The 288358-nt window shown below is 40.5% G+C and overlaps 3 protein-coding genes, 2 long non-coding RNA genes, 1 other non-coding gene and 1 pseudogene across 11 annotated transcripts; 5 read left to right on the top strand and 2 right to left on the bottom strand.

Annotated features, from left to right (window-relative positions):
* Positions 1-31300: 31300 nt before the first annotated feature.
* LOC139186805 (uncharacterized) lies at positions 31301-34195 on the bottom strand. The gene is made up of 4 exons (XR_011570412.1): positions 33731-34195; positions 33079-33276; positions 32842-32989; positions 31301-31409 (listed from the first exon to the last, which is right to left on the bottom strand). It is a non-coding gene; the product is annotated as an uncharacterized lncRNA (long non-coding RNA).
* Positions 34196-56235: 22040 nt separating this feature from the next.
* PDE7A (phosphodiesterase 7A) lies at positions 56236-170279 on the top strand. Of its 5 annotated transcripts, XR_011570588.1 has the most exons (15): positions 56236-56889; positions 117465-117525; positions 121800-121883; positions 140928-141079; positions 142821-142884; positions 148526-148621; positions 150563-150663; positions 152683-152814; positions 153030-153121; positions 155435-155579; positions 156497-156593; positions 157302-157382; positions 164090-164293; positions 167173-168426; positions 169926-170279. XR_011570588.1 is itself a non-coding variant. In XM_019973729.2 (13 exons), exons 1-13 carry the CDS (start codon positions 56752-56754, stop codon positions 161329-161331), a joined length of 1452 nt encoding a protein of 483 aa, XP_019829288.2. In that variant the 5' UTR covers positions 56241-56751; the 3' UTR covers positions 161332-162954. The 5 variants fall into 5 exon arrangements, 2 of the variants coding, with proteins under 2 accessions (XP_019829288.2, XP_019829289.2); XR_011570587.1 differs by having other exon boundaries at positions 164090-168426; XR_011570589.1 differs by lacking the exons at positions 164090-164293; positions 167173-168426; positions 169926-170279 and adding exons at positions 159574-160987; positions 161123-161336.
* On the top strand, positions 56898-68214 carry LOC139186906 (uncharacterized). The gene is made up of 2 exons (XR_011570590.1): positions 56898-63940; positions 64008-68214. It is a non-coding gene; the product is annotated as an uncharacterized lncRNA (long non-coding RNA).
* On the top strand, positions 122847-127634 carry LOC109568159 (cytochrome b-c1 complex subunit Rieske, mitochondrial pseudogene; annotated as a pseudogene).
* Positions 127324-127455, top strand: LOC139187056 (small nucleolar RNA SNORA72). The gene has a single exon (XR_011570755.1). It is a non-coding gene; the product is annotated as a small nucleolar RNA SNORA72 (small nucleolar RNA).
* On the bottom strand, positions 169089-229222 carry MTFR1 (mitochondrial fission regulator 1). 2 transcript variants are annotated; one of them, XM_019973731.2, is made up of 8 exons: positions 229092-229222; positions 213966-214105; positions 207140-207238; positions 199617-199732; positions 174945-175180; positions 172431-172692; positions 171623-171791; positions 169089-170650 (listed from the first exon to the last, which is right to left on the bottom strand). In XM_019973731.2, the coding sequence occupies exons 2-8, from the start codon at positions 214026-214028 to the stop codon at positions 170582-170584; spliced, it is 1014 nt and encodes a 337-aa protein (XP_019829290.2). In that variant the 5' UTR covers positions 214029-214105; positions 229092-229222; the 3' UTR covers positions 169089-170581. The 2 variants fall into 2 exon arrangements, with proteins under 2 accessions (XP_019829290.2, XP_070658708.1); XM_070802607.1 differs by lacking the exon at positions 229092-229222 and adding an exon at positions 216965-217201.
* A 14787-nt stretch (positions 229223-244009) lies between these two features.
* Positions 244010-268791, top strand: ARMC1 (armadillo repeat containing 1). Its single transcript, XM_019973886.2, has 7 exons — positions 244010-244197; positions 249201-249422; positions 251810-251901; positions 260158-260347; positions 265347-265463; positions 265549-265623; positions 266622-268791. The coding sequence occupies exons 2-7, from the start codon at positions 249240-249242 to the stop codon at positions 266811-266813; spliced, it is 849 nt and encodes a 282-aa protein (XP_019829445.2). The 5' UTR covers positions 244010-244197; positions 249201-249239; the 3' UTR covers positions 266814-268791.
* The last annotated feature ends 19567 nt before the right edge of the window (positions 268792-288358 follow it).

Genomic DNA, 288358 nt, shown 5'->3' with positions numbered 1-288358 from the left:
CAAACTTACTCAGTTCAGTTCTGTTTTTTTAACAAAACTTAATAACCTCTTGATTTGGGATTTTTAAATGACCTATGGAAGACAGTTTTCCCCATTTTTACATAATGGACAAGCCACTTCAAAATATAAGTTTTTTTAATCAGTGACAACTACTGATGGGGATTCTGAGATTCCATGGCAGTAATATTACCAGAATATAATAGGAATATAATTTTTTTTCCTAAAGAGTGAATTAAAAATAACTAACCTTATTTTTCAAAAGGAGGTAAAGACAAGTGATAGAAAGAAAATTATCTTCAGAGCCTTATTTGGCACACCATTAACGAGTATCCACAGTGAATCTAGGCAGTCAGTTTTGAATTGAAGGACATTTTTAAAAGGCTATCGTTTGACTGACAAAATGAGTTTTCAGCACTCCACCACCACCACCACCACACATCTTTTCCCCTGAATACTGGTATAGGTGTAGAAAGAGATGTTTTGAAGTGTAACTCAAGTTTATAAGAGACAAAAACCACATAACCTTAATTAGGTACAAGATTCTTAGTCAAAGAGGGAAAGAAAGAAAGGAAGAGACAAAAAGAGAGGGGGGAATGGGGAGGGAGGAAGGAAGAAAGGGGGAAAGAGAGAGAAAGAGGAGAAGGGAGGGACGGAGGACAGGAGGAAGGAAGAAGGAAGGAAGGAAGAAGAGAGAAGGAAGGTAGGTGAGAATGTGCATTTTCATCAGTTTCTCCAAGTGGTCTGTAGCACAGTAAAGTGTGAGCAGCGCTGAGTTCCGGGGTCTGGCAGGGTCTCAGCCACACTGTCCTCCACAATCGGACCTGGTGCCCCAGCTGGAAGAAGAGGAGACAGCCCCGTCCAGACATCAGGCTCAGGAGGCAAGGATGTCAACAGAGCTCAGAGATGACACAGGCTTAGGGCCCAGACTAGGCGCTGTGGCCATGTGGAAGGCCTGCCCAGAGGCACAGGCCCTGGGACTGTGGCTTGTGTCCAAGGATGTGGCTAGAAACCAATCAAATCCTTGCCACCCTGAGGACTCTGTGTTGCTACAAATCACCTCTGGAAGCCCCAGGTAGGTCAGTGGTAAAGAATCCGCCTGCAATGCAGAAGACATGGGTTCAATCCCTGGGTCAGGAAGATCCCCTGGAGAAGGAAATGGCAACCCACTCTAGTATTCTTACCTGGGAAATCCCGTGGACAGAAGAACCTGGTGGGCTACAGTCCATGGGGTCACAAAGAGTTGGACATGACTTAGAGACAGAGCACAAGCAGAAACAAACTCACACGATAGGGTTTTGTGAAGTTACTCTTGAAAGTGTCAGGTGAACTTTTAGAAATGAAAATAAAGCCAGTTGACAAAGGAAGCTTTGCTGAAGTAATAGAGATTTTAGGAAGGAGTGCCTTAGAGGGTTCTAGACTACTTGGGAAGCAGACTGTCATCAAGGAATAGGTGACTCATTATCAAGGACAGATACGTACTGCCTACTTCAAGGGGCGCATCTACCAAAACACCTCAAACTCACGAAAGCCCATTAGTGAATGCCTTCTCCCACAGCTCCATGACAGGGAGACACCGTGAAGAACAACCAATAAGCCTTCCCTTCCTCCTGACAAAACAGGTGTGTGCTTAGTTGCTCAGCTGTGTCCAACTCTTTGCGACTCCATGGGCTGTAGCCCACCAGGCTCTTCTGTCCATGGGATTCTCCAGGCAAGAACACTGGAATGGGTTGCCATGCCCTCCTCCAGGGGATCATTCTCAATCCAGCATTTCTGACATCCACCAAGATAAATAAACTGAAGTTCTATTAAACAGGGAAGGATGTTGATATAGTCTAAACTCATTTGTTCTACAGAAAATATCAAATTCTCCCTTTTCTGAAGAATCTTGGAGCCTCTCACCAAGAGAACACAAGCCCAAAGCCATGTATTCAGGAATTCTCTGAGCAGTGTAACTTCGGCTCCATTGCCAGAATCATCAAACCTGTGGAATGGGGCATCTTTGGTTTGCCTTCATCCAAGCTCAGGTCTCTCTTCATAGTTAGAAAAAGTGGCTTTTGCGTATTATAGAATGTTATGCAAGAGCTAGAATGGCTGGGATCTTAGAGCAAGATCCTTTGCAACAACCAGAGTGCACCACGAGTTCTTGGAACCTGCTGCTCCCTTCATATTTGGCATTAACCAACTCATTGTCCTTGTCTAGACAAGTGCTATGGGCTTCGTAAACACTGAATTGCTACATAAAGCCTCTATTCATCCAGAGTGAAAATGTGTCAACATGTAGCCTCTAAAGTCCAAGAGGGGCCTTTGTTCAGAGAAAGGACTCTTCACAGTTCCTTTAGTTTTAAATTAAGATTTACTTATTAACATTACAAAATTTAAAGCCTAATCCCCTTACATTTTAAGTGCAACTTATGAGTCATGTTCTTCGATTTATAGTTCTGATAAGAATATTTTTATTCATTCTTTTATTATTTGATTAACTCAAACTAAACAAGCTAAATTCCTTTTAATAATCACTCCCATTTACCAGTTCCCCAAGTTCTTTAGTCATTTCCTTAAGTATTTTAACTACATTTTCAAATATCACATATTGACTGTTCTCTTCTAAGACTTCAAATGCCTGACAAGGTAAACTAAATAATCTTTACAAACAAAACAATTCATGAGCTAATTTAATACTAATTTAGTGAATCTCAAGTTATCCTAAAATTTTAAGAACGATTCATAAAATTAGCCAAATTATTATGTGTATCAATTTAAAATTATAAGTCTGAAATCAATAATCTGAGTAAATCTGAAAGCACATGGATGATATGTCAGATTCTTTAAGCATTACACTTAAAATAACAAATATAGTAGATTATCCCAATGATTACTTACTCCTGTACTTTACACCAAAGTATTATTTGTGGGCTGGATAAATTTATTATATTTAAATTTAATACTAAAACTCAACATGGTTGGAAGGACACTTGGCTGCACAGAAGTGAAGTTGGAACATCCAGGCAAATTGAGGTGACTGCTGATCGTTAGACCTGAGATGGCTGCTTATCTTATGAATTCCAGGCAGGACACTACTTTGAGGATACTTACTTGCAGAGAGCAGCTTGTTCCCTGGGCTTATTTTGCCTTTTTGTTTTTTCAGCTTTATTATTTTACAATTATTTTTAATTTGCATTGTTAAAAAAATTTTTTTTAATTTATTTGGCTGCACCAGGTCTTAGTTGAGGCATGGAGGATCTTTGATTTTCGTTATGACAAGCAGGATTGTTTCTAGTGTCAGCACTCTTAGTTGCAGCATGTGCGATCTAGTTCCCTGACTAGATCAAACCCAGGCCCCTTGCACTGGAAGCATGGAGTCTTGGTCACCCAACCACCAGGGAAGACCTCTATTTTTATTTGTTATACCTTGATTTTGGTAGATGGAATTCTACAAACCATTTTCCACCCTCCTTTTGTTAAACCTAATTGAATTAAACTGACCCCTTTATTGCATGATTGAATCTGCATTCTTTTAGATCTTTCTCAGACAACAGATTTCCAGCCCTCTTAATGCCGTCTCATGGATCAGGAATTCTCTCAATCCTCTGTCTAGCTCTGTGGCTACAAATCTGAAAGTCATAAAATGGTAAAATGTGACACAAATCATTTGTATACTCCAAACAGAATCTCTGAAAACCTGTAGGCAGGCTATTAGGCTAAGAGAGTTGATCTACACCATTTACTAGCTAAATGAACTTGGGATGTGTCACGGGTTAATGGACAATAACAGATTGATGACCAATAACAATATTATTATGTTGTTAATAATAATAATAATTAATAACAATGTTGCTGCTGCTGCTGCGTCACTTCAGTCGTGTCCGACTCTGTGCGACCCCATAGATGGCAGCCCACCAGGCTCCCCCGTCCCTGGGATTCTCCAGGCAAGAACACTGGAGTGGGTTGCCATTTCCTTCTCCAATGCTTGAAAGTGAAAAGTGAAAGTGAAGTCGCTCAGTCGTGTCTGACCCTCAGCGACCCCATGGAATGTCCAATAACAATAATGGACAGTAACAGATTAATGACCCAAAAGCCATTCATATTCTTTCCCCTTGTCTTTTTCAACTACAGAGGCTAAGATATTGCTTTCAGACTCTTTTGAAGATAACTGTGGTCATGAAAACAGTTCTTGTCAATGAAGAGAAAGTGGAATTTACAAGGAAGATATTCTGGGGGAAGTTTTTTGTTGTTGCTGCTATTACTAGCCAGAATGGTACCTTTTTTTTTTTTTTTTTGCCAAAGATGAACCCATATTGACACATCATAATCACTCAAAAATCATAGTTTATCTTAACGTTTATTCTTGGTGTTATACATTCTACTAGTTTGGACAAATGTACAATGACTTATATCCATCATTATGATACCATACAGAGCAGTTTCACTGCTCCAAAAATCCTGTATGCTCTGCCTATTTACCTCCCCATCCTTACCCACCCAACCCTGGAAACCACTGATCTTTTTGCTGTCTTCATAGCTTTGCATTCTCTAGAATGTCTCATAGTTGCAGTCATACAGTATGCAGCCTTCTCAGACTGGTTTCTTTCACTAGTGATATGCACTTCAGATTCCTTCTCCCTGTCTTCTCATGCCTTGATAGCTCATTTCTTTTTCGCTCTAAGTAATATTCCATTCTCTGGATGTACAAAAGTTTATCCATCCACCTACTGAAGGATCTCTTGGTTCCAAGCTATGAATAAAGCTATGAAAAATATCCATGTGCAGGTTTTTGTGTGATATAAGTTTTCAGCTCCTTTGGTTACATACCAAAGAGCACCATTGCTAGATCATATGGTAAGAACATTTTAGTTTTATAAGAAATCACCAAACTGTCTTCCAAAGTGGCTATACCATTTTGTATTCCCATGAGTGATATATGAGAATTCCCATTACTTCACATCCTCACCAGCATTTGATGTTGTCAGTGTTCTAGATTTTGGCCGTTGTAATAGTTGCATAATTACATATCATTGTTGTTTTGATTTGCACTTCCCTGATGATAATTCATTGTGAGGCATCTTTTCATATGTCTGTTAGCCATTTTTATACCTTCTTTGATAAGGTGTCTGTTACGGTCTTTGGCCCATTTTTTTTCAATTGGGTTATTTGTTTTCTTATTGTTGAGTTTAAAGAGTTAGTGTATTCTGGATAATAGTCTTTTATCCGGAGAAGGCAATGGCACCCCACTCCAGTACTCTTGCCTGGAAAATCTCATGGATGGAGGAGCCTGGTAGGCTGCAGTCCATGGGGTTGCTAAGAGTTGGACACGACTTAGAGACTTCCCTTTCACTTTTCACATTCATGCATTGGAGAAGGAAATTGCAACCCACTCCAGTGTTCTTGCCTGGAGAATCCCAGGGACGGGGGAGCTTGGTGGGCTGCCGTCTATGGGGTCACACAGAGGCGGACATGACTGAAGCGACTTAGCAGCAGCAGCAGCAGTCCTTTATCAGATGTGTCCTTTGTAAGTATTTTCTCCCAGTCTGTGTCTTATCTTCTCATTCTCCTAACATTTTTTAATGTTAATGAAGTCTAGCTTATCAATTATTTCTTTCATGGATTGTGCCTTTGGTATTCTTTCTTAAAAAGACATCACGTACCTCCAAATTATCTGGGTTTTCTCTTCCATATTATCATCTAGGAGTTTTCTAGTTTTGCATTTTACATTTAGGTCTATGATCCATTTTGAGTTAGTTTTTGCAAAAAATATAAAGTTTGTGTTTAGATTCTTTTTTTCTTGTGGGTGTCTACTTCCACCTCTTAAAAAGGTATTAAATTATATAAAATAATAATAGCTGTATTATTGAATTTGTAATATATATAGATATAAAATAATAATAGCACAAAGGGTGGGAAAGAAGGGCTACAGTTAAATAGGAGTAACATTGCTATATCTCAGTGGAATAGTTAGTGTAAATCTGTAATAGATTATGATAAGATGCATATGATAAGTCCTAGAGCAACTACTAAGAAAATAACTCAAAAAATTGTGAAAAAATTAAATAAATTAAAATCTTACAGTAGAAAATATTCACTTAATGCAAAAGAAAGCAAGAAAGGAAAAATAGAGGGGCAAAAAAGGCTTAAGACATAAAGAAAACAAAAAGTGAAATGGCACACATAAATTCATCCATATCAGTGATAACATTAAATGTGACTGGATTAAATATAATCCAACCTAAAGGCAGAGATTATGAAACTAGGTTTACAAAACCAGATCCAACTTTTTGCTGCCTATAGCACACTTTAGATTCAAATGTGTTGAAAGTGAAAGACTGGAAAAAGCTATATCAATGGGTCAAAGAAAATTCATCAGGGAAATAACAAAATTCAATGAGATGAATGAAAAAGAACTATGGAATAATTATGGAATGAAAATTCCTGTAGAGTAACAGAAATTCTTGTATATCACTCATGGGAATACAAAATGGTATGGCCATTTGGGAAGATAGTTTGGTCAATTCAGTTCAGTTGTTCAGTCATATCCAACTCTTTGCAACCCCATGGACTGCAGCACACCAGGCTTCCCTGTCCCTCACCAACTTCTGGAGCTTGCTCCAACTTATGTCCATTGAGTCAGTGATGCCATCCAACCCTCTTATCCTCTGTCGTCCCCTTCTCCTCCTGCCTTCAATCTTTCCCAGCATCAGGGCCTTTTCCAATGAGTCAGTTCTTTGCATCAGGTGGCCAAAGTATTGGTATTCCAGCTTCAGCATCAGTCTTTCCAATGAATATTCAGGACTGATTTCCTTTAGGACTGACTGGTTGGATCTCCTTGCAGTCCAAGGGACTCTCAAGAGTCTTCTCCAACATCACAGTTCAAAAGCATCAATTCTTCAGTGCTCAGCTTTCTTTATAGTTAACATCAGGTTTCTTATAAAACTAAACTGTTCTTATATGATCTAGCAACGGTACTCTTTGGTATCTTGAGTTGTGAAGCATAACTCAAGGGATGCTGCTAAAGAGTGCTTAGAGGGAAATTTACAGCTATAAATTCCTAGATTCAAAATGAAGAAAAATCTCAAGTCATTATCTAAACCTCTACATTAAGACTCTGGAAAAAGAACAAACTAAATGCAAAACAAACTAATTAAAGAATAAAAATTAGAGCAAAAAAATGATGAAATAGGGAATAGAAAAGCAATAGAAGCAAAAGGCTGGTTCTTTGAAAATACCTACAAAATTGACAAATCTTTAGCAAGATAGACCAAGAAAAAAGTAAAGACTCAAATGATTAATACTAGAATCAGAAAAGAAAGGCAGGACAATACTACTAACCATAGAGAGATAAAATGGATTATAAAAAAAATATTATGAATGGTTGAACATCAAATAAGATGAAATGGAAAATTTTCTAGAAAAACACAAACTACTAAGACTAACTCATGAAGTAATAGATAACCTGAATAGGCCTTTAACAAGTAAAAGATTAAATCAAAATTGCCCAGAAAGGATCCAGACCCTGACTTCCCTGCTGAATTCTATCAATGAAAAACTGATACCAGTTCTTCATGAACTCTTCCCCAAAATTAATTACCTCTTTTGAACAATTATATTTATTTTCACTTTAAATGTGATAAATAACGTTATAATAAGCACCCAAAATAACGTTATAATAAGCACCCTTATGCTTAAAGGATGAAAAGATCCTTATCATTTCTGATGCTTTTCTCAGGATAAAAATCTGCTGAGGAAATATTTTATAATATTAACAATCTTATCTCTGAGTGGGAAAATTATGGGTAATTTTTATTTTTTCTACTTTTCTCTACTTTCTGTACTGTATTATTTTTATAATCAGAAGAAAACTAAAGGACCTCCCTGGTGGTCCCCTGGCTAAGACTCTGAGCTCCCAGTGCAGGGGGCCCGGGTCAGTGACCTAGATCCCACACGCCACAACTGAAAGACCCTGTGTGCTACAACTAAGACGCAGCACAGCCAAATAAATAGATATTTTATTTAAAAACAGAAGAAAATTGAAAGTATAGCCTTTATATTATTTACATTTACATGGACTTGGAAAGAATTAGCTAGTTGAATACAGTATATATCCCAAAATAAATGATACTAATAAGAAATGTTAAAGTCTTCCACTATTGATGTGAATTAAGAATCTACATTAATGCAGAGAACACTCAAAGATACCAAAGCAGCAAATGAAAAAGGAAGCCATGATGATTAAGTTCCTGCTATGCCCCAGGCTCTGTGCTGAAAAAGAAAGTGAAAGTGAAGTCACTCAGTCGTGTCCGACTCTTTGCAACCCGGTGTACTGCAGCCCACCAGGCTCCTCTGTCCGTGGGATTCTCCAGGTAAGAATACTGGAGTGGGTTGCCATTTTCTTCTCCAGGGGATCTTCCTGACCAGGAATCGAACCCAGGTCTCCCATATTGCAGGCAGACGCTTTAACCTCTGAGCCACCAGGTAGCCCAGGCTCTGTGCTGAGTGTCACAAAACATATGAATGTCTGATAAAAGGACCAACATCTAGCAGGAGCTTTTTACTTCAGCAATTTATAGTTGAAATATAGAAAGAAAAAATAAGAAACAAATAAAAATGTATACAAAACCATCTCAGATGACACCTGGTTAGATTACATATTGCTTGAGGTCTTGAACAATACCTGATACTTCTTTGTATCTCCCATAGCACTTAGGAGGTGCTCAATCATGTTTATTGATGTTTTATCAAGTGTTTAATAGCACATAGGCTCAAAGTCTTCTACCAGCATAAAGATTGTAATGCACTGTGATGAAAAGAGACTTTAATATCATAATTCATTGTAACTGTAACATACTTATATAAATATATCCATGACCATTAATTATTTAATGATCCCATTGCATGTCAGTCTCTGGTAATGAAATGAGAAATTGCTCCACATTGCGAGGAATACCAGTGTATAAACACTGCTTCTATAAATGTCTCTAGATTTTTGTTCCATCTTCTGATTGAGATGGACAGTCAGCAGGTTGTTACTCTCCCTAACAATTCTTTCATGTTGCCACTCTTCTTTCACTCGTACTTTGTTGTGTCTAGAATTCTCTCCACTTTGCTCCCTCTTCTTTGTTTCCCTTCTTTGACAGCCAGATGCTCAACAATCTTTAAATTTTGACCAAAGACTCCCCTCTCTCAAATCCTCCTGCATTCTACCAAATTTTTCATTTCTCTTCTGGGCCTCCAAAGCATTTATTTATTACTTTTGTCCTCTTTTCATAAAAAAAAAATAGCTATAGTACAACTATAATGGAAAGATCCCCTGGAGGAGGGCATGGCAACCTATTCCAGTATTCTTGCCTGGAGAATCCCACAAACAGAGAAGCCTGGCAGGCTGCAGTCCATGGGGCCGTAGAGTCGGACATGACTGAAGTGACTTAGCAAGCACAACTGTGAAGGAGGCATGAGGACTCAGAAGAGAGAGGCTCAAAGATCTTCTTTCAGCACAGTGTAAAGGAAGACACTATGCTTAAATAGTAAACTGAAAACAGCTAAAGATGGAGAGAGGAACTTCTCTGGAAGTCCAGTGGCTAAGACTCCAAGCTCCCAATGCAGGAAGCCCCAGTTTGATCCCTGGACAGGGAACTAGATCCCACGTGCCACAACTAAGAGTTCACATGCTGCAACTAAGCCCCAACACAGCCAAACAAATATATAAAAAAGCAAGTATATAAACAAAAAGAAATTTTAATAAGTCAGATGGGGAGAATGAATTTTCTGCAATTTGGTATAAAGTCCTAATTACTTCCTTCTTAAAGACATTTCCAATGCCACCTTCTCACACAGAGAACAAGAAGCAGAAACTCAAATTTCATCTTTGATCTAGGAAACATCTGTAACCCCAAACCACATTATACTAGGAAGGAAATCAGATGGAGGAATGATAAATAACTTAGCAGAACCCAGGGAGCGAAAATCTAAGTGCCTGCAGAGCTGATACTGGTTAGAAGCAAGCCAGTTTGACTCACAGGATATGCCAGTATGGCTCAGAAAGCAGAGACACCAGCCTCCTGAAAGACAAGGATATTAATAAGAAGCGTTAATAAGAAGAAGGTCATTGAGAAGTTTGTAAAAGGAAAAATTGGATGCTCACATCTTCATTCCCACCTGTCTCAGCCTGGGGATCATCCCTCTGGAGAAATTTGAACTAGAAAGGAGACTAACAAAGAGAATGGTCAGGTGAACAAGAGTAAAACCTGGATTATAAGCAAAAGTCTGCATATCAAAGCTTAAGAACCCTACCAGCACCTTCCTCCTGCCCCCATCATTTGCCCATTCTAAACCTGAGCATCCAGGCTTTCACTTTCCCCTAGGGAACTAGTAAAGGACAGGAGCCTGGAGTGCTGCAGCCCATGGGGTCACAACGAGTCAGACCCAACTTAGTGACTGAACAACACCAAAGGGGACTGGAAGATTCTTCCCTGAAGAAACTGACCACACACACCAGAGGAAAATCCTTCAGCTGTTGACATAGGGAGTCCACAATGAGAAAGCACGCTGGTCTTGCCCCTACACCAGGATTTCTTAAGCACCGTTGACATTTTGGACCAGATAAGTCTTTGTTGGCAGTATGGGCAGGTAACAGGGGAGGCTGCTGTCAAATGTCCCTGGGTAGTCAGGCGGGTGGGCAAGGAGAAAGGCTGGTGGAGAAACTACTGACCAGCAGTGAGGCTTATCAGTCTGCAAGCCACTCCCTGCACAGAGATCCGAAGCTGCTTGCTAGGGTATCTCCAGTTCTTTGAGCATAGCCTCTGACACAAAAGATAGAGACCAAAACAAATCATCTTGTTGATGTTTAGTCACTCAGTAACATCCAATTCTTTGTGAGCCCACGGATTGTAGCCCACCAAGTTCCTCTGTCCATGGGATTACCCAGGCAAGAGTACTGGAGCAGGCTGCTATGTCCTTCTCCAGGGGATCTTCCCAACCCAGGGATCAAACTCACATCTTCTGCTTGGCAGACGGTTTCTTCACCACCAAGCCATTTGGCCAGGAAAACCCAAAACAAATCATAAACTGTAATTAATATCCCCAGAGAGATAAGAGATGTTTCATATTTAAACAAGAATGATATGTTATATGAATGAACAGCAAATAAGAAAGAATTCCTTTTGTTTGGTTAGTTAGTTTTTTTTTTTTTTTTGGCTGCTCTGTGGGGCCAGCAGGATCCTAGTTCCCTGACCAGGGACTGAACTCCAAGTCCTCAGCAGTGAAAACATAAAGTCCCAACCACTGGACTGCCAAGGAATTCTCAGAAAGAACTCTTGAAAATACAAATATCATTAAAGAATGTATTTAATTGATTAGAAATGTTAGAAGGAAAAGCTAAACAAATCTCACTAAAAATAAAAGAAGACAAAGATTGAGCATAAAACATAAGAATATTAGTGAACCAGTCATAGAAAACTGGTACCACGTCTAACTAATAAGCATTCCAGGAGAAAAAGGAAAACTAAGGGGGGAAGGTTATCAAATAATTTAAGACAATTGTCTAAACCTGAAGGACAAGAATTTCCAGATATTGGTGGCTAAATGCCTAGTAAAGTAGATTTTAAGAAAACACTCATATGAACTTCACTATATTGAATTGTAAGGGAAAAAAAGAAAATCCTAAAACCTTCCAGAGAAAGGAAAAACAGAGACATACAAAAGATTTGGAATCAAAATGACATCAACTTTTCTATAGCAGCATTAAAATAAGAAGACAATGGATCAATGCATTTAAAAATCTTTTAGTAAATGATTTGTATCCCTGAATTTTATATCCAATTAAGTTATCAGTCAAGATATTTAGGATAGGTATGGCACAGAAAGATTAGTCATAGAATTTTAAAAAATTGAGTTGATTATCAACTGGAAAAATAGATAAGGAAAGGTAGTCTTAGTCTCTTTTTCTAATTCAGCATTGAATGATTTTACAGTCAAAGCAGGAAGACATTGAATATATAAGCAAAACAATGCGAAACTAAACTGAAAACCCGTGTTGTACAAAACTCCTGTGTTATACAAAACCAAGAGGATAGAGGGTAGAAAGGAAAAGGGTATAAGAAAGATAGAAATTCTCACCTGCCACACACATACACACACAGAAGTAACAGAGAACTTCCGTCTGTGGTGATACAGTGGTTGTATGCTGAAAAGTTTACCTGGATAAAAGGTAAAACATCTTTTTAAAAGACTTAATCCCAGGTGGCACTAGAGGTAAAGAACCTGCCTGCCAAAACATTAGATACAAGAGATGTGGATTTGATCCCTGGGTTGGGAAGATCCCCTGGAGAAAGTCATGTCAACCCATGCCAGTATTCTTGCCTGGAGAATCCCATGGACAGGGGAGCCTGGTGGGCTACAGTCCATAGAGTTGCAAAGAGTCAGACGTGACTTAAAGTGACTTAACATACACGCAAATGAGCTGATAAAAGAATTCTCAGGCCAAGTTGAGACTTCAAAAGTCTACATCCCCCAGAGCACGGGTGAGCAGTAAATAAATCTTCACTCTCCTTCCCCCACAGACTGTGAGGAGAATCTCACAGGAGAATGGGCATATATCCCTCAGATTTGGGTGGGAAACAGGGCCCCTCAACTAAGTAGTTAATGAGAATTAATAATTAGTCTATTTCTAGAGGTGTGAGCAGGGCTTAGGGAAACTAACAAAAGATGGGGAAGAGCCCTGGTGCTAGCAACCTGTAGTCACAGAGGGCAGCGTTGCCAGAATCCAGAGAAAACAGTACTTGAAGAGGGTTGCCAGAGAACACAGCCAATCAGAGCCCCCCACAGGAAGGGGCAGGCCAGTGTCTCACTTTCTTGTCACCTTCTGATGCCCTACACATTTTTCTCTGTACAGTCCTGAGACTTCCATGCTGAGCGTTTAAAAAAAAAAAAATTCATTTATTTGGCTGCATCAGATCTTAGGTGCGGCACATGGGACCTTTGTTGCGGTATGCAGGATCTTTGTTTTTGTTGTTCTGACATGTGGGATCTAATTCCCTGTTGTTCAGTCACTAAGTTATGTTTGACTCTTTGCGACCTCATGGACTGCATGCAGCACGCCAGGCTTCCCTGTCCATCACCAGCTCCCGGAGTTTGCTCAAACTCATTGTCCTTTGAGTCGGTGATGCCACCCAACCATCTCGTCCTCTGTTGTCCCCTTCTCCTCCTGCCTTCAATCTTTCCCAGCATCAGGGTCTTTCCAATGAGCTGGCTCTTTGTATCAGGTGGCCAAAATATTGGTGCTTCAGCTTCAGCATCAGTCCTTTCAACGAATATTCAGGGTTGATTTCCTTTAGGCTTGACTGTTTTGATCTCCTTGAAGTCCAACAGACTCTCAAGAGCCTTCTCCAATACCACAGTTCATTAGCATCAATTTTAGTGCTCAGTCTTCTTTAGGGTCCAACTCTCACATTTGTATATGACTACTGGAAAAACCATAGCTTTGACTATGCAGACCTTTGCAAGCCAAGTCAGGTCTCTAGGGATAGAAATGGGCCCCCTGTACTGGGAGCGCAGAGTCCTTGCCTCTGAACCAAAAGGGAAGTCCACGCTGTGGGCATTTTTTTTTTTTTTTAAAGACCTGTGAGTGAATGCGAAGATGCCGCAAATTCAATCACGCTGAGTCACCTCCAAGACGACACAGGAACCCAACAATGCCAGCCGCGTCTCTCTGTGAGCATTTTTAAGGCATGTTCTGACCTTCAGTTGAAGCAGGATTCTTTATTTCTCTGAGTCTGCATCCTGAAACCTTTTCTCTTGTACAGGCATACAGCTCACAGAAAAGGTTCTCAGTGGAGTCTGCTGTCTCCGGGTCCAGAATGAAATTCAATACACCTTTTAACTTCAAACCTTATCATTCCTTTTGGGAAGTTACTACCTGAAACATGCAGCTCTTTTGTAGAGAAGAGATTATTAATACATTGAAATTGAAAAATTGATCAGTTCTGGTTTTCAGATTTGTCCTTTTACCTAGAATTTCTTTGCTTATGGCTGATTCACTTTGCTGTACAGCAGAAACGAACACAACATTGTAAAGCAACTATACTCCAATAAAATTGATTAAAAATAGTAATAGTAAAAAATAAAGGTCATCCTCAAAAAAAAAGTGGTCTAACAATAGACTGTCTACAAGAAACTCACCTCAAAACCTCAAATACAAGTACATAAATAGGTTGGAGGTAAAAGGAGGGGGAAGATGCTTATACCACATAAGCATTATTTAAAAAAAAAAAAAAAAAGCAGTAGTGGCTACTTTAATATCAGGTAGATTTTGGAGAAAAGAAAATGCTTGAAGACAAAGAGAGACATTTTATAATGATAAAAGGATCAATCTTCCAGGAAGACATAATCATTCCAAATGTAACAGCACCAAAAACAGGGCATCAAAATACATAAAACAAAGTTATACCCGTTGTCCTGTTCCCACCCCAGGAAAGGGGCTGGATGGTGGTCTAGAATAACTTGTGTAATTACAGTGACTTTAGGCCAAAGTCTTACGTGCCTTATCACAGCTGCCATGCAGGGACCAGAAGACAAGTAAAGATACCACGCTCGAGAGAGCTCCAAGGACCAGAGCCAAAGGTACATGTCTAGAGTAGTGGCCACAGGAAGAAAGGCTTTAGAGAAGGAAGTCAAAGACTCAGAGAGCTGGGAACATAGAGCATAGACCTGTAGGTTGACAAATACAAGCAGTTGCATGAGAGATTTCTTGCTATAGCCGAGCAAGTGCCATGATCAGATTCCATGTTGCATGAAATCCATGGATACTTTTAAAGAGGCTAGGACACCATTAAAGCTTGCATATTATTGAATTATGACCTAAACTTTCCCTGAAATAATAAAAAAGTAATTAACATTGGTTGAGCCCTTACTGTTGGTCAGGCAGTAGTAACATACTTGCATTCTCATAATTTTCCCAGTGGCCCTATTGTATTAGGTTTTTAAAAAATATTTATTTGGATCCACTGGGTCTTAGTAGCAGCACACAGGATCTTCATTCACTGTGGTGTGTGGGCTCAGTATTTGTAGCACATGGGCTTAGTTGCCCCGTGTCATGTGGGATCTTAGTTCCCTGACCAGGAATCAAACCTGAGTCCCTGCATTGCAAGGTGGATTCTTATCTACAGGACCACTAGGGAAGTCTCCTGTATTAGTTTTTGCTGCTGCAACAAGTTACCACAACCTCAATTGCTTACAAGAACACAACTTTATTATCTTCCAGTTTTGTAGGTCAAAAGTGCAACACTAGAATAAATTTAAGGCCAGGCTGTGTTCCTTCCTGTACACTCTTGGTAGGGTCCATTTTCTTTGCCTTGCCCGAGCGTCTAGAGGCCACCCATATTCCTCGGTTTGTAGACCTCTACCTGTCTTCCAAGCTGTCAAAGGCCAACTCACAGTCCTTCTCACATCATATCACTCAGACCTCTTCTGCTTCATCCTTTCACTTACAAGGACACTTGTGATTATATTGCGTTCCCCTGGATAATCCAGAATAATTTCCCAATTTTAAGATCACCTAATTAGCAACTATAGTTCCATCTGCAACTGTAACTCCCCTTTACCGTGTAAGGTAACATCATCATAGGCTCCAAGCCTTAGGATATGGACATCTTCAGAGGCTATTATTCTGCCTACCATACCTATGAGGTGGGTTCTATAATTCACAATTTAACATCTGAAGCAATGATTTCCAAGCAGGGGTGATGTGCAATGTCTGGAGACATTTTTGATTGTCATGATTAGGGGGAACTTCTACTGGTCTCCAGTGGGTAGATATGCCAATCATCTTACAATGCCTGGAATATTCCCCCACAATAAAGAGTTATCAAAATGTCAATGGCCACCACTGTTAAGAAACCCTGGTCGAAAGAAACGGAGACTTGGAGAGCATAAGTATCTTCAGTTCAGTTCAGTTCAGTCGCTCAGTCGTGTCCGACTCTTTGCGACCCCATGAATCGCAGCACGCCAGCACAGCTAAGATTCAGAGCCATGATCTGAACCCAGGTCCACTGAGATGGTTAGATAGCATCACTGACACAACAGACATGAATTTGAGCAAACTCTGGGAGATAATGAAGGACAGAGGAACCTGGCATGCTGCAGTCCATGGGATCACAGAGTCAGACACCACTGAGCAACTGAACAACCAGCACCACCCCTGACTTTGAATCTCACACACTTTCCCCCTTTGCCACATGCAGCACTATACCGTCAGTTGTCCTGTGACAAGCAAAGCTGAATGGCCCCTTCATGGATGTATTCATACACAATGATAAGAGGACTTCTTTAGTCTCTCTCTCTTTTTCGATATTTATTTATTGGCTGTGCCTGGACTTAGCTGTGGCATGAGGGATCTTCAGTTGAGGCATTTGTACTCTTAGTTGCAGCATGTGGGATCCAGTTCGACCAGAGACTGAACCCCGGCCCCCTGCACTGGGAGCTCCAAGTCTTAGCCACTGGACCAGAAGGGAAGTCCCTCTTTAATCTCATAACTCTGAACACACAAATGTCCAGCTCAAAGTGACCCATGCCTTGGTGAACTGGACAATGCAGTCTTGATGGTTAGTTGAAGCAGTGTAGTTGTTCTATGGAAACATTCACTGAATGTAATCCACTCAGGTCTTAGAGTAATAAAACCAATATGAGGCACAACATGCTTTATCAGTGCTAGAGGCAGGAAAGGAATTGGTCCTGTAAGATGAAATATCACGTCAACCTTTTGCTTCTTTTTACCCATCTCCTCCCTTACCAGAATGTCAGTTGCTGACAACATTCAGAAATGTGTTTCTATGAGGATAGATGGGCTTCCCAGGGGGTATTAATGATAAAGAACCTGCCCACCAATGCAGAAGACAGAAGAGACTCAGGTTTCATCCCTGGGTCAGGAAGATCCTCTGGAGTGGGGCATGGCAACCCACTCCAGTATTCATGCCTGAAGAATCCCCGTGGACAGAGGAGCCTGGCAGGCTATAGTTCATAGAGTCCCAAAGAGTCGGACACAACTGAAATGGCTTAGCACACATGCATGAAGATGGATGAATACCAGAGTCTGTGTGTTCTAAGTACACAGTAAGTGTATGTAAAGTCCTATCCCAGCATATTTATATAAATATACTAGGTAAGAAAGTAATGTGTGATATTTATCATCCAACATGTGAAAAAAAAATCACGTTAGCATAACATAACAAAAATTAGGTAGTCACAGATTTTCTAAATGATGACATATTTAACTTTTCATTAACAATCTGTTGCGTTTGAACTTACCATTGCATAAGCCATGACATCATTAAATATACACTGAAAATAATTATGGCAAGATTATTATTTTCTACAGCCACATGTTCCCTGAAGAATTCATTTGAACCCAATTATGGCATTTCAACTGTACAAATATCAGCATGAATTTAAAAGACTTTAATTAGAGAACACCTTTAGCTTTCGTTGGGTAAACACTTACATTCCAACATCAGTCACAGCAATTTACATAATTACATATCTGTGTACAAGGTTTAGTTGGTCTAAATTATTTAACAATTTCAATCAATTTTGCTGGCTTGTAGAGTTTCAAATGCAGATTATCACAGTACCACCAAATAAGAAAACATCAGCTAAATGTTACTTGACATGTATGTGAAGGAAGTTGCAAATCTTTAAGAAATGGTCGCTCATGATCTAGGCTCCTCAAAAATCAATCACCCTCTGCCTACCCTGAGTTGTACTAATTAGAAAATTAATCCATCTTCTAACTAGCTCCAAGAAGCTAGTCACTCAGCTCCCCAAATCAGGTCCAAGACCAACCCTCAGGTCTTCCAATTCCAAGTTCCTTGGTTTTATATCACATCTTCCTCAGTCCTGTTGACTGAGGGACTTACTCAGTGTCTGGCACAGAGTTAGTTATCTGTTGAAATGAATTCTCAGTCTAATACTCACCACGCAAGTGTCTTATTTTATGTGCAGAGCTGGTGTTCAGCTGAATTCCCAGGCTATCTGATCCTACATCCACAACCCCAGGTCCAGCCAGTAAAGCAAGAGCTACATGGAATTTACTGGACTTCTAGACCCTGCAGGGCTATAGACAATGTCCATTCTGATTGTTAGGTCTCCTTGCCATAACTACTGTTAGAGGCTATGAAAATCACCCTGGTTTATGTTAATAAGTTACTAACTTCTCCTCTCATCTTAAAAGGAGAGTGAAAATAATAATGGTTCTATTCTTAGGATTGTGATGATTATATGAGATTATTTGCATAAGGTACTTACACAGTGCTTGGCATACAATAAACTCTTAAAAATGTTAACTATTAATATTTTGCTAGCAAAAAATTATTTTATTTAAATGACAGAAGCCAGTGCACAGCTATTTAGGATGCTCAAAATGCCCAGATTCAATATTCAAGATTCAAAACATTTAACATGTTAAATGATTTTTTTATATAATAACAGTAAGAATAATTATAACTGTACAATTACTCTTGGGTAGAGAAGTAATCGGAGAAGGCAATGGCACCCAACTCCAGTACTCTTGCCTGGAAAATCCCATGGATGGAGGAGCCTGGTAGGCTGCAGTCCATGGGGTTGCTGAGGGTCAGACACGACTGAGCAATTTCACTTTTACTTTTCACTTTCATGCATTGGAGAGGGAAATGGCAACCCACTCCAGTGTTCTTGCCTGGAGAATCCCAGGGACGGGGGAGCCTGGTAGGCTGCTGTCTATGGGGTTGCACAGAGTCGAATACGACTGAAGTGACTTAGCAGCAGCAGCAGCAGAGAAGAAATGGCAAACTACTCCAGTACGTTTGCTTGGAGAATCCCATGGACGGAAGAGCCTGGAGGGCTACAGTCCATGGTGTTGCAAAAAGTCAGACATGACTGAGGGACAGAGCGCAAAACCTTTACTAAATAATGTTTACAAAGTGCTTTCTTACACATTATTAAATTAATACCATGAACTAAAAAATAGTGGCTAGACTTAGATATCCTGTGTTAAAGATTATCTTCTCTTAGAAGAGGAGTTATATATGATTTTAATTTGAGGAACACTAAAGAAAGCTTTAGTGAGATTGATAATAAATAATAAATTTATATATGTTAACTGTAATACATTTTCTTTTATTTTAATAGCTGAGTCTAACTGGTCAATCTTAGGTTTTATAGAGGGGCTTCCCTGGTGGCTCAAACGATAAAGAATCTGCCTATAATGCGGAGACCCAGGTTCAATCCCTGAGTCGGGAAGATCCCTGGAGGAGGAAATGGCAACCCGCTCCAGTATTCTTGCCTTGAGATTCCACGGACAGAGGAGCCAGGTAGGCTATAGTCCATGGGGTCACCAAGGGTCAGATATGACTGAAGTAAACACACACACGCATCAGTTCAGTGCAGTCGTTCAGTCGTGTCCGACTTTTTGTGACCCCATGGACTGCAGCACGCCAGGCCTCCTATCTATCACCAAGTCCCGGAGTTTACCCAAACTCATGTCCACGAGTCGGTGATGCCATCCAGCCATCTCATCCTCTGTCGTCCCCTTCTTCTCCTGCCCCCAATCCCTCCCAGCATCACAGTCTTTTCCAATGAGTCAACTCTTCGCATCAGGTGGCCAAAGTACTGGAGTTTCAGCTTCAGCATCAGTCCTTCCAATGAACACCCAGGATTGATCTCCTTTAGGATGGACTGGTTGGATCTCCTTGCAGTCCAAGAGACTCTCAAGAGTCTTCTTCCACACCACAGTTCAAAATCGTCAATTCTTTGGCACTCAGCTTAAAGAAGGCTTAATGCACAGTGTATTTCTCCAGTGCAAATGGCACAGTGTCTATATCCCATTACTGTAGTAAAGATAATAGCTTTATTTTTGCCAGCTCCTCCTTTAAAATGCCCTTACTTTTTGAACTGCTGATAACTCATGCTAAAGAGGTTTTCTATCATGCCTATAGCCCCAAAGGACTCTGGACTTCTTAATACAATGTAAAATAGGACAATGAGAAATAAATACAGAACAGAAGTCATTTAAAAAGAGCAGAAAAGTAAAGAATGCCAGACTTTGAAGAGTTAAATTTGGGCACTGGATTCATTTTACTATCTTGGCAACTATGACAGAAGTTGGAAGCATCTTGTGTAACATGATCTACATTTTCTGACCAAAAAAACCCAAACACATTTGTCTGCAAACACATACTTCCTGCAGCCCACCAGGCTCCTCTGTCCATGGGATTTCCCAGGCAAGAATACTGGAGCAGGGACCTCCCTGGTGGTCCGGTGATTAAGACTCTGCAAATAAATAAATAAATATTAAAAAAAAAAAAGAACACTGGACCAGGTTGCTGTTTCCTCCTCCAGGGTATCTTCCCAACCAAGGGATGGAACCTGAGTCTCCTGCGGCTCCTGACAGTGCTCCTTCTTTACCACAGAATCACCTGGGAAGCCCCCATTTAAAACCATAAGATTGACCAAAGTTAGACTCAAGTATTAAAATAAGAGAAAATATATTAGTTAATTTAACATATACAAATTTATTATTTATCATAATCACACTAGAATATAAATTTTAAGTAGAGTACAAATAATGACTGTAATAACACCATGTTTATAAAACTTTACAGTGTACAAAAATATTTTCACAGACATTATTAACATCCATTAATTAAATCAACAAATATTTATTGAAAATTATATTTTAGGTATTTGTGCCTGGAGAGGACAGTATAAAATGCAACATGGTTCTTATATTCTCAGAATTCACCATTTAGTGGACGAAGTTAATACATTAGAGAATTTATTAAGAAATAATTAATAAATTCCACTTGTGATAAGTGCCACGATGGGGCTTCCCTAGTAAAGAATTTGCCTGCAGGAGCACCCAGCTCCGATCCCTGGGTCAGGAAGATCCCCTGGAGAAGGGAATGGCTGCCCACACCAGTATTCTTGCTTGGAGAATTCCATGGATAGAGGAGCCTGGCAAGCTGCAGTCCATGGGGTTGCAAGGAGTTGGACACAACTGAGTGACTAACACTTTCACACTTGCAAGTGCCATGGTGGAGTCTCCAGCAGGGAAACCTGACCTGTACTAGGAGGTTGGAGAAAGTTTCCCCGAGGAAGTAACAGGAAGGTTGAGACCTGAAGAATGAATGAGTTGGTGTTAGCAAAGAGGAGCATGAGCTCTAGAAGCCAGGGAAATAGTTGGGTAAGCATGCGAGTTTGGAAGGGGTGCCGTCTGTCTTAGGAAGTGATGAGAGGACAGTAGGGTGGCCGGGCATCCAGGCCCCAGAGACAAGTCATGTAAGGCAAGAACAGACCCGGAGACTAGTGCTAACAACATGCTGAGTTTGGAAGACTACCAGATCCTGAGAATTTGATCACAGGACCTCGTAAATTAATACAAACTGGCGGATAGTGCAGAGCAAAGCCAGGCTCTAATGACAGGTGGGTTCCCTGTGGTTTCATTTAGTCACATTAAGGAAAGCTGAATGTCCCATGTCACCCCAGCTGGCTACAGACCACAGCAGCTAACAGCTGTAGAAGAGTTACCTTGGCTCTCTGAGTATCTAAATGACTTCAGAGAGGAGACAGGGTATTGATGGTTAACAGTCAAGCTTTCTCACCTTAATTCCAATTCTGACTCACAGCTTTATGACTGTGGACAAACCTCTAGTTACTCTGAGCTTCTGCTCTTTTGTTTACAGAATGAAGACCATGTTTCCCTCACCTCATTATTGTGAGGATTAATAAAGGAGAGCACTTCACAATGATAAAATAAATGCTCAATGTTTATAGCTTTACGATTCTGACTTATGCCATGTTTTCCTTAGTGAAAGTCTTAAGTAATATTTTATTCTGAAAGGTTTTAGCATGCTTCAAAGGCAGCTTGGTGTAATAGAACACCTGAAGTCAAATGCCAGTCCTGGTGCTTTCTAGCTGGGTGACAATGTGAAGACTGAGCCTCAGTTTTTTCATCTGCTAATTGGGGGCAGTACTTTATACCTCTATTGTTATTTTATGTGTTAAATGATATAACACTGGTGACTCTGTGTAGTGCCTATTACATAGCACATCTGCAGTTAATGATTGTGCCCTTCTTCTAGCTCCAAGGAGAAAAAAAATTTCTGCGCTGCATTTAAGAAGGCAGGATAGACTAGTGCTTCACAGACATCATGCATGCACAGGAAACACTTGGGGAATTTCTAAGATGCAGACTTTTATTTGGTAGATCTAGGGTGATACCCAAGAATAAGCATTTCTATTGATAACAAGCTCCCAGATGATGCCGTCCCAGCTCGTGCATAGCCCCTACAGTGTAAATGTCAAGAGTCTAGATGATTGTCCTAGTTTACTAACATCATCAAACTGCTATCCCCATCAGAATACGTTAGCTAATACTGGGATGTGTCCTGGTAGGTCTCCATGCTTCCTAAAAAAGAAAGTAACATTTTAGGACTTCCTATTGTTTGATTGTGATGGACAGGGAAGCCTGGCGTGCTGCAGTCCATGGGGTCTCAAAGAATCGGACTCGACTGAGCGACTGAATTGATGATTGTTTGATTTCATTTACATGTCTTGCTCCAGAAGTAAGAAACTTACGCCTACAAAATCTAAGATAAAAATATCAAGCAAGAATCACCCTTTTATTTTTTTTAAAAATGTTTTTTATGTGGACCATTAAGCCTCTTTATCGAATCTGTTACAATATTGCTGCTGTTTTAGGTTCTGGTTTTCTGGTTGTGAGGCATGTGGGATCTTAGCTCCCCTACCAGGTATTGAACCCACACCCTCTGCGTTGGAAGGCCAAGTCTACCAGGGAGTCCCAGAATCATTCTTAATATACAGTTTCCTGGTCACTCATTTGGAAAGTCTCTCAGGAATGCTTCCCAGGTGGTTTCCCAATGGTAAAGAACCCACCTACCAATGCAGCATATGCAGGTTTGATCCCTGGGATAGAAAGATCCCCTGGAGAAGGAAATGGCAACTCATGCCAGTATTCTTGCCTGCAGAATTCCATTGACAGAGGAGACTGGTGGGCTACAGCCCAAGAGGTCCCAAAAGAGTCAGGCACAACTTAGCAACTATTATGGAAGCCAAGAAATTAAATATGGCAGAGAAGGCAACAAAGGACAAAATTCCTCTTCTTTTGTATTTTGGTAAAATGTATGTAACCTAAAATTTACCATTTTAATAATTTTAAAGTAGAATTTCCCTGGCATTCAGTATATTCACTTTGCCGTGCAGCCATCATCACTCTTTATCTCCAGAAGTTTTTCATCATCCCAAACAGAAACTGCACTCATGAAATAATAACTCCCCACACTCCCTCTGTTAGCCTGGACAACCACAGTTCTACTTTCTGACTCCATAAATTTGACTATTTGGGGTTCCTCATACAGGTGGAATCATACTATATTTATCTTTTTGTGTCTGGTAGCTCAGCTGGTCGGAGAAGGCAATGGCAACCCACTCCAGTACTCCTGCCTGGAAAATCCCATGGGCAGAGGAGCCTGGTAGGCTGCAGTTCATGGAGTCGAGAAGAGTCAGACACAACTGAGTGACTTCACTTTCACTTTTCACTTTCATGCATTGGAGAAGGAAATGGCAACCTACTCCAGTGTTCTTGCCTGGAGAATCCCAAGGAAGGCGGAGCCTGGTGGGCTGCCGTCTATGGGGTCGCACAGAGTCGGACACGACTGAAGCGACTTAGCAGCAGCAGTTCAGCAGCAATACGGGAGACCTGGGTTGGGAAGATCCCCTGGAGAAGGGAACAGCTACCCACTCCAGTGGCTAGCTGAATTCTCTGGCCTGGAGAATTCCATGGACTACAGTCCATGGGGTTGCAAAGAATCGGACACAACTGAGTGACTCACTTTATTTCATTTATCATAAAGTCTTTAAGGTTCATCATGTTGTAGCATGTATCAGAATTTTATTTCTCTTTAAAGCTGAATAGCATCCCATTTGCCTGTATGTATTTGCCACATTTTGTGTATTCCTTTCACCTACTAATGAACTTTGGGGTTATTTCTACCTTTTGGCTATTGTGTATAATGTTGCTATGAGCACTGATGTACAGGTATCTTTTTGAGTCCAGTTTTCAATTCTGATGGGTATATACTCAGAATGGAATTTCTGGGTCATATAGTAATTCTATGTCTAATTTTCTGAGGAACCACCATACTGTTTTCCACATTGGCTGCACCATTTTCCATCAGGAATGCCTGTCATATCTGAAAAGAAGAAAAATCATGTTTTTCAATAAGAAATCATTTTTTAAAAGGTGCCATGGGACCATAACTCCCTTCTAAAATGTACCACCTTTTAGAGTGATAAAATTGGAGCTGATTTTACTGAGCTATTATTTGCTGCATATTTTCCCCAAAACTTTATTTTCTTTTTGTTGCTCCTAATTCTTCAAAGGATATCCTTTTGACAAGGAAGAGAGTGTACTGTAGCAGAAAGAAAAAGGCATTTTCAGTGCTGTATCAGAAAGAACAGAGATTTGGGGCTGTATACTGTGGGTTCTAATCCTGACTCTGCCCTGACTCTGCCCCATCCTGCGTGTGTGATTTTTTAATGTCACATAGCCACTCTACACCAGTTTCCTCAAATGTAAACTAGAACAATAAAAATGCCTCCCCCAGGAAGTAGACGGCTTCCCTGGTGGCTCAGTGGTAAAGAATCTGCCTGCCAATGCAGGAGACACAGATTCCACCCCTAGATAGGGAAGATGCTCTGGAGGAGGAAATGGCAATCCACTCCAGTATTCTTGCATGGGAAATCCCATGGACAGAGGAGCCTGGTGGGCTGAAGTCCATGGGATCACAAAAGAGTCAGACACAACAACTAAACAACAACACTGATAAGGAGGCCAAATGAGATCAGGCATATCTTTGATTTTCATAGAAGAAACTGAACCCGAAGGCAACACCTCCCAACTCACACACCACAGAGTAACCTTCAGTAGAGCAACTCCCCTTCTATTTGTTTTACATATTAGGTTTCCCTGTGAGACTGGCTGGAGGAATTAGCTCTAACAGAAATTGAAAACCATCAGAATATGTGGACCTTGCTTTCTCTCTCATTTTTTTCTTGTTAAGTACTTTTAACTGTTTTTGCTTTCTCCTGACATCTTCATACATGCTCTCCTCTCATGGAAAGAAAGTGGAACAAGGCAGCTCTTCATTTAACCCCTCCTGCTTCCCCCAGATAATTTGTTGTTTTTCTATTTTCTTTCATTGCCAAATTCTCATAGATACTAATCCTACTTTCTGCTCCTATTTTTCTCCACTGATCTCCTTTTAGTCCCTTATTATATGAATTCTGGCCTGAGGACTCCACTGCAACTACGTACTTAAACTCAGCCTCTCACTAAATTCCATTCCCATTCTCTTAGCAGCTTTTGAAATAGTTTACTCCCCACTTTCTTCCTCAAAACCCCTTTCTTCCTGGTGTTAAGAGAAACAATGAAATTCTGGCGTACCCCCTTCTTCTCTGGCAGCTGCTTCCTGGACATCTCCAGTCCCAAGACAGTGGCGCGTCCCCAAGGAGCAGCTGTCGGCCACCTGCTCCATCCCCCGCCCCAACCGTCCCTCTGAAATCTTGTCCATCTTCATGGCTTCAGCCGTCACGCTATGATGACCCAGTGTGTAACGAGGACCACTCCTCGCTCCAGTTCCCTGGCTTCAGCGACCTGTTGGACATTTCATGTCACATATCTGGCCACCAGTGATATTAATTGAATCATGAACCTGGTCCTCAAGTGCCTCCCCCTCCAGACTTCCTATTTATCTTATGGCATCAGCAGTCTCACTGCTCTGAGACTTAACATCCCCCTCATGTGTGCATGCATGCTGAGTCACTTCAGTTGTGTCCAACTCTTTTGAGACGCTATAGAACTATAGCCTGCCAGGCTCCTCTGTCCATGGGATTTCCCAGGCAAGAATACTAGAGTGGGTTGTCTTGCCCTCCTCGAGGGGACCTTCCCAACCCAGGGATTGAACCCATGTCTCCTTCATTGTAAGTGAATTCTCTACCTCTGGGCCGCTGGGGAAGCCCCTAACACCCCTCTCATGCTTGATAATTCCTTGTCCTCATCTCTGTTCTCCCATATCTGATCAGCCACAAACTTCCATTGACTCTTATACCTCAGTGCCTTAGAAACGTCTTCTTCCTTCTTCACTCTGTCCACTAACATTCTAGCCTAAAAGTTTACTCCTCGAAGAGGTCCTCGAAGACTTACCTTCAGTGTCTGTCTTCCATCAGCTTCTCCCATGCACCATTTCTCTACTTTTGTTGATCTCCTTTTCCAAACCTTTCATTTCTCCTTTCACCTCTAAAATACAGTCCACGCTCCTTAATCTGACTGTGTGCCTTCTATAATCTGACCTCAACTTACTTTTCCAAACTTATTCTCTGTCTCCCTTAAGTTGTAACTTACTTTAGTAAAATGTATAACCTCACAGAATTCTAAGAAGAGAAAGTGCTATAAGTTCATTTTAAATTTAAAAAGCCTAACTGGTGTATTTGGCTACTGCATAGGAGTCAGGGTCATGCTCAGGTTTGCCTTCTCTGAGTGTGAATAGAGGAGTTTTCTCCACTGGAAGTACAGGCAAGGAGAAAGGTATTTCTGATACTAAGAAGATTGCTAAGCCAGTGCCTATTCCAAGAAAAGGATGGGGGAACGGCTTTACCCCCTTCCCCAATCTGCCCTAATTTTCATACATCTTTCTGTAATGTATATGGACCTAAATGGTCACTTGAAGCCTCCTCAATCTTTTGCAAACATAGTCTCTCGTCTCCTCCCTCACCTCCATAGGGTGCAGATCAGAAGCCCCTGCCTTCTGAGATATCCTGGAGCAATCGCTGAAGGTCTGTATAGAGATGGTTCCTGTGCTGGACATTTGCCTTGGCCAAATGACAACTAAATTAAGTTTATTTTCAGGCTTAAAAATATAATAATTATATTATATTAGAAATAATTATATAATACTAGAAACTAAAAATTGATATCCTTTACCAATAGGACCAGTCCAATATTTTGACTCTCTGACCAATTATTAAGATGAATAAAGGACCCTACTGTGTATACAAAGCCAAAAGAACACTAGTTACAGCAACTCACTTTTACTTTCCTGTTGACTGAGATATTTTGTATTCTATGTTGTCCTACGTAAAAGCTCATTAAGTCTATATGAAAAACTATTTTAAGAGAATGGGAGAAATGGAGTGAATCCAATAAACAGGTAAAGAACTTGATATTGAAATTGATTTGTCAACAAATAAGAAAGAACATGGAAGTGTCTTCGTGTTGTGCAAGAGAGAAATTCTGTTATCTAAAGATGTTGTAGAGCAACAAAGTTAAACTTCCACACTTTTCTTTTTTATGGCTTTATTGAGATGTACTTTGTATATCAGTACCATAAAATTTACCCATTTAAAGTTTATAGCTCAGTGGTTTTTAGTGTAGTCACATAGGTGTGCAACCATTGCCAGAATGTAATTATAAAACATTTCTGTGGGCTGGCAGAAGCCTGATACTCTAGCCCCTGACACCATTAATCTACTTTCTGTCTCTGATATGCCTCTTCTAGACATTTCTTATACATGGAATCATATGTTTTTTAAGTTTCATCCATGTTATAGCTCATGTCAGTATCTTATTTCTTTTTATGGTTGAATAATGCTCCATTGTGTGGACATGCTACATTCTATTTATCCAGTTGATGGACATTTAGGTTGCTTCTACTTGGCAATGATTAACAATGCGGCTGAGAACATTCATTTTGGTGTAGACATAGGTTTTCATTTCTCTTATATGTATACCCTTGGAGAATTACCAGGTCATAAACTAACATATATTAAATGCTGTATGATATACATAAATATATATAAAGGATATATTAAAAAACTATACCTAAGATATATTAAATATATTAACTCTATGTTTAATATTTTTAGGAACTGCTATTTTTCAAAATGGCTGCACTATTTTACATTCCCATCAGCAGTATACTAGGTTTCCAATTTCTCTACATTCTTGCCAACACTTGTTATTGCCTGTCTTTTTTAACAATCCTAGTGAGTTTAATGTAGTATCTCATTGTAGTTTTGAATCATCCTTATTTTTACAAGAGGAAACTGAAGTCTTGAATCTCATACTTAGTTTCCCAGCTAGTCATGGGCAAAATTGGATCTACAGAGCTGTGTTGTCTTGGAGAAAGGTATGAGAAAACACCTAGCTAATTGTTAGTCTTAGTAACTAGAAGGCAGCGATTTAGGAAAAGAAGCATAGAAAGACTATTAACGTTTTTATGTTCATCTATTGTTAAATGAGCATTTTAGGTATAAGTATTACTTTAATAATTAAAACTATAAGAAAACAAACATAGTCAAAGCTATGGTTTTTCTGTACATCCATAGTCATGAACAGATGTGAAAGTTGGAATGTAAAGAAGGCTGAGTGCTGAAGAATTGATGCTTTTGAATTGTGGCACTGGAGAAGAATCTTGAGAGTCCCTTGGGCTGCAAGGAGATCAACCTGCAAGGAGATCCTAAAGAAAATCAACCCTGAATATTCATTGGAAGGACTGATGCTGAAGCTGAAACTCCAATACTTTGGCCACCTGATGCAAAGAACTGACTCACTGGAAAAGACCCTCATGCTGGGAAAGATTGAAGGCAAAGGAGAAGGGAGTGACAGAGGATGGGATGGTTGGGTGGCATCACCAACTCAATGGATATGAGTTTGAGCAAACTCTGGGAGATAGTGAAGGACAGGGAAGCCTGGCATGCTTTCCTTGCAGTCCATGAGGTCTCAGAATTGGCCACGACTTAGTGTCTAAACAGCACCAACATAAGAAAACAAAATGAGATAACCCATGACTTCTGATTTCCAGTTCTTCTTTTAATTCTCTGGAGGTTTGAGTTAAAGTCTTTTTGTGCACAATATACATATATAAATCATATGATATTTATATCAGATAATACATTTAATATAAAAACCTACCTAAAATGCTGTCAAGGTCACACTTGGCCAAGTAGAACCTGAGTATTCTGTGGCAAGTGTTAACACGGTGGCTAATGGTTTGCTGGAATATTTGAATAAAAGTGTTACACTGTTAGTATTTTCAGATTATGGAGCATTTGCCTGAAAGAAATTTGTATTTTGTGGGTGATTAAAATGCAGTAGAGAGACAATGGGTCATATTCTGCTCTCAATTCTTGAACACAGTCTAATAAACAGAAAAGACTCATGACTTGATCAGCTCGAGTAAGTGCCAGGTAGTGCTGTTTGGCGGGTTGCCGCCATCCTTCTGGAGGCTGATCTTTCTGACCCAGTACAACAATCTCCAGAAAATCACTCATACTGGCTTAGCAGTTCACAAACTTCTGTTGAGTCATTCTTCCAACACAAAGAACACGATATGTGTGTTCACTCACTAGGTCATGTCCAATTCTGTAGCCCTGCAGGCTGCTCTGTCCATGGGATTTCCCAGGCAAGAATACTGATTGCCATTTCCTCCTCCAAGGGACCTTCCTGATGCAGGGATTAAAGACACATCTCCTGTATTGGCAGGCAGATTCTTTACCACTGAGCAACCAGGGAAGCACACAGCAGTTTTAATTAATTTCAAATACTTAATGGCAATAAAAACAACATGTGGATTAAATATAGCTCCTCAAGTGGATAAAATTTGTGAAAAAAAAATTTAAATGAAGTCTAATGCAACTTCTGTATATCCTCTGGAAACTTTTTTGATATTTTTTATATATCCATGTTGTATTAGGGTATGAAGAAAACATGACAGATGCAATCTGATTCCCATCATTGGATTTTCTAAGTGCTTCGTTGTGCTCCTTCACAGTTTGAGCAAAACTGTCTAGCTGTGTTTTGTTTTTTAAGCAGAGTTCAAGCAAAAGAGAGAGAAGCAGCCAGAGCAGGATTCTAGCAGTGTCTCAACCCAGTTATTATCATTAATCAACTACATCCTACCTGTAAGATTTATACTGGAGAATGAAAACCTGATAGTAAATACTCCAGAAAAAAAAATGGATTTAATTCCGGAATGAAAAGATAAAAATTGAAGCAGCGGTGGAAGTAGAAGAGAGTTTCTTCAAGCCTTTCCCGCAACACCTTTACCCTTCATTATGAAGGTCAGTCAATCAGAAACCCAGAGTGAAGAGCACTGTTGAGGGCTCTGGGCAGGTATTTGGGAGATAGGATCAGAAACTCCCAGATCTCAGAAGGATAACAAGGAATGTAAATTCCAGAGGCAAGAATCTACCGCCAACAATGTGCCTTTGCTTGCCCCGGAAATTCAGACCTTTGGAACGAAGAGTAAGGATTAACTAATCATCCTAACAAGAATTTATAGAGGCAGCACCAAGAAAACTGGTTCCAGGACACTGTAATAATCTACGGCTTGACATGTCACTAACTCTAGTTTCACTTTCCAAGGAGCTGAATTTGTACATAAATTGGAGATGAAGAGTAGGCTCCCCTGGACAGAAGCCTGCTTATGAGGGTAGGAAAGACAATTCAATTCAATAATCCATTGAATACCTCAGGTATATGTTTTGGGTTTGTGTCAATTTAGAGAAAATTCCTCTAATATAAATGGAAGAATTAAAAAAAAAATTCTGGTGGCAAAAAACCCTCAAAAGTAAGTTTTAAAAAATGTTTAACATTAATATCCCTCCAATGTGCTGTGTTCAGTCGTGTCCGACTCTGGAACTCCATGAACTATAGCCCACCAGGCTCCTCTGTCCTTGAAATTCTCCAGGCTAGAGTACTGGAGTAGGTTGCCCTTTCCTTCTCCAGGGGGTCTTCCTGACCCAGGGATCAAACCCACGTCTCCTGCATTGCAAGAAGATTCTTAACCATCTAAGCCACCAGGGAAACCCCTTCCCATGTGTAATCTCATCTAAACCATCATATTCACTGACAGAAAATATGTTTTTATTTTTTATAAAAGATATATCTTATTCCTTGCCTAGCTTATAGCACCTTGGCTATTTTTACCTTTTCTTACTAAGTTCATTTTTATTTGATTAGCCTATTGTGTCAGATGCCAGGGATCAACTTGACTCAGATCATCTCATTTTATTTAGACGCAGGTACAAGTTTTGTACAGATGAAAGCTTACTTAATTGGGGGCCCTTCTTTAAAGAAAAGGATACAAAATTATGACTGTAAAAGTAGGTTAAAAGTTAGAATGATAATAGAAATTACAATAAGTTAAAAACATTCTAATGCTGATGAATACTATAAATAATAAAAACTCAGAAAAATTACATGATATTTTTAATAATTAACTGAATAACATACTATTATTGTACTTTTCTTCTACTTGTTTTGGCTTAATGCTCTTCAGTATCTTCTTTATGCAACAGCTATTTTGTAATAGCATCTTCTGTAAAGAAAATATAAAAGTAATTCAGTCTTTCTTGCAGTAGTTGATCAAAATTTGTTTCACATTTTGAGACTAGGGAATGTCTAGTCTAGAGACTAATGGCTAGGGACTAGAGACTAGGGAATCTTCACAACCTCATACACAGACATACTTGCTGGTTTTGATACTGCTACAAGTTTGTGCCTTAAAATCTAAAGAATCTTGATCAATTCTGTTTCACACAATTCCCATCGCAACAGAAAGACTTGTATGATGTGTTGATAATTGTATGTGCTACCTCATCATATATGTTCCAACTGGAAAGCCATGGTTTTGCCTAGACTTGGAGACAAACTGCATCTTCCACTTGCGGATTTGTACACCTGATGACTGGAAGAATTTCCCATACGCTAGCTTAGGACATTTCAAACATGTTTCTCCACCACTTACTTACACAATCTTGGTCAGAGGTGTGATAGGACCCATTCGTGTTGTATAAACCTTGGCTTTGCAGCTTTACGCCATGGCACCAGGTGGGTCAACATAGTGGGAGTTACAAGCTTTCCTGGAAGCTGTTCCTTCACCAGGACACCTGGCTATAACTTAACTTGTCACAAAAATGACTGCAAACTACGTAAAGATACCCTCTGAGACTTTAACTGTATCACTAACTTGACTTCCGCTTACCAGGATCCTATACTATCTGTAGCTACTCTAACACACCACACAGGGACAAACCTTCACAGGGTAAGTCAAAGGAGCAAGAGAGTCCTGTTAACTGAGAGTAGCTTAAATATCTCTCATTTCACAAATTTTGCAAAAACATGTGGCACATGAATACATTGCTTAATCCTTTCCCAAAGCCTTGGAAAGAGCTACGCGAAGAGAAGACCTGAAACTTCAGCGTCCCCTACTTTAGTCCATCTACTCCTGAGTCCACTTTATCTCACGTATGGAATGCTCACCCTGTGAGCCACACATGGAAAAGCACATCACCGCTCAGAAGTAAATCATGATTTAAAGGAAGTTAGTCTGCTTCTCTCGGAGAAGGCAATGGCAACCCACTGCAGTACTCTTGCCTGGAAAATCCCATGGACGGAAGGGCCTAGTGGGCTGCAGTCCATGGGGTCGCTAGGAGTCGGACACGACTGAGGGACTTCACTTTCACTTTCATACATTGGAGAAGGAAATGGCAACCCACTCCAGTGTTCTTGCCTGGAGAATCCCAGGGACGGGGGAGCCTGGTGGGCTGCCGTCTATGGGGTCGCACAGAGTCAGACACGACTGAAGCGACTTAGCAGCAGCAGCAGCAGCAGTCTGCTTCTCTGGAGGAAAAAAATTTCCTTTCTATATCATAGTAAATAAACTTTACAACTAACTGAAGCCATATTCCTCTGAGACTTCAGGGATTTTCAACAGAATTTTCTGGGGACAGTAAAGGGAAATTACCTACTTGAGAGAAGAAAGAACAAATATTAATGGAAACGAAGCCCATGTGCAATCAGGGAGAATCTTCTGAGTGCCAGCTCAGTCATCCTGCCTGCAGCGCTGGCCCAGGGCTGTTATTACAGGTGTGTGACAGGCAAGGCGCCAGGTGGGGCCTGGAAGAAAAGAGGCCCCAACAGGGAAAATGGGAAATATGAAAGATGAACTGTGATATCTCTGGAGTTAATACCTGGGGCAGGTTTACCTGGCGCCCGAAAAGAAATCCAGAGGCAGACTCTGAGGCCATCCCAGCAGGTTGACACCACCAGAAGGAAAACAGGCAACGTTTAGAAAAGTGTTTTAGCTCCCTACAATAAAATTTTCCCCTCCGGATTAGATCAAGACTTATTTGTACCCGAAGGCAGGAGTGATGAGATGACTTCTTAGGGCATTCATCATCAATCTATGACATCATATGAAAGAAGGATGAAAATTTATTCTCAGAGAAAGATGAATGACAGACATATAGATTTGAAAACTATCCTTTTAATGTTCTCTATAAATCGTATAGGCTATTATTAACCTTTCAGTATAACTTTCCCACTTGAGAAAACAGAAAAGAAGCAGTGAGATGGTTTTAAATGTGCCTTAAAAATACCATAGAAAAATCACCAAAACTTTATCTTCTAATGTATTTTCTTTAGGTTCTTCTCAATTAATTTTTCCATTTCTATTTGAATAGGAATCTAACAGATTTTTTCCAAGTATGCTTAATAATATATAACATTTGAATTCATAAGAGACAATTAAGCTAGGAAAACCAACACTTCTTTCACAGCAGTCTCTCTAAATTAAAATTACGTCTTTAACGATCCTTAGAACACTAAATTAGAAAAATCATGGAACTTCAACTGTACCTAATACTTTCATTTCCTAGGAGATTTGACCTCCTGGCAAGTTCAAGCTTTTTTCCTTTTTATTTCTCCTTTGTAACTGTTAACACTCTTGACAATTTTCTCACGTTCATTGTCCTGATGATGTCACATCTTCCATGGCAACGCTTTGTCAGTCTGTTGTAAATAAGCTACAAAATTCTTGTCTGCCTTTAAAAAAATTTAATATGCTTCCTTAAAATGTCAGATATGATATCTATTTATTCTCCCACAAAATTGAATGAAATATTGGGGGCAGGATACCTTAAAATATGAGCAGAAGACAAAATTGAGGCCAAACTGGGAAGGTCAGATAACATGCTAGAGATTTCAGTAATCAGCGCTAAGATTATGTAATGACAATGCTCTCTTCTCCGGCCCTTCATACTTGATGTTTATGAACACCAGCTTAGTTAAATGTCAGCCACAGATGCAAACAGCAACAGTGGCTTTTGGAAATGAGCTTTTAAATAATGCCATTATCTTAATAAAGGGGATCTGAAATTGCAGCTACATATATATTTATATGTATAGGTATGTATAGGTATATGTATAGGTAAATATATATTTACCTATCAACAAGACTGGAGAGTAATGTAAAAATGTAAAGAATTGGAATGCTTCAGGGGCGAGAGTGTAATTTTTTTTTTTTTTTGAAGAGAGGAAATTTAATATAATGAATACTGGAGTGGGTTGCCATGCCCTTCTTCTGGAGACCTTCCTGACCCAAGGATCGAACCCATGTTTCTTAACCTTTCCTGCCTTGGCAAGTGAGTTCTTTACCACTAGTGGCACCTGGGCAGCCCCAGTGAATAATTAACTGGGTACAAAGTAGTCAGTCGGGTAACTGGAAGGATAGGGAGAAAACTCTATGGTATGAAGACAGCGAATCGTGAAAGGAGTTACCATCCCTGGTGCGAGAGAGTAATTTTTTTTCAAAAAAGTTTTAAATTTCATTGTTCACTCAGCATCTCCATAACGATGACTAGAATAATGGACACATCAGTTGGTTAGTAAAAAAGAGTCTATAGTCTGGCTCTGCTGGCTGGAACTTCTCAGTGCTGGAGGCCAAAAAGACAGTAAGTGCTATCAAAAGAAAGACTAAATCTGAGAATTTATTTCCATACTTCAGTGTGAAGGAAGCAGTAACAGAAATCATTGTATTAGCATAACATCTCTCAAGATGAAGAGCTAGACATAAGCAGCTGAGTCCTCTCCTTCTGCCTGCTCCAGAGGTTTCTCTTCACTTGTTAGCTCTGAACACTCTCCCCTCCTAGTGACAGTTTTCTGTGGCAGAGGCTGTGCTGTGTGCTGCGCTTAGTCACTCAGTCGTGTCCAACTCTTTGTGACCCTTTTGGACTGTAGCCTGCCAGGCTCCTCTGTCCATGGGATTCTCCAGGCAAGAATACTGGAGTGGGTTGCCATTTTTTCCTCCAGGGGATTGTCCGGACCCAAGGAGCGAAACTGTGACTCCGGTGTCTCATGATAGAGGCCACATGGGCCTTAATTCCAAATTTTAGAGAGTCATCTGCAAACTCAAGGATTTTGTGAGACTTGGTAGATTTACAAGAGAAGATGGACACCTGGTATATATGATTAACTTCCAGGGATAACTCTGTATAGCTTCAGTGTAAATGATGTGCATAAACTTATGTAAATTTCTGAATGGCTTCCCTGGTGGTAAAGAATCCACCTGCCAAGTAGGAGACACAGGTTCGATCCCTGGGGCAGAAAGATTCCCTGGTGAAGGAAATGGCAACCCTCTCCAGTATTCTTGCCTGGGAAATCCCGTGGACAGAGGAGTCTGGCGGGCTACACTCCATAAGGTCGCAAAAGAGTTGGACATGACTTAAGGACTAAATACACAAAACACTTAAGGGTAATTATCAGATGCTCCCCCAAAATACTAAACAGTAAGGAATTTGCTAGAATTAAAAAAATATGAATGTAAGCAAGTTTACAGGGAAAAAAGCTAGTAAATCTTAAATTCACTTTTTATTCAAATTAAGTCCTAATATTTGTCAATTTATAAAATGCATTTGTTATGGTTATAATGCATTTACACACTGTTTACAATATTATCTTTCCCCTAAATTTTTTTCATGTGTTGAATTGCATGAATCAACCTAATCTGTATACTTTTCCACTTTAGTGATTATATAATCTATTGTATTGTAAGAGCATCATGTGTTTATCTTGTTTCTTATTGTTTTCAGTTTTCCACTATAGTTGAAAGTGCTAATATAAACACTTTTGTTTAAATATTGCCCCAACCTTTGAAGTTATTTCCTTGTAGCTTATTCTCCAGTATAGAATTATCAAGTCAAAAAAATATGCTTATTCTCCAGTATAGAATTATCAGGTCAAAAAAATATGAGCAATGATAGGTATTGTAAGTTGTGTTTTCTCTGTGTGCTGGACACTGTTTTAGGTATTTCGGATATTACCAGATTTACCCTAAAGATGACCCTATGAGATAGTTATTATTTTTATTATATTTTACCTACAGGCAGACTGGACTGAAAAAACTTGAGTGACTTACCCATGGTAATAGAGAAAACAAGTGAAAAAATAGAAAAAATAGAGCCAGAATTGAACCAGTTCCACATGGCTCCAAAGACCATGCTTATTCCAAAACACTTAGCAGTTCTCAAATGTTGACCCCTTTCTACAATCTTAAAAAATCTTGAGTATTGTTACTCAAGTTAACTTGACTAATTGTGGTGATTGTTTTGCAATGAACCCAAATTCCCTGACCAAGTTGAATACCTTGAGACTATACCCAAAGGTACTGTGGGTAGGTGGTGTGGGCTTGTGTATACAAGCTTGGAGATCAAACATGGCTGGACATGACCCCTGCCTTGCCTTAGGAAATAAATGCTACTCAGAGATGTGACCTGGTTGGAGTCCAAGATCACCAGATGTGAGGGGCAGATAAAGGGATGTTGTACATGTGAAACTAATATGATGTAACATGTCAATTATATCTCAATTTTTTTTAATTATTGAAGGGGGAAAAAAAAGGAAAAAAATTTTCCAAATGGTGGAACATTTCATTACGTAATATTTAAAAAATACATCCATTATGCTTATGTGGATCTCTTTAGGATTAAATGTTATTTTCTTTCATGTCTCATAATGAAACAAGCTGACAATCACCCTTGATTTACACTACAGAACAGGATTAGTTTATATGGTATTGAGAAATTTTAAAAGCTTGAGTTAGGAAACGTAAAGGTTTTACTGCTATGTGGAAACGTAAACATCTTAAATAAAAATAAACAGCTTATGACAAATATTCATGTAAATCCAGGCATGTGTGTGTGTGTGCTCAGCTGTGTCCCACTCTTTGCAACTCCATGGACTGTAGCCCACCAGGCTCCTCTGTCCATGGTATTTCCTGGGCAAGGATACTGGAGTGGGTTGCCATATCCTACTCCAGGGGGTCTTCCCCATTCGGGGATGGAATCCAAGCAAGTCTTTGGCATCTCCTCCATTAGCAGGCAGAGGGAAGCCCACATATAGACATATATCAGAGATATCGTGGGTTAGGGTTTCAGACCACCTTAGAAATAGAGTGAATATCACAGCAAAGCAAGTCACACAAATTTTTGGCTTCCCAGCACACATAAAAGTTATGTTTAAACTGTAATGTAGTGTGTGAAGTGTGCAATAGCATTATGTCTAAAAAAACAAAGTACATACCCTAATTAGAAACACTTTATTGCGCAAGGATATATTGTATAATGCAGAGAATACAGCCAATATTTTATAACAACTATAACTTTTAAAAATTGCACCTTTAAATATTGCTCACCTGTAACATATAATTGTTGGTGTTGTTTAGTCGCTCAGTCGTGTTCAACTCTTTTGCGACCTCATGGACTGTATGTAGCCTGCCAGGCTCCTCTGTCCCTGGGATTTCCTAGGCAAGAATGCTGGAGTGGGTTGCCATTTCTTTCTCCAGGGGATCTTCCTGCCCAGAGGTCAAACTCACATCTCCTGCACTGCAGGCAGATTCTTTACTGTGAGCTACTAGGGAAACCCCAACTTATATAATATTGCACATCAACTACACTTTAATATATATACTTATTGCTGAAAAATAAAAATACATCCATTAATATCACCATGGATCTCATTTTTAAAATTTTTACAGAGGAATTCCCTGACGATTCAATGGTTAGGACTTGGTGGTCTCATTACTGCGACCCTGGGTTCACTCCCTGGTCAAGGAACTGAGATCCCACAAGTTGTGCAATGTGGCCAAAAAGAAAAAGAAAAAAAAAAATCTTTCAGGATTAGCTCATGATGGTGGACAAAATTTTTCAAAATTCTAATACTCACTTGAAAGTTTGAAATTTATCATTGACAACAAACACTGTCTGTTGTTTTCCTTGAAGAAAGATGGCCACTGGGCTGGCCACCACACAGGGTAGTAGACATTTGTTGCTCTATTTTGTTGCCCAGCATCTGAATCCTCTTATAAATATAGGTATTCTTTCATTTTATGAGTCTTTTGGAGAGGCAATCTTGCCACCTCCTATGAAAGTCAAGGAACAAGTACCCTGTGACCTTGAACCCTGCATATAATCTGGGAATAGCCAAATGTACATGCCTACCTGAGACTTTAGACCTGGAGCAAGTAACTTAAGATGAAGAGGTTGTACTGGCTTGTTAGTTCAGCGGCAGTGGAGTATAGTGATAATAAAGGTGGTGGCATCCATGCCAAATGCTTCTGTCTAGCCTGTAGGTTACCCTGCCCATTTCCAGGCTCCGCTCCATTTTGTACGTCTCCATCTCATCATTTGAAAAATTGTTTTTGTTGTCCTCTTTAAAATAGTCAAATTTGTTTGAAAAGAATCATGACTGATTCAGAAGTCTGAAATCTGACCTTTGCCCTCTGATATAGCAATTGCCTTGTACAGTGAAGATACTGACTATGGGGTACAAGGACACTTCGAGAGAAGAGAATTGCATGAACAAAGGTGTTGGGGTGGGAAATTCACTCGTTTAATCTTTCAGTGTGTATTTGCTGATTTTCCACGTTAGGTAAGACATCATTCGAGATACTGTGGATACAGTAGTGGACGACATGAGACATTAATAGTTGGTTAGGGAAAGGGAAAGGGGGTGAGAAAAAAGGGTTAAAATGACAATCATATTACAGAAATGAAATTGGCAAGGCTTTGTTACCGACTGGATCTAGACAGTGAGGATAGCGGAGGGTTTTGCACCCAAATGACCAGGAAGACAGTGGTGTCTTTACCATAAGGAGAACAGAGGAAGAAAGTTGGGTGGGGAAGATGACCATTTCCACTGTAGATTTAGTGAGTTTAAGGTTAAAAGGGGCAACTTGATGCAGAAATCTCAGAGGCAGTCAGAAACAAGGGGCTGAAACTTGAGAGACCCATAGGACGGAAGATGGGAGTAGAGATTTTGGAGTCATGTTCATAGAGGTAAGAGACAGCAAAGCAGTGGAGAAATGGCCATGGTGGAGGGATACTTGTTGTCTGAGTGTGTGAGGATACCATATAGACTGACAAGAGAAAAGGGTCCAGCAGAGATCTTTGCAGAACATCTGTGTTTAGGAATCCAGAGAGATTACTTATGTACATAAATAAACATCGCATCATGCACAAATGGGAGTGCCTTAAGAGAAGCACCAGAGAAGGCAAAGGCACCCCACTCCAGTACTCTTGCCTGGAAAATCCCATGGATGGAGGAGCCAGGTGGGCTGCAGTCCTTGGGATCGCTAAGAGTCAGACACGACTGAGCGACTTCACTTTCATGCATTGGAGAAAGAAACGGTAACCCACTCCAGTGTTCTTGCCTGGAGAATCCCAGGGACGGGGGAGCCTGGTGGGCTGCCGTCTATGGGGTCGCAGAGTCAGACACGACTGAAGTGACTTAGCAGTAGCAGTAAGAGAAGGACGGATGGTCGTACAGGACCTTGTAAGAGAGAGATTGCTTCCAGCTGAGAAGTTCAGGAAAGGCTTCGTTGAAGATGGACATGTAAACTGTATCATCTGATATATAGGATTCGTACTTGGGGAGCCTTCAAACTTCCAGCCACTGGGTGGGAGGGAATGGGTGCTCAGTTCAGAGGGAATATTGTGAGCAAAGACGTGGAGAAGAAAGGGCAAGGTGCTTGTGGGAAGAGCAGTCTAGAATACTAGAATGAGGTCTCTGAGGGTACCAGTCACTCCAAAGTCCTGTGTCCTGTGAGTTTCACAGAAGCTGGAGCATTCTCTCCTCTCACTGACATTTCTAGTCACTTACTTTCCAGAACAATTGGTATTTTCTTTTCTGATAGCTTTTATTCATGCCTGTGCAAAACATTTTTTATTTCTACTTCTTTTAGAATTTTCATCATTGCTGCATTTATTATAAGCCTGAAGAGTGTGATTTCATTTAAACGTGATGGATGAGGAGCGGCATCTTAGTTTTATTTGGCAAGTGAAACTCTCCACAGATTAAGGAAAACATTCCTTCCAACTGAGGAAGACTTTCTCAGAGGAAGTCTTTCTTCATGCGGAAGACTTTCATGAGACTGAACTTTGTTTAACTTAAGAGCAACGTGTTTCTTGTGGCTTTGCTCAGGGTTTTTTTTTTTTTTTTTTTTTTTTGACCTTTTGTTGTTTTTACTTTTGTTTTTGTTTTGGAAGGTGTTTTTTTGTTTTTTGGGTTTTTGTTTTTTTTTTTTTTTGGTAAAGTGCTCCTTTGGTTTAAAACTTTTATTAATATTTTGCTTGGCTTTACAAATAATTGGTTCCTTTGTCTTCCCACATGTATGCGACTGCAGTCTACTTGTGCTGACTTGTGGACTGTGTGTTTTATCATAATTGCCAGTAGGGACATTTTGTTGTCGTTCAGCGGCTCAGTAGCATCCAACTCTTTTGCAACTATAGCCTGCCAGGCTCCTTCTGTCCAAAGGATTTCCCAGGCAAGGATACTGGAGTGGCTTGCCATTTCCTTCTCCAGAGAATCTTCCCAACCCAGGGGTTGAACCCGCATCTCCTGTATTGTAGGTGGATTCTTTACCATTGAGCTACCAGAGAAGCCCAGTAGGGACATTGCAATTATAGTATTTTGCCTGCTGGCAAATACACTTCATTTTCTAGAGTCAATGACCATTATTTCTAATTATATTCACTTATTCCCAAATGAACAGATGTCTCTTTAAAATTAGCTGAATTTTGAATACTGACTCCTTTTACTCTAAGAATTGTGAAGTTTTACTAATTCTTAGATAACATGAGATTTCTAAATACTATAAGTAGGATAATTATTTTTGTCGCATTTTAAAAACTGATACTGCTAACATACATAACATTTTGCTATACCTTATAACAACTTAATTATATAAGTTGCTTACCTAAAAAAATTAACCCTGAGATTTTTCAATAGCAATTTCATTCCTCAACTTTAGAGCTATTTTAGGATTTGAGCTATGAATAAGATGTTCTAAATGGATGTTAACTAGTTGATTCAGAAACTCCGGCTGGTATCTGCTCTCAAGAAGTTCAGGGGAGGAGGGATTCCCTGGTGGTCCAGTTGTTAGAAGTTTGCTGCCATGGGCCCAGGTTTGATCCCTGGTCAAGGAACTAAGACCCCACAAGCTGCATGGCATGGCCAAAAAAAAAAGTTCAGGGGATGTGAAAGAACCCCATGATTGTATGATATTTAACTTGAAAAGGGGATGGCATTTTTTAGGCTTAGATGGTTATCTATAAATTTGCTTTACATAAATTTGCATAGCAACACCTCCAAAGATGCTCAAAGGCACCACCACCTTTCTTTTGGGCTTTTTAAAAAGCTGTTTAATGCATCTCCTTGCTTCCACTTTTCATTTAGAAACCATCATCTACAGAGCAGCCAGAGAGATCTTTAAAACACACAAATCAGAGAATATCACCTCTCTGATTAAACAAAACAATAGAACATTCCAATGGCTTCCCATCACACTTAGAATAATACCCAAATCCTTAACCAGGCCTACACTGATTTGGTCTCATCTCCCTTCCCTGCTTCCCAATCACTGTGTTCCCTCTACATTGATTGGCCTTATTCATATGCTAGGTGTTTATCCTGGTTCCCTCTATCAAGAAAGCTCTCTGTACTCACTAATCCTTGCCTAGCTTACTTCCTGACTTCATTCAAGGCTCAGTTCAAATATCATCTTTTCAAAGATGCCTTTCATAAGTCTCTTTATACCACTTTCTAATACATTCCCTGTTTTATTTTTATTCACACACTTAAAATTAGCTTGTTATGTTGTGTTATGTATTTATTTATTACTCTTCTCCATTAGAGTTTTCACTTCATTCAGACAGGACCTTTCTCTATCTTATTTTATCTCTATTGACCAGAGGAGGGCTTAACACAAAGTAGTCACCCAACCACCATTTAGTGAATAAACAAATGAATGAAAAAACTAGAACTGAAAACATTTTCAAGGACCCTTTATCCCACCCCAAATATTATAATTTTGATAAAAGCCCTGAATATTTATTTCCTAAAACTGCCACTCAAAGTCTCACAGACTGGGTGGCTAACGGTAAATTTTAAGTTATGCTGTATACACTGGGTGGCTTAAAACAGGAGAAATTTATTCTCTCACAGTTCTGGACACCAGAAGTCCAGAGTCAAGGTGTCTGCAGAGCTGGTTCCATCTAGTGCTCTGAGGAAGAATCTGTTTCATGTCTCTGTCCTAGGATGTTCCATGTCATCTACCTAGGAACTCATGGTGACAGCCAGTGACCCTCGGCATCCTTGACTTGTAGAGGCATCTGTTCAGCCTCTGCCTCCATCTTCACACAGCCTTCTCCCTGTACCTGTGTCTTTACATGACTATCTTCTTCTTCTTCTTAATTTTTATATATTTGTCTGTACCAAGTCTTAGATCCAGTATATGAGATCTTCAGTTTGTGGCATGTGGGATTCAGCTCCCCAGCCAGAGGTGGAATCCCGGCCCCTGCATTAGGAGTGCAGAGTTTGAGCCACTGGACCACCAGGGAAGTCCCAACACATGGCCGTTTTCTTATAAAAACAAATGGATTAAGGGCCCATCCTAATTCATTATGACCTCATTTTAATTTAAATTTAACAGTATCTGTGATGACCTTGGGGCGTCCTGGGTGGTGCAGTGGTAAAAATCTGTCTGCAAGTGCAGGAGACACAGGAAACACAGGTTTGATCCCAGGGTCGGGAAGATCCCTTGGAGGAAGAAATGGCAAGCCATTCCAGTATTCTTGCCTGGAACATTTCATGGACAGAGAAGCCTGGTGGGCTACAGTCCCTGGGGCCACACAGAGATGGACACAACTGAGCACGTATTGACCTCATTTCCCAATAAGATCACATTTTTGAGTTATTGGAGGTTACGATTCAATGTATTTTTTGAGGGAGGGGGGCAAGGAGGAGGGAGGAGCTGGAGAAACATTTTAGTTGGAGAAACATTTAGTAATTAATTTTCAATTCCACTTTAAAAATTTGTGTGCCCAGTCACTCAGTCGTGTCCACCTCTTTTGTGACCCCATGGACTGCAGCCTGCCAGCCTGCAGGAAGAGGCTTGCTGGGATTCTCCAGGCAAGAATACAGGAGCGGGTTGCCATTTCCTATTCCAGGAGATCTTCCCAACCCAGGGATTGTGTCTCCTCTACTGGCAAGCGGATTCTTTACCACTTGAGTCACCTGGGAAGCCCCCAAAGAGTTTGCTGTTCTGAATAATAGTCACTCCATTCAACATTTTACATTATTATTGTATGGGGTGTGAAGGAAAGGGACCTATTCTTTATAACTATTCTCCTTCAGAGATAGCAAGAGAGAATGGTAATATTTTAAAAAACAGAAAGTTAATCTCAGGGAGGCATACTCTTAAATATTTATATTGTAACTAGAGACCAAAATTTGTGCTTCACATTTGCCAGTGCTCCCACGTCCCTTAATTGAACAGATGGGTTTTATACTGTGCCCTTAAAAAAAAACAAAAAATACAAAAACCCCCAGCTAACTTGATTAGTTTTTTTTTTTAATCTCAAATGTGGACATGAACTTAGAAGAATAGGCCTTCTGTGAAACATCTCCTGCTCCAATTCAGGTACACAGAAGTTGAAGAACACAATTGTATTAGTTTCCTTAGGTTGCAATAAACTGTGTGACAAATTACCTTAAACTGGGTGACTTAGAAAAACAGAAACATATTCTTTCGTAGTTTTGGGAGCTTGAAGTTCAAAATCAAGATATTGGCGAAGCTGTGCTCCCTCTGAAGTCTCTGGAAGAAAATTTGTCTAATTCCTCTCTCTTAGCTTTTGGTGGTTGTTGGCAGTCCTCCATGTTTCTTGGCTTGTAGACGTAACACTCCAATCTCCATCTCTGTTTTCACATGTCGTTTTTGCCTGTGTTTACGTGGGCCTCCAAATCCTCCTCTTCTTATAAGGACACCGGTTGTCAGGAATCTAAGTCACTTCAGTCGTGTCCGACTCTGTGCGACCCCATAGACAGCAGCCCACCAAGCTCCCCTGTCCCTGGGATTCTCCAGGCAAGAACACTGGAGTGGGTTGCCATTTCCTTCTCCAATGCATGAAAGTGAAAAGTGAAAGTGAAGTCGCTCAGTCGTATCCGACTCTTAGCGACCCCATGGACTGCAGCCTACCAGGCTCCTCCGCCCATGGGATTTTCCAGGCAAGAGTACTGGAGTGGGCTGCCATTGCCTTCTCCGTGTCAGGAATCAGGCCCACTCTAATTCTGTATGACCTTAACTTGATTACATATGCAAAGACTCTATTTCCAAATAAGGTCATGCATGCTAAGTTGCTTCAGTTCAGTTCAGTTCAGTTGCTCAGTCATGTCCGACTCTTTGCGAACCGAGGGACTGCAGCACGCCAGGCTTCCCTGTCCGTCACCAACTCAAACTCGTGTCCATTGAGTTGGTGATGCCATTCAACCATCTCATCCTCTGTTGTCCCCTTCTCCTCCCACCTTCAATCTTTCCCAGCATCGGGGTCTTTTCCAATGAGTCATTTCTTTGCATCGGGTGGCCAAAGAATTAGAGTTTCAGCTTCTGCAACTGTCCTTCCAGTGAATATTCAGGACTGATTTCCTTTAGGATGGACTGGTTGGTTCTCCTTGCAGTCCAAGGGACTCTCAAGAGTCTTCTCCAACACCACAGTTCAAAAGCAATTCTTCAGCGCACAGCTTTCTTTACAATCCAACTCTCACATCCATACAGGACTACTGGAAAACACCACAGCTTTGACTAGACAGACCTTTGTTGGCAAAGTAATGTCTCGGCTTTTTAATATGCTGTCTAGGTTGATCATAACTTTTCAGCTAAGGAGCAAGCATCTTTTTAATTTCATGGCTACAGTCACCATCTGCAGTGATTTTGGAGCCCCCAAAATAAAATTTGTCACTGTTTCCATTGTTTCCCCATCTATTTGCCATGAAGTGATGGGACCGGATGCCATGATCTTAGTTTTCTGAATGTTGAGTTTTAAGTCAACTTTTTCACTCTTCTCTTTCACTTTCATCAAAAGGCTCTTTAGTTCTTCTTTGCTTTCTGCCATAAGGGTGTTGTCATCTGCATATCTGAGGTTATTGATATTTCTCCCGGCAATCTTGATTCCAGCTTGTGCTTCATCCAGCCCAGCATTTCTCATGATGTACTCTGCATATAAGTTAAATAAGCAGGGTGACAGTATACAGCCTTGACGTACTCCTTTTCCTATTTGGAACCAGTCTGTTGTTTTATCGGAGAAGGCAATGGCAACCACTTGAGTATTCTTGCCTGGAAAATCCCATGGACGGAGGAGCCTGGTAGGCTGCAGTCCATGGGGTCGTGAAGAGTCAGACACGACTGAATGACTTTACTTTCACTTTTCACTTTCATGCATTGGAGAAGGAAATGGCAACCCACTCCAGTGTTCTTGCCTGGAGAATCCCAGGGACAGTGGAGCCTGGTAGGCTGCCATCTATGGGGTCACAAAGAGTTGGACACAACTGAAGCAACTTAGCAGCAGCAGCAGCTGTTGTTCTATGTCCAGTTCTAACTGTTGCTTCTTGACCTGCATATAGATTTCTCAAGAGGCAGGTCAGGTGGTCTGGTATTCAGTAAGTTACTTCAGTTGTGTCTAACACTTTGCTACCCCATGGACTGTAGCCTGCCAGGCTCCTCTGTCCACAAACTTTCTCAGGCAAGAATACAGAGTGGGCTGCCATTTCCTCCTCCAGGGGATCTTCCCGACCCAGGGATCAAACCTGTGTCTCTTACATCTCCCACATTGGCCAGCACGTTCTTTACCACTAGTGCCACCTGGGTAGCCCCAGAAGGCCCTGGCTTGAGTTAGGGCTTCAACATCTCTTTAGGGGAACATAGTTGACTCACTATAATTATTTTAATTTTTAATGAGAAAAATAACACATAGTTTTAGAGTTCAGTGGTTCTACTATATTAGAATAAACCTAGGAGCATATTGTTCCATCTCAGTATTCTACCAGTTTCTGTTCTGCTGAGGCAAGAATGTTTACTGTTTTAAATTGCTCCTTAAATATTAAAATATTGTAAAAAAATTGAAATATTTTAATATTTTAAATTGCTCCTTATAGGCTTCCCTGGTGGCTCAGACTATAAAGAATCTACCTGCAATGTAGGAGACCCGTGTTCCATCTCTGGGTCAGGAAGATCCCCTGGAGAAGGAAATGATTACCCACTCCAGTATTCTTGACTGGAGAATCCAATGGACAGAGAAACCTGGCAGGGTTCATGGGGTCACAAAGAGCCAGACATGACTGAGTGACTGACAAGCACTTACAATATTTAGCTCCCTGTTATTAGCTCACATCTCTAGACAATATAGATATTGTCTATTAATATTCTACTATGAAAGATGAAAATTTATCTTTCTAATACCACCCAAATAAACACAATTCATCCCCTCCTATCCATCAGTATAGTTATAACACCATATTTTTGTTGTGAGTATTCAGGGCCTATATTATTGTGAGTATGTAACTATTATTTATAGAGGAGCCATACAGTATATGATGATTAAATCTATATTCTCATACATTTTTTCCCTTGGTGTTAATAATTGTATTTTCCTTTTGCTTAGTGTTCTATGTAGTATTAATAAATTTATTCCAGAACTCTGCCAGAGCTTCTCTCATTGTGTTCAGCCTCTTCAGGTCATCTCTTAGTTTCACTTTTATCTCAGAGCCCCCATACTCCCGCTCCTACATGGCCTGGTTTCTCTCTCGGCTTTCTCTTTGGGCTTCCCTGGTGGCTCAGATGGCAAAGAATCTGCCTGCAATGTGGGGAGACCCAGGTTTGATCCCTTGGTCAGGGAGATACCCTGGAGAAGGGTTTGACTACCCACTCCAGTATTCTTGCCTGGAGAATCCTGTGGACAGAGGAGCCTGGCGGTCTACAGTCCATGGGGTCACAAAGAGTTGGACACGACTGAGCTACTAACACTTCACTTTCAACACTTTCTCTTTGTTGAGATGGTCCTTTGTATGTGACCTGCTTTTATTTTCATTCCCTGGAAGATTTTAAAATTTTATTTTTGTCCCCATTATACGAAATGACATGGTATACCTTGGTGTAGGTCTTTATCTGTTCTTCTAGGCACAAATTTGGCTGCTTCCATCTGGAAATTCAGTTCAGGTAGATTTTCCTGAATTTTTTCTTCCCTGTAATTTCCTCAATCATTTCTTCCTGACCATTTTTATTTTGGATGCTAAATATCCTGGACTGGGACTTCCATATTAATATCTTTTCTTACACTGTCTAGGTCTTTTTTAAAAATGGCATTTATTTGGGCTGTGCTGGGTCTTTGTTGCTGCACTCAGGCTTTCTCTAGTTATGGTGAGTGGGGACTGCTCTCCAGTTGTGCTGCTGAGGGCTTGTCCTTGCTGTGGCTTCCCTTGTTGTGGAGCACAGGCTCCAGGGGCACACAGGCTTTAGTAGTTTTGGCTTGTGGGCTCTAGAATCGGGGTTCATTAGTTGTGACACACAGGCTCAGTTGCCCTATGGCACGTGGGATCCTCCTGGACCAGGGATCGAATCAGTGTCCCTTGCATTGCAAGGCAGATTCTTAATCACTGGACCACCAGGAAGGCCCCATTATCTGAATCTTTAATTTTTTGTTTTACTTTTGGGAACCAGTGAAACTGTGAAGTTGCTCAGTCATGTCCAACTCTTTGCCACCCCATGGACTGTAGTCTACCAGGCTCCTCCATCCATGGAATTTTCCAGGCAGGAGTACTGGAGTGGGTTGCCATTTCCTTCTCCAGGGGATCTTCCTGACTCAGGGATCAAATCCAGGTCTCCCGATTTACAGGCAGACGCTTTACCGTCTGAGCCACCAGGGAAGCTACTTTTGGGAAGATATCTTCAAATTTAGTTTCTAAAACATCCATTAAATATTTAATTTTTCCTATCGTAGTTTTTAATTTTAAAAATTATTCATTTTTCTTTTATATCATATTTTTGTATATGATATCCAGTGATATTATTGGGGTTTTTTTTTTGGAAAAAGGAGTCTCTCTATTGTTTGTTTCCTCTTGTTTGTTTTTGCATTTTTCATTTCATTGTCTCTCATTTTATGGGATTTATTTAAATTCTGATTGTGCTTGATTGTTCTTTCATATTTAAGAATGAGACACTGATATGATATTTCTAACTCTATGTACACAGGAAGGACGATTTATCTTAGATTTATGTGCTGACCTACTTATTTGACTGGAAGACTCCAAACTGACCTGTAAAACTTTTGCCTTCGATAGGTTCACTTTTCTTTTTCTTTAAAAAAAAAAAATATTTGTTTATTTATTTATTTTGGCTGCAGTGGATCTTAGTTGCAGCACTTGGGATCTTTAGCTGTGGCACGCGAACTCTTAGTTGCAGCATGTGGGATCTAATTCCCCGACCAGGAGTCAAACCCAGTCCCCCTGCATTGGAACACATATTCTGAATCACTAGACCACCAGGGAAGTCCCAGATAGGTCCAATTTTCTAAAAGAGGAATCTCCCAACCCCTTGCCTCAAAGATATAAACTCAGCTGTCAACAAGTAGGCAGAGTCTCATTTATCCCATCACTTTTCATGTGTCACTCTAACCCCACTCTCAGCTCTGCCTATGAACCCAAGTCCAGAGACTGTTTGGTTCAATTTATCTACAAAGGCTGAGATAGTTGGCTGTTATTATTATTGTATACAGATCATGATATACAGATCATGCTGATGGTTTATAACTACACTTTCCATTTCCTATAGGATTTTTTTAGAAAAATTTGGGTCATAGATTTTATTTTTGTTCATTTATTGGCTGCACATGGGCTTTCTCTACTACAGCTAGTGAGGGCTGCTCTCTAGTTGCAGTGCACGGGCTTTTCAGTGCAGTGACTTCTCTTGTTGCAGAGCATGGGCTCTAGGGCTCACAGGCTTCAGTAGTTGCAGTGTGTGGGCTTAGTTGCCCCTTGACATAGGACTTTATTTTTTTAAAAGTATGATAACACATTTACAGGAGACTTGCAAAATGCAGGTTGCATATAGTTCCACTATATATTGAAATTATTTTATAAGTAGATAAATTAAGATTTTTAGTTGGAGTCTCAAAATCAGGCTCTCAAAAATTAATAGAATGAATATACAGAGAAACAGAAGGATATAGTAGACCTGAAAAGCACTGTGAACCAATTCGACATAATTAAGATTTATACAATTTTCACACAACAGTAGGATATAATTTCTATTCAAGTTTCCATAGACTGTAAACTAGGAGACACTGGGACATATCCAGGGACATAAAACAAGGAAGGTGCACATAAATATAAGCTTGTGGGCTGATGGCCATCAGTCCCGTTACTACTATTAATACTTTGCCTCCTGTTTCTCAACTTTCATATAAGGCATCACGGGGAGCCCCCTATCTCCTACTGAGTGATAGAAGAAAAGTATTTGACTTGGGATTGACTTACAAGTAGTTCTATATTCTATGGTGCAGAAACGTGGATAGCTACAGCACTATGATCACTCTTTGGGGGTGGTCCTGAAGGTGGTGAAGAGAAATACTCCCAGTGGGAGAACTTGGGGCAGTGTGCCTGGTTGTTCTTTTTTTTTCCCCCTGAAGAGAGAGAGAGCTAGATATACAGATCATGCTGATGGGCAATGTCTGACCAATAGGCTGTATGGTCTGAAATTTAGGAATATAATTAGACAATTGATTACAAGGAGGCCTGGGAAAGGGGGTATGCATATGTGGATGGACTGGATGAGCAGGGTGTGAATATATTTGTGTCTCATGGGCTTCCAAAGAGGAATCTCATCAGAGGATAAGCATAATAATCAGGTGGATGAGATGGTACATTCTGTGTGTCAGTCAGCCTTTTGCTTCATCCAACCCTGTTCCTGCCCAACAGACTCATGAACAACATGACCTTGGTGGCAGGATGAGGGTTCGATGGGGGTTTAGCAGGATCGATTCCTACTCAACAAGGCCAATCTGGCTACAGCAACTGCTAAGTGCTCCAGTTGCCAACAGCAGAGTGTAAGACTAAGCTTTCATTTCCTGGAGGTATCACTTAGCCATCAAGTACATTGCACTGAGCCATTTCCATTATGGACGAAGCAGTCTTTTTTTTTTTTTTTTCTCCCTGAATAGATACTTATTCTGGAAGTGAATTTCCTCCCTTGATGGCAATGCTTCTATCAATACTACCACATATGGACTTAACACAATTATGCTATTCCACACAGTATTACTTCTAACCAAGATAACTCACTTTACAGCAAATAAAGCAATGGGTTCATGCTCATAGAATTTACTGGTCTTAATATGTTACCCTGAAGTAGCTGACTTAATAGGATGATCAAATGGCCTTTCTCTTTATTGTGATAAAAATTTACAATTTTAGCCATTTTAAAATGTACAATGCAGTGGCATTAAGTACAGTTACAATGCTGTGCAACTGTCACCACTGTCTAGCTCCAGAACTTTTTCATTACCCGGAAAGGAAACCCTATACCCATTAGTCAGTCTCCCCGTTCCTCCCTCTCTCCAGCCCCTGGCAAGTACAAATTAGCTTTCTGTCTCCATGGTTTGCCTGTTCTGGATATCTCATATAAATGAAGTCGTACAGTATTTAGCATTTCGTACCTGGTTTCCTTCACTTAGCATGTTTTAAGGTTCGCTGGAATGGCCTTTTGAAGACTCAAAAATGGTTCCGACTGGGTGGCAGCACTTCCTGTGGCTAGGATAATATTCTCCAGGTCTTGGCATATGTTCTAAATCAAAATGTATATCCATGGTCCAGGAATCAAAGAGTGGGACTGGGAGTGGGAAGTTATTTTTAAGAAGTTACGTTTACCCCTAGTGCAAAATTTTGCTTTCCATTCCTGCAACTTTGGGGTCTCCTGGTCCAGAGGTCTTCATTCTCAAGGAAGAATGTTTGCATCAGGATACACCACAAGAGTTCAATTAAACTGGAAGTTGAGATTGCCTCTTAGCCATTTGAGGATCCTGGTGCTAGTTAACCAACAGGCGAAGAAACCTCATACTACTGCCTGGGGTGACTGACCCTGACTACTAAACAGATTTTGAGTTGTTGCTACACAATGGAAAACAGGAGGAATATGGCTGGAATGCAGGAGATTCTTTGGGGTGTCTCTTAGTATTTAGTACTCCAATGCTATGTGTTATGGCAAGGGAAAACTACAACCCAAGAATACTTTTAGATAGAATTAGAACCTCTGGTGGCCAGATCCTTTAGGAATGAAGGTCTGCTGCTACTGCTGCTAAGTCACTTCAGTCGTGTCCGACTCTGTGTGACCCCATAGACAGCAGCCCACCAGGCTCCCCCGTCCTTGGGATTCTCCAGGCAAGAACAATGGAGTGGGTTGCCATTTCCTTCTCCAATGCACGAAAGGGAAAAGTGAAAGTGAAGTCGCTCAGTCGTGTCGGACTCCTAGCGACCCCATGGACTGCAGCCTACCAGGCTCCTCCGCCCATGGGATTTTCCAGGCAAGAGTACTGGAGTGGGGTGCCATTGCCTTCTCCGAGGAATGAAGGCCAGGAATCATTTTCAGCTGAGATTCTTGCTGAAGGCAAAGGGGATATGAAACAAGTAATGGGAGAAAATAGTTATACATAGTAATTATGATCATGTTGTCAATTGCAGATACAAGGACTTTAAAAGTTCTGAGCTTTTTTCCTAATTTTGATATGAATTTGTGTATTTATTAACCAATTATTTTCTTTTACTCTTCTCTCATTCCCTTCAGTTCAGTTCAGTTGCTTAGTCATGTCCGACTCTTTGCAACCCCATGGACCACAGCATGCCAGGCCTCCCTGTCCATCACCAACTCCCGGAGTTTACCCAAACTAATATCCATTGAGTCCGTGATGCCATTCAACCATCTCATCCTCTGTCATCCCTTTCTCCTCCTGCCTTCAATCTTTCCCAGCATCAGGGTCTTTTCAAATGAGTCAGCTTTTTGCATCAGGTGGCTGAAATATTGGTTTCAGCTTCAACATCAGTCCTTCCAATGAACACTCAGGACTGATTTCCCTTAGGATGGACTGGTTGGATCTCCTTGCAGTCCAAGGGACTCTCAAGAGTCTTCTCCAACACCACAGTTTAAAAGCATCAATTCTGTGCTCAGCTTTCTTTATAGTCCAACTCTCACATCCATACATGACTACTGGAAAAACCATAGCCTTGACTAGACGGACCTTTGTTGGTAAAGTAATGTCTCTGCTTTTTAATATGCTGTCTAGGTTGGTCATAACTTTTCTTCCAAGGAGTAAGCGTCTTTATTTCATGGCTGCAGTCACCATCTGCAGTGATTTTGGAGCCCAAAAAAATAAAGTCTGACACTGTTTCCCCATTTATTTGCCATGAAGTGATGGACTGGATGCCATGATCTTAGTTTTCTGAATGTTGAGCTTTAAGCCAACTTTCTCACTCTCCTCTTTCACTTTCATCAAGAGGCTCTTTAGTTCTTCACTTTCTGTCATAAGGGTGGTGTCATCTGCATATCTGAGGTTATTGATATTTCTCCCGGCAGTCTTGGTTCCAGCTTGTGCTTCATCCAGCCCAGCGTTTCTCATAATGTACTCTGCATAAAAATAAGCAGGGTGACCATATACAGCCTTGACATACTCCTTTTCCTATTTGGAACCAGTCTGTTGTTCCATGTCCAGTTCTAACTGTTGCTTCCTGACCTGCATATAGATTTCCCAAGAGGCAAGACAGGTGGTCTGGTATTTCCATCTCTTTCAGAATTTTCCACAGTTTATTGTAATCCACAGTCAAAGGCTTTGGCATAGTCAACAAAGCAGAAATAGATGTTTTTCTGGAACTCTCTTGCTTTTTTGATGATCCAGTGGATGTTGGCAATTTGATATCTGGTTCCTCTGCCTTTTCTAAAACCAACTTGAACATCTGGAAGTTCATTGTTCATGTACTGCTGAAGCCTGGGTTGGAGAATTTTGAGCATTACTTTACTAGTGTGTGAGGTGAGTGCCTTACAGTGTGTTAACAGTAGGTAAACTTGTATCTTAGTATATAAGTTACAGAATAGCCAAGGTATACTGTAACTTGTCAAGAAGAGGAATTAAAATCACTCTAAGGTTCTGTCCTCTTTGAGGGAAGTAGGGAGTTGTTTTGGGTTATATGAAAGTTACATTATATGGACAGAGGCATGATTTTGCTATCATTTTTATTTGAAAATTAAATATGATTAAAAGAGTGTGTATGGATGTCAAGTTGGTGAGTATTTGGAGTGGAATGGTTTTGTACTCAGGAATTAGCTAAGCTGGAACTGGATTTCCCAGAATTCTCTTCCTTTTATAGTTTTGGTTATAGTTGGCCACAGTAGAAATTTGCGAGAGAATTACAAAGTGGAAGTGAAGCAGCAGCCATTACACTTGAAAGATCTGCACGGGGTCCCAGACCCCACTGTGATTTGGCACATGACCTGCTAACTCTTCTCCCTGGCAGCAGAGCCTGCAGCTCCTCTGGCTTCTCTGCCTCCTGGACCAGACACAGGTGTGGCCAATCACTCACTCTCTCTCTCCCTTCCCTATTGGTTCTGTTTTTCTGAAGAATACACTCTCCAATAGTCAAGAACACTGAAAACAGCTGAAGTTCTGGTCTCTAAAAAGCACATGGTGTGGTGGCAATGCATGGCTCTGAAATAGTACAGTACCGAGTTAAGTGGCACAAATTGTTTATGGTCTCAAACTTGATTCCCCATCTATAGAACTGGGATCAAGTTTTTACTTATGTGGCTGTTGCATAGGGTTAAGTTAAACATTGTATGTAGACTATCTATCATGGTTCGCAGTGGGTGAATAGGAAATGTCAGCTCCCCTCTCTGAATCATTTGAGTCTTCTCAAATGACTTAATCAAACTTGAGTCTCTTAGATGTTACTAAATATGACAGTTATTTTGGCATATACTGTCTGATATCACACCAATATTGCCTTCTGGGTGTTTAGATGAACACAGAATTAAGATGTTATTGGAGGTAAGTTCTGCCATTTATCTGTGGAAGATCTTAGGCAAGTTATGTTTCCCTCAGCCTCGTTTCAATTTAGAAACTATTGCCTCATGGGGTTTTCATCAGAAGTAAGCAAGAGAGTACTCAGCTTAATCACAAGCATACAGAGGGTGCTCAATACATGTGTGAGATGTTGTGGGAGTAATTAGGGTTTCAAAGACCTGGGACCCTTTGATGCAGTCCTTACACCTGAACAGAGGGCTCCTCCAGCAATAAATACAAAGAAACAATAAGGGGCTAAAAATAATACAGGTATGCATGCACAGCTGGGGCAAATTATGAACAATAAGCTACAAAAAGACCAAAAACCCAACTGCCACTTCTGAGATGTGGGGAGCAAAAGCAGGGTACTGTGTATTATTTCTGCACACAACATCATCAAAGGGCTGGGTAGACCACCTAGGCCACCTCTCCAGCATGACCTCAGGACCCCTACCCTCACTCCATTTAAGGGACAGGCTCATGCCCCTCCCCCCTCTCCCCCAGGGAGCTAGCAAGGGGATCTGTTGCTAGTTTTCACTCCCTCCTGCAGTAGCATGAGGCCCAATAAAGCCTTACTTGAACTTTCCATCTGGCTCCTATCCAAGAGTCCAAGGACATGGGTTGGTAAAAGTTGCGCTTAAGGGAAGCTTCCACTTAGTGAAGACAAAAAAAATCCATGAAACCACAGTGGAAGTGATGTCTTTTTGAATAGTAGAAAGCGGACAAATTGAAAAATACCCGCAAAGACGTAGAAAGTATTAAGTGATACACAAGAAACAGATGCCGTGGAAAGATAAAAGGTTTTGCAGACTTCTGTTGATTTATGGAATCACGAGCGTATGATATCTGATCTCATCCGAACGGGTTATGCAGTACATTCAAAGACCTGCCACCTTGCCAGTGGCTGGTCATAGCACGTAAGTGGAAGGGTGGGTCCCCTGAGAGCAGAGCCCAAGCAATTTTGCCAACCGGGGAGAGCTGGTTTAGGCTGATGTCCCAGAGGCTGGAATGCACTTGAAACAAAGAGTTGCAGCTGAAAAGCTTTCACGGTTTGAGGAAAAACGTGACAAAATAAACCTGCAGTCTACAACTCGGGTCAAGAGTTTTCCTCCTGCCTTCTAAAAATCGAAGCCAAGAAACAAAAACAAGTTTGGTAAAAGGGCGTGCAGTCTCTTTTCCCCCTTTGTCTTCTCATTTTCATTCTTCTCTTCTCATTTTTTCCAGTGCATACTCTCACTTCTTCTTTCTCAGTCTCGGGTGTTTTCCCTCCAACCCATCGCCCCCTCCTCATGCCCGCTTATCTGGGCTCTGCTCTCCGCCCCTCCACCCGGGACGGCCCCAGGGCCCGCACCTGCCAGGGGAGCGCTCGACCCCGACCCTCCCGGGGTGCTGGCAGTGACGTAGAGGGGAGTCCGGTGGCCGCGCGGCCCGCCGACGTCACTGCCGCAGCGGTCCCCAACGAGCCCCAAGAATGGGAATTCAAGGAGGGAAACACGGCGGTGACCCCGCAGTCAGGGCTGAGCGCTGCGACTGGGCCGCGTGCTTGGGGTTTCCGAAGCGAAAAGGCCGGAATCGCGCCTCTCGCGTAGGCGGAGCCCACCCCACACCCTCAGCGCGCGCCCCAACGCTAGAGTTTAGCGATAAGGGGGAATATCCCCATACGGTGGGGCCTCGTGCGCACGCGCCTTGGCCAGGGTGGTGGAGTGCTGCAGGACGAGGGTGGGTCGGGGAGGAGGGCAGCGGGAGGGGATGGTGAGTGAGCCCCGAGGTGCGGCCCCGGGGGAGGGCGGCTCAACCCCACCACCGCTAGCCCGGCTCCCTAGGCGCTGCGGCGGCGCGGGGCCTGCGGCGCGGCGTCGTGACGTCACGGTGGCGGCGGCCGTGGTTGGCGCAGGGTCCGCGGCTGCAAAGTGTGAATTACGCCGGGCTCGCGCCGGCGGCGGAGTGAAGTCAGGCTCCGGGGGAGGGGAGGGGAGGGGAGGGGGCAGGACCGCGGCCGGAGCTGGTGCCTGCATCCGAGCCCCGCGCGCGTAGGGTCTCGCTGCTGGCTCCAGCTGTGTGTTCTTGCACCGCTTTGCTCTGTTTTTGCTCCGTTCCTGCTCCGCTGCCCTCCCACCCCCCGCCCCGGACCCTCTCCTCTGGGCCGAACAGCCTGGGGACGCCGGGGTTCCCCCTCCGATTTGGCGGGTGCTGCCTTCGCTTGCACCCCGGGAGCCGGGCGCGAGCTGGTCTTCGTTAACTGTCGCCGCGGCCGCCGCAGCGCCTTCCCGCCGGTGTCCACGGCGGAGTGTTGGGGTGGGGGAGGCGTGAGCGCGGCTTCCCGGCCCGGGGTCGGCGCCCGCTCGCCCTGCCCCCGCCTCGGCCCGGCGCCCCCGAGCCGCGGCCCCTTCCCAGCGCAGGGGCCGGCGGCCGCGGCAGGGCGGGCGCCGCGCGGGGGCAGGGCGGGCGTATTCAATGGAAGTATGTTACCAGCTGCCGGTGCTGCCTCTGGACAGGCCGGTCCCCCAGCACGTCCTCAGCCGCCGAGGAGCCATCAGCTTCAGCTCCAGCTCCGCGCTCTTCGGCTGCCCCAATCCCCGGCAGCTCTCCCAGGTAAACGCCGCCGCCGGGGCCCCCACACTTGGGGGCTGCTCTTTTGTTTACCTCCTTCCACCTGGCTTCACCTCCGCGACCCCTACTCCCCAGTCCTCGCCGTTCACCCCCCCGACCAGCACTACCCGTTGTTTGGGGATGTCTAGGCTGACCCCCCTCGATTCGAGAGGCTTTTCTTTGATCCTCGGGACTCAAACCTCACCCCACCCCCCACCCCGGCCTGCTCGATGCTGGACCCGGGTGGGCTCTGGGAACCTCTTCGTACCCTCCCCAGGCGCGCCCCCCTCTGTGCCCAGCGGCTTAAGGGTCCGGAATGACTTAAGTCGTCTTCCTTTTCTTGACTTCTCAGTCTGGAAGTTGGGCCTCTTTCTTACTTGTGGTCCTGGGCACACCTGGCCACCCCGCACCCCTACACACCTGTGCTGGATTTGCGCCTCCCGCGCGCCCCGCGGTGCTGGGATAGTCCTGCAGTTCTCCGAACAATAGGCCGATTCTCGGTTGCTCGTCTCCCTACTTACTCGATTCTGTGGATGGACCCTAAGTGAGGTCGGAGAAACAAGTATTCACAGTGCCTCCTCAAAGCTTCGGTTTCCGGAAGGTTGATAGCCAGGAATCAGTTTTATTTTTAATTTGATAAGATTTTTAAGAGAAAAACTACTGATGGAGCACTCACAGGAAGACTTTGTTTTGAATGGTCCAGTACCAGTTGCTCCTGAGAATTTCGGTTTTTTGGTTTTTTCCCCCGTAGTGATGCTGTTGGCCCAGCCTCTTATTTCTGGCTGATTTTGATTGCCAGATTTAAAATAGGGAGGACAGAAGAATTTTGTTTACATTTGAACTGATTGCCCTCCATTTCTGCTGCCAGAACGTTACATGTTAATGATCACATTTTAAGTCACATATGTTTGTTTTTCCTGTTGATTAATATTAGCTTCTTTTATGGGAGCATATCTCCCCCCCCACACACACACAAGTATATTGTAAGTAACTTGAACCCGGTCTGTATTTCTTTTTTTTTACTGGCACCTGATAGAGATTTCTTAGAGTAGATGTGTCCAGTAAATATTTGTCATTTGCTTCTTTGCCTAAATAGTTTGGCGAGAGAGAGCAGAAGCCTATATTTGGGTTTCTCTGAATTGTTTTTATTTAAAATCAGACTTCTTTCACAGGACAAAGTGGTATGCTAATGAGGTCAGAGTCAACTTGTAAAGATTACTGTAAGTGACATTTAAAAATAATGTTATGTAGTTATTTTGAAAGTTAGGTCCATGATCTGCCCTTACAGTACTGCTTAAAGCATTTTCAGGTTCCAAATTTTAAAAAATTGATACTAATGGATTAAAAAGGTTTTTAATGGTAGTAACTCTTTTTCCTTTCTCATATCAGTAGCGCATGACTAATACTCATTTCCGGTTCAGTCTAAATGTTATAATGAAGGCAATCAGTTATCACTTGTAAAATTATAAAAGGTGAATAAGGTTAGTTGTGCTCCCCAAGGAGAAAATGAATGATATCGGAGATTCCAAGGGAATTAATACAAGTAAGGCTGATGCCAGGGGTTTTACCTGATGCCTTAATTAATCCTCAGAGACCAATTTTAAGCCCCATTCCTTCTTAATTCATTTCCTACCTTTAGATATAAATGGGTAATGGAATTTTAAAATTGATTGTGGCAGATAAAGCAAATATTGGATAGTCACACTGTAATGCCATGCCATACTTAGTCGCTTAGTCGTCTCTGACTCTTTGGCATCCTTTGGCCAGGCTCCTCTGTTCGTAGGATTCTCCAGGCAACAATACTGGAGTGGGTTGCCATTTTCCTTCTCCAGGGGATCTTCCCAACCCAGGATCCAACCTTCGTCTCTTGCATTGCATGCAGATTGTTTTACCTTCTGAATCATTTGGGAAGATGACTATACTTACTCTTAAAACTTAAAAAAAAAAAATTGTTTGTACCCCAAAGTGACGTGTACAGAAACTTCTGGTTCTCCTGAATTTTCAACTTAGTGATGGCCAACATTAAAATGACATTAAACTTACCATGGTGCTGAGTGGGTATGTTTATCATTTTCAAATTTTTTAATAATCATTTAATACTAAAACATACATCATAGTGATTTGTTTTAGGCCAATGGGAATTTGTAATAGACTGAAAAAGAGACAAATCTTGGAACCTTAATCAGAGCTTCTAAAGTAAATATTTGGTTAAATCAAAAGCTTCATTTACCCTTGAATCTTGAGTTTCTAAGTCTAGAGCTACAGGAATTATAAAAAGTTTAGGTGGTTTTGTAGTTTCATTGAAAAGACTTGAGGAAACCTGTTCTTGTTTTTTTCCTCCTTAGGTACTAAGTAGAAGTCATTTTAGAGTACTTCTATTTTTTTTTTTTTTTTTAGAGTACTTCTATTTTAAAATATGTTCACAACTAGCAATCTTTTCATTTTTCAATTTTTACTTTCATATTGGAGCCCAGTTCATAGTAGGGACTTAGTAAATACTGGCTGAATGAGTGAATAGCTAATGCAGTTATCACTGACTGAGCCTCAGTTGAAAATAGGAAATCAACATAAAGACTTTCATCCAGGTCTAGCAGTAACTGATTTATCCAAAACTTGCTTTGGAGTTTGTAACTGTAGACTTTTTAACAGATTCAGGAAATCAGAAGACTCTGAGCAGCCAAAGGAGATTTGGAGATCCTCTGAGTTCTGACAAACTCCTTTTCCAAGTAACGGCACATTTGCAGGGGGCTTGGAGGCTTCTGGAGTCAGGTTTACACTGAGAGCGGCAAAGGTTGACAACTGATGCACCATAAGCTCAAGACTGCAAGAAACACTCTTCAAAACCAGCATCTTTGAAAAAGTTTGGCATCTTAAGTGTCTACAGCACAATCATGTTTTTGACATTAGTCAAAATAGTATTTAATAGAATCTGTTTTTAAAAGTTTAAAGATTGATACTGTTTAAAACAAACAAAACCTCCAGTTTGTGTTGGTGCTTAAATGGGAAAGCATGAGTTATCTGGAAAGTTCATTTATGTGGAGCACCAGTTCTCCCAAGGATGCCAAGTAAATGAGGCATTAACTTTTTGTTTTAAAACAGGTCATGTACTACTTTCTTGAATGGTTGATAATGAGGTTTTTGAATTATTTGAAAAATAAGGATAATAGATTTTTGTGTGTGTGTGTGGCCATTTTGGGGATTTTTGTTAGCTGAATTTAAACATTTCTCTCGCAGAATACCTTTGTTATTTGGAAAACAAAAATGTGAGACCAGAAATTATCTTGTTCACCACTGTGGCCACAGTGCTTTTCATAGGTAGGTGCTTATTAAGTGTGGAAGTTGAGTTAGTATATTGGTAGCATGCCAAAACAGCACTGCTGCTGCTGCTGCTGCTAAGTCGCTTCAGTCGTGTCCGACTCTGCGACCCCATGGACTGCAGCCTACCAGGCTCTTCTGTCCATGGGATTCTCCAGGCAAGAATACTGGAGTGGGGTGCCATTCACGTGGGATTATTTCAATCAGATTTTGTATGCACTGGAAACGAATCTAATTTGGGTGAGAAATCTGAGGTGTTCAGTTTTTTTAAAATGATCATAAGTCTATGGTATGTATTATTATTGAACAAAATTTGGGGATCTAATGTGCAAACATGTTTTTAGTACTGTAATAAGCTAAATTTGATTTCTGATTTAGCATCTATATCTTTTTTATAGACTTAATTTTTTTAGAGCAGTTCTATGTTCATGGCACAATTGAGTAGAACATGGAGAGATGCACCCCTCCCCTGTTAACATCTCCTACCTGTGAGATATTTTATCATTTGTTACAGTTGTAACATTTGTTACAACTGCTGAACCTACCTCTGCACATCATTATCACCCAGAGGTGCATCCTTTGCCATAGGGTTCATTATTGGTATCTTTTTTTTTTTTAATACAGAAACTATTTCACAAATATTTACTGAACACCTTCTGTGAATGTGTTAGGTACTGAGAAAATGCAAAGAATTAGTTAAAAAAAAAAAAATCATTTGTGAGCCTGCCAGCCTAACCAGGTTTTTCTTTTTGAAGCCTTGCCGTCCTTATTCATAAACATTTTTAACTTGTAGTCATAGTGTACATCTGTCATCCTTAGCAGTGTTCTTAGTATAGGAAAGATTATCAGAGTCCTGTGTGTGCTGGAACAGTTCAGAGCCCCTTGGAAAACAGTTGATTCCTCCTTGAAGAAGCTTACAGAATTTTGGTGAGGAAAATGGTATGGTTATATGTGATATACTTGTCTAGTGGCATTATCAAGGTGTCATGAGACTACAAGAAGGTAAGCTTCACTTGGTAGTTCCTTAGGCTAAGGTTAAGAAGATATTTCTGGGTAAATGGGTGCATGTAAGGGAGAAGGAGAGACATGACACAGCTAAGTAGATGAATAGACTATCAGAAGAAGTTTTTCTGATGATGGCAATGTTTCCTGTATTATCTAATAGTCAACAGTCATGTATCAGGGCCTCCCAGCTGGTGCTAATGGTAAAGAATCCACCTGCCAATGCAGGAGTTGTGGGTTTGATCCCTATGTCAGGAATATCCCCTGGAGAAGGAAATGGCAACCCACTCCAGTATTCTTGCCTGGAAAATGCCATGGACAGAGGAGCCTGGTGGACTACAGTCCATGGGATCACAAAGAGTTGGACATGACTGAGCAGCTGAGCACACACACACAGCCATGTATATAGCTGGATGAGCACTTGAAGTGTGGCTAGTTTTGACTGTGGGTTTGAATTTTCAGTTGAGTTCTGTTTAAATAGCTGCATGTGGCTATTGGCTCAGGTATTGGCAGATGTGGTGCGTAGTTGTAGTTGATGGTGGTTAGTGGTGATGCGATGTTGATCTGTCAGTAGCTCATTCTTTGGATGCTAAATGTAAGAGTTCCTTTCGGGCTGTTGCTGTTATCTGCAAAACTTCATTTAATACCTTCATGCAAGTTTGATCAGGTCTTTAGAGTGAAATCACTTGATTGGGTCAGGAGGTAGGAAAGCTTTTTGACTTTCTCGAATCTTCACTTTTATGGTTCAAAGATGAATGAGCATATCTCTTTCCAATTGTATAGTATGCAGTCGTGATACTATATGTTAGATAAACATTTAAAATATTTTATAAACACTTAAGTAAATGCTTTATTGCTTCCGTAGATGTGCTGTGGTACACTGTTTGTTTTCACTTGCAGTAAACAAGAGTACACTTTCTGATATGTTTTTGTACATTTGCATTTCCTCTTTTGTGACATTTCCTCTGCTTCAGTTCAGTTCAGTCACTCAGTAGTGTCCAACTCTTTGTGACCCCGTAGACTGCAGCACACCAGGCTTCCCTGTCCATCACCAACTCCTGGAGCTTGCTCAAACTCATGTTCATCGAGTCAGTGATGCCATCCAACCATCTCATCCTCTGTTGTCCGCTTCTCCTCCCACCTTCAATCTTTCCCAGCATCAGGGTCTTTTCAAATAAGTCAGCTCTTCACATCAGGTGGCCAAAGTATAGGAGTTTCAGCTTCAGCATCAGTCCTTCCAATGAACACCCAGGATTGATCTCCTTTAGGATGGACTGGTTGGATCTTCTTGCAGTCCAAGGGACTCTCAAGAGTCTTCTCCAACACCACAGTTCAAAAGCATCAATTCTTTGGTGCTCAGCTTTCTTCACAGTCCAACTCTCACATTCATACATGACTACTGGGAAAACCATAGCTTTAATTAGATGGACCTTTGTTGGCAAAGTAATGTCTCTGCTTTTGAATATGCTGTCTATGTTGGTCATAGCTTTTCTTCCAAGGAGGAAGCATCTTTTAATTTCATGGCTGCAGTCACCGTCTGCAGTGATTTTGGAGCCCCCAAATATAAAGTCCCTCCTTTGCATATCCTGTGCTTATTTATGGCTGCTGTTATCTACCTAATAGATGGTAAAGGTGCACTGTTTCAAATGTTAGCATAGCTGCAAGGCTCTTCACTAGCCTGTGTTCAGAAGCCAGTGGGGAGGATGATGGAGGGGGCGGGGAGGGTCGTGTAGCCAGTGGTGAACCAGGGAGTGATTCTGTTTCTGAGACTTTCTTCCTGCCCACTAGGCACTCCTTTGGTAGGAACCTTGGTTTCATTGTTCTGTTTGCAGAAAGGGTTCATAATTTGATTTAAATTCAGTGCTCCCATGTTTGGGCTTTTACTTCAAAATAAACGTGTGTGTGTGTATTTATACTGCAAATACCTGCTCCCACATAATATTAATGTAAATTTATAGTGTATTTGGACTGTAGTTTTGACTGAAGATTAGGGTGTTGAAATTGTTGGTTTATACGTTGTCATCAGGAGCATGTGTCGTCTGTGGGATGTGAAAGGTTGAGAGGTTTTAGCCCTTTGTCCAGATTTTGTGGCTTTGTTGCATTGCCTAGAGTTCTGTCAGTTGTATATACTGGATACTCAAAAGTTCTTTTTTAAACATGGAAGCCCTGCTAGAGGTAAAATATTAAGCCCTTTACAGGAGTTAGGAAGATCAGGGGGCTCACTTTAGGGGAAAACAGGGAGGGATGTGTGCCATCCATTCTTTTTGAAGCAGTTTGATAAGACTTCTGCTAACTCTTCCTTCCCTCCTTCCCTTCATTCTTTTCAAAAAGGGTTAGAGCAGTTTTAGAGAATTGAATTCTTTTCTGAGGATGGATACAGAGACAAGCTCGGAAGAGGAGACCTAAAGAAAGGGAAATAGACAAAGTTTAGCTTGACTCAATTTTTGTCTAGAATCATTAATAGTTATAGAGACCTTAGGAAATTTTACATGATAAAGATCCCTCACTGCATGCAGATACTCTTAATGAATTTAATTTTTTTTGTCTGTACTATAGACTGTGTATCACATTTGCTGTGTTTTTGTAAAATCTTTCTAATTTTTTTAGAAATCTCTTGACTCATTATCTTTTTTTCACTCAGATCTTTAGTCAAAGTTTTCTGGACCTTCTTACATTCCCTTTGACCACTCCAGAAAACTTCAACAATTGATTTTTATTCTTCTAATTAAAAAAAAAAGTCAAAACCTATTTTATTATTGCTACACATTGTTCATATTTTATCATTTGAATTGAGAGAAATTGAGTGTTTATTCTCTTCCACATTTAAATGGTCTGTTCTTGCCTGAAATTAAGGTAAATTTTTACGTTGTTGACAAATACACCTTTCAAAAGATTATTCATGAGTGAATGATACTTTGTATGGTTGCATTCGGGTATAAATGTTCATGTGATCAGGGTATGGGGAAAGGAATAAAAATTATATTTGTAGATGAGCCTTCTAAGCATGCAGGGCTTCATTTTGGCTGCTGGCAGAGAGCCTTCTTAAGGGACCAGTGCCACTGATCTTGTGATGGACACGAATCTCTCCTGCTTCTAATTTTGAATGGGAATTTAGGATTCTTGCTCCATGCCTCCACCTGCTGGTAGGGATTGGCGCTTCGTTTTCAGAAGATGGCTAGAGGGAGAAGGCAGGGACAAAGGCAGGGAGGGCATAGTTTGGGAAAGAAAAATTGTTAATTAGGTGACTAAATTTTGGCCAAACCTACTCTCTTTCTCAGAGTTTTGAGTAGACCAAACTTGGGCTCAAGACCATGTAAAGTACTCAGCAAACAGCACTTAATGAAGAGGCAGTAATCTCTCTTTAATATTAATTATAATTATTTGTTTTCACTTATTGAGTACCTCCTATGTGCCAGATACTATAATTGATGTTTTCAATCTTTATAAAAGATTACTTTATGAGGTAATAGGCAGTACTCCCATTTTTACTGAGTGAGTAAAAACTGAGCTTAGAGACGTTAGATCCCATTTTTACTAAGGAGTACATAAACTGAGTTTAGTACTTGCAGTTGCCTTGCCTGAAGCATCAGGCAAGATGTTGGAGAAGAGCCTTTGATGTTCCAGAGTCTTACTTTCAAACTGGTCTGCCTCATTGGTGAAGGCGAGTGAAATATAGTTAGACTTCTGGGTTTATGGGTTATAGATTTTGTTGACTCACAGATCTGGATAAAGAAAACATTTGATGATTTGAGACAATTGTTTGAAATGATAACCTTCACTATGGTCTTCTCATTTCATATCTGGAATATTTTGTCCTAGACGCCATGTTCTAGGGGGACAAGATTTAGCCAAGTCATACTGTGAAGACAGTGACTAGGGTGGTGAGGTGATTTGAAACTGTATTGTTTGATATGTGATGGAGGAAATGGAAGGCATTTAGTCTGGAGAAGAAAAGACTCAGGAAGGGGTGGTAATGGAGGTGGGTAGTGGCTGTTGAGAAGTGATGGAGCATTGCTGTCTTCTAGTATTTGAATGATTGCCATGTGAATGAGAAGAAAAGGATTAATTTAGATTTTGCTTTGGTTGTATGTTCTCAATTGCAGTGCCTTTTTCTTTGTGAGGTCAGTTGCTAATATACGGGAGGAGACCCAAGCTTAAAGTTGTCTCTTGTCCAAGGCAACACAGCCAGGTATTGAAAATAAATTCACCTCTGGGTCATTCTGACCCTTAAAGCCCATGCATTCTCTTCTACTTCCTCTTACTATCTGGGGAAAAAAAGATGTTACCTGAGGGTAGATAAGGACCAATAGATAGAAACAATAGAAATAGAAAGGGAGTTCTTATATTTAACCATACTAGTAATAAAAGAGATGCTTGTTAAAAGAATGATACTGACTTTTGTTTTCACATTGACAACTTTTTAAAAAGTAAGTGTATAGCTTGAAGATTGTACTCATGCAAGCTGCTAGTAGGAGTCTAAGTCATTTTAAGTTTTCTGAAAATTAATTTGACAATTGAATAAAATTAATACTTTTGCCTGATAATTTCCTTTTGGGAATCTGTACTGAGCAAATAACTAGAAATTTAGATAAAGATTAATAATCTTCAGGGATATTCATCATGTATTTATCACTGAAAAATTAAAAACCTAATTTCAGATCAGATCAGATCAGTCGCTCAGTTGTGTCCGACTCTTTGCGACCCCATGAATTGCAGCACGCCAGGCCTCCCTGTCCATTACCAACTCCCGGAGTTCACTCAGACTCACATCCATCGAGTCAGTGATGCCATCCAGCCATCTCATCCTCTGTCGTCCCCTTCTCCTCCTGCCCCCAAATCCCTCCCAGCATCAGAGTCTTTTCCAAGAATTGGTTAAATTATAGTATTCTTCTGAGTATATGATATTCTTTACATTGTGTGACTACTAAAATGCATTGAATTTAAAGTATATATTGTATGGTTTACAAATGGCTACATAAGTTTTAGTATTTCCTGTTATTTCTGTATTACGTACCTACTTAAATAACTTGGAAGAATTTGAAGATTATTTAATTGCATGAAAAATTGTTTATAGCAACATTAAGCTAGCAAACAAAACCTTGGCGTTTTAAAAAAATTTTGTGTTTAAAAATAAATCACAAAGCATAAACATTCACACACATCGAATGCTTGCAAAAGAGGGCTGGGGGCGGGGGGTGTGGAGCCAGTATATATCCCAAAATGCTAATTGAGGCTATCTTTGGATGGTGAAATTATAAGTAACTTAACTTCTTGTTTAGAAGTTTATGTAATTTTACATGTTCTTTTAGCATGAATCTCCTTTTTAAAAATTTATTTTTAATTGAAGGATAGTTGCTTTACAATGTTGTGTTGGTTTCTGCCATACATCAACATGTATCAGCCATGGGTGTGTTTATGTTCCCTCCCTCTTGAACCTCCTTTCTACCTCCTACCCGGTCCCACCCCATCTAGGTCATCACAGAGCACAGGTTTGAAGTCCCTGCATCACAAAAATCTCTTTTTTAACTACAGTAATCCTAGAAAAAGTTAAATAAGTTGTATTTGGGCTGGATCTATGATCGAGATGTCCAGAGAAGAACACCTCATGAACACTGCCTCGTGAGATTATAAATTCCCAAAAGATACTTGGATGAAGTTCTTGTGTAGGGGTTTCACTCTTCTGATTCCCGCCGACTTCATGATTCTGTGATTCTTTGGTAACTCATTTGTGTGATTGGCAGGCATATAGCTCTCTGGTAATGATAAAGTGGTTTCACTCTCCATGGGAGGTGTTGGGAAGTACATTTAAGTATAGTTATTGTTTTAAAGAAGAGCTATTTGATGACAGCCTGTGAAGAGATTTTGAGCAGTGGTAGTGGTGGAAGGAATAGAAAGGAGGAGTTAGATCCTAGGAACTGATTTGATTTGAGAGGTTAAAAACAAACCAACAAAAATTTTGCACCTTTTAAATTTGGGAGACCAAGTAGTTAGATCATGAGGCTAGTTAACAAAAATACAAAAGAAGAGGCAGATTTTGTTTTTCTTCTTTTCCTCTTTTGTGTATGTGTGTGGAGGCCTGGGCAAGGGTGGTAGAGTGCATTTTATGTTCACATTAAATATGTCGAGTTCAAGTGTTTGGGGAGCCATCCAGGTGAGGATGTCCAATAGGCAGTATCTTAGGATAAAGGTTAAGACTAACAACATATTTTGACTTTTACCACAAGGGTTTTCAAACATTTTTTTGCTCACATCCCTTTGAAAAACTTGAAAAAAGACTGGCTCCCTTTTTACTCATCTAGAACTTTTCTTCCAATTGTCAGTATTTGTAAATGATGTAGATTTTGGTGTATTACTTAAACCGTGGTATGAGCAAGCTCTTAATTTCAAGTCAGAATTTGTATATTTCTTTTCTCTTTGACCTCATTTCTATTTGATTGTTTCTGCTTATCCTTAAAATGCTTTCAAGTATAAAAGAATAATTATCAGTCACAGTATACTTTTGTACAACAAAAGCAAATCCATTCATTAATTTAACAGATGGAAATAGAAAATATTTTAGCAGTGTCACCATTTCTTCTGAGTTCTATGCAAAAACAATTATAATTTAAAACATTTGAAATTTTCTGTGTCTGTAAGGCTATGTCAAATTTATTTTGGCTTGAGTTGTTGATATAGTGATAGCCAGTAGACATTCAAAATAACATGTGAGTTATAAAATTTATAAGTATTAAATAGTAAAAATTTAATGGGAAATGAATTTTATTTTAATCATTTTATTAATAGTTTTTATCTATTTATAAATATTATTAGAAAAGATGAAGTTCTCCATTGATTTTCTTCTTTCTTACTTTAATAGTGGAAGTATTGAGAAGTCTCATTTATAGATTTAGCAAATGGACTTGATCCTCTTTCCATTTTCATGATAGTAGGAGCTGGTGACTCCTTGACTTGAAAAAAAAAAAAAAAAAAAAAACGTTGATACACAGTCCGGAAAGCAATTAACTTTTTCAACATGAATGCTTTAAACTCTCCTTTGGGCTCCTCAGCTGTTGTCAGGCCCCAGCTACACAGGAAGTTTTAGGAAGTGTGAGTTACCCCTGGTAGAAGAGGAAAGATGAAAGGGCAGAGGAGGTAAATGGAAAGTGTCAGTAGAATGGTTCTAGAACATTGTACATTTGGAAGCTGAGAACCTAGAAATCGATGGCCTTGAAACTCTCCATGCCTAGGTGCTCCTCAGGATGCGTGTGCCTGACCCAGTGTGTTAGCCACTGTTTACTGTATTTCACGTTACCTTGTTGCTGTATTTTATTGTTCTCCATAGGGATGCACAAGCTAATAATTTACTATATCGATAAGTTAGTCAGAAACGAGTTACTGGCATATAGTAGGTATTCAAAATGGTTTATTAAAATGGAATTATAGTCCTGGTTTGATGTATGGAGGAATGCACTACATTGTTAATGGAAAAATGAACTGAGTTTGGAGGCAGATAGTCTACAAAAAACATTTTGCCCATTTCAGAGCTGAGAAGGTAAGCTTTCTGCTATAATATTTATGACCTGGAATCATAGAACATCAAAGTGAGAGGAGTCTGGGCGAGTCAGCCCCCCAGCATCTAGCTGAGTAACTGGAACCAAGGGGGTTAAGCACATGCTGGGCAATGTGAAGTCTCTTCAGCTGAACACCCTGATTTTGGCTATTCCATTTTTGCTTGAACACATTTGGAATGAGAAGACTACTGCTTTTTAAGGCAGTCCATTGCAGTGTTGAAAGGTGTGATGGGTTGAATAGAGTCCACCAGAAATTCATGTCTATGTGGAAACTCAGAATGTGACCTTATTTGGAATGAAGATCTCTGTAAATGCAGTCAAGATGAGGTCATATGGGTTAGGGCAGACTGGAGGCTAAGAAGAGGCAGGGACCCAGAGAGCCTCTGACACACAAGAAAGCAAGCCATGAAGAGCGAGCAGAGACTGGACTCATGGCAGCTGCGGGCCAGGAGCTCCAGTGCTGGCCGAGCCACGTGGGAAACCACTACACTGCTGGGAGGACTCCTCCCTCAAGCCTTCGTTTATTCAGAGCAGCACAGCCCTGCCCACACCTTGATTTTGGACTGCTAGCCTGCAGACGGAGAGTAAATATCTGTTGTTGTAAGCCACCGTGTTGGTGGTCCTTTACTAATACACACAGCTTTGAACGTTTTAAAATGGGTTTGTTCCTTCTTGCAATAGTCAGGAGTTTATGGAGCACTTTTACTCTGCCAGGCATTTGGCTTGGTTTATCAAAAATAAATAAGACATGCTTCCTGCCTCCATTCTTAGAGTTCGTCCATCAGGAAAGACATCTGTGTAAGGACATGATTGCAGTACTTGATTAGGATTGTGTGTGAAGTTCAGTGGTGGCACAGTGAAGCTGGGAGAACCAAGGAAGGTTTGACAAGAGACCTTTATGCTTGCTTAGAGAGAAAGAGCTGAAATTCCACCTGTGTGGGAGTTCTGCTCGATTCTGCCTCTGAGAGTGCTGTCACTCCTACTAGTTCAAGGTATGTAGTATCCTATTGCTAGAATTCTCTCTGGCCAGATCTGTCAAAAAAAAAATTTTTATTTTTGGCTGCTCCATATGGCTTGCAGGATCTCCATTCCCTGACCAGGGATTAAACACAGGTCTCCACAGTGAAAGCGTCGAATCCTAACCACTAGACCACCAGGGGATGTCTCGAAGTAATTTTAAAAATGCAACCAGATCATGCTACTCTGCTGAAAAATCCCTGTTTCATGGTTCTTGTCATAATGAAAATAAAATCCAAACTCCTTTTCATCATACAGCCCCATGGGATCTAATCCCTCCTAAGCTCAGTCTTGTTTCCTTATGCAGTGGTCTTCTTGCTGTCTGTGAACATTGTCAGGTTTCTTCCCATCTTTGACCTTGCCCCTGCTTTGCCCCCAGACCCAAGGTCTTCTGTGCCTCTTCTTCCTTCAAGTCTCAGCTCACCCTTAGCAGAGGAGCCTTCCCTGACCACCCTATTTAAAAAGCACCCCTCCCTCATCTGTTTTATTACCTTGTTTTATTTATGGCACAGACCCACTAATTGGATTTGTCTATTTCTGTCTGACTTCTACCCGGACCTTATTCTCCATCCCTGCCACCACAGAAGGTGTGGTCAGGAAGCACAAACCTTGTTCACACTATTCCCTGCTGTGTCCTTCCTATACAACACATAGAAGTGTTCACTACAGAAGAAGGGAGACAAACTTCCTCTGTCAGAGTCATGCTCATCATGTCATGTCATACGTCACCACAACTCTCTTTGGGATGAATCCCAAACCATATTCTTATATTGACAATTTCATTTTATAGTCTGAGACTTTTCCCTCCCCCGCCCCCCAGAGTTCCAACTTCATTTTTATACCCTTTCTGAGCTGCCCTCTGTGGTGTTGGAGCTATCTTAATCTCTAAGATTACGTAATCTTTTTTAAGGATGCGTTGAGATTTAGAAAAATTACCCAGAGTAGCAAAGCTGTAAACAGTGTTTCTAGGATTTGGATTTAGATCTCCTTCTGAGAGTGCCTTTCTGATTGTGCTTCTCTGAGTTTTTTTCAGTGAGTGGGAAGGAAAAACCCAGAATTAAAACAGGAGCCCTGTCCATTTGGACTGGGAATAGCAAACACATTAAAAGAGAGAGTTGGGTGATATTTGTTAAGAGGAATTCTAAAAAGTCACTTGAATTTTTTTTTGGACCAAAGTTAATACACACTTGTTATAAAGAAAATAAGCATTGTCCATAGTCTCCCATCCAGAGATAACTGCTGTTAACATTTTAGACATTTTTATCTCATGTTTTTCTGTGCAGAAGTAAAAGAATGTGCTATACACAGCTTTCTCCACATTTGGGGTTTCCTTAGGTTGGTTTTTATAGAACTGGGATTACTGGTTCAAAGAGTGTGAACACTTGAATACAATTTTTACTTCTACATTGCTTTTCTAAAGCAACCATTTCAGTACTCTGGAGACTGACCAAAGGCCAATTGCATGAAACTTTGGAAAGTGTAATGCCGTTAAACTTGTTGGAGTGAGAAAAATGAAAATCTGTGGCATTCTTCATTGGAGCTCCTCCCATTTCACTCCACTGTGTCCTGGCTTGCTTGGCATGTGGTTCTGCCAGTAGGAAGCAGGGCATCCAGACTTCAGCTTGAAGAGGGTCAGCTCTTTGGAGTGATGGGTGATGTGCAGTGATGTCTTCTGTGGATGGGGATTTTCAGAAGCGTAGGGGAGGGCCGGTGGTGAGCTCAAAGAGCCTGGAACTGCAGTGCTGTTTGGGGTAAACATGTTGCTCGATAAGGTGGAGCATAAACCCGGGAAAGACCTGAGAAGATCCTGAAGTTACATGCATGCGCCTGGGAGATGTGAAAGGGCCCTGAGGAAAGGAAACCTGGGGCAAACTGGAACAGAGGCTGAACATCACAGAAGCTCCCCTACCCACGCACGTACCCGCCAGCAGGGAAGGGAACCTCACTGGCTTGAGGAGTTGAGCATAACCTCTGTCCTGTCACAGGCTGACCACGAAGTTATGCAAAGCTGCAGGCCCTGGGAAGTCAGGCTTGAAAATAAAAAGATCTATTTAAAACAAGACTGAGCAGAGACATGAGTGATGACATACCTCGGGGAGGCAGAGTTCACGTATTTAGCCTAGGCATGATACCAGACAGAAAAGTCAAACACAGCAACAATACCTATAAGGTTGAAAGAATCAGAGTCCAGAGTTGCTACATTATATAAAATCCCAAGGCTTAGCAGTAGCAAAATTACAAGCCATGGAAGAAAACAGAAAGAAAGTGTAACTAGTGCATAGGGGGGAAAAATAGCAGCCCCAAAAATTGTGTCTGAATGTTCCCAAATGCTAGATTTAGTAGACTTCAACTACTGTAACTATGTTAAAAGAACCAAAGGAAACTGTATTTAAATAATTAAAGGAAAATATGACAATAGTTAATCAACAAATGGAGATTCTCCAACAAATGGAGTGTAAAAATTATTTAAACAAACAAACAACCCAAAAAGAAGCCTCTCCTTGATAGAATGTCAAGACCTATAACCTGAGTCCAGTCATGAGAAAATAGAGTGAAACTTGGGATCATGCTACATGAGCACCCGACTGGTACTCTTGAAAGCTGTCAAGGTCATGAGAAACAAAGAAGTTATTACAGATTAGAGGAGACTAAGGAGATCCAACCAGTCCATTCTGAAATTTCTTTGGAAGGAATGATGCTAAAGCTGAAACTCCAGTACTCTGGCCACCTCATGTGAAGAGTTGATTCATTGGAAAAGACTCTGATGCTGGGAGGGATTGGGGGCAGGAGGAGAAGGGGACGACAGAGGTTGAGATGGCTGGATGGCATCACTGACTCGATGGACGTGAGTCTGGGTGAACTCCGGGAGTTGGTGATGGACAGGGAGGCCTGGCATGCTGCGATTCATGGGGTCACAAAGAGTCGGACACGACTGAGTGACTGAACTGAACTGAAGGAGACATAATGGCTAAATGCAATATGGTATTCAGCATTAGATCCTGTAACAGAAAAAAGACGTTTGAGGGAAAACTGGTGAAATCTGAGTAAAGTCTACAGTTTTGAATCCATGTTACTTTCTTTTGATAAGTGTATCATGATTATGTAAGGTATTAACTTGAGGAGAAGCAAGGTGAAGCATATACAGGAACTCTCTGTACTGTCTTTGCAGCTTCTTTGCGAATAAATCTAGATGTATTCCAAAGTGAAACGTTGAAATGGAAATTCTAGACTTGAAGACTACAATACCCAAAATGAAAAATTCACCAGAGGGGCTCAGCAGCAGTTTTGGGATGCTAGTAAAAACAGTCAATGTATCCGAAGACAGACCAACAGATAGGATTCAGTCTGAAAAAGAGAAAAATGTACAGAGCCTCAGACTCAAGCATAAAACATATGTGTAATGGGAATCTCAGAAAGAGAGAGAAAGATGCAGAAAACAGCATTTTGGGAAACTTCCCAAATTTGATGAAGAGCTTTACACATCCAGGAGCTCAGTGAATCTTGGTAAGATAATACAAAGAGACCTGTGCCTAGATGCAGCATAGACAATCTGTTGAAAGACAAGGAAACCGTGAGAACAGCAAGACAAAGAATTCAGTTACCATCAGTGGCTGCCTTCTCCTCAGAAACTCTGGCAGTGGGGTGACATGCCTGAAGGGCTGGAAGAAGAAAAGCTGCCTGTGAACAATTCTACATTTGGCAAAGCTATCATTCAGAAATGAGGGTGAAATAAATATGTTCCTATGCAGAGACTTAGAGAAATTTGTAGCAAGCAGACTGGCCTTAAAAGAAATATGAGAAGCTCTTAAGGTTGTCAGGAAGTGACACCAGATGGTAAATCAGATCCACAGGATAAGATGAAGACACTGGAAATCTAAATATGAAGGTTAATATAAAAACTTTAAATACATTTTTCCCATTTCTTGACTTGTAAAGAAGGCATTAGATTAGATCTAAAAACAAGCTTAGTATCTGTAACATTTCACCCCCCAACCCTAGCTCCATCACGTTATAATTCATCTTCAGTTCAGTTCAGTCAGTCATGTCAGACTCTGTGACCGCATGGACTGCAGCACAGCAGGCCTCCCTGTCCATCACCAACTCCCGGAGTTTACTCAAACTCATGTCCATCGAGTCAGTGATGCCATCAAACCATCTCATCCCTCTGCTGTTCCCCTTCTCCTCCTGCCCCCAATCCCTCCCAGCATCAGGGTCTTTTCCAATGAGTCAACTCTTCACATGAGGTGGCCAAAGTATTGGAGTTTCAGCCTCAGCATCAGTCCTTCCAATGAATACCCAGGACTGGTCTCCTTTAGGATGGACTGGTTGGATCTCCTTGCAGTCCAAGGGACTTGCAAGAGTCTTCTCCAGCATCACAGTTCAAAAGCATCAATTCTTTGGCTCTCAGCTTTCTTCACAGTCCAACTCTCACATCCATACATGACCACTGGAAAAACCATAGCCTTGACTAGACAGACCTTTGTTGGCAAAGTAATGTCTCTGCTTTTGAATATGCTATCTAGGTTGGACATAACTTTCCTTCCAAGGAATAAGCATCTTTTAATTTCATGGCTGCAGTCACCATCTTCGGTGACTTTGGAGCCCCCCAAAATCAAGTCTGACACTGTTTCCCCATCTATTTCCCATGAGGTGATGGGACCTGCCATGATCTTAGTTTTCTGAATGTTGAGCTTTAAGCCAACTTTTTCACTCTCTTCTTTCACTTTCATCAAGACGCTTTTTAGTTCCTCTTCACTTTCTGCCGTAAGGGTGGTGTCATCTGCATATCTGAGGTTATTGATATTTTTACTGGCATTCTTGATTCCAGCTGTACACAGATTGTTCCAAGCTGTTTGCCTTTTGGTCCTTACCATCTCAACTTTGCTGACAAAGGTCCATCTGGTCAAAGCTATGGTTTTTCCAGTGGTCAGGTATGGGTGTAAGAGTTGGACTATAAAGAAAGCTGACCACCCAAGAATTGATGCTTTTGAACTGTGGTGTTGGAGAAGACTCTTGAGAGTCCCTTGGACTGCAAGGAGATCCAACCAGTCCATCCTAAAGGAAGTCAGTCCTGAATATGCATTGGAAGGACTGATGCTGAAGCTGAAACTCCATTTCTTTGGCCACCTGATGTGAAGAACTGACTCATTGGAAGAAGACCCTGATCCTGGGAAAGATTGAAGGCAGGAAGAGAAGGGGACAACAGAGGATAAGATGGTTTGATGGCATCACTGACTCGATGGATATGAGTTTGAGCAAGCTCTAGGAGTTGGTGATGGACAGGGAAGCCTGGCGTGCTGTAGTCCATGGGGTCACAAAGAGTCGGACAACGACTGAGCAACTGAACTGGACTGATCTCAAAATTTTTGGTTTCAGGACCACTTTCCTCTCTTAACAAAATTGGTAAAGAGGCTAAAGAGATTTTTTTAAACTATGGGTTTTATCTCTTGATTTTTTTTTTTTTTTTTTTGTATTACAAAGTAGAAAAATTCAAATACTATTCATTTAACAATAACAGTAATAACCAATTGTGTGTTAACATAATTTTTTTTGGGGGGGGGGCTTCCCTCATAGCTCAGTTGGTAAAGAATCTGCCTGCAGTGCAGGAGATCCCAGTTCGATTCCTGGGTCAGGAAGATCCTTTGGGGAAGGGATAGGCTACCCACTCCAGTGTTCTTGGGCTTCCTGTGTGGCTCAGCTGGTAAAGAATAGGCCTGCAGTGTGGGAGACCTGTGTTCGATCCCTGGGTTGGGAAGATCCCCTGGAGGAGGTAAAGGCTACCCATTCCAGTATTCTGGCCTGGAGAATTCTATGGACTATAGTCCATAGAGTCACAAAGAGTCGGAGACGACTGAGTGACTGAAATGAACTGGTCTCAAAATTTTTGGCTTTAGGACCATGCTAACAAAATTGGTGAAGATGCTAAAGAGCTTTTTTTAAATATGGATTTTATCTATTGATATTTTTTGCATTACAAAGTAGAAAAATTCAACTACTATTCATTTAAAAAATAACTATACCAATTGTGTGTTAACAAAATGTTTTTTAATGAAAAAATTCTGTATCTTCCAAAGCACAAAAATTAATGAGTGTCATTGACTTACACTTTTCAGATCTCATTAGTTTTTGCTTAATGGAAGACAGTCTGCTTGGAACTTGTTTCAGTGTGTTGCTTTGGCTGAAGTATATGAAGAAAATCCAGCCCTGCTAGTTGGAAAAGAGATGTATTATAGTTGCCTGTCCTTATAATGGTGGATATTTTTCTTTGATGTGATGCCAGAACTCAAGAAGTGGTAGTTTCTGAGAAGTTAGTTGCAATGTAGAATGTAAAACGTATTGGTGAATTTTTTGATTCATTGTTAAACTTCAAAGCTCATTGCTCCTGTTTAAAGGATAATGGAATAAAAAGTTTGCTGTCTGAAGTAATATATTTAGGGGGGAAAAAAAAACAACTATTAGGGTAATCAAGTGTTGTGTAAGAATATCTTTTGAAAGGCTTTTCATTAACCAACTTTTGAGATTTCTACATTTAATGGCTTCAGTAAGTTGGGACTTAGTTTAAACTCCTGGAAGCTGGAATCACAGATTTTTCTGTATTATTACTAGGTACTTAATTTATAGCTTAGTCACAGCATTATCCATGTGGTGCTAGTGGTAAAGAACCCTCTTGCCAGTGCATGAGACGTAAGAGACTTGGGTTTGATCCCTGGGTCTGAAAGATCCCCTGGAGGAGGGCATGGCAACCCACTCCTGTATTCTTGCCTGGAGAATCCCATGGACAGAGGAGCCTGGCTGGCTACAGTCCGTGGGGTCGCAAAGAGTCGAACACAACTGAGCGACTCAGCACCCCCACACAGCATGCCCATAGCGTCCTCATCACCATCATTATTGTAAAAGTAATACTTTGTGGTGAAATTTAAAAATTCAGTAGGGTATTGAATGCAGTTAAGGAAACCTCTCCTTCCCAGTTCCCCAGAGATAAATAGTGTTTGTAGTTTCTTAAAGGTTTTTTTATTGCAACTTTGTTCACATATCTGAGTACATTTTATAGGTATATATATGGAAATCTTTTTTAAGCACATGAAATCATAATAAGCATTATTCTATAAATACATAAATCTTGAGCATCTTTGTATGAATATAGTCGGTATGTCATTCTCTTAGTGATTCCTTAGTGTCTGTGTTCAGTTCAGTTGCTCAGTTGTGTTCGACTCTTTGTGACCTCATGGACTGCAGCCTGCCAGGCTTCCCTGTCCACCACCAGCTCCGGAGCTTACTCAAACTCATGTCCATCGAGCCAGTGATGCCGTCCAGTCATCTCATCCTCATTGTCCCCTTCTCCTCGTGACTTCAGTCTTTCCCAGCATCAGGGTCTTTTCCAGTGAATCAGTTATTTGCATCAGGTGGCCAAAGTATTGGAGTTTCAGCTTCAGCATCAGTCCTTCCAGTGAATATTCAGGACTGATTTCCTTTAGGATTCAGTGGTTTGATTTCCTTGCAGTCCAAGGGACTCTCAAGAGTCTTCTCCAACACCATAGTTCAAAAACATCAGTTCTTCGGTGCTCAGCTTTATGGTCCAACTCTCACATCCATACATGACTACTGGAAAAACCGTAGCTTTGACTAGATGAACCTTTGTCAGCAAAGTGTTGTCTCTGCTTCTTAATAAGCTGTCTAGGTTGGTCATAACTTTTCTTCCAAGGAGCAAGCATCTTTTAATTTCATGGCTGCAGTTACCATCTGCAGTGATTTTGGAGCCCCCAAAAATAAAGTCTGTCACTGTTTCCATTGTTTCCCCATCTATTTGCCATGAAGTGATGGGTCTGGATGCCATGATCTTAGTGTTTTGGATGTTGAGCCAACTTTTTCACTCTCCTCTTTCCCTTTCATCAAGATGCTCTTTAGTTCTTATTCACTGTCTGCCATAAGGGTGTTGTCATCTGCATATCTGAGGTTTGATTCTAGCTTGTGCTTCATCCAGCCCAGCATTTTACATGATGTATTCTGCATTTAAGTTAAATAAACAGGGTGACAATATACGGCCTTGACATACTCCTTTCCCAACTTGGGACCAATCTGTTATTTCATGTCCAGTTCTAACTGTTGCTTCTTGACCTGCATACAAATTTCTCAGGAGGCAGGTCAGGTGGTCTGGTATTCCCATCTCTTGAAGAATTTTCCCTAGTTTCTTGTGATCCACATTGTCAAAGGCTTGGCGTAGTCAATAGAGCAGATATTTTTCTTGAACTCTCTTGCTTTTTCTATGATCCAACAGATGTTGGCAATTTGATCACTGTTTTCTATGCATAGATATCTAGTATCTGTTACTAGAATGATTACTGGAAAAAAAAAATTTACCACTTTAAAAATTTATTCCCACTTAAATATTGCTCCTGGTCCATTATTAATATTTTTATTGGTCAAATACAGTAAAATCAGTTGCAAACTGAAATTGCAAATCTTACAAAAAGTATGCAGGTTTTCATGAAATTCATGTGTGTTACATTAAAGAATTCAAAACTATTGACAGTCAACTGAAGGTGAAAGATGATAACATACTATTATAGATGTTTTTAAGGAAACCCAATTACAGTGACTTTTGATGCAAATAATTAAAGAGAGAATCTTAGGAAAAATGGATGAAGCCATTGAGTAGTTTTGGAAAAGATGATCATCAGGATTTGAGGAAGAAAACATGATGGATAAGAAAGCTGTGGTACATATACACAATGGAGTATTACTCAGCCATTAAAAAGAATACATTTGAATCAGTTCTAATGAGGTGGATGAAACTGGAGCCTATTATACAGAGTGAAGTAAGCCAGAAGGAAAAATACCAATACAGTATACTAACGCATATATATGGAATTTAGAAAGATGGTAACAATAACCCTGTGTACGAGACAGCAAAAGAGACAGTGATGTATAGAACAGTCTTATGGACTCTGAGGGAGAGGGAGAGGGTGGGAAGATTTGGGAGAATAGCATTGAAACATGTAAAATATCATGTATGAAACGAGATGCCAGTCCAGGTTCGATGCACGATACTGGATGCTTGGGGCTAGTGCACTGGGACGACCCAGAGGGATGGTATGGGGAGGGAGGAGAGAGGAGGGTTCAGGATGGGGAACACATGTATACCTGTGGTGGATTCATTTTGATATTTGGCAAAACTAATACAATTATGTAAAGTTTAAAAATAAAATTAAAAAAAAAAAGGAAGAAAACATGAAGGATATATTACACATTTTTGTTGAAAAGGTTGCACTCAACAATAGTCAATACTTGATTCTTTTTTTATTCTTAGAATTTGTGCATAGTTAGAATTATAACCTAAATTTTGTTAGATATAACCTAAACTTGTTTTTATATTTTTTATTTGGGAAGTCATAATCTTCATTTCAGTTCAGTCGCTCAGTCGTGTCTGACTCTTTGCGACCCCATGAATCGCAGCACGCCAGGCCTCCCTGTCCATCACCAACTCCTAGAGTTCATGTCCAGGAGTCAGTGAACTGTGTCAGTGACACAGACTCACGTCCATCGAGTCAGTGATGCCATCCAGCCATCTCATCCTCTGTCGTCCCCTTCTCCTCCTGCCCCCAATCCCTCCCAGCATCAGAGTCTTTTCCAATGAGTCAACTCTTCGCATGAGGTGGCCAAAGGACTGGAGTTTCAGCTTTAGCATCATTCCTTCCAAAGAAATCCCAGGGCTCATCTCCTTCAGAATGGACTGGTTGGATCTCCTTGCAGTCCAGGGGACTCTCAGGAGTCTTCTCCAACACCACAGTTCAAAAGCATCAATTCTTCGGCGCTCAGCCTTCTTCACAGTCCAACTCTCACATCCATACATGACCACAGGAAAAACCATAGCCTTGACTAGACAGACCTTTGTTGGCAAAGTAATGTCTTTGCTTTTGGATATGCTATCTAGGTTGGACATAACTTTCCTTCCAAGGAGTAAGCGTCTTTTAATTTCATGGCTGCAGTCACCATCTGCAGTGATTTTGGAGCCCCCAAAAATAAAGTCTGACACTGTTTCCACTGTTTCCCCATCTATTTCCCATGAAGTGATGGGACCGGATGCCATGATCTTTGTTTTCTGAATGTTGAGCTTTAAGCCAACTTTTTCACTCTCCACCTTCACTTTCATCAAGAGGCTTTTGAGTTCCTCTTCACTTTCTGCCATAAGGGTGGTGTCATCTGCATATCTGAGATTATTGATATTTCTCCCGGCAGTCTTGATTCCAGCTTGTGCTTCTTCCAGTCCAGTGTTTCTCATGATGTACTCTGCATATAAGTTAAATAAGCAGGATGACAATATACAGCCTTGACGTACTCCTTTTCCTATTTGGAACCAGTCTGTTGTTCCATGTCCAGTTCTAACTGTTGCTTCCTGACCTGCATACAGATTTCTCAAGAGGCAGGTCAGGTGGTCTGGTATTCCCATCTCTTTCAGAATTTCCCACAGTTTATTGTGATCCACACAGTCAAAGGCTTTGGCATAGTCAATAAAGCAGAAGTAGATGTTTTTCTGGAACTCTCTTGCTTTTTCGATGATCCAGTGGATGTTGGCAATTTGATCTCTGGTTCCTCTGCCTTTTCTAAAACCAGCTTGAACATCTGGAAGTTCACGATTCACATATTGCTGAAGCCTGGCTTGGAGAATTTTGAGCATTATTTTACTAGCATGTGAGATGAGTGCAATTGTGCGGTAGTTTGAGCATTCTTTGGCATTGCCTTTCTTTGGGATTGGAATGAAAACTGACCTTTTCCAGTCCTGTGACCACTGCTGAGTTTTCCAAATTTGCTGGCATATTGAGTGCAGCACTTTCACAGCATCATCTCTCAGGATTTGAAATAGCTCAACTGGAATTCCATCACCTCCACTAGCTTTGTTCGTAGTGATGCTTTCTAAGGCCCACTTGACTTCACGTTCCAGGATGTCTGGCTCTAGGTCAGTGATCACACCATCGTGATTATCTGGGTCATGAAGATCTTTTTTGTACAGTTCTTCTGTGTATTCTTGCCACCTCTTCTTGATATCTTCTGCTTCTGTTAGGTCCATACCATTTCTGTCCTTTATTGAGCCCATCTTAGAAAACAATTATCATTTTTTATATTTACAATGACATTTTGGTTCTTAGTTTCACTAAGTGGTCTTTTCCCAGTATCAGTCATCTCTGGAAAACTGGAAACTCATGAATTCATTGCATGAATATTCTTTAAGTTGTATGTTCCTGTTGATTAAGATATTTAGGCTAGGAAATTTGCTGGGTCAGGAAGATCCCCTGGAGTGGAAAATGGCAACCTGCTCCAGTATTCTTGCTTGGGAAATCCCAGAGACTTCGGAGTCTGGCAAGCTACAGTCCGTAGGGGCCACAAAGAGTTGACACAACTGAGCATTTACGTATGTATGATTCTCTGCCAGGCCAGTGGCATCACTACCAGGGCCTGGGTTCAATCCCTGATTGGGGAACTAAGATCCTGCAAGCCACATGGTGTGGCCAAAAAAAAAAAGATATTTAGGCTAATAGTACTTTTGTTTGTGTGTCTTTTTATAAACAGTGCTGCAGTGAATATCCTGTGCATGTGTTTTCACATTCCCACGTAAGTATATCCATGGTGTACATTTCTAGAAGGAGAAGAAGTAGGGTCAAAAGCTACATGCATTTACAATTCCTTTAGCTCCAAAAGGGTTGCATCAATTGACATTCTTACTGTAAAACTGTCTGTATACTTCACAGTGTGTTCCTTGTTCATATCTTTTCTTAAATTAACACAGTGAGAGTTTGTGCAGTGAGTTCAAATAGTGAGAGATGTGGTGTTACTGAAATCTGTTTAGTTCCTAAGATTTGGATGGCCAGAGTAGGGACAGTCTGTACAGTGAGGGGGCCATTTGAAAACTGATTGGGCGGGCGCTGGTTCCTGAGTTAGATGATGAGAGTTTGAATAACGCAGAATACCTGCTGTTTCTTTCTTCTGGCATCGCCACACCCTCACTGGCACTGAGGTGTTATCATCAATGTTTTTAGTCCTCAACAATGTGCTGGGTTAAAAAGGTATCTACTTAAGTATGTTTTGCTTCTCTAGTTGTAAGTGATACTATGCACATTTTTATTTTAATGGCATTTATATTTTTAAATAACATGTAAAATGTCTTGTTGTATCATAAAAGTAGTGTCCCAACATTAGGGAAATAATTCTTCTTATAATGTTACTAGTATTTAATCTCTTTTGACTTTTTATGGTAATTCTTTGTGTGTGGTAATTTAGTGAAGTCTATCATTTCACCCCTTTTTAAGGCTTCTGTCATACTTAGAGTCTCATCTGCTATGCCTCAAGATAACAGAGCTTTCTTGTATTCTTCCAGTCTTTTACATTGATAATTCTATTTCCACAGTTTGTTTTTCATGTTTTGATCTTTGCTTCTTCTAAAATTTATTGTGGTGTAAGAAATCAGGCACAAATCTAGCTTTTTTCCTTTACTTACTATCCAGTTTCCCCTAAACCGTTTGTTAAATAGACAACTTTACCCCCATGTATTTGAAATGCCACCTTTATCATGAGTGAAATTCTGGTATCTATTTGGTTTATTGCTGTACCCTATTCTCTTTGAGTGAGCAGTCTGTTGATGTGCCAGGATTAAACTGTTGTGTGTGTTATAGCTTAATAATACTTTAAAATATATGAGAGGACTCTTGTCCCCTCTTTTTTCCCCTACCTGGTTGGGCATGCATGTTTATTATTCTAGAAGTATTTATCATTAGTCAAAAACTCCCCTCTCAGACCCATAAAATATCCTATTGGTATGTTTTGCTGGGATTGTTCGAGTTTGTTGTGTGGGCAAACTGCCCTTCTTAGAATTCATCCAAACAACATGGTTAGAGCAGTGCCTAACAGAGAGTAAGGAGTCAGAAGAGACAAGCTGCTGGGTCTTCTTTTTGCACCAACTCAGGAGGCTGACCTTTGTGGATTTCTTTGGCCGGCTGTCTCTTGCCCCTGGCTTCTTGCTGGACGTGGGAGGGTTGGCAGCAGATGGGCGGTGGCGGAAGGAGAGGTTCAGGGTGTATTTCCCAGCCTCTCACCTTCTTAGCACTGTTTGTCTCCTGAAGGTTCACCTTCTACCTGGTATTTCCTCACCTATGGTGAGAGTCCTCACTAGGATGTAGAAGTAACAGCTTCCTGCTACTGCTGGCTTCTGAGAGCTTCACCACACCCAGACCTTAGTAAATATTTCTTTCCTGAATTTCTTCTCAGTTACTCCTTGAATTGTATCATCAGTTTCCTGCCTGGAGCCTGACTGATGAAACTGCCCTCATTCCAATACTGAGCTTCGTTCCAGTACTGAGTCTTTCTATTCCAGTCTTTTCTGAGATGCCTAAATAGAGATGAAAATTTTCTTTGTAGAGTCCTTTATCATTTTTGTTGTTTATACCCAGGTTTACTTCTGTTCAGTTGCAGTTGTCATGGGAATCTTTTCTCTCGTTATGTTTTCTGTTCGTAAGTTGTTCAGTCGCTTAGTTGTGTCCGACTCTTTGTGACCCCATGGACTGCAGCACGCCAGGCTTCCCGGTCCTTCACCGTCTCCCAGAGTTTGCGCAAACTCATGTCCATTGAGTTGGTGATGTCATCCAACCATCTTATCCTCTGTCACCTGCTTCTCCTCCTGCCCTCAATCTTTCCCAGCATCAGGGACTTTTCCAGTGAGTTGGCTCTTCACATCAGGTGGCCAAAGTATTGGAGCTTCAGCACCAGTCCGTCCAGTGAGCATTCAGAGTTGATTTCCTTTGGGATTGACTGGTTTGATCTTGCTGTCTGAGTAGACAAACTATTGATTTTTGTATTAATTTTGTCATCAGCTGCATACTGAATTTTCTTATTTTTTCTAATGGTTTTTCAGTACCTTGTTTATTTCCTAATCACCTGCAAGTAATGCAGTGTTTGCAAATAATGATAATTTTGCCCTTTTACCTTTACTTCATTGGGAGTATTTATTTGGGAATGGTTGTTTCTTTTATTTGTAAGCATTTTGGGGCATCTATTTGAGATGCTTACGGTTTTTCACCTTTGAACCACTGATTTGGTAAATTATCCTAGTAAGTGTTCTGAAATTAGCTGTTACATTCCTAGAATGATTCTTACTTGGTTAAGGTATATTATTCCTCTAATGGTCCTACTTGCTGGTATTTTGTTTAGGACTTCTGCAGCGCTGTACAGGACATGATCTATAGCTTTCTCTCCCATCCAATATTGTGTTGTGGTAACAGTACCCTCCAGGCAAGAACACTGGAGTGGGTTGCCATTTCCTTCGGGATCCCAGGGACGGGGGAGCCTGGTGGGCTGCCGTCTATGGGTCGCACAGAGTCGGACATGACTGAAGCGACTTAGCAGCAGCAGCAACAGTACCTTATTGATAGCATTCTTATATTTTTTGAGGCAAGTAAAACACAGCAAGGCAGCAAAGAAAAGAGATTTTTTAATACAAAGCTTTTTAAAGCAGTGAGGCAGTTAGCTTGTTACCAGGGAAACTAGCATCATACATTGTTAGTTGTAACTGCTGTCCTTTGTATCAGAGTGGGACATAATGCAGTTGTTACAAGACTTAAAACGTGTCTGTAATGAAGTGGTGACATACAATACCATCTTTCTCCTTTGTCTCAACCTGTGAAGAGAGATGGGAAGGTATTAGCCCCACTTGACAAATGCAAAGGTTTAGGTTCAGAGAGTTTTGCTGGTTGCCAGAGATCCTAGGGACAATAAGGTTGACCTCTAGCAACCAAATCTTTTGACGCTCGACCTGTGCTTTTTTACTTCATTATCTTTAAGAATAGAATTAATGCAATTTCATGGATCATATCACATGCATATTTCAAAATAGAGATTTTGATTCAGATTTTATTTTCAAAGGATTATGTGAATTCAGCCACTCTTCTTATAATGCATATTATAATTCAGTTTCTGCCTACAACATCTTCTTGAGGTAGTGTCAGAGAACAGGGTTATGACTTTGTGCTATAGATGGTAGCACAGAATCACCCAGTTTAAAACCTGGAACTCTCTTCCTGCCTGCAGAGGATTATATAGGCTCTACCTGGATACAAATGAAATAAAAAAAATAGTGTCTTCTCGTGTTCATGAACAAAAAACACTAAATTTCTTCCTTTTAAAAGGATGAGTTGTATTTTTCGTCATTACTAAGGTAATACATGTTCGTGATGGAAATTTTAGGGGAAAAATAATCAGGCAAAAATAAAAGAATGATCTGTAATTCTACCACCCAGAGATGACAGCATGAACATATTGGTATCGAGCTTTCCTGTTAGCTCAGTTGGTAAAGAATATACCTGCAATGCAGGAGATCCTGGTCTGATTCCTGGGTTGGAAAGATTTGCTGGAGAAGGGATAGGCTACCCACTCCAGTATTCTTGGGCTTCCCTTGTGGCTCACCTGGTAAAGAATCTGTCTGCAATGCGAGAGACCTGGGTTCAGTCCCTGGGTTGGGAAGATCCCCTGGAGAAGGGAAAGACTGTCCACTCCAGTATTCTGGCCTGGAGAATTCCATGGACTGTAGTCCATGGGATTGCAAAGGATCAGATACAATTGAGGGACTTTCGCTTCACTCAACAATCCTATTATCTATCCAAATATATTCTTTCTTTCTGGCTTTTACTGTACATAATGTTTTATAATCTTTTAAAATTTATATTATCAATAATTTTTCATTTGGAATATTTTATGGTAATACTTCAGATACTTGAGATTTTTTTCTGAATAGTCTTATTAGAAACTCAAATATGTACAGTATTCTGTTGGTAAACTTGGTAAATACTCATTTATAGCTTTATCATGGGAATAAAAAGGTTGATTTGATGAACAGAAAAATCTTAAATCGAGTTGTATCCAGAGGTGTGTTGGGAAGGGCTTAAAATGACGAGATCCCTGAGGAAAAAAGTAACCCTGAGTTGTGTCGTTTGCCAGTTTCTGCCAGTGTACTTACCCTTACCATGGCTGATACGATGCTGTCGACATAAGGCCAGTGAATGAATTGTTGGGACAAGTGCACAATTTGGTGCCTGGAGCTGATGCGCACAGGCTCCCTCTCACCACTCATTATACAGCTAGTTCTTAGTTGCAGGTAGCCGAAAACTAATTTCCAGTTTCTGCAAACAAAAGCCTCAGCAGGAAGACTCAAGAGTGGCTCCAGGTTTAGTTGATGGACCAGCTCGGTATCGCCATTACTGACCCAGGTGCTTTTTCTGTGTTTCTGTTTTACTGTCTTTGGTATGATGCTGTATCCCTGCTGTGGCTGCACAGTTCTCTGTATCCAGACAGGACAACTTTCAGAGGAAGAAAGGGGCTGTCTTCCGTTTTGTATCATGTTAAGTGCAAAGAAGCCCATCGCGTGAAGCCTCCCACTGCAAACTTTGCATCACACCTGACAACTTCACATGGCCATTTCTGACTTGGTCCCTGGCAAGAGAGATGGGCCCATCCTGATTTGGTGTGGACCAGTCAGAGCCCACTCTCCAGGTCTGAGGCTGCCCACACTCCTCTGATGCTCATGGCTGTCTACACAGATGAACAAAATGTTGCTTTAGGAAGGAAAGGAGGAGGGGTGGCTGTTGAATATACAGCCAACAGTGTTGTCTACACAGGGTTGTGGATGACACTTCCAATCACATTATCAGCTTCAGTATATATTTTTCTATTTTATTTTGATTGTGTAGTAAAAGTTTTCATTCATCAAGAAAAATTGTGAATATTAATAGTATTCTTCTTGGCTCATTCTATGAGGCCAATATTACCCTGATACCAGAACCCCACAAAGACAGTTGATTCTAATAACTTAGAATCAGAGACCTAATCTAGAAACGGAAACTTTCAAAATTAAAAGAAAACATAGGGTGAATCTTTATGACCTTGGATTCGAAGAGGATTCTTTGGTGTGAAAAACATGAGCAAGAAAAGAAAAAAATAGATAGCTTGGATTTCATCAAAGTTGAGAACTTTTATACTTCAAGTACACTCTCAGGAAAGTGAAGACTACCCACATAATGGAAGAAAATAATTGCAAATCACATACCTAATAAGGAAGTCATATCGAGGATGTAAAAGAACCTCATATAACTCAATAATAAAAAGAAAGCCCAATTAAAAAATGGATCAAAGGTCTGAATAGTCATTTCTCCCAAGAAGATTTACAAATGGCCAGTAAGGATATGGAAGATAGTCCAACATCTTTTCCACCAGGGAATAGAAGTCAAGACCACAATGGGACATGACTTAAAAAGTCAAGATGGTAAGTCTTAGCAAGGATGTGGAGAAATCAGAATCCTCATACAGTACTGGTGGGAATGTGAAATGGTGCAGTCACTTGGAAAGCAGTTTGGCAGTTCCTCAAACCCTAAGTGTAGAGTTATGCTACAACCTGGCAGTTTCACTTCTAGGTATATACCTAAGAGAAGGGAAAACAGGGCCACACACAAATCTGTACATGAATGTTTATAACAGCAGTATTAAATTGATAGCCATAATAGCCCAAATGTTCATTAGCTGATAGACTGAAGTGTTATATCCAGTCGTGTCCGACTCTTTGTGACCCCATGGACTGCAGCATGCCAGGCTGTTCATCACCAACTTCCGGAGCTTACTCAAACTCATATCCATTGAGTCGGTGATGCCATCCAACCATCTCATCCCTCTGCCATTCCCTTCTCCTCCCACCTTCAATCTTTTCCAGCATCAGGGTCTATTCCATGAGTCAGTTCTTTGCATCAGGTGGCCAAAGTATTGGAGTTTCAGCTTCAGCGTCAGTCCTTCCAATGAATATTCAGGCTGAGTTCCATAATGGACAAATATTATTCAATAATAAAAAAGATAAATTTGTGCTCTGTGGTGCATCTTGGGTGAATCTTGAAAACATGCTGAGACAGAAAATAAGCCAGACTCATTGGGCATGATTCCATTTATATAAACTATTCAGGAAATGTATTTCAATCAGGATAAAAAGATAGGTGGTTGCAGTGGGCTTGGGGAGGGAGAATGGGGAGTAACTTCTTATAGATCTGGGAATTCCTTTAGGGTGATGAAAATACTATTAACACTGGTGATGGGTGCATGAATTTGTCACTATACTATTGTAAAAGCCATTGCATTGTTTATTCAAATGGGGGAATTACATGATTTGTGAGCTGTAGCTCAAGAAAGCTGTTAAAAAAAAATGTTAACAGTGTTTTATTTAAAGCTTCCCTTGCAGTTTCAGAATATTTTAAAATTAATAATCTGGAATTTTGAAGGAAAAATATTCGGAAATGTTTGCTTCAGTGTAGATGTCAGTCATGATATCTAAAGTCCCGTCCATCTTGTTGGTCATAAAGTCAGTAAAGTATGCCGCAGTCACACCAAGCATTAAAAATTACAATACACAACCCCAGTGTGTTCTTGCATGCTCATCTATTAGTATAAACCTGCTTCATTTTAATGACAGTATATGCTGAGCAGATGCATGTGAACTTTGCCTTGCATTTGTTTTTAGAGCTTAGTTGCTTTTGTAGATCTAGCACAGTTTTACATGAGGAACCACACACGGGAGCAAATGAGAAAAAAGAAGGTTAACTCAGACTTTGTTAATCAATAGTACATACATGAAACAGTCAGATACATAGAGATGCCAGAGGTGGGAGTGCTCAAAGAGTTAAAAATATTGAATGTTTGAATATGGGTATTTTTTGAGAAATGACTCACATACCATGAAATTCACTCTTCTGAAATATGCAGCATGTTTTTTCATATATCCACAAAGTTGTGGAATATTGCACACCTCCACTACTAATTTCTGAACACTTTTTATCACCTAAAAAAGAAACCAGAGTCACTTCTTACTCCCCTCCCCAGCCCCTGCAACTAGTCATCTACTTTCTGTCTGTGTGTATTTACATATGGAATATATGCATTGTTTTTACTGCAAATTTCAAGTAGGTAAAAGTATCCAGGAATTAAATCTTTTTGAAAATAGAACACTTACATTGTATACCACTCACTGTAAATGACTGTGGCTATTCCATATTTCTCTTTAATAGTTAACCAATCAGTCCATTATGGTAGCTTCCTTAAAGATTATTTCCTAGAAGTGGTATGACTCGTTAAAATGTTAGGTGTGGTTTAAAGCCTTCTAATAAACATTGCCAAACTACCCTCCAGAAAGTGTGTATTAATTTACACTCAGAAAGTAATGTAAGAATCACGTAAGTTGTGAAGTATACTAATGCCTTTCAATTAACCGTTTACTTGTCAAATTTTGAAAATTGTTTTCTGCTCAACACTTTAGAAACTTTTCAGTGAACAGGAGTCATAATTTTGTATATCAGTTGTACTTGAAACATTGTCTTAAATTAGCAGTGCAACTATATAGTACAATCAACTATTCCAAGTTCAAAACAAGAAATTCTCTAAATACATCTTATTAATCAGTTGCAGATTGCCTGAACTTTATACAACTGGCTCTTAATTGTTCATACAATAAATCTTTAAGCTGTATTAGCTATTTCAGTTCTTTTTAAATTTTTTTAAGCTTCCTCATTAAATCTTGAAATTTGGCTGACAAAAATTTCTGACTTTTACTTTTCTCTTTACACAACCACACACTGGAGGTGTTAAAACTGACGTGACTTTCCCGAGTGGGAGGGAGTGTATTCTAGATGAAGGAAGTGAGCTGGTACAGGTGTGGCGTGGCCATGTCCAGGCTCTGATCAGGAAAATGTGAGCAGATTATTTGGAGCAAGTATAGGGTGAAAATGAGATAATGAGGTTAAATTTGTGCCATAAAAGACAAATATTAACTGGTTTTCTATGTCTTCTTGGTAATAAAAAATATCCTCCTGTAGGGTAGGGAAGGATGATAAGGTACTGTATATGCAGCTTGGTGAGAGGGTTAAATACTTGGTGTTCGTTGGAGTGTCCCCCTTTTAACCTTGATCCTGTGTGTTTTTCTTATCAGTTTTTCTCATATCACCTTTACCTCCTCAGTTTTATCAGGTTTTTTTTTTTTTTTTTTTTTTAAAGTGCTGTGGTATATTGAATGGGACATACCTCTTTTAGAAGTGGGTGTCTTTGGGGTAGGGGGAGGGGAGGGGCATGCGTACACACACACCTGACCTCATGGTCCTCTGACAGATAGTTCCCAAATGATTGTGGCAGATCCCAGGAGAATGTGGGGTTTTGGCAAGGGGTTCTTGAACCCACATGTGTTTGAAATAGTAAATTTAAAAGCTCATATATTTGCTGTTTTTGTTTACTCTCTTAAGTCGTGTCTGACTCTGTTCATGGGATTTCCCAAGCAAGAATACTGGAGAGGGATATGGGCTTCCCCAGTGGCTCAGTGGTAAAGAATCCACCTGCAGGAGACACGTGTTCCATCTCTGGATCAGGAAGATCCCCTGAAGGAGGAAACGGCAACCCACTCCACAGAGGAGTGGGCTATACAGTCCATGGGGTCACAAAAGCGTCACGACGTAGCTATAAATTGTTTTGCCAATACAAGTAGATACACCTGTGATTAAATTCATTTAAACAGCTGCAGTGAACATTGGGGTGCATATGTCTTTTTGGATTATTGTTTTCTTCAGGTATATGCCCAGGTGGGGATTGCTGGATCTATGTATGGGGGCCCTATTTTTAGTTTTTTCTATGTCCTCCATACTGTTCTTCTTAGTGGCTGTACCATTTTACATGCCCACCAACAGGTAGGAGTTCCTTTTCCCCGCACCCTCTCCAGCATTTATTGTTTGCAGATTCTTTGATGATAGCCATTCTCACTGGTGTGAGGTGATACCTTACTGTAGCTTTGATTTGCATTCTGTAATAGTTAGTGTGATGTTGAGTATCTTTCCATGTGCCTTTTAGCCACAGTTAGAAGGAAAGAAATGATAAAGGATTTTCCTGGCAGTCTAGAAGCTAACAGTCTGTGTTTCCTATGCAGAGGGTGTGAGTTTGATCCCTGGTCAGGAATCTGATGTCCTATATGCTGCATGGCATGGCTTTAAAAAAGAGAGAGACAAAATAATAGCAAAGATAATGAAACTAAAAGCTGGTTCTTTGAGAAGACAAACTGATAAACCCTTAGCCAAACTCATCAAGAAAAAACAGGACAGGACTCCAATCAGTAAAATTATAAATGAAAAAAGAGAAATTACAGTGGACAACACAGAAATACAAAGGATCGTAAGAGATGACTACAGGTAACTCTATGACAATAAAATGGACAGTCTAGGAGAAATGGGCAAATTCTTAGGTACAGCCTTCCAAGACTGAACCAGGAACAGATAGAAAATAAAAATAGACCAATCACAAGTAGTGAGATTGAAATCGTGATTAAAAATCTTCCAACAAACAAAAGTCCAGGATCAGATGGCTTCACAGGTGAGTTCTGTCAAGCCTTTAGAGAAGAGTTAATGCCTACCTTTCTTTTTTTTTTTAAATATAACATTTATTGCTTGTAGATGGTTTGATACAGAACAGTGTTTCTTCTCATTTTGAATCTGGAAGTACTATACAACTGAATACAAAGAGGGACGAGAAGTACCAAAACCGAACTTGTGATTCTCTGTCCATGTGGCATAAACCAGTTTTGTACACAACATGTAGCAGCAGTTTTTTAAGTTCCCTTTAGAAAAATATGAATTCTACACATTTATTATTGTTTCCTGTTTAATGCATGGGCTGAAATCACCAGGATCAACTTCCTTCTGGAGGAAAGAGAGGAACAGAGCGTGGAAAGAACAGTGAGACTTTCTGAAACAAATGGGCATCCGACTGCCAGACAGTGTCCCCTAATGCCTACCTTTCTGAAACTCATCCCAGAAGTTGCAGAGGAAAGAATATACCCACGCTCATTCTGTGGGGCCACCATTACCGTGATAACCAAAGCCAGACAAAGATACCACAAAAAAAGAAAATTGCAGGCTACATCAGTAAACATAGACACAGAAATCCTCAAAGTATTAATACTGGCAAACCAAATCCAGCGACACATTAAAAGGATCACATACTGTGATCAGATAGGATTTATCCCAGGGATGCAAGGATTTTTCAGTATCCTCAAATCAATCAATGTGACACAGCACGTCACCAAATGGAAGAATGGAAACAGAGGTTTTTAGAATGTGACTTGTAGCAAAACTGGACACTAAGGTTTGAACCTGTGATCACATGATTCAAAGTCTCTGCTCTCCTGGTCCAGCTTTAAGAAGATACATGTTGGCACGAATTTCAAACTTAAGAGAATCCAAACTTTGAGGGAAATTAGATGAAAAATTTTTTTTTGCCTATGTGTTTTTGAAATTGTGCTAAAATACACCTAAGATAAAACTTATTATTTTAACCACTTTTAGATGTACCATTCTGTGATGTTGAGTATATTCACGAGTGTGGGGCAAACATCACCTCTCTCCCCATCTGCCCAGCTTTCTCATTGGCCACACAGAGCTGGGTACCCATTAAACACTGATTGCTGGTCCCCTCTTTCCCAGCCGCTAGGAACCTCTATTCTACTTTTTGTCTCTATGGATAAAATTCCTTTTTAGTGAGACAGTTTTTTTAATGTTAGATAGTATAAATTAAGTTTTCTGTTTCTTTTTAGATTGTTGATAATGAATGCATTTCTTCAAGAAATATGACATACTTTGCCATAAATTCAGAGTTAATTTTGCCATTTTAATTCTTTGTCTATTGTTTTTAGCCAAAGCATTGTAATTACATGTGCTAAGTACAGAAGCCTTGGTGTTCTTTTCATTTTATTAAATGTAAATAAATGGTGTTATAGTAAGAGAAAATAGTTCTTTTTTCTGAACCTTATTACGAAATTGCTTTTTTAAAATACATTGTCACAGTTCCTACTACTTAAGGTAGCATCAGTTAGTCTTAACTGCCTTTGCAATTAAGTTCATCAAAATGGTAGCAAATGCAAAAGATGACAGTCTTTTCACTAGCCTGTGTATGTCTGTATTGTTCTCCAAGCTGATGCTGGTCAAATCACACCATGATTTGATGTGGTTTGACTCAGGCTGGGTTTTTTTGTTTTTTATTTTTAATTAATTAATTTTTTTTTTTATTGAAGGATAGTTGCTTTACAGAATTTTGTTGTGTTCTGTCAAACCTCAACCTGAATGAGCCGTAGGTATACATACGATGTATTTACTCCTGCTCATTGTATTCCTTAGTAGTGGTTACTCAGAGGTGCTGTCTCTACTTGGGCAGACCATGGGCTTCAACGCTTTTTGTGGTGGTTGTTCCATGTTCACAACTCAGGAGGTTGTGAGAAACCCAGAGTTCAGGCTCACCCACTTGACTTTGGCCTGGATGCTAGAGCCAGCTTCAGTACTCAGTACTCTGCCTCTCTTTGTGCCTTCCTGCCTTTACTTAGTTTTTGCCCAGATATTCTTTATTACCAGCTCATGAATTTATTTCTGTAGATATTTTCTAGCATTTTCCATCGTGTCCAGTGATAGGATCCACTCTCTAAAGCAGTCCATTGTTGAAGGTGGAAGTGGTCTCAGAGGCTTAAACCGATTCATTACTGCCACTGAGTAAATAATAATAGAAATTGGAACACAAGTTTTGTCTTAATTCACTTTTATTTATTCTTGGCTCCTTGTTCCAAATCAGTGTGTTACAGGACTGGATGGAAGAATTTTTAATATTATCTACTGTATCTTGCTTTCATTTTATAAAGGAACTAAGAGAGTCTGGATTGGAGGAAGGGTCTGAACCAGAAGTTCCTTCGGTAGCCTAGGAAGAAGCTATAAGCCCTGCCAGGGATGCAGTTAGAAATTTGTTGAGTGATGGCCTTCTTGTCATTTGCTTTTCGTATTACACTTAAAGATGTTTATTACTGGCTTCAATATGACATAGGTTTAAGAGGGAATGTGATTTGTATTCATGTGTGAAAGGAAAAAAAAAAAACAACTACATGGGTGTTGCTGGTTATTTTGAATAGTTAACTATTTGCGAGTTTTGCCCTCCCAGGCCTTTCCTGTTTCTAAGTCTAAAGATTTTGGTGTTAACTGTCTTATCTTTTCTCCTTGAGTAATCTGGTGATTCACTGTGGCTCAGATGGTAAAGAATCCGCCTGCAATGTGGGAGACTTGGGTTGGGAAGATCCCTGGAGAAGGGAACGGCTACCCACTCCAGTTTTCTGGCCTGGAGAATTCCAAGGACCCTATAGTCCATGGGGTTGCAAAGAGTCGGACACGACTGAGTGACTTTGACTTTCAGTCTTACCACATGTCTTCTTTTGGGGGGAAGCGATCATACCTATTACTATTTTTCTAACTTTTTCTTTTCCCTTGGAGTATAGCCAGTTAACAAGTTGTGATAGTTTCAGGTGAACAGCAAAGGGATTCAGCCATACACATACATGTATCCATTCTGGGGAAACAGTGGAAACAGTGTCAGACTTTAATTTTGGGGGCTCCAAAATCACTGCAGATGGTGACTGCAGCCATGAAATTAAAAGACGCTTACTCCTTTTTTTTTTTTTTTTTTTAACGCTTACTCCTTGGAAGAAAAGTTATGACCAACCTAGATAGCATATTGAAAAGCAGAGACATTACTTTGCCAACAAAGATCCGTCTGGTCAAGGCTATGGTTTTTCCAGTGGTCATGTATGGATGTGAGAGTTGGACTGTGAAGAAGGCTGAGTGCTGAAGAATTGATGCTTTTGAACTGTGGTGTTGGAGAAGACTCTCGAGAGTCCCTTGGACTGCAAGGAGATCCAACCAGTCCATTCTGAAGGAGATCAGCCTTGGGATTTCTTTGGAAGGAATGATGCTAAGGCTGAAACTCCAGTACTTCGGCCACCTCATGCAAAGGGTTGACTCATTGGAAAAGACTGATGCTGGGAGGGATTGGGGGCAGGAGGAGAAGGGGACGACAGAGGATGAGATGGCTGGATGGCATCACTGACTTGATGGACGTGTGTCTGAGTGAACTCTGGGAGTTGGTGATGGACAGGGAGGCCTGGCGTGCTGTGATTCATGGGGTCGCAAAGAATTGGACACAACTGAGCAACTGAACTGAACTGAACTGATTTCTCCTCTCCCATCCAGGCTGCCACAAAACATCGAGCAGCGTTCCATGTGCTATGTCGTAGGTCCTTGTTGTTTATCCATTTTAAATAATTGCGGTGTGTACATGTCCGTCCCCAGCTCCCTGACTGTTCCTTCCCCTCATCCTTACTCCTGGCAGCCATAAATTTGTTCTCTGACTCACCACATGGTCTTGAGTGATTACTCCCAGATCCCTTCTCTAGCTCAAGCCAAGCCAGACTCCTAGATGGACACTTCCACTCAGTTGTCCCTGGGGCACCGAGCCTTCTCCTGAAACACAGCAAATTAGTCCCCTGAATCATGTCACCTTTCTCCGTTCCTATGGATCATCCCTAATCTTGGCCATCGTCTTATTCTGGATTAAGGCAGCAGCCTTCTTGCAGAGCTCCTGAAGACTGGTCTTCCACTGTATTAATGCCAGTGTTCCATCCCCTGGCACCCAAGTTTTTTTTTTTTCCCCAAAATATATTTTATGCATCACTCTCCTAAAACACACACATACTCTTAATAGTGCTTCCCGGGTAGTGCTAGTGCAGGAGACAAAAGATACATGGGTTCGATCTCTGGATTGGGAAGATCCCCATTTTTTCTAGGCAAAAATGCTAGAGTGGGTTGCCATTTCCTACTCCAGGGGGTTCTTCCTGACCCAGGGATTGAACCTGAGTCTCCTGCATCGACAGGTGGATTCTTTACCACTGAGCCACCAGGGAAGCCCATTACACACTTACTAGACCACAGTAAATAAACATAACTTTTTTATATACTGGGAAACAAAAGACTTTGGGTTGACTTGGTTTATTGTGGCATTTGCTTTATTGCAGTGATCTATAACTGAACATTTACTGTCTGCTTGGGATGCTTATATTATGAATAAAGCTATGAATATTCATGTTCAGATCATTTTGGGGGCATATGGTTCATTTACAGAGAGTTCTGATTGCTTCACATCCGAACACTAGATATTGTCAACCTTTTTAATTTTAGCCATTTTTTTGGGTGTTTAATGGTATCTTATGATTTTGGTTTTCATTTCTCCAGTGATTAAACATGTTGAGCATCTTTTCATGTGTGTATCAGCTATTTATATATCTTCCCAATGTGAAGATATGTATCTTCACATTATATATATCTTCCCATTGTGAACTTGTCTGTTCAAGTCATTAGCCTGTGTTTTAAATTGAATTAGTTTTCATTAAGATGAGTTTTTAGTGTAATATAATCTGGATCAAATCCTTGGTCAGATTTTTTATTACAAATATTTGAGTGGTTTGCTTTTTCATATCTTAACACTACCTTTGAAGGGAAGTTTTTAATTGTAATTAAGCATAACTAAAATTTTTGTAACTAGTATTTTTGTATCTGGAAATCTTTAGTTAACCCCAAATCTTGAATATATTCTCATACTTTTTCTTAGAAATTTTGTTTTAGTCTTTATGTTTAGATATAAAGATCTGCATTGATTTTTTTGTATAGCAAGAGATTGCATGTTGGGATTTTTTTCTTAAGTTTATATAGTTTTTCCAGTGCCATCTGTTGAAAAGATAGGTACTTGCCCTTGAATTACTCTGGCACCTTTGTTGCTGCTGCTGCTGCTAAGTCGCTTCAATCGTGTCCAACTCTGTGCGACCCCATAGACGGCAGCCCACCAGGCTCCCCCATCCCTGGGATTCTCCAGGCAAGAACACTGGAGTGGGTTGCCATTTCCTTCTCCAATGCATGAAAGTGAAAAGTGAAAGTGAAGTCGCTCAGTCATGTCCGACTCTTAGCAACCCCACGGACTGCAGCCTACCAGGCTCCTCCGCCCATAGGATTTTCCAGGCAAGAGTACTGGAGTGGGGTGCCATTGCCTTCTCCACACCTTTGTTGAGTATTGATTAATCACACAAGTGTGAGTCTGTTTCTGAATTCTCTATTCAGTTCTGATGCTCTACATCTGCCTTTATGTAAAAGCCACATTGTCTGGTTTACTATAGTTTTAAAATAAAAGTCTTGAAATCAGGTAGTGTAAGTCCTCCAATATTTTTTATTCTTTTCAAAGATATTTTGGCCATCCTAGATCTTTTGTGTTTCCATATAGATTGTAGAATTTCTTTTTTAAAGAAAGCATGCTGGAATTTTAATTGGATTTATAGATTAACTTGAGAAAAATTGGAAACGACGTCAAGCCTTCCATAAACATATGTATTACTTTCCTAGGACTGCCAAGACAAACTATTATAAACTGTATGACTGAAAGTAACAAATTTATTCTCATAGTCAGAAATTAAGATGTCAGCAGGGGCATGCTCTCTCTGAAGGCTCTGGGAGAGGAATCCTTCCTTGTCTCCTCTAGCTTCGGGTGGTTGCCGGCCATCCTCCGCATTTCTTGGCTTGTAGAACCAGTACTCTATAATCTCTGCCTCCCTGTGCACATGATCTTCTCCTTTTGTATCTCCGTCTACATTTCTCTCTTCTTATGAGAACGTGAGTTATATTGGCTATAGAGCCTGCTCTAACCCAACATACTGTTATTTTAACTTGATTACATATGCAAGGAACCAAGTAAAGTCACGTTTATGCGTGCCAGGTTACGACCTTGGCAGATCTCTTGGGGAAAACACAGTTTAGTCTTATAACAACTTGATACATTTCTCCATTTATTTAGGTCTTTCAGTTCAGTTCAGTCGCTCAGTTGTGTCCGACTCTTGGCGACCCCATGAATCGCCATATGCCAGGCCTCCCTGTCCATCACCAACTCCCGGAGTTCACTCAGACTCACGTCCATCGAGTCAGCGATGCCATCCAGCCATCTCATCCTCTGTCGTCCCTTTCTCCTCCTGCCCCCAATCCCTCCCAGCATCAGAGTCTTTTCCAATGAGTCAACTCTTCTCATGAGGTGGCCAAAGGACTGGAGTTTCAGCTTTAGCATCATTCGTTCCAAAGAAATCCCAGGGCTCATCTCCTTCAGAATGGACTGGTTGGATCTCCTTGCAGTCCAAGGGACTCTCAAGAGTCTTCTCCAACACTGCAGTTCAAAAGCATCAATTCTTCGGCGCTTAGCCTTCTTCACAGTCCAACTCTCACATCCATACATGACCACTGGAAAAACCATAGCCTTGACTAGATAGACCTTTGTTGGCAAAGTAATGTCTCTGCTTTTCAATATGCTGTCTAGTTGGTCATAACTTTCCTTCCAAGGAGTAAGCGTCTTTTAATTTCATGGCTGCAGTCACCATCTGCAGTGATTTTGGAGCCCAAAAAAATAAAGTCTGACACTGTTTCCACTGTTTCCCCATCTATTTCCCGTGAAGTGATGGGACCGGATGTCATGATCTTCGTTTTCTGAATGTTGAGCTTTAAGCCAACTTTTTCATTCTCCACTTTCACTTTCATCAAGAGGCTTTTGAGTTCTTCTTCACTTTCCGCCATAAGGGTGGTGTCCTCTGGATATCTGAGATTATTGATATTTCTCCCGGCAGTCTTGGTTCCAGCTTGTGCTTCATCCAGCCCAGCGTTTCTCATAATGTACTCTGCATATAAGTTAAATAAGCAGGGTGACAATATACAGCCTTGACGTACTCCTTTTCCTGTTTGGAACCAGTCTGTTGTTCCATGTCCAGTTCTAACTGTTGCTTCCTGACCTGCATACAGATTTCTCAAGAGGCAGGTCAGGTGGTCTGGTATTCCCATCTCTTTCAGAATTTTCCACAGTTTATTGTGATCCACATAGTCGAAGGCTTTGGCATAGTCAATAAAGCAGAAGTAGATGTTTTTCTGGAACTCTCTTTAATTTCTCTCAAAAAGGTTTTATAATTTTCCTTGTACAGATCTTGCTCATATTCTGTAAAGTTTGTCTTCAGGTATTTCATGTTTTTGGGTGCTATTGGAAATGCTATTTTTAAAATTCCATTTTTCAATAATTTTTTCTAATATATAGGAATGCAATTGACTTTTGCATATCAAATCTGTGTCCTGTAATGTTGCTATATTTTATGAATTTCAGTAGTTCTTTTGTAAAGTCTTTAGGATTTTCTGTATAGATAATTATGTTGTCTGCAAATAAAAGATAGTTTTTCTTCTTCCTTTCCAGTTTGGATGCCACATATTTCTTTTTCTTGCCTTAATGCATGGGCTCTGACTTTAAATACCCTATTAAAGATACAGAGCAGACATCCTTGCCTTGTTTATGATCTTAGGGCAAAAAGCATTTAGTTTTTTTATTTTCAAATATGAGGTGGCTGTAGGTTTTTTATAGATGTCCTTTGTCAGATGAGAGAGTGTCCTGCTATTCCTAGTAAAGAGTGTTTAGCATAAATGAGTGTTGAATTTTGTTACCAATTGAAATATTATATGATTTTTTAATTCTAATATGTTGAATTACATTTATTGTTTTTTTAACAATAAACCAATTTGATTCCTGAGATGATAATATCCATTTAATCATAATGCATTTCCTTTCTATATATTATTGGATTTGATTTACAATTATTTTCTTACAGATCTTTGTGTCTTTGTTTATGAGCTATTTGGTCCATGATTTCCTTTTGGAATGTTTTTGTCTGGTTTGGGCATCAGTTGTTTTTCTTAGTAATTTTATTGTGATGTGTCTTGGTGTGTTTACACCCTGTTTTTCTTTCTTTCCCTAAAGCATCTCAGTTTATGCAACTATTCCTTATATATTATCCTAGTGAGTTGGCTCTTTGCATCAAGTGGCCAAAGTATTAGAGCTTCAACATCAGTTCTTCCAGTGAATATTCAGGGTTGATTGCCTTTAGGATTGACTGATTTGATGTCCTTGCTGTCCAAGGGACTCTCCAGAGTCTTCTCTAGCACCACAGTTTGAAAGCATCAGTTCTTCAGCACTCAGCTTTCTTTATAGTCCAACTCTCAAATCTGTACATGACTGCTGGAAAAACCATAGCTTTTACTGTATGAACCTTTCTTGGCAAAGTGATGTCTTTGCTTCTTAATACACTAAGTTTGTCATATCCGTATGTGCTTTTAAAAATGTTATGTATGAATGCATCTTCCAGTGTAATACTCAGAACTGAATTCAGTCTTATAAATGTGGCCTGTATTGAGAAGAGAGGAGCATCCTTGATTTGGATATTATTAATATCTGACTCTTAGAGGAGGGCATGGCATACCACTCCAGTATTCTTCCTGGAGAATCCCATGGATGGAGGAGCCTGGCGGGCTGCAGTCCATAGCATCACAAAGAGTCAGACACAACTAAAGCTACTGAACATAACATCTGACCCTCAGTGCTTCCTAAGGTTGCCTTTACTTACTGCTTCCTATTAGAGTTTAAATATTCTGACTTTTTTTTTCAAAGGAAACTGTTTTAAACTCTGTTTCCACTGTTACATATGCATGCAGTTTATCTTACATAAAAACACACACTCCATTCTCTTCAGGTTATTTTGTAATTAAATGTGGTTTACTCTTTGTTTTATATGCAGATTTGATATACATTAGTCTGATCTGCTTCCTAATAAATCACAAAACGTCAGGGGACTTCCCTGGGGGTTCAGTGGCTGAGACCTCAAGATCCCAATGCACTGGGCCCAGGTTCGATCCCTGTTCAGGGAGCTGGATCCCGCATGCTGCAGTGAAGACTGAAGATCCCTCGTGCTGCAGCTAAGACCCAGTGTAGCCAGATGAATATATAGATAAATGAAATTTTAAAAAGAGAGAGAGATGTACTCACAGCGTGTATGGAAAAACCGTGCCCTTAAAAAAAAAAAAAGAATCGGATGTAGAGTTCTGTTAGGTACCTCTGGAATTCTTCTACTCGTTTCATATCCAGAACTTGAACTCTGGTTAAGTTTGCTCAGTCAGCTAGGAGTCAGCCTAACAGTGCTCTGCTTTCTTCTTACGGATGCATCCAGAGACTGTGCAGCCTTGTGGAAATTAAGGTGGCCAATGTCTGTGACATGCTCCTGGTCTTTTATGCTAGCAACTTAAGTCCAAACTCTACAGTTGTAGGAGCCACACCATTGGGTTTTGTTTTTTTTTTTTTCCTTCTGGTAATTGTGGCCATTTCTACTTTTCTATAATTTTTTTTCCAACAAAAATTCTCACATTTATTCCTGAGCCAAAGCATTAGTGCAGAAACACTGACACAAAGAGAAAAAACATTTTCCCAATAAAACACATCCAGCTGTTACGGTAGTAGCAATGTTCTCAGTGTAAGATGCAGCTGACCTTGACTCAGATTCCGTACATGTGCCACCTGTTGTATGAGGCTTCCTGTAGACCAAGCTTGGTTCTCCTGCAGCGTCTTCTCTTGCAGTTGTACCTGATCTTAGTACAGTTTTCGTTCGAATCCATTGGGGAATAGGACTACTCCGCTTTTGTCTTTTGGCCAGGAATCAGTTGATCCTGGAAATCTTGTGAGAAAATGTGGTGAGGAGCAGGGTTCCCGTAATTTTAAAAATATTTTGAAGAATGGTTCAGTAAGCAAATCTCAGTTCTTTTCCTATCATAAGATGTAGTTTCCTGGACCGGAAGACTTGAATGTTTGTAAACTGTCAGGATGTTTTTATTACTTCCTTCATACTGGGACTAATCGTGTATTTGTTGCCATTAAATACTGAGACGACAGAAATATATAATAGCTTAATTCAGAGCACTAACAAAGGTCTTAACTGATAAAAGTCCCATGTCACCATAGTTTTAAAATAGTTTTTGTTGTTTATCAAGGCTGAATTTTTCATCAGTTTCATAGATCTTGAAATTCATAACGTTTAAAAAATAATCACCTCTAATATGAGGTTTTTAGCAGAAGAAATATCAGTAAAAAAAAAAAAAGCTCACCCTGATTTATTATTTGTTATTAAAATTGGCTGGAATTCAAAATGATAAGGGCAAGGTTTGAAATTGTGACTATTGCATTCACATTTTTTCTACTATAAATTTGGTTATGGTTTCAACAGACACTACATTCGTATAAAGAACTCTGGGATAGACTATTCCTGTCAACATGATTCCAAAATTATAGACACTGATGTCAATGCAGATGAGGTTAGCCTAATTTGGTCAAGAGAAGGACATGCTGAGTCTCTGTATGGATAGCTAAAGGCTATTGCCAAGATTGACAGGTGTCCTGTGAGTGGCAAAGAGCCCCAGGGGTAAAATTTGTACTTGGATTACTTCTCTAAGACACAGTGATTGAAGTTGTACCTTTTCCTTCCATTGACTGTGCTCCTAAAATAGTGAGATTTGCTTTTAATACCCTGACTATTCAGATATTTTATAAGCCCCAGAAAGGTAAAGAATTTTATACCTTTTTTTTTCTTATGGTATCAAATTCTGTTTTCAAGAGCTTAACTGTATCCTGTGCATGAATTTTCCTAGTATAGTCAAGTGACCCTTTTTTGTTACCCTGTCATGTTTCACTTAGGCTTTGAGACAGGTGAGAAATGTTAATATAAAAGAATACATTTGTTATTATTGTAAAAGAGGCAACTATTTATTTAGGGGATAATACATTATATTTGGAGAGATTAATTTTTAAGATAATTTTCTAATAAGTAATATATCATAGATGAGTATGAATATAATTTGATAACAGCTTTTGTTTCTATTTCATCTTATTGAAATTTCTTTATTAAGAGAAGCTTTATAATTTGTCAAGATACATTAGTAGTAAGTATTTCATATCTCAAAATAAGAAAAAATTTTAAAGCCATTAGATTCATGCCATTAAAGAAAGGTAAGTATACTAAGAAAAAACTGTATTGCCTGAGGTTTTTGTGAGATTTGAATGATGTACATGTGTCATCAGCAATGAAGGAGCTATGATTTTAGGCATAAACACAGTAGCTATTTCTATTGAAATTTTTTTTGACCATGTGGCAAGACATGTGGGATGCTAGTTTCCTGACCGGTGATCGAACCTGCACCCCCTACACAGGAGGCACAGAACCTTAACCACTGGACCACCAGGGAAGTCCCTGCTATTTCTATTCAAATAGGAAATTTCCTGGCCTTGGAGGATTGTGTCTTGATTATCTCTGTATTTCAGCGTCAGATATGTAGTGGAAATTGATGAAGGGGATGCTGGGGAACCATTGTAGGGAGCCAGCCTGTTGACTGGTGTGAAAAATTACCCTGGCCCTCCCAGGACTCAGCAAAGTGTCCCTGAGTGCTGGGCGGGCACCACACGTGTTCCCTCCTGGACCGTGTGGTTTCCTTTAAGCCCAGAATTGGGGTGTAGCTGGAGAGGTCAGGTCATTACCATGGTTAGGCCTTACTGATTTAATTTGGACTTGACACTTCATGGGAAATAGGTGGGGAAACAGTGGAAACAGTGTCAGACTTTATTTTTCTGGGCTCCAAAATCACTGCAGATGGTGATTGCAGCCATGAAATTAAAAGACGCTTACTTCTTGGAAGGAAAGTTATGACCAACCTAGATAGCATATTGAAAAGCAGAGACATTACTTTGCCAACAAAAATCCGTCTGGTCAAGGCTATGGTTTTTCCAGTGGTCATGTATGGATGTGAGAGTTGGACTGTGAAGAAGGCTGAGCGCCGAAGAATTGATGCTTTTGAACTGTGGTGTTGGAGAAGACTCTTGCAAGTCCCTTGGACTGCAAGGAGATCCAACCAGTCCATTCTGAAGGAGATTAGCCCTGGGATTTCTTTGGAAGGAATGATGCTAAAGCTGAAACTCCAGTCCTTTGGCCACCTCATGGGAAGAGTTGACTCATTGGAAAAGACTCTGATGCTGGGAGGGATTGGGGGCAGGAGGAGAAGGGGATGACAGAGGATGAGATGGTTGGATGGCATCACTGACTCGATGGACGTGAGTCTGAGTGAACTCTGGGAGTTGGTGATGGACAGGGAGGCCTGGCATACGGCGATTCATGGGGTCACAAAGAGTTGGACACGACTGAGCGACTGAACTGAAGTGTTTCTGAAAGCCTGCTCTGAGCAAGGTCTTGCACAGATGTCCCTTAACTCCTGTGAAGGGAGGCAAGTGAGGTGATGACTTACCCAGGTTCACTCAACTCTTGCCAGCACAGCTGGGAAGCAAACCCAGGCTCTTGACTCCAGACCCAGTAAGTTTGGAGATGGTACAATAATCTTAACGGACGTTCCTTTCAATGAGAGAAGTTTTAGAACTGCCTGTCTTTTTCTCTCCTCTGTGTCTCAGTTCTGATCTTCATCTTCCATTGTTCCATCCTTCCCTTGTACACAAGACGCAAGTGCAGATTGGTGACCTCACTGTTGACCTATAAGACATACATCAAAATGTTTAAGTACTGCGTCAAAAATAGCAGTATCGTGTTTGCTTCTTAGAACTCAGCTTTTTGAGCAGCTGATTGGCAGGGCAATGTGAGGATAAGAAGTGTTTCCGGGCTGAGCATGGAGGTAGCAGGCTCATTCGGTGTATGCTGCCCAGGCCAGTCCAGCAGGTAATGAATTATGACTACCAGCAGTTCTCCTGGGAACAGGGCTGACTCCACTCAGCTGCTCTGTCCTTGTCCTGCGCATCCTTTGAATTTGCTGGCTGGAACCTTACTGCCCAAAGAGTAACCTGAGACCCTGACAGTCTCATGTCGCACCTAGTTTCATGACAGACTAAAAAAGTTGTCTCCGTGTGTGCAAGGATTAGCATCACAGCTTGTTCAGAAGAAAGAAGAGATATATATAAGGTGTAGTGAGAAATACATGGCCGTGTTTCATGTATAGCTTAAATTTAGAAAAATTTTGATTTGGACCTGTAATTTGAATTTATGCCTTGTTTTAACAGGTTGAGAATTAACTTTTTTTTTTTTTTAATGCCCTCTTTGTATTGAGGATTGGATAATGAAAACAGCACTGGTATTTGAACTACTGGGGCTATTTTCAGGTATTTTAGAACCATCATGTGGGTCCCATCACCAGGCAGATGACTCTGTCTCACTGTGAGCTGTGGTCCCTGAAGCAGTCCTGTCTTGAGTGTTTCCCAGCCTGTCTACCTCTCTCCCCTTCCCTGGCCCCAGCCAGAGCTGTGATCCCCTCTGCTGTGGTCTCCTGAGTGCCCACCTAGCCTTATCCCACCGAGTTGCACTTGACCAAAACCTCCGAAGTGTCCAGCAGGTTGGGATTAGCTTTTAGGATGAAGACAAAAGAATCTCCCCTCTGGCCATCGCATGACCTGCTTTCCAGCCTCATCTACTCTTCTTCCCGAATCTTCTGCTTGGTTTTGTCATGCATTGTCACGTCCACACAGATCATCTTCCCGTCCTCTTCGCGTTCTTGCCCCTTCAGTTCAGCTCGGGGATATTTCAGGGCCCCTGGGAAGAAGCTCCTCACTTCCTAACCAGGTCAGACCCAAGCATCGTTGGCAATTCCCGCCTCAGCCCCACTGCACTTGTTTCAGTTGCAGCGTTGTGCTTATTTACAGTCTTTGATTCGTGTAGATTCTGATTAAACTGAAAGCCTCAGGAGGGCAGGAGCCAGTGTCTGTTTCCACTTGAATACCCCTGCATCTCACCAAGGGCCTGGTCCCTGATTGCTGCTTAAGAACTACTTGCATGAAAGTTTCATGAAAGGCTTTTCCTGTCATGCTGGCTGCTGTGAGAGATCACAGAGATGGACAGAGGCCCACTTTGCTGTCACTGAGCCCCCAACTCACAGCTGAGGGAAGAGTGAGACGTGGAGCACGGGTATTATCATAGACGCTGGGTCACAGCTAGGGCTTGGAAGTAATGTATTTATAGTTGCTTGAAAACACCTAGATAGGCTGGCCTTTGTCAATAAATCCAGAATGCGTGAATTATAATGTTTATATAGCACAACATTGTCTATCAAAACCCCTAACGTTCATAAAGTAATCCTAGCTCCAAAGGAAAGAAAAAGTTGGACACGTTCAATACTAAAAGTTGAAAATGTAGAATAAAATGCGTTAATGTTTTTAAACGCCAGGACAATTCTACCTGTGGAGCTGGTCTTTATGGAAGAAATGAGCACTTTTTTAGTGCTGCCAGACATTTGGGGGAAAGTTATTTCAAAGAAGTGCCGATGTTAAGGTTGTGGACGAGCTTGGAGCCAGCCAGAGACCTCGTTTGCCTATATTGTGTGGGACTGTTAGGTCGGCTGTGGACGAGCTTGGGGCCGCCAGAGACCTCGTTTGCCTACATTGTGTGGGACTGTTAGATCGGCTGTCACGAAGGTTTTTCCCCTCCTCTTCCCCGGTCACTGACTCTCCCACCCAGCCCTGGGCGCTGGCAGTAACCACGCGCCGGTAGGAAGGCCGGCTGGCAGCGCGTTCTCAGAGTCACGTGACCCTTGTTTGAAGGCAGCTGTGTGAGGTTCAGGGCGGGCATTCCCCTCGCTTCTGCTTCGGGACAGCTGGTTATTGTCAGGTCTGACGAGTCTCCCTTGCTCTTTGCTCGCTGGGCGCGGAGGGAGGTTATGCAGCAGGACTTTTGCTAGACCCAATGGGAATTACACTGATCTGGTGTCTGGCCTTGGTTCTCATCAAGTGGGTCGCCTCTAAGGTAGGCCATCTTTATTTTTAGGATGGTGACATGAATCTCTCGTTTATACATTGGTAGGAATGGACTGGTTAGTGGAGTTCCTTCTCCTTTTGCTCCAGTTTTTGTTTCTGCTTACAAGAGCTCTGCGGTTTTACCTGTCAGCTGTCATTGTCATGTTATTACCATGTTACTATCTGTCATTTTCATTTTTCTCCCACCTATTCCTCCTGAAGGGCTTTTTACAGATCATTTCTTGGTATCGAAGTAACTTTGCTCAGGATCATGCCTTTAAAGAAGTCTGTCTTTTTTTTTTTTTTTTTAAACTAGTTAATGTCATGTCTATTTACTGTGCCAGGGTGATCAAGATGAAGTTATCCAAAAACTAGAGTGCCACTGGGCTGACAAACAGACTGAGGTCTTCACTGCCATTAAAAATCGAGGTTTTATGCTTAAGTTCAGCTTCTAAGGTTATGAAATTATTGAACAGTTTGGGCTTTTGGTGTACATATTTTAAACATTCTCTTCTGGAGTTACCAAATTTATGTAACTTATAAATACGAAGTATAATTACTGGGGATTTCTAAGCAATTGTAAACTTTTTAAAAAAACTAAATACCACTTTCTAGCCCGTTCTCACTTAAGGTCTTGTTGCTACTGAAATATATGCCTTAATTATAGTGAAAAAAGTAAGATTATTGTATTATGTATCTGTTGATCTTTAATTTGGATTCCAAAGACCAGGCTTAAGAAATGCTTGATAGACTGCTATTCATTTGGTATCTGATTGAGAGTGTAAAGTAGGAAATACTTAAGATTGTACTATGTAAAATTCTTTTGTCTGTACTTGTGTAAAAATGATTATATCTTTAACCCACCATGCAGCTTTTTTTCTTCCTTTATTAAGAAAACTGAAAAGTGTGAACATAAACTTAAAAATGTTTAAGACCAATACCATTTGCTAGTAAGCAACACAAAAACTTCTGTAAAGTTAAACATCTTTTTCAAGCGAGGTTTTGATCCCGGATAAGGTAGTGTTTTCACGTTTAAGCATACTGTTTTAGGCATAGTTGTGTCTTTCTTGAAGCAGTCGTATTTTCTTACTGAACATGATTGAAGAAATCTCTTAAAGAAAAACAATAGGCTTGATTTTTTTTAATCTTTGTCTTTTGTAAATTAATTTTGTCACACAGACACCAATTTACTCATTGTTTTTAGAGGATTAGCTTGCCAAGTTACTGAATGAAGGTCAAGTTAATGGATTAGTTGAATTGTAGATTTTTTTAGACACTTTTTACTTTGTTATAACAATCAAAAATCAAAAAAATTTTTTAAAGTTTTTAAGCAACAGACTGCTGTTATTTTCAACGTGTGACTTTTAAAAGTATATAGCGAAGAAGAACTGGAGGCTAGTGTTCAATGGATGGATGCAAGTCTTGGATAGGCACTCAGATAGGAACGCTTTTCTGGCTTATGTAAGATAAATTGCTATTGTTTGGTCGATAAGTTGTGTCCAACTCTTTGCAACCCCATGGAACTCAGCACGCCAGGCTTCCCTGTCCTTCACCAGCCCCCAGAGTTTGCTCAGATTCATGTCCATTGAGTCAGTGATGCCATCCAACCATCTCGTCTCATCGTCTGTCACCCAATTCTCCTTTCCTCAGTCTTTCCCATCATCAGGGTCTTTTCTAATGAGTCGGCTCTTCCCATCCAGATGTAAGATGAAAACACTCTGAAAAAGCTCACTTTACTGCATCAGAGAAAGCTTTCAGAACTTTGGGCTTCTTCATCTTTTGTACTGTGTTACCATTTTTTGTAATGTGACCCAGAAATGTATTCAGTGCTACTGTGTTTAGGCCCTGTGACAGAGCGTCTAATGATGGAGCGTATAAAACCTACCTCTAGAGGTCTTGTTCAGTAAAGAGAGATTTTGTCTGAAGGCACCTGGAGCGTTTACTGGCACAGAGTAGGAGCGCAGCAAAGAGTTAATGTATCATTACTTTACCATGAAAGGGAAATACACACGCTTTTGCACAATAGGTTACTTGAGTGGCAAAGTTGAACAAGATAAAAACCATAGCACTTAAAATATCTTTCGTGCTTGTGCTCAGCCCCTCAGTTGTGTCCAACTCTTTGCAACCTCATGAACTGTAGCCCGCCAGGCTCTTCTGTCCATGGGATTCTCCAGGCAAGAATACTGGGGTGGGTTGCCATTCCTTTCTCCAGGGGATCTTCCCAACTCAGGGATCGAACACACGTCTCCTGCATTGTCAGGCCAATTCTCTACCACTGAGCCACCTGGAAAGTCCCTTTAAAACACATTGTCCTTGGGAATTCGCTGGAAGTTCAGTGGTTAGGACTTCTCACTGTCACTGCTGGGGCCCTGGGTTCAATCCCTGGTCAGGGAACTAAAGCCCCACAAGGCTCGAAGCATTCCCCTCCTCCCCACCCCCCCCCCGCCAAAAAAAAAGCACACAACACAACATGTCTGTCTTTAAAAGTTACACCTTAACTAATATTGGGAACAACTTTTACGCCTTTTATCATCTACCTTCTAAGTCAGATCTTTTATGGAAGAGCAGTTCACCCTGATTCAAGGCAAGTGTCTTAGTCGGGCACTCAGAACTCCAGCTTTTGTGGCTGTAGATTCTTTGGAACCTTACTGTTTAACTTGTTTGTGCTGCTGCTGTCAGTTTCTGATTAGCTCAGCCGCGCCCGTGTTTTGACCTATACTAGTTTGCTTTACAAGCTGTTCCCAGGATGGCTAAATTAGAAGAGTCACGAGTAGGAGCGTCTCAGTTATTTCCATTCGCTGGTGAGGTGAGTGGGAATGTGGATGATAGCTCACAGTGTTTTATGACTGACAGCGTAACTTGGGATTTTGGTTCAATTTGTTTTACTATCTTTATTAAAAATAGAATTTTACAACTATATGGCTTGTAAAATGATGATCTTTTAAAAAGGTATATGTTAAGCCTGAGCAGCAGTCTGGGTGTATAAAGCACACATAATTATTTTTTTTAATTGGGCCTTCAGTAAATGTAGGTCTTTTTTAATTATTAATTTTTATTTATTTATTTTGACCGTGTTGCGTGGCATGTGGGGTGGGATCTTAGTTCCCTCCCACCCCCCCACCCCCCCACCCCCCCACCCCCCCACCCCCCGCCCCCCAGAGATCAAAGCCATGCGCCCTGCAGTGAAAGCTGGGAGTCTTAACCACTGGATGGCCAGGGAGGTTCCTATAATTATTTTTTAAAATAACACTTAACATGGAAATCACATTTTTATAATTAGTAATTTATAGTGCATTTTTCCAAAAGGAGTTCCTGGATTGCTTAGTGAAACAAATTTGATATTCATTTTAAGCTTCATTTGTGAGGCAAGTAAATGAGTAAATTGTCAGTCAGAATGTATTCATTGATGGTTCACATTTTTAAGTCCATTCTTAAAAAAATTTCCTTTTGTCTCATTTAGATTTATTTCATAAGAGTTATGTCTTGTGGTTTAGGGTTGAATTTTAAGTATTTACAGACCAGACTTACTTAAATTAGTAATAAATCAAATTAAATGAATACTTTGGACATCCTTAAGTAATTTGTTAGAATATATTTAAAATTAAGTTCTACCCTTTTTGCCAAGTTTTAGAAATGATTAACTAAGACTCTACCGTTTTAATATCTAAACTGGTGCCTCTATAAATAAGTCTAAAGTGAATACCTTAAAATAAGTTTAGTATGTCATAGTTATAATCTAGATTATGTTCATTACCCAGTTTTTCTGAAGAAGGAAATAGCAACCCACTCCAGTATGCTTGCCTGGGAAATCCCCTAGACAGAGGAGCCTGGTGGCCTACAGTCCATGGGGACACAAAAGAGTTGGACACGGCTTAGCCACTAAACAAGTCAGTTTTTTGCTTACACTGTTTTAACAGCTGGTATTAGTCTTTCAAAGTCCTTAGAGTGATGAGATTTTACCTCTCTAATTAGTGGCTCTTTTAGTAAATACCCCTCCCTACACTTAAAAAAAAAAAAAAAAAGGCAACTGGGTTTCCTGAAGAGGACTGTTAGAGATAACAGGTTACAATTTGTTTTAACAAGCTGTTTACTCAAGTTTTATTGGATACAAGTGGGTTGATAGGTACTGACCATGACAGGCTGTTACACAATCATACCTGTGGTTTCATGAATCTGATTTGGCCGGTAGGAATACTTATTTCCACCTATGTGCTCTTCGTACTACTAGATTTTCCTCTCTTATGGTGGTATTAAGGGGAGGCTTGAAATCTGATAAGCTAAATATCTTGGGGTGGGGATGTGAACAGCAGCTGTGAGTTGTACCTTTTAATACCAAGTGACTACAGTGACTGTTTGCTCCCGAATAAGTAGTTTATGATGAGACACTGCAGGAGGCTTAGGGTCTTCTGTTGGTGGAAGACACTTTAACTTTATTAAGCGTGATGCTGCCAGGGATGTGTTCTGTATGATTTAGTCCCTTAGAATTTGAGATCTTCCACTTCTTTGTGGGTTTCTTTGTAGTAGATTCTTACTGTATTTTTTATTTGATTTATTCTGTGAATATATAATAATTATGTGCAAACATGCTCAGTCATATCTCTTTGAGACCCCATGAACTGTAGCCTGCCAGGCTCCTTTGTCCAGGGGATTTCCCAGGCAAGAACACGAGTTGGGTTGCCATTTCCTTCTCCAGGAGGTCGGAGGTCTTCCCAACCAGGGATCAAACCCGGATCTCCTGCATTGGCAGGTGAATTCTTTACCACTGAGTCACCTGAGAAGCCCACAGGCTACAAAATTCAAAAGATATTCATTGGTAGTTTCTCCTCCTACCTTTGTGTCCTTCAGCCTCCTTGGAGGCAGCCAGTGTCGAAAATTAAAATTTTATTTTTGCTTATAACTTGTGTTCCTTTTATATTTCATGAACTGTTGGAGGTTTTTGCTTGTTTGTTTACATCTTCATTAAATCATACATGACTTTAATTGATGTTTTTCTCTTAAATAGTAGGGCTTCCCAGTGGCGCTAGTGGTAAAGAACCCACCTGCCAATGCAGGAGTCATAAGAGACGCTGGTTTGATCCCTGGGTTGGGAACATCCCCCGGAGAAGGGCATGGCAACCCATGCCAGTATTGCCTGGAGAATTCTGTGGACAGCGGAACCTGGCAGGCTACAGTCCATGGGGTAGAGAAAAGGCGGACACAGCTGAAGCAACTGAGTACGCATGCATTAAGGGGATAAAAACAATGATTTGGGGAGCTGTTTCCTTGGATCAGATGATAAAGAATCTGCCTGCAATGCAGGAGAGCTGGGTTCGATACCTGAGTTGAGAACATCTCCTGGAGTAGGGACGACAATCCCACTCCACTATTCTTGCCTGGAGAATCCCGTGGACAGAGGAGCCCGGTGTGTCTATGGGGTCGCAAGAAGTCGGACACTGCTGAGTGACAAATACTTTGCATGCTAAATCCATGAGGGTTTTAAATGCAATAAAATTTCTTTATAATAATAGTAAAAAGCATGGTTATTTTTCCTTGAGATTTTTAGGTATATGTTAAAGAGCTGTAAATTTCATGCCAGTTTAGTGAGGACAGAATATCATTAATCTAATATGTAAAAATACCATCTCATTTCCTTAACATGTATTTCTTTCATTATTGAAGTCAAGCATCTTTTCTTGTGTTTATTATTTCTCTTCCTTGAGTAGTATATTTATGTCCTACCTGTTTTTATACACTGTTATTCATTATTTGCTAACTGATTTGTGGGCCTTTTTTTTTTCCCTTTTATTTTTAGATTAGCAGGGAAAAATTAGCCCTTTGTCATAACTCTTCAACTTAATTTTCGTGATGTGGGGTTTGTCTTTTGCCTATTTATGATATGTTTTGCCATGCATAATTTAACTTTTTGTGGCCAAATTGATTTATTTTTCATGACTTCTGGACTTTATAGAACAACTAGGTCTTCCCTATTTAAGATTTTTTAATGTCATTATTTAAATTAAAAAAAATTTTATTGACGTGTAGTTATTTACAGTGTTTATTTCAGATGTACAGCAAAGTGATTCATTATAGGTCCTTGTTATTTCAAATTTTTTAAAATACAGTCATGTTTTCCTTTAATACTTTCATGCTTTTTTTTTTACATTAACATTTTTGTTCCATCTGTAATTTATTTTGGAGTAGATAGGAAATAATACAGCTTTATGTTTTTCCAAATAGCAAATTATATAATTAATATTTTCCCCACAGATTTTTAAATCCTTTAGCATAAATAAAATTACTGGATATTATTGGATTTGATTCTAGATTCTCTATTAAGAATTTGCTTGCCTGTTTATTCAGCTAATATTATTGATTTCTTTCAGTGTGCTAGGCACTATTCTAAATGTTGGGGTTTATTCTATATCCGGGGATACAAGTCCCTGCCCCCGCAGACATTAGATTCTAGGAGGAGGCTTGGTTACTTTTATCTTCTAGATGTTTAATTTGTGTTCATCTCAGTTGTTATTCATCAATTTGCTCATCAAATTTATTCATCAACTTAATCTGTAAAAAATTATTCACTAACTTATTTACAATAAATGCACTCAGTCATCGATTTACCAGGTATTTATTTAGCCTCTACTAAATAATAGTAGTTTTAGAGGCCAAGGAGACAGCGGTGAGTAAGTCAGACAGGGTTCCAGCTCTTGTGGCGCTTTTGTTTTGGAACAAGTAAACGAGAATAGGTCGGCCAAGAGCTGCACGGCGGGTGAAGGTTAGGAGGACCTCTACCTTCAGGAGTAGTGAGGTTCTCTCAGGTGACCTTAGGTTTGGTAGATGGGGTTGGGGATGGCTCTCTGAAGAGATGACGTTTCATCTGGAACCTGAGAGAGAGGAAGGAAATGGTGCTGCCGTGGTCCTGTACAGAACAGCACGTAGCACAGCTGTGTGTTTGGTGTGCTTGGGGGGATGCAGGCAGGCCAGGGTGGCTGGGTCTCTCTGGTAAAGAGAGAGTTGTGGTAGAACTGAGGGCTTGGCAGGTCATGGAGAGCTTGATCTGTGGACTCCATTCCAAGTATTCGGGGGCCATTAGAGGACTTTGAGCAGTAGCTGGGAGCAAGTTCACTCTTGCTTCTTGTGTGTGAAGGGTCTGAAGGTCGAGGGATGTAGCAGGAAAGCCAGGCAGCTGCCCATCAAGGAGCCCAGGTGAGAAATGCTGTTGTCTGAGACAGAACAAGGAGCTTGAGGAAGGGAGACGGCGTGGAAGTGGAGTTGGCAGAACTTGCTGAGGGTGTTTCAGCACTTACAAAGGTTTTTTTTTTTTTTCTTTTTGTAATTATATTTAAAATATTTGCAATACTGGCTGTTTTTATAATAACTTTATTGATGTATAATTCACATACCATCCAATTCACCCATTTAAAGTATACAATTCCCATTTCCATGATTTTCAGTGTTTTCACAGAGTTGTTTAGTCATTACCATGGTTGGCACCCCACTCCAGTACTCTTGCCTGGAAAATCCCATGGACGGAGGAGCCTGGTAGGCTGCAGTCCATGGGGTCGCTAGGAGTTGGACACGACTGAGCGACTTCACTTTCACTTTTCACTTTCATGCATTGGAGAAGGAAATGGCAGCCCACTCCAGTATTCTTGCCTGGAGAATCCCAGGGGTGGGGGAGCCTGGTGGGCTGCCGTCTATGGGGTCACAAAGAGTCGGACACGACTGAGCAACTTCACTTTCAGTTTTCACTTTCATGCATTGGAGAAGGAAATGGCAGCCCACTCCAGTATTCTTGCCTGGAGAATCCCAGGGGTGGGGGAGCCTGGTGGGCTGCCGTCTATGGGGTCGCACAGAGTCGGACACGACTGAAGTGACTTAGTATAGCATAGCATGGTTACTTTGAGAACGTTCTCATCATTGCAGATTGAAGCTCTGTACCCATTAGCATTCACTTCCATTTCCCATCACCGCTCCCAACTCTTGGCAGCCACCAGTCTATTTCTAATTCTGTGGATTTGCCTATTTGGGATATTTCACATAAATGCAGCCATAGGCTCTGCGGTCCCTCATGACGAGCTCCTTTCACTCGACATTGTTTTCAAGGTTCATCTGTGATGTAGCATGCATCAGAACTTCAGTCATTTCTTCAGCTGAGTAACACCGAATGATATATTGTATGGCTGTACCACAGTTTGTTTATACGTTCATCAGTTGGTGGATATTTGGATTGTTTCCACTCAGGGGCTGTTAGGAATAATGTTGCTTTTTATATCGGTTTATTTTTAAGCTCAAAATGTATTTTTAAATCTGTGCTCTTTAAATGGCACTCCATTTTTTTGGTGTAATAGATGCAGCGTCTTCTCACATTTCTTTGAGTACACTCATTAACTTTTTAAATTCTCTTATGTCTTGCTAGCTTCTGGGCCATTTGGTTTTTCATATTGTTTCATTGATTTCTAGCTAAAGGGTTGGTTCACATGTCTGATGATTCTCATTTTCTTATTCATTCGTGTTTAGTTGAAGAGAATAGTGAGGTCATTGAACCATGTCTCTCTGTCAGTTCTGGCTACCTCTGCAGAAGCTCTGTCCTCAGCTGGGCTTGTATGATCTCTTGACATTAAATTTCCATCTGCCTATCCACTTTGATGGTAATGCTTAATCACATTGTGTTTGTCTGTGTCACAGCTATAGATTTCAAGAGCAAATGCCGTATTTTTTTGAATGGAAAATAAAGTTGAACATGTATTTCAGTTCAGTTCAGTCACTCAGTCATGACTGACTCTTTGCCACCCCATGGACTGCAGCTCACCAGGCCTCCCTATCCACTGCCAACTCCTGGAGTCCACCCAAACTCACGTCCATTGAGTCAGTGATGCCATCCAGCCATCTCATCCTCTGTTGTTCCCTTCTCCTCCCGCCTTCAATCTTTCCCAGCATCAGGGTCTTTTGAAATTAGTCAGTTCTTTGCATCTGGTGGCCAGAGTATTGGAGTTTAAGCTTCAGCATCAATCCTTCCAGTGAATATTCAGGACTGATTTCCTTTAGGATGGACTGTTTGGATCTCCTTGCAGTCCAAGGGACCCTCAAGAGTCTTCTCCAACACCACAGTTCAAAAGCATCAATTCTTTAGTGCTCACCTTTCCTTATAGTCCAACTCTCAAACCCATACATGACTACTGGAAAAACCATAGCTTTGACTAGACAGACCTTTGTTGGCAAAGTAATGTCTCTGCTTTTTAGTATGCTGTCTAGGTTGGTCATAACTTCCTTCCAAGGAGCAAGCGTCTTTTAATTTCATGGCTGCAGTCACCATCTGCAGTGATTTTGGAGCCCCCCAAAATAAAGTCAGCCACTGTTTCCACTATCTCCCCATCTATTTGCCGAGAAGTGATGGGACCAGATGTCATTATCTTAGTTTTCTGAATGTTGAGTTTTAAGCCAGCTTTTTCACTTTCCTCTTTCAGTTTCATCAAGAGGCTCTTTAGTTCTTCTCTTTCTGCCGTAAGGGTGGTGTCATCTGCATATCTGAGGTTATTGATCTTTCTCCCGGCAGTCTTGATTCCAGCTTGTGCTTCACCCAGCCCAGCGTTTCTCATGATGTACTCTGCATATAAGTTAAATAAGCAGGGTGACAGTATACAGCCTTGATATACTCCTTTCCCTATTTGGGACCAGTCTGTTGTTCCATGTCCAGTTCTAACTGTTGCTTTCTGACCTGCGTACAAATTTCTCAAGAGGCAGGTCAGGTGTTCTGGTATTCCCATCTCTTTCAGAATTTTCCAGAGTTTGTTGTGGTCCACACAGTCAAAGGCATTGGCATAGTCAGTAAAGCAGAAGTAGATGTTTTTCTGGAACTCTCTTGCTTTTTCGATGATCCAGTGGATGTTGGCAATTTGATCTCTGGTTCCTCTGCCTTTTCTAAAACCAGCTGGAACATCTGGAAGTTCATGGTTCACGTACTGTTGAAGCCTGGCTTGGAGAATTTTGAGCATTACTCTACTAGTGTGTGAGATGAGTGCAATTGTGTGGTAGTTTGAGCATTCTTTGGCATTGCCTTTCTTTGAGATTGGAATGAAAATTGACCTTTTCCAGTCCTGTGGCCACTGCTGAGTTTTCCAAATGTGCTGGCATATTGAGTGCAGCACTTTCACGGCATCATCTTTTAGGATTTGAAATAGCTCAACTGGAATTCCGTCACCTCTAAGCTTTGTTCGTAGTGATGCTTCCTAAGGCTCACTTGACTTCGCATTCCAGGAACATGTATTCGGTACCCAACAAATGCAAGTAAGATATACACTTACACAAAATAAGCATTAAGATAAGCGAATACTTCACTGAGAGATTTTTGAAACATATTACTTGTGAGTATATCTTACTAATGGGCTTCCCTGATAGCTCAGTTGGTAAAGAATCCACCTGCAATGCGGCAGACCCCAGTTTGATTCCTGGATTGGGAAGATCTGCTAGAGAAGGGATAGGCTACCCACTCCAGTATTCTTGGGCTTCGCTTTTGGCTCAGCTGGAAAAGAATCCACCTGCAATGCAGGAGACCTGGTTTCCATCCCTAGGTTGGGAAGATCCCCTGGAGAAGGGAAAAGCTACCCACTCCAGTATCCTGGCCTGGAAAATTCCACGGACTGTATAGTCCATGGGATTGCAAAAAGTCAGACACGACTGAGTGGCTTTCATGTCTTACTAACATGAGAATGAAATCCAATGAATAGATATGCAATAGACACTGTAAACAGTGGGCCAAAATTGGGAACATACCAAAAAGAAAATATATACCTTGAAAAATGAAACTCTTCCTCCACTTTTGGCCTGAACACAGAGGATTGAAACTACCTACCCTGGTTTACCTACATTTGTTAGTCTGCTTGGACTACTCTAACATATGCCACTGAGGGGTGGCTTAAACAACAGAAACTCAAGAGTGGGGAGGCAAGGTCAGAATTTATTGAGACGTTCTGGACGCTGGAAGTCTGAGACAAAGGTGTCAGCAGGACTGGCAAATGCCATATTTAATTTTGTGTATCCCAACTTCTCTTGCACAGTACATCACAGAAAATAACAAATACATATATGTTGAACTCGATATCACATACTAAATTGTCTGCATTAAAATATGTGTGTTTTTTCTTCTAGAGGCGTGGAGCTATCTCCTATGACAGCTCGGATCAGACTGCACTGTACATTCGTATGCTAGGTAAGAATTCTTTATTTTGCATTTTGTTATCCAGTGGCTAAGTTGTGTCCAACTCTGCGACCCTATGAACTGCAGCATGGCAGGCTTCCCTGTCCTTCACTGTCTCCTGGAGTTTCTCAAATTCATATGCATTGAGTCAGTGACGCTATCCAACCCTCTCATCCTCTGTCGCCCACCCACTTCTCCTGCCTTCAGTCTTTCCCAGCATCAGGGTCTTTTCCAGTGAGTCGGCTCTTTGCATAAGGTGGCCAGAGTATTGGAGCCTCAGGTTCAGCATCAGTCCTTCCAGTAAATATTAATTCAGGATTGATTTCCTTTAGGATTGACTGGTTTGATGTCCTTTCTGTCCAAAGGACTCCCAAGAGTCTTCTCTAGCACCACAAATCAAAAAATCAAGTTTGCACTAGTATAAGTTAATTTTGTTATCTATTGTTATTCAGGACTGAGATATCTTTCATTAGGAAGCTTTTCATCACTGTTGCAGCATAAATGTCTGTAACTTTGAAGTTGAATCTAGAAATCAAAATTAATGTGATATGAAAAAGAGGGGCATCTTAAGAGTTATGGGTAATTAAGAAATCTCTAGCTTTATAACTGAGACTCGGTTACCAGTACACAATTTTAAGATGCATCCTGATGATTCTTCATGAAAAGTCTTAGATTTGCAGAGTTGCTGAGTATTAAACAGATGTCCACGGTAACATGAAAAAAGACGAGACCACGAAAAATACCTGATCTCGAGTCCTGTCACTGGATGTGTTTGTTCTCACTTGGCTGGTGAGAAGGCCATGTGTCTTCTCCTAGTCTCTGTTCTTAAATCTTTAATGTATTACTCAAGTCCAGAGGGTAAATGAATTTGATGTGTGTGTGTGTGTATATAGTTTTCTTTCTCGCTCCCTCTCTTTGCCAGATTTTTTCCCTTCATCCACGCACTCCTTGATACCTTGTACTTTAGTTCATAATATTAAAAATGTACTATTAAGAGTCCAGGGACTTCCCTGGCGGTATAGTGGTTAAGATTCCGTTAAGAATCATCAGGATGCATCTTAAAATTGCCAGTGCAGGGGGGATGTAAGTTCAATCCCTGGTCCAGTAGCTAAAATGCCACATGCTACATGGAGTGGCCAAAATTTTTTCAGTAAATAATCTATTTTAAAAAGAGTCCAATGGGCACCTTTACTCATCTTTTCTTACTGTCTTTTCTGGCTTGACTGTTCTCCTCATGCTCAGAATTCCTTGCTCAATTTCTACAACATTGAGTCATCCTTATTCTTCACCTGCTTCTGGGGTGGCTTTTTTCCCCCCCATTTCACTAATTCCTCCTCCTCCTCATTAGCCCACGTGTTCTCCAGTGCCCCGTTTGTGTCATCTTCCCTTTTTTCCCCTCCTTAATTTATCTCATGTATCACATCTGCCTAGTTCCATTCTACTCTAGCACATATTTCCCCCAGGAATGTGAAGCCTTTTCTTCCTTACCATTTCCATCTCTCTGCAGAGATGTCCACATTCTGCTTTTTTTAAAACATAGGTTAGACTCCTGTCTTCTTCACTCTGTAGAACATCTCCACTTGGATGTGCCATGGGCACCTCACATTTAACAGATCTGTTTAAATATTTGTGTTCCCCAAGTCCGTGCATTTGATATTCTTTCACCATCTCGGAAAAAGGAACTTGAATCTTGTATTGTCAGATCAGGAACCTTGGCATCATTCATTTTTTCATTTTAAATTTATTTTTAATTGGAGAATAATTGCTTTACGGTGTTGTGTTGGATTCTGCTGTACAATCCATGATTCAGCCATAAGTGTACATATAACCCCTCCCTCTCGAGCCTCCTCCCAGCCCCACCCCCAGCCCTCCAGGTCGTCACCGAGCCGAGCCGAGATCCCTGTGCTGTGCGGCAGCTTCCCCCCAGCTGTCTGCTTCCCGCAGGGTAGTGTAGATACGTCAGTGCTCCTCTCTGTGTGTTTCACTCTCTCCTCCCGCACTGTGTCCACAAGTCCATTCTCTATGTCTGCATCTCTATTGCTGCCCTGTGACTATGTTATTCAGTACCATTTTTCTAGATTCCATATATATGCGTTAACATTCAGTATTTGTTTTTTTCTTTCTGACATAGTTCACTCTGTATGACAGATTCTAGGTTAATCGGCATCATTCTTGACTTGTTTCTCACTTAGTCTATGTCTACTTCATCAGCAAATCCTCTTGACTGATGCCTTCAGAGTACATCCAGAATTTCGCCACGCCAATGCTGTTATTATCCCAGCCTAAACCACAGTTACTCAGTTTTTTATTGTTAGCTGTCGTCCCATTGTTGTACGTAAGATCTCCAGAACTTACTGTGCATAATCGAAACTTTATTATCCTTGACTAGCATCTTCCCATAATCACTTCTCCGCAGGGCATAGCTGTTGCCTTGATGAATGCACTCATTCCTTAACTGGCCTCCCTGCGTCTACCTGTGTGTCTCTACTTGACTCTCTAGTCTATACAACCAGTAAACCTTTTCAGACCTAAGTTAAATCTGTCTCGCTCCTCTGTTCTGAATCTTCCAGTAGTTTTCTACCTTAGAGTAACAGACAAAGCTGTTATAATGGCCCATGAAGGTCCAACGTGATCTAGCCCAACTGCTTCTCTGACCCCACTCATCTCACTCCAGCCATGCTGGCCTCTCTGCTTGATTCTGAACATGCCAAGCAAGCTCCCCTCTCAAGGGTATTCATGCTTTCTCTTCCTTACGTCTGGAACCCTCTCTGCCCAGGTGGCCACGAGGCTCACTGCTTCCTTGCCTTTAGGTCCCTGCTCGGATACTCTCTTTTCACTGAGGTCTCTGACCGCATCATGACTAGCTTCCCAATCAGCCACCCTCACCTCCCTCCCTTTTGATTTTTCCTTGCTTTCCTTTCTTCATTTTACTGTTACCGTCTTCCATAGAGTGACATTATTGATGTGCTTTATTATTGGTCTCACTGCATGAAAGGACGCACTTCATGAAGACAGGGACTCTGTGTATTTTGCTCACTGCTGTATTTCCTGATATGCAGCGAGCGCTCAGTAAACATTTGATCCAGAGTGAAGGCATTGCCACATGAGAGAAGTGATTAATCATTATAGGGTAGACTCACAGTGGCTGACAGGCCCCTTGAAATGAAGCATAAGCAGGAAGGCGTTCCAGGCAAGTGGAACTGTAAGCAGGTGTAGGCACTGAAGACTTAAAGGTTATGAACTTGGAGGCTGTGGAAGTGTAATGGGAAAGTTCCTACCTTTGGAGTCCACAGACTTAGGTTTAAATCTGAACTCTGCTTTATACCAGCTTTGTGGCCTGTGCGTGCTCTTTAACATCTAGAAATCTCAGTTACTGGATCTGAAAATGGGGGTTAAGATTCCTGTCTCTTGGGACTTGCCTGCTGGTCCAGTGGCTAAGACTCTGTACCCTCAGTGTAGGGGGTTTGATCCCTGGTCAGGGAATTATTAATAGATCCCACATGCTGCAACTGAGACCTATTGCAGCCAAATAAATAAATATTAAAAAGAAAAAGATTCCTGTCTCTCAGAGTTGGTTGGAGAATTAAATAAAAGGATGTCTTCAAAGCGCAGAAAGAGTACCTGGCACAAGACTGCGGTGGTTATGTTGCTGTGGGTCCAAGAGTCACATGGATACAAGAGTCACATACTGAGCTTATCAGCAACAAAGTTTACAACCGAAGATCTTGACTATATCCATTCTCAGTGAGAAAAGAGGTTGATCAAATTAAACGTCTCAGGCGAAATATTTAATGTTTTAATTTTCTATACCTTTCAAAAAATGTAAGCTGCTCAAGAATAGGTAATATGTTTTCTATTTCTTTATATCCCATATAGCCTATAGTATAGTGCTAGGCAGAGTAGACACTTGGTAAATATTTGCTTCTCACTGTGGCTTTTTTAAGTTTCCTGCTCAGGATTTTTTTAACTCCATGGGAGTAATAAGATATGAGTTTGGATTATCATATACTTGAGTCATCTTTCAGAAGGTGACTCTAAAATAGAGATTATAATTACTGTAGGGGAGGTTAAAAAAAAAAAAGTAAACTGTTCATCTAGCCTTACAACTCAGTGCTGAAAATTTGTAAACCCCTTCAAATAAATCAGCTCTTAACTACCTACCCCATTTATATTGTTAGTAGGCCATTCCTTATAAGTATGATACCACTGAGACCTCTATTGCGTGTGGGAGCTTCTTCCTGAATAACAGCCGTCTCAACTTTCGTTTTATCCCTGGTTCTGTTTAGGAGATGTACGTGTAAGGAGTCGAGCAGGATTTGAATCAGAAAGACGAGGTTCTCATCCATATATTGATTTTCGTATTTTTCATGGTAAGTGTTGGCAGATACACTATTTCTCTCAGACTTCCAGTAAACTTCAGGTCTTCATAAAATGATGTAATTTTCCAAGAGGGGAGAAAGGAATACAAGAAAAAACATGTTCAAAATGTTTTCAAAACATTAGGTCATGATAAATGACACTTTATTCCTAAATAATGTTCATAAATGTTTAGAGGCAAGTAGAGTTGGAAATTGTAAAAATATGAAAGCTGATAATAGTTTTTCTTCTTTCTAATTTAAATGTGAAATTACTTTGGTACATTCTTTTCTTTTTAAAAGCTGCATTTTCAAAACAGTTTGTTTTTGGAGGAGTTCCACTTTTGGTAACATTGGATAGATCATTTGTAGTAACACTTCAATTAAAAACATTAAGAAAACTGGACAAAATATAAAAGACTATGTATTTGAGTGTGTGAGAGTACCATTGAGGCAGGGATGAGCCTGGCATTTCAGCTGACTTTTCCCCTTAGTGGCATCTGCTGATGCTGGGAAAGTGAGTGAGAAGCTGAGCAGAGCTTTTTGTTGGACACCCGAAGCTAGAAAAACAAAAACAGATGTTTATAGCTCACCGGGGCTGGGGGATTGTCTGTGTAAACTCTCTATGCTTAAGTTAGAAATTCCAAGAGCTGTGTGTTAGAAATAAATCCCAGCCTTAAAGTATCTCAGTCAATGATTAGATTAAGGTGATCTGTGATTTTTTTGAGAATCTTTGCATTTATGTGCATGAGAGATAATGGTCTGTAGTTTTCTTTTTTATATATAATGTCTCTTTAGAGTGAGTTAGGAAGTGTTGCCTCTGCTTCTAGACTCTGAAAGGGATTGTAAAGAATTGGTATAAATTTTTCCTTAAATAATTCACCAGTGAAACCCATCTAGGCCTCGTGTTTTCTGTTTTGGAAGGTTCCTGATTAATGATTCAGATTCTTTAGTATTAATAGATATAAGCCTTTTCAGATGGGCCAATTCTTCCTCTGTGAGTTTTGCCAGAAGTTTACTGTGGGATTAAGCTGGTCAGGCTCCTGGAGGTAAATCTCACAAGCTTCATCCTGTACTCAGCCCATGCCTAGATTTCCCTGAAGCTTTTTCTCTCTCAGGGAACCCTCCAGAAGCTCACCAACTGTGTTCAGGTTCCTCTGCCCCAGCACTGGCTCTCAAGGAGGTTTCTGTTTGTGAGTCTCTGCGCCAATAAGTCTCTGTTCGCCTGTCTCTCCAACCTTGGGGCAGTGAGTCGCCTGGTGTCCCCACCTCTTCAGTGGATCCTGGAGGAGTTGTTAACTTTTCAGTCTGTTCAGCTTCTTGTGTGTTGTTAGGACAGAATGGCAAGTTCTCAGCTCCTTCTATGCAGTTCTAGAAACCAGAAATCCTATAATGTTACTTTTTAATGAAACTATAGAGTAAGTATTTTGAATTTCTCTTCTAGTTCCTATCGGTCGCCGCCCGCTCGGGCCCATTTGCGCCCGTCCTATTGGCCACATCCCATGGGGTGGCGGGTGTGCTGTGGCCCCTGGTACAGGCCGCGGTGCCGGCCACCTCGGAGTCGCCTGTGCTGGACTTGAAGCGCTCCATCCTGTGCCGGGAGTCGCTCAGAGGCCAGGCCTCGGGCCGGCCTTTGGTCGCTTCCGTGGGCCTCAATGTCCCTGCTTCTGTTCGTTATTCCCATACAGACATCAAAGTGCCTGACTTCTCTGACTATCGTCGCCCTGAAGTGTTAGATAGTACAAAGTCTTCGAAAGAGAGCAGTGAGGCTCGGAAAGGTTTTTCCTGTTTGATAACTGCAACAGCTACTGTGGGTGTCGCATATGCTGCCAAGAATGTCGTCTCTCAGTTTGTTTCCAGCATGCGTGCTTCTGCCGATGTGTTGGCCATGTCGAAAATTGAAATCAAGTTATCCGATATTCCAGAGGGGAAGAACATGGCTTTCAATGGAGAGGCAAACCCCTGTTCGTGTGCCATCGAACCAAAAAGGAAATTGACCAGGAAGCTGCAGTTGAAGTGTCCCAGTTGAGGGACCCACAGCATGATTTAGAACGAGTAAAGAAACCTGAGTGGGTTATCTTGATAGGTGTTTGTACGCATCTTGGTTGTGTACCCGTTGCAAATGCAGGAGATTTTGGTGATTATTACTGCCCTTGCCATGGATCACACCATGATGCGTCTGGCAGGATCAGGAAGGGGCCTGCACCTCTCAACCTTGAAGTTCCCTCATATGAGTTCACCAGTGGTGATATGGTGATTGTTGGTTGGAGACCTGGACTCGAGTTACAGGCTTCTTTCAGTCTTCACGTCACCTCAGAAGAGTTACTTGAGAACAAGCCTTCTGTGCTTTGAATTAGTTGAGTTGAAATATTTAAGAATTGCTAATAATGTGTTTGCAAACATGTAAATTGAATTTAATGTTGAATACTTTCAAGCATTCACCTAAAAAAGCCACCATTAAACATTGTTATGCTCATAAAAACATGACGTCCTGAGGTTTTACAGCAAATTATTCAGGATCAAGACTGATTATTGGCTTCCCTGGTGGCTCAGACGGTAAAGAATCCACCTGCCAGTGCAGGAGACACAGATTAGATCCCTGGGTCAGGAAGATCCCCTGGAGAAGGAACTGACAACCCACTCCAGTATTCTTGCCTGGAGAATTCCATGGACAGAGGAGCCTGGTGGGCTACAGTCCATGTGGTCACAAAGAGTTGGACACAACTTAGGGACTAAACAACAATTAGTTTCACAGCTCTTTAAATTCTTTCAGATTAAAAAAAGGAATCATTCAGACTTATTTCTGTGTAGAGCAAATACAGTATTCAAGAGGCACATATAATACTCTGTGTAAATATCTATAAAAAATCTTTGGAAACAAATATTAGTAAAAAGAATATGAATAGCATAAAAGAATACTCCAAGCTTAGCTGTTTTTTTTGGGAAAGGGAGAGTACTTGTTCTTTGTAACAATACATTAGAACTTGGTAACATTGGTTGCCTCCAGGAGGGTGGCTTGAGGATATGAGAAAGAAAATTTTTGTTGTACACCCTTTTGAATTTTGGTTCATGTGAACATATACCCATTGAAACGTTTAGATAAAATTCTTTGTAAATATTGTAATATTTCAAAAATTGGCTCTGAGTAAGAATATCAGTACAATGGTGAAGTCCACATATTGACCTAAAGAAAAATGCAGTTGCATTGTGAGTCCCTAGGCTACCCCTTGTCTTTAACTAAATTTAGGGAAATGGAGGATTTGAATATTACAATTATTAAAAGATGTTGGAAATCTTAAATAGACATAATGGGGCTTTTTGGTGGGAGAGGAAAGTTAGAAATGGTCACATTGTTGGAAATAATCTTTCATGGAATTAAAATAGGATGTTTATCTTCTAAGTCACTATGAAACCAGGAGCAAAGAATATAAAATCTAAAGACAAAAATATGACCAAAGATATCAGTGATGGCAATAAAGGTAAATGGATGAAATAAATACTCCTTCTCAGAGATAAAGATGCCCAGATTGGGTGAAACATGAAACCTAGTGACAAGAAGTGGTCAGAGGCAATGTGAGGCAGTCCCAGACTTGAGGAGGCTCCTCGGGTGTGGGGACCTGGGCATGCACGCTGACCTCCTGATGTGGCACCTCTGTGGTTTGGCATCTCAGAGGAGTCCACACAGCTTCCGAGGATTGCGGATTCTCTTCCCGACCCCATCGTGACAAATGTCCTAGACTCTGGGCCACAGTTGAAAATTGTCACTGTGAAACTGATCCTGTAGTTATTGCAAAACAGGAGTGTCTCTCTAAGCCAAGATGATCATTTAATTTGGAGGGGTTTTTAAGATGGAGAAAAGTGAGTCATTCTTTCCTGCTGGTATAGTAGGCTCTATTTATTACACCACTCAGAATTCTGAAAAGAAAAAATTTTAATCTGGCGTATTTTGTGAAGTGTGATCTTAAAAAGATTTCTTAGTACATAAGAAACAGTGTTTGGGTTTACCATATCAAGGTGCATTCTCCTCTAGCTATTTAGCCTTTCAGGGAACAATTACAGGCTCCAAGTTAACAAGTGGAACCTCAATAATAATTTTATTACATAGATATCACATAATCTGCCTTAAGTTTCTGTGGTTTGGATTATCCTTTGTCATAAATCATCATTTTTGCTTTCGTGAGGCCTATAAATGGATTTTCACAAAAGGATTTGCCATGAGCGTTATCATGCAGTGAGTTCTGACTTTGAATCTTTCTAAAAGGGTATGCTATGCTATGCTATGCTATGCTAAGTCGCTTCAGTCGTGTCTGACTCTGTGCGACCCCATAGACGGCAGCCCACCAGGCTCCCCCGTCCCTGGGATTCTCCAGGCAAGAACACTGGAGTGGGCTGCCATTTCCTTCTCCAATGCATGAAAGTGAAAGTGAAGTTGCTCAGTCGTGTCCGACTCTTAGCGACCCCATGGATTGCAGCCTAACAGGCTCCTCCGTCCGTGGGATTTTCCAGGCAAGAGTACTGGAGTGGGGTGCCATTGCCTTCTCCGCTAAAAGGGTATAAGGAGGCAGAAGAAGAAAATTAGCTGAACATGGAAATACATCAAATACAGAAGCAGTCTTCAGCCTCACTCTTAAGACAAATTCCTATCAGATGTAGCAAGTTAAGCAAATGAGCCACTGAGGTGCTAGTGATAGAAGCTCACATTATTACAAACTATGCATCAGGAAATTTAAACATGTTTTTTCCTCTTTGATTTCAACACTAGAAATGTGTGCAAAGGGAATAATATTATACACATGTGAATGGAGGTGGGAAGACATTCATGTTGGTCTTATTTATAATAGGAGCATGTATTAATTAGGTTGTGGTGTTACTCACTGAAGTATTTGAGGGTAAACACCAAAATGTTTAAAACCTACACTCAGATATTCAAAATAGAATCAGGTCACATACCACACAATGCACGTGCACACGTGTGCACACACACACACACGCACACACACAGTACAAAATGGTAAAGCAGGTGAAATAAAACGTTAACAATGGCAAATCTGAATAAAGAGGTATGTGATACAAAGTATTCCTTGTACTATTTGGCTTTGTAACTTTTTGTGATCTCCAAACAAAAAGCTTTAAAAGTATGGTAATTAAATTATGCATTTATTAAGAATCAGGGGTTTATACTCAGAGTACAAATTTATTAACCAATATTAGATCAGATCTGTGGTTGTTTGTAAAGAAGGGAGAGAGTTCAGACTTTGGGAGGACATTTTGAAACTACCCTCTAATCGTGATTACAGAGGGTGGAGGGATTTTTATGACCATGCATCCTCTTTGCTAGAAGTATTTTCCCAAACACCTGGTGTGTTGTAAACCTGCAGTCAGGGTTGGTCTGTTGCAGATTCTGATCTGTTGAAGATCTGTTTGTTGCAGATTCTGCTTTAAAAGTTAAATCTTCCTGCGAATATTCTCGCTGTTCTGATTTTGTAATAATCAGGGCAGGCTAAACATTCGCTATATTAAGACCATGCATGTGTCCCCAGACCTAGTTCTCTGCCTAGGTCTGGCTTTATAAATGCTGGTGATAAACCAAGTCTGATTTACATGACACGTCTTGTGTGGGAAATGTCTGTGACTCTAGGTGTCTGACCAACCTTGAGAAATGGTAGCACAGCTAGTGTGATAACTTTTGAAGATAACCATTGCTAGTTTGATGATTACCAGTTGCCACTAAATAAGTTGTAAAAATTATTGTGTTTTATTTTTTAGGTGATTCTGATATTATTAGAAGCATGCCAGAACAGACTGGTGAAAAGTAAATCATGTACAATTTTTCTTTAATAAAACTGGCCAGAGCTTGTTTTAAAAAAAAAAAAAAAAAAAGTTAAATCTTCCCTCAACTAATGGATGTATCCTACAGAAGCTTTCACTCTTAACTAGGTTTTGTTGTTGTTCAGGGGGTTTTGTTTGGTTGTTTGTGTCTTGGTCTCTAATGCTTTAAGTAGACGGTTCATGCTAGCTTCTTGGTGAACTTATCAGGTGTTATTATCTTGGTTCTGTGGGACAAGAAAACAAAAAATTTTCCCAGGAATCATCGCTCAGTAAAGAAATTTTATGAAGCTTTCTTTTACCTCTGTTTGTGTTCTTATTGCTTACCTTACAGTGCAAAAGATAATGTGTATCATACGTATTTGCATAGTTTGAGAAAGGAATTTTTCATGTAAAGAAGTCATTGTTGACATTATTTTAGGATGCTCAGAAATGTTCCTTGGGGTACTGTTGTGTACTAATATTTTCTTCTCTGGATGTTGGTGATATAGCCACCAAGTCGTGTCTGACTCTTAAGACCCTATGGACTGTAGCCGCCAGGCTCCTCCGTCCATGGCAAGAATACTGGAGTGGGTTACCATCTCCTTCTCTAGGGAATCTTCCTGACCCAGGAATCAAGCCCAGGTCTCCAGCATTACAGGCAGATTCTTTACCAGCTGAGCTACAAGGAAAGCCCTCCATTTTTGCAGTTTAGACAGAACTTACATATCAGTGGGAATTATATGATGGGTTGTGTTTATCAAGAAATTTGGAAGATCTTAACTTATTAAAGATACTGCTGAAATTTTCAGATGCTCACATTAGTCAGAAATTTTTATTCAGCCCAAAAAGAGATGTAAGATTGCTTACTGATTGAGAGCAGTTTCTGGTGATGCTATTTAAAAGTGTCATAACAACCCATGAGTATTCACAGTATGCTAACCACTAATTACTTGTTTAGATAGCAAAGAGCTAACATTGGTGCTTCTTACTTAACCTCTTTGTCCCTTGTCTGTCCCCCAAAGCTATACATGGAATCCTGTAATGATGTTGAAATCTGTAGGATTATTAGCAGATAAAGCAGTTGACTCTTGTAATCGTGTGATCATTTTATAACATACACCTTTTTTTAAAAGGCTTGGTGCACTTTCTCAATAGGCAGTTGATTAGTTTCTGGCAAACATTTCAACTTGGGTGTTAGCATTGACACTTCTTTGACAGCTACTGAAAAACTTCAACATTCATCCCATTCTTACAGGATCCCCAACCTTCAGACCTGCTCTGTCTAGGAATTACTTCCACTTAGGTCCAGACTTCTGGTCGTCTGGCATTTATAAACTGATTCTTGATGTCCCTCATGCAACTAATTTGTAAACTGTGTAGTCTCCTTACCTTATGGTTGTGAAGACTGACGGTTTTGAAGCACCTGATAATAATGAGCAATATGTGCAATAAGAAAAATTGGGAGGAAGAAGTAATGGGGGGGAGAAAAGAAGGCTGAGGAGAGAGAAAGTGATTGATTAGAGAGAGCAAGAGAGTGGCAAAGATGTTAGGCTGGTGGCTGAGTGGTGTGAACTGAAAAGGGCCCCTGAGCTGGGTCTCCCTAATGCAACTTCTTTGCTCCTGAGCATCACAGCGCCTCACCAGGCTTTCAAGGAGCCTCCCTCCTGTCAGTTTCCTTCTTTTCAGTAAGTTGGCTTTAGTGACCAGCTTTCTGTAGGCTGGATTAAGAGCCCCAAATATTCCTACAAATATTTTTCTGTGTCCAATTGATACACCTGGTCTCTTGAAATATAATACTTTGGACTCTTAAATTAGTTGGACTTCAGTTCAGTCACTCAGTCGTGTCCAACTCTTTGCAACCCCATGAATCACAGCATGCCAGGCCTTCCTGTCCATCACCAGCTCCCGGAGCCTACTCAAACTCATGTCCATTGAGTTGGTGATGCTGTTCAGCCATCTCATCCTCTGTTGTCCCGTTCTCCTCCTGCCCCCAATCCCTCCTAGCATCAGGGTCTTTTCCAATGAGTCAGCTCTCTGCATGAGGTGGCCAAAGTATTGGAGTTTCAGCTTTAGCATCAGTCCTTCCAATGAACACCCAGGACTGACCTCCTTTAGGATGGACTGGTTGGATCTCCTTGGAGTCCAGTCTTCTCCAACACCACAGTTCAAAAGCATCAATTCTTCGGCGCTCAGCTTTCTTGACAGTCCAACTCTCACATCCATACATGACTACTGGGAAAACCGTAGCCTTGACTAGACGGACCTTTGTTGGCCAAGTAATGTCTCTGCTTTTGAATATGCTGTCTAGGTTGGTCATAAAGGAGTAAGCGTCTTTTAATTTCGTGGCTGCAGTCACCATCTTTGGTGATTTTGGAGCCCCCCAAAAATAAAGTCTGACACTGTTTCCACTGTTTCCCCATCTAGTTCCCATGAAGTGATGGGACCAGATGCCATGATCTTAGTTTTCTGAATGTTGAGCTTTAAGCCAACTTTTTCACTCTCCTCTTTCACTTTCATCAAGAGACTTTTTAGTTCCTCTTCACTTTCTGCCATAAGGGTGGTGTCATCTGCATATCTGAGGTTATTGATATTTCTCCGGGCAATCTTGATTCCAGCTTGTGCTTTTTCCAGCCCAGCATTTCTCATGAGTTAAATAAGCAGGGTGACAATATACAGCCTTGATGTTCTCCTTTTCCTATTTGGAACCAGTCTGTTGTTCCATGTCCAGGTCTAACTGTTGGACTTAATGGGTTCCATATTGAGTTTTTTCAAAATTCATGTTTGTTCTAATTTTAATGTCCCTACATTCAATATTCTTTTAGTTATACATTCTCTTTAGCTTCTATAATAACAAATTCTAATCTCTTTAAACATAAAATAATTATTATAATTCTGTTCCACATGTACACTTAGAAAATCTAAGATCTTCCTTTGAAAGATTCTGATGTGATTATTAAATAGTAACCGAAGCTGTCAGCTTGACAGTTCCCTCTTTTCATGGAATTCACCAAAGCTCATTGACGTCATCCAGAGTGGAAGCCCTGGTCTGTCTGCCAACATTGGACAAGATGTAATATAAGCAGTATGTTTCTTTCATGTCCACAGAAATGCAGTTTTCCATTTTCTTTTAACTTCTGACGCATGATAATGTTCCATTCTATGTAAATGTGTTTTGCCCATTATCTTGAGCCTTTATGTTCACTTCAGCACTTTATTCCACCCCATACCAAGGGAACCTTTCGAGGTATTTACATCGTAGCCTCAAAGGCTTTTAGCCTTACTCATCTTTTTGTTTCTGGTTTTTTGCAGCCTATGGCTCTTTTTTGGTTGTTCATTGGCTCAGTCGTGTCCATCTCTGCGACCTCACTGACCGCAACATACCAGACTTTCCTTCATTTTCTCACGGAGTTTGCTCAAACTTATGTCCACTGAGTCAATGATGCCATCCAACCGTCTCATCCTCTGTCACCCCCTTCTCCTTCTGCCTTCAGTCTTTCCCAGCATCAGGGTCTTTTCCAATGAATCAGCTGTTTGCATCAGGTGGCCAAAGTATTAGAGCTCCAGCTTCAGCATCAGTCCTTCCAATGAACATTGAGGGTTGATTTCCTTTAGGATTGACTGGTTTGATGTCCTTGCAGTCCAAGGGACTCTCAAGAGTATTCTCCAGCACCACAGTTTGAAAGCATCAATTCTTCAGTGCTCAGTCTTCTTTATGGTTCATTATAAAGACTGAATATATTCTTGTTGCATCAAGTTGACTAAACTGGATATCTTCTACCAGTTAGACTTTATAAGGTCCCATTTGTATTTCTCTAAGTATGATCTGTATTAGCCGTAAACGGAATTCAGGCGGGCCAGTGCCCTTACGTTGAATCAGATGTCTCATGTGGTCTTTATTGTGGTGATCTACAGTGACAACAGACAAAACTCTCCTTAAATTTTGCCTTAGAGCCTCATGTGCATTTGGGTTGTTTTTTATCTTCCTAACAGGGCCCTGTTAGACTTGGGTACTTTTTTGATACTTAGTGATATGAACAGAAAGAACATGTGTTTCTGTGTTTATTTTGAGCTTAAAAGTTTATGTCATACTGATTTTATTGTCTTGGATTATCTAAGTCTTTAGTATACAGTAACTCCCACGCAAACTCATACCCTTCTTACCGCTTCTTCGCTTTAAGAACGGAAGTCGTTGCATGGCGTTTCCCTCAGCTATGACAAGGAAGCCTGGCTTTGCTGCAGTCCATGGAGTTCCAAAGAGTCAGACACGACTTAATGACTAAACAAGGACTTTGTTGTTGTTATATTGTTTTTCTTACTCTCTTTCATACTGTACTGCCTGGTCATTACTTTCCTATTTACAAGGAAATAGGAAATTTGAAATTACATTTGAAATTTGAAATTACAAATATAGTTTCTCCTATTTCTTTTAACCAGTATTTGTTTGACCTGCAAAGATGACTGTTCCATCATTTGTAATTAAACTGAGGTTCAGTTCGGTAACTTAAATAACATTCCTGATGTTACTAGTAGAAGTGGCAGACCTGGGATTCAAACCCAGGTGTATGACTCCACAGCTCGTGTGTTTATTTGCCTTGCTGCATTGCCGCTTTGTATCAGTACAGGCTACTCCTTAAAGACCATCGCTTTCAGCACCTCGCTGCTTTTTCCCCCTTTATCCATGCATGCTGAATGTAAAAATTCTTCCAGGAAAACTTGAATTTAGATGTAACTAAATGTATTTATTCAGTATTTAACAGTAGGCTTCCTGATATGGCTCCTATTCTTTTTTAAGGAAAATTAAAGAGAGATTAGAACATCAGTTCAGTTCAGTCACTCAGTCATGTCCAACTCTTTGAGACCCCATGAATTGCAGCACACCAGGCCTCCCTGTCCATCACCAACTCCCGGAGTTCACTCAGACTCACGTCCATCAAGTCAGTGATGCCATCCAGCCATCTCATCCTCTGTCGTCCCCTTCTCCTCCTGCCCCCAATCCCTCCCAGCATCAGAGTCTTTTCCAATGAGTCAACTCTTCCCATGAGGTGGCCAAAGTACTGGAGTTTCAGCTTTAGCATCATTCCTTCCAAAGAAATCCCAGGGCTGATCTCCTTCAGAACATAGAACATCTTAATTTTTTTACTCAATTATCATTCAGTATGACCTTGCTTTAGTCTAGAGTTAAAACCTTGCAGCACTGATTTAAAAAAAAAAAAAAAATTTTTTTTTAAACAATCTCCAAGGGGAACTCATGCTAACATGCATGTAAATGATTGTCATGGTGTAAAGGTAGCAGATAATAGTGACTGCAGGGCGCCCTCTCGTGGACGATTAAAGCAGGTAGTGATCACGTCTCAAAATCCAAAAGCTTTTTCTGTGAAAAATCTCTTTCGTCTTTTGACTAAATGCCAGTGATGTCTCTGCCGTGATAGAGAAGAGGGTCTGTGGGAGCCCTGGGCATGATACTGCTCAAGGTATGTCGATTTCCAGCCCGTCTGTTTCCCTAACCTATTGCCTAGATTTCTTTTTTCAGTCCGCTTTCTAGTCTGAAGGAAAAAAGCAAGAGAAAAACACGGCTTCTAAATTTACTGCTATCCCACATTTCATTGCTGGCTCTGAGAAGCCAAGGGTGGGTGACTGGAAGTAACTCCCATGATCATTAAGTAACAAGGCTCATTTAGTTTGGGTGAAGGTTGATTAGTTTGTTTGTGGTCACACAGTGAGGTAATGTGATATTTTAAAAGAGAACCAGCAGTGCCAACAGTTCTTAATAGTAACTTGATTAAGTCACTGAGCCCTGTCGGCTTTCTAAGCTGGACTGGAATGTAGGTAACCATGTAAACTAGAACAAGCCTAGGACTTAAATAGTCCTAGCCTGGTGGAAGCTGGGCTTTAATAAAGACACCTTTAATCTGTTGTCTGTTATGCTGTGAAATAAATAATGGCATGTCTCATGTCACAAAATGAGTTCATGAGAATATTGGCAATAGGGTCAGATTTTATGTAATGTGGTCTGGGGTTAGCTCTTTTAGTAATTGTCTGAATGGAAGTACTAGTTAAGTTCTCATGATCACTCTTCTTTTAAAAAAAAAATATATAACATATATAATAGTATATATATATATTTTTTTTTTTTCTTCTGCATTTGTTTTTGCCCACGCCGCACATGTGGCAAGCAGGATCTTAGCTCCTTGGCCAGGGATTGACCCCGTGACCCCTGCTTTGGGAGCGTGCAGTCTTAGTCACTGGACCACCAGGGGAATCCCTGATCACTCTTTCTTGTCTGCAGTTCCCCATGTGTCCTCTTTTTTCCATTCCTAAATGATGCTGCTCATACCAACTCATTCAACTATGGTATCTTCGCCATAGTGGCCTCTACTTGCTTGTTTCAATATAGAAACTTTATCCTTACTTCTTACAGGGCATCAGTGTGTATCTGTGTGTGGAGGAAGGATAGGGTGGACGAAGCAAACCTGAAGAAACTAAAATTTTCCACCTTAAAATGATCTCATCGTGCTTCATCCTTGATTTACAGTTACTGATTCCCTTTTCTTCCATCATCCTTTGGAAGCTATCCTAGGACAGTTCTGGAAATTTCTGTATCATTTTCTTTTAGAAAACCTGTTCTCCATTGAACTGTGCTGCTGTGTGCTTGTTCTGCTTCTGAAGGTTTGTTCTAAGGGACTCAGGATGGGTGCCAAGATTTCGTCACAGGAATGGTTATTGCAGAATTGTTGGTAAGAAATGTGAAAGTTAGGAACAGCAAAAAGATTTAGTAAATGATGATGATTTCCATACTTTATATTTGGCTAGTAAAAATGATGGGACACGTAAATTCCATTTACTGACTTGAAGAGATATTCATGAATTTGTAAGTTAAAAAAACTGTGAACTGTGTGGGATGAAAGAGAAACTTTATGTATACATGTATATAGGAAAGAGTTGATTGAAAACTACTTTGCGGGCCAGACTATTGATAGCTGTTGTTCCTGGGCCGCTAAGCCTTCCCGTGCAGCTTGTCCCCATTCTCAAACCCATGTTGAGGAGAGGAGAAGGCATAGGGCAGCTGCTCCCAGAAAGAACCAGGAAAAACATACCTTTTAAAAGAAAGTGACGGTGTGCCTCAAAATAACAGGGTAGGAAGCTCCAGGGGTTGATCTCTCCATCAAAACAACCGCTTTAAAGGGGGGATGGGCAGAATTCACTATTTCAGGACTCCGGGCGCTGGCTGGACACTGACGAGGACTGCTTGCTGAGGGAGGGGCTGCTGCTCTTCGGCGATTGGGCGTTGTGTTGGGCACAGACCCGTGATCGTCACTCACCCCTCGGCCCTCAGCCTGTGGGAACGCTGTCCAGTCATGGCTTGGTGAGGCCAGGGTGGGCAGTGGGGATCTAGTCCTCCAGAAATTTGGAGTTGCGTCTTTAAGTCAGTCTGGCAGATTCCGAGGCATGGGCATTGATGTTTGCCTGGGTTTCATCCCTTTTCAGCTGCAGAGGCTTCGGCCAGCAGCATCTACCAGAAGAGTTAAGGAATCGGTACTGCCCTCACCCCCTGGCCTTTGGAGCCAGACATTTGGGAAATCTGTGTTGGGTCACCAACTGACTTCAGCAATACTGTAATAGGAGCTTCAGTGACCACACACTACAAGGAGTAAACAAAGTCAAATAGATATGCAAAGGCCAGTTTGGAAAAATCACAAAACAGTTGGCTTCAGCCCACAACAAGTAAAAATAAACAGTCCTGGAAGAGTGAGAGATTAGATTTCCAGTTCCCCAAGTATAATTCGCACAATGTCCAGTTCTCAGTGAAAAACTATAGAACATAAAAAGAAATTGGAAACTATGACCCATACATATGACAAAAGAACATCACAGCAGCCACCCCGAGGATGCCCACACATGGGAACTGCTAATCAAAGAGGTTAACTCAACTGTCTTTAATGCTCAATGAGCTAAAGCAAACCAAGGGAGAGAATGAGAGGAAATCAGGAAGGCGCTGTGTGAACAAAATCTGAATCTCAATAAATAGGAATTATAAAAAAGAACCCAACAAGTTCTGGAGCTGATAAGTATGATAACTGAAATGAGAAATTCACTAGAGGGATTCAGCAGCAGATTTGAGTGAGCAGAAGAATAGATCAGCAAACTTGAAGATAAGAACATTGAAATAATCCAGACTGAGAAGCAGAAAGGAAAAGGAATGAAGAAAAATTCCTTCCACAAGAAACCCATTGAGGAATCCCCATGTATACCACATGTGACTCATAGCAGGCCCAGCAGGAGAAAGAAGAGGGAGGGCAGAAAAAGCTGTTTGAATGGTGGGCAACTTCCTGCAGCTGATGGAGATGTGGATATACACATCCAAGAAGCTCAGTGAACTCAAAGCAGGGTGAACATGTGGCGCACCGGTGCCGTCTGCAGATGCATGGAGACACCTAGAGACTGCTGTACGGAATGCAATTAAGTCAGAAAGAGAAAAACAAATGCCGTATAATATCACGTAGATGTGGAATCTACAAAAATGGTACAGATGAGTTTATTTGCAAGGCAGAAATAGAGACAGATGTAGAGAACAAAGTTATGGATGGAAGAGTGGAAGTGGGGGGATGAATTGGGAGTTTGGGATTGATATATATACACACACACACACACTATTGATGCTATGTATAAAAAGGGCTTCCCTGGTGGCTCACTAAAGAATCTGCCTGCAGTGCGAGAGACCCGGGTTTATTTCCTGGGTTGGGAAGAACCCTTGGAGAAGGGAATGGCACCCCATTCCAGTATTTGTGCCTGGAGAATTCCATGGACAGAGGAGCCTGGTGGGCTACAGTCCATGAGGCCGCCAAGAGTTGGACACAATTGAGTGACTAACACACTGTGTATAAAATAGGTAACTAATGAAAACCTATTGTATAGGTCAGGGAACTCTACTCAATATTCTGTGGTGACCTAAATGGGAAGGAAATCTGAAAAAGAGGGGATATATGTGTATATATAACTGATTCACTTTGCTGTACAGCAGAAACTAAACATTGTAAAGCAACTATAATCTGATAAAAATAAGAAAACACAACAAAAAGGCAAATTGTTGAAACCCAAAGACAAAGATAACTGGGGAAGCCATGGTAAAAGGACCTGAATATTTAATTCCAGAGCTGAACTAAAATGAAAATGGGGGTTGGACTGAAAAGGAACGGGGGAAAGCACTGACAACTAACAGACATTGGAAGAGGAAAAGGGAAAGAAGAGGGGATATAGAATGTAATAACATTAAAAGGTGACATCCAAGGTAGTAGACAACACAAGTCATAGAAACATAAGTATACTTAGTAAAACAGAGGTATTTTTTAATTTGTGGAGTTGTAGCAACGTCCTTCAGTAGAGGATTGGATAGATTATGGTCCATCCATATGGTGGAATACTTTTACAGCCTCAAAATGAGGACGGTCTCCGTGTACTGATAGGGAAAGAGTTTTAAGAAAAATTTAAAGACAAGGTACAAAACAAGTATGATATGCTACCATTTATGTAAAAGAAGTAGAACCATGGTATATAACAGTGTTTCCATATGTTTGAGCCAAAAACTCAGGAAGCATACCCACAAAACTTTTCAGGTAAAAAATGATCATTTTAGGGGAGAGTCTGGCAGTTGATTGGATCGGGAATGGGGTAGGGGTAAGGTTTTATCGCTGTGTTCTTTTCTCCCTCCCTCTTTCCCTCCTTGATTTTTATTTTTAAAACGTGAGTGCAGTATATTTGAAAAAACGTAATGAAGAAAAGATACCACTCCTTCTCCCAATCTGGTCCTATATTAAGCCTCAGGCAAAGCTTTGAGGTAGTTTGCATTGCCATCTCTGCAAAGTCTCTTGGAATTTTCTATTCTTTCTAGAATGTAATCTTAGGTATAGGCTCCTTGCCCACTAGGTAAAGAAAATTCTTTTCACTGGATGATTTGCCATTTCGTTTCGACAGCTACTCCGGCCTTTCTTAGATTGTATGTGAAATAATCCATAATTGTTAAAGCTGTTTCTGTCATTAAGTGAAGGTCTTATTTCTTACCCTGTTGTAAATGTTACTTCTGGGGCTAGTCTTGCTGGAAGGCGTTGGGCTCCTATGATGAGTGAGCTTTTCCCCTTGAGCTAATATCTAATATTCATGCTCAATATGGTCAAAACAGAGTTCTTGATAATGAGTCCCAACTTCAGGGCTCTGTAGGGAAAATAAGGACATGAATTATGGATAGTTTTCTGGGTTTTTTTTTTCCCCCCCAGTTAAGGGAAGTGAGACATCAAGAAGTTGTGACTTGTGAGAAGTCACCTAGGAAATAGGAGTACAGGCAGGGAAAGGCCCAGCCGTGGTCTCAGAGCCCTGACTCCTGGATGGTGCCGCTGTCTACATTGATGGTGCAGATCCTAGCGTGTTGTTGTGTGCACTCAGCACAGTGTGGGTTGAACCCTTCACAGGAGGCTCATTCAATGTTTGGACCTTATGTAATTATCCTCCCAAAGAGACTCTCAAGTTTACTTCAAGGATGGGTTAGTTTGGACATGTAATTTGGGAGCAGTGATCCTTCTATCAGTGTCTGGATGCAAAGTGATTGCCAGTGATGAAACTGTTACCTTCTCTGTGTAATTTAAGATACTGAATAGAAGGGAATGCTCATGAAGTCATGCTTATGATCTTGAACTCTTTTAGATTACTGTTGCATAATCAATAGAATGTGTCTTTCACAGCATTTTTTAGAAGCTTTCTTAAATGTATTGGCTCTAATGCGTTAATTATATAGCATTTCTACATTGGTTTCTGGGGTTATATTTGTACAATGGAGACGATAATCTTTGCCATCTTCACAGGATTGCTGTAATTACTAAACGGGATCACAGATGTGAATGTACTCTTGTAAAACTGTAAAGTGCCTTGTAAATACAGAGATGGTAGTACTAGTATTAACTAGATCTCATCTGGTCCCCGTGTGTTCGTGTCATTCCACTCTGTCCCTTCCAGGCCCAGTCTTTTCTAGGAATAACGTTAGAAGGGTCACATTAAATACTTGTATTTCTGTATGTTAGCTTTTCCCCCTATGTCTTTATTTTTGTAGATACTTCCATCTAAATAAGGACAATTTTGAATGATGGTGTATGCAGAATTTTATCATAAACTGTCGCTAAACCATATGGTAAAACAATAAACCATATGGTAGATTTGAAATAAGAGATTTGTGAGTAATGCTGTGGACACAGGATTTGTAAGCAGATCTGTGTTTTAAAATCTAGTTGTCACCCTGTATTGACTGTGTGACCTTATATATAGTCTCGTGTAGATTCAGTGTTTTCATGTATAAAGTGGAAGATAATAATAGTCATTTTCTGACACTGTAGAGGGCTAAATGAGATACTTTTTTTTAAAGCACATGGAACATTTTCTGAACTTAAACTAACCTCATTCCTCAAACATACTAATTCTAGTTCAAACATAATCACTTGATATTTAATAGTGTTTCCACTTTGGTTCCAATCCTTTTTATGTAAGTCATGTTGCTAAAGATCAAAAGGTAACGCCACAGTTGTTCTAGATACTCTTTATTTTAGATTCACTGAGATGGAAGATGAAAAAACCACATAACTGTGTGTTGTTTCTGGCTTACGTGAGTATATGGGAACCTCAGAACTCATCAGTTATTTCACAAACAGTATGCACTTACTCAAGGAGGGCATAGCAGCCCACTCCGGTATTGCTGCCTGGAGAAGCCCATGGACAGAGGAGCTTGGTGGGCTACAGTCCATAGGGTCATAAAGAGTTGGACATGATTGAAGCAGCTTAGCATATGCACACACATGCAGTTATTCATTCATTCATTCAGTGTATGTTATGCATCCCTACATGGCACTATTATTAGGCTCTGAAATACAAAGATGAAAAAGTAGTTTGTGCCTGTATGGGAGGTCATCATTTGTTGAAGTAGACAGAGAAATAAGTAATTTTGTACAATATCAGAAGTGGTCTGACTGGGGTCTGCCCAGGCGGCCTTGAGAACCCAGAGGAGGTGCCCCCATCTCTCCTAGACGGCAGGTGTGCGTGTAGCTGTCCAGGTGTGCTTCCCAGGGCAGGTGTCGCCGGAGTCGAGTCTGGAGAGAGCCACCGCCTGGAAAATGAGGCCTTTTCATCGAGGATAAGGAGATGGAGTTTAGTTTGAAATGGTGATAGGCCAATGAATACTTTTATTTAGAGCAACATGAACAGGTTTGGAACTTGGAATAATTACCGAGAGGCATACCTACCTCTTAAACAGTGGCATCAAACATCAATTTTATCACCATCTTCACTGGCACCATTTCTTTGAAACCTGTTATATATCTGACCTGTGTATATAGTATCTCATTTAATCCAACACTGTTTGAATTAGATATCATTGCCGTTATTTTATAGCTGAGATAACTCTGGGTAATAGCGGTTGATAGAAGAGTTAGTGATGGGACACACACTAGAGAGTCTTTGATTGCCTGTCACTCGACCTTTGGAGAGTTAATGGAAGTTAAGATGAGAGATGCTGACTTGTTGATCCTTAGCCTTCATTTTCATGTTTTATGTTGTGAACATTTCGCTGAATTTAGTTAGTTTCTAGACTTTGAAGACTTCATTCCCTACAAGATAGCTTTTAACCAAAGTCTGTTATTTTGTCTGGCGCCCCAGAAACTTTGGTTCTGTCTCACACTGCAGGGAAACATGATGGTTAGACTCATGGAAAGAAGACATGTCAGTATCCAAACTGCGTTATTCTCCATTCTATCTCCTTTTCCTCTAAAGTTATCATAAAGGAATTTGAAATGACACCTCGTTAGGATTTGAGGTGCTTGAGTTCTAAGTCTCATAACATATGTAACTGGGGCCCTGGTTTCTCAGTGTGAAGGATGATTTGGAACTAGGTTTTGTCCTCCTGCTCCGTAGTGTTTCTATAGTGTATTGAAGCAATAGAGGGAGAGGTGATCATTCTTGGAAGTTTAAAAAAAGAAAAAACTGATGATTAATCCAACCACACTCCTGATTATGTTTCCAAATGCTGATAAAATTGGTCATTTACCCCTTCATTCTTAGCTGTTTAATTGAAAATCAAATAAAGTACCTCTTCTTTCCTAGAAATGTGGCATGACAGTTGATGAATTTTAAGAAATATTGGTATGTAACTAGAAGGTGCTCTTGATAGGTTATGTGCAGTTTTGACTTACTCTACTCACCTTTTTACTCCTTTCATTTCAGCTCAATCCGAAATTGAAGTTTCTGTGTCTGCAAGGAATATCAGACGGTTACTAAGTTTCCAGCGGTATCTTAGATCTTCACGCTTTTTTCGTGGTACTACTGTTTCAAATTCTCTGAACATTTTAGATGATGATTATAATGGACAAGCCAAGGTGTGTATAGCTTTCTTCAAGAAAACATTGATTCTTACATAGGTTTAATGAAACCTTGTTTCTCCCATATGATACTGATTTTATCTAGCCTTTTTTTGGTATGTGAAATCAGTTGAACTCAATTTTTATTATAGGTTTTCCCTTTAGAGCAGCTGTTCATCTTATGATTAGGTTATTACAGAGCAAGGAACTAAAATAATGAAAATGTTTTCATGTATTATAGCATTACAACATTTATTGTAATAGCAAGTAGATCAGTGGAACATTAAACTGTAAGGTCACAAGGATCCTAAGGCTGGAAAGAATATTATGGTTTTCCCGATGTAATTTCTCTATACTATAGTTAAGAAGGGACTCGGTTGCTCTCTTCCAGTTGTTTAAAAGTAAACTCAGCACAGGAAGTCTCATGACTTTCAGTCACACTTTTCATGATCTCTTGTATAAGTGAGATATTTGGAAGATTTAAATGTTTTTTTAAATTTGGTGATTGTGAGCATTGTTTTTTTCATATAGTTTAAAAGAAATATCTTAATGAAGGTGGAAATTGGCTGAGGTGGTTTTTTACTAAATGAGGATTTTTTAATAATCTCACATTTCTAACATTTGTAAAAGTATTCTTTGACTTAATACCTACGGGTTAGATGTAGGTTTGTGTAGATGGGGCCAGGGTACCCACTCTATGATTACATTAAAGTGAAAACATTTACTTCCCTGTTTGATAAAACAAATCAATGGAAAAGCACTCATACTTTCTTTAAATTTAAGAAAGTTCACAAGTTCTGCTTTTTCAAATGAGAATATTGGTCTGTGTGTCATTGGTTGTTAGGACTATTATCACTTCTTCTGGTAATACCTAGTATTGCTTATGCTGATTTAGCCATATATGAATATATGACAGTGAACTTTGGGTTCAAAATACAGATTTTTTCTTGAAAATAAAGTCCATGAAATTTTCAGGTTACAAAGACATGGTGTAAAAGTATCTGTTTGATTTTTAGGGTTGTTGTGGGGCTTATTTGCTTGGCTGAAATAACCATCAACCTAAAAATTATGTAGTAAATGCAATGGACTATTCTATTAGGATATTTAAGGAATATTAATAAATAAATTGGGAATGTGTTTTAAGAAGAAAATAACAAATAATTTAAGTGTAGTATATACTACAGGTGTCTGGTACCTGGATTCCAGAGTCTGATCACCTAACTTAAGACCCAGCTCTGTGACTCTCACTGAGCAAGTTAATGACTTTTTCCCTCTTTTCCCATCTGTAAATGAGGGTTGAAAACAATGCCTACATGATAGTGTTGGTGTGAATAGTAAGAATGTGTCAAAAATAAAGCATTTTTAATAGTATCTGGAATGTAGCAAGTATTCAACTATTGCAACTTTTATTAGATTTTTAAAATCTAGTTTCTAGACGGTGCAGTGTGTGAACTACACTTCTCTGATGGGTATTGGAATTCTTGACAGTTCATGAGAGCATAAGAATAAGTCAAAAGGAACACCAGCCTTACCTCTGCATTTATCAATTGAGAAAACATTAATTGTTTTTCAAATGGAGTTTATCCCTTTGGACATATTTTGGAGTTGTTTGGAAAGGTCATGACTAAGGAGAGTGATCATTAGCATTTCTTAAGTCGACCACTTTCTGTTTTTGTTAGCTTCCTTATGGACTATCTACAAAAGACAGAGAAAGTTACTGAGATTAAATTACAGTAGGAATGTTTGGTTTTCATTTCAGTGTATGCTGGAAAAAGTTGGAAATTGGAATTTTGATATCTTTCTATTTGATAGACTAACAAATGGTAAGTGAAGACTTTGACTTACTCTCATGTATTCTCAGGATTGCTGCATTGATGGGATTGCCACTGCTTTCATTTATTGAGTGTGGGCGCCCTCTGCTGGCTGAGGGAGCATCATATTGTTCCTTCTTCAGTGACTGATCTGTAAGCCTAGAGCATCCATCTAAAATTTTACTTTTGATTATCACTCTTAGTAGTAATCAAAAGTAATCCCTGTCATAGTCACTTGGGTATCTCTAATTAAACCTACTGCTGTTAATAAGAGGCTTCTCAGCTGGTTCAGTTGGTAAAGAATTCACTTGCCGATGGCAAGAGACGTGGTTTCAATCCCTGAATCAGGAAGATCCCCTGGAGGAGGGCATGGCAACCCACTCCAGTATTCTTGCCTGGAGAATCCCATGGACAGAGGAGCCTGGCGGGCTGCAAGTCCATGGGGTCGCAGAGTCAGACACGATTGAGCATGCACTTCTATTCTTCTTTTCTCTTGCTATTAATAACCCAACGTACACATTATTATCTCATGGTTCTTGATGTTTCCTTTTTGGGTTTTTTTGTGCTGTAGCCATGTACAGTGACATCCTCCAATCTTATATTCCAGTTTTGATAGCCCGAGATGTGTGGTAGATTGACGCCCTTTTGAGAGATGGCTTTTCTTCTCACTCTGGTTCTCAGGCTCTCTTTCTCTGCACACTTTAGAGAGATGGTGTGTTATGATCAGCAGAGCGGGCCCTTCTGACACTGCTTCTCTCTGGCGGGGTGGGTAGGGGAGAGCTTGGAGCTAATCACTATCTATGGAAAGTTTGAGTACGTTGGAAAAAAATAAAGATGATTCTGATTTGTTTACCTCTTTCTGAGTTCTGTTTTGCTTTGGCTGAAAGTGAAAAAAGTGTTAGCTGCTCAGTCGTGTCCGACTCTGCGGCCCCATGGACTATAGCCCGCCAGGCTCCTCTGTCCAGGGGATTCTCCAGGCCAGAATACTATGGTGGGTAGCTATGCCCTCCTCCAGGGGATCATTCCAACCCAGGGATTGAAGCCAGGTCTCCTGCATTGCAGGCAGATTCTTTACCAACTGAGCCAAGGTTCATTTTTCTTTATTGTCTTTGGGCACAGGAACAAATTCCCTTTGGGAATCATTTTTCATTTTGTATAAAATTTTTGACGTAAAAAGTTGGTGGTACCTATATATTCCAACTAGACTTTGTCCCTTTTGCCTTTTAAATAAATGAAGCAGAGTGGGAAGTTCACTGAGAGGAAGTTCTCACTGTTGAAATAAGTATGTGGCTCCCTGCTATACTTTGAAACTACCTTTTTTTCCCCCTAATTTTACTTTGGAATAAAGTTCCTTTTTACAAGGAAGCCAAATATGGAAACCACACTATAGTCATCTTGAGAATAGCTTGGGTCCACACAATGGACAGATGGGGAAGGACAGGGAAGCCTGGTGTGCTGCAGTCCACGGGGTCACAAAGAGTCAGACACGACTTAGTGACTGAACAATAACGAAGAAGCTTTTTAGTATCACATCGTCATTCCTCTGAGCTGTGTGGGCCAGGCATAGTGAGGACACCGCTGTGATCACGTTCTAGCTGTCTGTATCTGTCGACAGAAAAACTAGACCATCCCAGGCACAAGTGTGAGGACAGTAAAGGCCACCTCAGTGGCGGAGCCTCCCTCCCACTTCCCCGCCTTCTGTTTTTCTTCTTCTCTCTTCCTGTTCTCTTTCTCTCTGCCCTCTGGTGACCAGTGTCTCTTCCCCTCCCAGGCCCCCACTCAGGCCTGTCCTCCTAGAAAGGACTCTGATCGCGTCTACACAGCTGTCCCTCCATGCAGCCTTCCTTCCCTCTTTGAAAATATAGGTGCCTCAGCTTCTTCCAGATCTGGGAAACTCCCCTTTCCTACCACAACACAAATATTCCTTTAGTCCTTATCTCAGGATAAATATAGATAATACAATGCCCCCCTTAACACCTTCAAGGTCTAACCTCACGTAACACTTAACAGCTCATAGCCTATTCTTAGTCCCCTGGACACTTTGTCACTCACAGAAATAGTTGATTGTTTTTCTCTAGATTTTATTTTTAAAAAGAATGTATCTTGCCAGCCAAGGGGCGTGGCGGTGGAAGTGGATTGAGGGTGGCAGTGTACGATGCGCAGAATTCTAGTCACTGGTCCACGTGAGTTAACTTAGGTAGCACTTGGCTTGCCTGTGGGCTTCCCTGGCAGCTCAGATAGTAAAGAATCTACCTGCAGTGCAGGAGACCCAGGTTTGACTCCTGGGTTGGGAAGATCCCCTGGAGAAGGGAATGGCTACCCACTCCAGTATTCTTGCCTGGAGAATCCCATGGACAGAGGAGCCCGGTGGGTTCTAGTTCATGGGGTCGCAAAGAGTCAGACACGACTGAGCAACTAACACCAGCTCTTCTTTAATCATCTCACCCCTTTTTTGTGGAAAAGGTGGCCAAATGATTTCTTCTTAGAGTTGTTAGGGGTTAGTAGAAACCATCTGTGGTTAGCTGCCCACTTGTTTTACAGATGGTGACCTATTAATGCATATTCAGTTCACTACAGTCACCCAAAAGTTAAGGAATTTTATATAGGAAGAGATATTATTGGGAAACAAGTGGGCAGAAGAAAGTTCCTTTTTAACTTGCATTATTTAGTTGGATCTGCTTTCCTTTCAAAGCTGCTTAGCCTGGAATGAATCCTGGATGATGCATGTACTTGGTATCTAAGTTTTCGCTTCTTGCTCATTGGGCTGGTGTGCCCTGTGTTTCTTCTGTGGTGATTTTTCAAGTGATACTGTGAGGAGGACAGGGAAGAAGCTCTGAGTCCCACTACTCCTGGCTTGTCCACTGCAAGGTAGTAGGATATATTTGGCTTCTCTGGTGGCTCAGATGATAAAGAATCTGCCAGCAATACAAGAGACCCAGGTTGGATCCCTGTGTCAGTAAGATCCGCTGGAGAAGGGAATGCCAACTCACTCTATTATTCTTGCCTGCAGAGTCCCATGGACACAGGAGCCTGGCAAGCTACAGTCCATGGGGTCGCAAAGAGTCTGACATGACTGAGCGACTAACATACACACACAGACACACACACGGAAGATATTAGATGTTGCTTTTTGCAGGAAGGAGTTAAGTTACATGAGATGCCAAGAAAGGGCTTGTCACCCCTGAAGGTCACCTGGCACACGAGGGCCCTCGTTGCTGGACCCGTGTTGTCGCCGGAGCCCAGTCCTTACATGTAGAGTCCCGTCCGGAAACCTGTTGAGAGCCATAACGCCGTAGGCAGGCCTGTCCTTTGGTATGTCTTTATATAGGGTAACTTTTCTCTAAGTTACAAATTTTCTTTTCCAAGAAAGCGTTTGTTTCCATTTTCATATAAAAGAATTTCTTCAGTGCCTGTTTCTTGTTGTAACGTATCAACTAAGCATCACTTGCTTTGAAATAATAAATTTCATTGACTTGTATTCTTACTCACTGGTATTAAGTCAGTTGGTATCTTGTGAACTGAAAATAAGAAAAAAATGTTGGATGCAGGTTTTCATTGTAGTATGGGTGGTACACTTTGACAGATTGGTTCTTGTCAGATTCCTCTGAGGTTCTTGGAGGGAAGACGTTAGCATACCTTTCTTACTGCCGTTTGCCTGAATTCCAGATGAGAGTATTTTACCATTGGATTGCAGCTTCCTTAAAACTCACTCTAGACCCTAGAGATCAGTCATTTATTTCATTAGGTTTGGGAAACAGTTTTGGGGAGAACCTATGATTACCTGAATATAGAGAATGAATATACATCCTTTTTTTTTAATTGAAGTGTAACTGACATATTAGCTTGAAGTATACAACGTAGTGATTTACTGTTTGTATACACTGAAAAATAATCACCACATGGGTCTAGTCACCACATATAGAAGTTACATCTTTGTATTATGATGAGAATTTTTAAGATCTGGTATCTTAGCAGCATTCAAGTATGCAGTACACTTTGTCCATCTCCCCACACCCTCACCTCTGGCAACCACCGATCTGTTCTCTGTATCTGTGAGCTCAGGACTTTGTCGTTTGGGTTTAGATTCCATGTAGAGGTGAGATCATACGGCATTTATCTTTCTCTTTCACTTAGCACAGTTCCTCAAACTCCCTCCGTTTGTCACATGAGGCAAGATTTCCTGCTTCTTATGCCTGAGTAATAGCCCATTGCATACATATCACAGTTTCTTTATCCAGTCATGCATCTGTGGGCCCTTAGGTTGATGCCATGTCTTGGCTATTGTAAATAAGCTAGTGAAGATGGGGTACAGATATCTTTTTGAGATAGTGATTCCATTTCCTTCAGATATTTACCCCAAAGTAGAATTGCTCAATCATATGGTAGTTCTAGTTTAAATTTTTTAAGGAACCTCCATTGTTTTCCATAGTGACTACACCAGCTTAAGAACCCCACCAACAGTTCACCAAAGGGTTCCCTTTTCTTCACACCCTTGCCAGCACTTGTTATCGCTTATCTTTTTGATCATAGCCATTCTGACAAGTGTGAGGTAATCCCTTGTTGTGGTTTTAATTTGCGTTTCCCTGGTGATCAGTGAACAGCTTTTCATTTACCTATTGGCCACTTGTATGTCTTATTTGGAAAACCATTGATTCAGATCCTTTGCTCATTTTTTAAAACTCAGATTTTTTTTTTTTTTATTATATGTTCTGAAACATCAATGTATCTGTCCCAAGAAAAATTGGTTGTTACAGCAGTAAAAATAGGACCATAGCCCACTTCTTCACCTGATTCTAGACCACATGGGCTCATATTTGCACCAGTAGAGTGTTACCAAAATTTGAATACATTTTTTAAGTTTTCACTTCTTAAAGGTAGAAGATTTGAAATGGGTTTTTTTTCTTTCTGTTTGAAGACGATAAGTGAGGTGGTGTTTAAGAGGGCTCTCTTGGCAGCCACATCCTTTCCCGTGTTGCTCATGCAAACATTGTTCCAGTTAATTTGCTTTTTTTCCTCAGCCATGGGCTTCTCAACAGCTATTCAGGCAGCTTGGATTAGGTTAGCCCAGTAGTCCTTTATCATTATTTGTAAATATTATTACTACACATTTTCATTTAGAACTAGTTGTGTCTTTATATGTTTGTAAGAATCATAGATTTCTTTTGAGAATACAGAATCATGTGTTATGTTATTGTCTGAACGCTGGCAGTAATATATGAGCTTACACACCTTTAAATATAGAGTCTATTTAATTGTTAAATAATACAGCATTTGTAGTCAAGACGCTTTGCTCTGGGACACACCTGCTCAGTTAGGGGGATGGTTGCAAGGAGGTTTTAAGTGCTTTGGGAAATTGAATTAAACTTACTCAGTGTGGATAATTTTCGAAGTTTTCTATCAATTCTAATTATTTATCATCCATTTGTTTGGTTTTTGAAAAATAAAACCAAAAAAAAGTTTTTTCTTAGAATGGAAAAAAAGATGTGATATTTAAAATTCAAAACTGGGAAGATAAGATGTAAATTTTAGATGGACAACAAGTAGGACTTGGTACTCTTTATGTTGTATATTCAAACCCTTATTTGGAAGCACAGTGCAGTTATGTTATTAATATCTTGTATTCCTACTAATGTCTCCTCTCCTTTCTTTTTAGGAAATAGTCTAGTAAGTTTAACCTTTCATTTATTTAGTCTCCATGGATTAATTGAGTACTTCCATTTAGATATGATGAAACTTCGTAGATTTTTAGGTAAGTGATTCTAACCTTACATTTAAGAGTAATATTTATACGGGAACTTGTTACCTTTTCTCTCAGTTATATCAGCTATGGCTTTAAAACTAACCGCCCCAAAGTTAGTGTTTTGAAGCAACACATGTGTGCGGAGCCCTGAGTCTGTGGGCTGCTGCTGGTCTGGCTGAGCTTGTTCGTGTCCCTGCCCGGGACACTGGATGAGCCGCATGGCAGCTTCACGGGCCTTGGCTGGGCCCTTCCCAGGGGCACTGGGCCTGACCCAGCTCAGCTCTACGTGGTCTACTGTTAAATTAAAGGGAGGCAGAGGAGTTTGGCACCGTCACAGAGTCACATTAAAAACAAAAAACAGGAACTTCCCTGGGGGTCCAGTGGCTAAGACTCAGTGTGCCCAATGCAGGAAGCCTGGGTTTGATCCCTGGTCAGGGAACTAGATCCCGCATGCTGCAGCTAAGATCCAGTGCAGCAAGATAAATAAAATAATTTTTTTTTTTTTAATTATTATTTTACAATGAGCCGAGCTTGTTCAAAGTGCGGTGGCCAGTTTTTAGGAGACCGCTGGTGTGTCCAGAGCTCAGGCTGGACGCTGGCACCTTCCCATCCACCACAACCCTATTGCCGGAGCTGGTCACAGGGGGGACTGCACCCCTGGGTGGGGAGCTGTGAGGGCCCAGTGCCATGGGTGGGGGCACCAGGGGCCTGGTGAGCTGGAGCCCCTTTACCCACAGTCTCCCATGTCAGCCACAACTTTCTCACAAAGACAACACAACTTCTGTCCTTTCCTCACTTCTTGAAGATTAAACCCTTAAATGATTAGGTACGTGGCACTTGGATCTTCTCTTTTCCTGATCCCTGAAATCTCTTGACAGCAACCTCCAAGGATTATTTTGACTATGTTTTAATGTACAGAGTGATATTTAAGAGCACTCTGCCAGGAAACAAATTGGGGTCATTCACTAAATAAATGTGTTAGAAGAAAATTAGCATAAGGATTCTTTCTTATTTTTTTAAGGAAGAAGAGAATATTTTCTTTCCTCTTAAGTAGCTAACTAAGAGAAGATATCGAGGACTTTTTGAAAGACTGCTAATGCATATTTATTTATAAATTGTATGTCTGTAATATGTACTAATACATAAATTATACAAGCACATACAAACGTAGATATTAACGAGAGTATTTAAAAAGCTATTTTAAAGGATGGAATCAGAGTCAGTGGAAAGTTCCAGTGCTCTTCGCCCCTCACCTGTGTGTCCTAGTGTACCACTTTGGGGTTGGCTCACGGTACCGGGCACCACTGGGCCGAGTGCAGGGCTGCTGGGGCCGTGGTGCAGGTTTGATGGTGGCGGGTTTGGCTGGACCCCTTGGTCTCGTCTCCTTTTTCATGGTTAACGTAACTGACGCTGAGCAGAGGAGGCAGATGAACAGGTCATCCTTCCCGCACTCCTAAAAAACTAATTCCAGATCCAAAACTCACCTCACTGATAAAGCATCCTGGAATCCACACACATTCCCCAATGTCTGTACTCGTATTGCATCAGAGATGTTTGTTCTCTAACGGATTCATCGTTCCTGTAACAGCATCTAGCACAATACGTATTTATTGAATGAATTGTACTCCTTTTACTTAACTAAAATTCTTTTTAAAGTAAACAACAGTCAAAGGAGTTTGGCACAATGAGATTGACATTTTAAAAGAGAAGAAGAAAAAAAATAATTTTACAAATTTGACATGAATACCTTCTCGTTTTAAAAGTTTCAAACGAGTTAGTCACAGTGGTGGTCATGTGAGTTCTGGAGTGGTTATCATCTCTCTGAATTGAACAGTTAGCTGATAGCCACGTGAGTAGGGTAAGTGGGAAATACATAATTGTTGCAATTTTTGCACTTGTAAGTGCCTCCTGTTTGCAATTAAATTGGGGGTCTTTTTTCCTTTGATGCAGTGATGATTCAAGAAGATTACCACAGTCAGAACCCTTACCACAATGCAGTCCACGCTGCCGACGTTACTCAGGCCATGCACTGTTACCTAAAAGAACCTAAGGTAAGGTGCCGGCGTTTACAGTCAGCCAGAGCCCTGAGCAAACTCTCTTGATTTAATTTCAAGCACTTCCTTAAGTTAGTGATTTTGTTGTTGTTTACTCTCTCAGTCATGTCTGCCTCTTTGTGACCCCATGAGCTGTAGCCCACCAGGCTCCTCTGTCCATGGAATTCTCCAGGCAGGAATACTGGAGTGGGTTGCCAGTTCTTCCTCCAGGGGATCTTCCCACCCAGGGATTGAACCCACCTCTCCTGCATTGGCAGGCGGATTTTTTTTTTTAACCACTGAGCCACCTGGGAAGCCCTAAGTTGGTGATTTAATCAGACTCAGAAGCTTCCTTCTCAGGAATGAGATGTAGCAGGATCAAGTTTGCAAATGTGGCTGTATTTTTAATCACACTTTAAGCTAGAGAATCGAGGTGATTGTCGAGAGCAAGGCTGCAAAAGCCCAAGCGAGGGCCAAGCCATCCAGCTTCTCCACGCGAGTCATCTGGCGATTACACTGAGCTCCATGAGGACAGGGATGGCATTGGTGTCATGTCCAGTGATGAATAGGGAGCTGTGAGACTGAAGTGGGAGAAATTACAGAACTGTCCTGGCTGTGGAGGGAGAACAAAGCAGACAAGACCAGCAACCCAGCTGCTGCCCGTGAGGGGCCGTTTCTGTAGCCGTGGGGCAGGAGAGAGGTGGGCAGTTGGTGAGGTCTTTGGAAATCAGAATGAGGAGGATGTGGTGTCTGGATGCCTTTGTTGGGGGTGAAGTAGGAAGAGGGATGGGTGGATACCGCCCTGAGCAGCTGAGGGAATTGCTGAGAGGGAGAGAAGGTAGAAGAGGGGAGAGGCCCGGGGAGATGGTGAGCTCCATTGTGGATGTGTGTGGTTATGCGTGTCCCTGCCATATCCAAGTGGAGGGATCTAGTGAAGAGGTGGATAGGAGTCTGCAGTAAAACAGAGAAGTCAGAGTTGGGGGTCATCAGCCATAGATGTAATGGAAGCCATGTTTGCTCATGGACGTTTCCTGTTCTAGAGCTGGTAAAATTACATCCGCCCTCCCTTAGGCCTGCTTCTAGACTCCTCTCCTCTGGGGTCTTAGTTCCAGCTAGATGTTGGGAGGGAAGCAGGCTGACAGGGCCAGTTTGTGCCAGTTGATGCCAACTCCAAGAATACAGCCACGTGGGTGCCACTCTTCTGGTTTTTCAAGAGATCGTGGAATATGTGAAAATACCCCAATTAAAAAACCAATTTTATTGTGGCATCATTCATATACAGTGATAAAAATGGATACGTTTTATGCATGTACACCCAGCTGCCCCAATTTTTAAATTAAACTGTAAAAAAATACTCAGGGGGAAAAAAAAACAAACCTCTGGGCCAAGCCTAAAGTTTCTCTTTGACAGTCTTGTGGGAGAAATTGGTACTTCACCACCACACAGCCAGGGAAGTGGACCGATGGAACTAAGTGCTGCATTCCAGGGGACCTGAGCCGGTGCGGGGGTAAACCTGGTCCACAGGCTGTGGGGGCCTCACCCTCCCACTGGCCACGCCCAGCCGGAAGCCAGGGCTGCGGAGCGATGCCGGGCACAGGAGGGGAGAGTGTGCGGGCGAATACGGATGCAGAGGCCGTCTTAACCCGTGCACGTCTGGCAGTGGTGACGTGAAACACTTTTTGCCAGTGTAGCCCTGATCATCCTTATTTTAAACACTTTTCACCATGAACATACTCAAAAAGATGGTTTATACTTTAGCTGTCATCTTAGTTACGCTTGTTTCAAATGAAGCCGTGTAAGGGTGAGCCGGGTCCACGACCTCCCCACGGGCAAGGGACTGCATCATACCACGCCTCCCGCCAGGGGCATGAGTGGACAGCACGTGGCAGGCACGCCTTGGCCTGGACGAACGGTCAGAGAAACACGAGGGGAGGAGACCGTGGAGAGTCTCATTCAAGGCTGATTTAGAACAGCTGTTGTCATGGTACAGTTCGTTGCAGACACGTCTGTAATCAGTTATTCCTCGCCACCGTCTAGCTTGCCAACTCTGTAACTCCTTGGGACGTCTTGCTGAGCTTAATTGCAGCTGCCACTCATGATCTGGATCATCCAGGTGTTAATCAACCTTTCCTCATTAAAACTAACCATTACCTGGCAACTTTATACAAGGTGAGTGCAAGCTCTTCCTCAAAGTTTAATATTCTTGTATTCTAGAAAATGGGTCACGTTTTAAAGGAGTAAAAGTAAATTGGTTCTCAGTGAATGTTAGAATTTTAACCAGCTTGATATTACTTAGAAATATTGCTTTATGTTCAGAAAAAGACTTACCCTTTGCTGATTCAGATCTGCCCTTTTTGTTTTGTTTTGTTTTGTTTTTTTGGTAGAATACCTCAGTTCTGGAAAATCACCACTGGAGATCTGCAGTGGGGTTATTGAGAGAATCTGGTTTATTCTCACATATGCCATTAGAAAGCAGGTAGGTTAAGACAAAATTAATTATTTATGAACTGTGGATATTAAGTTGGAAAAACAATTATTTAAAGTTTTTAAGATTATGTTGTTATATTCAGGTATTCCACAATTTGGGGGTGAAAATGAAAGTCGCTTAGCTGTGTCCAACTCTTTGCAATCCCATGGACTGTAGCCCACCAGGCTCCTCTGTCCATGGGATTGTCCAGGCAAGAATACTGGAGTGGGTAGCCATTCCCTTCTCTAGGGGATCTTCCTGATCCAGGGATTGAACCCAGGTATCCCACATTGCAGGTGGATTCTTTACTATCTGAGCCACCAAGGAGGCCCCAGTTGGGGGGTAGGTTATCTTATTTTACAAATTTGTATCAAAATTTTAGTCATTTACACCTATTCTGAAATAGTAGCATTTTTTTTTTCAGTGAATTTTTATGAAGGATCAATCCACAGATACTACAAAATGCACTCTGGATACACAGTGGCTCAGTCATGTTTACCACTTATTTATGTAAATAGAATTACATATTTCCATTTTATACTCTTGAATAAAACCTTAATGTAAAGGTAAATTGGATAGAAAGTAAACAATCTGTATAATAAATCGATTCATTAAAATCTGTTTTAGGAAAAATAATGAAGAGAAAGAATGGAAAACCTAGTATTTTTTTTTTAGACATCAGTGTCATTTGATGTCAAGCAGACCATCTGAGTGGGACTTCCCAGGTGGCTCAGTGGCAAAGAACCCACCTGCCAATGCAGGAGACACAGGTTTGATCCCTGGGTCAGGAAGGTCCCCTGTAGGAGGAAATGGCAACCCACTCTAGTATTCTTGCCTGAAGAATTCCACAGACAGAGGAGCCTCAGGGGCTATAGTCCATAGGCTCTCAAAGAGTCGGACACGACTGAATGACTGAACAACTAAGCGTGCGCGCACACGCGCACACACACACCATTTGAAAAGCTAACAAAGAGCACTAACTTAAAGGAGCCCGATACGGGGGTATTGTCAACAGAATCTCGTCATTGGTCCACCAGCAAAAGCTTTTAATGGTGTCTCATCCCGAGAAGGTGACCTGGGGAAACGATGTCAGTGGGTATCAACTGCCTAATTCTAGAGAAAGGGGAACATAAAAATGCGTTAGGATGACAAGGTTTAAGTTACCGTCACTGCTCTTTCCTTTTTCTTTCCCTTTCTCAATTTAAAAGAACTTTATAAAACAACAGTTTTTGGTAATGATCATAAGAAAAAAGGTGGACTTTAAAAAAAATTTTTAAGTCTGTATTCATGGCTACCATTTGGAGTTTGACAATACTTCTGGTAAGTAAAATTGTTTCTTGTCGTCGTACAAATATATAAAAACTATTTAAACCACCATATACTAACTGGTGTTAGTATATATAAATGCTCTTTTTCTTGAATAAGATGGATTAAATTGTTTGCTTTATTATTCCCTTTTTATCATGTGTTGCATTTGATGTTAATCCTGTTGAATTCTCAAATTTGTTTCAAATAAAAACTGAAAATCAGGAATACTACACAATTGTGTCCTTTTATGTCTTCTTTCTTTAGGGTTTTATTTAATATTCGATATTGTGAGCTTTTTAATCTATAATGATCAGCTCTTTACTGATCATTATACAAAGAAAACATTGGCGATGGCCCATTGAAACAAAAGGAATTTTTGAACATTCTTCCTATTTGACTTGAGAAAGCTTTTTAGATGATATATTTGTTATCTGTATTAACATATTACATTTTCCCTTCCAGAAAATTTGAACAGTCTTACAGATAATTGATTCTTGAATTTGGCTCTGAAAATATAATTGAATCTAAACTGTATTACATCGCTTGGTGGAGCTTCATTAGCGTTTACTCAGACATATTTTCTCATGTCTGCAGGAGTCAGTCATCAAATAGTCCGTTCCTCCTCCATCTGACCCTCATCCTGCATCTCAGGCACCCAACAAAGAATCCAGAGTTTTTCCCTACATCACAGCAAAAAATTTTCTCAAGCAACATGTCAATTGTACATCACTTATTTTTTTTAAGGCATATAATTCCACCTTAAGACCTTCCTTTCGGAGTGTTTGCCAAGTGGTATTTTCCTACAAGCTCTCTAGGTCTTGGATTGACCATTGTAGTAGGTTTTTAAAAATGCATTCCTTAAAACCCATATTTTTCAGTAGGTTAAAAGTTGAATGGCAGAATATCTTAGAGCTCAGTAAAGCTTTCTGCGTATTAAGATTAAGGGAAAAATAATTAAGAAGTAGCTATTCAACTGAAATCCTTGTGTTTCTCTGTCTGTTTCTCTACTTCCAGACAACAGATGGAGGCTCAGATAGGCGCTCTGATACTGGCCACAGACATCAGCCGCCAGAATGAATACTTGTCCTTGTTTCGGGCCCATCTGGACAAGGGCGATCTACATCTGGAAGATGCCAGGCATAGGCACTTGGTCTTACAGGTAAAATGTGGCCTGGAAAAATTCTATTTCTAGGGCAGATCGTTAGAATAAAAATGAAATGTTCTCATGTAGTTCTCTGAGTGGTTAAATCTTGAGAGCAAGCTGTGGTCTGCAAAGTGTCACACAAGGCTACACAGGAAAGGGCCATCACTTTTGTCTTTTTCACACTTGAGATTTCTAACAGTAAAACAGTGTTTACAAGATGCGGTACCAGTCAACAGTAGCAGCTTTTTTTTGTTGTTTCGTTTTTTGGCTGTGCCACATAGCACACAGGATCTTAGTTCCCTGACCAGGAATTGAACCTGTGCCCCCTGCATTGGATGCACAGTCTTAACCACTGGATGGCCAGGGAAGTCCCAAACAGCATTTTATTTTAACAAGTTCTCACACATGAAAAATGAGAAATGACTGATTGGTTTGTAGCTTTCTGATTAATATAGTTCTGTGTTAGCTGTCTGGAATTATCAAGCATGTTCAGTTTGGTTAGCAGGCTTTCAGCACCTCTATAAAATAATTGCTGTAACTAACAGTATCATAAACTCAGTGTGAAAATGAAAGTCGCTCAGTCGTACCCCAACTTTTTTCATCCCCATGGACAGAGGAGCCCATCAGACTTCCTCTGTCCATGGGATTCTCCAGGCAAGAACACTGGAGTGGTTGCCATTTCCTTCTCCAGGGGATCTTCCTGACCCAGGGATCGAGTCTGCTGCAGACTCGCATCTGCTGCATTGGAGGCAGATTCTTTACCATCTGAGCCACCAGGAAAGCCCCAAACTCAGTGTAAAGGATAACAGATGTCCTGTTGCAACATTTTCTTTTTTAAGGTGTTCTTTTCCTGCTATTAGAGTATATTTAAACTTGGTACATTTGAAATTTTACTTTTTTTCTTAAGATAGTTTCAATATTTTGCTTGCTAGATGGCTTTGAAGTGTGCCGATATTTGTAACCCGTGTCGGACCTGGGAATTAAGCAAGCAGTGGAGTGAAAAAGTAACAGAGGAATTCTTCCATCAAGGCAAGTTACAGTGTTGAGTGTTGAGTGATCACCTGTCCATTTCATTTTTTGGCATCATATGAATAAAATAACTTAGACAATTAAAGTAACTTAGACAAAATAACTGCTAGACAGCTGTAGAGTCTAGCAGTAGGTGCCTGATAGTTTTAGTGGCGGTTCACAATAGATGGATATAGAACCAGTAATGCACAATTTGGGGACCTGTTTTGAAAAAATCAGCAGTTGTCTTTTGAAATGATCTGATGTGTGTGCATTTATGAATAGACATAGAGCAAGTTGGGAGTTTTGCTGTACAGAAAGATTGTCCCGCCCTTGCTCCATCCTTGTCCCGTGTGAAGGGTATGGCCATAGGACATATTTTGTGAATTAAAGCCAGAAAGATAAAGATCTTCATTCCATGCGTCTTCCTTTTAGAAATCTTAAGTTTTAAACTAAAATGCTGTGACAGAATTACAATCCTGGGATAACATCTAGTTAAGTTTTCCACCCTCTCCATTTGAAATAGGTTATCAGCTTGGCAACCTTTTCTATGTGTGAATAACTTAAAATTTAAAAAAGAACTAATTTAGAAGGCGTCCTCTCATGAGGATTAAGTATGTTACATTTTTCCTAAGGAATTTACAGGTAAGATGAAGACTTTAATTATATTTTTAACCAATAAGGTATAGTCCACATAAAGAATTCTCTTTCTCTTTTTTAAATTTCTAGGAGATATAGAAAAAAAGTATCATTTGGGTGTGAGTCCACTCTGCGATCGTCAGACTGAATCAATTGCCAACATCCAGATTGGTAACTATACATACTCAGATATAACTGGTTTTTAAAATGCCATTCACTTTAATTTTGTCAGGAAGAGAGGTACATCTGAAATATAAATATTAAAATGCTTATTTCTAATTTTTAAATAATCTTATTCCTGGATTTTTTTTTGACCCTTATAATTTACTCTCACTTGATTTTAGTTGGTAAAAAGCAGAGCAGGTCCAGTGGTTAAGAATCTGCCTTCCACTGCAGGGGACACAGATTTGATCCCTGGTTGGGAAAGATCTCATGCACTGGGGTGGCTAGGCCTGTGTGCCACAACCACTGAAGCCCATGTGCCTAGAGCCCGTGCTCTGCAACAACAGAAGGCAGTCACTGCAACAAGAAGCCTGCGCATGACTAGAGAAAGCCCGTGCACAGCAAAGAAGACCCCGCACAGCCAGAAATTAAATAGTTAAAAAGCAAGCAGAAAAAAAAAAAAAAAGCAAGCAGAGCAGGTTGCAGTAACTTTCTGTTCTAAGATGGAAAGAATAGGAACTTCCCTGATGGTTCAGTGGTTAAGAATCTGCCTGCCAATGTAAGGGACACAGGTTTGATCCCTGGTCCAGGAATGTCCAGGAAGGCTTCCCTGGTGGCTCAGAGGTTAAAGCATCTGCTTCCAATGCGGGAGACCCGGGTTCGATCCCTGGGTCGGGAAGATCCCCTGGAGAAGGAAATGGTAACCCACTCCAGTATTCTTGCCTGGAGAATCCCATGGACGGAGAAGCCTGGTAGGCTACAGTCCATGGGGTCGCAATGAGTCGGGCACAACTGAGCGACTTCACTCACTCACTCACTCACCAGGAAGATCCCACATGCTGTGGGGCAACAGAGCCCATGCACCTGCTCTCTGCAACTAGAGGAAAGCCCACGTACAGCAATGAAGATCCAGTGCGGCACTCCCCTCCCCAGCCCCCAGACCCCAAAAAAGAAAGAAACTCTGTCACTCTGGAACCACTAGACCTGATTGCCAGTGAACACTTGCAACCTCAGGCTCTTCTGCTCCACCTGCTGGTTGAAGCTGACTCTGCAGCACTGCGCACAGGCCCCTGTAACCTGGCCTCAAGTCGTCTCCCCAGCACCCACCCTCTCTTTTACCTTCAGCAACTTGGGACCCCACTGGGCTCTGCACAGCCACACCTGTGTGAAGGCAGGAGTCCCAGGCACGTGGACTGTCCTGGGACAGTTAAGTAGACTCACAAATGGTTGGGCAGCTCCTGACTCACAGCCACCCAAGACAAGCGCTGCTGGGCTCCTCTTCTTCATTCGCCCAGTTTATACAGTTAGCAGGTGTTGGTCTTTGTGACCTCAAATCCTAAGGGAAAGTGGGGCTTGGAAAGATTCTCCTTCTAGGGTAAGTCAGGGAACTGTTAGAATAAACTCAGTGCTAAGCAGCAGTTACCCGGAGCCAGCGTGTGGTCAGTAAGCAGAAGTCATGTTGAGTCGATAGGTTTTCTTCTGTGATAGGAGCCCTGGGTCTGTCGTGTGCGGGGTGAGAGTGAGGCACGTGACCCGGCACCCTGTGGTGTCTGGGACAAGAATAGAGAGGGGCACGTGGACAGGGACAATTAAGTGGATTCAACAAGTGGTTGGACTGCTCATAAGTCCAGGGTGCCTCCCGACTCTGTCTGTGGCCCCGGCCTGAGTACTGTTACTGGGTGCTTAAGACCTCAAAGAATCCCAGGGAACAGAGAGCGTGGAGAGACAGCTAGTCTGTTGGATGGGAGAAACAGGATGCAGATGCTCTGAGCCGGTTGGAATGGTGGGAGAATCAAAGAACAGGGATCCAGGCCTTCCAGTGGTTAAGAATTTGCCTGCCAATGCAACAGGAGAAGCCACTGCAATGAGAAGCCCCAACCACAACTAAAGAAAAGCCTGCGCAGCGACAAAGACCCAGCACAGCCACAAATTTGTTTTTTAAAAAAATTTTTTTTAAAGGCTGAATGATACTCCATTTTTAAAAAAGAAAATGGATCCTGTGAAACCAGTGGTAATAAAGTCCTACATTTGGGTACAAGACCCCAGCTGCTCATGATCTGACTGCGGCACCTAGAAAAAGATGGGGCTCTGGGCGCAGGATCAGCCAGACTGGGGGTATGAGGGTGGCTGCTGCCAGAGGCTGAAATGCTCTCTCACCACAGTGGTGATGTTTTTCTCGTGTCCTGTCTCTCCTCACCAGAACATTCCTCGTGGCAGGCACATCTCGACTATTCACTGCTGAGCCCTGGCCAACCCAAAGCAGTGCTTGGCATAGAGTAGGTTCTCAGTTAACTCGTGTGGAGGAGATGGGAGACCCGGAAGAAAGCTGTGTTTCCAGTATCGGCACTGCTACTTCAGAGACCAGAATTGGTACACTTAAAATTCAACCATCAGACCATATGTGACTTTTCTGATTAAAAGTAGTGGGCGCTAACTGCTTTGCTTCCATGACATTTAAAAATATATATATTATTTGGCTGCACAGGTCTTAATTGTAGGATCTTCAGTCTTCGTTACAACACGTGGGATCTTTACTTGCACCATGCAAACTCTTTATTGTGGCGTGTGGGATCTACTGCCCTGACCAGGGCACGAAGCCAGGCCTCCTGCATTGGGAGCACAGACCAGCAGGGAAGTCCCACCACTGAGACTTTCTTGTTGGCTAAGTGGACCGTGTGTAGTTTGTGGTCCATAGAGTCTTTCCCTGAGAAGAAAGTTTTAGAGATGAAAAAAATTTTAAACTGTTAACAGTGATAGAATTTGAATGTGTATTTTCGTGTCCTTGATCAAAAGTTTAGGAAGATGATGTTATATTTGCTTTTGTTAAGGTGTTTCCTAGGAGGCTTCTTCCACCCTGTGTAAGATACTGTGTAGTATTATTAAGTCAGATACAGTGTGGGCTCGAGTACTGTGTAACCCAGAGATGCAGGCTGTCCTGAAATCGCCTTTCCTTTTCTGACTGAATTAAGGGAGATCGGTGGTATGAGCTGTCCATAAAGTAGGCCTAGTACACTTCCATCTTCACTTTAGTGATGGTTTAATCTTTGTTCTTCTTAGACTTGTACTTGGTGTCATGTTGTTGTGTAGTTGCTAAGTAGTGTCTGACTCTTCGTCACCCCATGGGCTGTAACATGCCAGGCTCCTCTGTCCGTGGGATTTCCCAGGCAAGGATACTGGAGCGGGTTGCCATTTCTTCCTTCAGGGGATCTTCCCAACCCAGGTCTCCTGCATTGGCAGGCAGATTGTTTATCACCAGGGAAGCCATGGTGTTGTGAGTTTTGGCTTTATAAATTCTGAGGTATCAGTACATAGAAGCTGCCCTATGCTCATGATGAGGGGTGATGATCACCCCCGACTGATGGCAGAGCTGCTGCACCTCGGTTCCGGTCTCGTCACCCGCAGCCCAGGAGACCCCCTTAGCTCTAGCAGTCTTGCGGGAACCAGCCCTCGGACCCACTGAGCTCTGCTGCAGGGCCACCGCAGTTTTGCTGAAACATTGATAGAAGGATGTGGTTGGTGCAGCTGAGAGGAATCATCAGCAGAGATGTGCTGCGTTTGTCAGCTCACCTTCACTTCAAGTTTCATTACGTTGCTTACATAGATTCTTCGAGAAGGTATGTAAATTTTCACACATGTCTAGAAAAATAAGAGCTAGATAGTACTGGAATAGGGCTTAAGAGAGTAGACTCTGTATTGACATTTGAAAGTTTCAGAACACACACAGAGGCCTTTTCTCCTTGTTTCCTCAGGTTTTATGACCTATCTTGTGGAGCCTCTGTTCACGGAATGGGCCCGGTTCTCCAATACCAGGCTGTCCCAGACGATGCTCGGACACGTGGGGCTGAACAAAGCCAGCTGGAAGGGACTGCAGAGAGAGCAGCCCAGCAGCGAGGACGCTGATGCTGCATTCGAGGAGTTGAGCTCACAGTTATTACCTCAGGAAAACCGGTTACCCTAACCCCCAGAACCAGTGGACAGATGCCTCCTAGAGGTTGTTAGAAATGTGAAACGGGGTCTTGAGGTGAGAGAACTTACTCTTGACTGCCAAGGGAAATGAATGATGCCAGCATTATTTATTTCCAAGATTTCCTCTGTTGGATCATTTGAACCCACTTGTTAAGGACAAGACCCGAACCTACAGCAATATGCATTTGGCTTTTTGTGGGAGACCTTGAAGAGGCGCAGCGCCTGGCAGGAGCGAAACGGAGGGAATATGAGGAAGTTTTTGCAGGAAGGATTGCAGTGGCTCGTGTGCTCTTCGAAGCATCATCGTGAAGCTTGAACTGAAGCCTTCAGCAGAAATCTTCGGAATTTAACCAGCATGATGCAAACAGTGTGTATCGGTACCTTCCACTGATTCTGTCGGAGAAAATGGAAATGTGAAGTGCCCAGTGTCTGCACCTCTGGCAGGACTCAATGTTTACAAACCAACTCTTGAAATATTGGTTCTCAATTTGCCTTGGAGCATGATTGTGAAGGAACCACTAAGAATTCTGAAGATCAAACCTAGAACTGCAGCTCTTTCTCCCCCTCCCCCGGTTTGCCTTTTTTTCCTTTGGATGCCACCAAAGCCTCCCATTTGCTCTGGTTTATTTCGTGCACTGGAGACTGAGCATTTATCATAGAGTGCCGCCGAGCTTTCACTCCAGTGCTGTTTGGCAATGCAATTTTTTTTTAACTTTGGTTTTTAATTTGGGGCGGGCGGGGCAGAACCCCAGTGTCCTAGCTGTGTGATGATTCCGCGGTGAAGACATTGCATGTTGTCTTCACTACTGTACACTTGACCTGCACATGCAAGAAAACAAAAAAAGGTGGAATGTTTCAAACACCATAATCAGCTCAGGGTATTGCCAATCTGAAATAAAGTGGGATGGGCCAGTGTGTCCTTCAGAGCAAGGGTACTAAAGTCCCTCTCGCTGCAGGGAGTGAGAGGTATGTCGTGTGTGTGTGGATGTGTGTGTGGGGCACGCTCGTGCATGTGTGACTGTGCATGTGTTCTATTTATCCACGTGGCAAGGATCGGAGACGTCGGCTTTTATTTATTATTGTAGAATGTGACGTAGTGAGCAGCCACACGTGGGAGGGGAAGGGAGGTCGGCCGTGAGAGATGATGGCTCCAGACGCCAGATGCCTTAACTATGCACCAAGCTAAGTGACCAAACTTCTTGTTTTGATTTGAAAAAAAGTGCATTGTTTTCTCGTCCCTCCCTTTGACGAAACGTTCCCCTTCGACGGGCCTTTTGATGTGAACAGATGTTTTCTAGGACAAAAAAAAAAATCTAAGGACTAATTTTAAATTTAACAAACATTCCACTTTTGTAATTTGTTTTAAATTGTTTCATGTATAGTAAGCACAACTGTAATCTAGTTTTAAGAGAAACCGGTGCTTTCTTTTAGTTCAATTGTATTTCCCTTGTTACTGTAAAAGACTGTTTATTAATTATGTTTACAGTTTGTCGCAACAGCCATTTTCTTGGGAGAAAGCTTGAGTGTAAAGCCATTTGTAAAAGGCTTTGCCAGACTCATTTTAATATGTGCCTGTTGCTGTTCACTTTTGATGAATAAAACCTATCTTTTCACATTTTTATCTTTGATATTTACCTTATAAGTCAGTCTGTGGGAAAGGATAAGGCAAAGTTACCAAGAACTAAGCGTCCACTTCTTGATTCTAGCCCTGGCTCACAGGACTTGCTCAGGTGTCGCTGGGTGCAGGCATCATCCTGTGAGCTCACCTGTCACCTGCACTTCACAGGTGAGATGCCGAGGCCCGGGGCATAGATGGCTGAGTCCTCACAGCCCGGAGAAGTCAGCTCTGAGCCCAGTCTTTGGTCTCACCTGTCACCTGCACCTCACAGGTGAGATGCCGAGGCCTGGGGCATAGATGGCTGAGTCCTCACAGCCTGGAGAAGTCGGCTCCGAGCCCGGTCTCTGGTCTCCACAGCCCTTTGTTCCCACGGCGGGAACCTCAGGCCCTCGTGCAGGTACCAGAACACCACTTGTGTTGGCATTTTTAAAGTCAAGTAATAGGAAATGGCCACCTGATTCTGCTTGACTGGTTTCAGTGTAAGAAAGGCACCACTGGGCCTCTCCTCGGTCTCCCCAAGCCCGTTTCATTGGAAGGGGTAAGTGTAAACTCTGAACGCAAACATACTGTCATCTACTGTCATCATTTGCATAGAAGAGTGAGGACCAGTAGAAGTACAGCGTGAGCCAAGTAGGTGATTGTCGATTCTGGAGTAATCACATGTTTTAAAAAAAGATGAAATTTATTCCAGCATGTCTAGAATATTCTATCATTTAGATATGTAGCCACAAAACAAGAGAAAAAAAAATAGGTAGCCATTATTAAAAAGCGACTATTGAGATGTTTTGCATTCTTTTCTCTGTTACCAAGTCTCTGCAATCTGGTGTGTCCTTGACGCTTACAGCACATCTCAGTTTGGGCCAGCTGTGTCTCAGGTGCCCGGTCTCCACGTGTGGCTCGTGGCCACCACGCTGGACTGCTGGGTGCTGAAGTCTGATGGAGGCGAATCTGACACACTCTGTGTGGTGAGGAAACTTGCGACTCACAGACCTAGTATGACAGCATGTGGAGAGCAGAACTGTCTCACAGCAAACTCAACTGCAACCAAACTCACAGAAACTAATTGCTTTTTTCCCGTTAGTAGTTTAATTTACAATGAGAAAGGTAACTATCAATCATTCTTTCATTTTAGGCAGATCTCCTTGGGAAGCTAAATTACAATCAGCTGGTTACTTGCGCATGGATTCCGAGCCAGGGAAGCAAGGTCCCTCACGCATCCTATAAGGAGGCGCCGACTGATGCTCGTGCTCGGGTGGACCGTGGTTCCCTGGACGAGGCTAGAGACTGAGTCCCAGGAGCTGCATCTGCACGTCCGCTTGACTGGCATGTCTAGTAGGTATGTCAGACCCTCAGCCGCAGGCGGCCTGGGCTCCGCCTGCCAGGCTATGCTTGCTGCTGCTTATCTGACTTGTGTTTGATGTTCAGAGGAATATCCTATTTCCATTCTCGAGGGAGAGACACCTGAGTGTGCTCCCGTTCCCTGCCTACGGGTAAGTAAACCCACGGCAAAGATATGTGTTGTTACATATATGTGGGACGAGCGTCGACAGCCCTGCTTCATAGCACCTGTGTATTCTTGAACATTGATTTTTCTAGAAAAATTTGAGGAAACAGTACAATAATTCAGAAAACTTGAGGAAATAGGAATTTAGAAGATCACATTTTTAAATAAGTATTATGGAAGGGAATGCAAAGTTCATATGAATTTTTAAGATAAAATGGGAGACTTCAAAGGAATTGTCGAGCACTGTAGCAGATTGCCGGGGCCCTGGGGCAACCTTTAGTGCTGGGGGCAGCACCTCTGCTATAGGCTCAAGGTCCTCAGAACATTTTGGTAAGCCTTAGCTTAACAAAACCAAACAAGCTGGTTCCTGGTCAGTACTTGTATTCTGTCAATGCGGTGCTTTATAATGATCTTCTTAATATAAAAGTAAAAAATGTGTTTTTAAATTTATTTAATTGGAGGCTAATCACAGCACTGTAGTGGTCTTTGCCATATGTTGCCTGGGGAATATATTTGTACTTTAGGTACAGGTTAGAGGTGCTAGTAACTCTGAAGATTCCTGTAATGGCCTCTCTTTCCAAAAAGCATTCTTAACTCTTAAAGGTTTCAACTTTAATTTTCACATCGGAGGTTCACAGTGTTTTCACGTGTACTGTTTTTTTAACGTGTAAATATTTTGTTTAAATCTTTTCCCAGTTAATGTCTCCTTCTTGGGCCAGTGACCGATGGCTAATACGCATTCAGTACTGTTTTTAAATAAACGTGATATTAATCACCATGCTATCAGCATATATTTGAAACACATAGTTGTCCAGATGCGTGCAGGACTTAGCCTGAGCCATTCCTTGTTGGCTGAGGATTTGCAGGCAACCTGTGTCTTCTGGAAGGCCCCCCGGTGGTCCCTGGTCTCCAGTGGGGGGTGGCCACTACTGGGAGTGGCCACGGGTGCAAACAGCTGTCTCCTCCACCTTCTTGTCTCTTGTGCTCAGCATTAGTGCAGTGGCTCAGTCGTGTCTGGCTCTGCAACCCCATGGACTGCAGCACTCCAGGCTTCCCTGTCCTTCACCAACTCCCAGAGCTTCCTCAAACTCATGTCCATTGGTGATGCCATCCAACCACCTCATCCTCTATCATCCCCTTCTCCTCCTGCCCTCAGTCTTTCCCAGCATCAGCCTTTTCTGATGAGTCAGTCATGTGCTCAGCATAGGACAGACTGGCATAAACTGTGCCATCAGTGAATGTTGAACAAATTATTATGAATAACCTGGTATCGTGTTTCCTTTTTAGCTGTCAGTCTATCACTATGCAGTTTTGTTGATACTAGTCTATGCTGCATCTGTGCCTACAGCACCCGAGCTCCTGCTGTGTGCTGGGCGCTGCACTGGATTTGGTACAGTGTTCAAATTGACAGAGCATGGCCCCCAACCTCAGAATGTTTGGGTGGCAGTGTGTGGAAAGCATCTGTTGTATGACATGGTGGGTTTCTGTCTTGTACAAAATGAATGGTTTCATTGGGTAATAATGAAAATGATACCATTTCTAGTAATTACTGAATGTTATTAACATCCATGACTGGTAAAATTAGTTTTCAAATTTGATTCTAAAATATGTTTTAGATGTTCAGTATGATACTTTTAGTAGAATTCTAGCTTTTATCACAGTATCTTTTTTTTTTTACTTTCATAGCGGTGTTAAATTGTCCTGAACCTATTTTAAAGTCTGGTAGGTTGTACGAGAAAGAGAACACCCATTTTTAATATTAGATTCTTTTTTAGTTCTAATTTAAAAGTGAAGCACAGCAAACTTACTAGGCTATTGCAAGTTTTACCAGTCCCATCAATAGTCTTGTGAAGAAAGTGCATCTTCTATTATGTTTAAGCCGTGTATTATTTGAGATTTTTTAGCATAAATTTGAAGTGTTTCTTTATTGTTGAGCCATAAAGCAGTGTCCCCAACCTTTTTGGCACCAGGAACCTGTTTCATGGAAGACAGTTTTTCCACGGACTGAGGTTGGTGGTGGTGGGGTTTCAGGATGATTCAAGTGCATAACATTTACCATGCACTTTATTATTACTACATCAGCTCCACCTCAGATCATCAGGTATTAGACCCCGGAGGTTGGGGACCCCTACTGTAAAGAATCAGGAGGGTGCATGATATCCCAAGGTGCTTTTTATCTTTTGAAGAAAGTATCATAAAGGAATATGATAAAATAACTAGCTGAACATTTGCAGAGTTTTAAAATTTCCATCTAAGAATCCTCACAGTACAGGGGTTAACTTTTTCCACAGTAGGGAATGGTCTCAGGTCACTGCGAGTTAACTGGAGCTTTATATTGAGTGAGGATTCGTGTTCATGAGACAGACTAATCACTTAAGTGTAGCTTTTTGCTGCACCTGCTTCTTGCCACTCCTGCTTCTCTTGCAGCCTCTTCTCTACCTTGGAGTGTCTGCTTGGAAAGGCAGTAAACATTTTTAAAGCATTGTCTTTATGGCTAGACAGACTAGGTTTAGTCTTCTGTCACCTCATCTTTTGAGTGGCTTTCTAACCTGTAAAATGTGTCTCAAAAATGTACTGACACATAGTTCAGGCCGAGTCATTGTCCTTATTCATTTCCTCATCGTATTTTGTATAACTGCTCATGGGTACAGCTGTTCCTTGTGACCTGCTTACTTGAGCTCTGAGTACTGAATGCACCCCTCTCTCTCCAGGTTTCTTGTTCAAATTCCCGAGGGACAACCTGGACCAACTCAGGAAGGCTGATCCTGGGCCCCCGACCAGCCTCTGCCTTAGCAGGGGCTCCCCTTGCAGAGGGCCGTCTGCTCTAGGTCGAGGTTAGAGATGCGACGGTCTCGCGTGCTGTCCACCCTCATTGAACACCAGGTTACATAGCAGCTTGCCGCTGCACCTGCTTCTCACCGTCTCTCGTCTTCTGATAGCAGGCGTGGCTGGCCAATGAAGAGGGACGGCTCTTAAGCCACGTGAGTGGAAAGCTGTTCATACCTCTAGTAAAATCGCTGTTGTGAAGCGTGTCTTTCTCCCCCAGATTAAGGCTTTTGCCAGCATGGAAGAGAACAGTTGGGAAGCGCGGGACTGCCCTGTAGCAGCCACAGCTGTTTGGGATGGAATGGGAGGCACTATATGGATCATCTTAATTACCTTCTTGATCATGTCTAAATTCCACCCATGTTACTCTCTCAGCTTTGCGGGAAGGAGCTCTCTGACCTGTCAAAGAGGCTGGAGAACCTCCCAGGGAAAAGAAGTCTGAGAAGCTCCAGCCAGAGGAACAGTAAGGTGTTCAGTCCTTACAAAGCAGACTAAGGACAGCAGTCTCAGGGAAATATCTAAGATTTCTGGATCCTTCCTTAGGTATGCTGTTTTTATTTCTTATCCTCAAGTGATTGCTCTGGTATCAATGAAGAACTACCCTGCTTACAAGATTGATAAGGAAAAACTAAAACGAATGTTAAGAAACAGGCTCAGTGGAGTAGCACAGAATACTGACTCCAGGATGAGAAGAGGAGACAGGACTCAGGAGAGGCTGAAGATCGTGGGGAAGACTGACGGTAACAGGCAGTGACAATAATGCTGGCTAAAACTAAGTGCCTCCTCCTGCCTGGCAATCCCAGAGCTGTTGCTGCTGGGTTCACGCCTGAAAGTTTAAACTTTTATCTGCCAGATCTAGCCCACAGAAAGAACTTACGTTTTCAGAGGAGTTACTAGACAATGGTTTTTCCAGCTGTGTGTTTCCAGTAGTTGTTACCTCGTGTTTCCTTCCTTCCCCACCAAGATGCAGACTCGCAGGAATTCACACAGCAAGAGGATGGGATGCTTCTGCAGAAGGGCCTGCGACTGGGCAGACAACCAGGACTGAAGACTGAGACCTACCCCTCCACCCTGGCCCGCACACACGGACCTTGTCTCCTAGGAGAAAACTGTCTGCTGGGAACCTTGTGTAAAATAATGTAAGAACTTACTTAGTACTCTGCTATTCATAGAATGTGTTCAGAATGCTGCTTTTAATCCTCATAATTTCCTGAACTGAGCATTATTCCCATTTTAAAAACAGATGTGCCTGGGCCAGGATCACATATACATATCGTGTTTTAACTCCCAAGTCCAGGGCTCTTTGACTCACATTATATATACAGGTGACTCCTGAACACGGGTCCACATATACGTGGACTTCTTTCAGTATTAACACAGTACCTGTATTTACATTTATAGATTTTAAGTACGGAGGGAAGCTTGCATTTGACCAGAGGTCACAAAGTGTGGTCTCAGAAACTAAAGGTTTGAGCCTTGAGTCTTTCCCAGCTGTTCCAGGTTCCTACCCACGCTTGGGTGAGTTGTCAGTTCTTTTGCTGTTGAGGCAGAAATAGCAGTATGGTCTAGGGTAGGTGGAGAGAGAGTCCCAGAGGTGGGTTCTAGGCTCGAGAACCCTGAAGAAACTCACACACCTCTTTCTGTTTTAATGCTGAAGATGAATGAAAAAGGTGACATTTTAAGCAGTGTATTTCCACTTGGAAAATGCAGAAAGCAAATTATTTTAAAGTTGCATGTACAACACAGAAGAAGTTTACCTACTGTGGAAGAAAAAGCAAAAGCATTTATATAGGCATGATGGTCCAAGGAAAAGAAAAGTTGCTTTATTTCAAAACAGTAAATTCCTGATTTTGGAGCACTGGCTAAAAATTCAATTACTGATACAAATATAAATATTTCTTAGGTCAAAATAAGTATATCAGGTGAATTTCCTGAATTTATTTTAAAGGCAGAATTTTTAAACCATAGAAAACAATTAGAAACAATGTATGTCAACAACATGTGTAAAATTAAGCCACAGTTCAAATTTAAGCTAAACAGCCAAACCATGAAAATTACCTCAACTAGTATTAGCTGCTATCGTTTAGAACATTGCACATCATTTCAATAACTTAAAAGTGAATGTATCTTCTTCATATCTCCTAATCGCCCTGGGAAGTGGAACTTTTTCCCCGACTAGATTTAAATAATAAGTCCAACTATTTACTCATGGTAGGAGATTCTGGATAACTATAGCTGAGTTTAACAGAAATAATATAGAAAATCATGAAGATACATGAAGCATTTAGAAATGACGACTTCCTTTGAAGTCCTAGATGAGAAAGGAGGGCCTCCACTTCCTGACAGCACCTACGGGTTATGCTGCTACATGGTGGAACTCAGCAGAACAGCGGTCTGACTGACCCATGATAAGCAACTTACAGGAAATTCTGTCGCCTATTCAGTGTTTAATAGACAAGTATTTATTAAAAAAATTTTTTTAACTCCATTATGCTGACATTTCCATAAGTGTTAACTTAGCAACAAGTCATCTTTATTAAACTGAAAGAAAAAGATGGTACATTCTACTTTTACTTTAAAAGACATTTAATTCAATAGTTTGATTGCTCACTATTGAAAACTACATTTTCTTCCTCAGAACTGGGCGGCACTGAGGTGGAAACAGTTTTCATGATCCTTGACTTCCCCTTAAAGGAAAGTATTACGGAATTTCAGCAGCGAACATCATCTGGTTTCTACTCAAACCCCACCTCCAAGAAAACGTGAGAGAAAATCTAAAAGTTCTGTTCAAGGCAAGAAGAAATCCAAACGCAAACATTTTACTCCAACAATTTGGATATACCAGCTGCTCCATTGCTGGGTAGGAATGATTATCAGCAGCCTTGTCACTGCCATCGCTAAATCTTATATCCTGTTGTATATCCAAATACATGCACATAAAATGTGTACAGATAAATTAGTGTTCATTAAAAACTCACATCTATAAAATGTCCTTCCTTTGTTCTGAAATCTATGTACTGTTTTCCAGACTGGAAACCTAAACATCTTGGCTACACATTAAAAACATGCTGGAATGTACATACGCTATGGAAACTTCAGAACTGACCTTCTCTTAAAAGCAAACAAACCTAGAGTGCTTTTGTTACAGCATCATCCTCTAATGAGACCTAAAAGGAGACCACTAAGTTCTAAATTCAGGTATTTACCAAACAAACAGTGTTGATATCTACTAGCTGAACAGCCCTAATAAACGAACAGCTGAACTTCAGATAGTCTTTCTCAGCTCTTTGTCTATTAGGAAGTTGAAGCATTTTCAATTAAAGCCTTCATTTTTCCAGTAGACTTCAACATGTGTGGACCAAACTAGAAAAGAAACAAAAAAGATACAGGTTCATGTAACAGCAATGATAGCCCCCTCCCAACCATGGACCACAAGGTATGTTCATGAAAAGCCAAGCAGCCCGATAGTATTAAAATCATTATGTTTATAACAACCTGTCAATTCACATCAACAGTGAGAAAGATAGCAAAATTACTCCCTATCAAACTGTAGTCATCATTGCAAGACCCTAGCTTAGTCCAATTTTACTTCTTTTAATAAAAGAAGGAAGATACAGAGTTTCCTCTTCAGTGTCTAGGGTTTCAAAGATGCTAGAATTTCTAGGATATCTACTTCTCTGGCATAGATAAACTCATCTCCCCAGTGACAGTAACCTGAGGAAAGTTAAAGTGAAGTCGCTCAGTCGTGTCCGACTCTTTGCGACTTCCATGGAATTTTCCAGGCAAGAATACTGGAGTGGGCTGCCATTTCCTTCTCCAGAGGATCTTCCCAACCCAGGGACTGAACCCGGGTCTCCCGCATTGCAGTCAGGCGCTTTACCATCTGAGCTACCTGAGGAAAGGGAAGGTCTAAATTAATATTTAAGAGCTTTCATTAAGTCTGCTCAGTCTCCACCGCTGCAGGGCCCACAGCCTGCAAGGCCCTGGTCAGATTTATTTCCCCTTTATAAGAATTTCATAGGTGCCCTAAGAGAATGACCTTTCCTTTCTACATCACAACATTTACACTATCCTTAGATGTAAATTTTATTGTCATGATTTTCACTTCATTGTGCTTCAATATAAACAAACAGCATGGGAAATTTAACATAGGAGATACCCAGGGTTAGCTTTTACTTACAGAAGAGCATCAAGAGGGAAGCAGTCTAGCTGGCGTTAAGGACTAATTCCTACAGCGCGTCCTTTTGCATCTTGCAGACGACCAGCTGAGTGTCTTGTGCAGCAGTGGCCTGGACCACAGGCTGCACTAAGGAGAGAGGTCTGCCCAGTACTCACCAACACTCTCTCGGAGGTGGCCTCTGATTCAGACTTTTGGATTCCTTTCTCAGCTTCACCTTGACTATCGCTTCGATACCGATAAGCAAACTTCTTTTTCAGCGCCTCTGCTATGAGGGCAGCAGGGTCAGCAGCATCTGCCGGCTTGGGCTTTGTGTCTTGTTCTGACCTTAGAGAAGTGACGAGAAATCAAGGGGGCATTGTGGTGCTGACAGCATGGCTCTAGCAGCAAAGACACCCAATAGAGACACTGACGCAGTGAGGTGGGAGCCCTAGATTTATGGCCTCACAAAACAGCACAGAGGTACCCAGGGAATAGCTCCTGTAAGGAGCAGAGACTGCAGGCTCCTTCAGGGCAGTCAGGGTTCCCTCCTCCACAAGCCTGGGCCCTACCCTAGCAGGCACACAGCACAGCCTGAGGGGAGAATGACTGCACAGTAACAAGGCTTCAGAGGCAATGGGGGAGAAATGAGAGTGGCCTGCGGGTGTTTGTCCTGCTCTCAGTTAACTGCATACAAGAGCTCCTGGAGGCTTATCTTTTTTAAATTAAAAACCCAAGAGCTATTCCAGTAGTCATGCTATAAAACAAAGTTCTCAAGAAGCTTGGTGTATGTGTGTGCTCAGTCGTGTCTGATTGACTCTATGTGACCCTATGGTCTGTAGCCTGCCAGGCTCCTCTGTCCATGGGATTCTCCAGGGAAGAATACTGGAGTGGGTTGCCACTTCCTCCTCCAAAGCAGCTTAGCAGTTGCTTATAAAAGGCATAGGAAACCAAGGGAAGTGGGCGAGAAGGCAGATGTCTCCTCACCTTTTTACCGATCGCAGTTTCACGCTGTTCATGTCTTTCAGGATCTCCAGCATGTTGGGCAGGTCTGTTTTCTTTGGACTGTTCTTGACCGGGGTCTTCCCAGCAGAGGCGTTTCTCCGTCTTCGCTCTTTTATCAGATCAATAGCAGAAGTGCTCTGCTGGAGCCCCGGGGAGGGGAGGGGAGGCGGAGGGGGTGGCAGTGGGGGCGCTGGCGGGACGGAGGGTGCTGCTGCGGCGGCAGGCCTGGTGGATTCTACGTCACCTACAGAAATGAGGGGCAATCAGTTTAATCCTGGTGGTAAGAGGCAAATAAAATATTTTAAAAGTAGAGTTATGTTAAGGACTTTATACCTGAAAGCAGTAACCTTAAAAAGAATCTCAGTCACAAGTAAAAAGGAAGTTTCAGTTACTTGCTTGGAATCTAAATGCCTGAATTTCAGTCAACGGTATCATTTAATCCGTCTCCAGATGGAAATGTTCCATTTAACAGGGTGCTTTTGTGATATCAAATGTTCAGGTCTGACTGCTTCACGCTGTGCAGCTACTTCTAGCTGAAACAGCATCTGGACTGCACACAGAACTGCCTCCAGTAGGTAGTCTGACAGTTTAGTACTAGAGTAAATAGCTGTCGGATACCTCTGTGGTTCATTTTAAGTGTATTTACATAGAAGGTAAGCATGAACTATGCTATGCTATGCTAAGTCACTTCAGTCGTGTCCGACTCTGTGCGACCCCTTAGACGGCAGCCCACCAGGCTCCCCTGTCCCTGGGATTCTCCAGGCAAGAACACTGGAGTGGGTTGCCATTTCCTTCTCCAGTGCATGAAAGTGAAAAGTGAAAGTGAAGTCGCTCAGTCATGTCCGACTCTTAGCAACCCCATGGACTTCAGCCTAAGAGGCTCCTCCGTCCATGGGATTTTCCAGGCAAGAGTACTGGAGTGGGGTGCCATTGCCTTCTCCAAAGCATGAACTAGAGAATGTAAACTGACCAGAATGAGTTAAAAGAAGTTTTAGATTTATTGAAAAAAATTGAGAGAAAAAAAAAAATTACAGTTAATTCCCCAAAAGAATAAGTAACTAAGAGTTACAGTGGTTCTAAAATAAGGACCTAAAAATCCATCTTTCTGCAATAACTAGAGATTAGAGAGTTGTTTGGGTGCGAACTATATTGATTAGTTTATTCAAGGGAGTTGGGTTGTAGATAGAACATCTAACAGACTTTCCTAGTCTGCCAGAAGAGGGAGGTAAAGCCAAAGAGAAATTTATCAGTAACTTATAGGTTAAACAGAAAAGGGCAGGACTTTGGGTTTTCAAAAGTCACCTGTAGATTTCACTGAAGTAACACCAGGTGCCTGGAGTACATTCACCCTGCCCATCGTGGCCTGACCCAGGTTTGAGGAGGTTTCCGTGTAGGTTACATTAAACTATAGGACCACAAGCTAAGTGACTCAGAGGTGGAATAACTATCCTTTACCCTTCAGAGCTGTCTTATACTGAATCTCGTCAAGACTCAGGAACACTAGGAAAACCACCACTGCTTGCCAGCAGATTAATAAACTAGGATTTCAAGGCTATGGTTTTTTCTCCAGTGACAACGCAACAAAAATAAAAGCAACACTATTAGACCAGAGTCAGAGGCCCTGAATTCAGTTTCCACTCTGGGCAAGAGGGAGAGAAATGAATATTGAACAGCTACTTTGCACTAAAGATACTATATATAGTTTCCACATTTACTCCCACAGTAACTCCACAACATAAGTAACTACTATCCCAGTTACAGAGCTTTATGCTTGCCTCAGGACACATAGGTAACTAAACACACTCAACTCTCTCCGGGCTGTTTTGCAGTTACCTCCTCCAGTCTGATGTGAATGGTGCCATTATCACAGACAGTGAAGCTCCCACAGCAGACACATGAGCAGTGTTCACCTTTATCAGTGGATGTATATTTTGTGTTTCCAAAAATACACTCATCATCCTCTGACAGTATTAAGATTGTTCAAAACAAACGAAAACCTCTTAAACTTGCCTGGGTCCTGTACCGGACCATGCAGGGGACAGGCCCCTAGTTTTCTAGCAAGCCCAACAGCTGTTATTAATTCACTTCTTTTTAAATTTTTAATTGTACTATAGTTTATTTATAATGTGTTAGTTTCACGTGTGTAGCATACTGATTGAGTTATATATATGTATGCATACTGGGGCTTTGCAGGTGGCTCAGTAGGTAAAGAATCCGCCTGCAGTGCAGGAGACACAGGTTCGATTCCTGGGTTGAGAAGATCCCCTGGAAGAGGACATGGTAACCCACTCCAGTATTCCTGCCTGGAGAATCCCATGGACAGAGAGGAACCTAGAGGGCTACAGTCCATGGGGTTGCAGAGAGTTGGACACGACTAGAGAGACAGAGCCCACAAATATATATATTATATATATATATAATTTTTTTCCCAAGTGAGTGGTATTCCCCCCGCCCCCCGCCCGCATTTGCTGGCTGACAACTGGAGGACTCACAGACCTGCACTGAGGTTCTGCTGTTCCTGGAGGGTCACGATCTTGGCAATCTGAGCTCTGAGGGCAGCAAGCTCACTTTCAAGGGCACAGATCTTCTGCAGCGCTTCCTCATTGGCCAGCGTCGAGGTCTGCAGCGGAGGCTCTTCTGGAGACAGGGTGGGTAAGGATGGCTGCCTGCTGTGGGGCTTCTCAAAGAAAGGAAGATCATCCTGAAGGGTTGGCCTTGACCGGACCTCTATCCTGCAAGGACAGAAGTTGGCTGTCACAGGCTTTGAGAGGGCTATGAAAAATTGTCACTTCAAAGTTAATCAGAACATAGCAGAAGAGAACATCTGAGAGCCACTTTTCAGGCTGACCTTACATAAAACCCCTGCTGTAAGTTTCAAGACAACAAAGCACTTGTCAACCTGAAGCAGATCCACACCAGGCCAGCTTTCTTGTTGCCATCATTCTTAATTTTTATCTCTACATTTTATATTCAAGCCCATACTATCAGGAGGCATCACAGGTTCCAGCAGTGTCTTTGCTAACTCTTGTTTTGGTGGCCTGAACTAAGATGATGCAACTTTTAATGCTCTTAAAGATGGTAAACTAATTGGTTATAAATGACAACCAAAGCAGTAGTCCATTAACTCTTCCTCAAGGTCTTTTTTTTCCACATTTCCATGTCAGTGTTTTCCATATGTGATAAAATATACCAAACTATAAGACATACTGTAACAATATGAGCCAAACTACAGCATTAGACACTAAAAAGGAGTGGTAGGGGGTGGGGGGGGGATAATTGAACTCATGCAGTAATTATATAGATGGTCTGATTTTCACTTAAAGGTATTCTAATATGCACTGCACTGAAGCTCCATATGGAAGTCTTCTGGGGTTGAGAACAACATTCAGATTTCTTTTCAACTGTCAATTTGTGTATTTATCCATTTCCTACTATTTTCTACAATTAGGTTTTTCTGGCCTCTAAGCCCTTTTCTCTTTTTTCTTCCTCTGGCTTTACTGAGGAATCACTGACAAATACTGTATGTATATAAATACTGTACAGCATGATAATCTGATCATGTGTATACACTCTGAAATAATCGCCACACCCAAGTACATCCCAATTTCCCTCACAGTCTCATGTGGCCATGTGACTGTGAGTTTTGGCTAACCGGACTGTAAGCCACCTGGGAAAGCTGCTTGGAGGGCAATGACTTGGTTCCACAAGAAAAGAAGGCCTTTCATCTCTAGCCCCACCCGTTATTCCTCCTCTCCTGAGAGCCGTGAGTCACCAAGCCCAGAAGCTAATGCTGATGGGAGAGCCACAGCTGAGGATGCCCAAGAGCCTGGCGGGTGGTTCCTGGGCACACAGTGGAGCCACTGGCAGCTTCAGACTGTCTACTCGGGGGTTTCTGACTTGAGAGGAAAATAAACTTCCATCACCATTATTTTGGACTTCTCTGTTAAATGTAGTCAAAATCCTCTTGTAACATTCACCAACGTTATATCCTATTTTAAAATAGTTCCTTTAACTGTATATTGCTATTTTTTGCTTGAGAAATGAAACAATTCATTCTTCCTTGTGTTTGAATAAGTAAATTCTTGGACCTTTAGCATTTGGTATTTTGCACTAAATTCAGGTGGTTTTCTTCATACCTAATCTTGATTATACCCTGTTAAACTATCACATATACAGGATGGTTGCAAATTGTTTTTTATAGTATTTTTTACAATATTATTAAAAATATTTGGAGAATAAATGTCCTAGTTACTACCTAGCCCTACTTTAGCTTACCTGGTAATCAACTTTAATAATACTAACCTTGTTCACTTTCATTTGGCATATTTTTGGGGTAGGGAAATATATTTGGCTTGCAAAAAGCTTTAATTACCATTTCCTTTCTAAGCCCTACACTGGGAAGAAACAGGTGATAAAATGTTTAAAAAAGTAATGATTGCTAAGTCACTTCAGTCGTGTCCGACTCTGTGCAACCCCAGAGACCGCAGCCCACCTGGCTCCGCCGTCCCCGGGACTCTCCAGGCAAGAAAACTGGAGTGGGTTGCCATTTCCTTCTCCAATGCATGAAAGCGAAAAGTGAAAGTGAAGTCGCTCAGTCGTGTCCAACTCCTAGCGACCCCATGGACCGCAGCCCACCAGGCTCCTCTGTCCATGGGATTCTCCAGGCAAGAGTACTGGAGTGGGGTGCCATAAACAAACATAAAAAATTTAAAAGAAACAATACCAATGCTCTGATTAAATACATTAATAGGTTCTTTGAAAGATTATAGAGATTAGATGCAAGCATTCTAATCAACCTGCATTAAGAAAATAATTTGACATTAAATTTTTAAAAAATCATTGTGGCTTTTTGTTGACCCGAAAATTCTGATTTCTACCTACCTTTCATAAAGAAGGTCAGATTTTGTTAACCATCTCTATACAGTAAATTACAAGAAGATACAAATTATTCTGTCTACTGAGTGAAGTTTTTTAGGGGGAGGATACTTAGAGTAATTTCATTTAATCAGTACAATGTCAAATACTCTAATATACTTCAACTATATTCTTGACAACTCGTTAATGTTTTTAATAAAACATTTTAAAACTTTTAAAATACTATTTTAAAAATACTACTTCTTGAAATAACTAAGGAAACCATTGATAGATAGGATATTGGCAAAGATATAATTTTAGTCTTCAGAACAGATGTGAGTAAAACATGGAAATCTCAAATACAAAAGTATCATACTTGTTCAAAACAACAGTGGAGAAATAGGGAAGACTAGTAGGAATAGAGACTGTGAGTTTAAAGCAGGAAATCAGAAGCAGAGTGTTCTCAGAACAGAGGACAGCCAGCCCTGCCACAGGCATCGGGGCGGCATACCCGAAGGGGTGCAAGTGGATGAAAGTGAACAGGAGACAGAGCGCGCCTGCAGGGGAAGACTCAAGTCTACCCTTGACCATCTCCCATGAAAGTTATATTCTGCTTTGTTTATTAAAACTTACCTAAATGAATGAACATTTTATTGGGAGTGGAAGTGAGGATGATGGTTTGTTTTCACATTATGTATGAGTGCAGAGATTTCATAAAGTCTGTATCATAATAGCAAACAGAGATAAATTTTGAATGCCAGAATCTTGAGTACTACATTAAGCAAAAAAATGTTGTAATAGCTTTTTTCAGGAACTAGTAGTCACTTTAGTAGTGAATATACTCTCCTAGATCACAGGACCCAAAAGTATTACATGCTTTTCAGTTTGTTTGAAAATGTTACCATTCAAGTAAGCCAATCGTCAAATCCCACGAACATTTCAATACCCAGAACTGGAACCAGATAACATGACAATTTGGATTAAGAGAGCAACTACAAGGCAAAACAGTTTCCTTTACGATGTCTTCTGGGCAAGATACAATCAGAGAGAATTAAATACTGAAAAGCAAAGGACAGTGTTTAAGAAAAACAAGCATCTACCTCTCCCAGTAAAATTTCTACAGATGAATTTAATCCTTCTGTTTCTCCATCTACTAGAACTAAGGGTAAGCACTTATTAATCTTGAAAACTAGTGTGGCAGGCTGAAAGAAAAAAAGTTTAGGACCTTTAGGAAGAATATTTAAGTAACAGTGTCAGATCATCTATATTTTATGTGTCTATACTATTTTTATAACTTTGGTATACTCTCTACATTTATATTGTGAAATACTGTCAACAGCTATAGATTCAGACAAAATAATTCTAGGAAATGTGGAAGTTTAAGTGTGGATTTTTAGACGCTAAAAAAAGTAAATAATCCTGAAATGATCATATCCTCTTGAAGACACAGGAAGATTCGACATACAGAGAAGCCTGAAAACCAAAGACATAAAAAATAAAAAGTTACTCTGTAATATTCTTGTGTATGAAAAACCTTAGGTTTTATGAAAATTCTGACAAGTCCCTGACTTTAAAATTATAAACACACACACCTTTTTCCTACAGATATGTTTTATAAGACAGTCGACAAATAACTCATTCTCAGAACCAATCTGTTTTGCCATCCTTCAGAGGAGAAGGCTATTAAGAAATACCGAGGAAAAAGTAATTCAAACTAAGAAACTAAGGGTTTTTTAAGCTCTACTAATCAAAGAAAATTCTCAATTAAATATAATGTACCTCTAGGATCCTTTCCCCTTATCTAGCAGTGAAAGCTCAGAATCTGAGATTTTTTCAAATTAACCCAGTGGTATTCCCCAGGTGACTTTACTGAGCCTCCCTCACTATTTTGAGAGAACAGTATAGAAAAGTACAAAAACATACTCTTCTGTCAACAGGATACAGGGGGTAGGGTGGGGAAGCTGACATTTTAGTTCACTGAAAACACACAGTTGGGTAGAAAGAAAACAGTATTTTCCAAGTGAGCATATAGTTGGAAGACAACTAGATCTATCTAAAAAAAAAGCAACTGGACCAGGGAAATTATTTCAAAGGAAGTAATCCATGAAAGGACTTACAGTGGAGGACAGGCATGACTACTGTGGGGCTACAGACAGATGACTCAGTTTAGTTCAGTCACTCAGTCGTGTCTGACTCTTTTTGAAACCGTGAACCACAGCTCTCCAGGCCTCCCTGTTCATCACCAACTCCCCGAGTTCACCCAAACCCATGTCCATTGAGTTGGTGATGGCACCCAACCATCTCATCCTCTGTCGTCCCCATCTCCTCCTGCCCTCAATCTTTCCCAGCATTGGGGTCTTTTCCAATAAGTCAGCTCTTCGCATCAGGTGGCCAAAGTATTGGAGTTTCAGCTTCAACATCAGTCCTTCCTATGAACACCCAGGACTGATCTCCTCTAGGATGGACTGGTTGGATCTCCTTGCAGTCCTAGGGACTCTCAAGAGTCTTCTCCAACACCACAGTTCAAAAGCATCAATTCTTCAGCTCTCAGCTTGCTTTATAGTCCAGCTCTCACATTCATACATGACTACTGGAAAAACCATAGCCTTGACTAGACGGACCTTTGTTGGCAAAGTAATGTCTCTGCTTTTCAATATGCTATCTAGGTTGGTCACAACTTTCCTTCCAAGGAGTAAGCGTCTTTGAATTTCATGACCGCAATCACCATCTGCAGTGATTTTGGAGCCCAGAAAAATAAAGTCAGCCACTGTTTCCCCATCTGTTTGCCATGAAGTAATGGGACCAGATACCATGATCTTGGTTTTCTGAATGTTGAGCTTTAAGCCAACTTTTTCACTTTCCTCTTTCACTTTCATCAAGAGGCTCTTTAGTTCTTCACTTTCTGCCATACGGATGGTACCATCTGCATATCTGAGGTTACTGTTTCTCCCAGCAATCTTGATTCCCGCTTGTGCTTCTTCCAGCCCAGCGTTTCTCATGATGTACTCTGCATATAAGTTAAATAAGCAGGGTGACAATATACAGCCCTGACGTACTCCTTTTCCTATTTGGAACCAGTCTGTTGTTCCATGTCCAGTTCTAACTTGCTTCCTGACCTGAATACAGGTTTCTCAAAAGGCAGGTCAGGTGGTCTGGTATTCCCATCTCATTCAGAATTTTCCATAGTTTGTGGTGATCCACACAGTCAAAAGCTCTGGCATAGTCAATAAAGCAGAAATAGATGTTTTTCTGGAACTCTTTTCCTTTTTTCCATGATCCAGCAGATGTTGGCAATTTGATCTCTGGTTCCTCTGCCTTTTCTAAAACCAGCTTAAACATCTGGAAGTTCATGGTTCACATATTGCTGAAGCCTGGCTTGGAGAATTATGAGCATTACTTTACTAGCGTGTGAGATGCATGCAATTGTGCGGTAGTTTGAGCATTCTTTGGCATTGCCTTTTTTGGGATTGGAATGAAAACTGACCTTTTCCAGTCCTGTGGCCACTGCTGAGTTTTCCAAATTTGCTGACATACTGAGTGCAGCACTTTCACAGCATCATCTTTTAGGATCTAAAATAGCTCAACTGGAATTCCATCACCTCCACTAGCTTTGTTCATAGTGATGCTTCCTAAGGCCCACTTGACTTCACATTCCAGGATATCTGGCTCTAGGTGAGTGATCACACCATCGTGATTATCTGGGTCATAAAGATCTTTTTTGTACAGTTCTTCTGTGTATTCTTGCCACCTCTTCTTGTTATCTTCTGCTTCTGTTCGGTCCATACCATTTCTGTCCTTTATTGTGCCCATCTTTGCATGAAAAGTTCCCTTGCTATCTCTAATTTTCTTGAAGAGATCGCTAGTCTTTCCCATTCTATTGTTTTCCTCTATTTCTTTGCATTGATTGCTGAGGAAGGCCTTATCTCTCCTTGCTATTCTTTGGAAGTCTGCATTCAGATGTGTATATCTTTCCTTTTCTCTTTTGCTTTTTGCTTCTGTTCTTACTAGACAGATGACTTCTCACTAGACAGATGACTAGTGGGATTTAACACCTATTCTTGATTCTGTTCAACAAAATCCTCTTGTTTTGTATTTTAAAAGCTAGATCTTCCTATAAGTGATATTTAGCAGAAATTACCCTTGACCACAGTACTTTATTGATATATATTAATTAATTGTTAATGACTAGTACCAAATAATTTCATATTGTTCATGAACAGTATGAAAAGACAAAAAGATGACACTAGAAGATGAACCCTCCAGGTAGGTAGATGGCCAATATTCTACTGGGAAAGAGCAGAGAAATAGTTCCAGAAAGAAGGAAGTGGCAGGCCCAAAGCAGAAACAACACTCAGGTGTGGATGTGTCTGGTGGTATAAAAGTCAAGTCCTATGCTATAAAGAATAATACTGCATAGAAATCTGGAATGTTAGGTCCACGAATCAAGGTAAATTGGACGTGGTCAAGCAGGAGATAGCAAGAGTGAACATCGACCTTTTAGGAATCAGTGAACAAAAATGGACAGGAATGAGTGAATTTAATTCAGATGACCATTGTATCTACTACTGTGGGGGCAAGAATCCCTTAGAAGAAACACAGTACCCCTAAAGTCAACAAGAGAGTCTGAAATGCAGTACTTAGGCACAATCTCAAAAACAATAGAATGATCTCAGTTCGTTTCCAAGGCAAATCATCCAACATCACAGTAATCCAAGTCTATGCCCCAACCACTAATGTTGAAGAAGTTGAAGTATGTAGATCTATGAAGATCTACAAGACCTTCTAGAAAAATGGAAGTGTTGGTCACTCAGTCACGTTCAACTCTTTGTGACCCAATGACTGTAGCCCACCGGGCTCCCCTCCATGGGATTCTTGAGGCAAGTATAGTGGAGTGGTTTGCCATTCCCTTCTTCAGTAGATTTTCTCAACCCAGGGAAACCTGGGTCTCCCACTTTGCAGGCAGATTCTTTACCATCTGAGCCACCAGGGAAGCCCTGGTACAAGACCGTCTAGAACATCAAAAAAGATGTCCTTTTCATCACAGGGGATTGGAATGCAAAAGTAGTAAGTCAAGGAATACCTGGAGTAACAGGCAAGTTTGGTCTTAAAGTATAAATTTAAGCAGTGCAAAGGTTAACAGTTTTGCCAAGAGATATGCACTGGTCATAGCAAACACCCTTTTCCAACAACACAAGAGATGATTCTACATACAGACATCACTGGATAGTCAACACCAAAATCTGATCATATTTTTTGCAGTGGAAGATGGAGAAGCACTATCCAGTTAGCAAAAACAAGACGTGGAGCTGACTGTGACTCAGATCATCAGCTCCTTATTGAAAAATTCAGGCTTATATTGAAGTAAGTAAGTAAAACTACGAGGCTATTCAGGTGTGACCTAAATCAAATCCCTTATGATTATACAATGGAGGTGTATAGATTATACAGATTACAGATTCAAGGGATGAGATTATAGATATACAGATTCAAGGGATGAGATCTCATAGAGTGCCTGAAGAACTATGGACGGATGTTTGTAACACTCTACAGGAGGTGGTGGCCAAAACCATTCCCAAGAAAGAAATGCACAAAGGCCAAGTGGTTGTCTGAGGGGGCCTTAAAAATAGCTGAGAAAAGAAGCAAAAGCCAAAAGAGAAAGGGAAAGATACACCCAACTGAATGCAGAATTCCAGAGAATAGCAAGGGGAGATAAGAAAGCCTTCTTCTTAACAATGCAAAGAAATAGAGGAAAACAATAGAATGGGAAAGACTAGCGATCTCTTCAAGAAAATTAGAGATACCAAGGGAACATTTCATGCAAAGATGGGCACAATAAAGGACAGAAATGGGATGGATGGAACAGAAGCAGAAGATATCAAGAAGAGGTGGCAAGAATACACAGAAGAACTATACAATGAATATCTTAATGACCCAGATAACCATAACGGTGTGGTCACTCACCTAGAGCCAAATATCCTGGAATGTGAAGTCAAGTGGGCCTGAGGAAGCATTACTAAAAACAAAGCTAGTAAAGGTGATGGAATTTCAGCTGAGCTATTTAAAATTCTATAAAACGATGCTGTTGAAGTGCTGCACTCAATACAGTAAATTTGGGAAATTCAGCAGTGGCCACAGGACTGGAAAAGGTCAGTTTTCATTCTAATCCCAAAGAAAGGCAATGCCAAAGAATGTTGAAACTATTGCACAACTGTACTCATTTCACATGCTAGCAAAGTAATGCTCAAAATCTTCCTGGTCAGGCTCCAAAAGTATGTGAACCTAGAACTTCCAGATGTGTAAGCTGGTTTTAGAAAAGGCAGAGGAACCAGAGATCAAATTGCCAACATCCATTGTATCGTAGAAAAAGCAACGGAATTCCAAAAAGAGACCTACTACTGTTTCATTGACTATGCTAAAGTCTTTGACTGTGTAGACCACAACAAACAGGAAAATTCTTAAAGAGATGGGAATACGAGACCACCTTTCCTGCCTCCTGAGAAACCTGTATGCATGTCTAGAAGCAACAGTTAGAACCCAACATGAAACAACGGACTGGTTCAAAATTAGGAAAGGACTATGTCAAGGCTGTATATTGTCACCCTGCTTTTTAAACTTATATACAGAGTACATCATGTGAAATGCAGTGCTGGATGAAGCACAAGCTGGAATTGAGATTGCCGGGAGAAATATAACGACCTCAGATATGCAGATGACACCACTCTAATGGGAGAAAGCGAAGAGAAACTAAGAGCTTCAGTGAAGAGTAACTAAGAGCTTCTTGATGAAGTTGAAAGAGGAGAGTGAAAAAGTTGGCTTAAAACTCAACATTCAAAAAATGAAGATCATGGCATCCAATCTCATCACTTCATGGCAAATAGATGGGGAAAATGTGGTAACAGTGACAGACTACTTTCTTGGGCTCCAAAATCACTGCAGATGGTGACTGCAGCCACAAAATTAAAAGATGCTTGCTCCTTCAAAGAAAAGCTATGACAAACCTAGACAGCATATTAAAAAAGCAGAGCTATCACTTTGCCAACAAAGGTCCATCTAGTCAAAGCTGTGGTTTTTCCAGTAGTCATGTACCGATGTGAGAGTTGGACCATAAAGGCGGAGCGCCAAAGAATTGATGCTTTCGAATCATGGTGCTGCACTCTAGAGAGTCTGTTGAACAGCAAGCAGATCAAACCAGTCAATCCTAAAGAAAATAAACCTTGAATATTCACTGGAAAGACTGATGCTGAAGCTCCAATACTCTGGTCACCTGATGCAAAGAGCCAACTCATTAGAAAAGACTCTAATGCTGGGAAAGATTGAAGGCAGGAGGAGAAGGGGACGACAGAGGACAAGATGGTTGGATGGCATCACCAACTCGATGAACCTGAGTTTGAGCAAACGCTGGGGAATAGTGAAGGACAGGGAAGACTGGCCCTGCCTCAGCTCATGGGGTCACAAAGAGTTGGACACGCTTAGCAACCGAACACCAACCAAATAATTAAGATTAAGATGGGAATGAATAACATCTGCTGTCCGTTGTGCTGTGAGTGGGAAACTACCTTGCTCTGAACCATTATGTCCCCTGGCCTACATTCTCACTATGGAGCTTCAGAGCAAGCCAGCCTGCTTGCCTGCCTTTGGAGTCTTGTTACCCCACTATCGTCCTCTGAGGTCAGGATTCTTCCCCAATACTGCTTTAAAAAGAACAGCACATTCCATTTTATACTTGATATCATTAGCCAAAGTCTTCAGTCTCACTTTATTCACTATTTTTATGTCAGGTTTTTGTAAATATGTTCCTCTCAGTCATTGGATTAAAAACATTCTGGTAATGTATTAAGAAGAGCTACCTCAAATACTTTCAAATCATGTGAATCTATAATTTTTTTGTTTAATACATACTTAGTTTGATACAAATGTGGGCAATCAGATACAACTGGAAATTAACATTAATAAAGAATGAACAAACTGAAATTAACCTTGAAACATTTAGCCCAGGGAGAAAACATGCAAACGATGGGACCAACAAGGGCTTAATTTCCAAAATGTGCAAACAGCTCATACAACTCAACAACAAAAACACAAGGCAATTAAAAAACAGGCAGAAGGGACTTCCTGGTGGTCCCTGGCTAAGACCCCATGCTCCCAACTCAGGGGACCTGGGTTTGATCCCTGGTCAAGGAACTAAATCCCACGTGCTGCAACTAATCCCTGGCTATTATATAAAATTTTAAAAAGGGGGGGTGGGGAGCAGAAGACCTACATAGACATTTCTTCAAAGAGGACAGACAGATGGCAAACAGGCACATGGAAAGTGTTCAACATTGCTTATTATCATCGGAGAAATGCAAACCAAAACTACAATGAGATACCATCTCACTTGGGTCAAAATGGCCATCATTAAAAAAAGTACAAATACCAAATGCTGGCAAGGGTGTGGAGAAAAGGGAACCCTCCTGCACTGTTGTTGGAAATGTCAATTGGTGCAGCTACTATGGAAAAGGATATGGAAGGTTCCTTAAAAAACTAAAAATAGTTACCATATAATCCAGCAATCCTACTCACGGGCATATATCCAGACAAAACTATAATCCAAAAAGATACATGCACCTCAATGTTCATAGCAGCACTATTTACAATAGCTACATGAAAACAATGTAAATGCCAACAGACAAATGGATAAAGAACATATGGTACATATATACAATGGAATCCTACTCAGCCATCAAAAAAAATGATATAATGCCACTTGCAGCGATGTGAATGGACCTGGAGATTATCATACTAAGTGAGGTAAGTCAGAAAGAGAAAGACAAATACATGATACCACTTAAACACTGAATCTGAAAGATAACACAAATGAACTTATCTATGAAACAGAAACAGAGAACAGACCTGCAGTTGTCAGGTGGGAGAGGGATTAAGGAATGAATGGAGTGAGAATTTGGAATTAGCAGATGGCAACCATTATACATTATAGGATGACTTCCCTGGTGGCTCAGACAGTAAAAGCGTCTGCCTACAATGTGGGAGACCCGGGTTGGATCCCTGGGTCAGGAAGATCCCCTGGAGAAGGAGATGGCAACCCACTCCAGTACTCTTGCCTGGAAAAATCCCATGGGTGGAGGAGCCTGGTAGGCTACAGTCCATGGGGTCGCTAAGAGTCAGACACAACAGTGATTTCACTTCACTTCATACCTAGGATGAATAAACAACAAGGTCCTACTGTATACCACAGGGAACTGTATTCAATATCCTGGTACTAACCATAATGAAAAAGAATATAAAAAACAATGTATTTATATGTATAACTGAATCACTTCACTGTATAGCAGAAGTTGGACAGCAAAGAGATCAAACCAGTCAATCCTAAAGGAAATCAACCCTGAATATTCACTGGAAGGACTGACTGCTGAAGTTCAAACTCCAATACTTTGGCCACCTGATGGAAAGAGCTGATTCACTGGAAAAGACCCTGATGCTGGGAAACACTGAAGGCAAAAGGAGAAGAGGGTGGCAGAGGATGAGATGGTTAGATAGCATCACCAACTCAATGGACTTAGTTTGAGCACGACAGGGAAGCCTGGTGTGCTGCAGTCAATGCAATTACAAAGAGTTGAACATGACTCTGAATGAACAACAATTAAAAAATAAAATTTACAACTGCTGTACTCCAAAAGCAATCAGAAACTTGATAACAATGCCTATGATGTCTGCGAGAAGCCACAGAGATTATAGTCTTTAATTTCATCACACAGAGAACAAATGTTATGCTGTGTGTCTATGTCCAAAGACCACACAGTCTCCAGAAAGTATTAGTATCAAAGAGAACAACTTAATTATCTGAGAAAGATGATCAGTTATATTGACTCTTTCTAAGAATCTCAATGCTTCTTATAAAAATGAAGATTTCTTTTCAATTATGAGGCTAGTCTTTTAATTCAAAGGGAAATGAAAATGTGTAAAGAGAGAAAAAAGATTTGCATAGTACGTGTCACTGTGCTATAAGTTTTCTCATGTTGTCTTTCAAAATTCTCTCAATGTAGGTATTAGCACTTTCAATTTAGAGGTGAAAGACTCAAGTTCAAATTATTTAGGAAAAAAAATTCAATTATGCAATAACTCACGCTTATGCCATTTTCCCAGAGAGAGAATACCCTAACACTGTAACCAACTGTTAAAGAAATGCCATCAACATAAATTTCAAGGGAGAAATAATTATATACTGAACAGCTTTGACTTTCATATAAATGTGAGAGGCAGAGAAACACTCAAATGGCTATATATGAATCTTAGAGGTACTCTATTTCATGTTTTTAAGTTAAGTTATAAGTTTAAGCTATAAAGCTCCCATAGAAATGCAGTTAATATCAAAGTGACAGATGAAAAAAAACTCAAACGGCCTGGTAAAAGGATCAGCATTAAGTAATTGTCAAGACAAAGTAAAATTCCATCAGCTCTCATCCTTCTATTTTATCCTACTGATTAAAATACATTCTATGGTAAATTTGCTATTTCATCAATCTGTAAAAAACACTTGATCTGGTATATGAAACTGACCAAATAGAGCTTCCTCAAAGCTCCCTTCTGTGGGAAGATGGTGAGACTTTGTCAGCCTATTTATTAGGATATCAGCTTCCTGATAGCTCAGTTGGTAAAGAATCCACCTGCAATGCAGGAAACCCTGGTTCGATTACTGGGTCAGGAAGAGCCCCTGGAGACGGGATAAGCTACCCACTCCAGTATTCTGGCCTGGAGAATTCCATGGACTCTATAGTCCATGGGGTTGCAAAGATCTGGACACAACTGAGTGAGTTTCTTTTCAGCCACAGGAAAATAACAGTACCTTCCCCCAGACATCCAGATTTATACACATGAAGCGCCAATACTTTGGCCACCTGATACAAAGAGCTGACTCTAGAAAAGACCCTGATGCTAGGAAAGATTGAAGGCAGGAAAAGGGGACAACAGAGGATGAGATGGTTGGATGGCATCACCAACTCAAAGGACATGAGTTTGAAGAAGCTCTGGGAGATGGTGAAGGACAGGGAAACTTGGCGTGCTACAGTCCATGGGGTTGCAAAGAGTCGGACACGACTGAGAGACTGAAAACAGTAACAACGATAGTTAATCACAACTGATGCAAAAAGTGATACAGCACCACACTGCAAAAGAAAGTCCACCCACTTTTCCTACTCATGTGGGCCACGTCGCTAACCTTGGAAGTCTGGGACCACTTCCCACCTATGTGTCTACTTCCTCCTCCAGGCAGATCCAACTGGATCTTCTCTGTTTCCTTCTCACTTTGTTCACAATCAGATGATCTTTGCCTAGAATACTGCCAGGCACCTTTTCAAAGATCCTTTAGCCAGTTACTCTCAACATCACAGACAGAATCCATTATCCAGATCCATTATACCAACTCAATTACTCTACAACCACAATCCCCATAATAGCTACCCTATAATGTCACATCAAGTACAAACATGACATTTGTGTTAAAAGCCCTTTAGAGACTTATCTTGAGGAAGATGGAGCAAATGAACCTTTCACTATTCTTCATCCTCACTACAACTAAAATCTCTGGATATCATATATACAACAAATGTAAGATGACTCTCAGGTGGAGAGAAGGCATATGGGGTGGGACCTGAAATCAAGAAAAAAAAAATCATAGGAGTTCCCTGAGTTTTCCTTCTGCCTTATATATGGTAGACTGGGTGCTTGAGTAACCCAGACATGCCAAGAGATGCAGGGAAGAAAAAAAAGCCCCAACAAAAGCCTACTCTTTAGCCAAAGCACCAAGAAAGGGGCAGCCTCCCATGATAGATAACTTATAAATAAAACAGTGGCTCTGCTCAAGGCAAACATCACAGGAAACACTGTAGCTCTACCTCCACCATGCTACAAAGACTTAACTTCCCTCCTTTTCAGGCTGCAATGAGGTGCCTGAATCCCTACAAGGGAGTGTTGGAGAAAGCCAGGACTTACCCCACCTCCCTGTGGGTGCATGTGTACTAAGTCGCTTCAGTCTCTTTGCAACCCCATGGACTGTAGCCCTCCAGGACCCTCTGTCCATGGGATTCTCCAGGCAAGAACACTGGAGTGGGTTGCCATGCCCTTCTCCAGGGGATCTTCCCGACCAGGGATCAAACCCTTGTCTCTTATGTCTCCTGCACTAGCAGGCAGGTTCTTTACCACTAGTGCCACCTGGGAAGCCTTTTTGTATAGTGAAAGGCATTTCCTCTATCAGACAATCCTTCTGTGTACACATTATCCAGAGGGCCATTTCCATTTACCTCCAAGGGTGAACAAGCAATGTGTGGGTGTGTGCTAAGTTGCTTCAGTCACGTCCAACTCTGTGCAGCCCTATGAGCTATAACCTTCCAGGCTTCTCTGTCTATGGGATTCTCCAGGCAAGAACACTGGAGTGGGTTGCCATGCCCTTCTCCAGAGGATCTTCCCGACCCAGGGACTGAACCCGTGTCTCTTAGGTCTCCTGCACTGGCAGGCAGATTCTTCACTGCGAGCGCCACCTGGGAAGCCCTGTAGGGTAGTGGAGACAATTTGGGGAGCCCAGAATTACACCTCATCCAGCAGTAATGAGGCATCCTCCCATCTGCAAGGATTGTGTTCCAGATGGCTTCCTGAAGAGCTGGAGCACCCACTGCTTGCCGGGTGAAAATAAGGACCACTGCCCTCGGGGTGAATGGAGGCTGAGTGGGAAACCTGGATTCTGCTCCCACTTGGGAGTAACAAAGTGGCACCCACGCTTCCCTTGCTATTAGTGAAAGCTATTAGTAAAAGAAAAAGTTTAAATGATCCAAGGTCTCAGATACTCAAAATACCTGGATTTCAATAAAATCACTTCTCATGACAATAACCAGAAAGAACACAAATTGAATGAAAAAAGACAAATGACAGATGCCAACTCTGAGATGACAGGAGATGTGAGAACTATCTGACTGATTTTAAAGCAGCTACAATAAAAATGCTTCAGTGAGCGTTCACCACCACTCTTGAAACAAATGGAAAAAAAAAAAAGTCTCAGCAAAAAAAGGGGGGGGGGGCAAATAAAAATTTTAAAGCTAAAAACCACAATGCATAGAATCAAAAGCAGAATGACGACGACAGAGGGAATTGACAGTGAATTTAGAGACAGAACAATAGAAATTATCTAATCAGGAAAACAAAAAATGAACCAACTAGGAAAAAAACATGGAGCAGTCTCAGTGACCTGCAACAACAGAAGATCTAACATTTGTGTCATCTGTCCTAAGAGGAGAGGAGTAAAAAGGCAAGGCTGAAAAAGTACTCAAAAAAATAATGGCAGGACTTCCCTGGTGGTGCAGTGGGAAAGAATCTGCCTGCCAACGCAGGGGACACAGGGTTGATCCCTGGTCTGGGAAGACTCCACATGCTGCAGGGCAACTAAAGCCTGTGCACCACAACCACTGAGCCCTCACTCGAGCCCGTGAGCCGCAACTACCGAGCCTGTATGCTGCAGCTACGGACGCCTGCATGTTTACAGCCCACACACCACAGCTACAGAGCCTGTGCTCTAGAGCCGCAACAAGAGAAACCACCGCGATGAGAGGAGCCCATGCACCACAATGAAGAGTAGCCCCCACGGCCACAACTAGAGAAAGACCACACAAAGCAATGAACACAAAGCACAGCAAAAAGTATATACTGAAAGTGAAAGTTTCTTAGTTGTGTCTGACTCTTTGTGACCCCATGGACTGTAGAGTCCGTGGAATTCTCCAAGCCAGAATACTATAATGGGTAACCATTCCCTTTTTCAAGGGATCTTCCTAACCCAGGGATCGAATCCAGGTTTCCCACATTGCAGGGGGATTCTTTACTAACTGAAACACCAGGGAAGCCCAAGAATACTGGAGTGGGTAGCCTGTCCCTTCTCCAGTGGATCTTCCTGACCCAGGAATAAAACCAGGGTCTCCTGCGTTACAGGCGGATTCTTTACCAGCTGAGCTACCAGGGAAGCCCCATTAAAAGTAATAATGGCAAAAGAATTGTAAATGACCTAATATTCCTTTTCTGGAGAAGGGGAAGAGAGGTGACATGCCTTATAGTAAGGCACATCTCACTATTTTATACGTGAATTTGAATTGTGCAACTTTAGTAAAAAGAATAAGGATATCTTTACATAGTATTTCCCCACCACTAAACACAGATAAATTAGAACTATTTCTCAGTCTTGATAACTTACATGCTTTATTTAAATTAGGATACAGTTTGGTTTGCCAGCTCCCCAAATGCTATTAGGAGCTCTTGAAAAAAATCAGTTTATCAGTTAAATAAAACTGTCCATTTTAGAGGAGGTTGTTTCATGAACATGCCCTCAGACATTGTTTAAGGCCTTTGTCAGAAAGTATTCTCAAAAGTGTAAGACAAAATTTTTTTTAATTTAATTTGTGTTAACTTTTTAAACCAAGATAAATAAAAGAAAATTGTAAAGCAACTAGAGAAAGTTTTTCCCTAATAGGAAAGAGGTCCTATTTGAAGGACAGAGGTTTTCTCAACTGAAACCATGGAGGCTTGAAGAAAATGGCACATTTTTCAAGTACTAAAAGAAAATTCTATGAAATTCTAACCTTATATCCAGCAAAAGCATATACTTCAAGACTGGGACAATCAATAATTCTCAAATTAATAAAAACTCAAAGAATTTATTGCAAGCAGAATCTATCCAAAAAGAATGGCTCAAAGAAATTCTCTAAACAGAAACAAAGCAATAAAAAAAGAACTCTGCATCAGACAGAAAGAAAAACACAATGATAATTTAAATTCTCCTCTTGAGAAAATAAACTATTAATTTCAAATATTATATTATATTGTCCTATGTCATTCAATGTGTCTGCAGAGAAGTTTTTTAAGAAATTATAAGACCTAACATAATAATTTTATGTGTGCTCAGTCGCTCTGTCATGCTACCCCATGAACTGTAGCCCTCCCGGCTTCTTTGTCCATGGAGTTTTCCAGGCAAGAATTCTGGAGCAGGTTGCCATTTCCCACTCTATGGTATCTTCCTCACCCAGGGATTGACCCTGTGTTTCTTGAGTTTCCTGCATTGCAGGTGGATTCTTTGCCACTGCGCCAAAATAATAATTACATAAATGTAAATAGTTTATATACAAAAATTAAAAGACAGATTGGCAGAATAAATTTAAAAATATGACCCAACAATAGTCTATAAGAAACTCACTTCAAAGGTAATTATATAGGCAGGATGAAAGTCAAAAGAAAAAGATTATGCAAACATCAACCAAAAAAAGCCAGTTGTGACAATTATATTTCATTACATGGACTTAAGAGCAAAGAAAATTACCAGGGGCAGAGAGTAACATTACATAAGAGTAAGAAGATAAAAGACACAGCAATCCTAAATATGTATGCACCAAACAATAAAATTCCAAAATATGGAAACCAAAAGCTGATAGAACAGAAAGGAGAAATCCACAAATACCGTTAGAGACTTCAACACCTCCTCCACAATAACTGTTAGAATAAACAGGGAATCAAGAAGCATACAGAAGAATTTAGCAACACTATCAACCAACAGGATCTATTTGACATTTATAGCACATTCCATTAACAACAGTACACATTCTTTTCTATTACTCATGCAACATAAACCAAAATGACCTATATCTTGGACCATTAAAAAAATCTCAACAAATTTTTAAAGGGATGAAAATACAAATGACCCTTGAACAACACAGGATTTAGGGGCTCCAACCCTCACCAAAGTCGCATACACAGTGCCTCAGATTCTGTAGACAACCACCCTTGGATTGTACAGGACTATACTACTTACAATGGAAAATATCTGTACACAAATAGCCCCCCACAGTCCAAACCTGTGTTATTCAAGGGACAACTGAATACAGTTGTGTCCTCTGATCACAACAGAATCAAACCAGAACTCAGTAACTGAAAAATAGCAAAATTTCCAACAGTTGGAAACTGAACAACAAACTTCTAACTTCAACAGTTAAAAGAGGTTGTCTCAAGGGAAATCAAAAAATACAATGAACTGGATTACAATATAATTACAACATACCAAAACTTGTGGGATGCAGATAAAAGCAGTGTTGAGAAGTTTACAGCACTAAATGCTTAATTAGAAAAAAGAAAGTTTCAATAATATCAACTCTCACCTAAAAAACCTAGGGAAAAAAGGCAAAATAAACTTAAAGCAAGCAGAAGGAAGAAAATAATAGATAGGAGCAGAAATCAGTAAAATTGAAAAAAAAAGAAAAATCAATAAAAGTGAAGTCTTGTTCTTTGAAAAGATTAATACATGGACAAATATTTTAAAAAGAGAAGACATAAATTACTAATATCAGGAATGAAACAGGGGACAGATTTCTAGAGACCTCAGAGGTAAAAATACAATCTACTATATCTCTTCCAATATGAAATTCATAAAATAGTCACATAACTTTATTAAGGAACTTGAACTCATAATTTTAAAACTCACCAAAACTTAACTACACCTATGGCCAATTAATCGATGTCAAAAGAGGCAAGACTATAAAATGGAGGAAAGACAAGTCTCTTCAGTAAATGCTGCTGGGAAAGCGGACAGCCACATGTAGAAGAATGAAATCAAACATTCTTTAACATCATACACACAGAAATAAACTCAAAATGGATTAAAAACCTAACTTTAAGACCAGATAGGCAGAAGACCCTTTGACATAAATCACAGCAGTATCTTTTTCAATTTGTCTCCCAGAGTAATGGAAATAAAAACAAAAATAAACAAATGGGACCTAAACAAATTAAACTCAAAAGCATTTGCACAACAAAGTACACCATAAACAAAATGAGAAAAACAAACCACAGAACGGTATAAAATATTTGCAAATGATGCAACCAACATGGGATTAGTCACCAAAATTTACATACAACTCATACAGCTCAATATTAAAAAATTTAAAAATGCACAGAAGACATTTCTCCAAAGAAGACATACAGATAGCCAAGGAACATATGAAAGATGATCAACACCACTAATTATTAGAGAAATGCAAATCAAACTACAATAAAGACCTCACACCAGTCAAAATGGTCCTCATCAAAAAATACACAAAACATAAAATGCTAGAGAAAGTGTGGAGAAAAGGGGTCCCTCCTACACTGTTGGTGGGAATGTAAACTGGCACAGTCACTATAGAGAACAGTATGGAGGTTCCTTAAAACCTAAAACTGGAACTACCATATGATCCAGCAGTCCCCCTTTTGATCTGGAGAAAAACATGGTTTGAAAGGATACATCCACCCAGTGTTCACTGCACCACTGTTTACAATAAGCCAAGACATGGAAAACCTAAATGTCCATCCACAGATGAATGGATAAAGAAGATATGGTAAATATATAAAATGGAATATTACTCAGAAAGAATGAAATAATGCCATCTGCAGCAACACAGATGGACCTGGAGATTATCAGACTCAGTCAGTCAGAGAAAGACATATATCACAGATATCGCTTATGTGCACAATCTAAAATGCCTTTCCATGAAAAAAATCAATCAATCAATGTCACCAAAAAGAAATCTCCAGATCCAGATGGCTCACAGAATAACTCTTCTAAATGCTTAAAGAATTAATGCCAGTTCTACACAATCTCTTCAGAAAATAGATAAGCTTCATTTTTTGAAGCTTGTTATTATCCTGATACCAAAACCAAAGGATCAGAGACTTAACTGTAAAACATAAAACTATAAGCTTGAAAAAACAAAAAACAGGAGAAAATCTGAAGGATCTTAACACTAGGTACAGATTTCTTATACTGACACCAAAAGTATGATCCATAAAAGGAAAAAGGAACAAATTAAAATTTTAAAGTTTTGCTCTGTTAAAGACTGTTAACAGAGGAAAAGACAAGCTTTAACCTGTCCCACTTTACTTGTGCTACTTGCCCTACATTTGGGAGAAAATGTTTATAAACCACATACCTGAAAAATGACTCATATCTAGCATATACAAAGAACTCTCAAAAGAAAACCCAATTAGAAACTGGGAAAAAGACATGAAGAGACATTCTATTCAAAAGAATATGAAGAGAGCAAACACATGAAAAATGTTTATCATTAGCCATTAAGGAAATATAAATTAAAATCCTGAGATGCACAATATACACCTATTAGAATGGCAAAAAATAAAAAAGGAAAAAAGTGAAAACATCAAATGGTGAGAAAGCACAGAAACTGGCTGGTGAGAATGTAATGATTCAGCCAGTTTCTTAAAAAAATAAACACGCAACCACCTTGTGACTCACATGAAGCAACAACTCCACTCACGGGCATTTATCCCAGAAAAAGGAAAAATCATGCTGGTTCAAAATCCTGTACATTTATATTAACTTTACTTAGAGAAGCCAAGAACTGGAATCAATCCAGATGTCCATCAGCCAGTGCATGGTTAAACAAACTGTGGTCCCTCCATACCAAGGAATGCTATTAAGCACTTAAAAAAAAAAAAAAAAAAGAACTGCTGTTACACACAGCAATCTGGATGCATCACTAGAGATTATGCTTAGTGAGAAAAGCCAGTCCCAAAAGACTGCATATTGTATGACTTGATTTATACAATTATCTTGACATGACAAAACTGTGAAAATGGAAAATAGGTACATGGTTGCCATTAATTAAGGAGGGGTTGGAGATGTGAGGGAAGTGACTGTGGCTATAACAGGGAGCCAACATGAGGGATTCTTGTATTACAGAAATATTCTGCATCTTGACTATAGCAGTGTCAGTATCCTGGCTATGATAATGCACCATGTTTTGTAGGACGTTACCACTGGAGATTAACGGGTATGGAGAATGCTTCTGTACCCTTATAACGTCTGTGCTTCTGTACTTCTTATAACTGCATGTGAAGAATCTGTGCTGCTGCTGCTGCTAAGTTGCTTCAGTCGTGCCCGACTCTGTGCGACCCCATAGACAGCATCCCACCAGGCTCTTCTGTCCATGGGATTCTCCAGGCAAGAATACCGGAGTGGGTTGCCATTTCCTTCTCCAATGCATGCACGGATGCGAAGTCGCTTCAGTCGTGTCCAACTCTGTACGACCCTATGGACAGCAGCCCACCAGACCCCTCTGTCCATGGGATTCTCTAGGCAAGAATACTGGAGTCGGTTGCCATTTCCTTCTCCAGAAGAATCTATAATTATCTCAAAATTAAAAGTTTAGTCAAAAAACAAACATCTTAAAAAAGAAAGCCTCTTTACCTGCTAATCCTGTAATAACCTGGTCTGTTCATGTAATGTTGTGGCCCCTCCCCTACCTATCATTCAAATCAAATTCCTTCTTTGCTATTGGATTATTTGGTCCTTATTTTACTCAGCAAATATCATTCAAATAAAATTACTCTTGCTAAAGTCATCTTTCAACTACAAAACAAAATGGAAACCTGCTAGTGTTCTGGTTTACTCGCCTCTAAGTATTTGACACTGATGGCAGCTTACTCCACTTCTCTGAAGCTCTCCTACCTCTCCTTCCATGACAACACTCTCTGTTGGTTTTCCTCCTGCCTTTTGAGCTGCCTCTAGGGGGTAGGGAAGTCCCCTCTTTCTTTTTCCCTTATTTACTTCCAAGCATTTCTTGTCTTATATATGCTCCTTGAGTATTCTGGGTATCAGCCATTCCATCCACATGTCCTTATCAATATCTAACTATATCAACAACCTCCAGAGCAAGTGTCCCACAGGACACTCAAGCACAGTGTCGTCCACACTGGACTACCTCCTATTCCTGTCCACCAAAAAGAAATCTGTTTTCTTATATTCTTATTAACTGTTACTCCATTCTCATAATATCCTACTCAGAAACCTAGGACTTTTCCTAGACTCTTCCTTTCTCAACCCCAATACCTAAAAAGTTTGAGTCTTTTAAATTCTTCTGAGCATCCTTTTGGTCCTTTCTCTCATGTGTTCTGTCAGTTTCTTATTTAGTCAAACTTATCATCTCTTATTTAGCCTATTTCCTGGCCTGGCTCCCCTCCACTGTTTATACTGTTTACAGGAAATTTTAACTAAAATACAAATTTGGTAATATTACAATGGTGCTTCAACTTCTTCCAAGCCTCCACACTGCTTTCAAGAAAAAGTATAAATTTCTTACCCTAATATGTATGACCTTTAAACTTCAACCTACTTTCCATATTCATCTCCTACAGCTTACCCTTCTCTGCTACTCTCTAGCCTCACAGAGCCATTTGGAGTTTCCTGAACATGCCACGTGGGCTCCTGATGAGTACCTTTATTCATGTTTCCTTTCCCTGTAATACAGCCTTCCCAGTTGGATGGCTCCTATTGCACCTCAGCACTCAGCTCTGGCATCCCCTCCCTGAGAAGTCCCCCTGAACCTCCCATCCCCAGTGGCCTACTGTATTTATTTAGTAGTCTTTCCAGTATTGCCATTATTGATTTCTTTTTGTAATCTCCTCTAGCAGATATTTCCAAGTATTCCTGGAAAGCCACGACTGTGTCTTACTTTATCTCTGTATCCTTGATATCTAATAAGAATGAAGAGTTGAATAAGTGTTTATTAGATTGAACAGAAGTCAATAATTGATTCAGGCTCTATGAAATCAATGAAAGCATTTCTCTTACACTATCTCCTTTGAATCAAAACTCATCCTGACTATACATACAAATCTTCTAATATGATCTACCTGCTACCTGCTAAGTCACTTCAGCGTGTCTGACTCTGTGCGACCCCATAGACGGCAGCCCACCAGGCTCCCCCGTCCCTGGGATTCTCCAGGCAAGAACACTGGAGTGGGTTGCCATTTCCTTCTCCAATGCATGAATGTGAAAAGTGAAAATGAAGTCGCTCAGTCGTGTCCGACTCTTCGTGACCCCATGGACTGCAGCCTACCAGGCTCCTCCGCCCACGGGATTTTCCAGGCAAGAGTACTGGAGTGGGGTACCATTGCCTTCTCCGAATATGATCCACAGTGATGCCTTTGCTCTAATAAGACCATTATATTTACTCTACTTATCTAAACACATTTATGATAAGGTCTCTCTGGTTTCATTTTAGAATGTAAACTTCTGAAGGGCAAGGAATTCTCTAATTCTTAAGGACCTAGAACAGTTTTATGTCTCTAAGAACTTTACAAATACTAGCTGAGTCCTTGAACAGAAAAGATGACAACCCACCGCCCCCTCCACCCCCCGAAAAAAAAGGACCAAAAAGAGAACTGAATTACTAGAGATCATATTAGGCTAATAAAAGGAAATACTGCAGGGACTTCCCCGGTGGTCCAGTGGCTGGGACTCTGTGCTTCCACTGTAGGGGACCTGGGTTTGATCGCTGGGCAAGGAATGCAGATAATACCACTCTTAATGGCAGAAAGTAAAGAGGAACTAAAGAACCTCTTGAGGGTGAAAGAGGAGAGTGAAAAAGCTGGCTTGAAATTCAACATTAAAAAACCTAAGATCATGGGATCCAGTTCTATCACTTCATGGCAAATAAAAGGGGAAAAAGTGGAAGAAGTCATAGATTTTATCCTCTTGGGCTCCAAAATCACTATGGATGGTGACTGCAGCCATGAAATTAGAAGACTTTTGCTCCTTGGGAGGACAGTTATGACAAACCTAGACAGCACACTAAAAAGCAGAGACATCACTTTGCGGACAATGGTCTGTCTTAGTCAAAGCTATGGTTTTTCCAGTAGTCATGTATGGATGCGAGAATTGGACCATAAAGATGGCTGAGCACTGAAGAACTGATACTTTCAAACTGTGGTGCTGGAGAAGACTCATCAGAGTCCCTTGGAGATCAAGGAGATTAAACCAGTGAATCCTAAAGGAAATCAACCCTGAATATTCATTGGGAAGACTGGTGCTGAGGTTGAAGCTCCAATACTTTGCCCTGATGCGAAGAGCGGACTCACTGGAAAAGACCCTGATGCTGGTAAAGATTAAAGGCAAAAGGAGAAGGGGGCAGCAGAGAATGAGATGGTTAGACAGCATCACTGACTCAGCGGACATGAATCTGAGCAAACTCTGGGAGACAGTGAAGGACAGAGGAGCCTGGCGTGCTCTGTCACAAAGAGCTGGACATGAGTTAGGGACTGAACAACAACAAGAGGGAACTATGAATAGACTCCACATGCCGCAAATAAGTGTTCAAATACCACAAATAAAAGATCCGTATGCTGCAACTAAAACAAGTTTTAAAAAAGTTTTAAGTTTAAAAATAAGGAAATACTGCAAACGTATCATCTTAAAATAATGAATACTGCATCTCAGGCTTATTAGCCACCCAAACTAACCTTTGTCTTGTTGAACACTCTCCTTCTTCTTCAGCTACCCATCCCACATCAGCAAAAGACACCACTGCATCCTCTCCCGAGGGGCTAGAGCTCCATTCTGTCGTAGGGCTGGTCAGCTGTAAGTTACAAATATGGAAAATTCTTCATCTGGCACCAAAATGGTAGCATGAAACATTTAATTACCTAAAGGAAAAGCTTCAGCTCTAGCATTACAAACACACAGGCAGTTTCTCACATTTCCACTGAAGGTCTCCACAAAAGGGACCTTTATTTATGTCATACTGTTGTTTAATAATATATGCAATCTCTGAATTAGAATTTAACTTATTCAATTTTTATTTTATAGGTCAAATGAAACTAAAAAAACAAATACCTCTGTTCATCTTCAAACACTAAGAAAATTTTTAGAATCAATTCTTTTCTGAAGAGATGTAGTAAAAAGTATAGCAACAAGAATAAACAAGCGACCTTGCTTTGTGCTAAATCTGGCAATATTTTTTAATTGATATTGCTGTTATAACAATGAAAATACATTTTTAAATGTCATTAAATCTCTTGATTTTTAAATAAAAGTATTAACTAAAGAACTGAAAATACAAATAGCAGTAGACTTCCCTACCGAACCTTAAACACAGAGATGAAGGAACAGAATATTCTGAAATAAATATAACAAAGAAAAAGCATGCAAGTTCTGAAATTTACCTTCAAAACATGGAAAAAGAACTTAAAGTTTTGTAATATGAATAGCCTCAAAGCCAGAAGGCCAATGAATAATAATTTTAGAATAGTTATCAAATTAACATAGTATTTCCTATAGGCTTTAAAGAAAGAAAATGCAGACTTTTTAATTTACCTTGAAAAAACTGGAAAAAGAATTAAATTTAATTTTTGTTATGGAATAATGCCTCAAAGCCAAAAGGCCAATGAATAATTTAAAAATAGTTATCAGATTAATATGATACTTCCTATAGGGTTTAAATAAAAAAGAATATGCAGACTTAATTGAAGTAAAAAGCTTAAAAAGCCAGAGAGAGAGATTTACATATTTACATGTTTATCAGAAAGTCTCTACTGTAACCCATTCTTAGTTTGAACCTTCTTACTATCATTGCAGATGAAGCTTTTGGAAGCTACACTGAATTAATACTTCTTCCTCAACTGTAAAATATACCATACACACACATAATACTAATATGGTTAAAAATTTTAAATACCTTTAGGTGCTAGTTTATGAAGATCAGTTTGGTTACGTAATTCTTTGTTTAGAAAATAAATTTTGTTCTAATACAGTTACTAGTTGGTAGGAAGAAAGGTATATTTATGATAAATTGAGTTTTGACCTGAAGACTTCTTCCCTCCCCATAAAGGTTAAAAAAATTGCTGTTTTCGTCTCAGATAGTTTTGTTCATAAAAGGAAGCAAAATGATACTTTTCTAAGAATACTCAAAAATATAAGTTTTGTGACAGCTTGTCATTTTATAATGTAAAGATTATACAATACTTCTCAATTTTACATCTGTAATACTTCATATATTAAACATGAAATGATGCTTTTTGCACAAACTTTTTAAAAAAAGATTATTCCATGGACTTAGTTTGTAATCTTATTAAACATTGATTAAATGTAATCACTGAATTAATATGTCTACAACATGTACTCAATGAAATGAAAATGTTAATGACACTGTCAAGCACCAACTCCAGAATTAATATCTGTATCATTTCTAGTTGACATCCTGCCCCACAAAATAAAGCAGTTTAAGTATTTAAGTTACATATCTAGATTATAACAGTGATTTATGCCACCAAAAAAGCCTAACAAAGTCCCTGGGGAAACCAAACTCATACTAAAAAATAAAACTGAAAAAACAGTAATACTAATCTTTTTTTAAAAGGCCTCTTCCACTGTTGCTGAAATGTGCATTCAGTAGCATAAGCGTGAAATGACGAGGGCAATTCACTCAGTAAAGTGCTAGTGCAGGTGAGGTCTGCATAGGCACCGGGTCTGAGGGCACGGACTTCTAGCAAGTGTGATGTAGACGCCACTACTGACATGCATGGATGACTGATGGGAAGTTTGAAAAGTAAAGGTCAACTTACTGACGGTTCCAGCAAGGTCCTGTCCTATCACAGCTATTGTTAGTAGGGGGAAAAACAAAACAACAACAGTGAAGAGATAGAAAAGTGTTCTTTTTCAAAATCAAGGGAATTATACAATTTAAAATTAGTGTTATCAGTATCCAAAGTCTTTTCAGAAAGTATGAAAAGCATTTCATTCAGAGCAAGATTTAGTAGCACTGTATTTTTTACTAATCTTAAGAAATTCAAATCAACATTTGATACAATTTAAATTATCCAAGATTCAATTATATTTCAAGAATTTTACCAAAGTAACTTTAGGTGATTTAAAACATCCTGATAATGTAAAACTATACTAAAGAAACTGATTTATTAAATAAAATACATAAAAGAAAAATATAAAGTATTGAAATGCTTAAAATATTAGAAGAACTCAGCATGTCCTCATGGGACTTTTCATAAAATAAACACACTGGTCCCAGGAACCAGGATTCTCTGTTTCTTGCCAAAAACGGTGTAACAGTAAATATACTCAGTCTATTTTACCACCAGTTGTTTATAGCTAAATGCAAAACATGTATTCTTCAAAGCAATACTGTAAAATATTGATAACAACATCTAGCTTTTTTATTTGTAGATTTAATTATTTCTCTTTTTCTACCAATTCCTGTCATAGTTAAAATATTAAAAGCAGAATTTCTACATTTTAATATAGTGACACCAATAGGTCACAGGGCATGCCTGTGTAAAGAACAACAAATACTCTAGCTGAAATGTAGGCACTAATACTGCTGAATGATGTGGTCACTTAAAAAAAAAAACAACTGAGCATTTATTAACACTTTCTATTCATGACACACCTAGAATGGGGGAGGGAGGAAGGTGAGGGAAAATAGGGAGAAGGAAAAAAGACCTGAGAGTCAAGAGCGAGAGAAATGTGTATCTCTCAAAATAACCCAAGAAGGTAAGTAACAGTATCCCCAGTGGAGAAACAAGTCTCTAAGAAGTCAATTACTGAGAAAGAATAAAATATCATAAACGTTATTTACAGAGCTGGGCTCCAAATTACTATGCCAGGCTACCAAATTTATACACATAACACATGTAATCTTGATTTGGTTATCCTTAACGGCCATCTTATAGCAAAAATATTAATATCAAGAAATGGACATCGCACACAGTATGACATTTCATGCTAGCATACTGCGGATTATCAGAAAGTAATGGATAATGCTGAAGGGCAGGTCCCTGCTAGTCATGGCCTGATAAAAAGTGGTCCACTGGAGAAGGGAATGGCAAACCACTTTAGTATTCTTGCCTTGAGAACCCCATCAACAGTATGAAAAGGCAAAAGATAGGACATTGAAAGATGAGCCCCCCAGGTCGGCAGGTGTCCAATATGCTACTGGGGAAGAACAGAGAAATAGTTCCAGAAAGAATGAAGAGGCTGAGCCAAAGCAGAATGATGCCCAGTTGTGGATGTGTCTGGTGCTGAAAGTAAAGTCCAGTGCTGTAAAGAACAACATTGCATAGGAACCTGGACTGTTAGGTTCATGAATCAAGGTAAAATGGACAGAAATCAGCAAATTTAATACAGATGACCATTATATGTACTACTGTGGGCAAGAATCCCTTAGAGGCAATGGAATAGCCCTCAAAGTCAACAAGAGTCCAAAATGTAGTACTTGGGTGCAATCTGAAAATGACAGAATGATCTTGGTTCATTTCCCAAGGCAAACTATTCAACATCACAATAATCCAAGTCTATGCCCCAACCAATAAAGACGAGGAAGTTGAAGTTGAATGATTCTATGAAGATCTACAAAGCTTCCTAGAGCAAACACCAAAAAAAGATGTCCTTTTCATCACAGGAGATTGGAATGCAAAAGTAGGAAATCAAGAGATACCTGGAGTAACAGGAAAGTTTGGCCTTAGATACAAAATTAAACAGGGCATAGGCTAACAGAGTTTTGCCAAGAGAATCCAATGGTCATAACGAACACCCTCTTCCAACAACACAGGAGATGACTCTATACATGGACATCACCAGATAGTCAATACTGAAATCAGATTGATTATATTCCTTGGAACATTTATCAGCTTACTTCCTTGTTTAATATCTCTCCCCTGAACTATATCCCAGTAAGGGTGAAGATCATGACTGTTTGGTTCATCACTGACCAACAATACCTAACATAATACATGGATCTCACGTTTATCTGCTAAACGCCATGTGGCAGGTGGTTGTTTTCCTTCCAGACTTAGTGTGAGAATTGTAGTGAGAATCTTACACTTGTTTAGTTACAGAACATTCCCTTCTCCACCAATTCCAACAATCACTCTTAGCCATCCCAGAAACTAGCCTGGGGCAGGGTTTCCACAGGAAAAAAAAGAGGTAGTCCAGGTAAAATTACCCAGAGGTCTGCAGGTTGCAGAGCAGGGATTCAAACTCCTATAGCACAGGGCCAAGTTCCCACCCATCCCTTTATCTGAGAGCATGCAAGATCACTTTTTTGTTGCCTTAGGTTTTTTAAGTGTAGTATTTATTTATTACCCCCAATAAGCCACACTTAAATTCCATGTGTTAAACTCAGAAAATTTTAAATTTATAAAAATGACCCTAAAGGTGCTTTAGTGATTACTTTCATATTTGCCAACAGATAGGCATGTTACTGCTTTAAACTTTCTTCAGCAAAGTATGAAAACACAACCTGTAAATGAAGTCCTCAACCCCACTGCAAAAGCTCCTGAAGAGGTTTTTAAAAAACAAATGTATGAAAGTCAAATATATGAAATTCAGATTTAGTAAGCTTTGGATGACATCTATATTCTTTATAAGCCCTGTTAAGTGTTTTTGTTGGGGGTGGGGGTGGAGCCTTGAGGGTGGAGCCCAAGCATGCTTATTTTTTAAAGCTCCTGGTGATTTAAATATGCACCTAGTATTGAGAACCACTGTAAACCAAAACCTCTGAACCCCATTCCAACAAACAATATAGCAAAAATATATTGAGTGCTTTTACATGCTTTTTTACATTCATTATCTCATTTTTATTACCAGCACAATATTCCCTGTGACCATTAACTGGATTCAGGTGTAAATAAACATGTTGATCTATGTTCTGATCTGTGACCCTATAAATATACAGAAATCAAATTTGTAAAATCACAGAGTTCATTTAGTGAGCCAAATAAGTTTAATTTGCTATTCTGCTGTAAGGTGGCAATAACGATAAAATCCCACCACTGGCATACTTTTACTGTGCACTAATTATGTACCAGTTATGATACTCAGAGTTAGATATCCTAACCCTCACATCACAAAGTAACATTCCTGGCTTGCCCCTCGTTTATGTGAGAGTCTTACTTGTCCAGATAATGGGTCATCTGACAACAGTGAAGAGATGGTATGATCTAGAAGGAACATACTGAGACCTAAGAGTTCAGAGGTGAAAACTGCTGTGAGGGTGACACGGTTGAGGTGCTGCCTGTGAGTGTGGGTACAAGGGAAGGAATAGAAGTGAAAGCCAACAAGAGCAGAGGAAGTAAAGAAAATATGAAACTGTGTTTCCAAAGACACTGAAATCACCCAGGACAACAAAGAACTGGCTTTGACTACTCCTCCTGAATTGACCCATGAATGCTTCATTCTCATGTTTAATCTATTTCAACTTTTGTCTCCTAAACAGGGCCCCATAATGGGGTCTGCTCTCCTTGGGTCTAATGGTGGCTTCCCAGTTTCAGACTTCCTATAGTCATGTTGGAGTCCTAGACAGTCCAAACATATTCCATATCAATCAAACCCCCACTTAGCCAGAAGAATAGCAAAAATGTTGTCAATGTTATTACTCTGAACTGCATCCCTTATATTTTTCAAAGATTCTCCATTTTTTAAAATTTCTGATAGACTTAGTAAAAACAAAACAAAAATACCAGAGGATACAGAGGAAAAATACCAGACAAATTATCTAACTAGCAGATAAAACACTTTAAGATTGACTTTGAATCTGAAAAGCAGCAGCGCTACAAAGCTGCCTAGAAGCAAAAATCTCACTTTAAACAAATGTCTTGTTTTCTACTACACTCTCAAGTAGGTCACCAGTATTTCTCATACCTTATTCCTCTCTCCTTATGTTAATCTCTTTTCAAATGTAGCTCCTGTACTAAACCTAAAATTCTTTTTCTGCTCAGACCCTTCTAAGTAACTAATAACATTGAGAAAGAGGCTCCTTCCAAGAAAATGAACTTGGCCCTAGTACCTCAGTCCACTGACTGTCAAGGCAGATTTGGGCTGCTACCAGAAAATGCTAGATTATCTTCATTGCTTTCATTCACATCTAGCTGCTGCTGCTACTGCTAAGTCGCTTCAGTTGTGTCCGACTCTGTGCGACCCCATAGATGGCAGCGAACACAAATGCTGAATCAAGTTCTCCTGCAACTAGGTTAAGCAGATTGATAAATAGAATTAAATGAATAGTGCAATCAGAAGAAAGTAAGTCTTGGTTAACACAATAGTTATTTGAAGGAAACTGGCAAATAAAGCAATCAACAATTGGTGTCTAACTGAACTGAATTCTCAGATATTGTGCTTGACAGAATTACTACCATAGGTTTCTCCATTTTAATTTTTTTTAACTTGCTAAAATTTATCATTTTGTATCATTTGATAAAAATTACTTCTGGAAGTTCCAACTTGTCAATGTCTAGACTGATGCACAAAGGTTTTGCCAGTCAATCTGCTAGTGGGCACAATAATGACCAACCTTGCTAGTCAATCTGAACAAATGATAATTTCTACCACTTACTGAGGAACAGACTGTTAACTGTCTCTACAAGGAGAAGTAATTTTTAAGTAAGACATCATATCTAGTAAGCTCACAAGAGCACTTCTGAATTATGAATTAAATATATATCTTCCACATTTCACATGCTAATCTATTATTTAAAATTGGTATAAATATCTGCTGAACTTTATATTATACTTAAATGTTGAACTGAAAGGTTTTGTCTTATTACTGTTGTAGAGAATTACTGAAAAACAAGAACAAAGCTATGTGATACATGTCTAACACTAAAACAACAGTAAGGAACAAAAGCCCAGATCAAAAAAATATAACCTTTATATCCAAGCAAAGAGGTGAGTGGTTCCTGATTTGGTGCTAGAAGACAATGTTCAAGGTCACCTGGGAATTAACTGCTTGGCTTACTATATGCTTCTAAGTCTTCAAATATGTATTCTTAAGGATAAATGTCTTAAAGAGCTTAAATAATCACTTCACAGAGGAACTAAAATTAGAAAGACTTTACTGTGGTTTTTATCCTCTTATTTTATTGATAGTGGCATCAATGGGAGGAGAGGTTCAAAAAGTACTTTTAAAGCTGCCTTGCCTATTTATATTACCAATGAACATATTAATATAAAATCTGAAATATATAAAATACAGTACCTGAAACTGAACTCTTGGACACTGGATCAGAGATAAATTGGTACCAATTTTCCTTACAATACTCCGAGATGACCCATATGGCTTCCCAGACCAAAGAACCTAAGGAAGAAGGAAAGACCAAAAGTTCAATGACAAGACTTACAGAACTGTTCATACAAAAGCATTGGACAATTAATTGCATGACAAGCTGACACATTAATTATGGAATCAGAATGCTCTATGTTACAGGAAATGAGCTGATATTTTTCAATTAAAAATGTAATAATATATATAGCAGGCTATTATTAATGCAGTAAAGCTTAATGTGAGGCATCATATAAAAATGTAAAGAACAATTAGTGGGAGTTGCTTAGAGGTTCAACCCCTGGTCAGAGATCTGATCCCACAAGCTGGCATGCCCCCACCCCAAAAAAAGAACTACGAGTAATTGTAAAATATCATATTTGGAATAAAAACTCATCTATTTTCATTACGCTTCCATACTATTCTGCAAAGGAAGCTATTTTATCTCCTCTGCTTTATTTTTAGAATTTTATATATGTATAAGTCTCTCAAAACTACAAGCTGCTTTTGTTACAATAGGCTTTCAAAACAAATGCAAATCAGTACAAAGTTCAGAATCTGAATTTGTACCATGCACGATGCTTCATTTTGTTCGCTTATACAAGAAGGCCTGGCCAAGGGTGAGTGGGGGCCAAAATCCAGTTGTACTACATTTTCTCATGAGGCCCTGTCTAGGGGGAAAGGTACCTTTTCCTAATTTATACAAAGGTACTAAATGGGTTGTGATAACCCTAATGAGCAGAACTTTTCAGATGAAATCATAATACAGAGGACATTATGCTATGCTTAAAGCAAAAACAAACATAAACCTCCAAAGCAAAAAGCAAACAAAAAATGCATGTTAAATGTTAAATCATTACAACATGTACCTTGAAACTTCGCCCCAAGTATATGCTCTTTCCTTAAAGAGAAAAACTATCCATCTGTTTTCAGTGCTATACCTGAAAGCCTGGACAGAAGAGGTAAAGAGAGGTAGTATGCTATTAAAAAGCAATTTTAAAAGACAAGAGGGAGAATGATGTGACTATTTACTTAATTCATTCAACTTAAATATTCAATTATATCCTAGCATAAATAATGTATTCTGGGCCATGAACATTGACCCCTTTTTAAAGTTACTCCATGCCCATTCTAATCTGAAGAATGGAATTAGTTTGATCAAGCAGTGTTCGTGTAAAGAGCTATGGCTTCCGCCCATAATCCTAACCAGACCTCTAGACCATTTTAAAAGCATGTATAACTTGTAAAACAAACAGAGAAGCAGTCTGATCTCATATTTTAGCAATCAAATCCAATTTAAGGTTAACAGTATGAGTCAATGCGAGTATCATGGGGTATATATACCTCTGCCCCAGCCCATGTAACTGTCATCATCAATATGTTCAAAGTTTCAGAAAAATAACAAGGACCCTGTGTGCAGCACAGGGAACTATATTCAACATCTTGCAATAACCTATAATGAAAAAGAATCTGAAAAAGAACAGATATTTTCCTATATATGTTTAACTGAAACACCCTGCTGTACATGTGAAGCTCACACAACACTGCAGATTAACTATACTTCAATTGTTTTTTTTAATGCATTAAAACAATGTTCAACGTTACACTGATGATTTTACCTGGGAGAGTTCTGGAAAGTACTAATAGCCTAACACTTCAACCAACAAAAATTATATTAACTCCTGCTTTAGAGACACAAATATTTTTTAAGAAATAGAAAAGGATGATATAGATTGGAAAATTGGTCAGTGGAAAGACATCAATACTGAAATAAGAACATTAAACAAAGGATACAAGAGAGGAAGCTATGTGAAGCTTAGAAGAGAATTACGTGGAGTTGAGGAAAGGAAATTATCCACACCAATGATCATACAGAGGATCATCACATGAATAGTATTAATAACACATGAGAACTAACAGCAGGAAGATCACCTGACCAGAGGAAAAAGGGAAGAATAAGAGGCCAAGAAAAAATAAGGACAAGTAATTCTAAAATGGACAGTATTCAAGCAAACTCTTTACCTTATACACGTTAATAGACATAGATCTTTAAAGAAAAAAAAAAAATCCATAGGGCAATAGTAACTACACCAGTCAACCATTTCTGATGTCTTCTATTTAGCCACAAGTGAAAACTCTATGATGTACAAGTAGAACACTATTTATGCATCATAATGTGACAGTTACACAGCCTAATGTGAAACCTTTCGTCCCTCCAGTAAGCAAAGATCTTACCTGCAGATGGAGAGGACAAAAAAGCTCACAAAGAAAAGTTCAGAAAGGACTTGCCAAGGTCAGGAACTAAGATTTCTGCCAGCTTTTAGCTTTCCTTGGTATGCATGCTTCAGGACTACGTTTCAACTACTATCTTCCCATTTGCTTAATATCAGAAGGAAAGACTTAGCAGGTGCCTTCCACAAAAGAAGGTGGCCAAAGACTCAGTATTTACTTGTAAGGAATGAGTAGACTATTTAGGATTTTTGTACAAAGTTAAGGAAAGTAAAAGAACAGACTGCTTTACATGATTATTTCTTTAAGTATACATAGTGGACTAACATAATGTGGTTCTTCAGTTACTTGTGAACTGCATAGCATTTAGCACCAAAAAATATGAAGCAAGGGTCTAAATGAGCTAGTGACTGGGATATTCAGAAAGAGGAGGAGCCGTAAACTTTACTGGATTGAAGAAAAAGTTAGAAGAAGGAGCAGCTAACTTCCAGGAACTCTAAAACTAGGTCTGACTATTTTTTTCTATTCAGTCCTCATGGAGGGGGCAAAGTCGTAAATGGCTGTGAAGAAATAATGAACAGATGGTATGGAAAGTCACCATCTGTGCATGATGGGAGGCTGCACGGCCCAAGCGCATCTCCTGTCCTAACCGGTTGCTGAACTGGCTTGTCAGGATACTTGTTTGCAGAAGGAAAGGCTTCCTCTAAAGATAAACTGTCGTTAATATTTTCAGATGTTAGAGAGAGGTCAGGGAGAAAACTGTCATTACTAGACAATTCCATTTCATTAAGAAACAAGAATTCAATTCCATTAAGGAATAATTAAATGAATGGAATTATTAAATAAAATGTTTTGCTTTATTCATAAGAACTACTGATAAATAATGTAATAATGAATCGGGAGGGGGGTGCTTGCGTATCTGAGTCTAGTAATGACAGTCCATAACATGTAGCAACAGAGTTTGAAAGTGATGACAGCAAGGCAGGAGGATGACAACAGGAAAGCTATCTGTTCTTTTTTCAGTGTGCCATGCTATTGTCACAGTGCTGAAGCGTGAGGCTGGAATCCGAAGCTGTCATCTATCTCATTATGACGACTGCTCTCAAGCTTTATATGTTAACTCGTTTGTTATAGACTAGTTTAATCTGTATTTCTATTTGAGAGTCACCACTTAGCAAGAGAAAGTATAAACCTAATTCTAAATAAATTTTTTTTTCTCTAGAAAAACTATGTAATACTAACCCAAGGTTCTTATTCTGAGGTTCCCATATCTCTGAAATTATATGCAAAATTGTGTGCATACACAACATTTTTCTGGGAAGAAGGGCCATACTATTAATCAAATTTTTAGGGAGTCTAGGACCCAACAAGGTATAAATTCTTAATTCCACAGGAACCAGAGTGTGTGTTGGGGAGAAAGAAGTAAAGATATGAAGATGAAATTCGGTAACAATTTTGAACTCCCCAACTGAAGATAACCTTTGCCTCAGTTCTCTTCCTCCTTATCTAAACTCCTAGCCACATTCACACGCTTCCTCCAAAGCACAAGAGGAAAACAAGGGTACAATTCTCAAGTATTACTGGAAATACATTACTAATTCAAATTAGATATTTGCTATAACTTTTCAACGTAAAATACTGAGATTAACCAGAATCACATTAGATTCATAGCTTGCTTTCTCTAGTTTAAAAACACTTTTACTTAAGGGCAAAAATATAGTAATAATACACTGAGAAGAAAGTGTGGACAAATGTGAGTACAGCAGACCCCTGAACAACACTGAGGTTGGGGGCACCAAGCACTGCCCCACTTTCCCGACAAAATCCACAAGTAACTTTACAGTTGCCCCCATATCCACAGTTTCACATCCCCGGATTCAACCAACCATGGATCCTGGAGTACTGTAGTACTGACTACTGAAAAACATCTGCATATCAATGGATGTGAGCAGTTTAAATACACATTGTTCAAGGGTCAGCTGTATATAGTTTTAAAGTCAAACAAATGTTGAGGCCAAATGGAAGGCAATGAAGAGAAAACAGAGAGGCCTCAGCAACATGTAGGACTGGCTTTAAAAGCCAAGATTAAAATAAATAAAAAAATAAAAGTAGGCACTACCACTTATTGTCTGTTTAAAGCTGGCAAGTCATTGATCCCTCTATATTTCCCTTTCCTCATCTATAAAATGGGGACCTCATGCCTATGAGCATTAAATGAGATAAAAGATTTAAATTTGTATTATTTAATAAATACTGTCATTTCCCCTATTATAAGAGGTAGTAAAGTACACTAAAAAAAGGATTTTGGAATCAGAATTGGATTCATTTTATAGCTCGGCCACTTATTAGTCAGGTAACTTTAGACAACTCAGTTAAACACTCTTGAATTTCAGGTTCCTCATCTGTTTAAAAAACAAATCATTGTCCTAGTGAACACAGATAATATGCCTAAAAGAACTGGGTATACTAAGCCAATGAATGATAGCTATTATGATGGCGCTGATTTGTGTGATAAAATACAAATAGGTTATCATCACCAAAAATAAAATCCTGATCTCACTTGCACTTTTTTTTAGGCAGATAAAAATACGTAAAGGATGAAAGCAGTTTTTGTTCTTGAATACATTCAAACACAGTACTGAGTTCATTTGTATATCTAACCAGTGAGAAATACATATTTTATCATTGAAAAATGGAACTAAAAACTGGTTGATTTTTTTTTTTTTTTTTTTTTGCTTTTCAGACTACTCCTAGGTAGCAGGCTGAGAGATCCAGGAAACAAAGATAGAAAATAACTCCAAAGGTTCACACTGCTTCATGTTAGGAGAAAATTTATTTTTATATAGACTCAGTTAACTGGTTAAAAGTGATGATCATATGTTACATTAAAAAAAAAATGGTATTTCCATCTGCCATTAGTAAAAAGGGCTGTCAGTTTTTATTACAATATTGGGAGCAAATGAATGCTCTCTTACCTGGTCCATTCTTTGATGAAAGGCACCCGTTTTAGAGTTCAAAATGAATAAAGCTAAATAAGCAAATTAAACCAAGTAAAGCATGTTATCTGTTCCTGAAACAAAATTCTGCACTTTGGCCTCAATCAGCCCTGGTCACATTGCCCGACTTTGGGCGGGGGCAGGAGGATGACAGAGCAAAATGGTAGGAAGTTCACTATCACTGACTATACCTACGCTCCATACAAGCCACTGGCAGGCATTGTACATACCCTGCCATTTAACCCACAGGCTCACTGTGCAGCAGCAGTTCTTCCCATCTGTACTCTGCAGATGAAGAAAGTAACTGGCAGAAATACATTTCAGACTGAGGTGTGTGTGCGTCCAAGACCTATATGATCTTTCCACTAAACTACACTTCTTACTAAAACTGCAAAGGAAAAGGAATCACAAACTGTAAAGCTTCATGTTGGGGGACTCATTAGCAACAAAAGCTTCCTGACTTTTCGAATGGAAAAGAAATTCTCTTGCTGTCAGTACTGAAATGTTCATCTGCCCCAGGTAGCCAAATAGTGGTAAGCGGCAAACAAGAAAGGTGGTATAGCGGCCCTAAGTGAAATAGGAAATGTGAGAAGATGTAACTGAAAAAGATGAAAGTATTAACTTTACAAACCATTTTCCCATTGCTTATCCTCAAGATGATAATCTCAAAATTATGCAACTATAAAAAAGGGTAATTTTATTTGGTTCTTTGCTTTTTATCTCCATAGAAAACATTTAACTTTGGGAGCTTGGGGGAATAAAAGTTCAACCTTCTCAACATAAAGAGACACAAAATAAAACCAAAACATAAAAGCAATGCAATTATAAGTATACTCAAATTATGTAACTTGCCTATATCTTTTAAGAAAACAGCTTAATTCCATGTCACCAATAACACTGCATTTGAAAATGATATGTATTCCACAAAATATGCTTGGTACAACTATTGTTCTAATAATTTTACACTGGGTCTGAAAAAAAATTATGTATCAGTAGAATATATTTTTTAAATGTTAAGATTAGAGCATCTTTGGCATAGAATAACCATATTACACTAATTTTTTCTTTGTATCTGTAGTTGTATTTTAGCAGACATGACTTTTATTGTAAACACGTTATAAAAGCATTCAATATATATATATATATATAAACCACCAATATATATATATATATATATATATATAAACCATATATATATATATAAACCACGTTATAAAAGCATTCAATATTTCAATGTTAACAGTTCTACAACACTGAGTTGTCAAGCATTAGTCAAACATTTTATTCAGTGATTTTTATATATATATGTATTAAAGCCTTTTCCTCACTAATAACAAATTCATTGCTTTTAACAGTTACATGAATATTGGGTAAATTTTCGATGTAACCCATCCCATAGGATGCTGGATAAAGATTCACTTCCATGATCTATATAGCAAGCAAATTAAACAGTACATATGTTGGCCATACATAGATTCATTTTTCCCAGAAAAAAATTATCAACATCCGGATTTTAAAAATGAATTTTGAGCACTCACCGATTGCATGCTTCCAACCTGTTGAAAAATCATCCTAATTAGGCGTTTAATCCAGCCAAGCATTTAGATGGCAAAATCTCTCCAAATTTGCATTTCAAGTACTTCAGGCATACATAGCAGCACATGGTCCATAAAGCATGCTGAAATTTGAAAATGAAAATACTAAAGTGAAATTATTATTATTTAGAATCTTTACTGTCTACAACATGTCTCACAAAGTCAGTCTAGTCTACAACATCTTAAATCTTTGTGTGTGTGTGTGTAATTAAAAAAATTTTTTGCTTGAGATCAGCTTTATATAAACTAGTATTACAATTGTTTTTCTAACTGTTTTTTAACTTTTCCATTCAGGATTCTATGTTGAAAGTGATGAAAACCTATTGTGGCTGACTTAAGCAGAAAATATATTTATGGAAAGACACCCAGTAGATAACAATCTTAGAAGAAACTGAGAGGCTACATAACCAGCAAAGACATCCAAAATCACAGCAAAAGTGTCTTGGGAGACACCTCTGCAGTTGCTACTGTGACTACTGACGGAACAGAAGCTCCCAGGTCCCCCTTCTCTGTCTCACTGGCTCCTGAGTTGCTCTCCTACTAGTGGCATTTGGTCAAATCTACCTGGCTACAGGGTTTCCCAGGTGGTGCAGTGGTAAAGAATCTGCCTGGCAGGAGACGTGGGTTTGATCCCTGGGTCAGGAAGATCCCCTGGAGTCAGAAATGGCAACCCGCTCCAGTATTCTTTCTTGCCTGGGAACTTCCATGGACAGAGGAGCCTGGCAGGCTAGAATCCATGAGGTCACAGAGTCGGACATGACTGAGAGACTGAGCACGCACCTGGCTATAGTGAGAAGCAGATTCTACCTTCCACCAAAATCATAAAGAATTCCATAAATATAAGGCAGGACTTCAGATGCCAGAAGGTAAAAAAAAAAAAAGACAAAGTTCTTCCACACTCACTGGCACTATGACCCTGCTACTCATCCTCCTCCCTTCCTCATCAATATACTGTGTAACTGACACAATTATGAACTTATGTGGCATAAACCAGTTTACTGGAAGGGCTGGTCTCCAAAGTGACAAGGACTGTACACCAGACTATAAAGCAATGTGCTGCTTTCTTCTCAAGGAAGCCTTCAAAAAAACTGTACTTTGTGATATATTTGATTCACATTCTGATAGAAGTTTATCCTCTTGTGGACCAGAAATAAAGTTTGTGGCCTACACTTTGAGAAGAACTTGATGAACAATTATAAAGAATGGAGGGGGGTGGGGTAGAATAAAGATGCCATAAATATGCCAGACGCTGGGTGAAACATGAACTAGAAGGAGACCAGCTCTGATGACAGATCAAAGTATGTAATGAAAGAGAAAGCACTAACAGGAACATACAATTTACTGGTAACTAAGGAGCGGTCACAACTACAACAGTGGTGAGATATTAATATATTTTAATATTACCAGCATCTATAATTGCTTATAAGAATGAATACTCTGAGAGGTAATGGGAATAAAAAGTACAGAGGGCCAAAAACAATGGAGATGACTGGCCAAAAAAAAAACTGATCAGAGAAAAAGGATGGTTTTATGTAGGATTTGAAAACCTATCACCGTTTTCTGGTTTTTTTTTTTTTTGGCCATGCCTCAAGGCTTGTGGGATCTTAGTTCCCTAACCAGGGATTGAACTTGAGTCCTCAGCAGTAAAGCGCCAAGTCCTAACCACTGGATGGCCAGGGAATTCCCCTTACCGCTTTTTTAGAAACTGAGCTATACCTTACACAGAAAAGTGCACAAATTTTCAGTGTGTCCAGGTATAAACCTGTAGAACCTCCATCCAAACTAAAATATAAAACACTTAAAGAATGCCAAGAGCTCCTGTGAGCCTCCACCCAGTCAATATCCACGCTTCATCCATCTAAATAGTACTCTAACTTTTGCAGTCTATCACATCTGCAGGCTGTACATACTTTTTTGGGTCTGACTTCTTTCACTCAACGTTGCCTGTGAGATTCATTCCCATGATTTGGGAATCACAGCTCTTTTTCACTGATGTGCAGTATTTTGCTATGATACTCTACCACAATTTACGTTTGTTTTATTTTTTTGAAGTATATAGTCAATTTACAATGTTGTGTTACATGATTTACTGTTTGTGAACATTTGGGTTGTTTCCATTTTTAGCTGTTACAAATAAAGTTGCTGAAACAATTCATGCACATAACATAGCAAGGTACACATAAGAACTAATTTCTCTTGAGTTTATACCCAGGAGTAAGATTGCTAGTTCATAATATATACAGATACATAGCTAAATCTTTAATAGAAACTAAGTTTTCTGAGGTTGTTATACCAGTTACACTCTCCAAAGCAGATAAATAAACGAGCTCTAGCTGTTCAACAATCCCTCGTATTGTCAATGGTCAATACTTGGTACTGTCAGTCTTTTTAATTTTAGTAGGGGGTTCTTCACAGGTTTGGGGGCATATTTTGATACCTTCCATTGAGAAGTTTTTTTGCTCATTTTTTAAGTGAAAAGTTTTTAAAAAATTATTCTTGTGAGGAAGAGAGTCTGCACTACAGATGAAGATTAAGAAGCATGGCTTAGAAAATGCAACCTAAGAGTGAATGGGCTAACTCATACAGAGTAAGAAATGAAGCCAGGATAGAAATCTCAGGAAATACCTGAAGATCAAGCAAAGGTCAGTGGGAAAAAATATGCAAAAGAGGTAACGAAAAATGTAAGAGATATTGTCACCAAAAAAATAAAAGGAATTTTCAATAAGGGGAATGTTCAACAAGGATGTTAATCAGAAAACATGGAAAAGAGGTCACATAGCTGGGGGCCTCCTCCAGCTACCGTTTACTCCAGACCCCTCCACTGTGCTCTCTGGAAGCCTGTTTGAATGAAGGTAAGTGTTTCCTCCCTCACCGAACTGAAACTCGGCTCTCCCTGTAGCATGCTGTGTCAAAGGGTCCAGTACTTGCTTATTCTCGCTCACTTTACATCCAGGCTGTTTCCAATCAGTCACTGCTCTTTGTGGTGGTGGTGGTAGTGGTTTAGTTGCTCAGTCATGTCCAACTCTTTGCGACCCCAAGGACTGCAGCACGCCAGGCTTCCCTGTCCTTCACCATCTCCCAGAGTTTGTTCAAACTTATGTCCATTGAGTCGGTGATGCTATCCAACCATCTCTGAATTACTGCTGTTAAGTTCTTTTCAAAACTCTCCCTCAAAGGCACTAAAGAGACAACAGAACAGATCAGGGGTCACCAGGGACTGTCAGTGGAGGAACAACTCCACTGTAACAACTACAATAGGGCACAAGGCAAGCTTTGGAAAAATGCACATAGTCTATATCTTGATTGTGGTGGTGGTTACATGACTGTGTTCAAAGAAATCTACCAAAAGGAGTGAATTTTGCTGTATGCAAATTGTGCCTTCATTTAAGAAACAAGCAAAAGCAGCTCTCCTTAGGAAGCACTGCTTGACCACCCTCTGTTCCTCATGAGGACTGACTTAAGGGCGCTCGAGCATTCCCCATCACTCAACTATGAGTCCTGAGTCCTCTCTTCTCCAAGCCCTTCCCTAAATGGAACTCTGCACTCTGGACTCATCAGCACTAGTACATCATAAACACATATTCTTGCCACTGCTGAGTGGTTATAATATTTACAATAATGCATCCAATACACCACTGTTTGAGTCTATTTACATAAAGATCTAAGACAGGTAAAACTAAAAGCTAATCACACATTGTGAATTCTTTTTCAAAGTTTTTTTTCTAACTGTTGTGGAGACAGAGGTAGTGACTGATAGTAGGCCTGACTGCAGGATTTCAGTGGATGCTGGCCAAGCTGTGTTTCTCGACAGACAGACAGTTGGATGTGCTTACTCTGGGAATGCTTATCAAGATGCTGCACACTTACATACTTTTCATAATGTAAGTTACGCCTCAAATAAAAGTTTTAAAAACACATATAGCTTTTGATTAAATTACTTAACTTTCAGGAATTTTTTGCAGAAATAAAAGCATTACACATAGAGAACATAAAGGTATTTTCTGCAGTGCTTCTTCTATTCACAAAACTAGGATCAATTTTAAATGTTCATCAATAAAACACCTGTTAATTACAGTATATGCATATTACAAAGCTTTATGCATCTATAAAAAGCGAGTTACAGTCTATGTAATGACTTGATAGTATGATACAGGAGAGTAATATACTATGATTTAATTTCTGTAAAAGACAAAAATCTTCAACCTTTTCATTTATAGAAAGATGTACATCAAACTATTGAGAGAGATTGATTCGAGATGGCAGAGTAGAAGGACGTGCCCTCATCTCCTGCAAGAGCACAGATATAGCTGTTGAACAACTATCGACAGAGGAGCTGGAACCAACCAAAAAAAGGATACCCCACGTTCAAAGACAAAGGAGAAGCTGCAACAAGACAGGAGCAGGGGCACAATCATGATAAAATCAAATCCCATACCCACCAGGTGAGTGACTCACAAAACGAGGGAACCATAACACCAAAGAAGTTCTCCCCCTGACGTGAAGGTTCTGAGCCTCACATCAGGCTTCCCTGCCAGGAGATCTGACAAAGGGATTGGAAATCCCAGGGGTACCTGACCTTGAAGGCCAGCAGGATTTGACTGTGGGACTTCTACAAGACTGGGGGAAACAGACTCCACTCTTGGAGGGCACACACAAAATCTTGTGTGTACCAGGACCCAGGGGAAAGGAGCAGTGACCCACAGGAGACCGAACCAGACCCACCTACTGTGCTGAAGGGTCTCCTGCAGAAATGTGAGGTGGCAGCGGCCCACAGCAGGGACAGAGGCACTGGCAGGAGCAGTTCTGGGACGTGCCCATTGGCATGAGCCCTCTTGTGGTCGCCATTAGCCCTATCACAGAGCCTATAGACTAGGGCTGGGTTGCTTCAGGCCAAACTAACAGGGAGGGAGTGCAGCCCCGCCTCTCAGCCGACAATTGGATTCAAGTTTTATTGAGAGTCCCAGGCAGGATAATCACCAAGGAGGAACACACCAAGACACAGTAATTAAACTGACAAAAACTAAAGACAAAGATAGAAGGAACAAGGAAAAAATGACAAATAACATATTAATACAAGGGAACTCCCTTAAGGTTATCAGCTGATTTGTCAACAAAAACTCTACAAGCCGGAAGGGAATGGCACAGTATATTCAAAATGATGAAAGGGAAGAAACTACAACCAAGAATACTCTATCCAGCAAGACTCATTCAGATTTGACGCAGAAATCAAAAGCTTCACACACAAGCAAATGTTAAGAGAATTCAGCACCACCCAACCAGCTTTACATCAGGCTATTAAAATTGGCTAAAGCAGGGAGAATTTTTTCTTTGTATGGTTTGTGCTGCTTAGAACAATGCTACAAAGCATGTTTTACTTTTCATTTAAAAACAAAATCTAGAAGTTACAAAATCCAAATATCACTCAGACACTCCTTGCACCATATGGAGACCTTCAGTCTCCCTCCCCTGAACTTGTGGTCATCCTAGTCAATCCCTTCCCACCTTCACTATCTTCCGCCTCATGCAGCCCCACATCTGAACCACTGCTTTCTAGTATTTTCAGTCCCTTTTTCTACTGTTTTGTTTCTTCAGCAAGCCAGAACTTGGTAAGTACACCAGCCTACACTTACGAAATTGGGCTGTAGGAAAATGACTAAATCTCACATCTTGAAGTTGCTACAAATGTACTACCTCTAGTTTCAACTAGGCCTTCCCTGGTAGCTTGGCTGGTAAAGAATCCGCCTGCAATGCAGGAGACTCTGGTTCAATTCCTGGTTGAGGAAGATCCCCTGGAGAAGGGATAGGCTATCCACTCCAGTATTCACAGGCTTCCCTGGTGGCTCAGACAGTAAAGAATTCGCCGGCAATGTGGGAGACCTGGGTTCGATCCCTGGGTCGGGAAGGTCCCCTGGAGGAGGGCATGGCTACACATGCCAGTAATCTTGCCTGGAGAATTCCATGAACAGAGGAGCCTGGCGGGCTACAGTTCACGGGGTCACAAAGAGTCGGACATGACTCAGGGACGCAGTCAGGGCAGTCTTACTTTCCTGCTCTTCCCCTCCTCCATTCTCCAGGGCAGCTATTTCTAGCATTCTCCATGCTCCCCAAATCTAATTCTAGCTCCGTCATTTCTCAGATGACCAAACTTACTATTCAAATAAGAAAAGTCATCTGACAGGAAATCCCTCAATGACCTCACACTCCACATGCCGCAAGCGCAGCATCTCTGTATCCACACCTGTTCTGTCCCCCTAAACCTGTTTGCCCACTCTCTCCTGTCCCTCCTTCCAACCAAGTGCTCAAGATCATACCCACCCCTCCACTCACAGGTCTCATGACATCAGCTATACCCTGTATTACGTGGATTCTTTTCCCTGTTAACGGCAATCACATGCTACCTTCCTGTTTCTCCCATTTTCTTTCAAACCAAAGAAAGCAAAAACTGAACATGTTAATTTTCCTCCTCAATGTGTCCCCTGCCTCAGACAATGGCACCCCAGTTGTTCTTTCTGTTTCATTTCCTACAAGCAGTTCTATTTCCCTTCTAAATATATCAAATTCCATTTCTGCTGCTCCTCCTGCTCTTCTGAGTCTGTATACTGTAAAAAATCTAACAAGATTACGTGCGTCACCCTTTCCCCTGATTCTGCTATCCCTTTCTATCCATTCTCAATACAAAGTACTTATGACTTGAGCTGTTTCCCTATCCTCTGCATTTTTCATAATCTAATCTTTGATCCAGTCTCATAGATAATCTTAGAAATTCAACATGCTTCCTGGACTACTGCTAGCTTCTACCAATCTTTTGTTTCAGTTTAGCTCTCACCTCCTCCAAAAGGGTTTTCCTGATCAACCAGTATTAGGGCCCTCCTGTGTGTATTCTCCTACACAGCACATTAAAACAATGTATCTAAACTGCCTATCTCCTCCACAGCACTTTAATCACCTCAAGTGCAAAGACTAGCTTACTCATCATAAGACCCCAGCACTCAGCAAACTATATGGAATACAACAGTTGCTCAGTTAATACTTGAATATTAAACAAAAGGCATCTAAGCCCCAAGCCGGTGCCTCTTCTATACTGTCTCAATTGTAAACAGATTTAAGAGGAATTTTACTTCTATTTATATGTGAACTAGGCTAATTTCAGACAAATTCTCCTCCTGCTGAGAACAAGTAAACTAGTGGAACAAAAAAAAAAAAAAAAAAATTTTTTTTTAAATTAACTATTTGAAAGCATTAGAGAACTATCAAGGCAGAGAAATATCACCAAGCCAACAGTTGGTGCTTTGATAAAAGTAGTAAAAAGAATTGACCTCTAAATGAGATTTACTGAGGAGAGAAAAGGCACATGTTACTAGTAACAGGAATGAAAAAGGGGACATCACTATAGCTCTTAAAGGCATGCAGAAAATCATAAAAGGCAAAACAAACCCGTAGTGTAGGGTGTTACCATGGTGGTTACCTTTGCATGGGATGGGTAACAGGAGCAAGGCAGCAAAAGGAGTTTTCCAGAGGGTGGGCAACTTTCTAGTTCTTAAGCTGGGTGGTCACTGCATGGATGTTTGCTTTGTGATCATATATTGAGCTGTATTATTTATGTTTATCCATCTTCCTGTGTTACACTGTGTGTTACACTTCACAATAAAAAAGGTTTAAAAAAGATGGCTAAGAATCAGGTTGCACTTTGTTTTGATTGGTTTGTTTCGTTTGGTTCTGTGTGTGTGGGTAAAATTTGACTTCTAGAATTATATGATGATAGTATAGGCTTAGAATCTACTCTGGCTAGACTAGACATAGAAATACAATGCAGTACTACAGCGGGGTTGGGGGGAGGATGAGAGCTAGTAGAAGAGAAAATCAAAACTGAATGAGAAATAGATAAACACTGAAAACAGGCTTTCTTTTCCCTCCACAAATACTACAAAAATATATAGTAGCACACAGGTAGACCAATTAAAAGTGAAGTGAAAGTGAAAAATCACTCAGTCTTGTCCAACTCTTTGCAACTCCCATGGACTGTACAGTTTAGTTGCTCAGTCGTGTCCAACTATTTGCGACCCCATGAACCGCAGCATGCCTGGCCTCCCTGTCCATCACCAACTCCTGGAGTTCACCCAAACCCATGTCCATTGAGTCGGTGATGCCATCCAACCATCTCATCCTCTGTCATCCCCTTCTCCTCCTGCCCTCAATCTTTCCCAGCATCAGGGTCTTTTCAAAAGAGTCAGCTCTTCACATCAGGTGGCCAAAGTATTGGAGTTTCAGCTTCAACATCAGTCCTTCCAATGAACACCCAGGACTGATCTCCTTTAGGATGGGTTGGATCTCCTCACAGTCCAAGGGACTCTCAAGTCTTCTCCAACACCACAGTTTAAAAACATCAATTCTTCGGCACTCAGCTTTCTTTATAGTCCAACTCTCACATCCATACATGACCACTGGAAAAACCATAGGCTTGACTAGACGGACCTTTGTTGTCAAAGTAATGTCTCTTCTTTTTAATATGCTGCCTAGGTTGGTCATAACTTTCCTTCCAAGGAGTAAGCATCTTTTAATTTCATGGCTGCAATCACCATCTGCAGTGATTTTGGAGCCCGGAAAAATAAAGTCAGCCACTGTTTCCCCATCTATTTCCCATGAAGTGATGGAATTCTCCAGGCCAGAATACTGGAGTGGGTAGCCTTTCCCTTATCCAGGGGATCTTCCCAACCCAGGGATCAAACCAGGTCTCCCACATTGCAGGCAGATTCTTTACCAGCTGAGCCACAAGGGAAGCCCAAGAATACTGGAGTGGGTAACCTATCTCTTCTCTAGCGGATCTTCCCGACCCAGGAATGGAACCAGGGTCTCCTGCAATACAGGGGAATTCTTTACCAACTAAGCTATTAGGGAAGCCCACAATCAAATCAAATAAAATTGTTTCAACTAATGCAGTGTATGTTTTTGAGATAGTTATGACTTTTAAAAAAGTTATTAGCAATAGCTTCACAAGAAACCTGCTAGCAGGGATAACAAAGTTGTCAGTAAATTTAAAATGCTACAAACTTTAAAAATTACAAGAGTACATGGAGTTTATTTTTATAAGATCTTTGTGAACTATTCACAGAAATGGCCACTTAATTATCTTTACAATGTAACAGAAGAGTGTGACCACTTTATACTGGGAGTCTAAAAAGATTAACAGAACATTCTTAGTTACTGGATTGGCCAAATTACTGGAATAATGTTTCCTTTTTTTCAGAAAACTTACTAAGAAGTCAGGTAAACCAAATCAGTGTACCCCAAAGGGCAATCTACATTCTGGGTACAAACAATGATGCAAAAGAAAAACAAGGGCCATGAAGTAAAAAACAAAAACTTAATCAACTTAAAATTACTGTCCTTTATTTTGATGGGAATTCCTTGCAGTCCAAAGGTTAGAACTCTGTTTTCACTGTCGTGCCCTCAGTTCAATCCCTGGTTGGGGAACTAGGATCCCGCAAGTTATGCAGGGCACCACGCCCCCCAAAAAAGTTACTGTCCTTTGAGAACATATCCTTATGTTTCTAGTGTGAAAATGTTTTTTCTTTTAGGACACGGGGACAGTAGATGAATGTTATTTGCTTTTTTTTTTTTTTTAATGCGTATTGAGCTTCCCTGGTGGCTCAGAGGTAAAGAATCACCTGCCAGTGCAGGAGACAAAGGTTCGATCCCTGGTTTGGGAAGATCCCACATACCGCAGAGCAACTAAGCCTGTGCACCACAACTACTAAGCCAGCACTTGGGCGCCCAGGAGCCACAACTACCGAGCCCACTTGCCACAACTGAAGCCTCTGTGCCCTAGAGCCTGCGCTCCACAAGGACAGAAGCCACTGCAATGAGAAGCCCGAGTACCACAATGAAGAGGAGCCCTCTTCCACTTGCTGCAATGACAGAAAAGCACGCCCAGCAACCCAGCACAGCCAAAATTAAATAAATATTGTTAAATTAAAAAATATATAAAATGCTTGTGTGTGCATGTTAATTCACTTCAGTCATATCTGACTCTTTGCAATCCTATGGACTGCAGCCCACCAGGCTCCCCTGTCCACGAATTCTCCAGGCAAGAACACTGGAGTGGGTTACCATGCCCTCTTCCAGGGGATATTCCCAACTCGGGATCAAACCTGTATCTTTTATCTCCTGCATTTGCAGGAGGGTTCTTTACCACTAGAGCCACCTGGGAAGCCCCACCCCCCCAAAAAAAACAATGTTTATTTACCATAATAAAAAGTTGTCTACCATATGTCAACAACCTACCCTACTTTCTAGAAATTAAACTTGAAATTCAAGTCTAGTGACCACAGCTATAGATTTCACATCAGTCTGGGCTGAGACTTTAAATCAGAACACTTTACCACACTATTAAGTAATGACATAGTATTCGACCTATGCATATGGAATTTACTGGCAGTATTTTAGAACTAATATTCTATACTAGTCATACAACATTAAATATACTGCTACATTCCCAGTACCCAACACAGAATCTGACATAAGTGTAACTTTTTTCAGTCCACAATAAATCTCATGACCTGTACTACATCTCTCAACAACAATCTATTTAGATAAGAAGCCTAAGAACATTACCTAATTAAAACTCGATGAAAGTTCTTTCAAATTAAAAGAGCTTTAGATAAGAAACTAAACTTTTGAGGGACATTTTCACTACATTTTTAGAGGATGACTTTCTCTCCTTATGTTATAAAAGAGGTTAATTGTATGTTTCCATTTGAATTAAAGATGTGTCATTTTCATGTAACTCTGAGATATAACCCTATTGTGAATGACACAGGAATTTCCTTAAAGTGTTATTTTAAGCATTCCCATGCAAACGAATTAAGTATTCTGGCATCAGTTTTAAAACAATCTTTTTAAAGACTGCCCAAGTATCTTAAGTGGTCCTGGACACCAGTAGAAACAAACACTCACATTACTTGGAAGTCAATACTATTTTTCACTAATTAAAATTGCTTCCTTGGGCCAAGCAAATTGATGAGAATTCATTATAAAGGTGATTTTGATAAGCTGTGTAATAATTACTGTCCTCTACATATTATGTATATATAAAACTGCCTTATGGAAAAAATCAATAAATCATACTTTTTAAATTAAAGGTGTTTAGTTGTTTTTTTTAAATTAACAGTATTTTTTACTTTTTATTGAAATATAGTTAATTTACAATGTTGTGTCAGTTTCAAAAAAGACGCTGCATTTTTAAAAGCTAGTAAGGGTAGTTGCGACCCCATAGACTGTAGCTCACCAGGCTCCTCTGTCTATGGAAATCTCTAGGCAAGAATATTGGAGTGGGTTGCCATTCCCTTCTCCAGGGGATCTTCCCAATCTAGGGATTAAACCCAAGTCTCCTGCCTTGCAGACAGGTTCTTTACCACTGCGCTATGAGGGAAGCCTAGTTACTGAAGTACTAGTTGTAGAAGAGAAACTCTAGAAGCAAACTAAATGTCCATCAATAAGGAAATAGTTAAATTCAACATACCCATTCTAAGTTTATGGCCATTAAAACAAAAGAAAGGATATCTGATAAACATCTAAATGACTAACATATATGTGATTCTGTTTTAAAAAATAAAGCATAGAAATGGTGGTGAAATATTTTATGCACACGCATATACAGAAGAAAAGATCTGAAAAGATACCAAAGCTTAATATTGTCTGTGTCTGAGGTGAGGTGATGGAGTTCTCCATCTTTCTTCTGTATCATTACATAGTGAGATTATAGTGCCACATTTTGTTGCTTAAACTAAGTGGTGAAATTTGTATCAACAGTATACAATAAACATATAAAAGAAAAGATGAACAGTTGAGTTGTCAACGATTCAAAAAGTAGCCATACACTAATAATACTCATCACCAAGATTACCCAAGAAAACAAAGGAGTAGAAACTGAAGTTTACCTGGACTTTGGAACCTACTGCACCACACTGTCTCTTACTATTTTACAGACTATTTTTTTCCTCCATTTCTTTCCTTATGTCCATAAATTCACCAGTTAAACCAAAATCTATTTCCTTTATATGTGTGTGCTTAGTCATTCAGCATATTACGGCAGCCCCGGAAAATTAATACACTGTGAGTCTTGCTTCATTGCCAGACTCACTTAGAGCATGAACTCCCCCTCCCTGCACAGCACTAGACAGAATGTGTATCAGCCTTCCCTGTGCCATTTTGTATTGCCTTGAGTTCCTTCTTCCTCAAATTGAACAGGGCTCATGGATATTTCTTGTTGTTGAGTTGCTTTAAGTCGTGTCCAACTCTTTGCAGCCCCAGGATCTGTAGCCCACCAATCTCCTTTGTCCTTCAGTTTTCCAGGCAAGAATACTGAAGCGGGTTACCACTTCCTACTCCAGGGGATCCTCCCAACCCAGACATTGAACCCACATCTCTTTCATTGTCAGGTGGATTCTTTGCCGCTAGGGAGATCTGGAAAGTCCATTTCTTTTATATTCACCAGGTCAAATCACTAATTGTTTCCACGTCTCAGGTGAAGCCATTTTTGACAGAGCCAGCTCATTATATTCCTAGGAGACTGTGATCATGTCACTTCTTTGCTCAAAATTCAAGTTTCTTAAATTTGGCACTCAAGTTCCTTCATGTGTGAATTTAACCTTACTTTTAGACTTTTGAATTACTCCCCTACAGTAGGAATCCTAAACTCCAACTCAGCAGGTCTTCTCTACTGTCCTCTGAATAAGCCCAGCTGTCTCTCTCTGTCTCTAGTCCTTACTCTAAAACTATCGGGTTGGCCAAAAAGTTCGTTTGGGTTTTTCCAAAGGCTGTTACAGAAAAACCCAGAACAAAGTTTTCAGCCAACTCAATACTTGGATGAAGATAAGAAACAGTGTAAAACTGAGAAGATGAGGGATACATATTAAAGTAGCCAGTATATATAGCAAGTATATGTTAACTGCCAAAAGAGATAGAGACTATTCCTTGATATATTTTTTTCCCTTTTCATTTCCCCTTTAACTGGCCATATCTAGAGAAAAAATTTTTAATTTTATTTATTGAACTACACTTGCATACTTTGCTCATAACTTTAAAACCAACTGTTCAGTTCAGTCGCTCAGTCATGTCCGACTCTTTGCGACCCCATGAACCGCAGCACGCCAGGCCTCCCTGTACATCACCAACTCCCGGAGTTCACTCAAACTCATGTCCATCGGGTCGGTGATGCCATCCAGCCATCTCATCCTCTGTTGTCCCTTTCTCCTCCTGCCCCCAATCCCTCCCAGCATCAGAGTCTTTTCCAATGAGTAAACTCTTCGCATGAGGTGGCCAAAGTATTGGAGTTTCAGCTTCAGCATCAGTCCTTCCAATGAACACCCAGGACTGATCTCCTTTAGAATGGACTGGTTGGATCTCCTTGCAGTCCAAGGGACTCTCAAAACCAATTGTGTTAACCTTTTATTGTTTCAAAGGGACAAAAAATACCTATCTTACTATTGTATTCAAAATATCCAGGTGTGGTTTTTTTCCCATTATGGATTTGTAGCCCAACAGAAATTTCCACAGCAGTTAGGTTTACTCCACAATTTCTTGGGACATTCAATTATGGTTAAAAGAGCAAGAATTTTGCAGTGACCTGGATCAGCAAGCTAAATTACAGCCCCCTGCTTCATACATAGAGCTTCCCAAGTGGCTCAGCAATCAAGAATCCTCCTGGGTTCCATCCCTGGAGAAGGAAATGGCAACCCACTCCAGTATCCTTACCTGTGAAAACTTACAGAGGAGTCTGGCGGGCTACATACAGTCCATAGGGTCGCAAAAGAGTTGGACACAACTTAGGGACTAAACATCAACGACAAGCTTCTTACATCAGCCTGACCTCAGGCAAACTGCTTAACCTCTCTAAACCTCTTTTCCTGCTCACCTGTAAAATGGGATAATACCCATCAATACTTCATACAGCTGTTGTAAAAGTTAATGAACTAACAGCTGAAAACACTTTCACAATGCTTCATACACATCAAGGACTCGGTAAAAATTATCAATACTAAAAATTTATTGAATAAAAATCAAATATTACTACCACTCAAATGCAGTAAAGCTACAGACAAAACTAGATTATTTGGCACCTTTTGTTTTCAGTGATTTCGAAAGCCTGAGCACCAGGTAATGAGACAGCACGGTTGGAAAATTGCCCACATTCTCCTAACGCAAAATGCATTAGCGCCGTCTACGCCTTAAAGCGTGCCTTATTTTACTCAATCTCTCTGGGAAGCACATGATTGGAAAAGGATGACTATTGATCCTAAGAAATAAGTAAGAGAGATACAGTGATATGTCTCAGATACACGTCAAAATAATCTGTGGAGAGGGACAAGCCTAGCCATTTATTGATACTTGTTGAAACTGGGTGATGGGTACACCGAGTTCTTTACGCTAGTCTCTCGACCAGGTTTCCATAATATAACGTGCTTTTAAATGTTAAAAGGTCGATTCTTTCCCTTCCACCCCTACCTTTGGGACTAATGTAAGTCCTGGTCAAGAACACACAGTGGGAAAGTCCAAGGAGGCGAAAAGTGAAAACAGTAAAAAGCCGGTCAGCTGAGTTGGTTAAGCCACCGAGCCGCTCGGGAGGTGTGCTGCCCTCTCCGGACGCCCGAGGCCTGGTGGGGAGGTGCGCCCGCCGATCCCGGGGGACGCGCAACACCCACGGGAACCGCCGCCAAGGGCCTTCCGGACACCGGACCGAAGACGGATGAAGGCAGGGGGTAGCCGTGGGGGTGACTGGGCGGGTGGGGGAGCCCCAGCCCTCGGGGCTAGTCGGCCGAAGTCCCTCCGCTCCACCGAAGCCCCAGCCCCACCCAAGCCCTCAGCCACCCGGCGGCCCCAGAACCTCTCCCATCAGCCGCGGCGCAGGCACCCAACCGCCCGGCGGAACCCGCCCTCATCCCGGCAACTCCGAACCGCGCTCCTTCAGCTCCCACGCTGACTGTCACCAGGGCTCCCCACCACCATCGGGCCCGGGGGCACCTCCTCGATCCCCAAGCCAACCGCTCTACAGAGCCGCCAGCCCCACCTTACCTCGGCCGCGCGGAAGCCAGGAGCCTGCTCCGGCAACTCAGGCTTGAAGCTAGGCTGTCCCGGGGCGTTGCTGACAATCACCCAGTCTCCGCCCCGAGCACCGGCCAGCCTGACCAATCAGCGCCTAACCCGAAGGCGGGCACTGAGAGCCCGGAGCGGAAGGCGAGGTGACGGCGGGACGCGCCTGGGACGGCCTTTCTCAGTGTGCGCACGCGCGGGGCTCGACCAGTGAGTGCGCTTTCTCGTGAACCTGGCTTTTTGTCTTCACTTCTTGCGCTGCGAAGTGCTTTGTAAACTTCAAGCTCTAGGTGTGTAGGAAGACCCACATTCTGATTGTGGCCACAAATGTGGATGACCTTGAAAGAAGCTGTGAATCTTAAGCCCATATTAAGCTAACAGATGTTGAGCTCTTTCTTATCGCGCTGTGGGGACGTGTCCTCACCCAGCCTATGTTGTGCCTTCGTATCTTGGGTGTGTTTGTCTTTAGGGGAAGTGAGGGTGTGGGGTTATACAAAGTGCCTGATGGATGAGGATTTTACTGTCTTCAGTTCCAGCATCTTAGTCTGATTCATTGGGACAGGTGTGTTTTCAATAGTTGAATATCCTAGGACACTGGATTTCAAATCATTGTTATGAAAATAGCATTATGTTTATAGCTAACAATATATTAAGCTTGGTAACCTGTGTAGGACTGATAAAAGATTCATTTGTAGAATGAGAAAGCTGTCTATTTCTGTGTGAGCTTTCAAGAGGCTGTTGGTGATTAGCTGTTTCTCTTACCCTCCCATTGTAATTGACCCCAGAGGTCAGTCATCAGAGCTTTGATGTTCTTATCACGGGTGCCAGAGTCTCTCCCTGGCGAGGGCTTCCCTCCTTCAACAAGAGCATCAATTCACTTACTCAACAAGGGATTGTTGGGGGCCCACTGTGACAGTACAAAGATTTTTAAAAGCTTTGAACCACACCCTCAGTGAACCTACAGGCTAACTACACACTTAACTTATGTAACCAGATGTTATAATGGAGGCATGGAGGGGGCCTGGAAGACCTACCTAAACCTGCCCTGGGTTCTCGGGGAGACCAACAGAGAGGACTGAATGCTTGAAAGAGCAGGAGCACCTGAGCTAAAGGGGCAGGGGGCAAGCTTTGCACCATTTCAGACAGCGTTCACCTGTTTCCTCTAAGATCTTTCCAGGGTGAATTTAGTGCTAAGCTAATAAATTTTGAGGGTTTCCTTGGTGGCCTAGTTGTAAAGCGTCCACCTGCCAATGCAGGAGATGCGGGTTTGATTCCTGAGTGGGGAAGTTCCCCTGGAGATCGGAATGGGAACCCACTCCAGTATTCTTACCTGGAAAATCCTAAAGACAGAGGAGCCTGACGGGCTACATACAGTCCACGGGGTTGCAAAAGAGTTGGACATGACTTAGCGACTAAACAACGACGACAAATGAAGCTTCTGCCAAAACCCCGTGACTTGGCTCTTTCCAAGGCGCAAGGAGGGCATCTAGCACTGAGTTCACATGATCATATGTACTTTCAACTCTTTCAAAGGAAGATGTCTTAAAGACCTCCTCAGCGGGGATTGGTTAAGACTTTTTTCCATTCCAATTTCCTTTCATTCACACTTGGCTTCATCCTGGATGCAGTGCAGTGGCTCTGGGCATTTAGGGAATCTGGGTGAGGGGAAAAGATGAATTTGAGTCACTTTGTTGGAATGGCTTCCAGGAAAGCTCCTAACCATTCTTTATTCCGTCTCATAAATGGATGTGTCCAGTGGGACCTGCCATTAGAAGTATGTAGCTGATGGAAGACAAAGAGGGTTTGAAGTGTGCTCAGCCAGAAGCTAATTCTAGGGGGAAATGCTGCAGTCATCACATTTTCAAAATTATAAGCAGAGTGCTTTATTTTTTGTTTTTAATCAACTTTATTTTGGAATAACTTTAGATTTACAGAAAGGTTACAAAGATAGTACAAAAAGTTTCTGTGTGCTCCTCACCCAGTTTTTCCTAAGGCTAACATCTTACATTATCATAAAATATTTATAAAACTGAGGAGCCAACACTGGTACAAATTCCAGACTTATTTCAGATTTTACTAACTCTTTTTCTGTCCCAGAATTCAATCCAAAGTGCCACATTACATTTAGTCGTCATGTCTTTTTAGGCTCCCCGGTCTGTTTCTCAATCTTTCCTTGTTTTTCATAACCTTGCTATGACCATGACAGTTTTGAGGAATCTGGTCAGATATTTTTTAAAATGTTCCTCAATTTGAATTTGTTGATTGTTTCTTTTTTTTTTTTTAACCTCGTGATTAGACTGGGATTATAAGCTTTGGGAAAAATATCGTATGGATTAGATGCTCTTCACATCATATCATATGAGGGGTCCATGATGACTTAATTATGCTGATGTTAAATTAACCCTGACCACCTAGACCGCAGTAGTATTTGCTAGTGTCAACACTGTAAAGTAGCATTCCACACCCCCCCCCACCCCCGCCACCTTCCCGTATTGTCTGGAAGTAAGTCACAAAATCCAACCCACACTGAAGGAGAGCAGGAGATTAAGCTCCACCTCCTGGAGTAGAATATTATCGGGAATTATGTTATCGGAAATTTTTCTGTAAAGAAGATTCATCTCTTCCTCCTTCCCCCACTTATTTATATCCAATCATTTATTATAAATATGCATATATATATTTATTTTATACTTCAGTTTATATTTTATATTATGATTTTAATTTTTGTTGGGGGCCAGAGTGAGGTACTCCGCCCGTGGCAAAGGTCATGAGGAAGGAGGCTTGATATATGCAAAGGCGGGATCGAGCCTCAGGAGTCCCCCTGGAAATCCTCAAGCATCTACCCCCAAAACCAGAGTCTGCCTACTTTCTGCTTTGTGCTCTCACCTACACCTCTGACTTTACGTGGGGGGGGGGGGCCTGTCCCCCACTACCTCTCTCTGAAAAAAGAGTTAACTTATAGCTCCAGTTAATAAAGTTCCTGGGTGTGACAGTGTTTCAACCTACAAACTCCTTTGGAAGTCCTCTAGCCTGCCTGAATAGGTTCTTCTGGCCACATGTGATTGCTCAGAGCCTCCGAACTGTGAGAGGCATGAGATGTTCTAAACTGTCTAAATACAGATTCCTTTGAGCAGTTAAAAGATTGATTAGAAATTGTATTGGTGAAGGGTTTTTCACTTGTTGGGCCAATATTTGCTGCTAAGTCTCCATATCCCTTACCTGCTGTGTCCCTGGCAGTGTATTGATTAATATAATTGGTGTAAGTAGTAGCTTTAATGTTTGTAACCTTGGACCCTTGAGTTAATTCTTTTCTTGATTGAGCCCACCACACCTTTGCCCTATAGGAATGCAACTTTATCTAATGCTTTTGGAGGGTGGCTCCTGACTTTGGAATAATCACCTTTAGAGAAAAATAAGTTTCTTAAAATGTTAACAGGCCTCCTGGCCAGAAGATGATGTAAATCACCTGAACTTTTGCATATGATAAGTTTGAAAGTCTGGCTTCGATTAGGATCAGAAACTGCTGTCCTTGCATGACTCTACCCCTTCCCCCATTATCCTCTATGCACAACTTAAGGTATAAAAACTACTTTGGAAAATAAAGTGCGGGCCTTGTTCACCGAAACTTGGTCTCCCCGTGTCGCTCGCTCTCTCACTCTGGCTGAGTCTCCATTTGGAGCGCGGAACCCGCCATGCTTACTAATTATGCCTGGGCTTCTAAGATCCGACCGGGGAGGCCTCAGTGTCTCCTCTCCTTCGGGAGAACAGAAGGACGCCTGCAGCCTACGTAAGTGGTGCGTGCAAGCTTCTTGTCTTGAAGTTTTATTGGTCTCCCGCGTAAACCAGGCTACTCAGCCTCTTTTCTCCACTGAATTTTCCTACTGAGCTATCCTCATTCTATTACTCTTTACATCTCTAATTAATATCTAATTGAAGCTATCGTATCCTGATCCTCGCTGACGCCGTCCCCGCTTCGAATACCCTGGATCAGCCAGGGCTGGACCTCGGCAAATTTTGTTGTTCAAATTTTTCCATCTTGACCATTGGAACCTTTGGGGTTGGCTCATATGTCCTTTTTGTTTTTTGATCATCATCTTTTTTCTTTTTTCTTTTTTTTCATCATCTTCTTTCTTGAACTACAAGAAGCTCCAGGCTGATCTTGTATTTTTCCCACCCCAGCATTAGAGTTGCCATTTCTCCCTTTCTTCAAGGAGTCCTGGAATGGTATTTAGGAACCAAAATCTAGATACTGGATGTACTTGTTGCCCCGAGGTATCACTGATACTGGCTTCTCTTAGTGGACATATATTACTGCCTTATTTTTTAATTCTTTGTTTACCTCTCTGTGATAGGCAACCTCTAAGTTGGCCCCCATAGATTCCTGTCTGGTATTCATGCTGTTGTGTCATTTCCTCTCCTTGAGTGTGGGGTTGGACCTAGTGACTTCCTTCTAATGAATGGACTATAGCAAGAGTGATATGATATCCCTTCCAAGATTAGGTTACAAAAGGACTGTGACTTGCTTGCTCTCTCTTGATCTCTCCTTTGGTCACTCTGAGAAACCAGCTGCCATAATGTGAGCTGCTCTATGAAGAGGTCCACGTGGCAAGTAACTGAGGAAGGCCTCTGACCACCTGTACATCAGCCTGTAAGAAACTGAATCCTCTAACAGCCACATGAGAGATCTTGGAAAAAGATCCTCTCCACCTTGAGCCTTGATATGACTGCAGCCCCACTGACACCTTGATTGCAGCTTCATGAGAAACCCTGAGCCAGAAACATCCAGCTCAGCCACACATGGGTTCTTCATGCATAGAAACTACAAGATAAATGATTATTGTGTTAAGTTGCTATGTTTTGAGTAATTTGTTAGAAAGCAATAGATAACTAATACAATTTCTGACTCTTCATAAGATCAGTTCAGTTCAGTTCAGTCGCTCAGTCGTGTCTGACTCTTTGCGACCCCATGAATCGCAGCACGCCAGGCCTCCCTGTCTATCACCATATCCCGGAGTTCACTTAAACTCACATCCATCAAGTCGGTGTTGCCATCCAGCCATCTCATCCTCTGTCGGCCCCTTCACCTCTTGTACCCAATCCCTCCCAGCATCAGAGTCTTTTCCAATGAGTCAACTCTTCCCATGAGGTGGCCAAAGTACTGGAGTTTCAGCTTCAGCATCATTCCCTCCAAAGAAATCCCAGGGCTGGTCTCCTTCAGAATGGATTGGTTGGATCTCCTTGCAGTCCAAGGGACTCTCAGGAGTCATCTCCAACACCACAGTTCAAAAGCATCAATTCTTCGGTGCTCAGCCTTCTTCACAGTCCAACTCTCACATCCATACATGACCACAGGAAAAACCATAGCCTTGATTAGATGGACCTTTGTTGGCAAAGTAATATCTCTGCTTTTCAATATGCTATCTAGGTTGGTCATAACTTTCCTTCCAAGGAGTAGGCGTCTTTTAATTTCATGGCTGCAGTCACCATCTGCAGTGATTTTGGAGCCCAGAAAAATAAAGTCTGACACTGTTTCCACTGTTTCCCCATCTATTTCCCATGAAGTGATGGGACCGGATGCCATGATCTTCGTTTTCTGAATGTTGAGCTTTAAGCCAACTTTTTCACTCTCCACTTTCACTTTCATCAAGAGGCTTTTGAGTTCCTCTTCACTTTCTGCCATAAGGGTGGTATCATCTGCATATCTGAGGTTATTGATATTTCTCCCGCCAATCTTGATTCCAGCTTGTGTTTCTTCCAGTCCATAAGATCAGTGGTTCTTAAATTTCACTGTGGAATTTTTTTTTTTTTTTTTTGGCGCATGGGATTTTAGTTCTCAGACCAGAGATCAAACCCATGCCACCCGCTGTGGAAGTTTGGACAGTTAATAATACCGGACTGCCAGGGAATTCCCAGGAATTTGTTTAAAAATGCATATACCCAAGCTCCTTTCCAGATTCTTATGTGATTGCTCTGTATAACTAAGTTTAAAACTGTAGAAGGTTACAGGGCAATCCATTTGGGGATTTTAGAAGAAAATAGACTTCTCTTTTTAGTCTATCTAATCCTGGAATTCTTGACTCAAACAAATGGCTTTGCTTTCTTGGCAGAATCCAGAATAACTGAAATTTCATCTGCTAGTTGAAATATTTATTGAATAGAGGAGAAAAAAAAAAAGAGTTCATTCTTACCCAATGTGCAGCCTTGAAAAAATACCTTGACCTTTACATGCCTCCAGATTCTTAACAGGAAATTAAAGGATTATAATGCCATTATTAAGGCAAGGAGATTTATCCTTATTAAGTGTATGTTAGGGAATAAAAAGATGACCAAGGCCAGTTGTGGGCCAGTTTCCATGTAGAGATTTAACAACAAGTTAGGTTCCTATGCATTCATATTGGTTGATGGTAAGGCAGAATTCTGTTGTATTGATAGAAAGACTATGGGCTTCTAAGTCAGACAGACCTATATTCAAATATGCTCCTGCCACTACCAGCTATGCAGCGTTGGACAAGCCAGCCAGCCTCAGTGGGTCTCAATTTCTTGACAGTGGGGAAAAGAGTCACCTTCAAAGGGTAGTCCTGAGGACTAATTGTGTAACGTTTGTAAAATACTAAGGGCAGGGCTTCTCTGGTGGTCTAGGGATGAAGAATCCACCTTGCAATGCCAGAAACACCAGTTGGATCACTGATCTGGGAAGATCTCACTTGCCGTGGAGCAACTAAACCCATGTGTCACAACTACAGAGCCTGCATGCCTGGAGCCCTCACTCTGCGACTAAATAAGCCACCGACATGAGAAGCCCACGTGCTGCAGCTAAAGAGTAGCCCTCACTTACTGCAATTAGAGCAAGCCTTCATGCAGCAACGAAGACCCTGTGCAGCCAAAAATACATACATAAATAAACAAGACCCTTTCTCTAGTTTTCCTTTTTGACAGCTCTGATTGCCTGTCTATAAAAAATATATCACATTGAAATGGGCCTCAAGAGTTCCTGACTTTAGAATCGAAGAAAACCTAGCTGGTAAAAGACCACTGGGTAAGGCAGTGAAGTACCCATGATAGGAACACTTATAAAGGGCAGCTGGATGTGCTTAGGAGAAGTGCAGCTACAGGACAGCTGCCTAAGGATAATTGATGGGATAGCATTATCTCACAAGAGGGAAGAGTTGAAAGTTGCAGATTAATGCCAGATAGTTCAGTACTCTTAGCTTCAAGGCTCTGGTTACCATAAAAGGCAGATATTGTTAATGGAGAATAATGTTTAAAACAGCTTCCATCATGTAAATCTCAGTACAAACAAATGTATTTTACCATGGTGCCCAAGGAAGAATTACTGAGCTATTCTGATTTAATCATATATTTTTGGATATATTTGGTTGTTCTGAGCCTTGAAACTATTTTATTTTTCTCAGATCAGTGTACAAACCCATCTGATATATGGTATGTTCTAAAAGATGTGTATCCAAATAGATCAAAAAGTCACTGCCTTCCAGAGACTGTGATTGTGATATTCCTTTCTCTAAACCAGATTTGGGATAGACACTGACCCACAGAGCTCTTTTTTTATGTATTTAAATCATGCTTTGTTTTAAAAATTGTAATTATGGAAAATGTTGAACGTGCACAAAAGTAAAAAGCATAGTACAATGAATCCTCAAATATTTACCACACAGCTTCCCACTCCTATTGGTTTCATTTATACTCTTTCCTGGCCTCTTTGATTCTTTTTTCTTTTTTGGAGGTGATGCCAGAGAATGAATCACAAGGCCTGATACAAGCAAACTCTTTGATTCTTTTGAAGCTAATCTCAGCCATGTCATTTTAACCATAAATATTTCTGTGAATATCACTAAATGATAAGGAGTCTTTATTTTATTTTTATTTATTTTTGTTATTTATTTATATTTTTGGTCACACCATGTGGCTTATGGAATCTTAGTACCCCGAAAAGGGATAGAGCCAGGCCCCTGGCATTGAAAGCACTGAGCAAGTGTCTTTTTAAAAACATATCTATACTATTATCGAGGCTTCCCAAGTGGCTCAATGGTAAAGAATCTGCCTGCAATGGAGAAGACATGGGTTCAATGACTGGATCAGGAAGAAGCCCTGGAGAAGGAAATGGCAACCCACTCTAGTATTCTTGCCTGGAAAATCCTGTGGGCAGAGGAGTCTGGACAGCTACAGTCCATGCAGTCAAAAAGAGTTGGACATGACTAGGCGACTAACACACACATCTATCTCCTTTTATTTTCTGTAAACTGCTGATTAGATACAAAGGCTTGATTTGATTCAGGTTCATTTTTTTGGCCAGAATACTTCATTTGTGGCCATGTACACTTGCATCAGAAGCTACATAATGTTCATGTGCTTCTTTTTTGAAACATTAACAGCTATTGATTATCACTGCCTGGATCCGTGATGTCATTATTCTTTGCAAAAGGGTGATGACTGCTTCCCACATGGCTCAGTGGTAAAGAATCCACCTGTAATATAGGAGCCTAGGAGCCATGGGTTTGATTCCCGGGTCGTGAAGATCACCTGGAGAAGAAAATGTCAACTCACTGCAGTATTCTTGCCTGGGAAATCCGGTGGACAGAAAAGCCTGACAGGTGAGAGTCTGCTGCTACTGCTACTGCTAAGTCACTTCAGTTGTGTCCGACTCTGTTCGACCCCATAGACGGCAGCCCACCAGGCTCCCCTGTCCCTGGGATTCTCCAGGCAAGAACACTGGAGTGGCTTGCCATTTCCTTCTGCAATGCATGAAAGTGAAAAGTGAAAGTGAAGTCGCTCAGTCGTGTCCGACTCTTAGGGACCCCCTGGACTGCAGCCTACCAGGCTCCTCCATCCATGGGATTTTCCAGGCAAGAGTACTGGAGTGGGGTGCCATTGCCTTCTCCGAGGTGAGAGTCTACGGGGTTGTAAAAGAGTTGGACACAACTTAGCGACTAAACAACAATGATGATGTGTTATTATCCCATTTCATTTATTAACTAATTGGTTACCTTAAGGCATGTTTATAAAGAAAGGCAGATTGATGCTTGTTTCTTAATATCTACCAGTTTTCAGACTAATTATCGCGCTTCAGCTATTTTGTTACCCTGAAGTGTAGCACGTTTCAGAAAGGCAGGTTTAATGCTTGGCTTGATTTAATGCTTGTTTTAATTCTCTATATAATGTAGTTTTCAGAAAAATGATTTGGTTTTTTCAAATTCTCCAAAAGTGACTGATGATGTTTCTTTTTGTTTTTTCCCCCCAGTATTCGAGTACTCCTGGGACTTCTCAGGTGGTACAGTGGCTTACTCTGTGCTTCCAGTGCTGGGGACGTGGATTTGATCCTTGATCCAATGGGGAATCTGCATGCCACAGGCCATAGCCAAAACAAAACAAAAACAACAAACCAACCTCCCCCTCAAAACAAGCACTCCTGAATTTTTTGACCATAAATTAGCTTTTATTAGATCTTTTCTATATAGTATATTTTTTAAGAGAGACATGGGACTAAATGTACGTTTATGGAATGTCTTCTAGATACTGGTCTAGATGCACTGATGCATTCACTTACACTATTTTATCTGATTACAATAGCAATTTTGGAAAGCAGGTGCCATGACCTCTGTTTTTTAGAAGAGACTGAGGCTCTCAGCAGCAAGGTGAGGAGTACAAAATCATACAGCCAGCAAGTGGTCAAACTCAGATTTGTCTGAACCACTTAGCATCCTGTAGCTTTTTTGAATGAGGTTGTACAGACACTGAGCCACTCAGTGGGGCTCACTGGTTGCCCCACCAGCCTCCAGCCTCTTATATGTCCTCAGAGAGTTTGGTGACCTCCAGTTTGTTGCTCTCATACTTAAGAAAGTAGTTCCTTGGAACTGCTAAATACCCCTGTGCCTTTTAACCTAAAACATATACATTTTTTTTCTAGGAACTTAAACTGATTTTTAGTTTTTAAAAATTTTTATTGGAGTATAGTTGATTTACAATGTTGTATTATGTTCACATGTGCAGTCCAACACATAGATTTTTCTTTGTGGTTGTTCAGTTGCTCGGTCGTGTCTGACTCTTTACGACCCCAAGGACTGCAGCATGCCAGGCTTCCCTGTCCTTCACCATCTCCTGAAGTTTGCTCAAACTCATGTCCATTGAGTTGGTGATGCCATTCAACCATCTCATGCTCTTTTGCTCCCTTCTCCTCCACTTTATTACAATATGATTTTACTTACTGCAAATTTGTCACGTTATATATAAAACTATACTTAACACCTGCCCCCAGTAAAGTTCATTTCAGTTCAGTTCAGTCACTCAGTCGTGTCCGACTCTTTGCGACCCCATGAATCGCAGCACGCCAGGCCTTCCTGTCCATCACCAACCCCCGGAGTTCACCCAAATCCATGTCCATCGAGTCAGTGATGCCATCCAACCATCTCATCCTCTGTCATCCCCTTCTCCTCCTGCCCCCAATCCCTCCCAGTATCAGAGTCTTTTCCAATGAGTCAACTCTTCCCATGAGGTGGCCAAAGTACTGGAGTTTCAGCTTCAGCATCATTCCCTCCAAAGAAATCCCAGGGCTGATCTCCTTCAGAATGGACTGGTTGGATCTCCTTGCAGTCCAAGGGACTCTCAAAAGTCTTCTCCAACACCACAGTTCAAAAGCATCAATTCTTCGGCGCTCAGCCTTCTTCACAGTCCAACTCTCACATCCATACATGACCACAGGAAAAACCATAGCCTTGACTAGATGGACCTTTGTTGGCAAAGTAATGTCTCTGCTTTTGAATATGCTATCTAGGTTGGTCATAACTTTCCTTCCAAGGAGTAGGTGTCTTTTAATTTCATGGCTGCAGTCACCATCTGCAGTGATTTTGGAGCCCCCAAAAATAAAGTCTGACACTGTTTCCACTGTTTCCCCATCTATTTCCCATGAAGTGATGGGACCGGATGCCATGATCTTCGTTTTCTGAATGTTGAGCTTTAAGCCAACTATATTATTATTTTTGGCTGTACCATGCGGTTTGTGGGACGCAAGTTTCCTGACCAGGCCCCGCTGCAGTGTAAGTGCAGAGTCCTTACCCCTGGACTGCCAGGGAATTCTGAAAATATGTATTATTTTTTATAACAGATTTTTCTAGATTGAGTTCTAAAAGGCTGTGATAACTTACATTTTCACAACAATATCGGAGAGTCCTCTTCTTATCCATTATCTCCATCAGCAACTTTGTGTCATTTTGATTTTTGCTAGTCTGATCAGCATCAAGTGATTATTATCATTGTTAAATTAATTTCCTTTCCCTTATTAAAAGTGGATTTCAATGACTTTTTATGTTTATTGGCCACATGGATTTTCTGATTAAATACTAATTTACATTCTTTACCCAGTTTATTTAAAACATTTTTTTATTGGAGGATAGTTGATTTACAATGTTGTGTTGGTTTTAGGTGTGCAGCAGAACAAATCAGTTATACATAATCCCTTCTTTTTCAGATTCTTTGCCCATGTAGGTCGTTACAGAGTATTGAGTGGTTTCCTGTGCTGTACGTTATGTCATTATTAATTATCTATTTTATATATAGTAGTGTTTATGTGTCAGTCCCAATCTTCCAATTTATCCTTCCCTGACACCCAATTTCAGTAGGGTTGTTAATGCCCTTCTTGACAATTGGTAATCAGTTTTTGAATATTACTCTCTATTTGCTCACCAAGTTACTCCCAAATCTCTTACCTATTGACCTTGCTTATATATCTTTTTTCCATACAAAAAAGTTTTTAAAAACAAGTCAAATATGTCCATTTTTTATTCTTCTTGTAAACTTCTTGATTTCCATTCTTGTTTAAGGTCTCCCCCTACTTGTTCATTGTAGTCTCCAAGATTTTCCTAAAGGATTTTTAATATTTCATTTTTTACATTTGAGTTTTAAATCCATCTGGAATTTAATTCTTTGGTAAATAATATATGGCTAACTCTTTTATGTTCATACAATTTATATTTCAGTGCTTCTATTTATTTATCATCCTTTAAACTTTTCTATTTTGACATGTTTTTAAGTCTTATATAGTAGTTTGATAGTGTGTATATAGAATTTATAAATAAGTCATATACATATATCAGAGCTATGTGCTAAAAAAAAAAAAAATAGTGCTTGATCAAAACGTTTTGGAAACCACTGCATTCGACCTTGAGCTCTTTGAGAGGAGTGATTGTCCTCATCTTTGAATCCATTGCTTAGATTGTCTCCGGCATGTTGTATGTGTTCCAAAATGGTTGTTAATGAATCGAATGAATAAAACTGCCATTGTGTGATTCATGTCTTAGGCAACACAGCCATTGAGAAACCTGACATTCCGGCTGTGTCCTGTGGCAAGACATCTGAAGTTAAACACAAGCTATGACTCACAATGGCAGGTATTATAACTTCACTGGTGTTGAGTTCGTTTTTAGCATGGGGACATAAATTCTTAAAATCTCAAAAGACATTCCTGTGGCTTATAGGATTATAGGTGCTTATGAAACTAGTAATCGTTTTTTGTGAATACATTCCCTGCCTTTTAACGTCAGTCACCTACTCTCCGTAATGGCAGTTTGCTAGGAAGAATTGGTCTTTTCGATACTATGAAATCAGAAGTATGATTTAAATTCAGTTAAAGACTCTATTAAACATTTTATTCTGGATGGTGCTAAACACCTGTTATCAATTACTAATTGGGAATACCCCAGATGTCTTTTCCCTTTCAAATATGCAAATTAATCTAGCAAAAATAGCAAGTTTATTTTCATGGGTTATTGTTTTTAATAACAATACCGAATGAAATTTCATCTACTCATCAGTGGGCTATGTTTAATCTGACTGCTGTTTGGACATATGTTTCTCACATCTTTCTACATTTACAATTCCTTTCCCCCCTATTTCTTTTTCCGTTCTAGCTGTTAATTGGTCTGGCTGATTGTTACAAATGAGGCTGGTGCTTCCACCACCTGACATTATACATCATTTTTTGTTTCCTTTTAATTTTAGACTCAGTATTCACTTACTGGGGCTTCCAAGGTGGCGCTAGTGGTAAAGAGCCTGCTGCCAGTGCAGGAGACATAAGAGACTTGGGTTCAATCCCTGGTTGGGAAGATCCCCTGGACTAGGAAATGGCAACCCATTCCAATATTCTTGCCTGGAAAATTCTGTGGGTAGAGATGCCTGGCAGATTACGATCCATGGGGCCGCAAAGAGTCAGACACCACTGAGCACAACAACATAACATTTACTTACTACCATCCCACTCCAGTACTCTTGCCTGGAAAATCCCACGGACGGAGGAGCCTGGTAGGCTGCAGTCCATGGGGTCGCTAAGAGTCGGACACGACTGAGCGACTTCACTTTCACTTTTCACTTTCATGCATTGCAGAAGGAAATGGCAAGCCACTCCAGTGTTCTTGCCTGGAGAATCCCAGGGACGGGGGAGCTTGGTGGGCTGCTGTCTATGGGGTCGCACAGAGTCGGACACGACTGAAGCGACTTAGCAGCAGCAGCAGCAGCAGCAACCACTCCCTCTTGTGACTTTGGGAAGCAGAAACCAGCCAAACATGTTTTTGTATTTTTGATATAGGTAAAATGGTGTGAAAGAGACCTTTTCTACTCAACCTTGCTCCTTTTGCTCAAATTAATTAGGAGGAAGAAAAGAATAACCAAGGACACGTGCATGTGTGTTAGTTGCTTCAGTTGTATCTGACTCTTTGGAATCCTATGGACTGTAGCCCACCGGGCTCCTTTGTCTATTGGATTCTCCAGGCAGGACTACTGGGGTGGATTGCCATGCCCTCCTCCAGGAGATCTTTCCCACCCAGGGATCGAACTTGCATCTTTTATGTCTCCTGCATTGGCAGGCAGGTTCTTTACCACTAGTGCCATCTGGGAGGCCCTAACCAAAGATAAGAGAAGGCAAAAAAATTTGAGCAGAAGTATCTATTTTGCTTTTAAATTTACGTATACACGAATTAAATTTTGGAGGCGTTAGCAGAGACTACAGCTTGGGATATTTATTTTCACTCATCCTTTCTCCATTAGCAGCCTGTCAAATTCCTTTGAACTTTAATATATTTAGTACGTGGCAGAATGAAACTGTGAATGAGAATTCAGAATTTATTCAATGAAGTTATTGAGTGCAATGCAATCATTATATTCAGACTGGCCTGTGGAATTTAAATTATGCTTAGAGAAATATTTAAAAATATAAAATCTATATCTAGACAAAAATGTCAGTGATCGCCATGAATTAAACAAGTATTTAAATCGTTACTTTGATAAACTAAATAGGAAAAAGTTTAGAAAAATACTTCCTCAAGAATTGGAGAAAATTATCTCATCATTTGTCTCTTTTTCCTTACCACCGCCACCGCCCACCCCCCTCCCCCCCAAAAAAAATCGTTCCAAAAAGAAGCTTCCATTTAAAACAAAAAAACCCTGTCCTTTGCAACCCTCGCGCTAAGAAGATAGTGCAAATGTTCTTAGGCAAAAACAAAAACATTTGAAAAGATTCGAATTAAGACCCACAGAAGCGAATGAAGTATTACAAAACTGCTTTATTGGAAATGAATGAATAGTTTGAGAAGTAAAGCTCAATTTGAATTGCTGAAGGAAGGGGCGGAGAGGTTCCTCAAGCGCCGGAACTCTGGGGATTGTAGTCAGGAAACGGCGAGGGTTTCTCCTGGGGAATGTTTCTTGGCTTAGCGCTTAATAGACGGAGAGTCGTTTGGGCCAATTCACTCTTTCCGGGTTCTCATTGGATCCTCCGGTTTAACACTTTGGGTATTTCCCTTGGTCACCAATGAACGCTTTAGTCTAAGAAGACAGTTTCTGATTGGATATTTTATCCTCGCTTTGGAATGGCCTCAGCCAATGGGAAGGCAGAGCTGGCGGAGGTGGTTGGGTCATGAGGGAGAGCCCGTAGAGCCTTTCCCCGCCAGCGTCCTCGCTTCTAGGCTTCAGAAGTCAGCTTGGTCGTTTGTCGTCGCTGACCCTGTCACGCGCCTCTGGGTTCCCCTACCTCATCGTCGATGTGGCCCTAATGGTGCGGCAGGCCGTGGATTCCTAGAGCGCTGGAGTGGTATGTAGTGTCTGGGGAAGGCAGACAAAGCGGTGGGGCCGGGAAGGCCGCAGAATGCGGGCCCCTGCACCCAGGCGGCGAATCTTCCGGGGCGGGGGTGCTCTGCCCACCTTCACGTCAGTCAGGACCCAGCAGTGCGTCCCTTCAGGTTCTGTAAAGTGTCGTGCTCCCACGACACTTTCCCAGTGAAAATGATAGCTTTGTTCAGTTCCTCTCCGTTTGCATGCCAATTTTTACAAACCCTAGTTTAATTATTATGACTATTTGACCGTAGCAGCATTAATGGGTGTCTTCGTCACTTCATCTCTCCAGGTAATTCTTTGGGAACTTTGCATTAGTTTTGTGCCCACGCTCGTCTATTAGGGGCAGAAAGAAGGAAGTGGTTGTGTTCGGCTTCATTCAGGCAAGCCCAGTGTTCATTTCTCTGTATTTTAAAAGCTGTTCTTGGGGGCACTTGTGCATACAAGCAGCTCCTTTCGTGTGTGTACCCTAACACTTGACCTTATAGAATCCCCACAGAATCAAATATTATTCTTGTTTGGTAATTGCTGGTACTCATCACCATGCGAAGTTCTTATTCTCTTTGAACCTGACGACCACTCAGGATTATTATGAGAGGAAGCTGAGGCTCAAAGGTAGTAACCCAGCCTCTCGAATAGTTAGTTAGGTGGTAACAGGCAAAGCCAGATCTGATGTCAATGTCTAGGTTATTAAAAAACAAACAACTTAGCTGAATGTGGATTTAGGGTGTGGGTGTGTTTCTTCCACAGTTCTGTGTATTTATATTTAACTTTGCATATGAGAGTCAAATACATCGTCGAGTTGAGTGGTACACCTTGGCTGAAAGAAAAGACAATCTTTCAGGCAGCTGCCTAGCTACAGGTGCTTCACATTATCACCTAATTCCTGTTTTTTTTTTTTTTTTTTTTTTGTGGTTCCCTGACTAGAAGGATAGAACTGACCTGGGAGAAATACGGATCTCAGGCCTCACCCCACCTACTGAATTGGCTTTTTTAAACATGGGGATCAGAGTGCTTGTTAAAGTTTGGGGTGCATTCATTGTCTTATGATGATTTGTTTGTCCTAATTGAACAAAATGAGAGAAAGGAAAAGGTATGCCTTGTGCCATTTCCTACCTTTTCCTGGGCAGATCCTAATTTTTGCCATCTCTTTATCAGTGGACTGATATGGTTGAAAGTCTTAACTCTTCTGATTTTTTTGTTCATCTCAAAGGAACAGGGGAGGCTCACTGAAACTGAATCATTCCCACCGAGTGGTTCTCTAAGTACTCTTTAGATGAGAATGGAGGGTTCAGGTTCCAAGGCCAGTGTTGTACACCAAAGGCCATCACCCAGCATATTTGGTTCTTAAATGTGGTTCCTGGACCTTTGGTCCAATGGTTGGTTCTGCAGTTTTGGTTTTTGGATGCGGTTTGTGCTGGTGACAGCACATAAAGCTCATTCCTAAGCTGATTTGTAAACAGGGATGTTCATGCTGTTGATAATAGAAGCACCTAAGAGGCAAACTCTTTAATCTTATGTGTATTCAGTCTATAGCTTTAAAAAAAAAAAAAATCATTTTTTAAATTGTTGAAGCAACTGTATTTTCATTTTGAGAAAACTATCTGCCAAGTACTATCCCTTTAAGGCCTTGTTTTCTCCGAGTCTTATATTTTGCATCTGCTTGCAAGCTTCAGAAATTTACCTTCTCAAATTTTTTTCTGGGGTATGATATTTTAAAATATGTTAAGAGTTAAAGATCCTTAGCACTGGTTTAAAGTTGCTTAGAAGTTATGCCAGTACTGTTTTTTGAATAACTGTATTTTTTAAAATTGATTTTTGACTCATTGTAACTTAAAACCATTATTTTTGTTGAGCATTTAGAGTGTGCTTGAGTACTCTGAGCCTTTTAGTGTGTACTGTTATTTCACTTGGACAATATAGCATTTAAGAGCTGTTGTGATTAATTTTCATTTTACATATGAAGAAACTGAGACAAAGAGTTTAAGTGATCAGCCTAAAATCACATTTAACAATGGGTGGAGCCTGGGTATTGACTCACATAGAACCTTCAATTGGGTGTATAAACAGCTTTCTTGGGAGCAATATCTCTTGACCACCGCCCCTCCAGCCCCTGCTATGGCTTTACTCTATATCTTTGTGTATTTCAATACTTTCGAAGGCTATGGCTGTTTATTACTTTCCCTCTTCCCACCCTCGGCGGTCCCCAAATAACTTTAGTAGGCTTTCTGGAGTTATAGAATAATTTTGTTCCCAGCCCACCTCCTCCACTGGCATTGTTTTTGGAATTAGCATTAAACTAACTCATTAATTTGTGGTAAGTATTTACACCTTTATATTCCTCCTAATAAGAAATATACTGTGTAATTTGGTTAATGGAAGTTCCTATTTTTAACTTTCTGGATCTGTGAAGATTATTCCTTGATATATTGTATTTTGGCTTGTATGTTTATCGTGTTACGTTACCTAGAAATCTTGTTTACTTTTGTGGGAAAAAAAGGTATGCTGGGTTTCAAAGGAAGGTATGGGAAGTGGAAAGACCTGACCAGTTTAGGAGATAGTTATTGTTCAGTTGCTCAGTCATGTCCGACTCTGACCCCATGGACTGCAGCACACCAGGCTTGCCTGTCCTTCACTATCTCCCAGAGTTTGCTCAAACTCGTGTCCTTTGAGTCAGTGATACTATCCAACCATCTCATCCTCTGTCACCCCATTCTCTTCCTGCCTTCAGTCTTTCCCAGCATCAGGGACTTTTGCAGTGATTTGGCTCTTGGTGGCCAAACTATAGGAGTTTCAGCTTCAGCAACAGTGCTTCCATTGAACATTCAGGATTGATTTTCTTTAGGATTGACTGGTTTGATCTCCATGTTGTCCAAGGGACTCTTGAGAGTCTTCTCTAGTGCCATAGTTCGAAAGCATCAATTCTTTGGCGCTTAGCCTACTTTATGGTTCAGTTTTCACATCCGTACATGACTACTGGAAAAACGATAGCTTTGACTAGATGTGCCTTTGTTGACCAAGTGATGTCTCTGTTTTTTAATACACTGTCTTGATTTGTTATAGATTTTCTCCCAAGGAGCAAGAGTCTTAATTTCATGGCTGCAGTCACTGTCCACAGTGAATTTGGAGCCCAAGAAAATAAAGTGTGTCTCTGTTTCCATTGTTTCCCTATCTGTTTGCCATGAAATGTTGGGACTGGATGGCATGATCTTAGTTTTTGAATGTTTTAAGCCAGCTTTTTCACTCTCTTCTTTCACCTTCATCAAGAAGCTCTTTTAGTTCCTCTTTGCTGTCTGCCATTAATATGGTACCATCTGCATATCTGAGGTTATTGATATTTCTCCAGGCAGTCCTGATTCCAGCTTGGTTTTCATCAAGCCGAGATAAGATTTTAGCTCAGTTCTGTAAGTAGCTTTTGTCACCTGGGGCAAATTATTTAAATTCTCGGAGACTATTTCCTTATCTATCAAATGAATGACCTCACCTCAGATTCTGTTTCATTTTTCTTAGTATGGTCCACCCAGGGATGGACAGTTGTGCTTGGATTTGGTTCAGATTCACCCTAATCTCCCAGGGCTTCCCTTGGGGCTCAGCTGGTAAAGAATCTGCCTGCAATGCAGGAGCCCAGGGTTCAAAACTTGGGCTGGGAAGATCCCCTGGAGAAGGAAATGGCAACCCATTCCAGTATTCTTGCCTGGAGAATCCCATGGATGGAGGAGCCTGGCAGGCTACAGTCTATGGGGTCGAAAAGAGTTGGACACGACTGAGCGACTTTCACTTTGACTCTGATCTCCCAAATGGCACTGTTGTGAGGCACAGGGCAAGGTACCCTTCTTGGTTTCTGTGTTTATGACCTTCTTTGACTCTCTTCTTTCCTTAGAGGATTTTATCTGCTGTAATCTTAGTAAGCTTGATTTTGTTCACAGATGAATTAGAAAACAAGCTGTCAGCTAGCAGCTTTTCCCTGAGACACTTAGGCTCCAGTAGTATCCTAGAGGAAGAAAACACTGGCAGTGTTACACTTTGCGAAGTGTTTTCAGTTGCTGTTTTGTCTGACTCTTTGTGACCCCATGGACTGCAGCATGCCAGGGCGTGGAAAATCCCATGGGCGGAGGAGCCTTGTAGGCTGCAGTCCGTGGGGTCCCGAATAGTTGGACATGACTTAGCGACTTGACTTTCACTTTTCACTTTCATGCATTGGAGAAGGAAATGGCAACCCACTCCAGTGTTCTTGCCTGGAGAATCCCAGGGACGGGGGAGCCTGGTGGGCTGCCGTCTATGGGGTTGCACAGAGTCGGACACGACTGAAGTGACTTAGCAGCAGCAGCAGCAGGTTCCTCTGTCTGCAACCATCTCTCTGAGTTTGCTGAAATTCATGTCCATTGAGTTGGTGATGCCATCCAACTGGGTCATCTGCTGTCCCCTTCTCCTCTTGCTCTCAGTCTTTGCCAGCATCAGGGTCTTTTCCAATGAATCGGCTCTTCACATCAGGTGGCCAAAGTATTGGAGCTTTAGCATCAGCAGCTGTCCTTGCAGTGAATATTCAGGTTGATTTTCTTTAGGGTTGACTGGTTTGATCTCCTTGCAGGCCAAGGGACTCTCAAGAGTCTTCTCCAGCACCAGAGTTTGAAAGCATCAGTTCTTCGGTGCTCCTTGAGAAGTTAGCAAGGGTTATAAACTTGAACTGTAAAGATTTTATTGTGACTTTGATGTTAAAATATATATTGCTAAAAAAGAATTTATTGGAATCATGAAGATGATATATGTTCTTCAAACATTGTGCACATATAAATAACTTTTTTAAAGTTAGCCTGTCTTATGTTCATTTGACTGTTCCCAGACTGTGGAATTTCTAGTTCGTAAGTTTTTTGTATGGTTTAGATACATCTATTTCTTTCTGAAGGTGTTGTGATTCTGATGGTTTAATAAATGCTGTAAAACAGCTCAGTAGCCTGGAAATGATTTTTCCAACCATTTCTACAGAACTTCAGAAGATTTTTGTCCACGTGTATGGCATAGAAGATGAATTTGTCGTCCTCCACCATGAATGAGGAACCTGATGCTCTCTCTGTAGTTAACCAGCTCCGAGACCTAGCCGCAGATCCTTTAAACCGACGAGCCATTGTCCAGGATCAGGGATGTCTGCCCGGCCTTATTTTATTTATGGACCATCCCAACCCCCCTGTTGTCCATTCAGCTTTGCTCGTAAGTTGCCTACAGTAATTTTACTCTCAGTATATAATTTTGCAGTTAAAGAAAATTTGGAAAAATAGCAGATGACATGGTAAGAAGTTAAAAGTGTAGAGCAGATACTAGTGTGACTGTATTTCTGTATGTGCAAACATGAATGTGTATAGTCCTCTTATACAAATGGTAAGATACAATATTGGTTTTACTCTGGGCACAAATGGTAGCATAGTACCTGCATGGAATGTTCTGCAACTTCCTTTTTTCAAGGAAGAGGAAGAAATCTTAAGGATTGTATCAATACAGAAAGACACTCAAAGAGGCACTTATGTTTTGTTTTTGTTTTGTAACAACTTTAAGATTAAATCACAGACCTTGCAATTTACCTACTTAGAGTGTACAGTGTGGTGAGTTTTAGTGTATTCATAGTTGCAGCCATCCCCACAATTAATTCTAGAATGTTTTCATCTTGTTGGAAAGAAGCTCTACTCTTTCTCTATTGTTCCTCAGCCCCTACGCCCTTTCCCTAAACAGCCACGACTTTCTGTTGTTTTCTATTTGCAGATGTCTCTGGCAAAAGTGTGTATATATTTTCTATATAAATAGAATCATATAATATGTGGTCTTTGTGACTTGTTTCTTTCACTGAGCATAATGTTTTCAGGGTTTATCCACATTGTACTATGTGTCAATACTTCATTCTTTTTTTTTTTTTTTTTCAAGTTTTCCCATTTTTTAAAATCAGCTTTTGGCTGCACTGGTCTTTCTTTGCTGAGCATGGACTTTCTCTAGTTGCAGCAGGTGGGGGCTCCTCTCCAGTAGCAGGGTCTGGAGGGGAGTGCCAGAACTGCTGTCCCTGTAGAGTCGGGCACACCACCTTGCCAGGTGGATGTATTTACCAAATCAGAAACTCTGAATCTCCTTTTTTAGGACTTTTTATAGAGCTCAATTTCCATCCTCCCCCTACCTCCCAGATCATTGTGTGTGTGCTAAGTCGCCTCAGTTGTGTGACACAACTATAGACTATAGCCCACCAGGCTCCTCTGTCCATGGGATTCTCCAGGCAAGAATACTGGAATGGGTTGCCATGCCCTTCTCCAGGAGATCTTCCTGATCTAGGGATCAATCCCGTGTCTCTTATGCCTCCTGCATTGGCAGGCAGGTTCTTTACCACTAGTACCACCTGGGAAGCCCAGGTTGGTGGGTGGGGCTGAAAGCTGCCACCCTCTAGTCATTTGGTCTTTCTAGTGACTAGTCCCAGCCTGAGGCCATCAAGGGGCCCCAGCTTCCCTTACTTCTTCCACATAAACTCAACCAAGTGTGGTCTAAGGATCTCCTCAAACTCCTGTTGGAAAATTCCAAGGCTTTTAGGAGCTCTGTGCCAGGAACTAGATAAAGACCAAAGGTATATTTTTAAATTATATTGTTCTACCCTAACCTCCCCAACTCTGCTCTCTGCCTGCCTAACTGGGCAAGACCACCGGCTTTCACTGGGCTCCCCTCCCCTAGTGCAAGTAAAAATCCAGGTAAAAGGAGTTATAGGAAAGGTAGGAGATTGCAGTCAGAGCCAGGTTGCTGGGCTTGTGATTTCACGGATGGTACCATTCCTGGTGATGACCAGGCACTTTGGAGATGTTGTGGAGAGGACCGGTAGGAAATGTGAAGGTCAGTGGAGTGACAGGGCCCTTTTGGATGGTGTAGTCCACAGAGGTATTCCCCTGCGACTCAGGTACTGAACTCTGCAGCACATGATGAGAGAGGAGGAGGTCTGTAGAACAGCCCAGTCCCCCAAGAATCAGCACTTGAAGGAAATGTGCAAAAATGTACTTCAAATCTTAAGAGAGAAGCATCCTAGAAAAGTGAAATTCACAAAATAGAAATCTGTGAGAGTGAGTTCATGTTTGGCTTTTCAGTTAAAAGCAGGAAAAAAAAAAAGACATTTTAAAAGTGAATTATAAAGCTAGAAACCACCCATTCCATAAAGGGGGTTGTATGTTTTGTCCCTCTTGGTGGTTTCTTTTAATTAATATGTAAAAAGCACCTAGAGAAATGATGGCTACTGGGACTGCTTTCTGAAATTAATTAATGGAATTTAGTTCCTTGTATCTTTGTTAGGATGAAGTGAAAATAAAACCGGAACATCCTGATTTTGACCTTAAAGATAAGTTGGGAACTTTTGTTTCTAAGAGCAGATTCAGCTCCGTCAGCTCAGAATTATTTTTTTTCCCCTAGAGGACTGCTCTGATGATCACATTTAAAGAAGAGTTTCCAAACACTTCAAAACCAATTGCTTCTAAAAACAGAAACCTATTTTTCACTTTCTTTCCTTTTGCAGTCAGTGAGCACAGGGTTTCACTTTAAATTGTCCGGACATGTGAATTAACTTATTCCTGTTTTTGCTGTAGGCTCTTCGATACTTGGCAGAGTGCCGTGCCAACCGAGAAAAGATGAAAGGAGAGCTGGGAATGATGTTAAGCTTGCAAAATGTTATACAGAAGTAAGTACAGTAGGTAGTGTCTCCTAGGGGGGTAGAGAAGTGGATCGTGTTATTTTACTGAAATTGGTATTCTAAAATGAAGGCATAGCTTTGTAGGTTATGTGGATTATATGTCAAAAACTGTTCTGATGGGCAGTGTTCTGTTTATTCTTAAACATGGATATTAACAGTAGTCCTTATGAAAATGCTTAGATTTTATTTAAAATGTTGATAACACATTGTGCTTATGAATGTTATTTCTTCTAAGAAGAGAAAATCCTACCTTGTATGAGGTTTTGTGAAGTATTTATTGATTTGCTAGTAGAGCAACACAGTGACATTTGAAAATACGCAGTGTTATAGTACATAATTCTTCTGTTACTCCATTTAAGTCTTACTCAAAAGAACCTTGATCTGTATCATGACTGAAGGGGCTTTAGGTGAGATTTTCCTTAGCATCATTGAGAGGTCTCTTAGAGATTGAGAACCATTAAATCTTTTTTTTAACTTAATTAGCTGTACCAGGTCTTAGTTGTAGCATGTAAACTCTTGAGTTGTGATAATGTGAACGCTCTTGTTTGCAGCATATGAGATCTAGTTTCCTGACTAGGGATTGAACCCCAGCCCCCTGCACTGGGGTGTGGAGTCTTAGCCACTGGACCTCCAGAGAATTCTCAGAGCCATTTAATTTGAATTTTAGCAAATGGGTGTTTTTTTAAGTATACCTTTCATCTTAAAAAGATTTTCATATTCATCATCTTATTTTGCTATTTGAAGTGTGTTAGATAAATATTATGGGTAAGAAAATTACAGAGAGGTCAAGTTTTCTATCTGTAGGCCTTCAGCTGTGTTGCCTCTGGGGATGTCCGGTTCTCAGGCCTCACCGATTTCCTTGTAAAAGGATAGAAATTGAAGTGTTTTGATACTTCTACTGTGTCTGAAAGCAAAAAAACTATGTTTTCTGAGGCTTTATCTTAGTTTACTTTGTATCTTGATCTTACCTAAGACATGATTGTCTTTAAGATATAGTAGGTAACCATTTAATTTACTGGCTTTGAAAATTTGCAATTTCTTTGGCTTGAGCGTTCACAAAATTTCTGTAATGCTCACAAAATATCTGTAATTCCCAAACACTATTAAATTATATCTGTGGCGAATCTTCCAAACTGACTTCCAAGAAACTATTTTTTTTCTTAGTGTTCTTGGCTTGTAGATAAATTTTATTTTATTAATAGTTTTGTTTTTAATCGAGCTACACTGATAGGCCCCTTGATCTTTGATAATGACAAGTTAGAACCTGAAGGGTTTTTTTTTTTTTAATCCAGGTGATCAGTTAGGAATAAATATTAGAAAATATTGACTGGGATTAATTTTATTAATCATTGCCCTTGATTTGAGGTCAGAGTGCTTGAGGATTCAGTGGGATATCTGTGTAGAAATGCTCTGTAAATTCTAAAGTGTTATATAAAATACGAGGTTGCATTATTCTTGTTCCTAGTGGGCTTTAATGCCATATAATTAATTATTTTTAACTGGCATACTCTTTGTGAAACAGTGAAAGGATTAAGTGTAATATGAATGCTTCTGTACGATTATTTTATTCACATAATGAACTTAAGATTGTGTATTCTTTTAACAGGTTTGTTTATTGAAGCTGAAAATACATGGTACAAATTTTAAAAATGTAAGAAATGAAAATTTCTGTTTATTAAAATATACTTCAAATTTGAATTTTAGAGCAAATTTTAGAGGCACCATAGATTTAACCTATAACAGTTTCTTAGCTTGGTTGGCTAAGGTTGTGATACATATATATGTATGTGTGTATATGTAAATGAGAGATCCATCTGTAACATAGTAGGGAGACTATTAGTGTATATATTTTTTATAAACATTTATTTGGCTTCATCGAGACTTAGTTTGTGGCCTGCAGGATCTTTAATGAACTCTTACTTGCAGAAAAATGGGATCTAGCTCCCTGGCCGGGGATCAGTGTCTGGGAGTGCTGAGTCTTAGCCGCTGGACCACCAGGGAGGTCCCTACTAGTGTCTTTATAGGAGAAGAGTTGTGTCAGCTCAGGTCGTTACCTTGCAGTATCTTCTGGGAGGAGAAGGGGGCGACAGAGAATGAGATGGTTGGATGGCATCATCAACTGAATGGATGTGAGTTTGCGCAAACTTCGGGAGCTGATGAAGGACAGGGAAGTGTGCTGCAGTCCATGGGGTGGCAGAGTCAGATATGATTGAGCGACTAAACAACAACAAATCATCTGGGAGGGAGATCTTGAGATGGAGTTAGAACTGGAAGAGCTTACTATGAGATAGGGTCTGTAAAGATAGAAGGGAATGAAGAAGGATCGGACTGTTTTCTTTAGACTACAACACAGACCTGACCTCTGTTAAAGGAAAATGAAGAGGAAACTGAATGGGACAAGGAGAGTGTCAGACTGCAGTGCAGATCTGACAGAAAACTCTGGAGGGAGGTGCAAAGCCAGGGTCACCCTGTAGATGAGTCTTGCACTGGGCAGAACTGGCCAGGCCCTAGTGCGCCCATTGCTTGGGTCTCCCCAGGAGGGATCAGGCCTTGGATTGTGTGGTGTGCCAGATCTCAGGGCCACTGTTACTGGCGGCTCTACCACTCTGCTTCGTACAGCCGAAGGGCAGGTTCCTTAAAGGGAGATCCAAGGTGTGTCTTCATGGTTGCTACAAGCTTTCAAAAAGCTTCTATTTTTAATACAAATAAAGTATACTTTTTTGGACAGGGTGGTGATCCTTGCTGGCTCCTTCAGTAGTAAAACGAACGCACATTCATTGCATACTCCATTATAATTTGGTCCTCTTCCCCTCAAAAGTGGAAATACAATGTAATAATTTTTATATATGTTTTTCAGCTCCTTTGGCCAGTGGAGATCACAGATTTGAAGGTTGCCTTTTGGAGAAGGAAATGGCAACCCACTCTAGTACTCTTGCCTAGAAAATTCCATGGATGGAGGAGCCTGGTGGGCTACAGTCCATGGAGTCGCAAAGAGTCGGACACGACTGAGCGACTTCACTTCACTTTAAAGCTTTTTAAAAGTCACCTCTGTTTACTGAAATAATCATTTTAGAAGTTTATCAGTGAATGTTATCAGAAGGCTGATAAAACTGTGTGTTTTGGCCTGTCAGCATGTAAGGCTGTGAAGTATTAGAATCAGGTTTTGGTTCAGCATGTTTCACTGTGTTGTAAACTATCTCATGGCTTGGACATGATTTTCTCTTTTTTTAAAGAAATTGAATTGCTCTGGCTTTTTATTTTCTCATTTACTTTTTTCTTTTGGGTACTTATGTTAAATATTCTTAAGAAATCAAAATGAAAAGGTTTTATCATATAGAGCAGGGTAAGTTTTATATATACATAATTATTTCTGTCCCAGGCTTTCCCTAGTTGTGGTGTGTGCAGGCTTCTCACTGTGGAGCACCAGCTCTAGGCATCGGAGCCTCAGTAGTTGCAGTCATGGGCTTGTGGGGCTGGTTGCTCCGAGGCATGTGGAATCTATTCAGAGCAGGGATTGAAACTCTGTCCCTTACATTGGCAGGTGGATTCTTAACCACTGGACCACCAGGGAAGCTCACTCTCCCATTCTTACATAGATCATCTTGGTGAGCCATAGCACAGGAACACATATAATATAGATATCCTAATTGTTTTCAGTGATGTGGCTGCTCTGTGACATCCAGGCAGTCAGGGTGGAATTCAGATCAGTTTCTCTCTGTTGAGCAATACTGAGTTAGGAGGAGATTGAGCTGTGATTCTGTGAATCTGTGCAACTCAGGAAGCGGCAGAAGGATCTCCTCATATCCCAGTAAGACCCTGCAGAATAGAGATCTTTTGTGGCAAGCTGCTACTTCATAATTGACTGAAGAGGAATCCTCTCTTAAGTGATCAAAGTAAAAACCAGAAATCAGAAGAAGGTGGGGAGAGTAGAGGTTGTTCTTACCATGAGAATCAGGGAGGAATGTTTTATAAAATAGAGAAAATTATGCATCTTATAATTTCTGTCCTTTAATCACCAAATTATATTTTGCTACAGAATTTTGTGATTTTAACATGTTACTCAAAAGCAGGTTTGACTTGTGTTTAGGTCACTTTGGTGCTTAGAGATCAGCAGTTGGATTGACTTCAGTCATTGTTGTGTTCAGTTGTTCAGTTGTGAAGAGAATTTTAAGTTCTTTGTCACTCAAAATGAATCTGGTATTGTGTTCTAATTTTAATTCTCCATAAATGAAAGCTCAATTGTTAGTGGTTAGAACTTGTTTACATTTTATTTTTATTTTTTTAATTAAAAAATCATTTTTACATTTTATTTTTAACCCTGAATCTCTGTGAAGAAAATTTTCAGAATATCAGTTTAGGGGAACATCTAAATTCCGTTTAAAACATTTGTTAATTAGTATTTCAGGAGTAATACTTCTTCTGATAGAAGATGCATTTTATAAAAGCATGTGTGAATATCTCACATGAAATATGCTATAAGTAAGTCACTTTAATAAAATGTGGCATTTCAACTTCATAGTATCTCATTTCATCTGGAGAACTTCCTAAAATTCTAGATTTTGAAACAGTGCCATAGTAATGGTGGACTGTCCTTGCTAAAATCTTGGATGAAAAATATATGCTTCATTTCTTTATGCTTTTTCTTTTGTTTTCTTTCTTTTTTTAATATGATTAAAAAAATCAATTAAAAAAAATTGAACAGGACAGTTGAACGAGATTCATGGTTCACTTTTTGTTTTCTTGTGATTTTTGAAAATGCTACTGCATTTTGCCTTGATTTTTATGTTACTTGTATAGAACAGAGGTTGGCAAATTTTTCCTAAAAAAAGAAAAACAAACCAGATAGTGGTTATTTTAGGCTTCGTTGGGCTCACAGTCTGTGTTGAGGTACTCACCTCTGCCCTTGTGAGTCAAAACAGCCAGAGATGATACATAAATGATGGGCTGTTGCCTTAGGGTCGTAGTTTTCCTGCCTTTGGACTCCATTGTTAATAAACAGAGCTGTTGACTTTCTTCTTAGAAGCCTTAATTTAGGATTGTTTCTGCATCGAAATAAGATAGAGGATGGTTTTCTGAGTTGCATGAATATTACAAGAACACTTTTTCTTAGTGAGCAACACAGGAAAAAAACAGTAAAAGCAACTCCTAAAGGAAAAGTTGTGAAGTTTTTCCAAAGATGATAGCAAGCCTTCTAATACTGAAATAGTATTTTCATTGCTTTCATGAAGTGTATGAAAGTCTTATCTGGCTTTTATAGGTAATATAAAATGTTATTTGCAGCATCAAATCATCTGAATTGCTGTTTATGATCAATAAGGAGATATATCCAAAATGAACATTATTTTTGATATATAATAAAGATCAGAGTTCACCTTTCAGTGTTTTATGAGTAACATTTTGAGTGTTTTCAATATAGATAACTGTTTAGAAAAAGTGGTGAAGGATCAGTGTATTTCATTATGGAATAGTAGATTACTGAGAGCAGAATTCCAATTATTTGAAGAGTTTTTCAAGATGGTCTTTTTCTTGGATGTCAGATTTTAAAGACTGAAGAACTAAACCTTAGAGCATTAATCAGCTCTTTCAGTTTTCACTTGTCTAAAAGATTATGGCAATTAATACTTGTTTAATTATACAGTCTTTCTTACATTTATGGCCAAATGTACCACATAAATCTAGACTTCTTGTACTTGAATGTTTTAAATCATAGTATTTGAATAGTAATTTTTTTTTTAAAGACTAAATTACTTACTTCCAAATCTGTAGATGATCTTGACTTCTTTCTGGTTTTAAAAGCATTTTTTAAAAATAAGGGGAAAAAAGGAAATTATTTATAATTTATTGTGATACTTTATATACTGCCCAGATCAAGAAGTAACTTAATTTTTACTTCATTTTTGCTTATATACTTTTGCAGAGTTCATTTTGCCTAAGACAAAATTTTACTCTGTTTTAAGAGTGTCTCTTAAACTGTGTCTCTTGAGACTGTGTCTGAAGAAACAGTCTATATAACTGTTTTATAGGAAGCGCAGCAATAAAATTAGTCCTATGAGGTATACTTTTAACATGCTTTGAAACAAAGTGAGACCATCATGTGGATTTTACTATATTATTCTTTTAAAATCTTTTGCTTTTAAGTAGATAGGAATTGAAAAATCTTCCAGAAAGGAATTTATTACTGTATGAAAATGATGAAACTTGGAACTGTGAAATAAAGGAAGTTAAAAATAGTGGTGGTGGGAGTATTTATTTTATATCAGCTTCTCAAAGGGGTTAGTAGACCCATTTGTTTAAGAACTAGTGCTATCTAGTTCTAGTTCCTGTTCTGCAGAACAGAAAGATAATAATTTGATATTAGTCTTTTAAAGGTTTGGTCACTACTGGTTGGTTAGGAAGCACATAAAAAAGTTCTAGAATAGTGTGTGTTTAAAAAGTTTTATGAGAAACATCATTAGATAATCTATTACATGTCATGATGATTCTTTTATTTGATGTAAATGTGTTAAAAACAGTATTCATAGTAGAGAGGAAAGACTTTTTAAAAAAATTTTTTAATTCATGGTGCTTCTTACCCATGTCCTTGTACTTTTTACAACTTCTGGTTGGCTGGTATTCAAAATACCTCACAACTGCAGTGACCTGTGAAACAGCTATCAGAAAAGTGCTGAGACATCTCCTAAAAAAATAGTCCTGAGACATGTCCTAAAAAAATAGTCCTTTTGATAGTTTCCTGGAATACAAAGCCAAAATCATTCAAGGTAATTGATCTCTGTGGTCAACAGTAGCCCAGAAAAACCCTTGGTATGGTAAGTTGGGGGCCCAGAAAACTGCCAGAGAAGCACCCCAGGAGTTGATGGTCTGTGTAGCTGGAGTGTGTACAGTCTGAATATCAGGGATGAAGTATTCCCACTCATCCAGTAAACAAATAGATTATGCAGAATTTTGTTAGGCTCTGTGGAAGGGATGGAGAGAATATATCCCTATTCTTGAAGAGAAATGGAAAATTTTGATCAGTAGTGTTAAGTACATGCATAGTACTTTGAATGCAGAGGAATGAATATGGGTGTTGGGGTGAAGAGGCTTCACAAAGAAGACTGTGGTTGAGCTGAGCCTTCAAGGATACAGTCAAGGTGAAGCTTTTCTGGCTGATGTTGGTAAAGCTGAAAGGGGACAGATTGTAAAATCCTTGGGATGCATGTTACAGGGTTTGAAGTCAAGTGAAATGAAAGTTGCTCAGTTGTGTCCGAGTCTTTGTGACCCCATGGTCTATATATAGTCCATGGAATTCTCCAAGCCATAATACTGAAGTGGGTAGCCTTTCCCTTCTCCAGGGGATCTTCCCAACCCAGGGATCGAACCCAGGTCTCCTGCATTACAGGTGGATTCTTCACCAGCTGAGCCACAAGGGAAGACCCCGTAATTGCCCAGGTATAGGTGAAATGAGGATTATTTTCTTAGTTATGTGTACTTATTGTTTATTCAATTAAACTAATAAGAACCATTAAACCTGTGCTTCCAGTTATGGTAACCACTTGCAACGTGTGGCTATTTAATTAAAAGTAAATAAAATTGTTTAGTTTTGCTTGCCACATTTCAAGTCCTCAGTAACCACAAGTGGTGAGTGGACATTTCTATCAATGTCAAAAGTTTTGTTGGACAGAACGGCACTAGGCATTTATGTGAGGAACCATAGTAGGATTGAAAATTTTATGAAAACTATTGCCTGAGTTGTGGTTTAACGATACGTACTTGCTTTGTAAAAGGTACATAAAAACGTAAATTGAGAAATGGTGTTTGTTTTTACTCACAATCCCTGTATTGAAATAACTAATATAAATGATCCTCTCCTATTTTGCTTTTTCCTTTTGGATTTTTATGTGTTATATTTTTTTGGAAGTTAAACTGAGTGTTGAATGTTAGTGTTAATCCAGGGACATGTTATATCCTGATTTTTTTTAGTTGATTTCCTATTTAATTAATGATTTCTTTAAATGTGCTTTTATACCACTGTAGTGATGAGTTTTAAATATTGATGAACCATGGGTTTAAATTGAAACTAGAAGACTATTATAGACTAGATGCTTTTTCTGCATTACTGATTATTCTGGGATTCACCAGTATTTCTTTCAGATTGAACAAAGCATCAGAATGAAGAAAACAAGGTTTTGCAAAGTTAAGGAATAAAATTACAGAATCAGTAGAAGTGACAAGACTACTTTGCCAATTTACATGTTTCTTTTCAAGGTCTACAACTCCAGGGGAAACAAAACTGCTAGCCTCTGAAATCTATGACATTCTTCAATCTTCCAATATGGCAGATGGGGATAGTTTCAATGAAATGAATTCACGTCGAAGGAAAGCTCAGTTTTTTCTGGGAACTACAAACAAACGTGCCAAAACAGTGGTTTTGCATATAGATGGTCTTGATGATACGGTAAGAATTGTATAAACACATGATTCATAACATGGGAGAGAGAACTCATGTTAACTGGTTACCTCAGTATCACCTGCTAACAATCTTCAAGAATAAGTCCCAATACCAGTATTTTATTCTGAAAATGAGGGGCATTTTATGCTTAAGGGGTCAATTAATCAAATATGTATACCCTAAGAATATGACTTCAAAATACGTGAAGCAAAAACTGACAAAAATGCAAGGAGAAATAACCAAGCTCCAACTAGAGCTGGAGATTTGAATACTACTCCCCCAATGAATAAAACAAGTATACAGAGAATCATTAGGAACATTCAGTTCAGTTGCTCAGTCGTGTCTGACTCTTTGTGACCCCGTGACAGCATGCCAGGCCTCCCTGTCCATCACCAACTCGCAGAGTTCACTCAAACTCATGTCCATCGAGTCGGTGATGCCATCCAGCCATCTCATCCTCTGTCGTCCCCTTCTCCTCCTGCCCCCAATCCCTCCCAGTATCAGAGTCTTTTCCAGTGAGTCAGCTCTTCGCATGAGGTGGCCAAAGTGCTGGCGTTTCAGCTGTAGCATCATTTCCTTCCAAATAACACCTAGGGCTGATCTCCTTTAGAATGGACTGGTTGGATCTGCTTGCAGTCCAAGGGACTCTCAAGAGTCTTCTCCAACACCACAGTTCAAAAGCATCAATTCTTCGGCGCTCAGCTTTCTTCACAGTCCAACTCTCATATCCATACATGACCACTGGAAAAACCATAGCCTTGACTAGACGGACCTTTGTTGGCAAAGTAATGTTTCTGTTTTTCAATATGCTATCTAGGTTGGACATAACCTTCCTTCCAAGGAGTAAACGTCTTTTAATTTCATGGCTGCAGTCACCATCTGCAGTGATTTTGGAGCCCCAAAAAATAAAGTCTGACACTGTTTCCACTGTTTGCCCTGTTTCCCCATCTATTTGCCATGAAGTGATGGGACCAGATGCCGTGATCTTAGTTTTCTGAATGTTGAGCTTTAAGCCAACTTTTTCAGTCTCCTCTTTCACTTTCATCAAGAGGCTTTTGAGTTCCTCTTCACTTTCTGCCATAAGGGTGGTGTCATCTGCATATCTGAGGTTATTGATATTTCTCCCGGCAACCTTGATTCCAGCTTGTGCTTCATCCAGCCCAGTGTTTCTCATGATGTACTCTGCATATAAGTTAAATAAGCAGGGTGACAGTATACAGCCTTGATGTTCTCCTTTTCCTATTTGGAACCAGTCTGTTCCATGTCCAGTTCTAACTGTTGCTTCCTGACCTGCATATAGGTTTCTCAAGAGGCAGGTCAGGTGGTCTGGTATTCCCATCTCTTTCAGAATTTTCTACAGTTTATTGTGATCCACACAGTGAAAGTCTTTGGCATAGTCAATAAAGCAGAAATAGATGTTTTTCTGGAACTCTTGGTTTTTCCATGATCCAGTGGATGTTGGCAATTTTATCTCTGGTTCCTCTGCCTTTTCTAAAACCAGCTTGAACATCTGGAAGTTCACAGTTCACGTATTGCTGGAGCCTGGCTTGGAGAATTTTGAGCATTACTTTACTAGTGTGTGAGATGAATGCATTTAGGAACATAGAAGACTCAGCTCTAACAACCAACTTAACCTAATTGATATTTATAGAAAACCCTACTCAGCAGCAAGATAGTATTTCTTCTTCTCATGTGCACATGAAACAATGATGAAAACAGTCCATATTGTGTCCCCTAAAACAAGTCTTAAAAGAATTAGAACCAAGCAAAGTATATTCCTTGCTCACAATGAAAAGCAAGTTAGAAATCAATCACAGGAAGATATCTGGAAAATCCCCCAAATATTTTAGAAATTTAACATGTTTCTAAAATAATCCATGGATCAGTGAATAAATGAAAGGAGAAACTTGGAAGTATTTTGAACTAAATAAAAATGGAAATGCAGTGTCAGAATTTGAGGGAAGCAGCTAAAGCAGAGTTTAGAAAGGAAATCATTAGCACCAGATGAATATTATATACAAAAAGGAAAAGGCCTCAGTGACTGAAGCTTCTACCTTAAGAAGCTAGAAAAAGAGCAAAGTAAATCCAAAGTAAGCAGAAGAAACAAAAAAAGCAGAAATCAGTGAAATGGAAAACCATAGAGAAAAATTGGTGAAACCAAAAGCTGATCTTAGACATGATCAATTAAATTGATAAACCTCATTTCTTATCATGAATAAGAGAGGTCACAAATTTATCAATGTCAGAAGTGAAGGAACATTGCTATAGATCCTTTAATATAGACATTGAAAGGAAAATAAGTGAATATTTTGAATAACTTTGTCAATAAATTTGATAATACAGATGAAACAGGAAGATTTCTTGAAAGATGGATTGCCAAAGCTCACTTAAAAAGAGATGGATAACCTAAATGAATAGCTCTGTGTCTATCAAAGAAATTGACTTTGCAGTTAAAAACCTTCCTATAAAGACATTCTGGTCTCAATGTCTTCATTGGTGAATTCTATTAATACCAGACGTTTAAGGAAAAAGTAATACTAGTTATACAGTTTTTTTAAAGTACTGTATAGTAGTTGTACACTGTTGATTTTTCTCAACTCTTTCTACCTTGTCGGCTTTTAATATTAGGTGCTCAAGGTTGAATTGTAGTGTGTATCTTCTATTTGTGTCTATTTTTCACATGGACAGGCACTCTGTAGTTGGACCTTGCTTTTTAAATTTTAATTCTAAAAATTTCTACCTTTGATCAGGAGTGCTGGGGTCATTCACCATTCATATGATTATTGATGTGTGTTTGTGTGTGTGTTAATCGCTTCAGTCACCTCAGTCGTATCCAACTGTTTGCACCCCTTTGGACTGTAGCCTGCCAGCTCCTCTGTCCGTGGGATTCTCCAGACAAGAATACTGGAGTGAGTTGCCATGCCCTCCTCCAGGGGATCTTCCCGACCCAGGGATTGAACCGATGTCTCTTCGGTCTCCTGCATTGGCAGGCAGGTTCTTTACCACTAGTGCCACCTAGGAAGCCTGATTATTGCCGTTAGCACTCACTCCTCCTGGCCCCTGGTAACCACTGATCTACTTCTGTGTCTATGGATTTTCCTCTCCTGGACATTTCATGTAAGTGGAATGATACAGGATGTGGCCTTTCATGTCACGCTTTCTGTTAGCGTGATGTTGTCAGGGTTCATCCCTGTTGTATCGTGTCAGTGCATCATTCCTCTTTATAATATTGCATTGTAAGGGTATATGGCATTTTGTTTATTAATTCATCAATTGATGGAAATTTGGCTTATTTCCACCTTTTGTCTTTGTGAATAATTCTGCTGTGAACGTTCATGTACGAGTTTTTGTGTCAATAAATGTTTTCAATTCTCTTGGGTATGTTCCTAAGGGTAGAATTGCTGGATAATATGGGAGCTTTATGTTTAGCTTTTTGAGCAACTGCCAGACTTTTCCACGATGGCTGCTCCATTTTACACTCTCTCATCAGCAATGTATGAGGAATCCAGTTTCTCCACATCCTTGCCAACATTTATTTTCCATTGTTAAAAAAAAGCTATTCCAAAGGGTGTGAAGTGGTATTTTATTGTGCTTTTGATTTGCATTTCCCTAATAACAATGCTGCTATCTTTTCGTGTGCCTATTCGCTGTTTTTAGTGGTTGACTATACCACTAAGTAGTGTTTAGTGTTTATTGTGTGCATCTTTATCATAGATTTTCTCTTTTGGAAAAATGTTCATTCTCTGCCCAATTTTTAAAAAAAATTTGTCTATTTTTGAGTTCTGTTAATATCATGTATTATTATATCAGGTTTATTTTTGTATATTGACCAACACTCTTCATTCCTAATTGAATGAAGTTCCTAATTGGTCATGGTGCAAAATCTTTAATATGGTTCTAGAATCAGTTTGCTGGTGTTTTGTTGAGGTATTTTGCATCTGTATTCATAGAGGATATTGGTTTGTAGTCTTTTTTTTTTCCTATGTGCTGTCTTTGTCTGGTTTTGGTACCAGTGTTATCCTGGCTTCATAAAATGAGTTGGGAAATGTCTGGTTGTGAAGGGTTGGTGTTGATCTTTAAACATTTGGTAGAATTCACCAGTAAAGCCATGTGGTTCTGGGCTTTTCTTTGTGGAAAATGTTCTGATTATAAATTCAGTCTCTTTAATTGTTCTGTAGTCCATTCATATTTTCTTGTCACTTTACAGTTTTTTTTTTAGATTTTTAAGGAATCTATCGTTTTGTTGAGGTTATCTAATGTGTTAGGCATACAGTTCATAGTGTTTACATATCCTTTTTTTGGTAAACTTGGTCATAATTTATCCTCTTTTATTCCTGTTTTTAGTAATTTGAGTCTTCTTTCTTTTCTTGGTCAGTCTAGCTAAAGTTTTATCAAGCTTTGTTACTCTTTCTGAAGAACCAACTTGTGATTTCATTGATTTTTCTCTCTCTCCCCTCCCATTCTCTCTTTTTTCCCCTACTCTAATCTTTATATTTCTTTCCTCTGTTTGCTTTGGGTTTAATTTGCTCTTCTCTTGTTTCCTAGAATGGAATATTAAGTAATTGGTTTGCGATTTTATTTTATTTTAATGTCATTATTATAGCTATAAATTTCCCTCTAGGCACTACTACTGTCTCTGCATCCCGTCAGATTTGGTATGTGGTGTTTCATATTATTCATCTGAAAGTATTTCCTAATTTATTTGGTGATTACTTGTTTGACCCATTGGTTATTTAGGAGTTTAATTTCCATATATTTCTGAATTTTTCAAATTTCCTTCTGTTAAGGCCCATATCTACCCCTTCTGCAAAGACCCTCAAGTTTTCCTAAACTTAACTAAAATACCACCCTATATGTGCCTTCAAATATGTGACTGTAGAATTGAAATAGGGATGTTTACTTTCCCTGTTCCCTCCTTTCCCCCCAGAGTTAATAGTTCATTGTTTGGTTTATTGCCATTCATTATTTTGCACATTTTAATAACAGTTTGCCTTTACTTTTTCAGTCCCGGAGAAACCTGTGTGAAGAGGCCTTGTTAAAAATTAAAGGCGTTATTAGCTTTACTTTTCAAATGGCTGTTCAGAGATGTGTGGTGCGAATCCGTTCAGATCTTAAAGCAGAGGTTGGTATCTCAAATGGCTAAATATGCTTGAGGTTATGGTAAACACATCCATGTTCAAAAGTGTTGTCTTTTTATCCTGGCCTAGGCTTTGGCATCAGCAATAGCATCAACCAAGGTTATGAAGGCTCAGCAAGTTGTGAAGAGTGAAAGTGGAGAAGAGGTAAAAGCGCTGTTTAGTTTGCTTTCTGCTTGACTCTTTCTCGACTATTCCTTGGGGCTGGAAGATGGCTAGTATTTCTAGACAAATAGCTGCTGAGCATGTAGGAATGTGGCAGAGTCAGATTATCTTGGTGTTTCTTGGTTAACAGTTAATACTTCTAGAAATATGGAGAAATATTTTGTAGATTTCGGACTATTCTTGATGTCAGTGGAGGTGTCTTGATGATTGTATGTGGAAGGAAAGGATGTGTGGTTTCTTTGCATTGGTTTTTATTTTGTATTTATTTTTTGGCATTGGTTTTTAAATACTTTCTAAACTTAATTGATTTTGCCAATCTAAAACAATTAAGATCCAGTCCCATCATTGGGCAAGTATATACAGTGAAAATCTTTGCCTCTTGCTACTTTTCACTAGCTTTGTGATAAGGGAAAAGATTGTTTAGTTCACTTGAGTTCCCAAAAAAAGGAGGGTCATTGACCCTTTAGGGGCCCACTGCAGCCAGATACTTGTTTTTGTCATCTTGAAATTGACAGAAGTGTTAATCACTCAGTCGTGTCTGACTCTTTGCAACCCCATGAACTGTATAGCTTCCCCGGCTCCTCTGTCCATGGGATTCTCCAGGAAGGAATACTGGGGTGGGTAGGCATTCCCTTTTCCAGGGGATTTTCCCAACCCAGGGATCGAACCCGAGTCTCCTGCATCTCCTGCACTGCAGGCAGATTCTTTACCATCTGAGACACCACAGAAGTTGAATATTTATTCCTGGAGCCTCAGGAGAAAAGCGTGAGAATTATCATTTGCAGTTCTTCCTTCTGTGCCTACATAGTGCTCTTTAACTGGACTTACCTTCAGACAACAAGAAGATACTTTTTAAAGGAATGTAGCCTCTGAGAATATGGTGATGAGAGCAAGAAGTAAAGTTGACTTACAGTGTGTGACATGCACTTCCATCAGTTAGGTCAATTTTGTAATAACTCTTCATGTGTTCTCTGTATCAGATGCTGGTCCCATTCCAGGACACGCCTGTGGAGGTAGAACAGAACACGGAGCTGCCTGACTACCTGCCTGAGGATGAGAGTCCCACGAAAGAGCAGGACAAGGCGGTGTCCCGGGTGGGCTCCCACCCGGAGGGTGGAGCTAGCTGGCTGAGCACAGCTGCAAACTTTTTATCCAGGTCATTCTACTGGTGACTTCCCTTTGGGGCTCAAGGACTGTATAAGCGAACAAGGGGCCAGTTTTCCATTGTCGTGGTGAACTGTCAAGTGCAATTTGCAATAAGTTATCATGAAAAGTTTCTAGATCCCATGATTGAGAATGCTGCATTTTACATTCTACCGGACATTTTACCCCACTAAGTGGTAAAAGGGACAGAGGCGACAGGTGGAGTTGCTTTGTTGATGAAGGTATTTTGGTTTTATTGTCTTTTGTTTAATTGCCTCACTTCTTTAAAAAAAAAAAAAAGGGTCCACTGTTAAACCAAACATGTATTTGTGCAGCTTTACATTTTATTTGACACGAAGCACGTGATTAGGAAAACTCGTTTTCTCAAGCTTCAGGACCTAGAAGAGAATTTTTTTTTCTTTTTAGCTCAAGTTGTGCATGAAGTACTGAACACTTTTCTCTGCCTTTTCTCTTGAAAGATACTTGCTTTGGTACTCTTCACTGAAAGTGGAAAGCATTTCTCGTTACTCCCCTTTTGTGCCTTTTTTTAATTTTGCCAACCATGTTTATGGACAAGACGTTACCAATGACATTTTGTGAATCAAAACGTATTCTTTGGAACGTAGCAGTCCCCCTAAGACTACAACTCTGAAAACTTTGCAGTCTTACTTGTTAGAAGTTTTTAAAGGTTAACACAAAATCAGTCAAGAAGGGAACATGTGTATCAGCAAAGTGTTAGTGGAGACTATTTGGGACCAAATGTGGTTCTAGTTGAGTACTTCCTGTTCAGTCTGGTTTATATCAGCTCTTGAGAATGATGTCCACCCTAATATTGGGAGTGACTATGAATGGTTTCTAGGCCTTACTTTGTGGTTACACACTATCCCCTCCTAGGGGGAAAAAATTAGCAAAGAACTGACAGACTTGAAAAAAGAAAAATGGAATGCCTATAATGCCATAGTGCTCCTTGGTAGAGTCCAACCTTAAAACTTGTTTGGCAGATGCCTGTTCAGTAGGTGTTTCCTCATATTGCCTTTTGTGAGCTTATTATGAACACGCAGTTTCTATTGAATGCAAAGACTCCAGTTACTGCTTATAAAGAAATAAAGCCAGCATTTGTCTGTCCACTAGGTTCTTATGTTCAGCCAGGAAAAAAAAAAAACAGCACTTCAGTGAAGATAAGATAAATAAATACAAATATATATACATATATATATTTTTGGTAGATAAGAGCTAATTACATATATGTAACGCTTTAATAAATTTCTGAAAATACTTGGCAACTAAAAATTTTCTTTGGGAAAACCCACTGACTCCAGATAAATTTTAATGCTAAATGATTAAAAACTGAAGGAGGAATAGGAGGAAACTGAAACTTTTTTTCGTCCACGTTATAGAGCTGCTATTTTATTACTTGGAGAATGTGATGTGAAAATTGGACCCTGGAGGGTGTCCTTGCATTTTCATTGCTTCTCTTTCAGAGAAAAAATTAAAAGCATCCAGTGTCACTGGAGAAAAAATTGTAAAAGAGTTCACCAACAAGAATCTTGAGTTTAGGGATATTGTGACCTTATGGAGGGAGCGGTGCTGAGGGTGTGGAGAGTGATTACTCTTTTCATCTGGGTTCTGAGTTCAGGTGATGCACACAACATATAAGCTTTCAGGGCATGTGTTGCTCTAAATGCATATTACATCTTGCTGCCAGACCAGATGTGTTCAAAACAAAACAAAACAACAAAACCACCTCCTTTCTATAGCCATTGAAACAAAGTTTACTGTTCTAACCAGTTTGTATTTTATTTTGCATTGCCACACATCTGCTTATTTAAGAAATAACATCCCTTCGGTAGTAATGGTTCAGCACAAGTAGGTATTACAGCTTGATGTGTGTGTTCTAATTCCCAGTGTTCTTTGATTCCAGGTCTTATAGAGCAGTTAAGGCAACTGTAATGGCATTTTTTGGAAATATATTGTAAAATAATAAAAGGTGATACAATTAAAATTGAATGGATGTTGCATTTGTGTGGTATAAGCATTACTGATTACTCCAAAGCCTGTTTGTATTCACAATGCCTGGCACCTTCTCCTAGCACTCTGCAGGTGTGTTACCTGACTAATTCCCGGGCATCTTCCATTCATCTCCTTTTCAGCAGCACACCTGCCTTTTCCTGCATTTGGATCAGTGCTCCTGTCATATATGCATTGTAGCGTGTGTCACATTAGATTAAAATGGTGTGTACCAGTGTCTCTCCCCTTTGAGAACCAAGAACGTCCATAGCGGTACCTGGCTAGTATTTAGTGCTCAAATATTCATTTAAGAATGAACAAAGAACTTTTCAAATCAGTAAAACTAAATGGAAGGTACTGTTTAACTCATTGGGCAAACAGGAAAAATGTCAGGCTGTATTTTTTTTCTTTTCTGGCTGTTGCTTCTGACAGATTAATGTTAGGCACATTTCTTCATTTTAGTTATTTGGTTTTTAATTTTTAATCGGGAGAGGAGTATAATGCTTTGTTGAATGAAGTTAAAATTAACGTATCTTGATTTTTGTATTCTTACAGAATTATTCTAGAAGAATGTTAAATATAATAGTGATACAAGTATAAGATGAAATTCTTGTTGTTTAGTCAGTAAGTCATGTCCAACTCTTTGCTACCCCATGGACTATAGCCCACCAGGCTCCTCTGTCTGTGGGATTTCTCAGACAAAAAACTGGAGTGGGTAGCTATTTCCTTCCCCAGCGGATCTTCCCAACCCAGGGATTGAACCTGTGTCTCCTGCATTGCAGGCAGATTCTTTATTGCTGAGGCACCAGGTTAACATGATTCTTTTCTTGTCCTTGATTCTCAAGTGAAACATCATACATTTAAAAAATTTTTTAAACATTTCTAGCTTTTTAAAAATTGGAGGATAATTGCTTTTCAATGTTGTGTTTCAACAAAGTGAATCAGCTATAAGTATACATATATTCCCTTCCTTTTGATTCTCCTCTCAACACTATACCTTTCTGATCACACTTTATGTGACTTTTTTTTTTTTTTTTTGAGGCTAAATCCTCAGCTGTTTTTGTCTAAATGTTGTCCCTTGAAGAACTCACCTCTTGTCTCCGTGTCCCTTTGTGTGGATACCTTCTCAATCTCCCTTTATCATCACCTGAGACTCCCCTCTCCTTTGCTGTCTCTATCTAATGTACAGTCTGAGAATTTTTATCCCTCTTAGAACTGAGTTCACGGTAGGCATGCAGTCAGTTTCACAGAAACTAGTCCTGTGCCAGACATTGCACTCGGTGCTTTACAGATATTTGCTCATTTAATCCTTAACATGTATGAGGCAGGTAGTTATGTCTCCATGTTATAGATGGGTGAAAATGAGACAGAAACTGAGTCTTAGTTTTAGTTGTAAACTAATAACTCATTAGTCCCGGGTCACAGAACTTGTAATCAGTGAAGCCGGGACTAGACCGGGTGGCCTGGCTCCCGGGCTCCGCCTCTCATGGGCAGTCTGTATATTGGGGGCCCTGCTGAGCCCTCTCTTCTCCCGCTGTTCGAATCCATACCCTTCTCCAGCCTCAAGCCCAGTGACTTGAGTGTCTCTTAGCACAGATCACTGTCAAAGCTCATGCTTCCTCTTGCTCTGCCGCCTTCTTAAACCAAGCCCACACTGACGCTTAGCTCTGTGCCTCCTCATTACCACTGGCTTCTGTGCCAGCCTGTTTCCTGAGGTTCTTTTCTAATTGATTCTCTTCTGACAAGGACTTCCAATGTGAAAATGTAAGTGGTATAAGTACCCATTTTCTCATGTTTCAATATTCCAGGTGGGACGATAGTTTATTAGGGCACATTAAAAATAATTCTCAATGTGTAGTCTGCAAACTAATATTCCAGTTATACTTTCAGTAGAAAAAGGAATCTTGTAATTGGTGGAAAAAGGAAAATTTTAGCTTAAGATAAAGACAATAGAAGACTGGTAGGTAAGAAAGTGGCATATAATGAATTTAAAATGACAGTAGGAAATGAAAGAAGATGGAAGAAGAGGCGATACATGGAAACTCAGTCATCCTGACATCACCAATGAATAAAAAATAGAGTGAAACCCCTACGGCAGACTGAAAGAGTTGATCTAGAAGGCAGGATTCATTTTTAGGAGATACATTTTATGGGAAAAAGAATTATTACCTCTCACTACAGAAGCAGCAGCAGTACAGAAACTCAGAGGAAAAGTGTACTGCTTTAAGGAAATTTGTATGGAAAAATAAAGCTTTGTAAAACAAAGTTTCCTATTTTTTAATGTATCAAGTTCCTCTAGTCATAGGTTGGTTTGTTTATTTTTCAAATTAGATTCTCTTAACACATGGAATTAAAGCAAGATGTACTTAGGAGGGGTCTTCCCTGGTGGCTCAGATGGTAAATAATCTGCCTGCAATGTGGGAGACCTGGGTTTGATCCATGGGTTGGGAAGATCCCTTGGAGGAGGGCATGGCAACCCACTCCAATCAATATTCTTGCCTGGAAAATCCCCACTGGCATAGGAGCCTGGAGGGCTACAGTCCATGGGGTTGCAGAGAGTCAGACATGACTGAGCAACTAAGCACGCGCATGTATACACACACACACACACACACAGGAATTTTTTCTTGCTCTGTGATTGGGTAGTAAGTAGCAAGTGTACTTGAAAGTAGTGTTTTCACCTTAATTCACAAAATAAGATCTGATCACCAAGTTATGATACAGGAAGAGATAGACCAGCTTTTTCCCTTCAGTATACTGCTCCCTCACTCAGTAAAGAGTCTGCTTGAAATGCAGGAGACCTGGCTTTGATCCCTGGATTGGGCAAGATCCCCTGGAGGAGGGCATGGCAACCCACTCCAGTATTCTTGCCTGGAGAATCCCTATGGACAGAGGAGCCTGGCAGGCTACAGTCCAGGGGGTTGCAAAGAGTTGGACACGACTGAGTGACTAAGCATACATACCATTCCCTAGTGTTGTCAGAGCAAAACAGATGGTTTGTCACCTCCATAAGTTATGTTAGAAATATAACCTTAATATTAGGGGGGACAAAAAGATACTTTCCTCTTTATGTGTAGTGTTTCTGGTTGGTGAAACTCAGTGGAGATGTTGAATCTTAAATTGAGACTGAAATGTTATTGGTGGAGGCCAGATAAAACAAGACTTTGCAGGCCCTTTGATTTAGTTTCTGAGTATCCTTTCCTCTCATAATGCAAGTAGTTTAGTTGCTTTTAAGTATTTGTACATTAATAAACTAAAAATGGCTTCCCACATGGTACAGTGGTAAAGAATCCACCTGCCAATGCAGGAGACAGAAGAGTCTCGGGTTTGATACTTGGGTCGGGAAGATCCCCTGGAGCCGGAAATGGCAACCTACTCCAGTCTTCTTGCCTGGAAAATCCCATGGACAGAGGAGCCTGGTGGGTTACAGTCCATGGGGTCGCAAAGAGTCATGACTGACTAAACACAAATTTAAGATAGCTACCATTTATTAAGCTTCACCGTTGGTATTAATAATTGCTTTTGTTTGGTATTCATTCAATCTTAACAATTCTATGAGGTCTGTTAAAAGTGGACTTTACATGTGAAAAGAACTGAAGCACAAGTTTGATAATTTGCCTAAGGTGAGGTTACCTAGGCCACAATGTGGAGAATGGGCTGGGAGAAGAATGGCTCCAAGGAGACCAGATTTTAAGGGTATTATTACAGTTGCAGTGAGGGAAGATGGTGGCTTGCACTCGGGTAAGTAGCAGTGGGCATGGAGAGAGGTGACACAGAGAGGTTCTTTAATGCATTATCACAGAAGGACTTGGTGATTCCTTTTGAGGGGAGACTTCCAGCACCCTTAGTAGCTGCACTGATGGGCTTGTCGGACACTGAGCAAGGAGATGCTGGAAGAATAGGGTTGTGAGTGAAGATGTTGATGAAGGATCTAGGGATATGTGTTTTAGGATAGGAGAAACTGAGATGTTTAAATGTTAGTGGGATGGATTTGAGAGAGAAGATATAGAAAAGAGACATTTAATGTAGAATGAGAAGTGAGTAGTAATCCAGAGTGGAGTGGAAGGACTGGCCTCTGAGAGATGAACTAAAGTCTCTAAGGCTGAACAGAGACTTGCTAGGTTGGCCCGTTAGGAAATTTCGTACATTCCTATGCTTAAATTCCTAGTGGACTAAGGTGGCAAGTTGAATTAGTTTTATCTTAAGGATATTGAAGATATTTAAGATTAACCAGAATGAAGGCAGTTACACGCCAGTTATCCCATGGACAGAGGAGCCTGGCAGACTACAGTCCACGGGGTTGCAAAGAGTCAGACACAACTGAGCGCACGCACACACACATACCAATAAAAAATACAATAGTAAAAAATTAACCAGAATGAGACTGTGCTCAGTCTCAATCTTCTAGTCACTCATGTTTCTTATGTTAGCATGGATGAGTTTATTTCCATGGAAGATCATCAGACTCCCAGATTACCATCTGCTTTCTCTGATCCTTTCATTTGATCCTTGCATCTAGTTTAGTGAGTCTCAACCCTGTCTGTCCCCACCTGAGACACTTGAACCAGTCTCTGGGGATGGGGTAAGGGCGTGGGTGTTTTTTAACAACTTTAGGCTGATGCTAATAATATACAGCCAAGATTGAAGACCATGACTTAATTCTTGTACTTTCAAGATCTAAAGGTCTTGTGAGAACTGTTACTTCTCAGTTCAGGAAAACCCCTTTCCTCCAACCAACTGGTTTAGAAACTGCTTAAATTGAAGTTCTGAGCAAAAGCTTATATATAGGCTTGGCCAAAAACTTTGTTTGGGTTTCTCCGGAAGATGCAATGGAAAAGCCTGAATGAACTTTTTGGCCAGCCCAATACAAAACTTGATTGTTGAGTATCTTTGCAGTTTTATTAATTAGTTTTGTATGGTTTTAGTGTACTCATTTTGCCCGTGGGCTTATTTTTAATGTTTTTTTAATATTCTTTATAGACTTCAAGTTTTTTAACCTTAAAATTCTTTTTTATTTGAGCCCCCAATAACATTACCTCTTTTGAAGTATTTCGACAACACATATACCCTCAAATGTTTGGATTCTCCAGATAGCTAAAATCTAGGGCATGATCCAAGTAAAAAGATATTAAAAGGGTAAGAATATAATTCAAAATTTTCTCAAGGTTCTGCTGGGAAGAAGGTTTATAATTAATCAGTTGAATATTTAAAATGGACATAAACATTTTAGAGCTAGCACCTATTCAAAAGCATAAATGTTTTAGGATGAAAAAAGCTTTTGATAGTTGTAATGAGCTTGAATTGTTATTTGGTACATGTTATAAATCACAGCTTCTATAATTATACAAACTTCTATTATATTGGTTTGTGAGTCTTGGTTAATGGGTGTCACACACTTCCTGTATATTTATAAATTCTGCAAATTAAAAATATTAATTCACAACTCTAGAAGCAAAAATGTCATCAATATAAAGGCAGCTATTTTACATGACTTTTTAGCAAGCTATGGCTGTTATTTTTCTTTACCTGTTCCTAAGGAAAGCATAGTGTGTTTTTATAAGTGGGTTCATGTGTAACATCTATTAGTACTTACTGCAGAGGAATGGTATTGACTGTTTAATTTCAGTTGTCTACATTTTCAAAACAATGAAGACATATGAAGACTATAAAATAGAAATAGCCCCCATTCGAAATAGTTGAACATTTATTGTGTCATTTGCTCTACAGAAGCAATCTCATTATTAAAGTAAATATTGCCAGTTTATGTGCATATTGTAGATTCAGGGGTCTATAATGTACATTATAACTTGTAACTATCAAGTACACAAATGTAATGGATATTCTGGATTATTTTCAATACAGTTTTGTATAAAACAAAGATTCTATGCCTGTGTGCTAAGGGGTGGTTTCAGTTTCAACTGAAGATTTGAAAGTTTTCTTATAAACTTTTACCTCCCTCTTTTTTGGCAGATGAACTATTCAAGAGAAAGGATGAAAGCAGATTGATTCTCCACCTACTTTTTAGGTTTCAGATTCACCTGTGTTTTAATAGTTGCCTCCATGTAGTCTTATTCAGTTAAGATTTTCTGGTTTGTAGTTCTTAATAATTGTACCAGGGCTCTGCAGTGTAATATATTTGTGAGATGTGCATGCATAACAATTTTCCAAAAGTGCATCTAAAACTAACATATAAATGTGCTCTATAAAATCAATGGTGGTGGTTTAGTCGCTAAACCGTGTCCGACTCTTGTGACCCCATGGAATGTAGCCTGCCAGGCTCCTCTGTCCATGAGGCTCTCCAGGCAAGAATACTGGAGTGGGTGGCCATTTCCTTCTCTAGGGGATCTTCCCAACCCAGGAATTGAACCTGGGTTTCCTGTATTGCAGGCAGTTTCTTTACCACCTGAGCTATGAGGAATTAATTTAACGGTTTAGTAAATCTGATTTTCTTTTTTAAAAAAAAATTCATATGATACATGAAGTTTATAAATAGAGGTACCCTGATTTTCCATTATATTTTTATTCTTTCAAGTTAAGAAGAAGTCCAAGTCTTGTGTGGTGATTGGGGGTGGTATGGGGGGCACAGGAAGAGAGAAAGGTATAATTCCTGAATTTTGAGTTCTGACTCAGAACCCTTCTTTAACTTAAATGAACACAATTATCTACAGGAATAAAAAATACTCGTTATGCCTATTCAGTATCACAGGGATGTATTACTCCAAAATTAAGCCAGTTCAATAGTGAAGAAGTCAGCAAGTCAAATTATGAGTTATAGAAAAATTTCTTAGCTATATCTTACCTTGAATACATCTAGTCTTCTAAAAACCTCTTCCAAAGAACTGGCTACTTTGCCAGCTTGGTCCAGGGCTGCTGTAACATCCATCATAGTGGTTCTTGGGAGGGAAAGAGCAGAGTGGTTTAGGGTTTTCAGAATACTTGGGGGCATGTTCGTGATTAATGCCCACACTTTGTTGTGGTCTTAGTAATGGAATGAACTGTTGCCACTTAGGGGCTTCCCAGGTGGCTCAGTGGTAAAGAATCTGCTTGCCGATGCAAGGAGACATAGGAGATGGGCGTTTGATCCATGGGTTGGGACGATCCCCTGGAGGAGAACCTGGCAACCCACTCCAGTATTCTTGCCTGGAGAATCCTATGGACAGAGGAGACTGGTGGGCTACAGTCCATGGGTTTGCAGAGTCAGACACGACTAAGCATGCACACGCTGGCACTTAGTGTGCTGGAGCCAGGGATGCTAAACATCTTCCACTGCTCAGCAAAGTCCCGAGGTGAGAACCATCAATGCAACCCTGAGTATTCACTGGAAGGACTGATGCTGAAGCTGAAGCTCCAAAACTTTGGCCACCTGATGCGAAGAGCCAACTCATTGGAAAAGACCCTGATGCTGGGAAAGATTGAGGGCAAGAAGAGGAGAGGGTGACAGAAGATGAGATGGTTAGATAGTATCACCAACTCAATGGACCTGAGTTGGAGCAAACTCCAGAAGATGGTAAAGGAAGGGAAGCCTGGCGTGTTGCAGTCCATGGGGTCGTGAAGAGTCAGACACGACTTAGTGACTGAACAACAACAATAACTTCAGGGATCAGAGGTGGTTGATGGTGATGAAATGACCCAGTCAGCTTTCAGCTTGGGTTATTCAAAGCTAAAAAGCCCTGACATAACAGGTGACAATGTGTCAGCATACTAGTACCATTAGTAATGCTGATAGAGCTTAAAAATAATCCATTTTCCTTTAGGTTTACCTGGGCATATTTCTTACTTGTAATCTGAGCAGAGCAATACCAGAAACTGGTCCCAAGAATGGGATATGAAGCACCACTTTGAGCCCTTTATTATAGCATCAGTGTCTTCACGAACACAGGGGAGTCCCATCAGAGGCACATTCAAGTTTTATACATCCAACTGTATGTACTGGGCCAGAGAGAGAGACAGGTTGAGAACTGAAGTCATGCAGTCGCTTGTGCCTACCATTTCTCTTCATACTCCCGAGACTAAGGGTTCAAAGGGAGACAGTAATCCACAACTCCCTAAATTGGTCATAGATTCTTTGTGTCTTGTAGTGTGAGCTTCTCACGGTGCAGAGTGTGATTCTAGTGTTTAAAGATAAGTATTTTTTACACAAGATGGCCTCATATGCAAGCCAACTACTTCATCTGGTGCTCACCCAAAGAATGAGCCATCTGTTTGAACACTGAAGGGAAAATTGGCTGTGTTGGACACATTGAGTCTGCCTCCAACATGGTCTGTAAATGTTGTGTACTGTATCTTTTAAAGGTGACTTTGATTTCCAAGCATAATTCTGACTCCATGAGGTTTTTTTTCTTGTGTATATATCTGTGCACGAGATACAACTCCATCATAAATGCTGTTATCTTTCCAATTTTCCTGTTACTGGATAACATATTTGCAACAGTTCTTTATCTTCCAACGTATATGGAGACCTTTTTAAAAAGTCTTTTCATTCAAGGAATTAAAATAATGACCTGAATATAAAGCAGGGTTTTGAGCAAATATCTTTAGTTTATGTGTGCACGCATGCTCAGTTGTGTCCAACTCTTTTGCAACCCCACGGACTGTAGCCTGCCAGGCTCCTCTGTCCATGGGATTTCCCAGGCAAGAATACTGGGGTGAGTTGCCATTTCCTCCTCTAAGGGATATACCCAACCCAGGGTTCAAACCTGGGTCCCCTGTGTCTTTTGTACTGGCAGGTGGATTCTTTACCACTGAGCCACCTGGGAAAGCCCTTTCTTTGGTTTATATGGAGTTGTAAATGACCCACACAAAGTTGAGATTATTATACAATTTTATCAAATTGCATCTTTAGTGAAATAAGTCCCAGTCACGGCAACATCTTGATAGGATTGTCCTCTGTCCGGTCCAGTACATGATGTGGTGGTTGACTAGGGTTAGACGACGATACATTACACCAGAGCTTTTTTTTTTTTTTTTCTATAAAGCACCGAATAGTAAATTTTTTGTAAAAGACCAAAAAAGGCTTTGAAGGCCTTAAAGTCTGTTGCAACTACTTGATCCTGCAGTTGTACCAAGAAAGCAGCTACAGACCACAAGAAAATGAATGAGGCTGCGTCACCATAAGACTATTTTTACAAAGAAATGACAGGCTGGATTGGGTGCACTGGATTCTCTGAGCTAGAAAATGATGCCCAAGGCAGTGTTTCTCATATGTGATTCCCATATCAGCAGCCCTGACATCAGTGCAAACTGTTAGCAGTGCAAATTCTTAGACCCCCTCCTCCCTCAGTCATAGCTACTGAGTTAGAAGCTAAGGCTGAGGTCCAGTAATGAGGGTTTTAACCAGTTCTCCAAGAGGTCTGACACATGCACACTGAAGTTTGAGAATCACAGCTCTAAAGATCTAGACTCCTGGGACCTCCCTGGTGGTCCAGTGGTTAACAATCTGCTTGGGGGACACAGGTTGGATCCCTGGTGTGGGAAGCTCCCACGTGCTGTGAAGCAACTAAGCCCATGCACCACAACTGCTGAAGCCTGTGCACCTAGAGAATGGAGAACAAGAGACGCCACTGCAATGAGAAGCCTGTGCACGGCAACTAGAGAGGAGCCCTCGCTCGCCACAACTAAGAAAGCCTGCACAGCCAAAAATAAATAAAATTGTACATGTGAGTGAGTGATAATCCCTCAGTCGTGTTCGACTCTGCAACCCCATGGAATGTAGCCTGGTAGGCTCCTTTGTTCATGGAATTCTTCAGGCAAGAATATTGGAGTGGGTTGCCATTTTCCTTCTCCAGGGGGATCGTCCCAGTCCAGGGATTGAACCTGAGTCTCCTGCATTACAGGCAGATTCTTTACCATCTGAACCACCAGGGAAGCCTACTATTAAGAGACATTTCTAAGTATAAAGACAGGTCAACTTAAAAAGTATCAGCAGATAAAATGCTTGACTTGATCTTATAATCTATAGATAATACATTAGAATATGTAATGAATCCATACACCTTTTCCAAAGGAATACCCGAGGTAGAAGTAGCATTAAAGTTATAAATGATAATCATCAATCAGATGAAATAATTTAGATGAAGCTTATCTTTCTCAAAGAGATGGGGCCAGGCAAGATTTTATATATATATAAAGATCTAGATCCTTAAGGTGAAACCTAAAACTATGCCAAGAAGATGTTTTTGGTGGTGGTAGCCCTGCTGTACAATACAGTAAAGTGATTTGAGCACTGAAATAACTGTGAGTACTCTGTTGAGTCAGAAAGTAGTTTTATACTTCTAGTAAGAAGATATTTGTTTTTCAATTGATGAAGGTGTCTTTTCTGTCTAATATGTTGGAGTGTGTTCTAAATTTCTCTTGAGAATTTTCCCTTAAATTTGAGACCAGCTTTCTTTTGTGTTATCATCATATAGTACAGTTTATTGTGGTGGGATTCAGTTTAGAGCAGAACCTAATAATGATGATCCCTTAGTTCCCCGAGCAGGGATTGAACCCTGGGCCCTGGCATTGACAGTCCTAATCACTGGACTGCCAGGGAAGCTGCAGCTGCTTCATTTCTGATTGATGTATCAGCTTGGCCTCCACCCCTGATTCTACAGTTTGATCACGTGGACTAGAGCTGTGCTGACTGTGATGGGGCCTTGCATCACAGTCCTCTCTTCCTGTGGGCTCACCATGGAAGAGTGGCTCAGGAAACTGATTCATCATCCTCTCATGGTCAGGCACTCCTCTTGTCTCTGTGGCCTCACCAGACAGTTCTGTGGTGAACATTACATTCCTGATTCTAGATTCTGTGTCCTGTAATCACAGTGACCATCCTGTTTCACTAATTAATTTTTAGTGTGGCTTGTAGATGGTGCTCATGAAACAAGTGAAATGTGACAGGCTTACAATCCATAAAGAAGCTGGAGTAAAAACATCATTCTCTAGATGGTTAACTCTATTTGGGCCTTGGCACCAGGTTGATCTGAGGGCCCTGAAAGACTCACTAGGCTAACTCAGTCCTCTTCTGTTTTGTCTGACACTATGTGGCAGCTTGGATCATATCCACTGTCCACAGTGGGTCAAATATTGGATCAAAAACATCCCCTGAGTGTCTGCTTTCCCAGCATAAACTTTGGAGGCAACATCCTCTCAATGTGTAACATCTCATTGAGGGACTTCCTTGGTGGTCAACTGCATAAGACTCTGAGCTCCCAATGAAGGGGGTCCAAGTTCCATCCCAGGTCAGGGAACTAGATCCCACATGCTGCAAGAGTTCAGATCCCATGTGCTGCAACTAAAGACCCGGCACAGCCAAATAAATAGATACTAAAAAAAGAGAAACATTACATTGATTACAGTCTCAGAGTTGAAGGTTGTTTTTTTTTTTTCTTTTAATATAGTTCCTTCTGTCACCCAGTTGCTTCTGTGTTCATCAGTGTAGCTCTTCCTAGGTTGCCCTTTTGGTCTTCAGACAACTCTGATCTTGGGAAAGCTTCTGTCTTGTTGCTTTGGCTTCTGCTTCTCTGTTGCATCTGCGGGTGTGCTCAATCGCTCGTGTCTGACTCTTTGTGATCAACTTCTTAACACATTTTAATGTCTTGGTCTAGCCACATGGCTGCTATTTCTAAACATTTTAATTGGAAGATAATTGCTGTACAGTGTTGTGTTAGCTTTTGCTGTACAACAGTGTGAATCAGCAGTAAGTATACCTATATCTCCTCCCTCTCACCCCACCTCCCTAGGTCCCAGAGCACTGAGCTGAGCTCCCTCCCTGTTTGAAATTTCTTTTCACTGTACTCTGGGCTAGTCTCATTGTTTTCAGATTCTATGGTTTGGTTTTTGTTTTTTTCATAAGGGTGTGTGTCAAAGGAGTCATTGCATCTCTATATAAAACTTTAAATTTTTTCTTATGCTTGATTCTGCTGCTCTGAATGGTATCTTACTTTCAATTATATTTTCTAATTGGTGAGTGTTGTTGTTGTTCTGGAGTCCCTCAGTCGTGTCTGACTCTTTTTTGATCCCATGGATTGGGATTTTCTAGGCAAGAATACTGGAATTGGTTGCTATTTCCTTTCTCCAGGGAATTTTCCTGACCCAGGGATCAAACCTGGGTCTCTCGCCCGACTTCCCTGTATTGCAGATGGATTCTTTACCGCTGAGTCACCCGGTGAGTGTAGAATAACACTATTGATAAATTTATCTTTTATCTAAGAGCTGTGCTCAATTCTCTTATTATTTTTAAGAGTTGACTGATTTGAAGATTAAATCACCTGTGAATAATCAGCCTTATCTTTTTCCTTCCACTTCTTATCTTTAAAAAATCTTACTGCCTTGGTCTGGATGCCCAGTACTGAATAATACAGATCCATACCAATTTTTTCCTTTCAATTTTTAAGATATTGTCTTACCTTATTCAGGTACCCTGTTGAGAAATCTAGTATTACTTTGAATTCTATTCTTTTGTAGGGAACCTGTTTTTACCCACTAGAATCTTTAGGATCTTCACTTTTTCCTTAGAATTTTGCAACTCGATAAGGATATATCCTGGTATAAATTTCTTTTTATTTATCATAGCATGGCTTTCAGCCTGAAGACTTATGTCTCTCTCTCTCTTTTTTTTTTTTTTTGGCTATGTGTGGGGTCTTAGTTCCCTGACTGGGAATTGAACCTGGGTGCCATGCAGTGTCCTAACCACTGGATCCCAGGGAATTCCCATGACTTATGTCTTTTTAACTCTAAAATTTTTCTTACTTTAGTTGGCTCTTTATCCCTTGCTCCCTGAATTCCTCTTTGGCTACCATCGGACTTAGTTTAGTTTGCATTCTCCAACTTTTTTCTCATATTTTCCACTGCTTCACCTTTTTGGTTTACACTGCAATTTTTTTCAACTTTCTCTTCTAGGTCTCTGTAAAATTTTTATTTAAATCATAGTTTTGAGTTTTAAGAATCCTTCTGGTTCTCTGTCCCCTTTTCAGAGCATCATGCCTCAGTTATTGTCTCAGATATTCCTAAGTATACTAATTGTATCACGTTCTTTTATTGAAAATGATAGATTTAAACTGAATAAGGATAGAGGTATTAATAACATACTGCTCACAAAACTAGAAAGTTCAGTGATAGGCTTACTTTAGATGTAGATTATTTTGATATGGGAGCTTATATGATTCAGCTCAACAGAACAAAATAAGTTAAGCCAAAGATGAGGAGTCTTAGGCATAAAACATAAATATTTTCTGCAATCATATAGTTTAGAAAAGTTGGGAAGTTTTGAATACGAAGGGGCAAAAGGCAGATGAGTATTTTATAAAAACAAAGAGTAATGAATTAGGGACTGGCCTGTATGTATTATAAAAATTGTCCATCCTGGAACTTCCCTGCTGGTCCAGTAGTTAAGACTTCCTGCTCCCAGTGCAGGGGGCATGGGTGCGATCCCTGGTTGGGGGTCTAAGATCCCTCATGCTGTGGTCAAAAAAATAAAATAAAGAATTTGTTATTAGAGCTGATGGCGGGGAGCAGAGAAAGAAGTTCTTAATGACAAAAAATATCTCTGTATTGATGCCTAAAATGTCATCAATTTTGTTAAAACAGAAAAATGTTGCTGGGTGGGTTCAGAAGATTAAAAACTATTAATCATTTACATTTTAGTGGAATTGTCCTAATCTACTGTCCTAATCCATAAATTGTCCAGTTTTCCTATTTCTAGATGGGATCAGCCCATACTTACGTATATAGAGGAACATGGATGGTTACTGGGGAGACAAGGCAGGATTTTCCCAACGTGACATCAAGGACGTCTTGAGAGGAGGATGTCCTAAGTAAAGGAGAATCTGAAGAAAGGGAAGTGAGAGGAACATGAACAAGTACTCCATTACTTTGATGTAATTTTACCCTTTTCTCCCAGAGACTGAATCTCTGCTTGATTCTCTCTCCCTCTCCCTGCTTATTCTTTTAAAGTAACAAGTAAAGGAAAGAAGGATTCTTGGCAGTAAATAACTAGCTTCAGTAATTTATTTCAATTTCTACCCTCTATCTGTGGCTTCCCAGGTGGCTCTAGCGGTAAATAACCTGCCTGCCAATGCAGAAGACATAAGAGTCTCAGGTTCAATTCCTGGGTAGGGAAGATCCCCTGGAGGAGGGTGTGGCAATCCACTCCAGTATTCTTGCCTGGAGAATCCCATGGACAGAGGAGCCTGGCGGGCTACAGTCCGAGGGGTTGCAAAGAGTCAGACATGACTGAGCAACTAACACATTTAACAGATATTGTGTAGGTTTTAAAGTTAACCAAGAGCTAGTGCAGACAGTTCTGGTCTGTTTGTTTAAAATAAATCTCTTCACCTGATACACACACCTGCTGAGGGATGAGACCAGGTTCTGTGGGAGGCAGAAGAGAGGCATGAGGTCTGTGCGTCCTCTGGATTCCTGCCTACATCACCTGTGTACCACCTCCTCCCTCTACACCAGCGGTCCCCAATCTTTTTGGCTTTGTGGAAGACAATTTTCCATGGACCTTGGCGGGGAGATGATTTCAGGATGATTCAAATGCACTACATTTATTGTGCATGTTATTATTATTCCACCAGCTCCACCTCAGATAATCAGGCGTTAGGTTTTGGAGGTTGGAGGCCCCAGGCCTAGACGATGAGCCTGTTCTCTGTCTTCCTGGTGGCAGGCGTGGTGCCTGTATGCAGTGGTGCTTACTAAGTATCCAGACTACTGAACTGAATCATTCTCCCTGACGTTCAATTTTCTCTGTAATTACAACCGTAATGTAATTTGCCTTACTTTTTCTCCCCATAATATTTGGAAAGCTTGTTACTCAGTGTATTTCCTATGCTATTTTATATTAATAATTTAGAAATATTAGCTTTATGTTGAAAAGGAATTACCAGTTTCCTTTCTCTCTAGTGGAGATGTCAAATTTTTTTCGCCTTGGGGAAGGGAAAGATTAGGGTTGCTGTATACAATTCCTGATGCCCATTAGAAATTTGAATTTCAGATAAACAATGGATATATTTGTAATACTGGTATGTCCCAATTGCTTGTTTTTTTTTTTTTTCTTCCAACTTCCAACTTTTTATTTTGTATTGGAATATAGTCAGTTAACAATGTTGTGGTAGTTTCAGGTGAACAGCGAAGGGACTCAGCCATACACATACCTGTGTCTATTCTCCCCCAAAGCCCCCTCCCATCTGGGCTGGCACATAACACTGGGTAGAGTTCCATGTGTTGTGCAATAGGGCCTTGGTTCTCCATTTTGAATACAGCAGTGTGTACATGACTTTCCCAAAGTCCTTAACTACCTCTTCCCCCTGGCAACCATGAGTTCATTTTCTAAGTTTGTGAATCTCTTTCTGTTTTGTAAGTAAGTTCATTTGTATCACTGCTTTTTAGATTCCACATATAAGGGATGTCATATATTTCTCCTTCTTTGTCTGACTTACTTCATCCCCAATTGCTTGTTTTGATAATCTGAAATTTTAATTTAATAGGGTGTCTTTTTTTTCTCTGCTTAATTTAGTAACCCCAGGCTCTCCTTCTGGTCAATCTAAGTTTATATCTTGAAGGCCCAAAAGAAGATTCTAGAGAACCTAAAGGAGAAATAGCATTTCAGAGGCCAGGGCCTGACTCAGAAGCTATGATCTATCAGTCAACACCCTTTTCTTCTCACACAACCATCTACCAAAGGTAAACAGATACCCAACTAAGAGCAGATATTACTATCCTACTTCCCCTCTTTTTACTGTCGTTATTGTGCACAGAGCCCCAACCTGCTGAAAGGTGCTCTTCTGGCAGTGAGTGTAGAAATACAAATATTTAATATTAATATAAATTAATATACAGGGGCTTCCCAGGTGGTCCAGTGGTTAAGAATCTGCCTGCCAAGGCAGGGGACACAGATTCCTGGTCTGGGAAGATCCCACAAGCTGTGAGGCAACTAAGCCTGTGTACCACAATTGCTGAGCCTGTGTTCCAGAGCCGAAGCTACTGAAGCCTGCATGCCCTAGAGCCCCTGCTTCACAACAAGACAAGCCACTGCAGTGAGATGCCTAGGACCCACAACTAGAGTAGCCTCCACTGGCTACAACCAGAGAAAAGCTCACGTGCAGCAACAAAGACCCAGTGTGGCCAAAAATACAAATAAATAAATAAGTGAAAAAGAATATACAGCTCAGGAGCAGTCAGATGGCAGAGGTGCACAGCTCCAGGTGTGGGGAGAGGGTGCGACCTTCATGTGTCTGTCCCAGCATCTCCACGTGTTCACCAACATGGAAGCTCTCCAAACCCTGTCCTTCTGGGTTTTTATGGAAGCTTCACTATATAGGTCATTGAATATGTCATTGATGAAATCACTGGCCATTGGCAACAGATTCAACCACCAGTCCCTTACCCGGTTGGTTCCCTTGGCAACCAGCCCCCATCCTTAGGTGCAGCCCCAAAGTCATCTCATTAATGTAACAAAAGTCACACTGATCACTCAGGAAATTCCAAGAGTTTTAGGAGCTCTTTACCAGGAAGGGGGCTTTCCTGGTAACTCAGAAGATAAAGAATCTGCCTGCAATGCAGGAGACTCAGGTTTGATTGCTGAGTGGGGAAGATCCCCTGGAGAAGGAAAGGATTACAATCCATGGGGTTGCAGAGTCAGACATGACTGAGCGACTAACACTTTGACTTCCTTTTGCCAGGAAGGAGATGAAGACCAAATATATATTTGTTATTATAAAGGACACATCACAATACTGTTTCCTCCTTTCCTGCACTCATGTTTCCCTCCTCCAGGTTTTATGGAGGGGGAACATTTCTGTAGTTATCCTACTCCTCATTCACAGAGTAGAAATCAGGCTTTGGGCAGTTCTGGTGGGTATTCCTAACTCTACGGCATTGTCACACCACCAGGAAGTTCACAGGTCCTCCCGGAGGTTCAAGCCCTTGGCTTTGAGATAGCTGGTGTTTGCAGATGTTGGGGGAAGGTGCTCAGAGAGCTCAGGCTCTGAATTCCCACTGTCTAAGACCACAATTCTTTTTTTTTTTTTTTTTAAGATTTTTTTTTATGTGGACCATTTTAATAATCTGGATTGAATATGTTACAATATTGCCTCTGTTTTATGGTTTTTTTTGTTTCTTGGCCAGGAGGCATGTGGGATCTTAGCTCCCTCACCAGGGATCGAACCCTCACCCCCTGCACTGGAGATAAAGTCTTAACCACTGGGCCGCCAGGGAGGTCCCCTCAGGTTAATTCCTGCTCTGTGTCTTGGAGTCATTTCCCAATGGCATGTATGTTTGGAGGAACTGGAACTGGACCTTAGGCTAAAATGCCATGGATATTATCTTTTTAGACAGTAGATTTTACTCCCCCCTCTAAATTTTAGTATTAGGTGGTAGAAATAATGCTAACAGTGTATATTAATAACTCATTTTTAAAGGGATCATTGCCTTAACAGAGGATATTTATAATGTATTTTTTATAGTAATTACTGCCTGTGAAAGTGTTAGTCACTCAGTCATGTCGGATTCTTTGCAACCAGGCAAGAATACAGGAATAGTAGCCATTCCCTTCTCCAGGGAATCTTCTAGACCCAGGGATTGAACCTGGGTCTCCCAAATTGCAGGTGTATTCTTTATCGTCTAGCCACCAGGGAAGCTCCAATGATTGCCTCAGTTCAGTTCAGTCACTCAGTCGTGTCTGACTGGGACCCCATGAATTGCAGCACGCCAGGCCTCCCTGTCCATCACCAACTCCCGGAGTTCACTCATACTCACATCCGTCGAGTCGGTGATGCCATCCAGCCATCTCATCCTCTGTCGTCCCTTTCTCCTCCTGTCCCCAATCCCTCCCAGCATCAGAGTCTTTTCCAATGAGTCAACTCTTCACATGAGGTGGCCAAAGTACTGGAATTTCAGCTTTAGCATCATTCCTTCCAAAGAACACCCAGGACTGATCTCCTTCAGAATGGACTGGTTGGATCTCTTTGCAGTCCAAGGAACTCTCAGGAGTCTTCTCCAACACCACCAAAAGCATCAATTCTTTGGCGCTCAGCTTTCTTCACAGTCCAACTCTCACATCCATACATGACTACTGGAAAAACCATAGCCTTGACTAGATGGACCTTTGTTGGCAAAGTAATGTCTCTGCTTTTCAATATGCTACCTAGGTTGGTCATAACTTTCCTTCCAAGGAGTAAGCGTATTTTAATTTCACGGCTGCAATCACCATCTGCAGTGATTTTGGAGCCCCCCAAAAGTAAAGTCTGACACTGTTTCCACTGTTTCCCCATCTATTTCCCATGAAGTGATGGGATCTAAGCAGTGGCAAAAAGTATTTTGTTTCTGTAACAAGGTAACAACATTTAAAACCTAAAAGAAGTTAATATTAACCTGGTTCTTAGAAAGAGGTTTAATTAGAAATAGTATTTTATATACACTGTTATGTTTGGTCTGTCAAGTATATGAATTTAAATAACCAATAAGTCTTTTCATATCTGGTATAATCTGGGAAAATTTGCCTGCTCCTGAGCTTTGACTGCATTATCTAGACAATCCACGAGATGGCAGCAGAGAAATGTTCATTTAAATTTATCATTCAGAGAGCTTGTTTTAAGTGTTTTTTAATAAACTATAGACAAATCATTGTAATTTGGTCCTTTCTAAACAAAGAGTAGCTAGTGAGAGCTTTAGAGTGATTTCTCAGGTCTTTTATGAAAGATACAATAAAAGTTTTATTTTCTTTCTCTTTCTTATAGTCATTTATCATATTTTGGTATGAGAGTCACATCTAAATGCCAGAGTATATGCTGGTCTGTGTGTTTTCATCACAGCATTCCAACTAGTCATCTTAGGGAATCTGAGACCAACAGACTGTAGAATCTTACTTAGTGTGTTCTTTGGGGAAATTTATAATGTACTTGTACTATCACTTAGGAACAAGCAAGAAGGTGAAAGTGGTTTTCAGGCTGAGGCCTGAGCTTGTCTGGAGGAGTATGTGGTGGGTAGATTAAGAAAAGAGGGAGCCCAAGGGGAAAAGGATATTTATATACAGACTTCAGTTTTCACCTAAATTTATACTATCTTACATTTTTGGCTTCATTTTTGCTTATTTGTTTCAATGGGTAATTGGACTTTTGAGTCAGAAAGAAAAAGAAGTTGTTTTCCTGTGAATGACCTCAGTTTTCTAGTTCTAGGTTCATGTATTTCTTATGAAGTGATATAAGGTATAAGTTTGTTCTACAGATATAATTAATAGGAAATTAATCATCATCACTGTGGATCATTTTTTTTTGAATTTCATTATGCCCAAAGCTTGATGAACTTTATACACATACACACGAATATGTTTTTGTTTATAGAAATAATAGATGCTTGCTGCAAACTTTTAAAGCAGACAGGAATATATGACATAGAAAATGAAGTCTCCCATAATCCTTTGAGGTAGTTTGTTAATATCCTCCTACGTATTTTTCTAGAAAGCATGTGCATTTTAAATGAAATGAGATCATACAACACTGATGTTCAGGTGCATGCTCAGTCGTGTCTGACTCTTTGAGAACCCATGGACTGTTGCCCGCCAGGCTCCTCTGTCCATGGAATTTTCCAG

The sequence above is a fragment of the Bos indicus genome, chromosome 14 (genome assembly GCF_029378745.1).
Source record: "Bos indicus isolate NIAB-ARS_2022 breed Sahiwal x Tharparkar chromosome 14, NIAB-ARS_B.indTharparkar_mat_pri_1.0, whole genome shotgun sequence".
Lineage (NCBI taxonomy): Eukaryota > Metazoa > Chordata > Mammalia > Artiodactyla > Bovidae > Bos > Bos indicus.
This window is presented reverse-complemented; position numbering and strand designations above follow the sequence as displayed.

Bases quoted from the DNA above. Each gene is read 5' to 3' on its own strand.
- ARMC1 (XM_019973886.2), top strand. From the start codon at position 249,240: ATGAATTTGTCGTCCTCCACCATGAATGAGGAACCTGATGCTCTCTCT. The intron at 249,423-251,809 runs GTAAGTTGCCTA...TTTTTGCTGTAG, and splicing joins TTGTCCATTCAGCTTTGCTC to GCTCTTCGATACTTGGCAGA. The intron at 251,902-260,157 runs GTAAGTACAGTA...TTTCTTTTCAAG, and splicing joins TTGCAAAATGTTATACAGAA to GTCTACAACTCCAGGGGAAA.
- PDE7A (XM_019973729.2), top strand. From the start codon at position 56,752: ATGGAAGTATGTTACCAGCTGCCGGTGCTGCCTCTGGACAGGCCGGTC. The intron at 56,890-117,464 runs GTAAACGCCGCC...TTTTTCTTCTAG, and splicing joins ATCCCCGGCAGCTCTCCCAG to AGGCGTGGAGCTATCTCCTA. The intron at 150,664-152,682 runs GTAAGGTGCCGG...GCCACCGTCTAG, and splicing joins GTTACCTAAAAGAACCTAAG to CTTGCCAACTCTGTAACTCC.
- MTFR1 (XM_019973731.2), bottom strand. From the start codon at position 214,028: ATGCTTGGCTGGATTAAACGCCTAATTAGGATGATTTTTCAACAGGTT. The intron at 207,239-213,965 runs GTGAGTGCTCAA...CTTCTTCCTTAG, and splicing joins AGGTTGGAAGCATGCAATCG to GTTCTTTGGTCTGGGAAGCC. The intron at 199,733-207,139 runs GTACTGTATTTT...TGTAACTTACAG, and splicing joins GTCCAAGAGTTCAGTTTCAG to CTGACCAGCCCTACGACAGA.